This window comes from Pleuronectes platessa, chromosome 1 (assembly GCF_947347685.1).
Source record: "Pleuronectes platessa chromosome 1, fPlePla1.1, whole genome shotgun sequence".
Classification (NCBI taxonomy): Eukaryota; Metazoa; Chordata; class Actinopteri; order Pleuronectiformes; family Pleuronectidae; genus Pleuronectes; species Pleuronectes platessa.
In genome coordinates this window covers 13,681,472-13,969,829 of record NC_070626.1, presented here as the reverse complement: position 1 = coordinate 13,969,829, position 288,358 = coordinate 13,681,472, and the positions used below count along the sequence as shown (strand labels likewise).

At 41.0% G+C, this 288,358-nt stretch overlaps 9 protein-coding genes and 1 long non-coding RNA gene across 16 annotated transcripts; 5 read left to right on the top strand and 5 right to left on the bottom strand.

Annotated features, from left to right (window-relative positions):
- Positions 1-118,899: 118,899 nt before the first annotated feature.
- LOC128440726 (uncharacterized) lies at positions 118,900-120,447 on the bottom strand. Of its 2 annotated transcripts, none has more exons than XR_008338565.1 (3): positions 120,109-120,447; positions 119,927-120,016; positions 118,900-119,435 (listed from the first exon to the last, which is right to left on the bottom strand). It is a non-coding gene; the product is annotated as an uncharacterized LOC128440726 (long non-coding RNA). The 2 variants fall into 2 exon arrangements; XR_008338566.1 differs by lacking the exon at positions 118,900-119,435 and adding an exon at positions 119,750-119,818.
- A 10,961-nt stretch (positions 120,448-131,408) lies between these two features.
- Positions 131,409-132,479, bottom strand: LOC128439794 (protamine-like protein). Its single transcript, XM_053422211.1, has 2 exons — positions 131,938-132,479; positions 131,409-131,832 (listed from the first exon to the last, which is right to left on the bottom strand). Exons 1-2 carry the CDS (start codon positions 132,477-132,479, stop codon positions 131,409-131,411), a joined length of 966 nt encoding a protein of 321 aa, XP_053278186.1.
- A 41,386-nt stretch (positions 132,480-173,865) lies between these two features.
- Positions 173,866-179,830, top strand: styx (serine/threonine/tyrosine interacting protein). The gene is made up of 11 exons (XM_053421251.1): positions 173,866-174,068; positions 174,424-174,456; positions 176,254-176,307; positions 176,388-176,485; positions 176,586-176,646; positions 176,742-176,778; positions 176,868-176,907; positions 177,127-177,177; positions 177,477-177,549; positions 178,402-178,495; positions 179,242-179,830. Exons 1-11 carry the CDS (start codon positions 173,904-173,906, stop codon positions 179,313-179,315), a joined length of 780 nt encoding a protein of 259 aa, XP_053277226.1. The 5' UTR covers positions 173,866-173,903; the 3' UTR covers positions 179,316-179,830.
- A 1,574-nt stretch (positions 179,831-181,404) lies between these two features.
- On the bottom strand, positions 181,405-184,042 carry gnpnat1 (glucosamine-phosphate N-acetyltransferase 1). 3 transcript variants are annotated; one of them, XM_053421262.1, is made up of 6 exons: positions 183,895-184,042; positions 182,934-183,100; positions 182,358-182,420; positions 181,991-182,118; positions 181,758-181,819; positions 181,405-181,571 (listed from the first exon to the last, which is right to left on the bottom strand). In XM_053421262.1, exons 2-6 carry the CDS (start codon positions 183,085-183,087, stop codon positions 181,424-181,426), a joined length of 555 nt encoding a protein of 184 aa, XP_053277237.1. In that variant the 5' UTR covers positions 183,088-183,100; positions 183,895-184,042; the 3' UTR covers positions 181,405-181,423. The 3 variants fall into 3 exon arrangements, with proteins under 3 accessions (XP_053277237.1, XP_053277245.1, XP_053277254.1); XM_053421270.1 differs by having other exon boundaries at positions 182,934-183,097; positions 183,895-184,040; XM_053421279.1 differs by lacking the exon at positions 183,895-184,042 and adding an exon at positions 183,614-183,777.
- A 442-nt stretch (positions 184,043-184,484) lies between these two features.
- LOC128434942 (E3 ubiquitin-protein ligase AMFR) lies at positions 184,485-193,100 on the bottom strand. Of its 3 annotated transcripts, none has more exons than XM_053417912.1 (14): positions 192,954-193,100; positions 192,141-192,467; positions 191,965-192,057; positions 191,679-191,843; positions 190,264-190,416; positions 189,988-190,028; positions 188,967-189,099; positions 188,729-188,862; positions 188,487-188,597; positions 187,956-188,152; positions 187,742-187,848; positions 187,116-187,250; positions 186,784-186,974; positions 184,485-186,533 (listed from the first exon to the last, which is right to left on the bottom strand). In XM_053417912.1, exons 2-14 carry the CDS (start codon positions 192,393-192,395, stop codon positions 186,377-186,379), a joined length of 1,872 nt encoding a protein of 623 aa, XP_053273887.1. In that variant the 5' UTR covers positions 192,396-192,467; positions 192,954-193,100; the 3' UTR covers positions 184,485-186,376. The 3 variants fall into 3 exon arrangements, with proteins under 3 accessions (XP_053273887.1, XP_053273905.1, XP_053273897.1); XM_053417930.1 differs by having other exon boundaries at positions 187,134-187,250; XM_053417922.1 differs by lacking the exon at positions 192,954-193,100 and adding an exon at positions 192,640-192,830.
- Positions 193,101-195,628: 2,528 nt separating this feature from the next.
- On the top strand, positions 195,629-197,146 carry LOC128441452 (delta-type opioid receptor). The gene has a single exon (XM_053423768.1). It carries the CDS (start codon positions 195,886-195,888, stop codon positions 196,912-196,914), a length of 1,029 nt encoding a protein of 342 aa, XP_053279743.1. The 5' UTR covers positions 195,629-195,885; the 3' UTR covers positions 196,915-197,146.
- A 1,625-nt stretch (positions 197,147-198,771) lies between these two features.
- Positions 198,772-200,238, top strand: LOC128443374 (delta-type opioid receptor). The gene has a single exon (XM_053425973.1). The coding sequence runs from the start codon at positions 198,806-198,808 to the stop codon at positions 199,823-199,825; it is 1,020 nt and encodes a 339-aa protein (XP_053281948.1). The 5' UTR covers positions 198,772-198,805; the 3' UTR covers positions 199,826-200,238.
- A 149-nt stretch (positions 200,239-200,387) lies between these two features.
- On the top strand, positions 200,388-203,031 carry si:dkey-148a17.6 (uncharacterized protein LOC108190685 homolog). The gene has a single exon (XM_053425972.1). It carries the CDS (start codon positions 201,697-201,699, stop codon positions 202,780-202,782), a length of 1,086 nt encoding a protein of 361 aa, XP_053281947.1. The 5' UTR covers positions 200,388-201,696; the 3' UTR covers positions 202,783-203,031.
- Positions 203,032-206,916: 3,885 nt separating this feature from the next.
- esrp2 (epithelial splicing regulatory protein 2) lies at positions 206,917-226,787 on the top strand. Of its 2 annotated transcripts, XM_053412408.1 has the most exons (17): positions 206,917-207,076; positions 207,255-207,407; positions 207,864-207,992; positions 215,380-215,493; positions 215,884-215,998; positions 216,260-216,355; positions 217,134-217,188; positions 217,699-217,809; positions 217,954-218,086; positions 218,245-218,287; positions 219,429-219,730; positions 220,760-220,993; positions 221,549-221,747; positions 222,473-222,677; positions 222,804-223,002; positions 224,140-224,240; positions 225,405-226,787. In XM_053412408.1, the coding sequence occupies exons 2-16, from the start codon at positions 207,276-207,278 to the stop codon at positions 224,224-224,226; spliced, it is 2,154 nt and encodes a 717-aa protein (XP_053268383.1). In that variant the 5' UTR covers positions 206,917-207,076; positions 207,255-207,275; the 3' UTR covers positions 224,227-224,240; positions 225,405-226,787. The 2 variants fall into 2 exon arrangements, with proteins under 2 accessions (XP_053268383.1, XP_053268465.1); XM_053412490.1 differs by lacking the exons at positions 206,917-207,076; positions 224,140-224,240 and having other exon boundaries at positions 207,083-207,407.
- Positions 226,788-227,822: 1,035 nt separating this feature from the next.
- On the bottom strand, positions 227,823-286,818 carry nfatc3a (nuclear factor of activated T cells 3a). The gene is made up of 10 exons (XM_053420017.1): positions 286,220-286,818; positions 268,510-269,692; positions 264,817-264,979; positions 251,345-251,544; positions 250,758-250,930; positions 250,135-250,275; positions 246,017-246,072; positions 245,750-245,876; positions 242,766-243,833; positions 227,823-230,732 (listed from the first exon to the last, which is right to left on the bottom strand). Exons 1-10 carry the CDS (start codon positions 286,308-286,310, stop codon positions 230,656-230,658), a joined length of 3,279 nt encoding a protein of 1,092 aa, XP_053275992.1. The 5' UTR covers positions 286,311-286,818; the 3' UTR covers positions 227,823-230,655.
- Positions 286,819-288,358: the final 1,540 nt, after the last annotated feature.

Genomic DNA, 288,358 nt, shown 5'->3' with positions numbered 1-288,358 from the left:
GGTGAGATGACTTTGGTGATCAGAAATCTCTCTGCACAGTTATTCCCTAAAGATGCAAACAAAACAGCTGCCCTTACCAAACTCTGTGTCGGGCGATAAAAGTAAAAAGTAACTTATGGAAATCATGCTGCAAATGGATAACTCTAGAGAGTTTGTATGAAGTGCTGCGTCGATAAACTGACTAAACTGGATGGCATTTTTTAATTGCTTTCACCAAGACTTGCAAAACAAAACATTGCTTTGGACACTAACACTGAAGCACAGTGCAGCACTATTTTGTTTGTACATGTTCAGCTATGCCAAGAGACTGGAAGCATGTCTTGCAGGCTGCTTGCATCAGCCACAGTCCGCACATTGACACTCCCATACGAATGATATGTCACTCAAAATAGATCACGGGCTTTGATAATGCGTGCATGCTCAGAATCAGGGCTATTGTATCTCATTTGAATTCTGTGAAGGTCGGATGGATGTTGATGGCGGTGGTGGTGGCGTTCTCCTTGCCAAGTGTGTGAGTGCTGGGTGTGTCATACACTCACAGCCACAGTCATTGTCTTCATCAACATCACCCACAAGAGAGAGTGTCAAAACATGAGTTGAGTCTAAACCAAGAGAAACTCTAACTTTGAGGGAAAGGCCTTTGTGTCGGTAGCATCAAAGAGAATTACTGACTTTTTGTAAAACACACTGTAGATAAGGTGAAAACCAAGAAACTTTCAAAAAGTAAAGTTTTTTCAACCCACAGGGATCTCACAATATGAGCACCATCTATGGATATATCCCCATGAGAGCATCCTTTATTGTATGATCTCATCTAACTTACGAAACATCCTCGCTGGCAACTTGTGGCATCTTGATCCTTATTGCAATCTCTGCTTTGTCCACACACATTATGTCTAACATTTGGTCCTCGATCTTGAATTAGACGTGTGAAAACTCCAGATTTAGTTTGAAGTCTTTAGAAGCAAAGAAATTTGGATTCTGGATGGGGCTTCACTAATCCTGTTGTTTCCCTCTGCTGATACACAAGCAATCAAGTCACTAAGCATCTTTCCCAAAAGCAATTTGGTAACATTCAAGGACATTTTAGAAATGAAGGACTGTATCTTTACTTTAAAGAATGTTATTCCCATCAGAGCCCTGCCTGCTCCTGTCTGAGCCTCACTCATGTGATACTTTGAACATTTCCTCCTTTGATCTTGACGCAGGTGATATTTGCAATCTGTATGTCAAATTCAACAAAACTCCATGTTAATTTCACAGAACTTCATCTCTTAAATGTGTCAATTTTAAAAATAGAATTAGTTATTCTATGTAAATAGCATGACGGCATGGTGATGCAATGGTTAGCATTGTCGCCTCTCAGGAATTCGCTATTGGTGTGAATCTTTGCTATAGTCTTCCTGTGTGGAGTGGTGTAACTTCTCCATGTGTTTATCACATATGTTTTCTGCAGGTACACCGGCTCTAAATTAACTGTAGATGTGATGATATGATATGATGATTGTGCGTCTGAATGGTTGTTTGTCTCTGTATGTTGCGATACGCTGGCAGGATGCCCCCTGCCTCTCACCCAATGTCAGCTGGGATTGGTTCATGCTCCCTGGCAAGCCCAGAGGGGAATAGCAGTATAGATAATAGATGGATGGATGCAGATAGCTAAACAAGAGCAGTATTTGAGAACTGTTGCTGTGCCATGTCACTTTCTGAATAATCTACTTTTAAACAGCTGTACCAACAAAAAATCAATAGGCACTATCCATAAACATATTGGTACTACTTTCTACTGTCACTCTATGTCTTCTAAAGTGTTTTATGCACCCTTGTAGACCAGGCCAAGTCAATTTAAACAGTCTATCTATCGCTTTATCATTGATTTTTCAGGCTTGGGCAATATTATATGAGAGTATTACAACACTTTATCAATAACTCTGTTACGTAGAGGATTTAAACTCACTCTTTCGTTCTTGCTTTATGAGGCTGATAACTTGTAAAACAGACACAGTACAGACAAAGGCAGGACACGATGAAATGTAATGGTTCTATAACTGACGATCAGGGGAAACAGATGTGTCAGCATGTCACAGCAGATTTAGAGAGTCTATTTGAAAGTGATTGGTCTAAGATGTCATCATTCCAGGAGTAGAAGGCTGATTTGTGTCACATGTCTGTCCATCTCCATTTCTGTCTGGGTTTGTGATGTACCATGATTTCTTTACAAATGAACCCAGTTGGCTTACTTTGCTAAATATAACGTATAGGAACCAATAATAAATGACCTCTCTTTGTTGATCTTGTTTTACATATGTGAGTAATAGTGGACCTTTGCAGAGCTAGTCTAGATTATAATGGTCCTTAGGTTAATATCTAAACAATGAAATGTCTTAAAAACATGCAAATCATTTAATGGGTACTGTGCCCATGTTAATACTTTATAGAACACTGTATAGTGTAAAGAACTGTTATTTAAACCTTGTATAACCTTGTAACTGTCGTAATTTTATGCATTCAGTACTTCCTGTCTTTGACCTTTCCCGCCAGTTGAACCGAAATGTAGATTGCCCAGTTACCTTTGTTCTTTGCCATATTGCCATTCTGAACTTTTTGACATACTTTCCTGCATTTCTGCCCCATCCTTCTTGTTTAGAGAGCTTTGCCTGATTAACTGGTATTTGGCCTTTTGCCGACTCCTTGCCTGTTTGGCTGCCTCGGACTGATTACCTGTTTCTGAACTTTTGGCTCTTGGGTAAAGACATTTATTTTTTACCAACACCTGATCTCCTGTGTATCCTCTGCATTTGAGAACTTGCCAAGTGCCAGCCTTAAATGCCTGATAAAGATAGATCGCAATTTAGCTTAATACAACTTGGCCTCTGTCACAGACTTATAATTACTTGGGAATATATTCAATAATTCAAATGCAAATTGACACAGCTGCTCAAAGTTCAACCCGAGAAAGCAAATAGAGATTTTGACAAGATCATTAAGAAAAGATTATGACAAAGAAAAGAACGGAGCAAATTTCTTTCTTTCTGCCCCCGCACACTTCAGCAGCACACCCGGTCAAAATTCTCACCGGGCCTTCTGATTGATATGTTAATTGATCTTTTACTGACTATTACAGGGCAAGATATTCATGAACTGTGGAGGGAATATTTATGAGGCAATGAAAATATAAAATGACTATTACCCACCTCCTAGGACTGGAGGACTCCAGACTGCACTGTCTCACTATTTGCTACATTTCATATGATACTACGTGTGTTAGGTCTATTCGCCTGATCTTATATTTAAAATCCTAAAACACCTTCAAAAGACCTAAATAAATAATGGAGAAACTCTGTAGTTACTTTTCTTTAATCCTACTGAGACATGGAGGTCAGCGGAGGAGCAGCATCACTCGAGCCAAACCAAAATATGAAGGAATGAAGATGAGTACAAAAATATATTCAATAGAGCGGACATCTGTCTAATAAGATACTCTCATTGTCTGAAATGTGACAGCATAGATGCAGATGAGATTGTAACTTTGTGAAACTTGTTAATAATGACGAGGGACAACAGTTCACATTTGGAACAGTAAATGTAAAGAGTGTGGTGATAGCATGCTTCCTGTTCTCCTGCAATTTCACCTACACACTTGAGAGGCATTCCCTCATCAACCTAGGGAGACTGCCCCTACATACAGTATAAGAGGGGCTCAGCCCACAACAATTTCCCAGTTTGTAGAATAGAATAAGAAGAGAAAGTAGTATATAATGAAAGTAGCACTTCTACCACTAGAAAACATTCAGAAATTCATACAAAAGTTAAAAATGCCACAAAAGATATAAAAGATATTAAATATTCTGTGAGTCACTTCCTGCCAAATACCTGTCTACCTGTGTCCCAGGATCACCTGCATCACTCAGCATGCCCTCCTCTGCTGAACTTTGTTCTAATGCCTCCTCGCTCTGTCACAGGTCTGCTCAGTCTGTTGGATTTGGGATTTGGATTCACTGGAACCTCTTTTCTTCAAGCTGCCTGATTCACATTTTGCCAAAAGTTTTTACAACAAATACCGTAAAACTTGATTTGTGGTTTAGCCTGTGTTCTGCACATTAAGTCCAGCCCTCTGTATAAACCATAACAATGAGAGAGATAAAAAGTGATCAAAAAAGTTAATGAAATACCTGCACTTAGTTCAGTTAACATACCCCAAACCCCATATAATATATTATTGTTTTCATTTTGTTGTGTTGTTGTTTTTCACATTCTTCAAACACGTTGGTTCTTTAGGGGCTTGACTTTCTACAAAGGATATGTTATAATGTAATGGGCAGATTGCAATACGGTATAATTCACCAAACTGTTCTTGCCCCCAAGAGGATAGACCCTTTTGCTTTTAACGACCCTACACTACCCTCCAGAGAGGCATTGCAACCCAACTACTTTTAAAACAACTCAATTTTATTATAAACTGTGTGAACTTTGCAGCTACTGCAGCTATAGACAGATTAATCTTATTGTTTTTCTAACAATTGTTGTGTTTAAGCAGTGTCTTTAGGCCATTTCTTCTATAAATACTCACAAACGTACCTTCAGGCAGAATGACTGTGGAAGTTGGACCCTTGTGTGAGGTGTCTCATAGTGTATCAAAACAAAAAATAAATTCTGTTTAATAGACAGGTTTTACAAAGCAACACCGATTTAAGAAGGAATTTTCAGCTTTTTTAATGACAATGTAAAAGAGAGGGATCACAAACTCTGAAGACTCTGAGCACCGAACTCCGTAGAGCCTCTGGAGTTTCCGCAGACTTTCTTTGTCTGCCCCCCTAGTATACAGTCCACAGTGTAGGAGCAGATATTAGAAAAAACTGAAGAGAGAAAAACAGGAGATCCTCCGCAGGATTCACCATGAGACTTCACTAACACGCAAAAGAAAACCAAAAACCACAAATACAAATATGTCAGGCTAAAAAAGCAGATATACATGTAGAAGTCACTGGTGAAGATGTTTAGAGAAGTTTTGGTGATAAGAACCGACGGTTTACACATAGGTGGATGGCTGCAGAGCCTGTCATTATGTCTTAAGACTGAGTTTACATGCTATAAATAAAATAATCTGATCTTCACAGCAGGAATTAATACGTTAAATCCGGCCTCTGTCTGCTGCACCACCTCTCACCTGAATCCTCTGCAGGATTTGTTACTATTGTGAAAACGTCTTATTAGAGATTCTCCGGCTCTATAGTTCATGTGTGAAAGGCAACCTCTGGAGAAAGTCCATCCAACTCTCCAGAGTTCCTTTAGAGGTCATGTCTATAACGACAACACACATACACTATCACACACACAGACAGAAAGCGCAGTAGTCATTCTTGTGAAACATGTTATTTCTTTTATTTCACATCTTTCATTATTGTACAATGTCTGAGTAAGTTAAAAACACCATCCGCTCCTCAACAGAGCCAGGAAATTAATTGGTGTCAGTCCAAAGCAAAAGAAACATTTGAGCAAGTGTGATAGTGTTGAGATGATTATAACATTTATGGACATGCAGGTTTCATTTGAATTCAGCACCAGATGCATACAGTAATACCTCCAGCGTTAAACCCACTTTAGAAGCACTTTTACAATCTAAATTTATGGCACAAGAGTTGGCACTTTGGAAGAGCTAATTATCAGTTTTAAATGTATTTTACTGCAGTCAAATTATTCATCTCGACATTTAAATGAAACAGACCCCCTGTGCATTATAATACACGGTCCATTATGAAAAGTCAAGTTAGTTTACTTTTTATCCACAACTTACATTTGTCAGGTAAGTACTTTGTCTGAACATATAGTTTAAATGTCATTTTCTCATATTTGCTTTTACATGCTTAGGAATGTAAGTAACCTTTATAAAAACACATCATCTAAAAGTATATGGCTGACATAACAAAGGGAGGGCCTTTGACTCTACATGGTTAAAGTTGCAGATGTACAGTATTTACGTCCACCTTTACCTTTCCTCTTGCAGACACCTCAACTTTACTTTTGTTCTTCAGTCCTTTCATCTCATCTGCCCTCTGTCCCCACCTCTTATCCTTTGCTGCTCCCCTTGCTCTCTGGATTAGTATATAAAGCCAGAGGTACATGTATTCTTATATATTGATCTATCCATTTTTAATGACCCCGACGCTTCCTGGCACAGGAACCATCTTATTCAGGTTCCGCTGGGCCAGTACTGCTGTCAGTTCTTGTTGACACTCTGTGCTACTTAGAGCGAGAGCAGACAACCTTGGAAGTGCATTAACGGTCTTCCCGGGGGACACGGACATGTCCATCAGTTCTGGTCCCATATTAAAAACCCAGAGAAAACCCTGGATGGTCTTTACTGGACAAATCCTAGGGGGGAAATGCACCTAAAAGTTAGGATGTGGTACCTCTAGGGTTTACAGGGATTCACACATGTTGGTCAAACTGTTTGTGAAAAAAATTTTGTCGTTGTTTTGGGGCGGATTTTACTTTTGAGATATTTTAGATCCAAAAGAAAAATGTGGACAAATCAAACGTTCACAAATTGTCTTCTCTAAGTGAGGATTTCCCATTAGGAAAGGGACTAGCAATGCATCCCAGAACCCTGAGTGTAAGGCATAGGAAGAGAGAGAATACCAAACATATATGATTCATCAACTGCTCAACATTTTCTTTACTTTCCAGATTCATTACCATCTGTACAGTCTAGTCTGCCCTCATCCTCTGAGCTTCTGTTTTTTATTTCTCTCTGTTCTCTCTGCACATCAGCTAATTTCCTCAGTGTAATAAAAGCACTGTCACTAATGAAGGCCTCAGACGCTTAATGACCAATCAAAACACGGTCTACTGAGATGGCAAGCAGCAAAGTGCTCACGATTCGGTTTGAGCTCATGGCGAAGGGAATGGCCGGGTCACAATGGAGATGGAAACACAGATGAGGGACGGGAAATTTACTGAGGAGAACTACAAAAAACATTCTGTAATTCAATTATTGTGTTTAGTGTTAGAAATAGAAAACTTTACACATATATATTATAGCGTATTATTATATTGAAATAGCAGAAGATAATGTTATGTATGAACATGCATCTTTATGTAACTTATGATCTAAGACTGTGGGTTGACATGAATTAATCCTGACGTACACATCGGCAGAGCAGATAAGAGTTGCCAGTGAATATAATAAATGCCCTTAGAGAACTGGACTATAACTGGTTAGCTGTCAGGTAGAAAGAGAGCATTAAGCAGGTAATAAATATCGGTACATACATGTACTCCCATGTTGAAAACATGACTTCACTTATTAAATTTGAAGAAAGTAATGGCACCATTAAAATAAAATATGATCGAGGCTGGCAAGTGATCGGCTAAACCTGGTTAAACCGTAATTACTCTTACGGCACGTGAAAGTGAAGTAAAGCGAACACATCCACAATGAGGCAATAACGTTTTCACTGGTCAGTGTCACAGCTGCTGCTCTGTTGGATAGGGGGATTTTTGACACACTCAAATCCAAGAGCAAGAACGAAAATCTGAAATCAAAGGTTTTGTCAGTGGAGAAAAACAGCCTGAGTGCCAGGAGCAGGAATCAAACTGAGAAACGGGAAGTGGGTGCAGTTGTCTATTATAAAGATGGGCCAGGGTTTAATGGTGAGAAATTGTAGAATCATGAAAGGAGCAAATAATGCTCTTAAGATGAGAGAGCACAATGTTAATTAAAGATGGGAGAGAAAATATGAATACATAATTTGCATATTTTCACATTATGTCCAAATATTAATATTTTAAATTTTGCAGTAATAACCACTACAAATGTGCATTACAAAAACACCAAATTAACACACACACACACACACACATTCTTGTAACTCTATTTTGGTGAGGACAATCACCAAAGATCCACCCACACGGCACACACAGGAACAAGTTCACACAAACATACAGTACGTCACACACATCCCACATATCTTGAAGAGACGTAATTCTCAGCCCATTGCAGGCAGCAGGCCTCTGGGTTTTCTCCCTCTCTGACAGTGTGTCAGACAGGCCCATTCTCAAGCTGCTGGCTCGCAGGGACTGAGAAACCCGCCTAATGAGATCACTGGCATCCATTTCGGCGAGGGTCAGCGCTCATTTCGAGCAATTCATTTTTAATTGGTCTCAAATCTAATCCATTTCATAATGTCAACCCCTGTGCTCATCTCGCCCAGAGGCCGCTGAGTGACACGGAGTGATTCCCTTGATGTTGTTTGCGCTGCGTGTTATTACATAGCCCGAAGTGATTGGGATGATGTTATTGTAATTGTTGCTCGGTCGGTTGTTGCCGTCGATGCAGGAATGTTGCCGCCCTTCAACACAGATGATAATATTAGCATGTAGTTGCTTCTCTTGTACATTTCAAGGATTACCAGTGATATTTAATATCAGCTGTGAGAATCAGTGCAGGAGAACTGGAAGTCTTTCTCACTTTCCACTTCAATGGCAACCCAGAGTAAACCACTCAAGCCTCAGCAGCGCAAGGAGAGCTAATCAGTGGGAGATTGTACCGTGTAGCCTTCTGGTCTGCATGTTCAAAATTTATTTTCAGAGCAAATATTAAAATGGCAAACAACATACACTGTCTATCATTTGAAAGAGTGTAATGTACTCTGGCTGTCTTTGGAGTCCTCTCTTCTTCCCTTTTATCTTTTCCCCCTTTACCCTTTCTCCTGTCCTTATTTTCTTCTGCTTTCCAGCCTTCGCTTTCCTCCGTCTAACTTGTGTGACCAGCTGTGTCTCCAGCTTTGCCTCCATCAAGATGTCAGTTCTAATTTGCTGTTTGTGCTGACTCCATCCCTGCTAGCAATCAGTGAAGAAGACATTCATTACTCCCGGTTGTGACAGGTTCCCTCAGACTCTCGCTGGACCCTAATGACACCTGACAGAACACAGGTTTACTACTTAGCAAACTGACCCCCCAGAGACAGCCGATGGGGCCCATTTGGCTAACACATCCTTTGATGGTTTACAAGGACCAGACAGGGTAAGGTTACACAAGAAGTCGTGTCCTATAATGTCTTAAAGGGGTTTTCATACTGGCCCTACTGTGTAATTTCAGCTTGTTTGTAAAAAAAAAAGAACAGAAGTTTTGTGGGTTCATTTAGTTCTCTCTAATCACATCAGTAGAGAACTCAAGGATAATCCTTCAAACGAAGAGGTCATCAGCTGAGTCCAACATACATGTTTCTGTATGCTCATTTTCAGAGCTCTATTTGAAAACATGTCATCTTGCTGTACTTCTAGAGAGAAAGCCTTGTCGAGCCATGGCACCTGCTCATTGCCCTGTGTGACGAACTGCAGGAGGTTTCTCTGCATTCGCACGTTTGTTGTTGTTCCCACATCTCTGTCCATCTGAAGGTTGGTTGGTTGTTGCTGGATTTGTTTAGTCAAGGCTGTCGGTATTTTGTTGACCAACTCTATGAAAGTGCATTGTTCAGATCGTGTGGCAAATTCAGAGGAACGGGGGGCTTTTTGATGCCAAACTTATTTTTGAGTGTGGGCACAATGTGAGATGAACTATAATAGGAGCAATACCAGGCATGAAACTTCAGGTGCAGAGCCATTAGAGCCTTTGGTATCACAAAAATGTTAAGGACACAAAGAAGACGGAGCTTACAAATAAATACATTTCTGATAAAAATATAATTATACAAATGACATGATAAATATTTTTCATGTTTCTTCCATATAAGTGTGTGTGTGCGTCATGCCCACACTACAACCAATCAGCTTCAAAGCTTACCAAGCGTTGCTCGGTTATTTTGTACTACCACTCAAACAGGGATACAAACTGTTCATTCTTGACCTTTGTGGTTCAGAAGGCGGTTACAGCCCCTGCCCTTCTGATCTTTCTTCATCAGTGTACTGACTTCTGATTACCAATACCAAAGAAGGCTGTAGGTCACAGCTAAGTAGGGTGCTGTACATTAGAAAATATCAAATGACAAAGTCGTCTTCTTTTGCCGTATCACTTTCCCACTCCTCACCAAAGATATACCATGCCATCCATCAATCAGTTTAAGTAGAAAGCAATAAAAAGTTAAGTCAAATGGGATCATTGCGTCATGAAATTACTTGTTCCCCTTCTCCTGCTGCTTATTATTGAGCCGTGTTCATTATTATATGTGCTTATTAGGTGTGCAAGTCAAACTCTCGTTGGGACCATAATCATTTCAACTAACTTCGACTGTGAAGTGGAGTCATAACTCTTATATTGCTGCCTGTCCACAGACAATTGAGAGTGTACCGAAACACCTACCACCTCATTTGGCAAGTGCAGCCTCCTCACAGAGGGTGACAATGTTGGACCTGAAGCAATTGGTTTAAATTGCCCTACTTATAAGCCAATAAACTAATAGGATGAGTGTCCTTACTCTTTCCTAGGGTGTAAAATGTAGCTCTATGATTTACTATTTGCAGCTCATGTTAAATGAAGTGTTCTTTTAATTAAGTGCAACAGTGCTGAAAGACAACTTTATGAAGAGTACACTTTTCTTTCATCATTAAATCAAATGCATGATTTAAATTACAGAATGCCAAAGTCATTTAAGATTTACAGCACAATTATTATGATGTGTTTATTTTGCCTACTATTTGCTTGTACATATGATCGTATATCCAATAGTGCATCCATGTTTTTTTAAAGTAGAAACTTGTAGAAATCTGTCCAGAGGAATAGGTGGATGTTTTAGAAAATAAATATATTTGTTTTGTTGCAGAGATGAATAAACGTAAGTATTTTAATTTGAAAGATTCATTTGTTGGCAAAAATTTTCACTTTAAAAGAGACAGGAAATCTTTTGTTTCTGTGCTAAGCGAGGCTAACGGCCTGCTTTCCTCAGCTTTGCATTTACCTCACAGACTTGAGAGTGGTATCACATTTATCATCTTACTCTTGCCCAGAAAGTGAATATTTTCCAAACTGTTCCATGTTTTGCCTTAATCTAACCAAAGCTACATCATATGTTTCCACCCCTCTTCTTTGTCTCAGGTAATATTAATACTTGTGGTTATTGTAGTTATTAGTCATTGTAATTGAAAAAAGCTGTCAATGCTGTTCTGCCTTAAGCTGCAGGTTGACACAGAGCCAAATAGATGTGTGTGTAAAAGTGAGAGCAAGCATTTTGTTACAGCACTGTACAACACTGATATGCTAGGGCATGTGTCCATATCGGATTGAGTAGGACATCGCCGTGGTAACCCGGAAAATGGATGTCATATGAGCTGTAAGTTGTGTCAGACAATCTATCGCAGCAGAGGAGAAGATCAGACATTGATTGTTGCTTTTATCACTGTATGCATTGTAAGCTTGTTGTTAGCTGTTGAGTCAAAACACCACAAGACACCTCCTGGATCTATAGCTATCAGATTAAGTGCTGGCATGCTCATCTATATAAAGTGTGAAGGCAAGCATCCTCCGGCTGGTGGAGAAAACAATGTCACACAAATTGCAATAAAAAGCAAAAGGGCGATCTGAGTCTGGGGATAGAGAAAAACACGACACACACCCGTACACGTCACGCCTCTGATTCCAGCATGCTGTATACAATCGCACACTAGGGCAGCATTACACCAGCTGCTTCCTTCAGTGTAAAACATGCAACACCGTGTAATGGAGGGTCATCTTAAAGGCAATGTTGCAACATTTCTGTTTTAAAAGGGCTTTAGAAACTTGGATTTTATTAAAAGTTCTGCATTTACCACACAGCCCCTTCTGCATCTCTGCATCTGGATGTGCCCGTACAAATAAAAGGGACTCACCATTGTCCTTGACGAGGACTCAAGGGTTTGCCAGAATGACGAGGGATGGAAGAGGAGGAGCAGGAGGAGGAGAGCCATGGCAGTAAAAACATGGCTGAGCACCTGCACAAAGAGACGGCTGCCAGCTCATAAAGCAGCTCCACAGCTCCCTGCTGCCTCGTAAATCCCTCGGACTCCACCGTAGACTTTATGTCGACATGTCTCCCTATGCACAAAGATGTGATCGACTCATATTTTCAGAATCGCCTCGATTGAATTTGCTTTGCAAGCGATTAAGAGTGTAAATTTATTATTATCTGAATATGCAGGTTATGCTAGTTTCACCAGGCTTGCTCAGGTTTGACAGCACGTTCAGGAGAATGACGGTGCTCCAGCATGACAAGACACTTTCATTCAAAATTCACCAGAGCGAGAAAGAGTCACTACATCGAATTAATGACTGAGCAGCTCAAATGGTCAATTCTCTCACGAGCTACACATAAATGTGCCCACATCCTGCTCACCCAAGCCGAACAGGCCACTGGCATGTAAAATGCTAACACCAAAGTGCCGTCAAATGGTTGTTGGCAATGAAAATTGAATAGCAACTCAAGACAATAAAGCCACATTACACTGTAAAAACTCCATTTTGAATTCACATTACCCTCTGGGCCCAGGTTTTTTCTGTAATTTTATATTTAGGTCTTTGTCCTGGTCGGAAACCCAGCGTATGTATTATGTTGAGCTGGTTGTTAAAGGAAATAAAAAATCCATTTCTTTCTCCTCTGTGGCTTATTTTGAGACAGAATATGTTTAGAGGAACAACCCAGTCACGGGGGTGAGCGTTTGTGTCTTCATTCTCACATGCTCCAGACTACTTATCTAATTGTGTATATGTATTTATTTATTAATATTTTGCAACAGTTACTATTATAAGACATCTTGGATCAATATATCATTGCGTGATTGTAGAGGCTAATATTGTCATATTGAAAAAAAAGAACATAATGGAGAGAAGGTTGATTGGGTTATTTTACAAATCTTGAAATTGAACAGATTTCTATATAAGGAAAACTTTTATACTACCAGCTAATTTCTGCTTGTAGTCACAGATTAAAAACCGTCACTCCCACAAATAAACCAAAAATCTTAAAGTAAAATGCAACGAGTTTAAGATACAAGAACACACTGAGACACTACATTTCTCTTTAAATTATTTTAACTGTATTGTTTTCGTTAAACATTGAGAATAATTTAGTGAAAAATACCTTTTTCTCCCTGATTGTCTTAATCAATGTAGTAGGGTATAAAGAGGCAGCAATATTCAAATAAGTCCATTTAATAACTAGTTAAAAACTCGGTGCTTGAATGTTTCATTGTTCTGGAACAAAAAGTAAAAATACATTTTAGTCACATATGCCTATTAATTTAAACACATTTATATGCATGTTTTTTGCTAAGGAATAAGTCTTTCTTAATTCCATGAACCAAAGTAAGTCAAAAATATAGTGGAGTAAAAGAAAGATCTCCCTCCATGGCTTCTGGGAGAACAGGAATTTGATCAAGGCAGCAGAGTATGAGGTTAATTGCTGATTAACATGGATTATACTCTGATACCACTCCTTTGTTCAATTGCAGCACTAAGATTAAATGCCGTCATTGCTCCATGTGAAGTGAAACTTGTCGAACTGCAAATGAAGCAGCTGCTTATTTTGAACTTTTGAAGCTGATTGGTTGGCAGTGGGCGTTTAGAGTAGGGGACGACAACACTTCAGCATTCAATTCAATTCAATTTTTTGATATGTATTGCGCCAAATCATAATTTTTCAACGCACTTTACATAGAAGGTCAAGACCTTTGAAATTATAGAAAAACCCAAAAGTTCCTTTAATAACTGTTAGAAACCCATTATTAAGAAAATTAACACATTTTTAAGGAGGTTTGTTCAGTGATGTAGTGCACTTATTTGTCAGTCAACATAGTGTATAGTACCCACTTCTTAATCACCTGTGGTCTGCATCATTCATTACTATTTTGCTAAGACAGGGAAAGCATTACCTGCCTTACTCTGCCTCTGGCTGACCCAACCTATGACCCATCCTTCTGTGTTTGTCTTCCTGGAAAGAAATATCACCTGCCCTTTACCTGACCTCCTGAATAACAGAACTAATTAAAAAATGCAACTAAATTCAACCTCTAAGTAAATTCAAACATGAAGCGATCAACCCAAACCAAAATGTCAGCAGACGTTTCATGACGCTCCGTTGTCTCTGCTCTTGTAAACATGTAAAGTCATTTATTTAGTTTGATTTTTTTTAATTTGCAAAATAATTTTTATACAAAAATATTTCCAAAATCCCCCATGAAAAATTACCTTAATTTTATAATGGTGCCCCACTCTGGCCAGCACCGTCTGTTGCAAATCAATTGGGCCATGTGACAGTTTACTAAAGGCAGCTACTGGCCCATAGACGACTGATTTGACTCAAGTTGCGTCATCATGTAGCTGCATCACCCTGACGTCTGGGGGACAGTATTGATGTAAATTCTGCAATCAGAAATCTGAGAGACGATTTGCTCTTTTCTGAGTGAACTAAATATGTAAGAGTAGTCTCACATGTCACAGTTTAAAACACACAGCCTCTATCCTTTACTGGACGGCCTAATTAAAAACATATTAAGAGAATACCCCCTTCTCCAGGCACCACTACACCACTTTGGTCATTTTGGTTTAAAGGGTAAATCCCCCCTCATCTCCCTACAAATCACATGCTGCACAGCAGTGACTTTGACCGTCACAGACCACATCTACCTGAGATTAGCACTGCCTTAGGAATAAGGATAAATGTACATCTATTACAGTTGCCTGTAAAACCACTGTTTGCAGATTTCTCCATCATCAGGTGGTTCAGGCAGCTGTGAGTGGATGAGCTGAACAGAAGCCGGGATAATAACATTCAAACATTAATAGTTCCTAAGGGGAAAATGGCTCATGACAGCAGCAGAGGGGAAGAGTACAGAGACAGAATCCTGAACAGAGAAGCACACATACTGACTCCGGCAGGAAGTAGTTTAACTAAAGGAAGGTTTTATTCCTAACTCTGATGATCCACAACTTTAAAGTTAAGTTTTTAGTACGTTTTGAGGATGAGAAACAAATAAGTGTTGTGCAATAATGCATTAAATGTGATACCATTAAATGGTGTGCCTTCCGGACTTCAATAAATATGGTTATCAAAATAAATATTGAATATTGATAAAAAAATATGTATACTAAATAATAACTTTAATTGATTAAAGTTACCTCGGGGCGCCACCCTTCAAAAGAGGGGAAAAGATAGCCAATTTATTGATTAAGTCTCATAAAAGTACCAACTAAAAATTTGGAACTCTGATTAACAATTAATTGTCCATTTATGTCCATTTAGATAATTAGCTTAGTTGAAGAATATAGAGTTCTTGACAGTGTAGATGTTGGCAGAAATCACATTTATGCAACATTAATAGAAAAACATTTATTAAGAATATAACAGCACAAAGTACTTACTATGTAAAGATGTGTATGTGAGTATGCGTGGGCCTGTGTGAGTGAGTGTGCTTTCAAAATGGCAGCTGGCCCCTCGAAAGATAACCCACACGCCCCATTGAAATGTTTACGGCATGTAGCGGGGGTCAGGGAGATGTGGGGGAGACATCCGTGTGTGTGTTGGTACCAAATTAGAGAAAGTTACTAGATGCATGCAGAGAAAGACTGTGAAGAGCATAACATCCCTAACATTAACTTTCAAATAACTTATAACCGAAAATATAACAGCAACACGAATCAAACTTATAAACATCACACGAAATCTAATAAACACTATTTGCTTAGCCTAGTATAATTATTATGTCCAGTTGTGTTACCCGTCCATGGAAAGGGAAAAAAAGGGTTGCTGTGCTGTTCGAAGGCCAGTGAAGTCATCTTGCTGGTTGTAGTTCTGCCTTTGAGGTTCTACTGTGCGATGCAGCTCAGTTGCTGTTCGAAGTTCTCAGGTAGGCTTTTGCGTCGCTGCTTGAAGGTTGGTAGAGCTTGGATTTGGAGAAGGTTTCCTTGTTGAGGTGAGCTGCAAGCTGCACCTCTCCTCCATTTAAGATGAGCAGAGAGGTGACCTCCTCTCAGAGAGTTGAGTAGAAGAGATGAATCGAGTCAGTGAGCTGGACAGCCACCCTTCTCCCCTCCGAGGGTTGCGTAGGAAGAGGAATCGAAAGCAGGAAGAAGGGAGGAGAACTGGCCTTATATTGGCCTGGTGACCTCATGGGGCCCAGAGTGACCAATAGTGGTTGAAACTTGTGTCTCCAGTCGCTTTTCAAACCTCTGTGTGACGTTTCTAGAACCCTGGGATGCTGAGTTCTGGAGGCTCTGGTTTTCTTCAGAACGAAGGACATGCGGCCATGCTAAACTGTATACACAATATATATAGTATATAATATCTATCTTTTCCAAATGCATCAATATAATTATTTAATGCCTGAAAATTTGTATAATATCTGCTTCAAAAACCATAGCATGTATTACCCAATGAAAAGTGTCACGATATTTTTTAGGTTTTTACTGTCCATACCATATACAGAGCAGTAATGCAGCAATTCAATTCTAGTACTATGAAGCTATAAACATCGAACACAAGACAAAAGTTGTAAAACTGAGTGTAGAGGGAGAAGAGGTGATGGCCCACAACCAAAAGTTCAGCCTTTGGAAGATCCTGGGGTTGAGTCGGTTGTGAAGAGATGTCTTCAACAGTCAAAAAGTAGCTCTGGAGGTCTTCAGAAGTCAAAATCAAAAGAGTGTGTGGAGCGGTGGGAGAGAGACCATGAGTGAAGTGTCACCCATAGAAGCCTCTGGTGTTGTTTGACCTTTTGCTGCCTCCAATGAAACAGAGCTGATGTTTGTGTGAGCTGAGGAGCCGCTGCCAGCTGTGGCTCATCTGATGACCCTCCTTCACACTCGACTGCTTCTTCTCACTCTCAGTCTGTGGAGCTGCAGGGGTCATGCATGAGATCGAGCAGCAGTGATACCGCAATTTAAACATCATTGCCACCGCAAGAGGTTTAAGGCATAATTGTATAACTAGGAGTAAGAATTAAGACTTAATTATGATGTGAAATTATACTTTTAATTGATTATGCTATTGACTTTGTGTCTTGTGTAATTGTTTTGTCCGTGTTTCCCTTTGTTAAGTTCCAGTTTGTTACCATCTTCGGAGTTTACCTCAGTTTCAGTTTCATCGTGCTTCAGATTCATATGTCAGTGTCTTTTTCCCATTCCCATTTTCTGACTTAATGTCAACTAATCAAATATTGTGGTAATGGGAGCCACTGTGTATGTGACTAAGTTAATTTTATTGATATTTGCCCTTCAGACTACTCAGGAGGACCAATATGTGAGATAGGGACTTCTCTCAACTGGTCCGTATACTTATGGATTGAGCAAAACACAGAAAAAAATCTGTCATTAATCACCTGATGTAGACAGAACGATTAGAGAGGAGCTCTTTTCATTAGTCAACACTGCAATAATTCCCCTGACCATCATAATATAAAGCTGCTGTGCAATGTAATGGAAGGATTATAAATGATTTCACCACCAGAATAAAAAAAATCTTCTAAAGTTGATACATAGAGCTAAAGGGTTGCAAGAGTTCACCTCCTGAAGTTCACATTGGTATTTAATGCATTTCCTCTAACTAGAATTTAAAACCCACATTTGGTGAAGAAGTGTTTACAGGAAACATAAGAAAATCTACATTATTTGCATTCACATGAATGTATTGTTATGCTTCCACTACAACACTTTTTGTGACAATACCTTGTGAGGAAACATGGCCGACAAAGATTAAAAATGCCATGGCATCATCAACTGTCACTCAACAAGGATAATTCACCCGCATTTAATGAAAGTTGACGAAACAAATCCTTTGTGTAATCTCCAATTCTCATACAATAAATCTCTCCTGAGTACATTACTTGAACAAAATTTCATTTGGCTTATATCCATTACTCTGGATTTATTAAATATATGAGTAAACGATCAAATAGGAGGTATATTTGAAATTGAGAGGCACCAATGAACTTTATTCTTACTTATTGTAAAAGGATTCAGCAGCAGCAGCAGCAGAATGGCCATTTTTTTGTGAGAATCCCTCTTTAAAACCCTTGACTAATGTCCTGCACTGATTGAGCAACAGTTGGAGAGTGAGCTGTGTCATTTATTATTATCTAGGCACGTATAAATTACTGGTTTTTAATCCATGTGGTGTATGAATAAAGCATAACAATTATCAGTATGGATTATATTGTGTGAAAACTTTACATCTGACCGTTATTTTTAAGCTATAAAAAATGTACTTATAAGCAAGGGTGCAGAATTCTACATGTATCGAGCAGCTTCCTGCACATGTTCATTCCTGCTCGAGCCTCTTGTGGGTTTTGGTTATGAAGGTGTATGATGTCATTTTTATCCAGTTTTTAAATTGAAATCAATTCACACTGGTCTCCTTCTGTCTCACTGCCTGAATCTGACCAGTAGTTTTTGGATGCATATAGGTAATGTAAATTTGAAAATCAAACCTCCTCATTCTCTCAATATACATCCTGTATGATTATGCCATTAATCTTTGATTCATTTTACATTTAATATTGGCCAATATATAAGAATAAAACAATCAAAAGGTCCTTTACTCTCTTGTATTCCAATAAACTTGTTTTTCTCCTGGGTTTTAAAATGTTCATAATAAAAGATATTACGTTGCTCGTCAAATTAATCTAGTATTTAGTATCATGAAGAAGCTTAACATAGAGATAGCATTTTGAAATATGAATCGGTTTCTTGATGTGTTGTTGTTGTCTTGTGATGACAGAAATTTTCACAGTCACATTATAGGAACTTAAAATGCTTGACACAATTTTAACATTCAGGGGGTTTAGACTGCGTTCTTGGTTGATTAGGCAATAATGCCTGTATAATGACAGAGATTTTATAGAGTTATGAGGCTTCTTTAGAGTCAAACCCTATGTTGTAAGGTTTTAGTTGGTTTCCATACAGTGATCTCTGTTTTTTAGCTTAGACTTAAAAGGTTTGACTGTTTGTCAAAGTTGTGTTTTGTGTTTCTACGTGTGTTAAACACAGAAGATGACACTTGGAATAGTTTACAGCAATATGTAAAGTTTTTTTGTTGTTGTTTATTGTACAATGTGCTGTTCTGCAGCTGCTGTAGCACTTTGGCCCAAAACGAACTTCCCCATGGGACAATAAAGTAAATTTGATTGGATTTGAGAATGACTTTTTCTAATAGTGTAATGTGTAACTAGTAATCGATAAAAATGTTCAAGTATCTTTACTTAGATTTACTGTAATTCAGAGCAATATGCATGTGTAATTTCATGAGCACATTTAAAATCTTTACTTGTGTCTGTCAGCCAAGTGACTGCAACAAAAGAATAGGGTTAGTGCTTATAAATTCTTCCCTCTTCTCGTTCCTTCTTAATTGAGAGCATAAAGTTAACACCACAGCTGAAAGGACATTTACTTTTATTCCTAAACATTTTCTCTCATTAAAAAAAAGCTCAAACTCCTGTCACCTAAAAGGCTCTTCCTCCCCGTCATTTGATTAGCGTTAAGATGACTTTGCTTGAGAGACGGTGATGAATAAAACATTTGTTTGTAGGTCCCAAACAGCAGTGCCGTGAATGTTAATAAGTTAAACTTTGTCACAGTTTGAAGAAAAATCATTACCATTTCTGAGGACATATAGTGGAGCATATATGCACTGTGTGTGTTGTATGTAAATTCAGTTCAAATGCTGTCCTTGGTTATAATACTCACACATATGCTTCAGGCAACTGTTGTCATCACAGTCAAAGTCAATTGAAGTCAAGACTTAAATAATGTAGTTCATTAAATAATATAATTGTGAATATGTTCATATACTGTAAATGCCTGGTATAAGCTCATCCATCCGTAAAGTAGATTGGCTATAACATTTCCCTTCCAACCCAAAATCTCCATCCACACAGACACACGCACACACACACATACACTCCCTTCCTTCCTTCTTCCCCTCAAGAGTGTCTCTGTTTCTCTCTCCCCAGTCGGGATTATTTACCACCACATCCAGCAGCTAAAGCTGCTCTGCCCCAGGAACGCCTGCAGCCATGCAGCAATCAAAGCAAAGCGTCATCCTCTATCACCTGCACCCATGGGAGCACAAGAATGAAGGGGGAAGGGGAGTAGAGGGGGAAGAAGAGGGGAAGAGGACTTTTAGGGGAGGGATAGGGACTTGGGATATAGAGATGGGGGACAGAGATGGAAAGAGGGAGACAAAAATCTGAAACCTCTGGGAGAGTTCGAAGGAGGAAGTGGAGGGATACGCTAAAGAGAGGGACTGGCAGCAAATACTTCTTCCCTGCATGGGCACTTTGGGGACCATAGACAGAAGCAAGAAAGGAAACAAGGAGCGAGAACAGGTGGAGACGTAAAAGAAGACTATTAGAGGAAGGAGATGGATAGCAGGATGTAGAAAGGGCAAAACCGAAGATGAGATGAAGATGAGATCAGCTGTAAATCTCTTTAAGGCACAATGGGAATAGAAATGAAGAGTAAAGAAAACGAAAAAAAGAAGAGGGAAAAATAGTGAGGAATTTAAGAGTAAAAGAAAGGAAGAAGGCAGATTGACAGAGGGAGGGAGATGTTTGGCATTAAAATTAAAAAAGTTGAGGTGGGAATGTGATGGCTTGAGAGAAGAGAGATTAAAAGTGGCACAGATAAGAAAAGATGTTTATAAAGGTAAAGAACGAGAGTCAGAAGGTTCAGAAACCATCAGAAATATAAAGTAGCAGAATAACAGCGAGAGGATATATTCAGTGACCTCGAATAACCGGATGCCAACAACGAGGAGGCATCCGGTTGCTCATTTGCTCTGGTTTCTTTTCATATCTAAAGAAATGTGGATCAAAATTCATCAATATCCAATTAACTCAATAAAGTGAAAACCTCCACCAAGGCCCAACAGTTCCATGAAATTCAATCAAGCTGCACCAAATGGGACACAGTAATCTGATCAGTCACCTTGTTTGCTGGTTTTAAAAATCTAGATCCATTAACCATTCTCGGAAAAATCTGTGAAACCGTCCTTTGTCCAGACCAGTGACAAAAATGTGATCCATTCTTCCCTGGCCCATCATTACACCAGGTTTCAAGAAAATTTACAGCATGAAAATATGAACTCCTTGGCGAAGGGAACCAGACTAATCAGACTGTGGTTTTATGCTACAACATAAATCTGTAGGTCCAAGTTAACATTGTGCCAAATTTTAGGTCATAGTGACCTTGACCTTGGACCTTCAAAGAGACTGTTTATGCCAGACAAGTTGAAATTTCCTTTGGCCTTTCCTGACATGTCATGTTCACTAGAACACGAAACCTTGACCTTCGACCACTAAAATTGTATCAGTCCTTTTTTTAGTACAATTAAATGATTGAACTAAATTCCTTCAAAGTGTTGACAAGATCAAATTCACCGGCAAATTCCCATCAATTTCTCTGTGAGTTCAAACTAATGATTGTATCAAATTTGAAGAATTTCCCTCACAGGGTTCTTGAGAATGGTACGGCAGACATAAAGCCTCTGGCCACTGGCTGTCGCCAGCACAAAGGTTTAAAAAAACTATGGAGAGCTTATACTCTCTTATTGGTTATATGTGAAAAACTAGATGGTCCTGCTGGAGTGCTGTGCAGTTTTACATGAAACTGCTACTACTACCGTATAAGCTGTTTACAAGCTGCATCATTAATTTATACTAGAATTTATACACACTAGATGCAGAGAAAGTTATTTGTGCCTAAACTGACTTGTGAAAGTTCCACAAAAACAACAACTTTTTTGGTGTCTATAATTTATCCTCGTACGTAAGTGTGGGTATATCAGTAATTTAAAAGCAACCCTTTGAAGCAGGGTTTTGAATCAAGAGAAGCCACATTGTACTGCCTCGAGCACAAGCTTTTCCCCTAATAGCTGCCAATGCAGGAAGCTTAGTCGATCCCCAATTATACCATGATAAAGTTAGTCTCTCTTAATTGTCCATTAACGTAATTATCATACGCAGTAATTGCCTTTAAAAAATAATGGGCACCAAAATTGCCCAGTAGCTGAATTTTGATAAGCACATCACCTAAATAGACCCATGATGTTTTACCTGAGTGATAAAAATGCACAAGGGAGTGACTAAACCACAGGAAAACTGTTCCTGAGATCATTAAATGCTTAAGCAGCACAGCTTCCCCCTTTGAGACCACATGAAGAAGCCCTGAAGATCTGTAAACAAAAATGGGAGGGAAACAATGGAGAAGAGAGAGGTCTGCTGTCGCCACGGTGACCAGTTGGGATGGTGATGAAGTAAGAAGAGAATAAGGGTACGAGGGGAGGAGGAATCAGCAGGAAAAGGAGACAAACACAATTGCAGAAAGTGATAGAAACAACAAAGGAGTGCAACAGATAGAGTGCATGTGTCAAAAGAGAGGGGGACCATGGAGGCGGGAGCATCGAGACGCGTGCTGGGCCTCCTGCGAAGCGCCAGCCCGATAAACACCTGAGACTCAGACGATGATGATGGGCGTCAAGGAGCGAAATGCAGCCTGGCTCTTGCTTGCTTCTTCTCGTCTGGTGATAAAGGTAATAAACAGCAGCATAAATGAGCCTGCCCCCTGTGTGTGTGTGTGTGTGTGTGTGTGTGTGTGTGTGTGTGAGCGCGGGGGTGCATGTTTGCAGCATAAATGAGCTCCCCTCTTTGGTTTGACAGGGCTTTATGGATGGTGTGTGCATAGCTGAGATAAAAAGCAGATCCATTTGTGCCTCATATTAGAGGAGCACATGGGCGGCTATCATTTCAGCGACTATCACCCTCCCATCCTTTCTCTTCTACCACTTTCTTAAGTCCCCTCCCTGTTTTGTTCTTTGCTTCTTAGACCCACTTTATTGTCTGGTTTCTCTCTTGTCCTTTTGTTTACAGCTGTGATATATATTATGAGCTACATATTAGAGATATATACCGTATTTGAAAGATATTCATTAAAAATGTATCAGGACCACATGGCACAGCCTCAAATCATCACTCCAATATAAAGACACGTAATTGGAATGTAATATCTGTCATCATGCTTGTCTGAGGATGAAAGGGTGACAGGGGCTTAACGCTGTTTGAGTTTGATTAAGTCTCATGGAGTGTTGACAGAGTCAGAGCTGAACAAGTGATGTATCAACCCTTATCCCATCTTTGTTATATTTGCTTTCCCTGGGAGCCATTTCTTCTGTGTGCAATGTGGTTGTTGGGATGGGCAATAAGAGAGAGAATAGGTGACCATACCAAAAACTAGACTTTACTTTAGGCACAATTTTATTTAAGGACTGTAAAGCTGCATACATTTGAAGCTTTGCTCGTTAAGCTCTGAGCCTCAAAACATTTAATTTGAAATTAAAGGATGGATGCTACATCAAAGTGCCGAACCTCATCTTAAGTCTGTGTCGGACATGCAGTCGTTAAAACACTCAAAATGCCCAAATTTATGGGGTACAAAATAATTCAAGAAGATTCCAACAAAATCCTTGTCTTCAATATTTAGAAGACAATCCTCTGCAGTCAATCAACGTCTTAAAGGGATAGTTCCCTCAAAAATCTCCTTGATGGAGTAGCTTGTTCCCCATTTCCTAGTTTTCCTGTGAACAGTTTACCAGTGGATCGACAGTTTGTTCGACTCTTAGAAGTGGCTATGAACTCTGGGAAGAGACAAAAAGAAAGCTCAGAAATAAACCCAGTAGAGATTTGCCTTCTTCACAGTGTGTCTGGGCTCACCCTTAGGGACGGGCCAAATAGCTTAATATGGAACCACAACGTTTTCACACGGAAAGGAGTTGATTCAGATGCTTCAGGCTTCGAGTCACGTTCTCCTCCTGGGCGCCTTTTCTCATGGAGGAGGACCTGGGTCAGAACTCGATGTCGGCTACTACATATCCCATCTGACTTGGGTACAAGACATTTAAACACTTGATGGATGGACAGCACCTAAAGGATCTAACAGGAGGCCACTGAGTATCCAGTATTGATTATGTAAAATCAGTTCAGTACACCAGAATATATTCAATTTGTGTGTGTGTGTGTGTGTGTGTGTGTGTGTGTGTGTGTGTGTGTGTGTGTGTGTGTGAGTGTGTGTGTGTGTGAGTGAGAGACTACACACCTGATGTCTTGCTGGCTCAACATGTCTGAACCAGCAAGAGATCAAGGGGATCATACAGCCAGTGCTCTTCTGACTGAACCACACTGTTACTGGGAACCCCAGCCCCAGAGTTTATAGAGCTGCCTCCACTGTTGCAGTCCAGCCAAAGAATATCAATAGTAATAGAACAAATATGGATTAGTAAGCACCTCACAACAGCACACACACACACACACACACAAACTTCGATTCAATCATACTTTCCTATACCCACCACCAGCGTTACCAGATGGGAAATGTTAAAGAACCATACCAGAAGCTTAAAACTATTGTTCGTGACCAGAGTACGCTCAATACCGACATGTCAAATTTATTTTATTTTGAAACATGAGACAGGAAGGGCTTGTGTGACATTCTCGTTCATCATCACAATCATGATTGGCGCGGGAAGGAATGCGTAAATACAGACGTATAGGTCCATATTCACTTTCAACTTCACAACATGCATGATTTTCTGGAAAGATGTCATGTGAGAAGAGATGCATACATCGCACAGAGGGCTAATGTATTGTACAAATATGATAAATATTGTACATATGGAAACCCTGCCCGCCAACCCCTTCAAATAATCCCAGTGAAGTAGCTATTGTAAAACCATAGTGAACGTCTGTGTATAAATATAATGTAATCTATAAATGCATGTTTGTGGGGGGAGCAGTCAGATAACTGTGGCCATGGGTGTAGTGCTGCTGGAACCCACTGGAACAACCCTTCACCACTTTTGTCTCCAAAGGTGGAAATTCATGTCATTCTTTTAAGCCCTCGATCAAATTATCACTGAAAGTTTTGGCATGCAAGAAAGCCAACTAACGAGACAAATTGAGTGGTAATGATTCTTTCTACCAAGCAACTATTAAATGGTTACAAACACATTTCATTCACTCTTCTATCAGTTTCCTTATTTGTGATGCCTGTGCAAAGATGACAAAGACAGCAAATGAAATCTGGACAATCAAAGCTAGCTGAACTACATTTGCACATTAGAGGAGCCTGACCTCTGTGTCGCTGCAGCTTTGATGTTTTCAGTGCAACTTCAATTGCTCGGCATAAGTAAGTAAGTAAGTCATTCAAAAGAGAAAAGACTTTTTATTTGAATGTCTATCTACCTGCAGTATTCTTCATATCTACACCAATAACAACTTACTGCAGAAAGCCACATAACATGATGCATCTCAACAGGATGAATCATAAAGTCAGAATAACACTCAATCTTTTATAGTTGACCATAGAGACAATGATTACCTAACATTCAAAGAAACATAACTTAACATATTCTTCTTACTTTATCGTTGTACATAAACACACATGTCCACCTACATCTGTTTAATGTGTTGGTTTTTGCCATTTAGTTCTCTACCTAATTGAAATAAGTTTTGAATATAGCAGAGTTAATGATGAAGTCGGTATCAACAGGTGAGTTAGTGAAATCTGGTTTGAATTGTGTTTTCTACAACAGGAGCAACCGGAGGAGATAAGACAACAGAGGACACTCTTCTAATGACAGTTTCTGTTGCATCATCGAGTAATTACACCATAATCTTCCCCTCGTATCCTGGTGCTTTCAAGTTGACTTCAGTAGGGAGCCAAGTGTTTGGTGTTTGTGTGGAAGCTTTGATGTTAATGATGTTAGCCTTGGTTACTTGGTGAGTTTTGCTATTAGGGTAACATCACTGGATTGTAACTGAAGTTGGTACCTAATTGTAGTACACCTTCTGTGTAGACAACCGCCTGCAATCAAAGCAGCAAGAGAACTTTGTTACTTGCATCATTTGCAATTCTCTGGTCATGAAGTTGTGGCCACAAACAATATCTCAAAGGTTGTAACTGAGTTATAACAATGTAAATGTGGACACATAACAATAAGTTATTGGGTTTTTAGTTCCAAAATTAACGTAAAAAGTTAGCAAATGAAGACATGAGCAGTTATTTATATAATTTTTTAGTATTACTTTTTGTAAAAATAGAATAATCCAATAAATACAGCTATTATTTTAACGCAACCCTAATAATGGTTCTTTCACAAGAAAACAAAATTCAAACGTTATTTAAAAGATATGTATGCTCCTTTCTAAACCAAGGAAGGTTTAGTTGTTTCATTAAAAGCATTTTCTTTCTTTACATATATATTGAATGACCTTTCATCAGTGTATATGTGTATGTTCTACAGCTGCATGTATCCTGTAAAGCAAGCTGATAAAATGTCTCCCAAATGCCTCTGTTGTCAATGGGCGTCATGTTGATGATAATGTTATTCAGTGCAGCTGGTATGATGGAGACACTCAGTTTATCACCTCATATTTTGATTACACTGTAAACTGCAAAGATGTAGCTGTGTGCTTCAGGACATGTTGGTTGCAGAGATGGGATCCACAATCTGGGAATATCAGGCAGCCATGAGCATGTAAAAACAAAACCAGTCAGCCAATCAACCAACCAGTCAATCCATCAGGTGGCCAGTCAGTTGACCACCGACTGTATGACAAGTATAGGTGTTTAATTGATTGCCATTCAACTTATCCAAGAACAAACAAGTCTGTTCATCTCCCTCTCTCTCTCTGAGGCAGAGAAAGCAGAGTCACTAATGTAATCCTTTTTTCATCCAGATAACAATTTCCCAACGGTGTTGCAATCACAGCAGATGTACCAGTGCTGTTTTAGCTAAATAAAGCTTCAGTGAATGAGAAGGTAATTTGAGAGCACTGAAAGAGGAGGTCCAAGTCTTTCTCTCCCTCTGTCTCTCTGCTTTTGTTCAATTTTTTATTCTCCTAACTGCATTTATTTCTTTTTAGTGATATCCCGAATTGCCCTCGTCTCCTGCATGTGCTGACTGTGCAAGATGGTAAAGATTAAGGTAGGCAAGGGATTCCCTCTGCTTCCGCTCTTTTATGGCAAAGTCTGCTGAGATGCATCTGAAAGGCTGCAACCTACAAAAACAACAGTAGACATCAGCGTATGTCTTTGGTCTTTTCTGTTGCACGTCCTGGTCAAACTCAGTTCAAACATCAAACAAAAAGCTATCGTCAGTTCCAGCTCGAGCTATTGATCACCAGAATAGACACTTGCACTGTGTCCTGCTGCACAAATGTAATATTGCTGCTGTTTTTTTACACTTTCAACACTAGACTGGCACATACCCCTGCAGAGACCCAACATTTCCCTAATGAAACCACATTTAAACTCACAACATCTCGATTTTTATTTGTATCTGCACCCAACTGAGTACACTCATAAATATCAGTCCCTTAAAATATTAATGATTCTCTGAGAAATCAACAAAAATGTTGAAAAGTCTGACACTGTTGAAGAAAAAAGAAATCTCTGACCTGATCCAGATCTACACCAACATCTCCCTGACCAGTAACCTGATAAGGATCCACTCTGAAGGACATGAAAGACTTTGTTTCAGCTTTCTTTTCACTGAAAGGATGTCATGAGAATATATTTTTATTTCTATGTTACTTGATACTATTTATTAATTATTAATATTGCTTTTATTATTTTTGTATATCTACTTTATCTAAATGAGGATAATTGTCATAGACAAAATTATTTAGTTGATTTATTTTTTAACATGCAAATGACCCAAATAATACAGTGCCAACATTATCACTCTGCAGTTTCAATGAGAGGTAGAAAGGGAAGCAGATTGAGTCTGAGCTGTGTTGAATGTCATCTCTCCTCCTCAGCCACCTCTGGTTGTTTCCCTGTACCTGACAGACAGTAAGTCGTACCAGGCATGCTATTTTGTACTGTGATAATAATGTGAAGCTTTTGTTTGATAGCTGACATTAAGGCTGCTGTATGTGTGTTGCTCTCTTTCACACCAAACCATCAATAAAAATGCATTCTATGTACGTGTGCATTCATCTATTTCTTTTCCATATGTATAGATGGGCTTGTATCTTTTCATCGATTATAATCTGTGATAAAAAAAAACTTATTTTTTCGGAGAAGCAGGGATTTATTTCCCCAACACGAACGTTGCTTTGTTTAACCCTTCTCACCAGAGACTCAATCCGCTGCCCACGGCTCCTTCAGAGTGAACAAGACTTCCCTCCGAGGTCTCACGGCTCGCTCTTACACTGGTTAAATGGACAGGATTGACGAATGGTGGCAGAATCGGAAACAGCCGTCCACTATGGCGGCCGCATATCATAGACTCATGCTCCTTCTGTGGCTTAAGATGAAAGATGATATCACCCCGTCCGTTGTCATCCCGTGTCATTGTTTGTATTGATCCGGTGACAGATGAGACCCGCGGGGGAGCAGCAGCGGCGGCAGATTGTGTCTGTTTCTTGTTTTTGCTTCCTGCTTTCTTGGCATGATGCAACTGACATAGGGAGTATTGATCGGGCAATTATTGCAGCACTTGAGACAGCTAGGGTCAGAGGGGCTGGAGTCGTAAGACCGTGTGTACATATGGTGTTATCGAGGCAGGAAAATCATTCCGTATTGACGGAGCGCGGCTCCATCTTTCACACAGCGCCTTCATCAGATGGGGAACACACGCCCTCGCCAGGTAAACACTGGAATATCAGTGAACTAAAGGATTTAGTGGAAACATGATGAAATTGATCCCTGTTTCTCCTCAGCTCAACTGCTTCTTCATTAGTGTGGGCAGCAGCGGTAGGCAATCTATTGGTACATCTGAGTATTGATTAGGACCGGAGTATGTAGAAGCCTTGCTTAGTAAAGGACAATGTAAACCAACAAAGTAAAGCAAAGCTCTTTGTTAAGGGAGGAATCTAGCGAGGGCTTAATTGCTTTGTGTTCTGAGAAAATGGAAAGGTCCCGGCGAGCTCAATAGTCTGCCGCTCTGCTTAGCATTCATGTGGCTGGGCAGCTATCAGAGCGGCATCATAAGACGCGAGGCAACCTGATCGCCAGCTTGAGGCAGCGATTGATGTTCTTTTAATTAAGCCCGTGTTGTAAGTGTGTCACAGCGAGGGGAATTGTGTGGGAGCAGTAGACGAACTCAGACAACAATCGCACAAACTGTCCTCCTCACTATTAACTCTCCAGAGGCTTCTGCTGGAGGGACTCTCCCGCAGTATAAAAGCAGCGTTAACTTGATGCTCTAATTGCCTGTTGTGCTTAGCAGCACTTGAGCCTGACGAGTGGCATCTGCAGGCAGGTTTATGGCTTTAAGAAACCAAATCGATGAGGGAGGAGGAGGTATGGTCCACTCGTGTACAGTGTAACCTGAGAATATTGATGCAGAACTGTCAGCGCACATGAGTCTCAAATGCTGCTAAATTTGTCTCCGCGGTTTTGGCTTCAACAAGGTCACAGGTTTGTTTGTTCAGCGTTCATAGCGGTGCAGCAGGATCACTTATTTTAGCAACATGGAGTCAAACGCATGAACCAAAGCAAATCCTTCTTTTTTGTAGTGGAGGTAGAAGAGTGACACATACAGAATAATGAGTAAATAATGAGCAGCAGGAATAATGAGCAGCAGGAATAATGAGCGCTCCACCACTACCACACCATCTGTACCACAGTTACAGGGGCAGAGGCTCTTCTACTCACGTCTGCAACACAGACATGAATGATTCACGTAGTTTTATAGAGCCTGGCAAAAATAGGTGGACTAAAGATGCTCAATATGAACGGCTATCATTAATATATGACCAATACTTCCGAGGGCTCCTTAATGACTTTAATTAATATTATATAAAGCACTGACTTGGCGAGAGAAAGATGATGAAGAAGGAGCAAGAGAACGAAAAATAATGAAAACACACATGCACAGAAATGCACGTCCATATTTATTTGTGCATGAGAAAAGACTGACAATTACAGACATAAAGAAAGAAAAATGATGGACAGATGAACATATAAGAATGCACTCACGCATACACGTGCACACACTTGGGGGCCATGCTCCAGACATCCTCCAGAGTACGATGGGGGCAGGGGAGACAGTGATGGATTACAGGCACATCTGGGCTGTAATAAGTAGGTCCCACATCCCACCTGCATTCAGCAGGAGGCTGAAATCCCGCATAATGGTTTCACATAGAAGGCCAGGTACCCTGGGCTGTATAATGCCTTGTCAGCTTGTGTGTGTTGGTGTGTTTGTGTGTGTTGTCATTACTGGATTTAGTACCCAGAGGAGGATAAAGAAGTCCTTTGAGGGGCTACTGCGCTCAAAAACATTCAATACTACATGCAGCCTTTAGTATAGGCCAACTGATCTGTTTAATATCAATCTATCTAACCACTGCGAACATTCAAACTCGCTGGATTTATTTTAATTTAACAATCAACAATTTAGAACTCACAAAATCAATTTATTTTTTATACTTGGATCTTATGTAATTATTTTAGTAAATGAGCAGAAATAACTTTTGGAAATACAATTTAGAGAACATAACATTGATTAAGAAGCAATTCCTCCTCCTCTAAATGACTATAGTGCCTAATTGAGCTCTCACAGGTGCTGGAATGAGACAACAATCGATAAGGCCACAAAAAGCAAGACACAGAAAAGTACCACCTGCAATAATCCCTGAGCTTGTTTCCAGCAGGGTCGTCTATCCTCATCACGCTGCCTCTTCTGCGGTAGCCTCAATGGCCTTTGCAGCCAAACACACCTGGTGAAAATATTTCATCCTAATTTATTTGTTCCTTCTTGCGTTTAAAAAAAATAATAATACAGCAATACTTTAGAGCCACAGAATGTTACATTTATAATTAAACACTATTCACTATCTTTTCTGCTGTTCTGTTGTGGCTGTGCCTCTTGGCAAAGGTTAATAAACAACTACACTATTTTATCGTTTCGACTCACAATTTCTATTCCACTTAATGGTATGTGTGTTTAATGTTACATAAAAACGACACGCTACAGTGAGCTTTACATGTTTAATCAGGCGAGGACTTGAACTATTCATCGCATTTAAGACTGAATCAATTAATTATAAGTGTTTAATTGATTGCCCTCTAGCACATTGAGTTTGAGCCAAGATACAGCTTGTGATCTAGATGGATATGGATGATCCGTGACTGATCATTTAAGGCTGCCTCCTTTAAGCCTGTAGAAATGAGAGCACTAATCTATCCAATTGTTTTGACCGCACAGGGTTCAATGTAAAATTGACCCTGAGAAGCCCACAATTTACCATAGGGAGTCTGAGTTAGTGAACTAGAAATGTACACGGGGAAAAAAACAAGGACGACATGAGAAATGCACAACAAATTTACAACAGCGGTCCCACTTAAAATGGCATCAGTTTAAATGTGTGTGTGTGTGTGTGTGTGTGTACTTGCTCTCTCACGACAGACACCTCTGCCTTTGCTTGCAATTTCTTTCACTGCAGTCAGTTCACGCCTCGGCGCCCTGGTTGTGTGAGAAGCACTGACCCTTTACCGCAGCTACTGACCGGTGCTGATGAAGTGCTTGACGAGTAGTTGTAAGGCAGGTTGGATTAATTAGCTTGTGGGCTAGCTTGTGTAGCGCCACGCTCCAGGAAGTGTTACTGTGGTCGTGTAAAGCATCGAGTCAGGCCGTGACCTTTTTTTAGGCTGCGGTGAAGAAAAACACTGGTTACGGCGGAGTGATCCCTGGAGAACGAGAGCATAATGCATGTTCACATCCTCTGTGCTGTGTTTTGTCTATTGTGTTATCAGATGTTAAAGATGAGTGGAGTCCAATCAAATAGCCACACACAATATGAGCTGATGCCCATACAAACCTAATTCTAAATATGAAGCTAATGATGGCATCGGCATAGCCACAAGTGAAGCAACAAAATGTTTCAGTTAATATCCAAATGAAAATACAATAGCTCTCAGTAGAGCTCATACCTCCATCAATCCCCAACGGTCCCCCAGTGAAAACCACATTTAAATTCACTCGATCAAGATTTTTATTTGGATCTGCACCCATACCAAATCCTTCCCCTAAATTGCATTGTGATCTTTTCTATAGTTTTTGCATGATTTTGCTTAGAAACAAAGAAATATACAAACCAACAGAAATACAAGGTGGACAACGTAATCTCCTTGGCAGAGGTGATAACATGAAGTCACAAACAGAGTTAAGCAAAAACCCATATATATTTATTTGACAATAATTGAAGAAATGAAGAAACCGGTGATGCATGAAGTGTGACGACCAGTAAGTCAGTAGTGTTCGCATGTATGATCATAAGAGAAACACAAATAAGGACAGGGCACATGCAACCAGGAGCAGAGTTTCCTCTCTCTCTCTTTCTCTCCCTCCAACCTGGCAAGTGGGTTTCAAACTACAGGAGTAGGTGTTTAAGTCTCGAGCACACTCATTGTTAGAAATTGTACCGTATTAGCGATAGGCGACATAAAGTCTCGTCCCCTCCAGAGACTTTTAGACCTGATGTGATTCACCATGTAAGTAACACTCTACACTGCCACAAAATTGGTTAAATTTCTTCTTTATCACATTTCGTCTCTCTGTATCACTTTACGTGTACTTTTAAAACCACTGCCTCCCCAGAACCAGACCCGGCTGGTGGGCACAGTCAGCCAGAAAGCCTGAACAGATGAATTGTGACCCTCTTATCTCACAGCTATAACACAAAGTAGCTGTTTTGCTGTGTTGCATCCTCCCCGGTAATGCTGAGAGTTTGATAGTAATCTCTGCTGGATATAGAGGGGATAGAGATTGACACAACATGGCCCTGTACAGGTTTTCAAGTGGGAGGAGGTATGTGAACATACATCTGTAATGTGCTAGCTACTCCCCTGACATTTCTTTGTGTGTTGTGACTTGATTATTAAAGATAATAGTATTATAGTATCTTGGACATTTTTCAAGGTTTGCCTATTGAAACCATTAAGCAATGCTTGGTAAAAGTCCCAATGTCTCACTCCGACATTATAGTGTAAAACAAGCACGAAGACAAACATTTGGAAATAGCTGTTACAAATGAAGCATCCGGTGTTTAGTTTTAATCCCGTCGTTAGCATTGGTGGACTTACTTTAAAACTGTAGCTAAAGAGGCCACAGGCTGCTCTTCACTTTAATGTATTTAAGTTACAGTGCAGCAGCACTGCCTATATTGAAAGAACCAATGCTTTGCTGCCACATACCGAGGAAAGGTACAGTTCAAGTTGTGCTTTTCAGATTTCCATTAGCACCAGATGTTTGCCAGTTTGCCTGACAGAAAAACAAGCTGAGCACCATTTGATACCAAAGAGTAGCACAGACACACTGACCTTTTAACATGAAACCACCTTTTCAATCCACTTATAATTCCCTGATACATTTGTGTTGGAGAGGAGGAGACCTGTGCAGTTAGGCAGGCAGGCACAAGGTCCAAACTCAAACCACAAGGGAACTGATCAGAATCACTGGGGGACAACAGGGAGCAGAACAGAAGCACAAGGTCAAACTCACTGAGAGGACTGGGAGCACAGAGTCTAAATACTCAATGGAGACAGGCATAATTGGACACATGTGAGACACAAAATGGCGGATCAGACATAGCCAGAAAATACAAAAAAAACAGGAAGTAAAACAACCAACAGAGAGACACAACAGGAGATAAAATGAAATCCCTAAAGCTGCCTTCAGATGTGCTCTGAACCCTTGAGAATCTCTGAACATTCTCCAGAGGGGCTTTAAGTGAGAAGGCGAATGTCAGAGAGGGAGGCTCCAGACCTTATGCTGAGTTCCTCCGTTCATTGAGTTAATGATGTTATACCATGTGACAGACACAAAAATTCAAAATAAAATCTCAGGATGAAAAAGCGGAGCCATGTACGTAGAAGACATAGATGAAGATATCAAGAAAGTTTTTACTGATAAGGGCTGATGCAGTTTCTGTGGACGGTGGACCTATCCCTTTTAACAGTCATGTTGGTTTGTGATGTGATGGTAAACTTAGTCATTCTTCTTCATAGAATATATGGTGTGTGATGTACATCCATCACTTTTTTCAAACATCCAGCACAAAAAAAAACCTGGCTAGCATCACAGGTTACAAATGATAAATAGTGGTTGCTTGTTTATCAGTTAGTAGATTAATTTCCAATAATGCGGGCTGTACATTAACTTGGCCATGTTCACAATGAATGCACTCTATGTATGTATGTGTTATTATTAAACAAGCATTTATGTAAAAGCAGGATATATTTTTTTTTTAACTAACTAGCAACTATAGCTAGTTAAAAAATAATAGCTGAGATTTAATGGAGTAGACGTATCAAGTAAAAATAAATTGCAACACTCAAGTAATTTGGTCCCTCAAATTTGTATACAGTAATTGAGTAAATGTACTTAGTTACATTCTATTATGGTTTTATGCCAGTGCCATGCATATATACAATAAGGATAATAGTAATTGAATGCAAATGTTTTGGTCTATATGATTAGATTTTCAGTTGTCTCTAGCTCTCCTAGTCTATATATAGTCTCGTATATGGGTGACTGAAGTTCATCCACCTTTTGAATAACAGCGTGGGAGAGCTGCTCGAAAATGACAGTTTTTACCACTACAGCAGTGATCCCAGGATTCATTGTGCTCTGGTGACAAAATGCAAATAGAGCTTCCAGCAAGTGCTGAAAATACTGTACCTGTTCTGTAGCGCAGTATATAGTGTTTTCTGTAGTTTGTAAGGTTTCATAGTTTTTTCTTCTATTTGTGAGACAAATTGTGTAGATTAGTCTTTATTGTTCATTTGTTCATTTCGTTTCATTTATCTTGTTGTTTGTGTTGCTGTTTTGAGTGTGCTATACTGCCAAACAATATATACTGTCTGCAAAGTTTATAGTATTTTTTCAGATCTGTAGTTGTGACTAATTTAACTCTTTTGTATTTGTTACAAAGAGAATTATTTGATTGTATTATGTTTATTACTAACAAAACATTTGAAGGAGGGGGGGGGGGCTGCACCACAAAGCAAGTACGCTATGGGCACCCCATATGTCTAGCAGCAGCCCTGGAAGGAATATTTCATTAAATGATGCACGTTGGCAAAATGTAAGTGGAATGCCGATTGATACTATAAAAGAAAAACAGAATAGAACTGCAGTATGTAATGATAGAGAAATGTCACTGTGAGTCTGGATCAGAGTTGAATGAGCTCTTGGCCTCATATAGCCAATTTTCATCATCAACCAATATGGCAAAAGGAAAACACAAACAACTACTGAGAAAAGGTGTCATGTCTGTCCTTCTTCTTCTTCTTCATCTTCTTCTTCTTTGTATGAATCAACCCGTATTTGCACCGCTCTCCATCTGGCCTACTGGCTCCAGATGCAACTGCCAGACTTTTTTCTCATAGGGCCATCTGGGCAGCTCTGTGCTGGAGCTCAATCGAAAGCAAATATAGTCTTATTTCTTGTTGGGATTGGGCTTCTTTTTTTTTTTATGTGCAGACTCCCAAAACTTGAACACACATTCAAACGGATGGCACAGATCAATGGAAAACAGGCTTCTGGGCTTTGCGTGTTACAGCTTACTTGTCCTGAATATAAGAGGCAAGTGTTACACAAAGCAGTTGATTTGCTTAAGGCTAAATTTAGAATGAGGTCATTCATTCTGTCACTCGATATGGATAATGCCTTTCCATTACCAATCATGCAGCACACTCAAGTCCTTGTCTCTGTTGTATATTATTATTGAATTATTATTACTGATGTGATACGATTGTATATTACTATCTATTACAGATATCTTGGTTTAGATCAATTTAGCTGTGAAATGTTCCCAGAAGTCCACTGCTCATTACTGCACTTAAACAGACACAGGCTGCAAGTTACAAAGACGTCAAGGTAAGATATGAAACCCACTGGGTGACTCAGGGCTTTACCGAAATTAAACAAGTCAAATACATGCAATCACATTTTAACATCAAGCAACAACAAAAACAGAAATAAGTTCCGTCACCACTGATGTGTAGTGGTGTGTATTTGCTGAACATGTATAGTGAAATTTAAGAAGCTGCTTGTGTTTTGTTTACATGATGTGTATTTTAAAGATGCATTGAGCTCTCACAGCCGGCGTTAGCACCTCTGATGCCGACATTCTCTCTTCCTCTCTCTGCTTTATTGACAAAGCAGCCCATAAAAACAAACACCTTGGTGAAAAGCTCAATTTATTTCTTCTTCATTTCCCAAGCAATAAGTCACATCCATCATCTCATATTGTTTTTTCCCTTCCACGGCAGCGCTATTAAAAGCTCTATCAACAGACACTGGAGAAAACTACCCGTCTGTCAACATATCTAATCAAGCCCCTCTTTTCTGTTGCCCAGTGGCAATCAACATGCAGTCACAGCCCTGTGAGGAATAGGAAATAATGAAGAAGAAAGGAGAGATTATTTGATCAATGCCTTGAATCGAACATTACTGATATTTTAAATGTATCACATAGTATATAATTATAGTAGAAATGCATCTTTATAAAATGTTCTCTAATTGCTGTGTGTCTGTTTTACTGTTTTATTTGATCTACTGTCTCTTGTATTAACTTCTCTAAATTATAAATTTCCCCGTATTCTGCACTTATGTCTGTGAAGCACTGTAAAACCTGAAGTGCTGTATAAAAGTTTATAATTATTATTATTACACAAGTACTTACTTATTATAGCCCTTGTTTTATAATTATATATTATAATTGTTTTGTCTCAACACTGCAGCCATGTGTCTATCATTAGTGTCTTAAAAATGCTACATACACTACAAGGATAAAATAATATAAAGAAAATTATTAAAATAAAAATGTACTAGAGTAAAGACGTGTGTGTGTGTGTGTTTGTAAGGGTGTGCATGTGCGTGTGCCGTGTTTCTCCTTTCAATAACACCAAAGTGTTCGGCTATCACTCCTAATAAAATAAGACAGAGGTCCTAATTGATTTCAGACGCTAACAATGAGGTCACCACTCAGTTCATTGTTCATTATATCACAAGAGTCCTTCAGGGCGAGGTCATGTCAAATCTCAAGTCCACACAATTTGCCTTGTGTAAGTCTTTGAGACCTCTGAATCTTCGCCGACTGGAACATTTGTGATCGTGTCTGACACCAAATAAAATGAGATAAAAATCATATTTTATCTACTTGTTGCACAAATACTATCTCATCTCTAACAATGAGCTCAGACTACAAAGGAGGGTTTGGTGTGGATATAATGTGTCCTTTAGATAGATAGATAGATGGATACTTCATTAATCCCGTGGGAAATCTAAGAGACTGGAGACGTAATTAAAGCTGCTGATATCAAATATAAAACAACACAATGCATACATGCACATGTTAAACATGTTAAATAAAACAATAAAAACACTTTTTTGTTGTAAATAATTTTTTATGGAAATTGATAATTAGTTTTTGTGTAAATCGCTAACTAACAAACAAACATAGGAACAAGTATAACCTCCGTGACACAGATAAAAACCTTATTTAAACATCTAGCAAGTGCAACGTGAGTCTATTGCTGTAAGTCGATTTTGGTTGAAATACCTTCTGTTAAGAGTGGCCTTCAGAATTTGATAGCATAAGACAACTTTCCCTTTCATTTGAATGGAAAATCTGTCTCAGAGTCTTTGTCTTATTGTGACATCTATATGTTTTAACTATTGTGGGCCCACTCATATCTAGATATTTCTTTATTATCTGTCTTGCTTTTGAGGATACAACAGTCTGTGTCAAATCAATTTGCAGAGATTGAAAGATTAAATGACTGAGAACAAAATGAAAAGACCATCATGGATAACACACGAGACACTGATCTCCCATGTGCTCCCCAATAGGAAATAGTATACCTGAGGCACAGATCCCTAAATGAATGTCTCGGCAAAACTCCAGTTCCCCTGCAGGCAGAGCTCCAGGTGTACTGCCGCAGTAAACACACTTGACCAGATAAGACCAGACTCTATTGTGAAGCCAGTGCACATATGTGTATGCATGAGTACGTGTATTTGAGGGCCATAGAGAGACGGCTACATTACAGTTCTTTTTTTAAAAGACGATTTTGGGAAGCAGTATCAGGCGACAGCTTTTTACAGGGAGGATCAGGTTGACAGAGGGAGAAGGAGATGCGATCAGAAGAGAGCGGCCAGACCAATCCACTTTGAAATATGAGAGGTCTGGATTGGAGGGGTCATTATTCTGAATCATTTCTTCTTAAATGATTTTCAGTGAATTCCCGCTTTATTAGACTGAATAAATTGGACCAAAGCAGGATTATGTATGAACTAGTATCTCAAATGTATAAATTACAGTGGAAAGAAAGCCACTCAGGTCCCATCACACTTTCTACTGCATTATTATGACCTAATGTTGCATGCAAGTCCTTTCTCTAAATCCTCTATCCATATATGTATATTGTAGGATTATTTTATACCTAACCTAACTACACCTGACACATTTCTTACACCATAACTGCTTAAAATAGCATCTAACTGACATCCAGCTCTGGTGGCTCATTATTTACTGTATAGGGTCTGAGGGATTTTTAGGTGGAGAGACTGATGTTGGGAGGATTAGGCCAAGAACAAGAACCTTGTCAGCCAAAGTCTTGTGGTTTCAGCAGAATGGAGAGTGGGGGGATGTCATGGAGGTTTAGTGGGGGCACAGTCAAGGGGAGATAAATCCTTAGAAACAAACTGTGGTTTGTGTTTGGTTGAATTCTTGTGCAAAAGAAACCTCTGGCAATGTTGCCCAAAAGTAAAGCCTTGCCTTCCCCATGCTAGTGAATAGGACATGGACCAACATAAAGAGTAATATACTTCCCATACATTTTCATGTGTGTGTCAATATTTCCAGTAAGTTTGGATATAATGAAGTATTTCACATTATATAATGAGGTGAAACCTCATGATTGATGTATGAGACTATATTTACAGTCAATGATTGTGCAAAGCAGGATTTGAAAGATTTCCCAGCAACATGTCTTCTTACACAACACAGGAGAAATTGAAATTTTTTCACGCACAGTAAAAGCTGTAAGATCTTTTAATATGTTGTTAAGCACAGGCAATTCCTCACATTAAATTGTAGAGCAATGGTGCCAAGCCAAGCTGATTTAGATCCAATCAAAGTACAGATTCCCTCGATAACTGATACAACTGAATTATTTTATACTGTTAAAAACTCCTGGAGTGAGAACCCTTTAGGACCCCACTGCATATATCATATACCAAATGTCCCTCACTGGTTGGACTGGGGTTTGTTACATGGAGGAAGCCAATGCACCTTTGCATTTCAATGATGAAAGAACCTAAGACATGTTTAATTCCTTTGATCTGTGCGTTGATTCAGGGTAGATGAACAAATATCCCCCAAAGCTGAAAACAACCTGATCATCTTGACATTAATAATACAATCCTTTGGCAACAATACATGATGTAGAGAATTGTGTTGAACTGCATAATTAATATGTGTATATAACCGCATTGTGTTGGTTCATACTTATTAGCAAAAATATTAAATTAAACCTGTTGAAACCTAATTCTCTTACAAACGCCCTGCTGTAACATAATTGTTTTACATTCATTATGCTTATTGGAATAACATTATGGAGATTCTGTTTATATCCTCTCCATTTCATGGAGCTGTTTTTTTTCTTCTCTGCTTTAATTATAAATACTTTCCAGGGGAAAACACTTGACTGACAGATTCCAGAGACATCTGTGTCCGCATGGCATTTGTATGTGTGCATATATGCATATTTACTCATGAATCTGTTTGCACATGCACACACGTACACGCTGGTCTATATGCATGCAAACACCTACATGCCCAATTATCCTGTGTAGTTGGTTCACACTCATCTGTGTGTGTGTGTGTGTGCGTGTGCGTGTGTGCTCTTGTGAGTACAGGCGCTGCTTAATAAACAAGAAGAAAAACAGTTGTTTGTTTGATTAGCATCACTACAAATTCTCCCTCTCATCTAACTAACTAAAGCTACGGCCACACAGTGTTTTCTTGTCTCCCTCAATTTGAATCTCAATGCTCACTCCTTTCCACTTGGCGGCATCTTTAATAAAGGCTGCTGCTTGTCGGCGAGCATGTCCTGTCTCTAGTGAGATAGTTAATAAAGCAGAGATGTTCTGCCCACATCCTGGGGCTTTGAGAGGGAGGGAGGGAGAGTGGAGGGGGGTGAAGACTATTATTCAGTCAAGAAAAACAAGGGGCTTTACATACAGGCACCAGTGTGGGGAAGCAGCGGTGAACTTTCTTTCCGTTCTTTTTTAATGTGTTTTTCTCTTCCAGAGTCTAATAGCTTCCCTGGACCCAGACAGCTTCACATTAATTGGCCAAGCAGGCGATGCCAAGGCTATTCTGCTCAGGTCCTCTGGCGCTGCCACCATCAACTCAATATAGACCTTGAAGTTCGCTCCTATTCTGCCTGTTTCAATCTTTCCTTCATATCTCCCGCGTCTTTTTTTCTCTTCTTTGTCTCTGCACACCTCCTCAAGTCTTTGCATGAGGGCATGTTTATTTCTCTCTTTTCCATGAACACTCACACCTTTTAGACATTTCCACCTCCTTCCTTCCTGCTCCTTCATTCATTGATCTGTCCATTAACTTTATTGTTAATTTTCTCTTTCTCTCTCTCTTTGTGCCTTCCATCATCTGGATGTTTCCTCTTTCCAGTCTTCTGTGCTCTCGGTGTCTCTCCGTCACCGTCTCTTTCAGGAGCATATTAAGCAGGGGCTTCACAGAAAGCCACAGCTCATTTAGACCAGTGCCCAGCGGGACTCTGACCAGGGCCAGCTCAGCGGGGCGCGAGCATGAGAGGCACCCTGAAGAATTCTCTCTCCACTTCCTCCGGCCACTGTTTGGAAGTCAAAAGGAGAAAAGTCTTTGACCTTACTCTGTAAAGGTTTTCTAAAACCTTACAAGCTAGATAGCACTGCCTTTGTTATACTCTACCCCTCAGCACTCTGTATTACTCTAGTATTTGTAGTAAGGGGATATTAAGTGGGGAATATTACAGATTTAGTCATTATACCCTTCTGCGCCTGGTAAATGACCGAAGCAATGACTCATCTCGTACTTTACTCGCTCAATGGGAGACGTTTGTCTTTTTTCCCCCAACAGATTATCATCAATGTATTTTATATGATGATATGTTACCTGTCACTTGAGGAAGTTCAAGTTTAAGTCTTCACAAGCAAGGAAACATTTCATAGTTCTATAGAACACTATTCACATAGATACATATATAAAACCTGTTGTTTCTTATACGTTCATATATAAAAGGTCACATGTTGGTATTTTACAAAGCCTTGATTTTCATTGCATTTATCGCATTAGTTCAGTGCCTGTCTAAACCTGCCTGTTTGTTTGGCCTGTGGTGAGTAAAGACCTGCTGCTGGACAAAAGAGCTGTTCACCTGTTTATTCTACAGAGCGCTGGACGCTTGTTTATTACCAAAGATTATTGAATGTGTCCAAATCTCACCAAATTCCACCCTGCACTTCCTTGGGCCCTTAACGATGCAAACAAAAATGTGAGCTTAAGATGTCTATAAAACATATATTATTGAGGACTGTAAGGGGCAGACAGGAGGAGCTACGGAACCCCAGGAGGTACAACAGTAAATAAAAATAACTCATAGAGATCAAATTAATATATTCATAATAGTTAAGCACTAAATAAAACACACAAATAAAAAATGGAAATAATCATTTATAAAGTGCATTTCTAACACGGCAGTACAAGTGCTTTATATCATCCTTGTCCATATCCATACTAGGTACTTCCCATTATAAGTACGTTATGGGACAAATGTAGATAAAGATATGATCATTTAAAAAAATATGTATATATATTTATATATATATTCGAGTAATTATTGACAGAGTTGAGCATATAAGCATGATATAACTACAATGGTATTAATGTGTATCTAACTCTAAAGTAACTGTAAAAAATACTGAAAAGAAGCCATAAAAAAAGGCCATTATGTCTGATTGGAGATGTGATTGTCTGTGGGGACCAGAACCAGCAAGAGAGGTCATGAGAAGAAAAAAAAGGAAGACATCCCTCGTTCTGCCTCTTGGCCAGACATTGAATGATGCCTTAGACGAAGTGTGGGCCTCTTCTTTTGTGAATGACCTTGAGGTAACCAAACACTGTGGAGAGACAAACTATACACTTCAATCTCGGTGATTCATGCAGTCGGTTCACTCTGACTTCTACTGTAAATTGTTCTTATCCACCATCAACCACTCCAAACAAACCAACAAACACAGGGAGAGGGGTGGAAATACAACCTCCTTGTCAGAAGGAGGTAACAAAGTTGCTTTCGCTGAAGTGATACTGTACTACTTTCTGTATTGTGTGGTGTTTATTTGCGGTGCATTTGTCTAGGCTGCCATGTGTGTTGTTGTAGAACATGTGCTGTCAAACTGATGGAAATGTTTCCGTGTGTTTCCTTAAGTTGCAGTGCGTTGAGCTCTCTCTGCCTCATTGATTCATTATAAACAGTGCTCTGGAGTCAGTAGAGCCAATAAAACAAAACATGTGTCTCAGTCCTAATACTTTTCTCAATGCACTTGATGTCTCCCCTACTGTGTGCTTCTCAACTTGTAAAACATCTTGTCAGAAGTACTAAGAGGAGCTGACAGCCTATTTTCCTTAAAGAAATATATAAATGAACATATCAGACGGTTTCAGTCGTTGCTCAAAGTCTAGAATCCCTGCGGCGAGAGTAGTTCAGTCCATCTATGGTGAAGCACTGCAACGCTTAGCTTAGTCACAAGCCTCAGCAAAGGCAGACACAGCGCAGAAAGACAGCTATCGATCAGAGCGAGGCTGTCAGATGTTTGAGGGAGAGGTTCCCTGGAAAGCCCCGCTAACGAACACTGGTTTCTACCCGCCGCAGCTTTTGATTCATTGGCATCGGGGAGGGAGAGGAAGACGTGTAAGATGTGCTGTGCTAAATGTGTGGTTTAGTGTCACAATCAATGAAAACAGCAGTTGCACTACGACTCACCCCAACGCACACACACACACGCACAGATACACACACACACAACCCTCCCTCGAGCGAAGCCATTTTTTGGAATCGAAGCGATAGAGAGGCGAGTGCATTGAGACCCAATCAAATATCCTAACACAGTCACTGTATTGACCAAAATTTCAAAGCAGAATCAATCCGTCTTCTTACCTTGTTGGGTCAATGCTTAGAAGAAAAACAGATGTTCCAGATGAAACAAGGTGGATCAAGGAGGGAAGAAAGAGAAAAGGAAAGAGGTGAATTTACAGAAAGTGAAGCTTTCTTCTGTCTATCAGTCCGTATGACCCTGAAACAGCTTTTTTATAAGATTAAGAAAATAAATGGCGTTTTAATGCAGCAACAAACTCGATTAATCAGGCGTGTTGCTTCAAGATCTGTTTTTGAAAACAAACTCAGTTGTTTTTGTTTTCAAAATGTATACTTACAGAAGTTAAAAGTAATTTTTCAATTATAACAAGAGATGAAAAAATAAAGATCGAACATTGAGGTTTTTTCTGTTTAATGACTTTAGGAAGCAGGAAGATGCAGATATAATTGTCTCCCAAAAAAACTAACAATCCAGCTGCTAACACAAGCTTATTTACTTCCCTATAAATGTGTCTCTTCACAGTGCACATTAGTAAGAGTGTGCCATGGAGAGGGATTATACTCACACAGATTGTTTCCCTCTTGTTTTGCTGTCATCATGGGACACATCATCCAGGAAGAAAAAACCCCACAAAAGTGATACTAATGGGATTTTAGTTGGTGTCTTTATTTATTCACAAACCTGTCACGGCTGTGCTCATGTATTAGAGACTGTTCGTTACAAAATGAGCTTGTGTTTTATTACAATCCATTCTAAATTTTGCCAAGGACTTTTGAGTGAAGCACCTTATAACCTCGTTTAGATAGTGCTATTCAAATTAAGTTTTTAAATTATTATTATTATTGCAATAATGTATAATGTGGTTAAGGTTGTGGAATGTTCATGGATATAAAAAAATATGTCATCAACCTGATGGTCAGGTGAGGTTTACAGGTGTTTTCAGGTGTTCACAACCTATCTTATTTACTTAATTATCTCACTCATAGCCCATTACAACTATAATACAAAATGCCTCCAAGCACACTATTTGCTTCATTTGGAGCTGATGCTTTGACATCCCATTATTTTGACTGCTCTAGGTACAACATGGAATAATTATTAGATCAACTGTTTTAATGTGCACAGAATAATCAAAACCATTGCCATTTTATTTGGTTGGATTTATGTGCAACATTTACTCTCCTTGTAGCTCTGATGTAGTCTCCACCAACTCTTTAAAGCTAAATACTCAACGTTGTTCAGCTAGATGCAAACTTTCGTTCATTTAATGAAAACAGTAAAGGTGTTGATCATAAAACCAGAAGATTGAGCAGAGAAACACATTTGAGCTAAGAAAAACTATAATTTGTAAAAGATTCTTATTGAGCCACCTCTCACAATACACAGACTGATTTGGCCTACTATTCAGACTAAAAAAACGACTGCAGCTTTAACTGAATTTACCATAAATAGCTCAACTGTTGCAAAAAAATATTGCAAAGCATTAATATGAATCATTAAAAATGTACTCCTAATGTTAAATAAGTTAACGTTTAATCACCATTGTTGTTTTTACTCAATGCACTAAATTGCATCTTCCGTTTTTTCAAAATTGGTACTTGCCTCCTCCCTCTCTCCACTTGTAAACCCTGCCACATTGCAAGCTCAGCTGGACCAGTGAGTGGTCTGCTGTGGTGCTCCAGAGGGGATGTGCATGTGGCAGGGAGGAGGACAGACCTCTAATTAGTTGCTCTCTATCTTTTGGGAAGGGAGGGGCTCTAAGATGCTGTCCCCGCTTCCTAATGAGTGCACTGGAGTCCGCCGAGACAAACGCTTGCAAGCTAGACCAGTGGTACACATCTCTGCCTATAGTATGGTGCACTTCACGCACCTCAAACCGGTTGTCCCTAAAGGTCCAGCTTCTTTTTTTCCCCTCAACTGTGTTATTCTCTCCCGCCTTCCCATTATTGTATTGTGGTGTATTCTCCCTCTCTGGTACAGCCTGGTCCCCTACTCTCCAACAACAACAAGCCATACTACCACTGTTGAAGTGGAACGCTTTTTCCCCTGGAGATTCTAACACACACTGCAGACATAATTACTGACCAGGCATTGGGAACAGTCCTACTATATAATGCCATGTAATATTACAGGGCCAAGCACAACATAAATACACAGCTCCTTAAGCCACCCACAGAGGAGGTTTTAAACTGCAGCAAAAAAAAAAAAAAAGCGATAAATTCCTTGAATGTCTGAATGTACTTGTGCAAGTGATTACTGTGTCAGTTTGAGGAAGAGAGGCAGGGTCGTCATCGGTTGACTGGGGAGAAGTCTGAGGGGAGAAATTGCCCACCCCCACTGTACAAGAAACAGCTTGGTGGGCTGTGTTACGATGGGGTTTGATTAAAGAATGCCTCTCATTAAAAGGTTCCCTCCAGTTACTAATCAAAGCAGTGTCGATATCTGGGAATTAGCTCGCCAAACACTTGCCCCGCGGTTTTTCACCCTCCCTCTTACTTTTGCTCACTCTCCCTCTCGCTCTCTCTGTTTTTTCCCCTCTCATTTTCTTCCCTCATTTGCCTCCCTCTCCTCCTGCCTGACTTTCACTCCTTTTTTATTCCCTCTTTCAGTCACCATGCTCTCTCTTCATCTTCTAGAACTTGCCTTTCTTCTTGTTCTTCCTCAAACGCTGCCTCCTTTCACTTCCTCCTTCTCTGTTCATCTCTACAGTGTCGCCACTGGCATTGGTCTGTTTATTACTGGAGAATTAACCGAGTGAGGGGAGTCCCAGTGGTGCCTGGCTGAGTCCAACTTATGTAACAACATTCAGTCAGCTATACAGCCATCCTCTGGGACAGAGGTCAACTGGTCAGGGAGCAACATAACTTTATGTGGGTTTATGTTATTTTACCTTCTCTTGGTCTTGGTCAGTTTAAAGGGACCGCTTCACGAAAAGTTTATGGAGGCAGTTTTTGACAAAGTTGCGCACGCCAACTGCCGCACACAACACAAGACAAGATGTGCAGAGCCAGGACATCAGTTTCATCTGAGTCATGTTCTGACATCATGGATTAACAACTAAAAACATGTGATGGTCTGTTTGTGTCAAATCCAACAGAGATAAGCAGACAGACACACACAAACACGAAAACACACGCAGAAAGGAGAGAAGTTTTCCCACAGATATTGATGTTGTTTTAACATTATTGTGAAAGAAGAAACGATGCCCTGTTTATCCAGGAACATAAATATGGATTCAGCAGGTTTTTGTAAAGAACAGTTCAGTGATCAGAGCAGAGGAGCAGAGTCACTTGTTGACAGGCGCTGAATAATTCACAGGGGGGGCATAAATCATAAAATCATTCAATCAAGGTAAAAGTTTGAAATAATCGTGATATCACCCAGCCCTACTCCCTTTTAGTGCCCTGTTACATTCTACACAGAAGAATATACTGCTGCCTTCAGAGAGAATAATCAGCTAAATCTTATCAGAAGTTGTGGTTCATGAAAGCATACTATTTCTGAACACAGCTCGCTTAAAAACTGCAGTACTCTTATGCTGGCTCCCTTTATGCTTCAATCTGCCTGTCACTGGCTGACCTTTTCTGTGTATTCAATAGAGCATTTTTTTAAAGGTTCCGACCAAAATCCAAGCACCCCCTTTGTCTGATTACGCCCGTCACGAGCCACAGACCACAGGGCAACATGACTCCCATCAGAGCCTCCCTCATCCCTCCTCTGTCTGGATGTAGTGTTTGATTCAGTCTCAGCCTGTGACAGACACCCAGGAGACGGAGTGGCATGAAGACAGAAACTCGGCTCCTGTCGACTGATCTCTGCGTTCCTTTTTCTGTTGACACTGTTTTCACGCTGTGTGTAAAAAGCTACAAAGGTTTCTGCTTCATACACTGTTGGCTAATTGCATCAAAGCATTTGGAGACGGTTGTCTCGCCCACCGTGTTTGTACAGGCATCAAAAAGAGAGAGCTCCAGCACTCGGAACACGTGCCAGATATAATCTACCCAGCATGGTGGGGAATGGAAGAACGCAGGAACCAGGAGAGTGTGACGGTGGCATTTGTTTGTCTGCCCCCCCCCCCTCCTCTCTCCGTTCAACAAACACAACCTGACAGAAAATATATAATTTCAGTGTCACTCTTTCCTCTCCCAATAATGAAATAAACCTTGTGGAGCAGTTTGCCTTAGATAAAGAGAGATGGACGCTCTATGGATGGAGGGAAGGATATGGAGAGAGAGTTAGAGAAAGACAAAAAAGACAGAGATTCTGACAGAGTTGGTAAAGCAGCTGCAGAGCATATCAGACAGAACGCCTCCACACTGAGACGTGTGTGTGTCCATGAGTCCATTCACCTGTCCCTGTGTTGGTATCTACATCAAACCACGATCCAGGGCGAGCACACTGTGTCTGCATGGCCGTGCGTGGAATGTGTGCGCAGATACTGTATAACCACACCCTGTGTTAGGGTTTGTGGTGGTGTTCGGACCCCAAAGCAGACACGGAGGAGCAGGTAGTGAAAAGAAGGTAACAGTTTATTTGACTGTAGGCAGGTACAGGCTGGAGCGGCAGGGTGCAGGCTGGCTGGAGGATCAACGGAGAGGCGAGGATGACAGCCGAGCGAAGAGGCACACGGAGGTTCTGCGTGGAGCAAGCAAGAGAGAGGAATTAGTCCACGATATAACACAAGACGTGAAGGTTGAGAGCATCAGCGAGACAACTACCCAGATCTATGGAATAATCTGGCGCCGGCTTGTTGAGCGGACCAGATCTTTATAGTGGGGATGATTGGGATTGAGTGCAGGTGCGCCTCGTCCGCTGCAGGGAACCAGCCACGCCCCTAGCGCTCACAGCAACTGCCAAGGGAAACAGAGAAGGGGAGGAGGAGAGACGAAAACAACAACAAACAACTACACAAATCCTCACACCCTGAGCGTGTGTGTGAAAGCAGGATGGGCTGAACGGATGAGCAGGGTTTCATTGGAGCTAAAATGTTGGCACAGCCTGTTCGTTCAGCCATGTGACATGATTTATGTGAGACACAGAGTGTAAATGTCCTGCCTGTGACCAGCAGACCAAACAACAGACCAGGCCTGAAGACCAAGAAAACTGATTAGCCCTTGTTTTCCAGCCACTCTCTCATAGTTCTTTCCATTGCCACAGAATCTTCCGCTTCCCTGTTTATATCTCTATCTTTCTGTGTCTGTGTTTTTTTCTTTTTGGCCATGCTCTATGATTTTGTTCCCCCCTTTACATCAGGAAACTTTGGTAGATGTACCTACCTTCACTTTTTTAAGTAGAGTACGACGATGATTTATTTGTTTGCTGATAAATTCAGCCGATATGAGCCTTTCACAAACATGTCAGTACCATTTGCTGATATGCACAATATAAAAAACTTGTATTTTACATTGAACAATGCAGAAAAGATGTTCCTTTATATTAACCAAAAATATATTTTTCCTCAATTTAAGATCTATATATTTTGTTTATATTTTTTCTTAAGTCATTTATAAAACATTTGATATTTAAAACCGCAAAATGTTGAGCCTCAATATGTTGCTATTTTATTTATTTTTCAGGTTTGCATTGTTGCATTGAAAATTCTCATTGATAATACAGAGAATTATACCTCTAAAATATTTAAGAAATATTTGTGTTTGGAGAACATAAAAATAGTTTAAGGCAAAGTCATTGGTCTGTCAAAAACCCTTGTTGTCCCTGGTTCAAAAGGGATTATTAAATAGAATTAGGAATACATTGGGAATAACTTTCCCAGACCTTCCCATACCTTTCCATTTTCCGTATGTTTTATTAGGGCACAAGACTACGAGAGCTCAACATAAATCTGTTTATGTCTTTTTATTTCCGCACAGTAAACTGATGAATTAATTTATTTACGTTCACAGAGCTTTTTTAAGTGTTTTATTACTACACTATATTCATCTGTTTATTCACATATGTGTAAGCAAGCAGCCATGCAAGACCTGATAAACAATCGACAGCAACTATATGTGCTTCAATGTAGGGAGGCTTCAACAACTGGGTGATTGAATCACCAACCGTGTGATAAACAACCCACTTAACAAGCTGAACCGCACACTAGACATAATCACTTTTTCACAGAGTAATTGCATTTTTACTGTAGTACAAGAAAATATAATATATATATATAATTAAACCATCTCCATGAAAACTGAGCAGCTACTGAGGAACACCATGGGAAATAGTTGAAAGTTACCGTAGAAAGTGTAAGTTGGGCCTTGAGTTGGGAATTCATTTTGTCAAACTTTTTTTTTCCAAGGTCAAAGCATGACCAACATTTTAGTCGTATAATTTGCAGGCACTTTGCAAATAATGCTGAGATTGTTTTAGGGACATGCAGGGATGCAGGATGTGCGAGGAGACGACAGGTGACAGGAGACGCAGGGACAGAAGACCAGAGGAGAGGCTGAGGAGAGGAATAAAGACAAGAAAGCAGATTAGGACAAAGAGGAATGTCAACGTCCATGTGTCAAGGTGTAGAAGTGATGGGGAGTGGCAGATTGTGTGTGTAAATCTCTGGTCGGCACGCTAAATATTAATGAAGCAAGCCGAGGCAGAGGGAGAATTCAAAGCCTGGGTGGAGCAAGTGGGAGAGATGGACACAGGGAGGAAATTGGAAGGGACAGAGTGTCTCCTCTGATGGATAATGACAGCCCCAAGTCACAGATTAAAGGCTGGACAACCGCTTCAATAATGTTAAAAACCACCATGGGGCTCTGGTCAGTGAAGGCAACAGACAGAGAGACGGAGGGAAACAGAATCCAAAAGAGGTAGAGAGATAAAATAAAGGACATTATGGAGCATAATGAACATACAATAGCTGCTATGTCTCAGATAATATATGGTCATCCTAAGGGTCTTTTACAGGTTTACTAAATTCTTGTCTGCTTTCTATTGAAGAATGAGATTCGCCTAATATACAGCTCTGCAAACTTTGTAAAACAAATTTGAGAAAATCTAACAACAGAGCATGAATGTTAATGCAAACACCAAAAAATATCTATTAAAACTAGTTTAACTCTATGAACTCTATTAAAATGAATGCCTTTTGTCAAGCAGGTTATTGAACCTAATAGTAGGGACTGAAATGTGTTCAATACATAAGTGCTGGGAAATCATCACAATTTAATTTGTTTACTTCTTCTGGGTTCGTATAGTTTAACATCACCTTTTCAATTATTTTTATTTTGTTTGTGTCTGGTTGCTTGTGCTAAGAATAAAAAGAATATCTAAAAAGTTTGAGCTTAATAAATGAAAGAAAAACATGTTTTTTCATATAAATCCATCATTTATTTCTCAAACTGAGGCATAACTTTTGGTATCACCACTGTATCAGCACTAGTATAAAATAGGGACAAACGCAGCCCTAGTATTGAGATTACAAGTGGCTTAATTTAATTTGCCTGATTTAAATACTGCACAAAATACAAAGGCAAACATATAACGTTCTTAATTTGTAGTAGACAGTGCTGCTGCGACGGGCACGCCGCCGTGCACTCACACATATCGGCACTTGTACAGCGATTTGAGAATTAGAGCAGTGAGTTCCCTCAGGCAGGGAAACCTCCTGCTTTGGGAGAGAAGCATCTGGACAATACCGTCCCACAGGCCTGAGCACTGGCAGCGAACTGAGGAGTCATCACTGTGTCTGAAGACAGAATACAGAGCGCAGCACAGCTCCCTGTCCATATTAACACATCAGTCAGACAACTGGGCCAATTCACGTGGTAGTTCATGTCTGACTGAGCGACATAGATAGAACAGGATAGAATTAGCAGAGGAAGACAAAACTATCGAACTTGGTACATGTAGTTTGTCTTTTTTGACAAACAAAACTTTCACGTGACGAAAAACTTGTCAAAGTTTATACTGAAACCTTGTGTATACCATGCCCTCATTGCTTCTGCAACCTGAACAAGATGAATGTCGGCTTAAAACTAAAGGAAGCAAACAAGGTCACCTATAACCGTCTGTGTGTGTGTAGATTAGAATGACATGAGCATAAATGATGTCTCTTAAGTACTTATTATGTGGCATCACCTACCTGTGAAACACACAGTGTTAACACGTGCACGCTTGCATGTGTTAGTGGAGATGTCAGGAGGAGACGGCGGCAGAGAAACACATCCAGTGCTCAGACACAAAATCACATGAAGATAGATAGATGGATGGATAGAATGGGGACAGCTTGGTCTGGACCAAAAGGAGAGCAGCGACAACAGCTGTTCCTGTTTCCTGTTCTCTCTGAGCCTAGATAACAACACAGCGTGGCAGTGCACCCTGGGGACGCACCAGAAAAAGCCTCCTAAAACAAACCGCAATCACCCTGCTGTATCATTAACAGGCTTCTCTCATATGTGTCCCATCTGTACTCACATCTACTGCACAGCCTCCATGTGTGTGAATGGACACACCATTGTACATTAAATAAACCACGTTCATTGTTGTTGTTGCTGCGTTTCAGACAATAAACCACAATTCATGTAATTTCGAGGTTAATTTTTTCTTCATTTGCAAAATGTTTTCTTTCCATACATTTCATTCTTTGTCTCGTTGACTTCATCAGACCTACTGTATAGAGGAAGTTGAATGATGTCTCTGCTTAAGAAGTGGCATGGTTTTAAGAGGAGTATTATTCATGCAGACATTTCTGTGAGAGTCAAAAGATTGACAGTGAGCGGAGCCTGACCTAATACTGTACATGCAGTGATATGAAAACTCTCAGCTCACAGCACAATGAAACTCAATATGATCTTAAACAGAACAGAGGAAAGATATACTGGCAGCAGCTACGCGTTTGTCAAGCTCTTCCAGCACACAATGTCTTCTTGAAATTCTTTATTAGGATTAGTCAGTTTTTCTTTCTTGAATGGAGGAAATGGAGATATCTGCAACTATGATGACCACTGGAACGTATTAACTTTGAGACGTCAACTGCCATCCAACCATTATCTTTTACGCTTATCCTCTGATTAGATAGAGGGAGCTGGAGACATCCCGGCTGACATTGGATGAGAGAGGGGGTACACTCTAGTCTGCCCGTGTATCTCACGGCCAACATACAGAGACACACAACCCTCACACTCTCATTATCACCAGAGTCCAGGTCTGCCACGCTAGGGTTTGAATCAGGAACCACCTTTCTTTTTTTTCTTTTTTTTAATATTTTTTTTATTTACATTTTCCATTTAAAGAAAAAACAGACATAACAAAAACAACAACAATAATAACACCCCGGCTCAGACATGTAAAATGAAATTGAAAAAGAAAAACAGCTGTGACTTTTGTAAGCACACATACACAGAGATGAGTGCATAGACAAATATACAGTAAGGCTACCAGTTACTTGTCATCTGTCCTGGTTTCGTCCAGGTAGGCAAGGAAGTGGCCCCAAATGGCCAAAAATTTTCCAATTGAATTAGTCCTTGTGAACCTGAGTCTTTCCATTTGTATGGTTGATGCCATGTCAGCCAACCACCTCCGAAAGCAAGGGGGAGACATCGACTTCCACTCCAGTAAGATTAGCCGTTTTGCAACAATCATCCCCAGCATCAGAGACTGCTGCATTGCTGCAGGTAGGCACGCTGTAGTCTGTGAGCAGCCAAAGACTGCAAGTTCAGCCTCCGGTCGGAAGAGTCTCTTATAGGCCTTGGAGAACCAGTCAAATAGACCCCTTACACCTGTCGCACAGCGGTGAGACAGAGGGAGCGATCCTGTGCAGTTTGACTTTGCAGTAATGAAGACGGTGAACAACTTTGAACTGAATCAGCTGATGTCTGCTGCTAACTGAGCAAGATTGTATCATAGCTAAACACTTCTCCCATGTTTCTGCAGACAGCTCAATGCCTAGCTCTCCCTCCCAAGCCTGCCTCACCCTGTCCGTGGCAGCCCTGTTGCAATCATCAAACAAACGCACAAATCTGGAAATGAGATGTCTGGAGTCAGGGGGGCCCCTTAAGATATCGAAAAGTACACACTCCTTTGGGAGAGTTTTGAAATCAGGGATTTTGGATCGAACATAGTCTCTGATTTGCAGGTAACGAAAATGATGCGAGTGTGGTAACTCAAATTTTGCCCGCAATTCATCAAAAGAAGCGAAATGCCCATCCACGTACAAATGCTTTATGGAAGTAAGGCCCTTCTCCCTCCAGGCATGGAAAACTCTGTCTGATGTTGAAGGCATAAAGGAGTGGTTGAAGCAGATAGGTGCATGTACAGATGTCATTGGCAGACCCAAGGCTTTTCTCACCTGGTTTAATATTTTAACAGCGTTTTTAACAACAAAACTTTGACTCCTTAAAATGGCTAGCTTCTCTATTTTGCAGAACAACAAGGCAGATAAAGATGATCCGACTACACAGTTGGCCTCCATATTCAACCAGGAGGGGGCCCCAGGGGCCAAACTGCCTGGAGATTCCAGTTGCCAAAACATCAGTGCCCTAATGTTGGCAGACCAGTAATAATGTCTGAATATAGGTAGACCCAGTCCTCCCTCTGATTTGGCCTTTTGTAAGTGGGCTTTTGAGATCCTGTGGTTCTTATAGTTCCAGATGTATGACAAAATTATGGAGTCTAGTTCTTTAAAAAAAGCTGATGTGAGGAAAATAGGAAGGTTCTGACAAAGGTAAAGAAACCTGGGAAGGGAGACCATTTTAATCGAGTTAATACGGCCGATCATAGACAGGGGCAAGACCTTCCAAGCCTCTATATTACCCTTAAGCTTAGCCACAAACTCTGAGAAATTTAATTTGAATAGGAGTCTGGGTTCCCTGGGTATTGTCAGGCCAAGATATGTAAAGTGATCTTTAGCCAACCTAAAAGGGATATTTTCTAGGAAACCGGGCGTGTAGGTGTTGGAAAGGGGCATAAATTCACTCTTTGCCCAGTTAATTGTATACCCAGACAGCTTTCCGAAAGAGGTAATCAGTTCTAGCAAAAGGGGAACAGATTTTTCTGGCTCTTTTAGGCCTAATATGACATCGTCTGCATATAGACTAATGAGCATTTCGGTACCTCCCACCTCCAGACCCACAACTCCCGGATGGGCTCTTATTGCTAAGGCGAGGGGCTCCAGCGCAACAGCAAAGAGGGCAGGCGAGAGAGGGCAGCCCTGCTGTACCGAGCGACGTAAAGGAATTGGTGCCGATCTATCACCATTAGTTAAAATGGAGCACATCGGGTCAGCATATATCAGTCTCACCCAAGATACAAAAGAGTCACCGAACCCAAATCTGTGCAGGGATTCTAACATATATGGCCATTCGACCTGATCGAAAGCCTTGTGTGCGTCTAGAGACAAAATTGCTGCCCCATTGGTTTCCGTGTGATCAACATACATAGTATTAAGAAGGCGTCTGACGTTGGAAAAGGATAGTCTACCGGGGACGAACCCTGTCTGATCAGGATGAATTATTGACGACAAATATCTATTTAAGCGACCAGCTAATATTTTGGTTATTATCTTCCTGTCAACATTCTGGAGTGCAATAGGTCTGTAGCTGCCTGGGTCTGTTTCCTCCCTGCCCTTCTTCAGAATGAGGGCGATATTGGCCTCATAAAGCGTTTTTGGTAAGATTTTGTCTCTTTTAGAACTCACCATCATCCTGAGCAAAAGCGGAGCAAGAATGCCACCGAACTTCTTATAAAATTCGCAGCCGAAGCCATCAGGCCCGGACGCTTTGCCTGATGGGAAGGATTTAATGGCAGATACTATTTCTTCCAGTGTAAAATCGGAGTCTAGGTCATCCCTGGCCACATCACTAAGTTTAGGTGTTTCAAGAGAGTCAAAAAAGTTGGCCAGGTCAGAGTGGGTGGCATCACATTTAGAAGAGTACAGCTTACTGTAAAATTCTTTGAAACGATCATTTATCTCTATAGGGTCGGTCAACAGGGTGCCTGCCTCAGATTTGATATTGTGAATCGCCCTGGAAGCCTGCACACCCCTCAGCTGCCGCGACAGGAGCCCCACGGGTTTCTCCCCCAGCTCAAAATGTTTTTGTCTCAGTTTCAGAAGAAGGCTGTTGATTTGTCCTCCTAGGATGCAGTTATACTCATATTTGAGCTTAACTATCTTGTTGTAGTCTTCAGAAGACATTGAGGTTCGATATGTCGCTTCATAGGTGGGAAGAGTGTTCCTGATTTCTAACAAACGCTTCTCTCTCTCTCTTTTAATGGCAGATTCATAGGAAATTATGTCTCCACGAATAACGACCTTTAGAGTTTCCCAAAGAGTAGAATCCGACACCTCACCGTTGTCGTTGATTTCTATAAAGGTTTTTAATTTGGTAGTAATGGCTTCCATAAAGTTACCATCGGAGAGCAGCAGAGGGTTAAAGCGCCAGGAGTAATTCTGTTTAGGGAGAGAGAGGTTTAAGGACATCGACAGGGGACTGTGATCCGAAATTAGTATATTATGGTATTTAGTATTAGTGACAGAAGGAATTAGACGTGAATCAATCAAGAAATAGTCTATCCTGCTGTACGACTTGTGGACATGTGAGTAAAATGAGTAGTCCCTGTCTGTAGGATGCTGAATCCTCCAAATATCCACTGCATTCCTAGACTTAATCAAATCGTTCAGGACCTGCACAGACGTAATTTTTGGAGGTGGACGTGACGACAATCTGTCCAAGTAGGGATCTAAATAACAATTCAGATCACCTCCAATTATTATATTAGAGTTGGTGGCATCTGGCAACAAATCAAAAACTTTTTTGAAAAAATCAGGATCGTCTACATTCGGACCGTAGATATTCAAAAATATTAACGGAAATGAATTAATAGTCCCAGAAACCATAATGTACCTGCCGTTGGGATCTGTATTGAGTGAAGTGAGTTGAAACGGGATATTTTTCTTGAAAAGAATAGCCACCCCACGAGCGTGAGAGGTAAACGACGACAGATAAACCTGGGATATCCAGCTACACCGCAATCTACGCTGCTCAGTTGCCCCTATATGAGTCTCCTGCAGGAAAATTACATCTGCAGATAAAGATTTAAGATGTCGGAAAACCTTGTCCCTCTTAGTAACATGACCCAGCCCCTTAACATTCCACGAGACCACCGTGACATTCCTGCCTCCCACTGCTACTCTATCTTGGGCCCCCTGCATATATAAGTAATGAAAAAGATGACATAAATGAGCAAAAGCATATTAACCATTGTAACTTGACTGGCAGAATTACAGAAAAATCACACAGAAAAACAACTGACACTGACATGTCTGAGCCATACACAAAAACACCACCCCTCCACCCCCACCCCGCCTCGTGCCTACCTGAACCTGGCACGTAGCATCTTACCTTCATCCTAACAGGAGCTGCTGGCGAGTACAGTAGTCACTACTAACTGTGTTACCGCCATCTCCCCTCTCCGCGACATTATATAAAATATATAAACAAAACAACTGTATAATACCGCAATAATTAAGTAATCAGAACAAGGAGTGTGACTAAAACTAGCACCCCAGAGTGAGAGAACATGACATCACTATAAATGGGCCTTCGTAATGGCAGATATATGTAAACAATGTACACAGAGAAGTCTCAGTGTTGTGAGCGGTTAATCAGAAGCTTTGAAGAAACAGTTGTCTCACCCCAGCGCGGTTATAAGTTGAGTGAAAGGTGTTAGCGCATGGGCTCACTTCCCCTGGTCTAGGTTGTTCCTTTCCAGGAACCGCGCTGCCTTGTCCGGGTCCGCGAAGATCATGGGCGCCTCACCATCCCGGGAGTAAACGAAGAGCTTGGCCGGGTATCGTAGGGTGTGTTTCACACCTCCGTCCCGCAGAGCCTGCATCACATCTCGGAAGGCGCGACGCTGGGCCATCACCTCGCTGGTATAATCGGGAAAAAGCAGCACCTTACATCCTTTATACTCCAGTGGCTGCTGTCTGCCAAGGCGGAGGATTAGATCTTTATCCTGAAAGTGGTGGATACGTGCCAGGATGGTGCGCGGTTTAGCTCCGGCGGCCGGCTTCGGTTGAAGGGAGCGGTGCGCCCGGTCAACTTTAACTGGGTGCGGGAAGTGATCAGCGCCAAGCAGCTTGGGAATTAGCCTGGAGACGAACTCAGTGGGTTTACCCTCTTCTTCACCCTCTTGTATCCCCACGATCTTGACGTTATGTCTCCGAGAGCGGGCTTCCAGATCCTGCACTTTAGCGTGAAGCTGAGTGTTACACTTCGCCAGCTCAGAGTGTCTGGCCTCAAGTGTTACCATGCGTGCGTCAAGTTCAGTGACAGCCTGCTCCTGACTAGCCACACGAGCTTGTAGCTCCGACTGTGACGCTGCCAGTGCATTGAACTTGGTCTCAAAAGCATCGAAACGCTCGTTAATGCAGCGCAGGACCGATTCGGACATCTCCTTAAACATGGCATAAGTCTTGTCTGGTGGTGCATCCGGCTGGATGGGAGAGTCTTTGTCGGTCTCGATGTTAGCACTAGCACTAGCTCTCGTTACGGCGGTTTGCCCCTCCGTGGTTTTGGGTCTGCTGGGAATGCTCGGCTTCGGCATGTTGCGTTTTCAGCTCAATAAAGATCTTAGAGAAACATATATGTTCACTTCTACAGCTTGTGAGCAAAAAGATGCGGTATTAAAATAGCTTTTCAAAGTAGCGGAGAGGAGCACATGCGAAACACGTCTACATCGTCCACATGCGCACTAGCGCCCCCCCCACCTTTCTAACAGGTCAATTTGCTAACCTCTGTTCCACTGTGCCACCCGTGCTGTCAGCTTTCATGAGAAATTTTTGCCTCAATATTTGACCTCTGAAATCTCTTTAAAAATGTCAGTTACCTTATTGCTAACGAACAATTGCGACAGATGCTAGTTTGTGTGTGGGGGGGGGGAGGGGGGGGGGGTTGACTGCATGGTTGACAATTCGCAAACTGGTGTTCTGAGTGGATGGATCACAAATGGACACCGGTATTTACAAGTGTCCACGACCACAAAGATGCTGTCATCCGATCAGTCAAACCACTTGCTGAGGTGGTCGAGGAAAATTTGACCATCAATCTTTTTCAGTGAAAATGCTCATGCATTCTTGAAAAGTATGTAGAACATAGCGGCTAGACACTGAATAGTAAATCGTGATGTCTTTATTACTGTTTACTTTCTTTTTGGCCAATTTGGAACTGTAAAAATAAGCTTTTAACAAACGGCATTGACATATCATTCGAAATTAATCTAATTCAGCAAACTAATTAGCAAAGAATCGCCTTTATAAAATCCAGCAAACATGCAGCAATATTTGTTTGGAGTTCATCTTGGGTTCAAGGCTGGAAATGGGGTTTTTGCAGCTTTGCGTTAACATAATACTGTCACTGACTATTGTTTATATTCATATTTTAATATTAATATAATTCATTATATTATATTATATTATTAATATTCTTTTCTGACATCCAGTTCATATCCCAGGAGGTCGTTGGAGGCACACGTCAGATGTGGTTGAGGTAAAACCATTTAGCCACCTTTCAGGAAAACCTTTAATTTCTCTGTAGCTTCTAAGAAAGTCCAATTTTATCCAGGTTGGCTGTAAAGCTGTACGACGTATATGTTGCTTCGTAACTTCATTAACTTTTAACTCAAGCAACTTCGTACACTCTGGTCATCGAGACTTTCCAGTTATCTACAGATTGATTGTTCTACAGTGTCAGTGGAGTCCAGGCCAACAGGGCAAGCTGAAGGCAAATGGAAATATTAAATATAGATGGCTGTTCCTGACAGCAGTGTGGAGAGGAAATAAACTTTCAAACCATGGAACATCCTGTCGACAGTGTGTATGCCCCCATCCTTATTATCAAGAGGACTCGTGTCAGCCCTGTCAGAGTGCTTGAAGTGTCTTGCTATCTGCGGAAATGTGTTAAATAGATGTTGATCCGATGGTCTCTCTCTCTCTCTCTGCACCTCTGCAGAGTTTCAGAACTTTCTGACCTGGTAACTTGATCTGCCAGTTTTCCACACATATGGCAATATATTATGAACAAATTCCAACAATGACATTAAATGTATAGTTTGTGGTTATTATTAAGTTATACAATTGCCCTATTCTCCTGCCAAACGCTGTTTAATTTAGATTTGGGTGGGTGGCTGTGTCACTTTCCCCCTGGCAGGTCAGAAGACATTTTTCATTCTAAAACTGCCTGAGCTGCTTAAATTTAGACATGAGGAATTTTGTGTCTATCGGCCTCTGTGACAGAAAAAGGTTCATGCCTCTGCTTTGTTTAACTGCATAATACTGCCTGGAGGAAAACAATCTAACCATACCCAGGGTGCATGAATTCTGAGAAATGGACCCTAAACCCTTGTTTATAGGGCCCCCGAGAACGAATGAGACCCAAGTTGCATCATTTTGCAGTCTTTTTGCAGTTGTTTTGAGGTTGTTAAGCATCTCTTTGTGTTCATTTTCTGTGTCAGTTTTTTTTCATTTTGCTTATTATTTTGGTCATTTAGCCTTTCTAGGTTTCTTCTGCATCTCTTTGTAGGCATTTAGTTTCTTTTAACGGTGCTCTGTGGCTTCCAAACAAGAAATACTAACAGACATTTTAAACGCAGGATGCCACTTCATACACAGGCCCAGGGGCCGGCAGGATCCTTCTAGTATCAGTCCATGATGTTCAGTCATGTTTGACTTTTATAAACTTCAAACAGGGCTGATCTTCTCCTGCTGTTGCTTTAGGTAAAAGGCCAATTTCATTGTTTTTGTTCCCAAGGAATATGTGATATTGTGCTAAACTGTCGTCAGGTTCAGTTGAAGTCTGCCAGTCCTCGTGGAGGCTAAAACAGATATGCTTTTAGTCTGTGACTGTTAAGAGATCAGGACATGAATCACTTGAATAAGGCACTTACCCTCATTTTAATAAAGATAAAGCCATTACTATTCTAGTGGTTACCCATGCAGGGGTAGTGCAATGCTACTATTTCATATCACACACAGCATGGTGGGATGATTTTCCCAGAGAAGAACTCTGTTTTTATTACAACTTCATAAAATATGAATGATAAGGAGCAGCGGGCCGCACTGAAACAGGCAGAGATTCCAACTTATAATGTGTCATTTTTCCTGAGATCACTGAATAGAGAGTACCAGACCATCGGGAATCATATTAAATATTTCACCGGAGTAAATGCCACCGCTGCCAATGGAGAACCAGCGGGTAGGGTAACCTCTGAGGAGTTATCCTATAATAAACTGACTAGTTATTAAAACCAAGGTACTCAGGATTTCATGTACTTTGGTCAAGTCAAGTATTTAGGAACTTCTACTATAATTTAAGTATTAACTTTTGGCTGATGCTTTAAGGCATGATAAGTTACAAAGGAAACATTTTTATACCTTCTTAGTAGTAATCATTAACACATTTAAACTGTATGTCGGTCAGTGTGTGCAAATTATGACTCTTATTGTACAGGGGTTAGAGGTTTGATTCCTGCTTTGACCCCATAGTTGATTTGGATCACAGCAGCTTTCAAGTGACATGTAATATGTGAACTGATTTACCTTTTATTACCCACAGAGCTGGATAATAAAATCCAGCCACCAAAATCTAGAATGTTGCAGAATGTATTGTTATTTTGGTTGATTAATTAGCTCATTGCTCTCCCCAAGGTATTGTTGCTAGGAGTGTGAAGCCAGAATCTGTTGAAGACACTTCCTTGTCCGTGCGAGCTGTTGGCATTTTGTTAATTTCCTATTCCGTCTGGCATGAAAGCTAGAACTCCACACATAGAAAAAAACCTCACAGCTTTCTTTCGTTTAACTTTTACGCTCCACAGAGATCTCCACAGACCTGCAGAACAACACGGCTTCCTGTGATATTTGTCGGCGCTCATCAAGAATTGCAAATGAAGACGGTTGAAAACTTGAATTAAAATATTTTCACACTGGTGGGTTCTATTCTGTGAGGACTCTCTGTTTTTCCTCTGATTTCATTAGACCAGCACGTCCCCCGGGCCCTGAGTCGGTGACTGATGGCGGATTCTGTCTGTCGACAAGCTTAGCAACAGTTTGAATTGTGTGCGTGGTTGCATAAATACCCATTTCATTATACTCTGACAGTGACTCCCACACAATATTTGCCTGCATCAAAAGATAGCCTTTTCAGCCTTCCATGGGCAGCAGCGTTTTCACCACCAGGCAATAATCGTGAAGTCCTTTGTGAGGTTTGCATGATGCTACTTCTACTGAACAAACACCAAAACAACTAAATCAAGATGTGTGTTTAATGTTTTATTTTACACATTTATTTTTTCATTTGTTGACAGCCTAAAACAAAACAGACTCAACGTTGTCACTTACTTTCCACACATTTGGTCCTGTCATCACTCTGAGCAGTAACCAGAGCTCTGTGAACACAGTGGAGCTCTGTAACTGGGCCATTACATCAATTAATGGTATTTCACCCAGGCAGCACCCTGTTAAGGGACCACATGTGTGTTGGGAGGGGGTTAAAGTGTTAAACAGAAAACTAAGCACTCTGCTGAGGGGAGGTGGAACAGCTAACAGAGCCCTGCTCGGAGTCACATCCCTCATTGACCCTCACTTTACAGTCAGTCAGCCAGAACCACGGCCCATCTGGACCGATCTCCTTATTTTGCACTAAAGACAGATTGATCAGTCAGACACTTCCACCGGTTCATCCCTGCTGTTCATCATGTAAGCAGGCAGAGACCGAAACATGTTATCCAGTAGTCTCAAAGTCATAACCTAACCTCACATGTCCCCGGAACACAGCAGAGTCAAATACATCCTCCGGTATTTTAACACATGACCTGCAAACAAGGGATGGAACAGAGGTAAGTTCAACCAGTTTGAATCCTGGTTTGCATCCCAGTTCGGCTTTGGTCTCTGTGTGGAGTTTGCATGTTCTCCCCATGTCTGTTTGGGTTTCTCTGGGGACTCTACAGCCTCCCATAACAGTCCACAGAGATGCCTATTGGAGTCAGGTGAATTGGAAACTCTAAATTGACTGTAAGTAAGTAAGTAAGTAAGTAAGTAAAATTTATTTATAGAGCACATTTAAATACAGCATAACTGACCAAAGTGCTGTACAATGACAATAAAAGGCAAATAATACAATATAACAATACAAATTGACCATAAGTACTAAAAACCAATACAAAGTGCAATAACATTCAATAACATTCAAGGAGGTGACTGTAGGTATGAATGTGAGGGTGAATAGTTGTGTCTGTATGTTGGCCCTGTGATGTGCTGGCACTGTCACCCCTAAAGACCCCTACAAATAAAAGACAAATGGTTAACTTGGAACCAGCCTTCACCATTGTTCCTGGAGAACCTCTGACTTGATGGACTGGCAATCATGACCCACCACTGCAGGGCGCCATTTGCATGAAAGGCCTGTCCAGTGTATGGTTTGCATATTGGGAAATAGGATGGCTTTTTTTTTTTTTTAAGAAGAGACCCAGACAGGAAACAGAACTTTGATCAGGGCTATGAAGTGACGTGGACTTAATAAATGAAAGTGCTGAATGTGACCTGGTGAGTCATGAGCAGCATCATTCGGAGCATGATGCTGGATTTAGTTAGAGGTCTTGCAAACAGCATGAGAGTCCTACAAAGCACTGTGGGGTGTATCGGACCCTTGGGTTGATGTCTGGCATTTTGTGTCATGTATAATGAGTGTGAAAGCTGAGGGTACATTATCTCTTTCTTTCTTTCTCTCTCGATGTCTGTGTGTGTGTGTGTGTGTGTGTGTGTGTGTGTGTGTGTGTAATATGTATTTATTATTTTGCTACGGATGTTTTTTGGCTACATGTACAAGACCCAAGAACGGTATAAAGTATAATTAGTTCAAGTAAATGAGTCATTTCACAATATCAGAAAGTGTTTTATCTGTTGGATTCATTCTTGTATTGAAAAATGAAAAAACACTCTGGATAGGCATCAGATTGTTGTCAGGGGCTTTAATAAACCCTGATTAAATCCAGGTTTTATACAAGAGCATACAGGGTAGCTACATAAGCACGTATGACATATGCGGTATATGATTTCTACATGGTAAACTTAGTTAAGGGTCTGGCTTTCAGCATTTCCTTTGTAGATCAGTGCTCCCACAGTCTCCTCTCAGTTGTAATGCCTGCATCCAGCTGTGAGAACCTAACCTGTTTCAGTAGGAAATCAATAGCCTGTGTGAATCCATTGCTTTCCTCTTGCATCACATTATTAGCCCGAGTAGCTGTTGGATGTTTCTGTGTCCTGCTGATTCAGTTATGCATGTGAAGAAAAGATTCAAACTCATCACGGATCAGTGTTTATATCACTGTTGATCTCACCAGACGTGTCAGGCCCATTTAAGATTTTTGACAGCTGGATTTTTTTCCTCATTTTATTTCACTATTTGTAAACGCAGTTATGATCATTTTATATAACAAGTCAAACACGTTTTCCTATTGTAGTGGATCCGGCTAAAATCTATAGAATGAAATGGGATCACAACAGTTGGTAAACATGCACACAGCACTCTGAAACTCCAAAATAGTGTGTGCGTCTGAAGTGTAAGTTGAGTGTCAATCCATTTTTCAAAGATGTTGAAATGAACGCATCGTTAACCACGCTTAATGTCCTTTATATATAGATGGTACCAGTGTAAGATATAATGCTTCAATCTGTCTTTTTAACCCTCTAGCTAATAATGGTTTAAGCTATCGTAAGAATTCTATTTATATTGATAAAGGAGAGCTGGGTAAATCGTATCACAGAAGGTTTCATCACCAACCACTACCATCTCACGGTGAGTTTAGCAAAATTCTAAACTTGATTTCATATATAAGAGGAACAGGGAAATTCTGTTTGATTGTGATTTGAACTGCTTCTCCCCTTCTCTGCCATCCTGTGAAAAGACAGATTATCCCCTTCAGAGACACCTGGTACATTGCTGGTAGTGTCTGCTGCTGGTTGGGCGTGGCTCTACGCCGGTTATTCTCCTCCTGCCAACTCAACTTCATACCTGCTTCTCATCAAATCATCCTCCTCACCTGTTTCCATGAACTGTATAAGTATGGGTTTGATCACCACTTCTCAGCCGCAACTTCGACTTGCCTCACATAATTTATGCTTTGACAGATTCAGCGTGGCCTCAGCTTGTTTAGGAAAGTCTTGTTTTATGTCCGCCTGTCTGCCTGATTCCTAACCTCTGTTCTCTGTCTGCTCAGAATCATCTGAAACTCTCAGTAATCCGCTGTCCTCAGTGACCTCCCAGGCCCCTCCCCCTGCTCTCCCTCTGGAAACTACTCTGATCTGAACACTGGACCCCCTGCCCCTGCTCACCTTGATAGTTAATTGTGTTAATCATTTCCCTGACTCACACTAAAATGTGACAACTGTATGTACATTATCTCTCTGTTTGTGTGCCAGACATACAGTTGTATGTCTGCTAGTCTAATTACATCTAATCCCTTCATACGGAAGTTCAGCCCTACTTGTTGGATCCCTGGGATCCTATGGCATCCCCTCCTTATTATGAAGTGGCCTAAACGATTTAAACGCTTCCTTCTTCTAATCAAATAATTGGTTGGTGCAGATAACCAGGCTCTGTGATTGAGACGAGGGTATGAGAACACCAGAGGGGTGAGGAATGAAGAAATCCGCCCTTGTCCTGACTTCTCAATGTCCTCCATGTTCCAGATATTCTTCCTGATGATGGAGAGACGGGAGTTTCTAAAACTCTTTGCGTTTAGTTTTGTTTGATTCAGCTGAAAGGGATACATCGGTATTTTTACAACCTGTAGCCACGTGCTTAATGAAGACAGACTTTAAATCACTTAGTGCTTTGTTCTCAACATCACATAGAGTCTTGCCAGTAAACACTGACACACAGATAAACACTAGAGGCTGAGCGACATGTCATTCATGCTTCTGCCTCAAACCTCTTCACTTGGACATGAACATGGCAGTGTTCAGTCAGCCTCAGTATTGAGTCGGGGATGAGGAGAAGGATGTGAGGAAGGATATCTTCCTTTTGCTTTTCTTTTTTGCAGTTGCCAATTAGCCAAAGCTTTAGAGCCCAACCTTGAGTCATGGAGGTCATACTTTTCTCATACACCTACAGTATGAGCGCACAAAAAACGATGGATGGATGATGGCTGCAACATTACAAAATGCATTCTTATACTATATATTCAAATAGAGTGCATAAACACTTAATTCTCACTTAATTTGTGTTCTTCACACACACACACACACACACACACCCACACACACACAAACACACGCACACACACACTAGTTTTAAATCAGGACTTCGCCATCTGATAGGCTGAAATAGGGTGGTCTCAGTAGAGTTTGAGGAAACGTATTGGACATGTTTGCTTGTTGTCCTCTTTCCTTCCTTATCCACTGGAATATTCATAGCAAATAATCAGCTCTACTTAAGCTCCAGAGAACACGTTAAGTCATTTCAAGGTTTGGAGTCCAACAACAGCACTAATACTGTATGCTGATTAAAACAATGGTGTTCGTTACAATGCAACAAGGTGTAGTTTAAAGTGTGAATCGAAAGGGGCTAGGGTAAGACAATTCTCTAATTTCCTAATACTGTAAACTCTGTCCCTCCCTATATTCTTCCCTCATACCTCGCCGTCATTTTCGCCGGCGAACAAACCGGGTGTTTCAGTGTCAAAAACTGTCACGCTCGTTGGCGATACAGCTAACGGTGGCACGGTGTGTAATGAGGGACTGTCGCCGAGGCACTGAGGGGAGACGGCAGTGACACACCAGCGTGGGAAACTCATCTAAATCACATTACCAAACCCTGCCCCGGAGGCCCGCATGGCTGGCAGATTAGCCTGCACGGGCTGTCGCTGTTTCCGCCGCTGCTCTCTCTGAATTCTTTGCTTTGTGTAAGTTGACGGGTAATAAATATTGTAATCAGGCCCGTGATGCTGAATGGTTTAACTAGGAACATGACACAGAGGGAGGAGGGATCCCTGTGAAAAAATACAACAGCATAAAGATTATATTTCATAGGTTTGTGGGGGACACAGATAAATCACGCTGTACTCTGCGTTACTAATTAACCCATGTTACCATGTTAATTAAAATGACTAACCACTGTAACTATTGTTCAAGCACCCAAGGCAAATAGCTTTCAGCTCCAGTTTAGTGTGGTATTATTGCGTAATTTACTTGTCAGTGGCATTTGACATGGTATGCAGAGAGTCGGAGTGGCAATTACAGCACTAGAGGGAGTCTGGAGTGGCATTTATGTGACATTAGCGAGGCACATTTAGCTTTTACTGTCAAACTGCAGAGATTCAGGCCACACTCTGGACCCAAGGCTAACAAGTCATTATTCAATGGCAGACCTGGACAAATTCAAAGTGTGTTATGAAATATTATTACACGCTAATTTGATTAATTGGAGAATGAACTGGGGAAGTGAGTATCAGATTGAATTATTGTAAAACAGTTGACATCATTAATTTTGGTCTTTGTGAGGTGGAGTTTGGGTTTGCTTTCAAAAAACTAAAATGTGTGTTGATAAGATTTGTATTCAGTTCTTGGCTTGCATGAAGAGACTAACAGAGGCCCAGGGCTAGCTTAAGCATCTTGTCTACATACTTACTGCATTACTATACATAACTACTTTACTTAAGTAGATTTATTTTTGGGTACTTTTCACTTTAGGGCTACACTACATATATCCGCAAATATTTGTACTTTCTACTACTCTACAGTCTGTCAGCAAGTATTTAATTACTTTTAATCAAGTAGAAAAGTGAATGAGTTAATGTGGTTACTTGAGTACATATGTCTTTTACTGAACTACATTTCTGTCTATATTTTGTACTCTGCAGTCACCATGCAACTTTTGTGTGTAGCAGGGTGGTAAAGAGTGAAAGCATAATAAAATCAGTTCGCCTTGTTCTTCTCAAAGCTAAAATAGACATTTCCAAACTTCCAAATGAACACAGCCTTGCTTATTCAAGCCATAACAAAAAATGTATGTAAAATCAACAGTTGTGTTTGTTACAAACAATATCATTCATGTGGTTAACTGTATCTATCCAGGGAAGGTTTACTGACCACGCTCGCCCTTTTTCTGCATCCACCTGCTTCACATTCATTGAAACTGTTACACACACTCACTCCTGGGAGAAAACCGAGTAATATCTGGCTGTTTCTCTTTCACTTGACGGCTCCACTCCAGCAGCTGGGGGTTAAGGACATTGCTCAACAGGCACCTAAGCAGAAATCACTTTGGGAGGATCTGCGGCAATTTGGTTTACCTATCCATACTTCCTGAGTCCCTGAAGAGTTTCGGCTCTGCTCTGATAAATGTGAGGCAAATCATTGTGTGCTAATGTATGACAGCTATTAAAAACTGTTTCTACAATCTCCAAGTTTATCACCTATAGAAGCATCATTTATAAATAAAATGCAAGAAAAATGGCAAAAAGAAGTTCAAGATTAATATGAAAAATGACAAAATAATGGCAATGCAGCCATCAAATCCAGAGAGTGTTATGTGAGGGATACTGCTAATCACCAAAACATTTAAATGAGAGAAATTCAAAACCATCTCGGGTTGGCCGTGATGTTGACCTCTCCCCTAATCTCTATTGGCTTAATTCCAACGAAGGTCACTAAAGCCATGCAGGCTGATTTAAATGTGACTTCCATTCATATTGAGCCCCACACTTGGGAGCTTCCTTGCCCCCTGACATTTCAGCCGGGCTTATAAAAGCCTAGACATATACACCTAGTGACTGGTGTTAAGTGGAGTGAAGCCCACAGGATCCAGGCAGGTTTTGGCCCTTTGAAGCTGACAGGCCTGCTCCCTCCTGGCACGCCATGACTCCACTTTCTGCTTTATAGGTAATTTATTCATGTGAATAACTAAGGGCCGGTCGGCAGTAGAAAGCATGAATAGCAATAAGCATGAAGAAAGAGTTAGTTTCCTTTCAGCTGGCTGAGCCAAGCTGCCCAGAGCAAACCTGTGTCTGAAATATTATTAGCCTATTGGAAATGGATTCGACTACTTTCTTAGGACTGATTGATCTTGCATGGTGCAACAGCGCAAGCAATATTGCTGCAGAATCTAAAAAAATACAATTGCTTATACTGGAGGAGCTGCTAAGGTGCTAAAAGTAATCAATATGTCTTTGGAGTGATATGAAAGCGCACATGATACGAGTTGGTGTAGTCTCTTATCAGTGTAGACTCCTGTTCGTAATTTCTTCTGTGCTTCTTTTCATCTCCTTGTCACTTTCACCGTTCATCCTGTGCAGCAGTGGTTGCTGCAAGTGTAGATATAAACAGCAAGGTAACAAATACAATCATTGTATAGCAGCATTGTAAAGAATTTGATATATGTACACACACACAGTATCTTAGCTGTTCTGGACTGAGGCTTCAGATGTTGATCCTGGAATAATCAGCCCCCAGTGCTCCTATTACCACGGGGATCACATTAGTCTTGACCTTCATCATTTCTTCCAGCTGTTCTTTCAACCCTTGGTACTTCTCAATCTTTTCCTGTTCCTTCTTTCTGATGTTGCTGTCAGCCGGTATTGCCCATTCTACTATTAGTGCCTCCATCTGTTGTTTGCCGATCAGCACTTCTTTCTGTTGGTTAGCCAGTAGTTGTCTGTCAGTCTGGAATCTGAAGTCCCACAGGACCTTAGCCCTTGTGTTCTCCACCACCTTTGGTGGTGGGTCTCATCGGTAGTTGTGCACTTCTTATCAATACTTGGTGTAGATGTACCTTGACACTATTCCAGCTACTTGGTTGTGCTTCTCCATATATGCTGTTCCACCTTGCATCTTACACCCTGCTATAATATGCTGGACTGTCTCAGGGGTGTCTTTACCCAGTCTGCACCTTGGGTCTTGTCTGATGTGGTAAACCCTGTCCTCTAAGGCTCTTGTTTGTAGGGCCTGTTCCTGTGTGGCCATGATTATCGCCTCGGTTGTGTCTGTCAGTCCAGCGTTCTCCAGCCATTGGTAGCTCTTTTTGGTATCAGCACTTCCTTGGTACATGCCGTGTAGGGGCTTATCAATCCATGTTGGGTGCTCCTTGTCTCCTTCACCAAGATGATTTATTTAAAAAACAACATTAAACTACCATCCTTTCCCAAACAGCTCAGAATATTTTCTTATTCCTATTCTTTTAAATGTACAGTTTCTTTGCTGTTGTCACAGCAACCTTATATCATGGTATAAGTTGTATACTTCCAGTATTTTAGTGTGTTATGTTGCTTTATTGTCTTTTTTCTTGAATAAGGTAGTTATAATCACATAGGAGAATCAACATCCCTTACCGCTCACTTCTCACTAGGCGAAAAGCAGAATTTGTGTCATGGGAAATCTTATGGAAGTTACCTGATCCCCTGAAGTTAGTGGCTATTTACAGCACGTCAGCACCGCGTTCTTCCGCGACATTAACCTAAGGGAAGCGGAGTAAACGTACCTCGGAGAGGGGGTCTGGAGAACAAAGGGGGAGAGCAGGGGGGGGGGGGTCGCGGAGCCGCGGAGCGAAGGTGTTATCTAATTAGCATATGACTCAGGGCGAAGCCGCTGCTGAGCCTCTCTCGATTCCCCATTGGAGGAAACCAACCCAGAAAGTCACTCGTGATTGGCTGGTAGAAGTGTTGCCATTGGTCACCCTGGGTCATTGCAGCAGACACGTGGGGTAAACCCCTCCCACACAATATTAATAATAAAAAATTAATATATAGTTGTTACTACTAATATATATATAATAAATCATTATTTATTAGTAAGCCTTTACCAAAAGCAGTTAATTAAGACTATACATTCATTCATGTGACGCTTGATGTTATAAGTGAACATATTGTACAGGGAAGAAAACATGAACGAGGTATATGTTGAGTCAAAGGTTTATTTACATACAGCACAAATATTGAACAAACACAACTAGCCTAGCCAGTGAAAAACTCAGATGAAGCTTGAAATGTCTCTTTGCAGCCTCTGGGTCATATGTTCTTTGTGGGACTCTGTCCGAATCTGCCCCAGTGTGTACACGTCTGTGGTGTGTAGCTGTGAGATCCAGTGTAGCCTCTAGTCTTATTTGAAGTGTGGCACACAGGTAGGTGAGCTCCTGGCTGTGGAAGGATGGATGTCATCTGTCCCGCTTCAGTCAGCTGTAAACACAATCAGTACAATTAGCACAGTTCAATGACAACATACACCTACACATGTATCTGAAAAATGATTTAATGAATCTAACCCTACCCTCTTTCTTCTCTGCCGACTCCTGAACTCCTCAATGCTGATGCAAGGTCCGTATGGATGAACTGGAAACTCCTTCATACTGGCTCATAGTGGGTCTTAGTAAGTCATAGTACAGGCAGCTGGAAAACAACACGAGTAACATGAGTTTATTATTAATAAACGGAAATAGCCTCGCTGCATCACCGTTGGAGGATCCACAGCAACATTTCTAAAAAATCCTAAACAGATACTTACGTACAATGGCGTCGTTTTTCCGCACTGCAAATGTGGACTTTCAGCGAGTCTCAGCGTAATGTGCAGTGACTGCGTCGTTGTGTAAAGGAATCCGGCTGTGAAAACACAACGATGAAAAAGATCAGATAAAGTAAAGCTGGAGGATTTATTTTAAACAGCACAGCACATCTTTAATCATACCCTCGCTCCGCCGGCCATTTTCATCAGAGCTGTGAAGAGACAGAGAGCTTCCTACAAAAATAAAAAAAACGAGAAAAGTCACTTTTATGAAAAAACTAACCGGGAACAAACTATTCGATTTAATTAGTTCATACCGATTTAAACATGCACTAACTCCGCTAAAGCACTCGATGCTTTATTCTACTTTTAGCAACTGTCGCGCTAATCCCACAGTGGTTCACACGTTTTTCAAATCTGAGAGTTAGTTTAGCAGTTAGCAATAGCTTCGCCTCACCTTAATTCAGGGACTGTGCGCCTGTCTTCTCCGCCTCGACTCCTCCACACCGGGCCCGCGGCTTTGCTTTCCCACGCACTCATCTTCTCCTCCAGGGAAACAGTGTCGTGTCGACTTCAGCAAGTTATTTATCCCGAAAACAGAGTCACTCATACGGAACACACTTACCACGATCCTCTCATGTCTGCGGCAGACAGACTCTGCATTCACGAGGCTGTGATTGGACAATCCCATCAGGTGATGACACAAACGACTGACGTAAATTCTTCAGAGTAAAGAGTATGTGACTGAGGACCCGTTTATTCTTTCTGGTTTTAAGTTATTGTACTTACCTGATTTTTGCTGTTCTGTATTTTTTTCTCATAGTTGAATGCACATATTGTAAGTCGCTTGGATAAAATTGTTTAGTGTTTTAATGGAATACTGAGAAAGTTTAATAAGAAGTTCAAATTATGAAGGAATTTCCAGTATTTTGGGAGGACAGATATCTTTATGGAAAGCCAGTAGAAGTTTGGAGCTTACAGGACACAGACACATCATATCCAACATAATTTCTGCCTGTTGAGCAGGTTGCTGGTAGATGTGTGGTTAACACATCCACTGTGCATTTAACCAGCACAATTGAAAAAGTTATTGTAATCATGGCACTCTGTACAGTGGTTGAGTTTTAGGATTGTGTTTTGGATAATAATAAAATGCTGAAATAATGTGCATTGTTTCAATTTCTTTTTAATAGCATTGATTTTACTCGTGGTATGCAATGTAATTAATTATAGCACACTTACTTACTTAAGATCAATTTACAATTTCAGGTTTTATATTTATTTTAAGCCTGGTGTACTTACTCAAGATAGTTTAGAAAAAGGTGTTATCTGCTCCGAGGGAAACTATCCTGATTTGCATCTGTAAAGCGCAGAGCATTGGCATTTGCATGTGAAAGCCTCCCCTAGGCTTAAGAGAATGGGAGTCACCTCCCAACATTCTCAGGCTTGTAAAACGGCAAGACACTGGTAACAGAAATTTCTCCAAGAATTTCCTACGACATTTACTGGCTCAAATTCTTCTTTTCATGTGGTGTCTGTTGTGACTCTGTCTCCACTCTGTTGTACGTCTTGCCTCTTGCATTGGTGTTTTCTTTCAAAGCGCTTGTGTGAGACGTCTCAGCCACCTTTCAAAACAAAAGCCACAACAAAACAAAGAGGGTTTGAAAACTATGCTTGATTCCTCCATGCAATGTTAGCTTATTGTTTTGTTGTGTTTAATTGTGTTTATTGCACAAAGAATTTGCTCTTGTGTTGACAAATGTTTGAGCTAAACTAAAATGAACTATCCAGGCACTAGGGGCTGAAATGCATTGCCAATCACGGAACTGGCTACTTCTGTTTCACACAGAAATTGATGCACTTCTGTTGCGGAACAGCGCAACACAAATACAGGTGGCCAATCTACACAAAAAACGCACAATAGTTGTTGAGACATTTCAGCAATCATTCAGTGAGTGAGATATTTACCAACACTGACATTACCATCATACAGAATATAAAACAGGTATTATCTAAAAGTTGACAAACATAGTCACAAAACTATAAATTATGAGTGAATTTTGTTTATTTACTTTAAAAACCTGGTACAAAATTATTATCTGATTAAAGTTTCAAATAAATGCAATTTCTGGCAGTACTGTTCCACCAGAGTCTGAAAAACACACACACGCTGACATGCTTCTGGCTCTGTCTTTTTGTAATTGAGGCTTCTGTACTAAGCCAGGGTCAGAAAAATAATGGTGTACAGTCCATTAAAAAATAAGCACAATTAGGTGGGAGGCAAACACTGCCGATGGCTTCTGACCCCACTTCATTATTGTGCAAATGGAATGATATCACTCTCCCACTTAGTCTCAAACACAAACACTGTCTATTCTGCACACACTTACTACCAATAGCACATGTCAGTTAACCCACTCAGTGTCTGCTGAGCTGAAATAATGATTTTAATTGCTGTTACACAAACAACACATCCTCAGACACACTGATATGCACAGATTCACATTCCGTGTAAGTACCTGCACAGAAAGAGGATATGCTATCTCAGGCATCCTCTCATTAGCTTCTTTCACAGAACAACGTGTACTGTTCATCAAAAAGACATTTAACTCCAATAGACTGTTGAAGTGGAAGGATCACAACAATCCAGTATAAGTACGCAGACATCCGAGCATTGTTTCCTCTCTCTTCTGTCTTCTCCTATCCTGAGTTTTATTCATTCTTTCTCACACACAGGTCTGTGCAGCTATCCTAACTAGGACTTTGTATTGACTTCCATTCATCGTTGACAGCCTATCCAAAACACTATACCTAACCTCAACCATGATCAATTCATGACCAGTGTTGCCACAGTTACTTTGAAAAAGTAACTTAGTTACTTTACAGATTACTTGATTTTAAAAGTAACTCAGTAACACATCAACTATGTTAGATTACAAGTTACTTTATTAGTTACATTCAGCAGCTGCCGACAACACTCAGGTACACAACAACAATGTACAATGTATCTCCTGACATTTTAAGTTGAAGTTAAAAACTATTTCCTGAAAAATTACATTTTTTTATTCTTTATTCCAGACTTCACTTAACATAAATACTTGTTTTTCTAAAAAATAAAATAAAGACAGTCTTTCTTGACTTTACTTAACATAAATACTTGTTTTTCTAAAATAAAATAAAGACAGTCTTTCTTGACCTGACATATTTAACTGTTAACACTGCATTGGCAAAACTTACTATTTATGATCTACAATGTTTATAAATGTAACTATTAAATTATTTTCAACATGTTTTATGAACATTGTACCTGTTGTTCACAGCATTAGAGAAGCAAGGAGTGGTTTTACAAAACAAAACAAGTGTATAACACCACATGTAGGCTGATATCATGTCTACATTTGTAACTTTGGTCTAATCTTATGTTGTAATCGCATGTTATAAGTGAAACAGTGGAGTGGGGCGAGTAAACCAGTGGTTGTACCTCATTAACAGAAGCTTCTCAAACCTCTTGCCAGAAAGTCTATTTCTTCTAGGAGTGAGCACCAAGCCTCCCAGACTGAAAAGCCGCTCCACAGGAGCACTTGATGGGGTTGGAGTGTTATACTTCAAGAACATTTTCTTTATGTTTGAAAACTGATGCAGAATCTGAAGGTCATAGGCTGACGTCAGGTAGTCCATGACTTCATTTTCTGCAGAGTAGGTCTCCTCTGGTTCTGCCTCAAAATTGAAAAAGTCCAACTCACCTTGCCTGTCAGATGTGGTGGGCATACTGGCAGGGCTCTGTGCTGCAGGAGCAGTTGTGCGGCGGCACTCTGCTGTCAGAAGCTCTTTTACTCGCTCCCTCCTACCTGCATCTCTCAGCTATCGGAGATTGAATTTTGGACAACTGGCAGCTGCGAGAAGAGCATCTTTGTGGTCCGGCAAAACGTGTCTGGATAGCCTGAAAAATATAGTTCATATGTTTATGCCGACAAGGCTTACAATTTATTATGTCATTGAATTACTTGCAAGCCACGCCTAATGTGGGATCAAAATTATGGATTTAATTTTGTTTTAGGTTATTTACTGAGACATTTGTATATGTTATATTCTTCTTTTGTGATGATAATGAATATTATGTTCCATGTTCATAAATAGTGTGATGCAAGAAATTTTAACTGGCTTAAAACATGGAGTATACCTGCACCATTGCATCTGGAAGGCCTGCAGTCATCCTGGAGAGGGCATCTTTCACAGCCAGGGTCTTCTGCATCAGACCTTCAAGTTTGGGTAGTAAAGTCCCATAAGGGCAGTCGCCTTGCAAAATGTCCAGTACTGCAGTCAGAGGCTTCATGGTGGTGCAGTACTCATGCAGGAACTGGTACTCGTTGTCTCGTTAGCAATTAACTCCCAGCTTGATGCACAGAGTATTCAGCTCACTCATGGGGATATCTGCAATTCTCTTTACAGCATCAAAAAAAGAATTCCATCTTGTGGATGTTTGTACCAAGAGCTTTCTTTTGCTGACTTCCTCCACTGTTTCTGATGCAAGGGTAGATCTACTTGATTTGGTCCAAAGAGCTGTGCATATTGCTGTGCTGCTCCTATACACAGCCTTGCTCTCTGCATTGGAAGTTCAATATTTCTCCACATCATTTGTGGAAATGAGGTTGATGGTGTGTGAAGCACACCTGTGGTGTGGGGGAAGAGAAAGCTGGCCATCACTTTCATCCTCAGTTGAGAGGATTTCTGACACTTCTAAAAAAGTGACATCATCATCATCTGTGGGGGTAGACTCTCCCTCCTCATCAAGGGACTCTGTTACAGAGTGATAAACTTTAAACGCCTTGACAAAGTTGGATCCATTATCAGTCACTGTTACGACTACTTTGTTGAGTAGTCCATATGAAGAGTGAATGTTTTCGATTTCTGCACCAATAACATCATACGTGTGTCTACCGCGAATTCTCCGCTCTAATGTGGATCTACTGATCCAGTGGAGCGTTACTCCCATATAGCTTCTATTGTTAGCAGTCCAAATATCCGCGGTAGTTGACACAAATTCAACCTCATTCAGCACAGCCTTCAGATTTCTCTCCATCACTGCGTACTCCTTCTCTATGTAAGAAGAAAAAGCTGTTCTGTGAGGCAGCCCGGCATTGACAGTCGTAGGGATCTTGTTTATTATGGTACGAAACGAGTGCGAGTCCTCCGTGTTTAAGGGCAGCATTTCCTCTACAACATACTGCCCGACCAACTTCTGCAACTCTCCCCCACTTACCGGTTTTGCACCGAAGTCCACCATTGGTTGTTTGGGTGGCGGAGGACCTCCTGCTCTCTGCTTTTTACCACCTCCTGAGATTTGTTATATAAGTTTGACTGTGCAGTGCTGCGACTCCAAATGTTTCCTCAAATTTGACGTTGTGTTCTTGTAGCTTGATAGCACTTTGTCGCCACCAGCACAGAGTGTACAACGCACCTTGATATTTCCATCGTTAGCTGACAAATACTAAAAATAGTGATTGTATCTCCAACTCGAAAATGCGCAGCTCTCTCTCTCCTCCTCCATTGTTGTTTGTGTCGCTGCGTGGTAGGTCTATGTATATACACGTGACGTGACCCTCATGATGAAAACATGACTTTATTGTTGCAAAGGCTACAAGACTACACTCCCAGAGACGCAAGAAGAAATCAAATATATATTCTAATATTAATGACAAAATAGTAACGCACAGTGACTTGGACAAGTAACTTTAATCTGATTACTGGTTTGGAAATAGTAACGCGTTAGATTACTCGTTACTAAAAAAAGTGGTCAGATTAGAGTAACGCGTTACCGACATCACTGTTCATGACTAACCCTAACCTCAACCTAACTACTGTCACATCTTATCCCTATCCTTAACCAGGACCTCAGAAAGTACTTTTTACTTTGGGTCCCCATGAGGTCTACTGGTCTTAACAAGGTCAATGTATATACCTGAAAAGGTCCTAAGGTGGTAACAAAAACAAATACACAGACACACAGCCTCACACTCATATTTGCAACATCCATGGTTTGAGAATCCTGTGGGGGGGGGATACCTATTGGAACTCCCTCATCTCTCATCAATGTGGCCATGAGTAGTGGCATTAGGTAGCAAGCCAGGAAACATGATGTGGATTTTCTTGTATGATCATAATTGATAAAATATATTTAAAGAATATCTTACTTTCTTGTGAAAGGTCTTAGGTGAAGTTGGGAGCCTTCTCAGGGCGACAGGATCCCTGAGCAGACACTGTGCTTGGGGCAGACGCTGAGTGGGCCTCTGTGTGTATTCGATGTTATCCATGGAGAGTCTATCCTGTGATCCAAACAGATCAGTAACACAGGCAGCAGTAGATGTACAGGTTAAAATAACCCAAGAGGAATCTCTGTATGAATACATATTGTAATTTTAATGTTGGTAAAGTTGTTTAATTGCAATCCTATTCTACACTTATCTAGTGGGAATAAATGCTCTATTTTCTGAGGGGAATATAAGCAAAAACAAGATAAGCCCACATGAATGTTAATTAATGTAAAGAAAAAATGGATTGAGTCGTCTGCAGAAATAACTTTTAGATTTCTTATTTGAGAGTTTTTCCTTTGATTCATAGTCATGTTGGTTGCCCCCATAGAAAGTGAAACCGAAGCTCTGTGATCACCAGCCGGTGTCTGGCTGCATAATACAGTGCATATAAAACTGCATGTAAGCAGATGGTACATAGACAAACACTGTAATAGTTGGTAGTTCTTTTCGCACTGAGGTAAGTTCAAGTGTTAATTTTCACAAGAGTGCAGTTTTAATTAGTTAATGATGACATAAAAACGGGGTTAAATGCTCCATCCAGGGTTCTCTACTGTATAAGATCGCAGTGATCGTATCCCAGGTATTTTGGCTTCAATTCTGGTTATAGTGGGAGGAAGTGGAGACAAGTGTGGTCACCACTGAAGAAGCGCTGATAGTCACCTGAAGAGGTCAAAGAAGCAAATCGACCTGCAGAATTTCTCCACCCCAGTAGAAAGATTCAAAGACATGCGCGACGGCTCTCGGAATTCAGACAGTCTGACATTTTGACTTAATGAGCTTCAGTGTCATTTAGAGCCACAGAGACATATTGAATTTACACAGGATGGTAATATTCCTCAGATGAAATTTGGCATAATTCTCTCTTCTCCTGTTTTTGTTTTTTCTCAGTTTGAGTAATAACATTGTCTCCGCGAGAATGATGTGTTATATCCTGTTTGTCCTGATATATGACTAGTTGGCAAACTGTCAATCAACTCTTCTGTCTCTGCTTAGCTGTTGTGTTTCTGCCCAATTCAGCCTCCTACAGCCTCTCTCCCTTTTTATCACTTTTGTATTTTCCCATGTTTGAACTATGGCTCCATTACTGAGTCTCTTTTTTAAGGATCATACTGTTTTCAGTATATGTGCCAAAAAGGAAAATTACTTACATATTTTTCCCATCTTGTCAAAAAAAGAAAATATTATTAATCACTATAATTATTTGAGCATTAAATTAACAATTTTGATTGGTGAATCATAATTACCGAAGTAGCAATCTTAAAGAGACTGGGCCTGTATTTATAATATGATGACAAGTCTATTAATGGCTTGACATTCAATAATAAAGGATGTCCTCTATAAACCATAGTGGCATTTAATTTACTATCAGTATGTAACAAATAAAACTATAAACTGCTTAGGAAAATAGCGTCACCACGTCATAAGCTGAGGCAATTTAAATTTTTGCTATAATTTCCATTTCGACCTTGTTCCCTCACGAGGCCAATGCCTGTCTGTATTGCTGTAATTTTATTCACATTTATATGCACCAATCTGCATTAAAATCTAATCATTCTTTAGGAAGATATACGCATACATTGTTTTATTTTAGCAATTATCTATGCCCTTTTTAAAAAACGTACAAAATAGACCAATGGCATATCTTATTTTCTAGTATGGACCTTGGCTCTTTTCTTCAGAGAATTCCATTGTGTATGGCGATGTCTAAATAAGAAACTAATTTGTGGCATGTGCAGCTCTGCGTGCTCTGTTTGACAGGCAGGGAGAAATTAATCTGAACATTCAAGGGCATCCAGTGGTGCTTTGATCCAGATCCATACAGTTTGTGCAGGTGATGCATTATTCTCCTCTAGTACCGGGGAGACTTGCAGGGTACCTACAATCTTTATCGTGCACAATTTGCCTTATAATATAGAGGATTGATTAGATATGGGATAGCAACGAAATTCGATAATGGAGTTAGAGCTTTATCAGTGTCAAAACAATAGTCCTGTCGGTGCAAACAATTAGACGGTGAAGCGATAACAAAAGAAGTGCTGTTTTATAGTAGCTGTAATGTGTTTTGCCAGGCTTGGAATCATTCATGGATATACGTCTGACGTCCTGCAGTCAACTGGTAATGCTGTTAAACTAATGGCTCCGCTCTTATAGGTTTCACACTGCTGTGGATGATAAGTATTATAGGTTTACATAAATAAACAAGCAGGCAGCAGTATAGCCCCTCTCATGGGTATTCCGTAGATGAGAAGAATTGATGTTGCTGGAGGGCTGTGATGGTCTGGTTGAAATGCTGCAGGCCATATGCCACATGCACCGATAGTCTCCATGGCATTTCAGGGATGCTCTGTGTTCATGGCACAAAGGTTGGATAGGCTAAAGGTCAGACAGACTAATGAAAGGATGGATGCTGGAGAAAACCTGAGGATAATTCAGAGAAACAAAAATGACTAAATGGCTCCAGTGGGAAGCAATACGCCGACGCTGTGTGTGTAGATGAGGCAAACACAGCGTGCACTTGGAAAACAATCCCTGAGTAAATTAGGTATAGTAATAATAAAATAAAAAAAGAAATGCAAAGACGCCTGGTAATGCACTTTGTTTTCACAGTTTCGGTTTTTCATCCAACCTAAGGGTGCATCGGTATATCCGCGGACACCTCCCTTTGCTTGTCCTCTATATGTTGTCTCCCTCTTTGTAGCGCCTAACCAAAAGCCCTTAACAATCACAAAAGCAATATGAGGAAAACCAAGACCTAATATATAAGATTCGTGACTCTTAAATCAATGGTAAAATGTGCACCTGCAGACAAATCAGGGAAGGCTGAGAACCACTCTGGCTCGATACGAGTCTAAAACAGTCGGCGAGTTAGTGTTTTCTGAAGTGGCTCTTTCGGTAATCCACCAAATATATCAGCTTTACAACAACAATGTGACTCTATGTTCTTCTTGTTTAGAAACTAACTAACTCCCTCTTATAGCATTTTACAGTGATCTGGTTCTAGCGGATCAGGATATAAGCATTCTTGCTGTTTTCATTTACGTTGTATAGAGGAGGTTTCGATAAAAAAACTATTGACATTAAGATTATGTGTTACTATCAGGTTTGTGTATCTATTATTTGTAACTAAGCTTTGGGTTAAAAATAATGATAAAAATGGTCATTGAATGAGTGGAACCACAATGTCATTATTTTGTAATTATATGTTAAAAATCTATACAAAATGTTTGAAAAAGATGAAATCCCACAAAGAATAAACATGTTCCCCTCAACTCTGTAAGCAAAATTTCATTTTTAATTGAATTGGAGGGATTATAAGTAAGATCTCAAATAAAAGATACCTGCTCTTCTCTCATGTCAAGCAAAATAAAATACATAACAGAAATCCTCACTGGACAAGCTGCCCTTCCCGACGACTCTGGATTTACCTGCACGCCTGCCCCTTCACTTACTTTCAGGTTTGCACCTTTTGCATCATAGCTATCCTCTTAGTGTTTTCAATAAAACATGTGTGCTCTCTTTACCCTGTGTTTGGTGTGCTTTGTACTGCATACTGAATCACATTCTGTTAAACCCTGCAGTTGTCGGACGTGGTTTGGTGGCCTAAAAACTAATCATATGCATTCAGAGTCTTTATGGGTTTTTACCTTCACCAAGGAGGTTATGTTTTCATTAGTATTTGTCTTTCTGTGACAGGAAAATGCAAAAAAAATATTGGACTGATCCAAATGAAGTTAATTAATTTGGTGCAGTTTGATTTAATTTAAGGGGACTGTTGGGCCTTGGTAGCACTGGTGATCTCTTCCCCTGTTCTCAAATATGTTTGGCAAAATCACTGTATATTATCATTATCATTGAGTATCATTTTCGCCTTTCACTTTAGTGTATATATGTAATTTTAAGCACATATGGTGGTTTTGAATGATTATTCAGTACAAAAAGGTAACAAAAAAGTCACTGACCACTATTATTATAGTTCTTGGTCATAAGCACCAGTATGACATGAATTAAAGATATATATTCATTGGAACTCAAATAAAAGGAATATAAGTGTGAACAGACTGTGTGTGTACTTCACACTGATCTTCCCTCCCTTTGAAGATCATTTCAAATATGCGACCGTGAGATAAATCACAGGTGACGACCTTTGGAAATGATGAAACATGTAGGGCAGTGCGTTAGTTTGATCCCCCAGCAGCCTAACTACGCAGCCACGGCCACCTCTAACACAGACATCAGTGACTAACATGGCTTTTTGTCACCAAGTAAAAGCTGATATTGAATCTCTGCATGCCTGTGTGTGTGTTTAAGTGTGTGTGCTGAAGAGAGCGAGGCATCAGTGAATGATATACATTTTTTAGCCACATCCAAGACTGCATTGATTTTTAAACATGTCCTTGCGGGCACAGTTCACTTTGATGTGGGGCTGATTGTGCATACAATTCAACGCAATAACAGGCAGCCAGGATGTCGGGGAAATAATTTAAACAGACACATGGACCGACACACACTCACACGTACCATCTACCACACACAGGTAAGCACAGAGACTATCATGCAACTCCCAACAGCTGGTTAAAAAAACCTGTTTCCACGTGCCAAGTTGTACCAGGCCAAGTATTAACTTTACAATAAATGATTACATCTGCAAAATAAATTGTGACCTCCTTTAAATCCTTGAATCCTCATCAACTTACCTATTACTGTGATATATTCATTTCCATTGTGTTTTACTATGAGCAGTTATCTTAACTTTATATGTTTGAAAGCAGTTTAAATTCATATTAAAGTTGTATATTTATTCAGTGGCGGATCACTCTTTCAGAACATAAGAGCCTAAAGAGAATAGTCTATACTATTTACACACAAATAAAATCTTCAAATGTAATACAAGTAATTTCTCCACGACTCCTACGGGGACCTGATCCACTAAAAACTGATGAACGCATTTAAACAAAGTGCTCTGATATTACTAGAGATGATATCGTTTAGGTTTTGTTACTTGGGTTTATTAGAATAGAGAGTGAATCACTATCCTAAAGAGGAACTTTCTGTTAGATTCTGCTGTTTGCACTCCCAGATTCCATTTACAACTCACAGAAAAAACAAATCCGCAATTTAAAATAAACGAAAAATACAGATGCATCCTGCACAAATAAACCCGGCTGCACCTTTTGCCTTATCAGCACAGCAACACGACTGCTGTAGGAATACAAATTAAGTTTAGCAATTATGAGAACTTGATATCTTTCTTCTGTGTGTCTCTCAGGCTTTCTTTATTTGCTTGTGTTTCGTGAATTTGTACTTTGTCAATATGTGTATTTGAGGATATGTCTAAAATTGTTTTGTTGGACATGCAAAGATGCTTTTTTTCCATCCTCCACCGTATTAGGACATGAAACTGTTTCCTGCTCAGGTATTTTCACATTAAACAGAGCCTCCACGTACACCCATTTTTCTCACCTTGATTTGTATCATGTAATATCTGACATTAAATGTAAATATGACCAAGGATGGAATTAAAGACATTTCAAATACTCATGAACTCACCCTGTCACTCCTGGTGGTTGCCTCCCAGGAGTCCAAACCAATGAGTTCATGCATTTCTTAAATGAACTTTTCCATTCTGTTGTATTCTACTCTAAAATCACAGCTTTTTCTCTTTCTGTGCCTGTCTGGTGATCCCTCACGTGTCTTCCATCCAATCCAGGGTGTGTCCCCTGTATCCAACCGCCCACCTGATTGATTGATTCCCTGTGTCTGTTGAGGTGTAATACTTCCTATATGGGACACGAGCAGGCACGAACACATACAGTGTTTTACGTCAAGAACCTCCCGTCACAGCTGATAACTTAGTCACCGAGTTACAACAACACACCTCCTTACACTCTCATCCGTACACAAACACACATGCAACTTTGTTACCCTGTGCATATATTCTGGATGGTGTGTGTTTTAATTTGTCCTTTACAAGTCCACCCCCTCTTGGTAGCTGTTGTTACTGTAGCTATGGTAAGTGTATTGCATTAAAACACGGTCTGTATCTACCTCAAAAGGGGAAGCACCACTTTACAGTAAGCTGGCTGATACATACACCTTATACCTAAACAATGTGAAAATAATAATAAAAATCACTTTTTGGGGGGGTCTGTCTGTTAAATGCCAATTTCAAATTCCTGGTTGCTGGTTTCCAGGTTTGTGTGAAAATGATGATTGCAAAGTTAACTGTCGGAAAATGCTAAACTTATTATTAATATGCAAACCGTATCTTTTGAGTCTGTATCTCAGCAATCCTGTCATGAGAAGATGTTAGATAAGATCCCATTGAGCAAGAAAGTTGTTGAAATCACAGAGGAAAGTTGTATCATAGTTTGCAATTTAGCTGTCAACTGCCTAAAGCTGCAACAGGATGCCCTCCTATCAGCTCAGCAGCAAACTGATCTGTGCCTCACTGTGTGACTGTTTAATAAAGATGACTGGACAATCTTTTTCTTTAATTCATTTTCATTTTGGTCAGGGCAAGAAGGCAGCATGTTGGCCCTAATAGTAGTAAATGTAATTCATACAGGCGAAGGAAACCATCACGCAAATCAGATTCTTAAAATTATATCACAGGGAATTTATCAAACAACAGGTCACGTGACATCGCTCCTCAAGTTAAAGCGTGAAAGGTCAGAGGATTAACAGGAGAAAAAGAAAAAACTGAAAATAAGTATGAAAGGAAGTGTGAGAGCAGGATGTGGAGGAACCTGATGCCAAGCAGCTATATTTACCATGGTCCAATTAGACAGGAGGAGACTGGAGCACATTAGTGCCCTGACATTTACACACACTGATTTGTTGTGATTACACAGTGAGAGATTGTGCGTCCGTGCGTGTGTGTGTCTGTGTGTGAGAGAGAGAGAGAGAGAGAGAGAGAGAGTGGGAGAAGAAAAAAGAGATTGTACATGGTAACCACATGTAGATAGATAGATAGATAGATAGATAGATAGATAGATAGATAGATAGACAGACAGATAATGTTGGTTTTGGTGATGTTTTATCCTCATAAATGTATGCTAAATTTGCTGTAACTATGAAATATATACCCCTATACCCCAAACAGCCATGAGCACAAATAGAGAAAGACAGCCCGTAATTCCACAAGAAGCGGAAGACGAACTAAATAGGACAGACAACATGGAATCGACTAACGAGCAAAGTGATCCAGAGTAAATGCAACTGCGGCTGATCCGAAGTAACTCATAGGGGCTGAGAATACACCAAGGGAAGGCCAAATGTGGAGGGGTGGACCAGAGGCAAACATGCACCTCACCAGCAGGTCAGACAAAGAGGAATCAGAGTGTTGTTGAACACCACAGTGCTACTGATTCCAACATTGCTGATGGACAGAGGGAGGAGGAGGAGCCTTGCCAGCAGCAGGTGCACAGACAACAGCAGGTACACAGAGCATGAGCGCCACGAGGAGACACTTAGCACTGAAACAAAAGATCAGCGGGGGCGGAAGAGAGACCAATAAGATGACCCAAAGTCGAATGGTCAAACACAAATGATGAAGCCATCGGCAGCAAGGAGGCTGGACAGCCTAGGAGGGAGTGATTCACAGGACCATAAGCTGGACTCACATGTGGAAAGTACCCAAAACCAGGCTGAGCTTCCTCTTCAGGTCCACTTATGACACTCTTCCAAGTCTTAGCAACTTGTGCCTATTGTACAGCTCAGTGAAAAACGACCAACTCTGCCATGCCCCGAATCCAAACCTACAGTATATCCTGTCCAGTTGCACAACAGCACAGGTGCAGGGTCGGTACGGGTGGTGCCACGACCGAGTCCTGCAGAAGACCGGAAATTTAGATCAGTCCTAACACCTGGGTGCAAGTGAAAACTGAGAGTGTGGCATGAACTCACCATTAGCACCATTAGAGTAGGCCTACTTCGTATAAGACCAAGCTTAGGCATAGCTACTTTTGTATTAAGAAGATAAAATGTAGAAAGTGGAGCTTCAGGTACTTAAAACGATTATAGCCGACACATTGACAATATCCCTTTCTAAGCCATCAACATGGTATTATTGGAGATTATCACAATCCGTTCCTTTAAATTGGACTATTATCTATAACATGCTCTCATATACAGGCGCAACATGCCACCTCCTCATCTCTAAACCTAAACCTATCTCCCTCCATCTCCTACATCTCAGAATGCTGTGGCCAACCCCATCCCAATCCATATCCTCCGGCCTACACCTCGAGTAATCTCTCTCCCCTTCTTTTAGCTCATCCCCGACCCTGATATTCCTCACAGCCTCTGCCCATTTCCTCGGCCCTGTCCTCATTTCTCTGCCGAGCTCTAGTGAACCATTGTCCTTGCCCAGCTCATTGACGCTGCTACTAAATCATATCGGATTCCTCCTCGCACAGAGCATTAGCTTCCCATGCTCTGTTATTGCTAGCTTTGGCCCACTGGCGTCTGGGTTCTGCATGGTCCTGTTTATGACTGTCCTCCTGCCTCTACGCGCACACACACACACGCTATGACACACTCTCAGACACATACCAAGTCACATGCACACGCACATCTGAGATTATTCTCAGCAGGCTGCAGTGGAGATAAATGGCTCCTCTGTTGTCAAGCCACAGGTTGGCAGAGCCCGGAGGGAAAAATATCCATTTGAGAGGCCTGTGATGCAGGGCAGGGTTTGGTGGGGGGGGATAACTGACAAAGGTAGAGGCGACCTAAAAATTGAATCATGATGATCCCAGCATACAGGCTTCAGGATGATTAGGCGGCTGGGGAATAATAGATGGAGAGAATAGCATGATGCTGTCAGAGCAACAAAGTGTGTAGTGTTTTCTTTTCTTGCTTGACAAAAAAACTTTTTATGCCTCAAGAGTTCAGTTAAGAGAACATATCGCCTTAATCCAACAATCGTAAATGAGGAGTTTTTTTTTATTGTTCATAAATATCTGATCAGTGAGCTGACAAGAGGAGGGAGACAGCGGCGGTATGTCCTGGTTAGAGCCATCTGCTTCACAACAGGAGGAGGATATATCTGTCTGGGAATTACCTACTGATGGGGAACACCTGGAGGAAGACACATGACTCCGTCTGTTAAAGTTTCAGAAGAACCTGTCATAAATTCTTCAGTTATAAAAGATTAATTTCTGTAGGAAAAAAGCATAAAATGAAATAACATGACCTGAACACAAAGTCGTTCTTTGGGCCTCCAAAGCAAAAGCCAGACCTTATTTTATCACATAAAACAGTAGTTCATTATGATTTGTTCTCTTATAAAGTCGATATTAAATGTTTAAAATGATATTATTATTGCTTTATGTGATTGTTATTGAGTGTGTAGTGTTGCTGAGCGAGGGTAATATCCTCTCTTTCACTTGTCAGCTGAATAAGAGACGCCCATCTTGTCTGTGGCTGTATTACTGACATCTGATAGGAAAACAGAGAAAGATACGAATCAGAGACTTTCTCTCTCCTGACTGTCAGCTGTGATGATGCCTTTCGACTGACGACACAAATTACAGCATCGCATTGTATTTTAAATATGCACAGACAGGAGCGTGGACAGTAGTAACACAAATTCATATTTACTCACTCAAACAGCAACAGCAGCATAATGAAGCTGATAAATGTGCACAAATAGATCAAAGGTATACACTTATAACACACTATAAACTTCACAATAAAAGTTTCATGCGGTGCCATGCTTCGTATTTTATGTCCAAATGTCTTGTTTTAGCTGTGTAAGTTGCACAAATAACAACAAAACTTTAATACACAAAATAATTATAAGATGCTGTGTATGTTAAAAGTGAATATGAGAAGAACACTAACAAATGTGTATTACATCAGCAGTAGCACATATAAATTTAGGTAAAATATATCTGTTCCTATAAATCAATAAAAGATGATGCTGTGTGCTTGCTCACAGACTTCACATGTATTAATTTCAAGTATATTATTCCTAATGAACTTAATCATTTCATCAAGATTTTTAAAAGGCAGCATCAGCAGACGGTGAACACTGAAGGCAATAAAGTTAAATGATTTAAATATCTATAGTGACATAAAAGATGTGTGTTTTTATTAGAGATCATTTGATTCAGAGATGAAACAGAAACCACCCGACCATCTGTCCATTTCATTTCTCCCGGATTGAGGAGAATAAAAGAAAGATGTTCTTTTCATAACTGACTTTGAGTCACATTTCAGCAAGTGCAAGAAAATCTAAAGCCTTACACGCAAGTCTATGTGTCCAGCAGCCATCTTGACACCTACGGCCATTTTCTTTAGGCTAAAGAAACCAGGCTGCTTTTAAACATATGGAGAGCAGAGAGTGAGCTGCATCTGCACTTTCACTATTAAATAAAATAAAAATGACATGTGTAGAATCACCAACTAATTGTGATTAAAACACTTAAAAGGTTTTGTGGCTTTGACCCAAAGTAAGGTTTGATTTTTTTAGGTTCACATGCACAATAATTAATTTACCTCATGTTTCCAATTCAGCTGTTACAAGAAGACCATTATTATTGATCCATCATTGTTGTTGGGGATTTTTCTATAAAGGATTATTTAAGTTTTTCATAAGTTTATCTCTGAGAAAACTCATTCAAGAATTTCATCGTCTGCATCAAGCAAAAAGTTTGACTTTTGCAAAAAGTAGTCAAGACTTTTCCCTAATAAAAGGTTAAAAATGGCCTTGATGGTTGACATTTACTCCTGATGAAAACATATTACAGAAACAAATTTGTATTATCATTTATGCACACACATTCAAAACATTAAAACCATACTAATATCATTTTTTGTTTTATCTAATTCCCCTGCATCTGTAGAAAATCCTCTGGACATTTTCTCTCCTCATCCATTCATATGTCCTTGGACTCATAAATACCACAGCCAACCTCATGCTGACAAACCTGCGCTCTCATCTTCTATCCCAAATCCAACACAACCTAATCCCAGGGACCCGAGGAGTTATAGTGACTCTGCATGTTTCATATTTTTCCAGAGGCATCCTTTCCCTTGCGATCCTTTGTTTATGCCTAAAGGATGAGTATTTAATTTGGCCTTGAAAAGCACATCCATACCAGAAATTATACCCAGCTATATGTAGGCTGGTTCAGTCCAAATTAAAGGATAAGTGATCTAAAATAAATTATTTTGGTTTTAAAATGTTTTTGTGTTTTTATCTTCTAATAACGGCTGATTAAATTTACAACACTCTTAATTGTTTTTTTTTCCAGCAGCCAATAGTCAGCCTGAGTGATAACCTAAATAATGACCATAAACAAACTAATTTGTTCTCGGTCTCACAAGAAACCAGACACTAATTAAAACCCAAATCAGATATTACTTCTGTTTTTAAACCATCATACTTATAATGGGTACTATTTGTTTGAAAGCAAGGACGAATGAAATTCCACAGCCATGGCTATTTGTGATCTGTATTACTGCAAGATTAACAAATGAAACACAACTCTCATTACTTATCCTGTGTATTCTGCGACTCATTACAAACATGGCTATATTTTCATTGCACTGGAGTGGAACTCTTGGTCCAACCTGTGCGACATTTTCCCCTTCCTCTTTATTTTTGTGACTTTGATATTTCTGTCATTTCTTGATTTTCAAATGACGTTGCATAATTATAGGGTCTTGAAGATTTTATTTTTCTCACCTGCAAGACAACGGCAGCAGTGAATTACCGTAAACAAAGCTGCAGTTGGATATTCAGGGCATGGCTGAAATGTAAGTTGTTATTAATATTCTGCTGGAGTGTTTCTGCATCTGTGAGGGGGCCTCACTTCCTCACCCTCAAGCTCATCAACTGTCTGTTCTCCTAATTGGAGCTGGGAGTCGAGGACCACTTCTCTGCTCACACCCTTGGGAGGAAGGAAGGTACAGCAGGTCAACACAGCGACAGCCTCTCTCTCTCTCTCTCCCTCTCTGTGTGTGTGTGTGTGTGTGTGTGTGTGTGTGTGTGTGTGTGTGTGTGTGTGTGTGTGTGTGTGTGTGTGTGTGTGTGTGTGTGTGTGTGTGTGTGTGTGTGTGTGCATGCGTACATGTGCGTGATATATGTGTGCTGTGTGTTATCCAGATATTAATAATGCTGTGGGGACCTAAATCTGCTTACACGGTCACATTATGTTGACTTGTCTTCCGTATGGGCACAAAAGCCAAGCCGCTTAACATAAATCATTGAACATAAGGCAATGATAAGGTTAGGATTTGGTCAGTGGTTGAAGCGGTTAAAGGCAAACACTGCAAGTAAGCTTTCTGTAACTAGAGTGAAAAGGAGAGTTTAAATCAGGTCCTTCTATTAAATGTTTCCATTGTTGCAACCAAACTGTTTGCGCGTGCAGTGTTTGCTGCAGAGCTGCTACGTGAGGCCTCTGGTACGAGTACTGTTTTTTTCCTTTAATAACAATACAGCCATATACACAACTAAATGCCAGGACACTAGAGTAAATAGCCGTGCATCTTGTGATCCTGCAATAACAATCAAAACCTTGTTAAGACAAATAAATGGATTCAGTCAACAGTAAGGCTAGAGTGCGTTTACTTTGAGACGATTACAGGAAGTGTTACAAATATTTCTGTTGTGACATATTCTACAGATACACAATAAAAATGTGTCTATTTTGCTTACGTTGTGATAATAGGTGATACCCTGACTCTCTAGAGGAGCAGCAGTGTGGCCGCTCCAACCTGACACTGCAATGATGTCCCTGCTTGTTATGGTGACACTTTGTCACTTTAACTTCCTGTGGAAAATAATTCCTCCCCTGATACTTGTATTACATTTGTTGCTCCCTTTTTTTATTTTTTATATGAACACTTGCACAAATACACCAGGGCAAATTCCTTGTATGTGTAAACCTGATTGGCACGAAAACCTGATTTCGATTTAGTACTATGGGCGCCGAGATGAAAAGCAAGATGTTCAGCCATGCACAAGCACCGCTCACGCATCTAGTTTGGCCGGGGGATAATACATTCAAAAAATAAATGAATAGGGAACTTATTATTATTAATTTCACACACATTTCCATTCATCAATGAATTGATGGCACATGACATCAATATGCTAACAATATCTTGCAAGGTAACTGAATGTAGCATGTATTAGTAACCTCTTCACTCGAGCCAATACATGCAAGTTATTTCAGGTCGTCAACTGGAGCTGCTCTAATCACGTATCATAAAACACTCCTAATGTGGTGCTCTGTTTACGCTCTATTCTGTGTCAGTATCAGTGTCTATTGATTCAGCTCCTCTACCACCCCTGCATCAACCCAGCATCCAGCTTTAGTAAAGATATTTCAAGTGATGAAGTCAGAACCTAGACGCCAAACTCCAACTATGTTCTGCTGCTCCAAAAAAACTTTTCAAACGTGAGTTGTCTGTCTGGGCTAAATAAGTGTATCAGGCAGAGAGAGGAGAGGAAGGAGTCAGTAGCAACGCTGCATTTTTTGTTTGTATATATAGTCTGTGATGCAGTTGTCTGTTGTATAAATTGAAAATAAACTGTTGTGTAGCTGTTAATGCCCAATGAATTTGTAAGAACTCACCTGTTACGACACCATGAGAGATTTACATCTCATGCTAAATGAGCTTGTCAGCCAAGCCCATATCACAGTATAGCAGCACTGACTCCTGACATGAAATGCACACGGTATCTAACTACCCACTTTATTTTTGTTGCTGTGGTTTCTTTATTTGGTTTATTTTCTCCTTATTTTATTTTCAGATGTGTGATGTTATCAACTGTACTCTGAGTGGGCTCTCTGGGACAGAATTATTCATTCACTGATGGATGCAATAAAAAAGGCTAATCAGGAAAAATCAACATGTCATTTCTCCTCTGATTAAATGCTGTGCCAGACACAAGCTGGATTAAATCACTTCGAGTTTTCAGCTGACGCTCAGTAAAATGGAGAAGAACGTTGTGTCTGATCACAATAAATGAACGCAGTTTTATACCATCTGCATGTGAGGGTGTGTGTGATTCACTGTAAGGTTTTTCCACTTACCCTCTGTCCCTGTCATCCAACATTCTCCTCGTGAAATGAGCTGTGGTTTGTCTCCATCCTCAATCTTAATATCCCCTCTCCATCTCACTCTTGCTCTTGTCATTTACCGCACCAGTTCAGCTTCAATTAAATCCGGACCACAACTCAAGCATGAGGCAGATATTCTCTGTTTATGCAGTGAAAAGGAGTGTGTGTGTGTCGGGGGGATGTGGACGTGGGACATCAGACATGAGACCGCAGAGAAAGGGAGATCAAAAGAGAGAAGGAGCTTCATTTTGAAATGTCACCGTGTTGTCACTGGCACTGTATCAGTGCCATCCGATGATATTGACAGCAGTATGAGGAGCCAGCGATGAGGGAGAAGAGCCAACACTCCAGAGGTGGACCACACAAAACACTGAATCTAAATGGAAACTAAGGGTAATCAATTGTCAACGCAGCACATTAAACGTTGTCAGAGAACCAAAGGAGCAATGATTGTCTAACATAAACTATGAACAGACACAGAATAAACAAGGATAATTACATCCAAACCTACAGAGGTGCTTTTGGGTGAATTTGACCACAGAGTTAGAAAAAGATTGGCCTCTTTAAAAATGCAGCATGTGTCGTGGTTTTCACACTGTCCTCAGTCCTATGTGGGAATCAAGCAATTGTGTGTGTGTGTGTGTGTGTGTGTGTGTGTGTGCACGCGCATGTGTGCATGTTTGTGTGTGTGTGTGTAAACATAGAGGAACCGGTCAAATACTGCTTCCCTAACACTCTTAATATTGTGTGGGCTACTTTCCTTCTAATGCCCCTGCTCTCTTAAGCCAGTTGGAATCTTCAAACTGCTGACGTAGATTTTTTTAGGTCCCAGGACTAAGAGCTCAGAAGAACTAGCACAGAGGTTAAATAGGACAGCACACCGCTGCAATAGATAACACTCACAGCCAGGTATCGGTGTTGGAGGTCAGCAGAAGTGGCAGCATGAGGCTGGACGACAGCTTGGTCGTGCACCGTCTGCTCAGCACCCTGGACAGCTCCTATGAAGACGCTCCACATGTCTGTTACCTCAGCGTCCACGCTCATGCGTTGATATATTATCAGTCTCGTCTCAGGCTCTCAGCCAAAGGCTGCGTCTTTGCTTGGCATCTACTAACACCACCCACACCACAACCCCCCATACACACACACTCTTGTCAGTACAGCAGAAGGTTGCTGATCTCTCTACATCCATCCTTCTTGCTCACTCTGAGAGAAACACAACAGAGTGGATGTCTAATGCCTCTCGATGGCACCAAGGAAAACAAACTGAAGGCAGGGCAGATGCAGTACATGAAGGACACAGTTTCCTTTCACATTATATGGGTCATGTCTTTTTGGCAATAACTAAGACAAAGGTGTTCTGTACTGTTCCTCGTGTATATTTGACCTGGTGTGAGGAGACAGATGAACACAGGGTGTAACATCCTTGCAGTAGACGTGCCCTGGCTGTGATTTTCTACTTTTATATGTTCTTTTGTTTAATCCATCTATGTTACAGCTGTTTAGAAAATTCCCTTCGGGACATTTGAAAGAGTTTATTGTATTAAAGTTGCTGCCAAAGATCACTTTAACATGGGTGTAATTTTCCCTTCAGGAAGATACAGTATAGAAGTTTGTCAGATTGTTGGTGGACTTAAACATGTTAGACAAACTAAATTATGATGCCCTTATGTATCCTCTTCATTTAGTCTGGATGGAGCTCGTCCTCTGATATAATCTACTTCCACCTGTCAACATGAAATTCAGATGTGTATTAGAGAGGAAGCAAGCATCCCTCTGCAGCAGTTTCTCATACACTCCTCTCCTCCCTCTCACCTCTGACTTCTTCTCCTAATGCTTTGCTCTCTTTCTCCTTGTCCACTTTACTCTCAGCTGAAAGGTTTAAGTCATCATTTCTTGTACAAATACCTTGTTTCCTCTAGTATTTGCCCCATTTAAGTAAAAATAAAATGCAGATACATCATGAAAACAGTGCATTTGCATGAGTGTGTGAGTCTCAGCAAACAGGTCAATAGGAAAACATGAAAAAAAAGTTATTTGCTGAAACGAGAAAAAAAATACTTGAGTCCAAACCCTTGACCTCTCACTGCAATGTAAATTACAATTGACTTGGCACTTTGATTATTATTGGGTTTCTTCAAAATGTAATGACATGTTGCATTTCTGTCTGTATGGGTTGAAAGGTGAGAATGAGAAAGCAGGACATTACAGCAAGTCAACAACACAGCAACCAGACTTGAACTTGAAGGAGCCTCTCCAATGTACAATGAAAATCTACTATTAGCTAAAGGTCCAGTGTGTAAGCTTTAGGTGAAAGGATCTACTGACAGAAATTTTATTTAAAAAAATCCTAGTGATGTTTTCACGAGTGTGTTTCATCTAAATCATAAAAATTGTTGTTTTTAAACATAAAACATTGTTAAGTCTTAAAAGAAAAACAGCACAAAAATAAATTTGAGTCACTGGCTCATCGTCTCTATATCATATCAGCAGTGAATAGGAAAAGCAAGTTGAAAGTGCTTTACGTTAATTATTAGAGGCATCATGAAAAATCGTAAAAGGAGCATAAGACAGTGCATTAAGAAGCTTTTAAAACTTAAATTATATAAAAAGAGCTATATAGAGAATAAAAGAGTGAAAGTGTAAGAAATTAGTCATGATTTTATTTTATAAAAGGCTGCGGCAAACAGAAAAAGTTTCCAGCATTGATTTAAAAGAGCTGCATTGGACCTGCAGTTGTCTTGGGGCTTCTTCCATATGTGGAGCATTAAAACTGAACTCTGCTCTTACATAGATTTTTTGTTTAAGTGTAAAGGACTAATCCTTTATGGCAGAATTACTGCAGCTTTTAATGGAGCCTCTGTATCTGAGGAATAAAACACGGACGAGCACATTATAAAGCAAGTGAAACACAGACACCAAAAGTGGGTTTGTAGGGGAGAATAAGGCAGAATGAAGAAAGGAGAGGGGGAGGTTAGAGATTCATTCAAGTTGTCACCTCATTCTTTCAGTATCGGGTGTCTCATGCTTTTACTTCACTAGGTTTTGTTTTCTATTGCACACACACCAGAGCTCAGCGACAGTTTTTCGCTCTCTTGTTGAAAAAGATGAGCAGGATCAGAATTAGAGGAGGTAACAAAAGAAAAGGTCAGAGGTCAGTACTTATGGGCTTAATAGGTTTATTTTGACTGTGACTGATAATGTGCCTAATTCACCTGGCTCTCAACCATAGTAGGGGAGAGTGGGGTAATGTGAGACATCGGGTAATGTGAGACACCCCCTGTATCTAGGCAACAGTACACATTTGTGGTCAGGTGACCATTATGTTTTCAAGCCCCTCCCATTCCCCCCTTTCCATGAAGGAGAAGTTGGTGCTGGTGCTGTGGTAAGTATGTTTTTTTCACAAAAATGTGTTTTTTGCATGTAAAAGCAAATTTTCTTCCTTTGAACTTAATCAACTGTTGTGTCTGCCTTGCTCCAATTAAGTGCCGTGAACTGGCATTTGAATACACAGAGAAAAACAATATCCCTGTCCCTGCCAATTGGACTGAGAAACAATGTGCAGGTAAGCTAGGGTGTGCAAGAGATCACATGAATCATAATACTCATAAATGTGCTTAATTGACCAATCCCCATGATTCTGTTACTAGTCCAATATTAGTTTTGGAATGTGTGGTTGTCAATCTAGCTGTCAGGATTTTAACTATTACAACATGTGTTGTTATGGTAGTTTTAAAGTGGAAAAAGTAAGTGGATCACTTTACCCCCTTGATTTCTCTGGTCTGTCTCACTTTACCCCGTAGCTGGGGTAAAGTGAGACACAAGACTACTTTTTTTAAAACAATCATATTTTCACTGCCCTTTGTCCTGAAGACATTCTGATCATTTCCATTGCTAGGAAACATCTTGAATTAATGGGAAATGTGTAAATGCTACTGATATATCATTTTAGCTCGCCTAGAGTGGAGCAAATGTAAAAAAATTTCTCACATTCCCCCGCTCTCCCCTATATCTGGGCTCCTCAGTTACATCATGTGTATAGGATGAGGTGTGTAGATCCTGATGGAGAAAGATGTAACAGAGCTGCCTTTAGGTTCATTAAGCATGGCCAGTTTGGACAAGCATTTTTTGCTAACTACAGATAGATTTGTTAGCGATATCAACTGTGATACCATTTTCCACACTGACAAACTTCAATGTCATCCTTTAGTCAGAAATACTCTATTGATTCCCTGGAGGAAATCGAAGAACAGAAATACATACAGAACAGACAATAACAGCAAATATAAAAACTAAATATAGGTAAGAATATAAAAGACAGAATAAATAATAATACAGTATATAAGATGACTATATAAATTAAGGTTAATTTGCTGACAGGGGTGAAATAAGTCCAGAGCTGGTCTGTTAACTCTTGTGTCTGATGCTTGGAGGGACGAATTGTAAAGTCAGTTATTATATATTTATAGAATTTATTCACATTTCCAGGGAACATTTTTCTCACCTCTGTCAGCTCAGTGTGGAAGGCCATAATAAAAGTATAAATATCTTCACGTCACTTGTTACTCCCGCACTTCTGTGTCACCTGTCCCTGTTTCTCCTTCTAGCCCCTCAGAGTTTCCTTCAGCTCCTTATTATCTTGTGTTCTTCCTGCCCTCTCTCAGGCTCTAACTCTCACACTGCAATTTGTCTGTTCTGTGTGGCCCGCAGTATTTGTAGTGGACTGCACTGCCTATAGAAGACCTGCCAGCAAAACTATTTTATATCCTCTATATGGTTCACTCATTTTGTTTATTCAGGCCAGTCCTTTTTCTTCTGCCATCACGTCACGCTGTGGCATTTTCCCCCGGAGGTATGTGACCTTTATCAGGGAGCAGCGCCCGGTGTTACTCCGGCTAACTACTGACCCTCTCCCGGGGAGCTCATTAGCCAGACACACTCTTAACGGTCACTTTCCAGACACTTGGGCAATTAGGAGCTTCACAAATACCACCAATAGAGAATAGCCAGTAGCATGGGAAGGACTGGCAGGGCAGAACCCAATGATGATGAGCATGTGTGTGTGTGTGTGTCAGGTCATTTAAGTAGATATGTGTGTTGGGTGTGTGCTTGTACAGTGTGTACTTGCTTTACCTCTAAGATCGTAGCAGGTAGAAATATTATTCATAACAGATGTGCAAAGAAAATATGGACCACAAAGACACAATCAGGCACCAGTTTGACAGGAGACAGAAACAATAAATAAAATCCTAGGGTCGGTGTAAACTGGAAAAATTAGAATAAAACCATCGAACAGAAAAGATGCCAGTAATTCATTTTTCATAGCATAAGAAACTAAATGTTGAGCTGCGAACATTTGTTTTATCATTTGAATAAATCAGTCACTGAGGTTCAAATTCTGAACAGCTGAAACTAAAAAAAGTGTAAGTATATGATCTACAACCCGGCTGCCATGGAAAATGTCATATGATGATAGAACATATTTGTCCTGTAACAGCTTGTAATATCATACAGAAGTATCAGTACCGGAAAATAATAAAACCAAATAAACTCACTCCTGTGTTTAGCTGATACTTATAAAAAAACTATTTGACCTTTGATTTAATAAACCATAATCTCATCGCCCTCCTCTGTTGATCTTGTTATTGCTATTGGTGATGTTATTCACAGTAACCATAGTAACAGGCTCAACCTCTATTGCTCGAACAATATTAATATGTTTCATTAAGTTGTAAAGTTAAATGTCAACTGATTACGTTGTACATACATCTTAATGTGAATGCACTGGATTGTCTTTCTGTAAATATACAATATCTCATAAAATGGGGAACAATTTAAACATATGAACATTTTTAAACAGATCCATAAATCTTGACAGCATGAAACTACATCCAATATGGATCCTACGGTGGCCCTGAGAGCTCAACGAACAGCAATTTAAGAAAACACATGCAAGTTGACAAAACACATCTTCATCAATTTCACAACAACAACACAACACATTACAGAAATGCGCAGCAAAAACTAAAAATGCGCAGCAAATACAAAAGTGAGCAGCAAATACACAAACGTGCAAGGAAGTGTTTCCAGAGGACAGCTAAAAGTGATGGACACTGCTGCCACAGGATACACAAAAACGTCCAATACACCATACAAATTCGGTTCCACACAGGGTTCCCTCTGTGTGCGTGTGCGTGTTTGTGTGTGTGTGTGTGTGTGTGTGTGTGTGTGCGTGCGTGTGTGTGTGTGTGTGTGTGTAGCGACCCCGCCCACTCGCTCAGAAGATGGGGCAAAATGTATCTTTTGATAGTAAAGGTTTCCTACCCCTGCACAATAGGGACAATACATTGCCTCACAAACAGGGGCTTGCTTGTTAGCGCTGTTTATTCAGTTTAACAGGAGAAGACGGCTTGTCTCTAGATCGGACCATCTTCCGTGATCAGATCTCACAGTGGCTCTCTCCGAGTGAGTGGGCAGGGTCGGTGCCCCGCGACCCAGGGCCGGTGCGCTCGCTACACACACACACACACACACACACACACACACACACACGCACACACAGAGGGACCCCTGTGTGGAACCGAATTTGTATGGTGTATTGGACGTTTTTGTATCTCCTGTGGCAGCAGTGTCCCTCACTTTTAGCTGTCATCTGGAAACACTTACGTTGTCGTTTCTCCTCTATTTGCTGCGCACTTTTTGTATTTGCTGCGCATTTCTGTAATGTGTTGTGTTGTGTTGTGTTGTGAAATTGATGAAGATGTTACCTTACTTTGCTTGTGTTTTGTCAACTTGCATGTGTTTTCTTAAGTTGCTGTTCGTTGAGCTCTCAGGGCCACCGTAGGATCCAGCTGTTGATTGCAATGACACTGAGGAGCATTGGGCAGATCAGGTAGCAGCTGGAAGCTCCATTTGAAGCCATTAGACATTAGATATGATCAGATGTCTTGAATAAGCAGGGAATAGCATTGTGTGTAAATGCCACTTGTAGAAGCTGATTGTTCAACAGGCTGCAGCACTTGACATGTAGTTGCAAAGTCTTTGAACTGGACTGACAGTCATTGTTCTCTATCACTCAAACTGGCCAGTGTGTCCAATTAAATACAATACACTGACAGCTTGCTCTTTTGATCATGGACAGCGTTTTCTAATCTTTGACCCTGAACGTGCTTTTTGCAGAAGCTAAAAACGAAGACACCCGAGACTTTATAATGATAGCTCAAAAAGGCAAATAGATCTAATATTCAAAGAGCTGTCAAACTATGTAAAACTGTGAAATGTTACACAACTGTAGTCCCAAGCCTCGGCATCACATCTCCTGCTATGGAAAAGCTGTGTGCGCGCGCGTTGACAAGGTGGTGTGAAGGCAGAGACGGATAAAGACGAGGATGAATAATGAGAGAGAATTAGAGGGGGGGCTCCTTCAAGCAACGTTCCGCTCCAAGGTGAACCGAACACCACAATCCAAGACTGTGGTATCCTTCATTAGACCACCCATCTCATTAAGCAAGTCTGGCTGTAGGCCACAGTGATGTGCGAGAGAAATAAGCCTTTATTTAGGAAGTAAGGCCAATTAGCATTTTCTTTGTGAAATCCTTCCTAATGAGAGAGCAGACTTTGACATACAGCCACTCGAAGTCCGGCTAAATAATTCCCGGCATCTTTTGTCAGATCCCCTCGGCAATGTGTATTACCCTGTAAATATTTACAGTTCAGAGAGTCTCGCTGGTTGTATTAACAGCGGCGCTTTGTTTGTGGAGAAGGTCAAAGTGCTATATGCATCGGCATCATATCTGTTTGTGCACCGGAGTGATGCTGGTGAGCCGCTGAAGGGGAGATGTGCAAGTGTGTGAGGCTTTTTTTTCCACCGTCACTTTCTCCATCTCTCTCTCAATCACCAAAGCCAATCTTGAGATGGCGACGCATTGTGTGACCATCTCTTCAGCAAACAACCCTTAATCCCCTCACCTCGTCCGCAGCCTGTTAATCCAGGACAGAGGAAGAGGTTGGAGAAGATGGGGCGGGGAGGGGATGGAGACGGTTGGAGAATACTGACCTGTGAAAAACACGGAGCGCAGCTTGGCTTTACGTTGATTTGACCAAAGGTGGATAACATCAAACCACGTTGCGGTGCTGTTTTATAGAGAAAGAATAAGTTTTGTTATAGGAGATACGACGTGTTGTTCGCCCTGACCTTTCATGATCAAAGTGTCGGAGAGATGGAGGGTGCCGCAATACAATCAAACCATATATGGATAAACGAGAATTTCGGCCATGTTTAGAATAAGATCTGTCTGAGCAGAGAAAAGAAACGAAAAACCCAGCATTTCCACAATCATCATTCTGCATTTCTATGACAATACCAATGTTAAAATTAATCAAAATAGTCGTCTTCTAATCAGAGGCGCTCTGCTCCTGTCTACTTACAGAGCCGAGCCTTGACTGAGTGGAGGAAAAAGAAAAAAGAAGGAAATTAAGAAGTGTGGAGTGCAGATCCCCAAACTCCTCCATCCAGACGGACGGCTGCTTCTGTAGCTACTCGTTGAGGGCCTCTCCTGCCCCCTGCTGATTTCTCCGGGTAACAAGTACATCAAACTTTAATTTAGCAACACCCTGGGGTTGAGAGCGCCGAGCCTGACATAAAAAAAATACCAAAGCATTACGTGAGATTTATTAGGTTTAAATTCCACAAAAGAGGGAGAGGATGAATGTGCGGGACAGGATAACAGACTGAGAGAAAGAAAGAGAAAGATCTGAATATGCTCTTTATACATTCCTAGGTCAAGTTATTTTATCTGAACAATATCCATATAGTCTCATCACAATTCAGCCCGGGTGATTAAAAATAAGGGATATAAGTTACAGAGTAAAAACAGCCTCTCTCTGCCTGTCTCTGCTATCGTCTCTCTCAAGCTCTCTCTCCCCTCCTGCCTCTTGCTTTGTCTTCGTAGCCACAGGCGATGACTGAATTATTCTGTTTGAGATTTGTAAAAGTGAGGGAGAGGAAGACATCTCGACGTGCCGTATGTGAAAACAGCGATCGTCCAGAGATGAGAAGTGTCTCGTCTGCCAGAGGTTGTGCCACAGCCTCGTGGCGGAGAGCTGAGACGATGTTTTGGTGGAATTTGAACGACACAAGAAAGAACGAGCGGACATCTTTGTTGTGAGATTTGTACTGTTAAGAATCTAGAGTCAGACATTCAGTAATACAGGCAACTGAGTGCGTGTCAGTTTATTCAGTTGAGATAATATTCATGTGTTTACCAATTAAGTATCTCCACACATTGAATATCAGAAACTACCTTCTACTTACCAGGTTCTCTGACAATAATAAACTTCAGAGAACCAGAAGGAGAATTTATTATCTACGCATTGACAGTGGGGTTACGGTTGTACCTCATCTGAGCAGGAAAACTGAAGAAAGTAAGAATGACATGAAATTAACTGAGCACCACATTATCAATGTGAGATGTTTTGTACCTTCAAAGCATATAAGATTCAAAGAACGGTCATATATGAGAGGAGAGGTGCAGAGAAGACGGCCATCTTCCTTTCTGCAAAACCTGACAATGCAAACCCAACAGTTTATTCCTGCTGCTGAGCGGCTTTTGTTGTGAAGCAGTCACAGGAAACACAACATAACAATAATTGACGAAGATGAAGAAAAATCTTCTGCACAGATGTTAGATGACAGAGGCTGAATTTCATATTGGTGTTCACAGCGGTGAAGACGAGGATTTACTCCATGAGCTTCACTTGTCCTTATTCAAATATGCATGTTTATTACAACATGGATCGGTCAACAAAGAAGATGGTTGTTCCGAAATACATGCTAACAGTCAAACCAAAAAAGATTTAAGATCGATAGAAACATCTCAGTAATGGTATGTAACAAAGTATATTTACTTGTTTGCTGTACACATTTAATGTACCAGTACTTAACTTAAATAGATTTATCTCTGGGTGCTTTCATGTTCCCTTTTACTCCTCGACATATCATCCAACATCAGTTCTTTCTGCTCCACTGCATTGTTGAAATGCATTGTGTTAGATGTTCACATTGTTTTTTATATTTTTAAGAGTAACCAATGAGGAGAGGCGAATTGGTCAAGTGATCCAGGTAGAGTGAACAGATAAAATTAGACCGGCCTCCTTCAACGAGAGCAGAGTGCACCTGCAGCAGCTTCACTGGTGAAGAAACATCTAAAATGCACTCAGGAGAAGCCACATAATGATGTTATAGGCTTTGGATTCTGGAATAGGCTACACTCAGCAACTAAAATTAATCTTAATACTTCAAATATAGATTTAAAAGCAAGTACTAACTTACTTTACTCAACTAGATAAGTTAATGTGGTATTTTTACATTTGACATATCTATTATTTTCTACTTTTACTTAAGTAAAATGTTTGAGTAGTTCCTCCACCACTGGAGATTTGGCGACATTTCACTGAAGATCTCCTCTGTCACATTAAAGTTGGTTGTATACTTTAAATTTTCCATGGTGTCAGAACCCGTCACTCCCAACGCAAGAGATGTCTGCGCAGAGCGTGCAGCATTGTCAAGGACAGCTCACATCCCAGCAACAGACTGTTTGCCCTCCTACAGGGTCCAGGACCAGCAGGTTCAGGAACAGCTTCATCCCTGCGGCTGTCACCCTGCTGAGCTCTGCTCCACAGTGATAGCAGCAGCCCCCCCCCCACACACTCCAGCACACACCTTCTCCAGTGACTAAACTTCCCCCCTCCACCCTGGCTTGGACTGCCACATACCCTCCTCCAACCACTGAACATTTGAACAATTGTACATTTGCACTACACTTTTACTTGTTTTACTACTGTATTATCCCGCCTATAGTATATTCATATTTATATATTTTCATGTATTTATCTTGCTCATAGTTCTTATATCATACAATACCTGTTAATACTGTACTATTCCATATATATTTCTTACTGCTCATAGTTCTTATATCATACAATACCTGTTAATACTGTACTATTCCATATATATTTCTTACTGTACATATCTTATTTATTTACATTCCGCTTTAAATACGCACAATACTCTGCACTTTACTGCCTTTATTTTGCACTTCTGGTTAGATGCTAAACTGCATTTCGTTGTATTTGTACTTGTAATGTGCAATGACAATAAAGTTGAATCTAATCTAATCATCTAAACGTCACCATATCTGATCCATGTTCTTCATGTACGTGTTCCTCAAGCCAATCAATCACTGGATGCCATTCTTTGATTGTCCTTGTAATTCTGCCCCGTCTTTCAGAGTTACCACTGTGCAGCCCATCTCCTCCCCCATCATCACCGCCCCTTCTTCAGACGTAACCCTCAACCACCTGCCAGCTCTGCTCCACCAGTATGGACTGTCTCTCCTATCTTTATTCAGGAGCATGGTCTTTTATAGAGAGAGCATTATTTCTTCATGTCACGTTCAGAATTTGTAATGGTTTTCCTCCAAGGCTCTGCTTCTTCTAGAAAATGTCGGCTCTTAGATATACGTTTGTGGCCTACACATGACGCACTGTGCTTAATTTAGAGTCTGTCTTCTTGTGCTCAAGCTTGTGCTCAAGCTTTTTTGTCATAATTACCCAAACACTAGAATGTCAGGAATGATGCTGACCAATCAAACTTTTGGTCAAACCCAAGTGGTCTTGGAGTTGTGACATACTTGAACCGTTCAACCACTAGGGGCAGCGACACATACTTCAGGAGTCTCAGGGGTAAACAGTGTGGCAACAAAATCCAATACAATTGAAGTAAGAAGTGACCAAAGCTTCTGATGTAATAAAACAACAAACCGCTCCTGTGGTGTCATCCAAGTGTCTGCAAGCCCTGACATTCATAATCGACCCTAAACGGCATCATTTACAACATGCTTTTAGCCTTAAAGTCAGCTGATATCTTCTGACAAGGTGCATTATGGGACCGTCGGGAAATGCTAAGGTCTGCTAGCTTAGCCACTTCTGGGGAATATTTAGGCTTAAAACACGAGTAAATGACCTCTGCTTCCAAATTTGCAAGATGGAGGCATTTGTAGCCAGGATATTTTGATTTATTTGCTTGAGAGTGGGAGAAGTGTAGATGCACAGTTACTCTTTATATACCGTTTATGTTATAAACTCACAAAAGTTATCGACTCACTCAGCAACAAGCATTGTGTATCCTTGAGATCTAAAAAGCATTTTGATAGGTCTCTTTATGCTGTGGACAATTTAAATAGGAACAGGGCCCAAGAGATTCTCTGCTGTTATTGATAGTGGTCTTTGGTAATTGACTTTTCTAATGTGCGTGGGTGTAACTGCTGGTGGGGAATGTTCTGGTGTAGAATGAAACTTTTGCTTACTATTTTCTCACTCAAAAATAGCAGGAACTAAAGCTGTGGATGTTAAACAACATAATATTGCTGTGATTTAATATCTTAGTAGTTTGTTTTTGATTTTGCCACTTTGTCTATCAGAGACATGTTCTCCTAGATATCTGTGCTATACATGGATGTACAATTGAGGACAGAAAAGAGCAAATGAAGAGGATTTAACCAGAACTGATAGCGAAATGAAATGCAGAAAGACGAAACCCACAAAGGGAAAAAGAGCTTCTTAGTGTGAACAAGCTTCTTGATGGAGTGTGTCGGATTTTTGACTAAGGCCATGAGAACAAGAGTTTCCTTTGGGGATCATTGAAAAATAGTCATTTTTGTTTGTAATAGTACTGAGGAAAGTTACAGCAGCATTAGCAGCTCTACTGGATGTGGGGATGGGTGGAGGGATGAGAGGGATAGTCAGGGCAGATCCTCATTATTCCTCCTCTCGCCTCTGATCCCTTGTTATCCCAACACTCATCTCTCATCCATCACCCTGGGGAATGAACAGAATATCTTTCGCATTTGCTAATTCCCCCAATGTGCCTCCCAGTGCGCCTTAAGGCAATTTCCATTTTTTGCTTTAGCTCTAGAACATTGGCCTGCAGTCCTCCAGGGGAGGAGTGTGGCATAAATATTACCAGAGTGAGGGACTTGACTCCCACTGGTGCCAACCACACTAAAGTACCAAAGGTCTTGTTTTACTTGTAAGACACTGAACAAGGGAACGTTACCAGCTGCATGTGTTAATTAAAGTACAGCATGTTAAATTTTGTTTGGTGGGCCAGGAAACAAATGTGGCTATTATCTGCTTTACATATTCTGACACATTATATATGTTTGAGCCTAAAAATGTTGAAAAAAATTAAATAAGGCTGATACATTGAGATTTAACATTTGAACAATAGGCTTTTCCTCTGCAGGGACACCTACATGTGTCACTCAACTGTCTGAGGACACAAACTCTCATGATGAGTTATAATTTTATGGGTTAATATAACCAAAAATCACAGCACAGTTACGTCTTTGTGTTATTATGTGTATGGCAACATCACAGTTATGAGAACAGGACTTTATCAGACTATCATCTTGAAAATGGTTTGGATGTGACTGCTGGTTAACCTTCATGGTTCGTGGTCAAGAGAAAAACAAAATATGTAAATAATAACAGCTTTATTCAGAGCTCAGCTTGATGAAAATACTGTATATGTGAGTATATATACAAAGCAAACAGATCTGTCTGTGTGTGTTTGAGAGAGAGACAAAAGAGCAAAAGAGGGGGAGAGAGGAGCTGGGAGAAGCTGAGTGAATCAGTTTGTGTAGCTTTAGAATTAAAATAAGGTTTACTCATTTAAAAGAAATATAAAATCAACAAGTTCTGTTCCATGTTGAAATTGTTGTGGAGGCCACAAGTAAATCGTTGTATGGTCACTGACAAGTGTAAAAATACTTTAAGTTGATTATGGCCAAACCACCTCTCAACGAGGTCTTAATGTGGTCGGAGTTTTAATTGGTTTATGTTATGACACAGATTCATCAGATCATAGATCAGCAGTAATTGTGTGCTTATGTGTGTTTCATTTAGCCTACTGTTAGGGTTGATAATATAAGCCAGATGCACTGGATGAACTGTTTCACAGCAGAACCTATAAAGCACCATAAAACATTATACCTCTGTAGCTGAGATGCGAGGTTTTCTTCTGTCAGCGACTGTATCACATTACCAGCGTTGCGTCTCCAAACAGGAGCACTAAACACTTTAATTATGAGCAGCATCTGTTGGCTAAAACATTTGTGGTACAGTGGTGGAGGTTTGAGATGCTGCCAGAGTTATAAAAATGTGGTCAAACACCTGCTGAATGATTTGTCTATGTAAACAGCAGCAAATCTTTTCTCTGATGATATAATTTGCTTTCATCTTCGCCCGTAGGACATAATAAATTATAAAGCATGTCTTTATTAGTCACTTAAAACACAGTGATTTTCCAATTACAGTAAATGTACCCAAGCACAGCAGGCCTGCCGAGCATGGAGTTTCTCCACACGGCAACAAGGTGCGCATATTGAGATATTCTTAGTATAAATATACTTGGGGCTGTGTCTTCTTATCTAGACATTACAGAACCAAAAACACAACAAAACAGGAGTAAGGATGGACTAAACCGTGCATTGATTAGCTCTACATAACTAACCAGATGGGCGCTCAGACAGTGGTTACCTCCCCCAAGGGTAATGCCGATGAGACATGGACGAAACTAAAAAGTCCACGTCAAATACGTTATGATAATTTCTCTTGTTTCAATTAGTTCTTATCACACTGATGTTTGTTCCAGTGCTCATTATTCCATTAAATTTGTTTTTGATCTGTTTTTTTATGTTAAAAAATGGACTGAAACATCCAACATATTTGACAGCGCAGAGAAAAAAAGAGTAGATCAACGATCGTGGTCACAAATATAAGCAGCTATAGTGAGTTTTCTCCGTCGTATGGTGGGTTTACGTCAAAAGGAGAAAGTTGAGGTGTTTCTGATGGTTAAAAAAAGACACTGAAAACATAACCTCTTTGGCAGATGTAATAACCGTCTTGGTGAAGGTAACTAACCCTACCTGCAAAAACAATGCACAGCAAACTGGGTTACCGTCAAGCCAACTCGTGGTGCTATCGTGCTAATGTAATTAGCCTTCTAGCTACAGCTAATAAAATACCCAAGGAACAGTTGTCATTTCAGACAATTCTTTAAGAAGCATGATTACGAAACATCACGTTTCTGCTTCAGTGAAATGGTATAGTATGTTTCACTTACTTACATTAAAACATGTATGCCGTATAAAGAAAATCGTAAAATAGACAAAAATGCCACCTGACGTTCTCAGATAATTACTATAAGACAACCTCTTGACCTGACTTGTGATACATTTTTCATTTTTCCTCTTCTATTTTATCCTACTGTCAGAAGTTCCAGTCCAGCCTGACGGGCGGCTTGAAGAGAGATGTCACCTTTGTGTCGCCAGCTGCATCTTTTCACCCTCCTAAAGCCTTGAACATGAGGTCGCAGCATGCAGAGGGTTCACCGCCCATTGTGGCGACAACGTTACCAAGAAGTAGGAGTACCTGGTGCTTCAAACAGCCATCAGAGCTGAAAATTATATTTACAAGATACTGGGGAAAAAAGACCTGTGGGCACTAAGGTGTGGCTAGAAACAGTTACGTGTGATGGCGTTATATAAAAGTAATTGAAAGTTTGATTTGACAGCAAACTCAAAATCTAGGCTGATACACCATGTATGTGTGACAGGATACTTTTTCTGTTGCCCAACATTACATTTCTTCGCATTATTTGATCTTCTCTTCGGCAGCAGACAAACACATTTGTAGATTTTGTGCGTCTGCTTGTCAGAGACTGAGCTGACCAACAGACTGAGAGACAGGTGGAGGGACAGATGAGAAATCTCAGAAAACCGGGGCTAAATATTTTCCCCTTATATGAAGAACACAGCAGGAGATTGTATGGGATGTCCACAATCGCAACAACAGGAGAATGTCCGCAGCACTACTGTTGCAGAAATCACACGTAATTGTCTATTACATGTTACTAAGGGCACTGGCAGGAAAAGTTCCAGAAAATGTGTCGAGCGACTGACTCAGACACTTGTTTTCAGGGAAACTGTTTGAAAGATGCTACAGTAAATCAAGCTGTGTAATCTGCATGAAATCCCCAAATTGCAAAAATGTATTGGGCCCACAAGAAACGTACACTAAACACCATGAGATTGTGTTACATTATATATATTTGTTGAGATATGCTCTATATTGTCTGTGGCACTGAAATAATGCAGTGAACTTTTCCGTGACATTTAATACATGTGAAAAATCCTTTAATAATGAGATAAACCGAAAGGTTCAATTTTTGTTGTGACGTAAGCTGACAGATTTAAACTTCACCTCATTTGTGTCCACAGCATGGAAGCTGCGCCTCAGAGTTTGTTCTCACTCCACAAAATGAGATGAGGGAGCATCGGAGCAGCAGACTGGAGGTCCTGGTTTGGAAGCGGAGCCGTTTTCCTCTGAGGTTCGTGCTGGATGCAGCTTTGTGTCACAGTCACAGTCAATACACACTGCTCTCCATCTCCATCATCACAGCTCCTCAGGGAGTAATACACTGTGTGTGTGTGTGTGTGTGTGTGTGTGTGTGTGTGTGTGCGTGTGTATTTCTCTTTATGTGTGTCTTTGCATGCTTGTGCATCTTTGTTATGTTTAAGAAATGTGTGCGTGTTTGTGCGTGTGCAAGCCTTCCAACCCTCTGCGGTATTCTCCTCCTCTCAAACCGTCATCCCTCTGTCTGCTATCTGTCCAAGCTTAAAGCGCCAGTTGTTTTGCGAGGGGCCTCTGGGAGGAATAGAAACAACTGTGCGATTACACTTCTTCTTTTATCCTCACTAAGATGTTCTACTCCTCCCTGTCTTGCTTTTTTTCCAGGAGGTCTTTGCTGGGAGGCTTTTTCCCTTTCTGCCTACAGTAGCTTTGATTCATCGCTGCACTGTCTCTCTGTTTCTATTCCTCTGTCTTTCTCAAAGTCAATCGTTCTTTATTGGCACGAAGCCTCAAAATAAAATGTAGCCTCTTTCCCCCGCTCTCTGAACCGATGTTGTTGACTCTGCTTCTCTGTAAAGACTCAGTTTTTTACCCCTATTGTCTTCTCTTCTCTGTTTCTCTCCTTTTAAATTTTCTCAGAGCCAACTGAAAACTTTCAAATTTGTTTCTCAAAGAGACGCCTGCTCCTTTTTGGGGCCTCTGAAACCAGCTGGCTTTAAGGGGTCTTCAGAGGTGCTTTTTGCCAAAATCCCAGACGTTGCCATAAAAGGATATCTCACTGTTTGTGTAACTGTGTCTAGCAGGGGAAACTGAACCAAGCAAATTGTTTTCTAGAAACAGCATTTGTTATCTTAGATTTTGTTTGTGTGCAGTGTTGTGCAAGAGTTACCAAGTTACAGATGCATATGTATTTGCAATCATTTGTATTAATTCAACTGAGAGAACGTGTGTGTGCAACTGTGAGCCAGCATAGAATATGCATGTGTTGATCTCTTCCCGCTCGCCCTCGCTCATCAGTAAAGTTTATATTTTTGCCCTCTCTCTTTTTCCCTCTCTCTCACACACACACACGCACATAGTTTAGCATTCTTATTGTCTTCCTGATTTACCCCGGTCATTACTATTCTTCCCAGATTTTCCCGCTGATGGCCTGCTGCGTTTTTACATTTGTGATTATGAATAAACAAGAAGGCCAATCACGGCACATCCTCTTACTGTGCACTAGAGTTCAATGACACACAGACACACTACACAATCATGTTAAGGCCACAAATTATTACAAACCTGTTGGACACACATCACTGCTGTTGGAGTGATTAGGATTTGTGTGTGTATAACATTCCGAGGTGACACACAGGGCACAATTTAATTCATAAAGGTTTCGGTGCAGAGCCACAGCTCTCTGCAGATAACCTAAAACATATTTTAGTTTTATGTTAGGGTGTCTAGTCTTTGTCGTATGGCTCCGGTGACAGAACATTTGTGTTTATTTGGAGATTTGCGTCTTTTGAGTTGTATTGTAATCGCATTTGTAAATAAGTAAAAAAAAAGATATTAAGATATTTATATATGTGCAAATCTGCTAATTTGTACTTAGACCTGTGAATGTGAAGATATATCTACAAATGACAAGCAAGGCGGACATTTTTCATCCCGTGTCCCATGCGTTTTTGATTAAAAAGAAAATATTACTTCCCCATGGATTGTTCAAAGAGCCAGTCTCATTGACAGCAACCAACATTCTCAAGTTTGACGTATTCAGCGCCATCTTTTCATGACGAAAAATTTCCATTTTGCTAAACATACCTCAGCCTATGTGCAGATATGCCACAGCAGACGTGTCACGTGTAAGACGACAGCCAATTGCGAGCTATAATGGACAATTTGTCTGTATTTTATAGCTCCTGGAGTAAAATACTTTTCAAATACTTTTCACCCATATATGATTTATTTACACATCAACAGACCTATGCACACATTTGCAGATTTGGGTACATATAAACAAATCTCATTTGTGACCTGAGAAGCAGAAGGTACTATTGGGAATATTTTTACAAATGTAAAGCTGAAAATGCACAGAAATACACATTTGCAGATCCTTGTACTCATTTAAAAATCAGACACTAAGACAGATTGAGATACTGTTACAAAACACTCCACACTCAAACACACACACACACACACACACACACACACACACACACACACACACACACAGACATACACAAATTATATTGCTACAATACTGGCCTCGTCTGTCTCTCACTTTGTTACACCCTGTGCTTTTCCCAGCCTTCTCTGTCCACACAGTTGAGAGGACCAGTCATGAAGAAGCACAGCTGCAGTTTTGTGGCACATCCTGTACCCACTTTTCCAAATTAACAGCTTAAGATCCTGATGATTTGGGCGTTTGTGGGTAACCGAAAGTGAAGTAGTTCAACTGCAGCTTTGCACAGTGTCTCGCTGGGGGCTGCTCTCAGACACAGGACCTGAGGCAGAGCAGGGAAACGGCTCTGATCTTGAATGCCAGCAGTATCACAAGGAACACCGACAACCAACCGACCGTCTAATGGTGTGTGACTTGATTCATTTGTTCATATCCTCAGATGTTCTCCAGAGGATAGGGCTGATGCTTCGATTAAGTGTTGGATGATGTGTTATGCAAGTCCGCCATAAGATCATCACACTTATTAAAAAGGAAAGCTTGATAAATCAGAATAAAATGATGGGAAATAGCTGCTGCAGGTGTGAGGTAAATCAACAACCTCCAGAAACAAATCAGTGTTCCACAAACAGTTAATCGGAGGATTATTCCCCCTCGGCAGTGATAATGTCAGTGTGAATTCACAACACACAAGCAGAAGAGGACCCACAAAAAAAAGACTTATGATCAGTGGCAGTTGTTTTCGCTTGCTGCTCAGGGGGATTCTGAGCAGGCAACTGTTTGGACAACGTTACCGAGGTTGTTTCACAATCAAGGAAAAAAAACAAGTGTGTGTGTGCGTGTGTGTCTGGGGAAATGAGTCAGACTGGAGGAGATCTTGTATATGAGGCCTATGTGCACGGCTGCAAAGATTATAAGGAGACTCTTCATATTTAAAATAAGAGTGTTACATATGAAGAGTGTAGGTCTCAGTGTGATTTAATGCATTCACTGCAACCCTGCACTTACATTACCTGGAGGAGCTGTGTGTGAGAAGACAAATGTGCAATTCAGTTGAACCAACCCTGAAACTGACAGTAGCTTGCCAGCTCCTCATATGAGGTTTGTGTAATGTCCGACTGGGCAGTAGAGCAGGTCATTCTCCGAAATAATTCACATTGAGGCCGTGGGCATGTTTACGATGTTTCTACTCTACTCATAAAACACTCCCCCGGTGACCCATAAAATAGCGGTGTGGGAATGGGTGAGATTTACTTCAATGCAGACGGGCAGTGCATGAAAGCTCAAGTATGTTTATTTCCTTGAGAAATCAGAGATTAAATTGATTTGGCATATTTTTAACATCTTAATCAGCTCATATGAAGCCTTTTAACCACAAGGATTTGTTTTGATGTGAAATCCTACGAGACCAGCTTGGACCCCTGGGAGCATACAACAAATCGAGACAAAGGAGCGAGTGCTGAATACGTCCTCAGTGGCTTTGCTGCCTGTAAAAAAAGGGCTGAAATCGATCTAGCTAAGCCTATAGCTTTCGATAGCTGCAAGCTAGGTATATTGTCACAGAGGAAACACACTGAAAGCCGGTAACGTGTGACACCTGGAAGACACGTTCCCGAAAACATAACTCAACCACCAAAAAGGACACGGCAGCCATAACCCATTTGATGTAAGGGACTGTTTATGTAGGTGCCGCCCCTCACCTGAACCATGTCAGAACATATCTCACATGTGTGCTACATGTGTGAAAGGACCTGATTCTCCGGACATCATCCGGCGTTTAGATGAGAAAACGACTGAAGATACTTATGAGGCGGGTGAGACCATTTCCTTTCTCTCTCTCAATCTTTCCACCTCTTCCTCTGTCTCTCCATTCCATGTGTATTTCCTCTGCTTCTTTTCCGGCTAGACGTCCTGTGTGTTCCTCTCTCACGGATAAGATGTCGTCCTTGTCCTTCCTCCTCTTTCTTAATCTGCCATGTCTCTATCACTCCTTTTTGGTAAATTCAGTATTCTCACTTTGTGTCAAGTGGAAGGTAGGGGACACCCAGGTGTAAATTGCCCAGCTTCAGCAATGGCTGAAAAGCAATTTCCATACCATTTCTTGCTGGGGTCCACTGTTGCCAAGCTCTGTAGGGACCACAGACGAGAGGAGAAACCGCCACTTAACTGCCAGCCAGTCAGCGAGGAGGAGATTAGGAGAGAGGAGCAGCGAGAGGGAAAGAGAGAGACATTATCGCGGCTCGTGCTTGACTGGCAGTCGGAGCCACCGAGATTACTGTTATTGGCACAGATTTTAAACAGCTGCATGCACACTGTGGCAGGCAATGAAGAGCATATACCCTGCTGTTAAAGGGTGGTTCCACATCCCTACAGCCAATGATATGATTCTGAATAGGACTTGATCTTAACACTGTGTTTGAGGCTGCTTTTATGTGTTACACTCTCATAGTGGTATCTGTGATGTTCAACAGCCACAGGCCAAGGCTGAAGCCAGTATGACATAAGATAAATAGCAAGAGATGGTTAAAATACCTTGTGATTTTTCATTTTAAAAGAATTTACCGATAATGATCAGTTCAACAGAAATCTATATGATTATAATACTCACCAGACTTAGTGGCAAATAAAACAAAATTCAGACAATGCCAGCTATAGTATGGTAGGAGTCAGGGAAGGTTCTGTTTATGGTAAATACAAATGGTTAAAATATAATAGATTTTTCAGTATTTAGCTGAAAATATAATTGTTCCCTGATCTTAACCATGGGGCTCAGCCTAACAACGTGTTGAGGGACACATGAACCACCGTTCTCTACTGTGAAAGCAAGACAAACTCTGGTTTCTAAAGACTTCTGGGTCTTCAGCCGATCCAAAGTTTCTCATTACTCATGGACTTGTTGGGCCTGATTCTTGAAATCTGCGCTTGCGACTATCAGACAGTTACACGTTTCTCAAAGGAGATTGAACACGCTCACCAGAATGATTGAGTAACAACAGTCGTTTGGTGTGAGGAATGATAATGAAGGCGACAACTCCCTATCGTGAATCAGTGTACCATCAATTTTGAAGGTGCTATATTAGGGCTAAAATCTGCACAGTGTTGCCTTAAAGAACTTCACATTCCTTGTAACATTTGAACAATAGGTTGTGCTAGTATGGGGTGAATGGGACTATCGCATTTAGGTGATTTAGGAAGCCAGTCAAACAATCTCATCAAGAAGAACCAGGAATTGGCATGAGCAGTGCATGTTCTGTGCCATTTGAATCTCCCAATTTATTTCATTCGCCCCTTCAGAATTTCCGGATTTGTGAAATGGACATAGGCCTGGGTTGAAAACAAACTATTCCATGATCAAAAATGATCTTCGTTTGAATGATCCGATATTGATTCCCAAATATTCTAATCGCCCCCCCAATCTGAGCAGTCTAGATCCTGGCTTGTCTCGTCAGGTTGGGACCTCATGAAACATGAAATGTGTTAGGGCTGGTAATCATTACAGCAATTACATTTCCTCCAAAAACCTATTTGGCAGAGTGACATTTTTTTATATAGAATACAGGTTTGCCCATTTGACCCAGTACTTCCTTCAGCGTTCTCTGTGCAGAGGCTTTATAGCTTCTTCACAGATCTCTCAATAACCACAACTGTCAGCACCACGGAGCTCTATTGGTGGATAACAGGGCACAGACAAAGGCCATTTACACTAGCAGTCCTCACAGGGCAATTTAGGGTCCTGCTGTAACCTTCCTGCAGCACACCTTTTCTTCTGATATAATCTTTGAGAAATACTGTTTTGACAGCGAAGAAACATTAACAGTATATCACACTGAAGGCTTTTAAATAAGGACAACGGGACTGAAAGATAGACAATATTGTTTATTTATGGGAGGAATCTCCTAGCAGAGCTGCTGGGTGGTTCAGCTGACTAATAACATCCCATGGAAATTCAGTTCCATTAGGCTACTGCACCTATTTAAGAACATCCAGGCCGGCAGTGTTTGGCTATAACTCAGTGCAGGCCAAGCTGATCTATTAAGATGTATTACACCCACCGGAGACCTACACGGGGATGGCAAGGTCAGGGGAATGTGGAGGCCTCACCTCAAGCTGCTGCCCCACATCCAAATCAGCATTTCAAAAATCACTCAGCGAGATTAAAAAGGCAGGGAATGGGAGCGATCGGTGGGGTGGAGAGGTAGGTAGCCATGCACGCACCCCACTGGAGAGGCAATCTACGTGCTCCTTCACGACTGTGGACTGTTGGTGTGATTAGATACATCTTGTTCCATTATGCACTTTCTGGAACATTTTCTCCTAGGAGATTTGAAACATTTCTAATGGCTTTTTAAACAACTGGCTGTCTGGATCACTTACTGCAGGGCCACTCATAGTCAGAGAGAGCGTAGTGCATGAAGAGGAATGCATTGTCTGTCTCTTTCTCTTTGTCGGTTTATATTTTTTTTCTTTCACCATCCTTTTTTGTGTTTTAAATCACACTCTTTTAACCTTGTCCCGCTCTTTAATCAACATTCTCCCTATGTGGCTGTCTGTTCTCCGTGTTACTGAGTAATGCAGCTGTTGAGGTATTTTTAAAGAAAACTGTTAATAGAAAACACCTTGATGACCCCAGTGGCACGCGGTGAAGAGCGACTCTCCTCTCTGCCTGAAACATTATCTATTATTGTGAGGGCATGGCGAGGTGCTGCCACAGTGTAGGTGATGGATAGTAAGATGCTGGAGTCTAAAAGTATTAAGTGCTGAGTAGCATCTTGAGCTTGAATGAAAACCAGCAAGGCACCAAGGACAAATGTTATATATTAATAAGACATTTGAAGACATCTTAGTACTTGACTTATCTATTTTGCCTGATGTAAAAAGGAAATGGACATCACAACAACACTATATATTTGTAAGTAATACATATTAAACACATATTACATCCCACCTCAAAGAGAAATGCAATAACAATATGGGTTTTATTTCTCACTTCTAATACTTATTTATGGTGTTATTTCCTTCTGATTTCCTTATCAAAACACTGGAAGGTAAGAAATAATTTTGGTGGTTATCAAATAGCCTCATTTAATATCTGGACCACATGACTCGATAACTGTTCTGACAGTAATTCAAGCAGGTAGAAAATGAACAGTACAACATCTCTATTACGCAGAGGACCAAGGTAATGTGCGTCTCTCAACCCTGAGAAGGGAACAGGAAACATCAATAGTTATGGCAGACAAACCTCAGATTTCAAAACCTGATAAACCCAAACGAGAAAATGTGCCCTAACCCCACTGTAACATTTAAAATGTGACCATTGGCACTTTGAATTGAGTGTGCAAAGGGAATTACAAAAGCTTCTGTCGGACTGCAATTACACAGTCATTGGATAAATTGCCTATGAAACTATTTATTTTTGTGCTGTGGTTTATAAAGAATTGTTGGTTTCATGCTAAAATATTAATCTCAAGATATAAAGAAAACAGATGTGAATCAATATTTAGGTATCAGGACATTTAGAAAAAGGTAAATTACGCTATTTTGAGTAGAATTTTAATGTTAGGGCTTAAGGACACATGGATGACACCAATCCGCTTGCCAGAGAATCATAGGCAGGAGTCTGCTGCCTCCAGCTGAAATAAATAAATAAATATGTGCTACAGTATTTGATACAGAATGCGATGATAGTATCTGATGATTCAGTGTACAGTGGACTTTAACCTTTCACCCTGAAGCACCAACACCTTCAAGCCTTACCTCCCATCCGTCAACCCTCTGATGAGTCTCGAAGTAGGATATAGACAAATACATCCACAGTGAAACATGCACACAGACACACATATGTACCGATAATACGCTTCGTGAAAATACACGGACTTCTTGTCATGTATGACATGCCTGAAAGTGTTAAAATGCAAAAACTCTTTCATACAAAAAAAACGAATGCAGCAATATGTTGGTGAGTATAGGTGACATATCCAAGTCTCCCCCAGCAGTGATGGATGAGTCCAGACATCCCAAAGCGAGTCGGAACGTTCCACAACATTGACGGAGAGAGACAGAGATGGGCGTTCTGTGTGAGCGAGTGACTGCAAGAGAAAGAGAAGAATGATTTTGGTGCGTGTGTGTGAATACGAGAATGAAGATGTGCGTGCTCATGCATGGGTGTGTGTGTGTGTGTGTGTGTGTGCTAATGGATGTTGTCCAGCGAAGTAGAGCGGACGGTGACAGTGATGGAGAGGTTCAAGGGAGTAGGTGAGAGGGAGATGAGTGGGGAGAGGAGAGTGGCGAGGAGGACAACTTAGTGCAGTCAGTGGCCGATGACTTGGGGAAAGAAGGGAGAAGAGACAGACATCATCAGACAGCAGGGAGCGAGAGAGGGGTCGCGACTGGCGAGAGAGGGAGAAAGATTCCATTACTGGAGAGAAGGAGTCGGTTGTCTTGGGCCTCCTCGAGGAGCGCTTCAGAGCAGAAGTGGAGACACAAGCTCACAGTCTGGAAAATGTGAGTCCTGCTAGAAATAAATTAGTTTTCAAAAGGAGAGTGTGATGCAGTGCGTCAACAAACATGGACAACATAAGGAGATAGTAACGCGAGGCTCCTTTGGTCCTACGTCACTGATGCCCAGATTCCCAGCAGGCCTGTCTTTGGAATCACATCTAGAGATATCAACTTTTATTTTAAAAACACATTTATCTTTCCTGTAACACATTTTGACAGAACTAGTGTTTGTCTCCCAGCAAAGGGATGATTCACGTTGATAAAACATGGGTTAACAATGTCTCTCAATAGCTCTGTGACGACTAAAGGATCATGTCATCATGAATGAGAATCAAGAAAACAATGAAATAAAATAATAATAAATAAATGTCATTCAGTTGGGGGGATCCTTGTTAAAAAAAAAAATATTGTTTCGTTGTCAGTTAGAATTTTTCCAGCTCTAGATTGTTTATCTTAAACAACTAATGGGTGTTACTTTGTTAACTTATACTTTTCTTTAGTTATTAAATGATGATCCGAAATGAGGCGTTTGGTCTATTTAGAATCGCCAGGTGAAAGGGATATCTTGGCAGAAATTGAATATAAAATAATCTTAGTGACGTTTTTACTAGTGTGTTTCATCTAAATTGTATGAATTGTTGTTTTCTTCACCCCAAAAAAGGAGAGTAGTGATGATCCAGGTAAGAGTGGTTTGTTTCTGATGACTGGTCACTTCTTGGGTTACATAGTAGACAGCTGTTATCTGTTTGTGCTCGAAAAAAAGTTACCAACAAACACAGTCACAGTTGGAACATTGAGCACAGCTGCACAGCTTTAAATCTAAGGTTGCAGCATGAGGTTCAACGTGTTAAAGAAAGATTCATACTGGTGACCCTTTGTGCATTAAACCTAAACCAGTGGTGGCGGCATGAGGACCGAAGGCTGGTGTGAGGGTACAAGGAAACAGAGCCTTCCGGGCTGAGGATTACAAATATTTTGTGAAGAGAAGAATTTCTGGACAGATGGAATATCCCTGGATGTCCTATAAGGAGGACACAGCAAATGTTGAGCTTGAAAATGACCGGGGGGCACATTTATAAAACAGTGCGCAGGAGACATACACACAAAAGCCGAAAATGATGTACGGGAAAAAATATTCAGATTTATAAAACCGTTCGCACGCACAACAGAGCGTAATTTTCCCTTTATACATCACAGTCCAACTGGAAACGTATGTGAATCTGCCTCATATCCCGCCCTCTACACGCCCACATTCAACCATAAATGGTCAATCCAAAGCACCTCATGAGTAGTAAATTGTCCTGCTGACCAATGGGCTTCCACAGCGAATAATGGCCTCAAGCTTTGAAAACAAGACACTGACATCAAGGCATTTGTTAGTGAGGTGGAGGTGAAGCAAGTCAGATTGTTTGGGGGCCACAGCAGGGATGTAACTTATAAAGAATATTCCTGTGGTGGAAATTGGTCAATAAAAAAGGTTCTGGGACAAGTTGTCTCTGTACGTTTATGTGTAAAAGCTTTCTGCAGAAAGGATCACACAGGCAAGGTGAAGGTTGCAAGTGAGATGAAAAGTGAAGTATTTGTGCTCATTTTTACTTGTCTCTGTGTGCCCTGACCTGGAAATATGCAAGGGGGTGTGTGTGTGTGAATGTTTTGTTCTTTGTTTGGAACATATCATCTGTAAAGGTGTGACTTACAGGCTGCATCCTAAATGTGTGGGAGAGGAAATAGTGTCATGTGTGGTGAGGGTGTTTGTCAGTCAGCTGCCAACAAAGGATAAACACAGTTCAACCATATTACAGCAAGAGTCACAACAGACTTCAGGTGACCTCAGGATCAATTTCAGCAAGACATGAATAGACAACGGGCTCACAAGCTAGACAGTGGGTGCACCATAAAGTTTATATCGAGCTGTACCCTAGAAGGAAATGTCTACTGTAAGAATAAGCTAAGAAGTTATTAAGTAAAGTAAGAAGTTATTAAGTACATTTTCATTACATAATGAATTCTGACCTTGTGCCACTTTGACAAACTTTGTGAAGTGTCTGGATTCATGATTGGATATATTTGTTCCACATATTTTCCAAATAGCCTTTGGTTAAAACTGGAGAGGAGTGCAGGAGAAACGTTAAGTTTCTTTCAGTGTATATTAGTAAACCCTGCAGCAGACATCACAGAGAGCTCAGCACAGATGGGAGCTTTATAACCTCTAGGTTACGTTTTCATTACAGTTTTTTTGTCTTTAAAGGGGACATATTATGCCCATTTCACCACAGTTGATATGGTTCCTTGGGGTCTTAATGAAATGTCTGTAACATTTTTTGGTAAAAATACCACAAGGATAATTTAAAACAGCACCTTTTTACTCTGTCTAAAACAGCCCTCCTCAGATCGACCTGTTTTGAGGGCCCCGCCCCCATCTTACCCCACCCCCTTTCATCCCTCCCCCCTCTCATGGAGGTGTAGGACATAATGTTTTTACCTCCATTAATTAGCCTATTTGAATGTGTTCTTCAACATCTATAGGGCAGATTATGGGCCTTTATGTCTAAAAGGAATAGAGCAGTAAGTTTTTTTTTTTTTTATGCATGAGATATCAGTCATTTCTGCAATAAAATTATGACTGAGAAATAAAATACATAAATTACTCTTCCCTCTGTATTACTTTGCTAACTGCTCATCTTACACGTGTCAATTGTTGACATGTTACATATCAAACATTAAAAGCACACAACTGTTTCTATAAATTTTTATTGTCAGAAAGATTGCTAGAAAGATTGCCACAGAGCTTTTTAATCAGTTATTAAATGTACTGGCTGGGACAGAGGTAATAAATACAAAAAATACCAAGTATAATAAATACATTCATTACAAAAATACAATTTGTACCATCAGTAGCTATACTGTAAACAAAGGAACACTTTATATTTGTGTGTCACCTTTTATTCTCTAAATACAATGTGAACTTTGCTCAGCTGTTACAGGTATTTGGCGTACAGAAGCTTTGTGAGCTGGTGTTGAGGCTATCTGGGCCGGAGAATCAGGGTGGTCCTGCCCTCCTGCTCGGTGCTCCAGATACGCAGAGTGTTCCCTGATGCTCAGGGAAGTTATATAGGGTTCAGACCTGCCCTTGATTGAAACTCGACACATAGCTGGCTATAACTTCCTGCTTGTCAGGTTTCTCATACTAGGCAGAGAGATCCTCAGGTTTTGAGATCTTCAGCACCTCATTCACATATGGGGCCGGGTCCTGAAAAACCTCGTGGAAGATGAGGTCCAACAGGTTATCCATGTAATCTGTAATACAAATTGGGGAAAAAGTTGGACATTTTGCACTTTTTTGTATTTATTATTTTCTTTTTATAATTATATTATTCTATTTATCGTGAATACGATAAATAAATGGTCTTTAAATGGTGAAGACCATTTAAAGACAGCAGTTAATTGATATGTTATTTATGTTTCACATACTGTTTTCACATTGTTTGGCTTTTAAATAGAGCCTGTGAGAATCACGGAAGATTGCATCTGCTTTCACCGGCTTTTCTTTGCACTCGCCCTTCTTATATATTACATCTGTCCCCCGCCGACACACAGGATACACCTCAAACAGCTCCAGGAGGCAGTTTTCATAGACAATATATGTGGGTGTCTTATGAACAGGGTTGGAAGATTCCATTCTATTAGAACGACAAAGATTTCACCAAAAGGCTGCAACAGCTAAAAAAGTGTAGGATGGTAATCTATGTGATTATTGAAATGTTTAGATTAAATATTGAGTCACTCACGTCACATCTTGTCCTCTCCCTCCTCCAAGCAAGGTCTCTTACAGCTGAGGTCCCAACACCGACATCAGTGCAGCACAGTTTTCTGTGTGCCTATGATAAAACAGACACAATATCCATGGAGTTACAACTTTAACACGGAGACACAATCAATGACATGACAAAGTAACTGAGGGTAAACAAACCTGTACTTTTGTAGTGAGGTCGCAGTGTTTTCATAGAAAGCTGCGTTCCATGTGTGCGCATCTGTGGTGGGTCCGTCTGGCATGCTACGTGATGTAGCCTAGCACCGTGAACAGATGTGCTTGCCTGAACACCAAAAGCAGCAATGTTATTCATGTTTGTACTACTGTCATGCATACAAGGATACAAGGGCACATTTCCCCAAACTAGGGCTGGTAATGAATAATCGTTCTATTCCCGCACATTATGACAACAACATACTCCGGTATCTTGAACGAGCGGCCATAGCAGCAGCTGCAGCTGGAAGTTAGGTTCGTGAGTGTTGTGCTCTCCACGCTCTTCCCCCCGCTCGCGTGTCCTCCCGTTAGTACTGTGCCGCAGATTCTTTTCCCAAGGCAGCACTGGGCTTGAAGTTCGCTACAGCCGACACTCATAGCAGCTACTACAAGCATCCGTAGCTAACTTCAAGCTCCAGCAGCTACAACCGGAGCTCTTAGCAGCTGCTCCAAGCATCCGTAGCTAACTTCAAGCTCCAGCAGCTACAACCGGAGCTCGTAGCAGCTACTACAAGCATCCGTAGCTAACTTCAAGCTCCAGCAGCTACAACCGGAGCTCTTAGCAGCTGCTCCAAGCATCCGTAGCTAACTTCAAGCTCCAGCAGCTACAACCGGAGCTCGTAGCAGCTACTACAAACATCCGTAGCTAACTTCAAACTACAGCAGCTACAACCGGAGCTCGTAGCAGCTACTACAAACCTCCGTAGCTAACTTCAAGCTCCAGCAGCTACTACCGGGGTTCGTAGTAGCTGCTAAGGGGCTCGTAGTAGGTGCTACGGCCCCTCGAGCGGAGGGGGGGGGGAGAGCGTGGAGAGCACAACACTCACGAACCTGCCATGTGATCACCGTTCACCGTGGACTAGCCAGCCGTCCTCGATTAATGAAAACTCCTGTAAAGTCTCTACCTATCCCCCACCACTACATACTAGCCCCCCACCCCCTCACACACACGGCACAACATGCTAACGGCAGTAGCCTCCACACAAAATGTCTAAAAGAAGCAAATACCAGAATTATAAAAAAAAAATACTTACATTTCCCTCGTCTTCAGTATTGCCATGGAAAGATGGCACCGACCCCTCTTTCAATAACAACCTTTTAGAGAATCCAGCGCTATATTGGCCCAGGTTGATAAAAAAGTCCGATTCAAAGTGGTGGCAGGAACGTTGCCATCATATATGAACTCAATCCATCTCAATCTTGTGTCTTCTGAAGCTGGAGTCACATGAAGACATGTTTGCAGCCGACCACCGATTCATGCTGCTAGTTAGCTAATCCAAGTGTTTCCAAGGCTTGCAAGAATGAAATGGCGGACACCGGTGGACCGAGCTTCTATAAAGTGGGAGGGTCCATCTAGGGGTGGGTCGAGTGGTAGTGGGGGAGTGCATAGAGCTATGGGGGAATGTACTAAATGGGCATTCGACTATGACGTCTATTTCGGGGGAAATTCCATTGGACGCACTTTAGCACATAGTTTCTGAAATAGAGGAACCACAACAAATCGCGGGAGTGATTTTTTTCCAGAGTTTTTGGGACGGTAGACATGCCAGATACCCAAACTAATGTGTAGAAGCACTACAAAAGTGGAATTTTCATAATATGTCCCCTTTAAGTGGGACAACGCAAAAACTAATGAGTCGATTTTATTGAAACTCTGTGATAGGGGAAGGGGCACATGGCTTTTAGAGCAGATTCAATGAACACGGAGGAACCAGGACTTTCACTTTCTTTAAACTTAGGTTTTAGACATTTTGGTGACTTTCCAAACAATTAATATGTCAAGCTAAATTAAAATAAAACAGAAGTGTAGAGTGTGAATATCTATGAACAGGTGACTTGGTGTCAATCCAGATAATCATCTGGATACATGTAATATGATTTCATATGCAATATAGGGATGTAGAGCCCATCAGCCTTGGAAGAGGTATGCGCTCTCTGAGTGCCCTTCTTGTGTGTAGTGGAACCCAATCCACAGGCAGGAATCTGTCAGTTAACATCAACAATTAATTGAATTAATGAAATAATGAATATTTAATATCTAGATACACCTTATTGAGATTATGGTCAATTTTTTTGTCCCAAAATGTCTAAAACTGGAGCTGAGCCATTATTAAAGATAAATAAATAAAAATTGTCAGTGATGTTTTGAGCTGAACTTTCTTCTTAGTCTGTACAAACTATTTATGGTCGCCATATATGGCAATAGACAGCAACTGTACTCTCAGTCTGAAGAACAGCATGTAGCTTGAAACTTCACTAGACATCTCTTTATTGTTGTATCTAAGGGAGTGGAGACTTTCTATTTTTCTTTTGCCCAATTTTATGTCTCCACATAAATGAGACTGAACAGGAAAGGGAGTCAGACTTTGGAGATCAGGTGAAAATGCTGCCAAGATCATGTGTGAGATTAAAGCTGTATCCATCATGTGTAAATAAACGACCTTATCAACAAACACATTGCTTATACTCAACCAAGCTCTTGAATAGTAGGAGTATATAGTATATGTTGTGCAATAGTAGTAGTAGATTTGACGTTGGCTAATTATTAATAATCATGAAAAATAATTATTAATTTTTTTTTTATTTATTAAAAATAATTAAAAATTATAAAGCTATTAATTAAGAATAGTAAAATAATTAATTAGAAATGATACGGTTATCAATTAATAATGGTTAAATAATTAATGAAAACAATAAAATTATCAATTAAGAATTAAACAATCTGTAATTATTGCTTATCGTTGCGGGGCACCACCCTGGTTACAGGGACCAACAAGTCAATCTTTAAATATCAGTCTCAAGTGATATAAGTTATATTAATAATCGCAATATTCAATATTACTGATTATATAATAAACAATGAAGGGTTTTAAGTTCGAGCACAGGCTATAGTAATCCAGCTGTATTCACATACATATGCACCAATAATCACAGAAATACAAATACTTTAATTACAAAAGTATTTATTAAGGGGGAAATAAAGTTAATGTTATTCAATGATTCTTCATTTAACAAACTCCAATATTTCAAAGATGACAACAGCAGCAGCAGCACTTATCACATTTGTCACACATGTAATACTGAGTATCCATGTGTGTGTGTGTGTGTGTGTGTGGTCGTGTGTGTCTGCCTGTCTGTGACTCTGTGTGTGTGTAAGAAAGAGAAAGGGGAGTGGCTATGGCGTAATGACGAGATCACGTGGTGACGAAGTCTGGCCGAGATTAAGATGTTACGTTCAAGATGGAGGTTTATGACCCCGGTGACGACATGAGGTCGAAGACAAGATCGCCAGTTACACAAAGGAACTTTTTAGACAAAGAGATTTCTTATCTCCTAGTTCTGGCGCCGAATGGCGTCGAGATGAATTTAGGCTCTTTTAGTCAAGATTTAGCTGTGTAACATGAAATGTATAAGTGTAGGTCGGGACGTGTGTAAAAACAGGTTTAGGAGGGAAGAGAGAGAGAGAGAGAGAAACATAGTCTGAGACAAGCTACAGTGACTTCACCACTCAGTACACAAATTGGAGTTGTGTACCGATCTTTTAACAGGTTAAGTCTCTGCAAAACATTAGTCGGACGATAACAGTGCTGCCGGAGGCTCTCTGTCACGGCGCGAGGCACTTTAAAACATTCGACAAAGTAAACAAGGAACCGGAAGTGACGTATCATTTCGTCGTGTTACACGGCTTAAAACAGATCAGCGATCTGCAAACAAACATACACTCAAATAAAATGACACGCTAGGTATAAATACTAGTCTCTGCCCAGACAATAAAGCCTCTTACTGTGACCTTCACGGTGTTGCATGCGCGTGTCGCGCGGATATTCCGGAAGTCCAGTGAATGATCGTGGCCGCTCAAGCTCGGTGGCGCTGGTTCCTCTGTGGCAGCGGCGTCGGCTGGGCCAAATAGGAGCGGATTCGTCTTGCTCCTAAATGGGATGAAATGTCGTTGATCTTCTTCGACGGGATGCTGCTTCGTCCTTCTGCGACAGAATGATGCTTTGTCCTGCAGGGATTAACCGCTGTGGCGCAGTTGTGGATTGTGGAAAAGAAAGTCTCTGAGCTCGGCCTGCGAGCGAGTTCCTGTGCGCGGCCTTTTCAAGTTAAAAACAAAAATAGTCTTTCAAAATAAGCTTCGACTTAAGATAAAAGAGAATGAAAATAAAACAAACGTTTGTGGTTATTGCCTCCTCTAGCAACTAAATCATCTAGCTAGACCGGGAACGGTCTATTGACGTCTTCAGAGAGCAGGAAATGGCTGATGAACTAAAAGTTAAAGTTGCCCCCTTTAGAGCTGGAACATCTGGAGACCCGGAAGGGCCCTGGTCGAAGTCCTTAGCAGGGAGAATGGCTGATAAAACTAAAAGTTAAGGTTGCCCCGTTAGAGCTGGAACATCTGGGAGGCTCCGAAGCAGCCTGGTCAAAGTCCTTAGCAGGGAGAAATGGCTGCAGTTTTTGATGAGCAGCCCCTTTTAAATTACTTGAGAGGTCCTCCTCCTTAAGGAGTTGGTCATAGGACATCGGCCAATTGAATTGTCAGGAATCGATCTTAGTGGGCGGGGCTTGGAACTCAGCGGGGGTTCAAAGGCATTCCCAGAACATTTTCCACCACCAGGGGGAGACTCTTGGGCCTGCTGGAGAATGTTTTCCCTCCAAAAGTTTAACAACCCTTTGTTCACCCTCGGCTCCAGTGTCTGGTGGCCCCCCTTGGGCTCTTCAGACCCAGCAGGGCTCCCCGTGTTCCTGCGGGGGCCTTGAAACCTGCTGGGGTTTCTCGAAACTGCCAGGAAAAAGTACTCACAGGTGGATAGGAATGTTCCACAAGGCCTTGATTTATACAGGCCTCTGTGTTAATGGTCAGTTCACTCTGGGCTCTGGCCCTACATATATGTTGCAGAACCAACTCCTGTCCCAGACGCTGTCCACTTAAACCCTTTGTTATCACCATAATGTCAAAGCATCACTGTAATACAGAATGATGAACACGCAGCATCCCTCGGCTTCCCTCACTCTCTCATAAGATGAGCAATTAACAATGCATTACATATGTTAGGGTTTTATTTATGACTAACAAGCAGTTAACAAATCACGATTTCCTCCATGACTGAGTGTAATGTCGGCTCTCAGTGGAAATTCAGATGAGTTACGGCAACTTGACAGCTGTATTTCATGACCACCGGGCCACGCGCGGCACAATAATGCTGATTTAGGTCCCTGTCTGAACCAGCCAACAGGCACGCTGCCGCACTGTATCACTTTATCACGCCCGGTATCCATCTCCCACAACAAAACAAGCTGCAGAATAAGCACAATAAAAGTTAAGTGGTGCTAAAGTTAAAGAGATGTTGATTTGTTGCCTGGTTGGCAGTTGGTGTCAAGGGATGCAATAATGAATGAAAACAACTGGAATGAGAAGGTTAGGGGAGAGACAGGGAGAAAAACAGGGAACAAATAAAGGTTTTTTTTTTTTTTTTAAGTACAGTGGAACACGGAGGAGAAATAGTGGAAGGAACGTAAAAGTGAGAAAGACAGACAGCGGAGAGGGGAAGAAGCCAGCAGAGAATGCAAATGAGAGGGGAAAGTATCAAGGAAATGATTGCTGCTATTACAATTATCATTAGCATGTGTTGTTGGCAATAAGTCGTCTCATTATGGTGGAGCCTGTTATCATGCTAATTGTGGAGGATGCCGTGTTTTAGCATGCAGGGGGCTCTCTGATCCGGGAGGGGAGGGTTTGCTGCGAGAACACTTATGGTGAGCGTGACTAAACGGCTGACAGATACAAGCAGATAACACACACTAAGTAACGCGAAAGTAAAATAAATATGAATTATTTGCTGCATCACTCACCCACTTTGGTATGATTGTGTCTATACTATATGTGGAATATGGAAAACATGCAAAACGTATTCAAGATGTTTTGAGGTGGCCCATTTATCTTCTGGTTGTCTGTGCACACGTTTCAATCATCAGCTCATGCATATTTATTTATTTTTTCTCTAATTTTCCAATCGCGGATATTTTTTTTCCAATCTTTATTGCAGAGTATGTTTTTTTTCAGTTTGAGAGCAGGATGGACATCAAGTTCAGAGTTGGCGCCCGCACTCCGATGGACCCGGCCTGTGCTTAGACATCCTGCGCTACAGCTTCAGATTTTCTCCTCGCAATGTTCCCCCATAAAGAAGCTGGAGCTCCTTGATTCTGCCAATCCATGTTGACCAGAGGCGGAATGCTGAAAAGATTTGTAGCTGGAGTGAAGGGCATCTAAGCAGAAGCAGGGTATATCTGAGTGGGAGCTCAGGGTTTTGAGAGAGAGCATTACCTAAATCTGAATGTGAAAGTCCTGCTCTCAAACTGAAAGGCCACGCTCTTTAAAAAAAAGATATAGGTAAAATCCTATTTGCAATTTTGGGTATTCGGGTTCATTCTTTTTTTCTGAAAGAAAACTATGAAATTATAAATGATGCTCAGCCCTCTGTGCAAGAAGACTCTCCTCTTTGCTTTAAGGCTCCTGAATTGCAGTCTGCAATATGCTGTATTTTCCTCAACCATCAGTGTGTTGTGTCTATTCTGTCAAGAGTGTTTTTCTGAAAAAGGAAACCTTTTTAAACAGGTACAAATAGCACATTCTCAGGCATATCAACACTTCATTTCTGGGTCGCCTGCCAGTAAACTGTAGCTGCTGAAGAGAAGGCATAATTTCAAGCTGTGTTAACAGTGTGTGGCTCCACAGTGTCAGTCTTGATCACGGCTAAAATACAGTAACTCAACAGCTTTTGGATGGATTGCTATAAAATGTTGTACAAACAGTTGTGGTCCCCAAAGGAGAAATTCTGCCGACTTTACTGATCCTCAGCAATTCACCTATAAGCCACCACGAGGTTGACATTTCTATTAAGTGAGAGAGGATCCTTTGAGTTTGTGAGATATGAAAGTAAAACATTTTAGTGTGAGTTGTACCTTGAGCGTTGCCAGCTTCCAGACGCTGAAACACCTCTCCTCTTGTTTGTCATTTAAGCTACACTTCAGCTGTTAGAATAGTCTGCGTGAATTCTTGCATGGCCATCAGGAAAATTAGCAGCATTCAAATATTTAGTTTACATTTGCTTGTTTTCCATTTAAGAAGGTGCAAAAGAGCAATCACTTAATGTCTACAGATACAATATGTCACAATTTCTCTCTAAAATGTCTAAAAACCACCAGATCTACGTTAAATATTTTGTTGACTTGTGTACTCACAATGTCTAAAATGTTTCCAGCAATGTTCAAACCCAAGGAAACTCGGCTGTTATAACTAACTGGTAAACAATGCTTGAAAAAAGAAAAAGACGGTTAGCATGCTTCTCGATGTTATCAAAATAGGTCTTTTGTTATTGTTTGGATTGAGAGACCCCTAGTGGCCAAAGTTACGTATTGTAGATTTAGCTTAAGTCGACCGATTATGCGAAAACATTTCAAATCCCTTCCTCCTCATTGTGGGGTGTACAGTCATTATCGCAACTCTACCAACCTGTGAAGTACATTGTTATTAATTTACATCCATCTCATTTACTTTTACTCAGACCTGGAAGCAGTTGCGTGCAGCAGATTCACTGAAGGGAAAGTACCTGACTTCCAGTACATCCACATTAAAACACATTTCCTTAGTGTGGGATTTACTTTCTGCCCTCTCAGGCAGTGTGAACGAGTTGTTTGGAGACTCACTAATAACGATTTCTCGTTCGGGGCCCAAAAGTTCAGAAAGTAATTTGCCAATGCAGTAGAATCTCCCCAGGGGAGAAACCGAGCAAAATGGGAGTAAATGTTGAATCTACCAGTCAAAGATACAATAAATGCTGATGCAACTCTCACATGGGGAGCCCTAGATCTTACATCTTTATGAGTTTTAGTTATTTAGCCTCTGGCTTTGGCTCAAAGTTGTTCATATTCATTAATATTAATTGGACAAATGTAGACCAAAGTAATTACACATTCGATTTCTTAAATGTGACGATATTAAACTTAAATTAAAGGAGTAGTAGTCACATTTTTAGACTGTACTGTTTACTACGAGCACAAACCTGAGTGAATGTGGACGAGAAGCTCGGATTAGCCGATTCCTTGAGAAGAGTTGGTTCATTCAACCCAGTTTACTGAGATCTCTGAAATACCAGTGTGCTGACAGTGTGTATTTCCCCCCTAACTGGGTGTTTCCAGTGTTTGTGTAAAGCTAGAGGAAAGCTGACAGTAGTAGAATTGACTATTTCATGGGTGATGACATACAGACATGGGTGGTATTGATCTTTCCATTCAACCTTCAACAAAGAAATGTGTAAATATTCATTAATAGTTTTAATCAGTGTGACTTGTGGTTTTCAAGTTTGATTTGGATGAATTCTTTTCCTTTTCAACATTTTGACAATTATGTTTAATACAATTTAGTCTATTTAAGGAACTGATTGTGATTTGATTTATAATTTTTTTTATATTTCAGCCAAACCATTCCAAGTTTTATGCAGGTTTCATTTATCTTTTGTGCAAAACGTCTCTGTCATGACCCAAATCATAAATCGTAATACATAGTGTCTCTAGTGTGCGGATTAAGATTTTTTTTTAATCAAAGATTCTGATGAATAAGATACAAAATAATGAAACCAGCACCAATAACAAGGTTCGCACTGAAGTTTACATGCAACAGAGCTACTGAGCTTCTTCTGCTCTATAGCATCCCCAAGCATTCACCGGGCCTATCAATCTCCTCTGTCAAAACTTTTGATTCTCTAACTGCCTTGTCTGATCCAAGCGATCAATCAAGATAATGGTGTCTTGAATCATAGTTCAAGTAAAGATGTCTAAGTTCCAAAGCCAGGCAGCAAGAGTTTGGATTTACAGTGAAATGTTTCTCTGAAATTTCGCAACCTTTGAGAAAGGAGTTTTTTGTCAGGCTGCACATAAAGGACGGCCTTTTCTGTTGTCAACTACGCACAAAACAGATTCAACACGCTACACGCATACAGGCAGCTGCGCAGATAAACTCTAAACACAACATTAACCTCTATATTGACATGCTGTGGGAACAAAATATCAGCACCGTTATGAAGGAGACCACTCTACAGTTAAAAAAAAATTGCTTTTAATTGTCATAGAACAAGTTTAAATAATGGTTGATAATGTCCGTGGTACTGAAGAACTTTCCAAGTATTAGAGTAGGCAATATAACTGTAAAACTATCTGTATGGCTGAGTTGAGAACTACAGACAGATTTAGGGAAACACTACACAAGTGGATTTCACTGATTTAACACGGTTGCAAGCAGACAAAAGAGAATACACATCAGATGTCTCAAAAACTGGAATTTTCACACTGTTGACACTGACCGTAAACCTGGAGGCTTCCTCTTGTTCTCTGTAAGGCTAATACGTTTTTACATTGTCAAGACAAATTTCCCTCTTCTGTATGATACTGTTCCGTTACAGATCTTTTTCAGTTTGTAGTTATACTTCGTAGTAGTTATGCTTTGTTCTACGGTACAGCAGGAGAAGAAGTCAGTGTGTGACTAAGTGTCGTGGGCAGGTGGTACAGAATGGAGTGAGAGGCATGTGCCGTGTTTGCACACATGCTGCATGATGGCTACATTTGAATTTATGATTAATTGTGAGTGGGCAGTTACCATGTCAAACCACCTCAAAAAACACAAGACAAAAATGAACAGAAACTCGGCAAAGAGTCCCCACACTGCTTCCTGTAATGCAATCATACCTTTGATTACAACAAGCAAGGTCACGCTGATGAAAGAGCAGCTGATTGTGAATCCCTGTAGGTCCATCAGTGGATCACTGGGACACGTTAAAAAACACACACAAACACCCAGAGGCACAAAAAACACACAATGACACAATAGCTTTATGTGCTGTTAATATGCACCAATGAACACATACATGTACTGTCTCCAGAAATTAAGAAAACACACACACACACGAAATTATCTACAGCTACACTGTTAAAAAAAAAGTGTACATTTTACGGTAAAATACCGGCAACTGCGGTTGCCAGAAATTCACCGTAAAAAATACACTGAAAATGTATACACGGTATAGTATGTCTTTTTAGAACCATAAATTTCACAGTCGAGAACTGTTGTGTTTTACAGTAATTTACCAGGGAAAAAAATCAATAGTCTGTAATCCTGTTTCCAGGGATTTTTTCCTTTAAAAAACAGTTGCAAAATAAACCTGTTTACGGCCATTTACTATAAAAACGATTGTTGTAATTTGAACCTCTAAATGGTAATTTTCTTTAAAAACAATAGTAGCAGTATAAGCCTCTGAAAGGTAATTTTCTTTAAAAACAACAGTTGTCACATAAACCTGTTTACGTTAATTTTATTTAATAGTACAAATTACAGTCTCAGTGATAAACACAGTACATAAAAGTATTTCATTTAAATGTTACATTTTTACAGTTTGTAATTGCATTATAAATACAGCACCACTGTAAACCCAGAGACAGAAACTGTGCATTTACATATTCTCTTTGAAAAACAGATTTAACTGATTCAATAACTTGTTCATTAAATTCTCAAAGAAGTGTTGATGTTTTTGTTGTTCTTGAAAAAACATGTGTGCCCATATACACGAAGGACAATCCATGGTGGACTGAATAAACATTATGAAAAAATTGTCACTTGCCCTTGATCAATCAGGAGTAATGATTCACTGAGTCCAGACCTGACTGAAGAGGGGGCACAACATGGGATAGAGTGCCACACATATATATATATTACATTATAATAATAATATCTGAGAATCTTTTCAGAATCATATATAGTCAACACAAAATATTTTACAAAAACAAAAGAGCAGCCTGTAAAAAACAAAGATAAACACTGTTGTTGCCTTGACCTTATTGTATAAGTAATAATTAGGAATTATTCATTCCAATAAAATGCGCAATACGCCAGTTTCCATACATTTTATATGAACAAAACCAACCATGCTTGTTCAAACACTCAAACTGACTGTAAGCATAAAAAAAAACTGTTTTGAATAACACTGGATAACAACTAAGGTACAGTAAAATGCATAATGTTCCATACAGATACTGTAGCTGAACAGTTCAGTTGAAAAATGATCAGAGAGATCTGAGACGAGGGCGAGGACTGAACAAAGAGAGGGAGATTCGGAAAGTTGCTTCTTGTTCTTCTTTGTTTAAACTTTCGTGTCCTTCTCTGGATTGGTGAGGAAGAAACACATTTTTGAACACAATAATTAATAATCAACCACTATATGAGATTTGAATCTCATTGGAGACTTTGCTCTCGTCTTTGGAGTCTTTTTGTTCACCTTGAAGGAGCCTGAGGTGACCTTGTTCTGAACCAAAGCTTTGTTGGCCACTAGGCGTCTGATGGTGAGGAGGACCCTGGCATTGTTCCTCGCAACATCGTATCCTCCAGCCTGCAGAGCCTTCTTCAAGGCTGCCAGGGACATCCTGTGGCGCTCTGTGAAAGGAGAAACACCCTCCAGTATCAGGTTGGACACTGTGAAGCCCGATTTCTTCCCCTGAGGCTTTGCTCTCCTCTTTGGAGACTTGGCTTTCATCTTTGGAGATTTGGATCTCCTTGGAGATCCGGATCTCATCTTTGGAGTCTTGACACTCCCCATTGGAGTTTTGGATCTCCTTGGAGATTTGGATCTCATTGGAGATTTGGTTCTCTTTGGAGATTTGGTTCTCTTTGGAGACTTTGCTCACATCTTTGGAGATTTTGATCTCATTGGAGATCTGGATCTGCTTGGAGACCTGGATCTCAATGGAGATTTGGATCTCCTTGGAGACTTTGCTCTAGTCTTTGGAGTCTTGACTCTCCTCTTTGGAGATTTGGATGTCATTGGAGATTGGGATCTCTTTGGAGATCCGGATCTCATTGGAGATTGGGATCTCCTTGGAGACTTTGCTCTCGTCTTTAGAGTCTTGACTATCCTCATTGGAGTTTTGGCTCTCATTGGAGATTTGGATCTCTTTGGAGATATGGATCTCATTGGAGAGCTGGATATCCTTGGAGATTTGGATCTCCTTGGAGATCTGGATCTCCTTGGAGTCCTGGATCTCATTGGAGATTTGGATCTCCTTGGAGACTTTGGTCTAGTCTTTGAAGTCTTGACTCTCCTCTTTGGAGATTTGGATCTCATTGGAGATTTGGATCTCCTTGGAGACTGTGCTCTAGTCTTTAGAGTCTTGCCTCTCCTCTTGAGAGACTTGGATATCACTGGAGATTTGGATCTCCTTGGAGATCTGGATCTCATTGGAGAATTTGCTCCAATCTCTGAAGACTTGGCTCTCATCTTTGGAGATTTGGATCTCATTGGAGATTTGGATCTCATCTTTGGAGTCTTGATACTCCCCATTGGAGTTTTGGATCTCCTTGGAGATTTGGATCTCATTGGAGATTTGGTTCTCTTTGGAGACTTTGCTCACATCTTTGGAGATTTTGATCTCATTGGAGATCTGGATCTGCTTGGAGACCTGGATCTCAATGGAGATTTGGATCTCCTTGGAGACTTTGCTCTAGTCTTTGGAGTCTTGACTCTCCTCTTTGGAGATTTGGATGTCATTGGAGATTGGGATCTCTTTGGAGATCCGGATCTCATTGGAGATTGGGATCTCCTTGGAGACTTTGCTCTCGTCTTTAGAGTCTTGACTATCCTCATTGGAGTTTTGGCTCTCATTGGAGATTTGGATCTCCTTGGAGATTTGGATCTCCTTGGAGATATGGATCTCATTGGAGAGCTGGATATCCTTGGAGATTTGGATCTCCTTGGAGATCTGGATCTCCTTGGAGTCCTGGATCTCATTGGAGATTTGGATCTCCTTGGAGACTTTGGTCTAGTCTTTGAAGTCTTGACTCTCCTCTTTGGAGATTTGGATCTCATTGGAGATTTGGATCTCCTTGGAGACTGTGCTCTAGTCTTTAGAGTCTTGCCTCTCCTCTTGAGAGACTTGGATATCACTGGAGATTTGGATCTCCTTGGAGATCTGGATCTCATTGGAGAATTTGCTCCAATCTCTGAAGACTTGGCTCTCATTTTTGGAGATTTGGATCTCATTGGAGATTTGGATCTCATCTTTGGAGTCTTGACACTCCCCATTGGAGTTTTGGATCTCCTTGGAGATTTGGATCTCATTGGAGATTTGGTTCTCTTTGGAGACTTTGCTCACATCTTTGGAGATTTTGATCTCCTTGGAGATCTGGATCTGCTTGGAGACCTGGATCTCAATGGAGATTTGGATCTCCTTGGAGACTTTGCTCTAGTCTTTGGAGTCTTGACTCTCCTCTTTGGAGATTTGGATGTCATTGGAGATTGGGATCTCTTTGGAGATCCGGATCTCATTGGAGACTTTGCTCTCGTCTTTAGAGTCTTGACTATCCTCATTGGAGTTTTGGCTCTCATTGGAGATTTGGATCTCCTTGGAGATATGGATCTCATTGGAGAGCTGGATATCCTTGGAGATTTGGATCTCCTTGGAGATCTGGATCTCCTTGGAGTCCTGGATCTCCTTGGAGATTTGGATCTCCTTGGAGACTTTGGTCTAGTCTTTGAAGTCTTGACTCTCCTCTTTGGAGATTTGGATCTCATTGGAGATTTGGATCTCCTTGGAGACTGTGCTCTAGTCTTTAGAGTCTTGCCTCTCCTCTTGAGAGACTTGGATATCACTGGAGATTTGGATCTCCTTGGAGATCTGGATCTCATTGGAGAATTTGCTCCAATCTCTGAAGACTTGGCTCTCATCTTTGGAGATTTGGATCTCATTGGAGATTTGGATCTCATCTTTGGAGTCTTGATACTCCCCATTGGAGTTTTGGATCTCCTTGGAGATTTGGATCTCATTGGAGATTTGGTTCTCTTTGGAGACTTTGCTCACATCTTTGGAGATTTTGATCTCATTGGAGATCTGGATCTGCTTGGAGACCTGGATCTCAATGGAGATTTGGATCTCCTTGGAGACTTTGCTCTAGTCTTTGGAGTCTTGACTCTCCTCTTTGGAGATTTGGATGTCATTGGAGATTGGGATCTCTTTGGAGATCCGGATCTCATTGGAGATTGGGATCTCCTTGGAGACTTTGCTCTCGTCTTTAGAGTCTTGACTATCCTCATTGGAGTTTTGGCTCTCATTGGAGATTTGGATCTCCTTGGAGATATGGATCTCATTGGAGAGCTGGATATCCTTGGAGATTTGGATCTCCTTGGAGACTTTGGTCTAGTCTTTGAAGTCTTGACTCTCCTCTTTGGAGATTTGGATCTCATTGGAGATTTGGATCTCCTTGGAGACTGTGCTCTAGTCTTTAGAGTCTTGCCTCTCCTCTTGAGAGACTTGGATATCACTGGAGATTTGGATCTCCTTGGAGATCTGGATCTCATTGGAGAATTTGCTCCAATCTCTGAAGACTTGGCTCTCATCTTTGGAGATTTGGATCTCATTGGAGATTTGGATCTCATCTTTGGAGTCTTGACACTCCCCATTGGAGTTTTGGATCTCCTTGGAGATTTGGATCTCATTGGAGATTTGGTTCTCTTTGGAGACTTTGCTCACATCTTTGGAGATTTTGATCTCCTTGGAGATCTGGATCTGCTTGGAGACCTGGATCTCAATGGAGATTTGGATCTCCTTGGAGACTTTGCTCTAGTCTTTGGAGTCTTGACTCTCCTCTTTGGAGATTTGGATGTCATTGGAGATTGGGATCTCTTTGGAGATCCGGATCTCATTGGAGACTTTGCTCTCGTCTTTAGAGTCTTGACTATCCTCATTGGAGTTTTGGCTCTCATTGGAGATTTGGATCTCCTTGGAGATATGGATCTCATTGGAGAGCTGGATATCCTTGGAGATTTGGATCTCCTTGGAGATCTGGATCTCCTTGGAGTCCTGGATCTCCTTGGAGATTTGGATCTCCTTGGAGACTTTGGTCTAGTCTTTGAAGTCTTGACTCTCCTCTTTGGAGATTTGGATCTCATTGGAGATTTGGATCTCCTTGGAGACTGTGCTCTAGTCTTTAGAGTCTTGCCTCTCCTCTTGAGAGACTTGGATATCACTGGAGATTTGGATCTCCTTGGAGATCTGGATCTCATTGGAGAATTTGCTCCAATCTCTGAAGACTTGGCTCTCATCTTTGGAGATTTGGATCTCATTGGAGATTTTAATCTCATTGGAGATCTGGATGTCATTGGAGATTTAGATCTCCTTGGAGACTTTGCTCTCGTCTGTAGGGTCTTGACTCTCTTCTTGGGAGATTTGTATTCCATTGGAGATTTGGATCTCCTTGGAGACATGGATCTCATTGTAGATTTGGATCTCCTTGGAGACCTGGATCTCATTGGAGACCTGGATCTCATTGTAGATTTGGATCTCCTTAGAGACTTTGCTCTAGTCTTTGGAGTCTTGGCTGTCCTCTTTGGAGATCTGGATCTCATTGGAGATTTGGATCTCCTTGGAGCCTTGGCTCTCGTCTTTAGAGTCTTGACTCTCCTCTTGGGAGATTCGGAAAGTTGCGAATCTCCCAAGTAATTCTCTTTATTATTAAAGAGAATTATTGGATAATAATTTGTTTCCCATGTGTTCATGTCACTCAAAAATATGCATCTAAATCAATTCAGGATCAAATAGTTAAAAAAAATTTCACTGACAAAAAAAGGGGCTAAAAAAATTCACCACGCCAGGAAGGGTGAAGGCAATCGGGTCGGCCGGCCCTACCAATGATGTGTCCCTTATTTATTTTTCAGAGAGTTGGCAACCCTAGTGGTCCCTGATGACAGTCAGAGAACAGATCTGAATCCTTCACACAATCACAGATTTTAGCAATTATATCAACTGTTAGACACAAGTCATCTTTTAAAAGTGAATGTAGTGAAAGTGTAACCCTGTCCCAACTCATGCACATTTTGCATCTCTTTGACAATTGTGTGTAGTGTTCAACCTGGAAGGAGCTGCCCTTGCAATTTTAGGTAGAATACATCTAATTCCTAGGAAAGGTCTCATTGAATTCTGTGGCAATTCAATGCTTTCATTTATTGTTGCATCATTTGAGCTCTGGGAAGCATCTTCACATGCAATGACAGAAGACTGAGAAATAGTTTCCCTGTACAAGTCATTTATGCTATCCACCAAACATGCTCTATGTTTCCTGTACACATGAGCAGTAAATTACGATTTCACACTGAACTATTTTTACAACCAGTTAGTGGACATACCATGGGTCGCCCCTCCACTAAATGCTCCTTTAAGTGGGATATAAGTTCTGTCACTGTGTGACATTGGCGCTCACACAGCGGAATGGCACATTTCAAATCTGTAACAACGGCTTTAGAAGTAACAGAGGATGCCGGCTCATTGTGATCCCGATAGAAATTAGCTTGAAAAGCTGCGTAGGCACAAAATGCCCACTTGCAGGCCACGCCAAAACATTTGAAAATACAACAGGGGCCGCGTTCCTATGAACTCGACAATTGTTGCGATATTTATGTTTCTCTGTATCTTGTGATTATATTTTACCTATATCCTGTGAACAAATATTAGCTGTTTAATCCATATAATCATAATGCTACAACTGTTTCTTATATTTGGAATGATGTATATCTTTTTGACTCAGACGCAGGGTCAGGCCAGGAGCACGACCACAGAAAGAGCAGGTATCAATCTGAATGTCAATCTGACCCAAAATACAATTCGGAGAAAAGTGTGTGATGGAAATTCATTGTATCAGCCAGAACTAATACAATGAGGTGCTTCATGAAACATGGTTAGAAAAAGATATGAAATCCTCCTGAAATGTTTAATCTGCTGGGTCTCTCCACTGTAGCAAGCTCCCTGTTTCCCAAGGCCACAGTAGTGGGACACCTGGTCAGTTGAAAGTGATGTGCTTGCAAAAAACTGCACTTTGAGGAAACAGTGTACATCTGTTCAATGGCTGAATTCCCTCAGGGAAAAAGAACCGCCTCTGTGCCCACCCTGTGTCTGATTTTATATATACTGTGGACTTAGGATGAGTGTGGGCTTCTTCTCGACATGATCCAGTGAACCTGGTGACGTGTCCGGCAGAACCCCAGAGACTCTCTGTAAATATTTCATTGAATACAATAAATGTTCAATTTCCAGAACCTCATGTATAAGTGTCTAATTATTCCTTCTCAAATCCTGGATCAACAAACACGCTTGTCCAATCGCCGGAGGCGAGGTCAAGTTTAGTGCCTGGCGACGACACAATGCAGCACAAAACCCCTTAACGTCTCTAATACCTTGCTTCAAAAATGGCAGTAATCATTTATAGCAAACAAACAAAACCACCCGATTTTTTTCACTTTTCTTTAGAAGTGTTTCCCTCCTTCGGTGACGCCGTAAAACCCCCCACACAACAGCATGAAACAACGGAGAGAAAGAGTTCCGCGCTAAATACGAAACCCACCGAGTAATTAACTGTTGGTCAGTCGTTATGACTGAAAAATACCCGCTCTGTCCCCAAAAGAAGCTCGTAGTAAAGTAACAACACACGCGTATTTCAAGTTTGAGGAAGATGAACGAATTTTTATTGGGAAAACTGAGCTCTAAAACCAGAGGGCTACGATGGGATATAACAATACTATTATACATGCATGCTTTGACATTAGATAATAGCTTTTTGTCAACGAAAAAGTAATTAATATGCGAGTATGTTTGTTGCACCAGAGAGAAAAACTTGTATTGTCTGGTTGATTGGAAAAGAAATCGCCACGCATCAACAGCCTGTGAACCTGTGAACCCGCAGGATGAACAGGCATGGTCGGTCCCCCTCACGAGGGACCTGAGCCGTGGCATGATGAGCCCTGTCCAGAATCGGGGGCTCCTCCAAGCCATTGGGACCCCCAAAAACGTTGTGTAGAACCCCGGGTGATGAACTATGTAGGATTTCCCTTTTCCAAAGCACTCCTATGATACGTAGATTGCATCTTCCTCCTCTATTTTCCAGATCATTATTCTTCTCTTGTAGTTTTTTTGTTAAAATTTGCGTATTATGTCTCCATCGCCTCCAAGCGGGTATCCAAATCATTCAGCCCTTTGTCATGCTCATTCATCAAGGGCAGTTTTTATCAGAGAGATGGCCCGCTTGATCTCTTCACAGAGACCGCCATTCTCTTCGTGAATAAATTCCTTGACAATATCCCGGAATGCCTGTAGCATGCTAGCATACACAGTGTTCTTGCTAAAGTAGCCTTAGCCTCTGAGTCCTGAGTTCCACCAAATACTTTGTTGACTCTCAAAATACTACAATGAAATAATTATTTAACCAGGCTATTAACGAATTATAACAAATTTTTGTGTCAAAGTTAGGACCTCGTGGTTTACATGTCTAGTCCAGCTCTGTGTTAAGTTTGACTCCCTGTTCAACGTTGCCCCAAAAAACATAAAGTTACATAAAAGTTCACGTACATCTTGAATGAACATAGTGCCTCAAAATTCATAACACGAGTAATGAGTCATCTGATCCTAATATTTTACTTAATGGGTTTGATAATACCTGTCAAACCACACTGGATATCATCGCCCATAACACCTCTCCACACCTCTGTCGTATGACAGGCTACGAGAACTTAAAAGGCTGTGCAGAAAAAACGAACGGAAGTGGAAAAATACCAAATGCATGTCCATTACCTAAATATGAAAGAACTTTCATAACTTCCTATTATGACAAACTAAAATTCACAAGAGCCAACTATTTTTTTTAAACTATTCACTAGTAATAACTAGGGATGAGCGAGTACAGCATTATCTGTATCTGTATCTGTATCTGTTAACCATATGAATTATCTGTATCCGTATCCGTACTCGGAGTGGGCGGGGCCTAACCCGGAATTGGGTGTGATTTAACCCGGGAGTGTGTGTGTGTGTGTGTGAGTGTGTGTTTGAGTGAGTAAGAGAGAGACATAGAGAGAGAGGGGGAGTGTGTGTGTGTGTGTGTAGCTTAATTTGTAATATTTTTTATACCACTACTACCTAGAATGTGTCAGACACTCAGTGCGTGAAGTAAAATAAAACTGGTTAGAGCCAACTGACGGTTTAAAAAAAAAAAAAACTTTTCCAACGACTGGCAGAGAGAGGGAGAGAGAGAGAGTGAGAGAGCGTAGCCAGACGCTAGAGAGTAGTCAGACACTTAATGCGTGAAGTAAAAAAAAAAAACTGTTTAAAAAAAAAAAAAAAAAAAATCTCCGACAGGCAGAGACGCAACGCGAGTCGCTTTCTACCAGCACCACGTCTGAACGAACCCACGTTTAACAGAACTCTACTGGTTAATAAGTAAGTACAAACTGAAATAAAAACAAACTTCAAGCTGAAGAAACCCTAAACGTTAACGGAAAAGACCCGCGAACCTGAGTGACTGAGAGACAGAGAGCTGTTCTGTGAGTGAGTGAGCAGAGCGGTGTGTGAAGGGGAGGAGCGCTGTGACGCTGTGTGAGGATTTTCTTTCAGTCCGAGCACAGATAATGACTCGTATTACTCGTATAATACTCGTGCTCGGCAAAAGTGCTTTATCCGTACCGGATACTCGTTTCAGCCGAGTATCCGGCTCATCTCTAGTAATAACAAGAAAAGTTGTTATCCTTAAGTGCTTGCTCATTGTGGGAACTGTTGGGTTTCTCTATGAACTTAAAGTCTTGAACTTATTATGTTATGATTTGGCTCTTAAATTCATTTTTGCCATGGACTTTAGTGTGAATAACTATGTAACCTCGTTTAGATAAGTGCTACACAAATAAAGTTATCATTACTATTATTATTATTATGACCCTACTGATATATTGTTAAATATAGGCCTACTCAATTCTAAACAGACACATCACTTGGTTATTTAAAACCCTTGATATTGACATAATTTAGCTGAATTTGTACATATTATTATCTCTAAAGTATATCATATCAATTTGTAAAATTGTTATGTTGTAATTTGAACTGTATTGTATTGCTTTTTGTATTACAGTTTTTCTTTGTTTAAACTACAGTAATCTGTAAATTCTACAAAGAAATATGATTATTTTAGCATTTTTAACCTAAAATTAACAGTTATGTAACGTTCAGTATTTTACAAAATATTACTGTAAATTAAACCCTGCTTCATTGTTTTTCCATTTTACAATATTTTATGTCAGGATTTTACAGCACTTCCCTGTTAATTACACAAAGTGTAGTGATGACCAGAAGCAGAGGTCCTGGTAATTAGCAGTAATATTCACTGGACACATACACACACACACAAACAATAAACTGTGTGTATGAATGTATTGCTTCTTTGCAAGGGCCTATGACTGTGCCTGTGAGTGTGCTTTTCAAGAGACCATTCATTTTATTTAAGACCCCTCTCATGTAGAAACTCAGAATGACATCCCCTCGGGTTGTGTCGGACGTGTGTGTGCGCTCCCTCTAACTGCATGTGTTGAGTACATGTCCGCTTGTGTCTGGTTACACATACCTATGCTTGTGGGTGAATTTAACTTTTGAGGCACTAAGACATGTCCTCACATCAAAACACGGGAAGTACTTGTGAGACTTCATTAAGGGACGAAAAGCCCCCTCCTCCATTTCTCATTTTCTTCCACAATCAAGACAATGTCAGGTGGAAGTGGATGGGTGGGCGCCTGTAAATATGGAAAACCCTTCTAATTAAGTCTTCAGGTTCAACTGACTTTATTGTGCTTTGTCGGACTGCGCAGTGCCAGCGGTAATGATTAAAGCTAAACCCTCTTCTTCTATATGGCTGTGTTTTATTCCCAATTTAATAACCTTTATTAATCAAAGTAAATATGCAGAGGAAAATCTTAAGGAGAGCGGATCTGTAGTACGTCTTACTTATTAGTTCTCTAGCTCACAGATATTACACTGTGCTTTTGGTAGCATAAAACTGGTCGTGATAAATTAGGAGATGTTTCCAAAAGACAAAACACTATGCAGGCTCTTATTCTGAGCTTGGGACTTGTATATCACAATAAGGACAGGTAATAGACTATTTGCTTAAGCTGCGGCCGGTGATGGGATTGTGCTGCTGCTGGTGAGATAGGGGCTCAGTGGCCGTCCTAACATCATTTACTTTTATTACCTTTTTTAAAAAAAACAGACCACAAACCGGTTAACGGTACCTGCAGAACCACAGATAAGCCGTAGCCGCTGACTATGTTTGAACCTGGTGCATGAACCGAGCAAACAGGCTTGCAGGGAGTGCGGGGTTTGAGCTTGAAGAGGCCTCGTGGCTTTGAATTCGCTCTTCTGCCTCAAACAGGCCCGCACGGCTTCCATACGAGCAAATATCAGACTGTTTCAGGGTTTAGCTAATTGCTGGTCTTCTTTTTTTTCTTTCGGCTCAAACTCCAACAATTTCAAGAAATAGGACCAACAAAGCAAAAGGGGTAAGGCAAGAGACAGCCCAAGTGAGACCCTCACACCCCACTTGTCAGTCAAACGTGAGCAGGCGCTCGGAGGTAGCAGCCTGTCAAACCCTATTAATTATTCCCTACATCTTTACTTCTCCTCTCCTTCTGGCAAGTTGACAGAAGGCCAGACCAAGAGAGGAAAATATGCACTGACATAAAATCCGGAGCCTGCAATCTATCAACATTAGAGTCATACTAACACAAAAGCTTCATCCTCCATGCCACAATAAACATAATATATTTGATGCTCAATGAAGTTATATTTTCATATTAACTGTAAATTGAATTATTGCCTGAAATTGATTATGTGAATATTAACGGCGATACCATTAAGACTCAGCACCACAGCACATTTGACGACCTTTCATTCTTTTGTTTGGTTCACGGCTCTGTATGGTCTCATCTCAGCAGCTCTGATTAAAACCATGGATTGTCAGTGAGGCTCAAACGCACATGTGTTTTCTGTGGAAAGGCTGAAATGATAAATACTGAATTTTACAAGAGGCAAGAATGGAATGATCTTGGTAAAAGTGTCACAGTTCTCTGTGCCTCCAGTGCCCCTCCTCCTCTCTTCTCTCCTTTTCCCTCAGGTGCAGCTCATCTCATTAGATGATTCTCCAAGCTGGATCTCCGCAACGCCTATCACCTGGTTCGGATCAAAGAGGGAGATGAATGGAAGACGGCATTCAACACCCCTCTAGGACACTTCGAATATCGGGTGATGCCGTTCGGACTCACCAATGCCCCAGCAGTTTTCCAAAGTCTTGTTAACGATGTGTTGCGAGATATGCTCAACCGCATGGTATTTCTGTATTTGGACGACATTCTAATTTTCCCACAGGACCTGCAGGAACACCAACAACATGTCAGGTTAGTGCTACAGAGACTGTTGGAGAACAAACTGTTTGTCAAGGCTGAAAAATGTATGTTCCATTCCCAATCAGTCCCTTTCCTGGGATATATCGTGGAGAAAGGACCGCTTCGGATGGACCCAGCTAAAGTTCAGGCAGTGAGCGAGTGGACAACCCCCGGTACCAGAAAACAGCTGCAGTGTTTTCTTGGCTTCGCAAACTTCTACCGCCGATTCATACGGGATTACAGTAAGGTCATCAATCCGGTGACAGTATGTCTTAAGCTCCCCTCCGCTCTTAAGATACATCCAACGTTTCACACCTCCCTCATCAAACCTGTCTCCAGTTGTCCGTTGAGCCCTCCGGCCGAGCCCCGACCGCCCACCCGGCTCGTCGACGACCATCCCGCATACACTGTCTCCAGCATCCTGGATGTCCGACGACGAGGCAGGGGGTACTAGTACTTGGTAGATTGGGCGGTATACGGTCCGGAGGAGAGGTCTTGGATCTCCCGACAACTCATCCTGGACCCGACCCTCCTTCGAGACTTCTATCTTGCCCATCCTGACCGCCTTGCTAGGACGCCTGGAGGCGTCCATTGAGGCTATATCTACCCTGGCTGTGTGCAGAGTCATCGCCAGTTCGTCCTTGTCACTACCGTGGTAGATACTCGATCTCGGCCCCTCAGTCTAATTCTCCTGTTGCATATATCTTGTAACCCCCGTGTTTGATCTCCTGTCCTCCAGGACCCCCGTCATCCTGCTCACCTGCTCTTCTTCCCCGCTGACGAACTCCCGGAGCCATCAGCAACCCTGTCATCCTGCCCTCCTGCTTCTCCTCCCGCTGACGAACTCCCGTAGCCATTAGAACCCCGTTTTTCTACCTTGTCCCACGATAAATAAACATCCTTGAACGCACCATATTCGTGCTCTGTGTTTGACTCTGCTCTGGGGTCCCTCCACCCGACCTGAATCGTCACAAAAAGCTTCATCACACATCGGACATTAGAGTTAGATAGGAGGATAGACCCCACCCTCATATCTGTCCATCACATATGTCATTTCCAATTTTTTGTAAAGTTACATATACACTCAACAAACTCTAAACCTGCCTGTTGGGCATGGGCTGTGGTGTGGTAATACTGGTTGCAGCTTTATACTGTAAAAGTGACCTCCTCTAATTGAGCCGCAGCAAGTAAAGAGAAGTTGCAGGCCTCAGTCCTCTTGTTTCTTCAAAGTCCAGTAAAGCTTGAGTCATTACACAGAACCCCAAACTGGAGATTCAGTTTTCTTTGCCATAAACCTGCCTGTTGTTGTGAGTCCCATCCACCGCAGCTACAGTGCGCTGGTCGCTATTTATTCAATTCTGATTTATAGTGAACATATCGGTTGTCCAAAATGCACCATATTCAATACTGCACTTCCTTAGGCCCTTATTTATACACATTCAAAGTGTGAAGCAAAGAAGATGAATGGTTCTCAACATATGCCGGACACATACACACAGAGACTTCTGGAATTAGTAGATAGATGGCAAGAGATCCACCAAATCACATCTCTAAACTTCACAAGTAAAGTTTAACATCTTGTAGAATGATCTGAAAAAAAAATCCAAGCATTCAAATGACCAAATGATCACTGAAGGGATATATAGTCCATAATCCATATTATATGTGTAGTGGATCCCATCTTTTCCACCCTTGCATACAAAGATATTACAATATTAAAATGAGAAATTCACACATCTAAGCAAAATAACACTTAACAGTGTACTCAAACAAGAATCACACGAAACACATGAATATTTTTCACATTTATTTGATCTGTTCCTCCTCCACCTTCTTCTCCGTCTCTTCCATCACATCTGGACAAAGAAATAACCAGTTTACAGTACTAACAAACTCAATGTAGGACATTTCTAATTCAAATTCATTATTATAAAAAATTATTCATTTTAAACGACTAACAACTAGTTGGAAATTCCAACCCATCAAAGTACCCGTTTAGTGTGTAGCATTTAAAAAAGACTCGAACCTGCTATACTGCAGTGAAACCATAACACACACACACACACACACACACAATAAACATAATACACAACGCAAATTAAGACACTTACCGTCTGTGCTGTACGCAGCACAGGCCTGCAGCACCTCCACCTGCTGCAAAGCCTCTTTTAGGCTGCCCTTCATAACAGCAAGCTGCACCTTGTAAGACGCAGCTTGCTGCTGGGCAGCTCGCCGGAGCCGCACATTCTTGATCAGGCAACTCATTGCCTGATCATTTGCTTCAAGGTTAAGGGCATACACCTCCCTCCTGTCGACCCCATCGTCCCGACAGGTATACTACAAATACAAAATACATATGTATACGGTATATGGATTTAAGAACACCATGATGAAGTCAGTTTTTTCTTAACCCTTATCAGTGCTTCCAACACTCATTTAACCATATGATGAAATTATTCACCAAAATTTATTTGGCGTCCACTCAGTCAGCTCATCATGTTTCCACTCACTCACACACACACACACAGCTGCACCAGGCCTCACACGCCTACGACGCGTGGTAGCTGCATCACCTGCCACTCGCTCATACATGCCTCACACAGCACACGCTTACCACGCGTGTGCTTTGGAGTATCTTTAAAAGCAAGGTCTATTAAAAATCGCGCAAAATAAACAGTGCACATTGTTATCAGCCACTATTCTAAACACGTAAAGTCAGTTTTTCACTGGAATGTGCCATTTAACGCAATCACATTTTAATAAACCTTTACTAAACCTATATCTATCCACAGTCACATCAGATAAGGGTCTTATTTTCAGTATCATTACTTATTCAGTATTAATAACCTACAGCGGCGATCATGAGGGTTCGCCGCACTCCCTCCACCTCCTCATCGTCTATGGACGGGAGTTTGGTTGGTTAGGGTTTCTCCATTTTCTGTCAAACATAAAACAGTTCAAATTGTACCATGAACATACTAATTCTTCATTAGTTAATTGTCAAAATACAACATCAATCAAAGGACAACCACAAAAGTAGAAAATAAAAATACTCCTGCTTACCTCCACTTGCTACCGCCTACCGACACTGAACAGAGGAGAATGAGATTAATGTGGTAAATTCCAGAAACAGCGCATGCGCACAAAGATCCACCTCCACCTGAAAGCGGCGTGATAACTTCGTGGTGTTAGCTGGGACCCTAGGCTGTGACACAGTGCGGGGGGGCGGGGGGGGGGGGGGGGGGGTTTTAGCAGGCAGCAGCTTTCTGTTTTTAGCAGGAAGCCAGGAATCGATTTCCCCCATTTTTTTAGGTAAGATATCAAGGCATTGAAATCTGACTTTTGGCAGTGAGGGCCGGTGCCAAGTCCTGCTGGAGAATGAAATCAGCATCTCCAGAAACCTTCTCAGCGGAAGGAAGCATGAAGTGCTCTAAAATGTCCTGGTAGACGGCTGCGTTGACTTTGGACTTGATAAAACACAGTGGACCAACACCAGCCGATGACATGGCTCTCTAAATCATCACAGACTGTGGAAACTTCACACTGGACTTCAAACAACTTGGATTATAATAATAGTGATGGCGCCACCTACTAACAACAGGAAGTAAGCTTTGTTTTACAACTATCATTCGATTTACATGAAATTTTCACAGTGTGACATGCAATTGATAGCGTGGACCGTAGTGAGGGATTAGCAGACAAGGATCGGCGTCGCGTGACGGACGCAGGTAGTGAAGCGTTTATCTTGCCGCAGAGCGCATACGGATGCCCGGAGACGTGCGCTTTGTCTTCGATCGCTGTCTCCACCGGCCGCAACAGGCTTCAACGTGCGGGTGCTCGGGCCCGCCAGTGCTACAACGTAGCCCTAGTTAGCTATTAGTGTTTGTAGTAATGCTACAGCAATTTAGCAACATAATCTAGCGAGTAGAAGCATGTGTAGAACAGGCCTCTATGCACTGACACATTAAATGAGAAGCTCTGCAGGCAAGTGGCCGAGAAGAAGGGCGTCGACAGAGATTCCACAAGCGTCATGGAACTGAGAACGTCCGAGCACAGACATATCACATTAAAACTGTGTCTTGGTCTCACTAGAGGCCATTTTATTTTATTTATTTTATCAGTTGATAATTTTTACCCCTTTATATTAATTAAGATGGAGGTTACAAAACTAATTATATAAAATCTAAAATAGTTAGAAATTAACATCATCTTTTAATAGATGGTATACTATACACACAAACAGAACATACAAATTAATTCACATGACAAACTTACAAAATGATTTCATATATATTCATACATATAGATACAGTACTGTTGAGATATCTATGTTTCTCTGTATCTTGTGACTATATTTTACCTATATCCTGTGAATAAATATTAGCTGTATAATCTAGATAATCAATAATGCTTATGCTACAACTGTTTCTTTTCTTGGGATGATGTCTATCTTTTTGACTCAGACGCAGGGTTTGCACAACAAGCACAGGTTCTCAGGAAAGAGAGAGGTCATGCCAGAATTAATACAAAGAGGTGTTTCATGAAACGTGGTGAGAAAAAGATATGAAATCCTCCTCGGTGTCTAATCTGTGTCTCTCCGATGTAGCAGGCTCCCTGTTGGCCAAGGCCACAGTAGTGGGACACCTGGTCAGTTGAAAGTGATGTGCTTGCAAAAAACTGCACTTTGTGGAAACAGTATACATCTGGCAAATAACTGAATTCCCTCAAAGAAAAAGACCCGCCTCTGTGCTGCACCCTGTGTCTGATTATATATACTGTGGACTTAGGATGTGGGTGAGCTTCTTCTCGACATGATCCAGTGAACCTGGTGACGTGTCCGGCAGAACCCCAGAGACTCTCTGTAAGTATTGTTCTTATACAATAAACTTGTTACTGTGAAACTTTTGAACATTGAATTTGTCTAATCATTGCCTTTCCCATCTGAACCTCGAATCAACGAACACAACGCTGTCCGGTCCGGACGGGACCGGGCTCGACAGTACACATCCAGAAATAACCCAAGAGCATGTGGTGAAACCCAGTGCTATGTAATGTTCTGTCATTTTAGTTTGTTGATTTCAGTCTCTTTGTGTTCCTGTTTTATTTTGTAGACTCTGTTCATTGTGTGTTGTTTCTGTCTTAACTTGCTGTCATTGATTGCCGTCCCCAATCCTCATGTGTTTCACCTGTGTTTAATTGCCCCTGCCTTCCCTGTGTATTTAAGCCTCTGTGTTTCCTTTGTTCTTCTACTCGTTGTCGCTGAAGGTTTGTCCTGTCCTTCTTTCCCGTCCTTATCTTCTGTGTTCCCCGTGCACCTGGACGCTTTGATTCTGCTCCTTGTGTTCTTGTTCCCATCAGTAGTCACCTGTTTTGTTTTCGTCTAGTTTTAGACACTCTTTATATTAAAATCACCTTTGTTTTAAAACTCTGCATCTGGTTCCATCAACTTCCATAAATTGTAACAGATACATTTTAAATATGTTTAATTTGGTCTATTTGATATCTTCCCCTGTACCTCATCCCATTCTAGTTACATCTTCCCCCACCATTATTTCTTGTTCGTAATGTTTATTACTTCAGTTTAATGGCAGGTAAAGAGTTTTTAATATACACAGGTCAGACTTACCACAATAAAACACAGTACATTCATGTAACATCAAGAAAAAAAGCATTGTCTGACTTTAAACTGGTGTAAAGATTTACTATCAGCAAATATATTACATAAGCACCAGCCATGTTACAGTACCTGGATCATGTTCTGCATTAAATGTAGAAATAATGGTATGGAGCCACCTGATGGATGACCTGAACACTAACTTTTCCTGTTTCATGCATGGATGACTTACAAATGTACAAAATCTAAACCTTTGGGGATTGAAAAGAGCAGAGAGGAAGAAGGCGGCTCACCAAAGTATCTTAAGCCAGCGGCCTCTTGTCATTATGTCGCCCAGAGGGACTGGAGGGACGTGTGACAGAGACTGAAACAGTGGAGCCGTTTCCCCCAGAGAGGTGAAAGGCAGACTCAACATGAAATACATCATGGAAGACATCTGTGCAAACATGTAAAGACACACCAAACTGAACAACCCGGCCTGTGTCCGTGACATTGCAGCATCTGAGAGTCTGAGACCACGAAAGGTTACACTTTTGTCTAAATGTGCATATGTAAGTGTATGTGTGTCATGTGTGCATATATTGTACCTGGCTATTTGAAACCACAGTGCACTTTACAAGCAGAAATCACCATATTCACATGTAGACTCTGCAGAGAGCGGAGGAATAAGGACAAACCCAGGATGAGCTGATGGCTTATTAATGCACAGGGACCTGGTATGTACCCGACACATTCAGATTGTGCATTTAGCTTTTTGCCCCATTACGGGCAATATTAAGCCGAAGGGTGCAGGGCCCATTTCCAAAGAACCGGCCTGTAATGAGAGATCAGAGGGAAGGTTTTATCATAGGCAATAAAACATGAGAACTGCGTGTCTGTTAATAAGACCCCAAGAGGATTGGAGAGGGGGGTGAAAGGCGTGGGAGCCTCGGATCAAAGAAACGTCTGCCTGGAGAAGAGAGGAAGAGGAGAGGAGAGTAGAGGAATGACAGAAAGAATGGACAAAAGGCAGTGCAACGATTCAGATTTTTTTTTTTTTAAATCACGAAAGAATTTTTTTTTATTTTTCCACTTATTCTTCCATTTATGCTTTTTGATCTTTCTATCTGCTTCTCTCCGTCAAGGCAGCTGTGTGCTTCACTTTATTCATGCATGTTTTTGTTGCTTGTCTGTTCAATTGTCATTCTCATACTCTGTAGCCAAGAAAGTGACTTCACCAACTGCAATTAAGACAGGGACTGTGTTTAAATAAGCCATTTAATAAGGAACCTTCCTAACTAAGTGAAATGACCCTGAACTATTTCAGTCGCTGTAATAGTAAGAGCTGTTTGAATTCTCTTAAGGATAAGGAAAGGAGCTTCAATGCTTCCTCACTCATCTCGTCGAGCATATACAGTGCCTTGCATAAGTATTCACCCCCTTTGGACTTTTCTACATTTTGTCATGGTATAACCACAGATTAACATTTATTTCATCGTGAGTTTATGTAATGGACCAACACAAAATAGTGCATCATTTGGAAGTGGGGGGAAATATTACATGGATTTCACAATTATTTACAAATAAAAATCTGAAAAGTGTTGAGTGCATATGTATTCACCCCCTTTACTGTGAAACCCCTAACAAAGATCTGGTGCGACCAATTGCATTCACAAGTCACATTTGCAAGTCACATAATTAGTAAATAGGGTCCACCTGTCTGCAATTTAATCTCAGTATAAATACACCTGTTCTGTGACGGACTCAGAGTTTGTTGGAGATCATTACTGAACAAACAGCATCATGAAGACCAAGGAGCTCACCAAACAGGTCAGGGATAAAGTTGTGGAGAAATATGAAGCAGGGTTAGGTTATAAAAAAATATCCAGAGCTTTGAACATCTCTCTGAGCACCATAAAATCCATCATAAGAAAATGGAAAGAATATGGCACAACCGCAAACCTACCAAGAGGAGGCCGTCCACCCAAACTGAAGAGTCGGACAAGGAGAAAATTAATCAGAGAAGCAACCAGGAGGCCCATGGTTACTCTGGAGGAGTTGCAGAGATCCACAGCTGAGGTGGGAGAATCTGTCCACAGGACAACTATTAGTCGTCTACTCCACGAATCTGGCCTTTATGGAAGAGTGGCAAGAAGAAAGCCATTGTTGAAAGGGATCCATAAAAAATCCCGTTTGGAGTTTGCCAGAAGCCATGTGGGAGACACAGCAAACATGTGGAAGAAGGTCCTCTGGTCAGATGAGACCAAAATTGAACTTTTTGGCCTCAATGCAAAACGCTATGTGTGGCGAAAACCCAACACTGCCCATCACCCTGAGCACACCATCCCAACAGTGAAACATGGTGGTGGTAGCATCATGCTGTGGGGATGCTTCTCTTCAGCAGGTACAGGGAAACTGGTCAGAATAGAGGGAAAGATGGATGGAGCCAAATACAGGGAAATCCTTGAAGAAAATCTGATGCAGTCTGCAAAAGACTTGAGACTGGGGCGGAGGTTCATCTTCCAGCAGGACAATGACCCTAAACATACAGCCGGAGCTACAAAGGAATGGTTTGGATTAAAGAATGTTAATGTCTTAAAATGGCCCAGTCAAAGCCCAGACCTCAATCCAATAGAGAATCTATGGCAAGACTTGAAGATTGCGGTTCACAGACGGTCTCCATCCAATCTGACTGAGCTTCATCTTTTTTGCCAAGAAGAATGGACAAACCTTTCCATCTCTAGATGTGCAAAGCTGGTAGAGACATACCCCAAAAGACTTGCAGCTGTAATTGCAGCGAAAGGGGGTTCTACCAAGTATTGACACAGGGGGGTGAATACTTATGCACCCAAGAGATGTCAACTTTTTTGTTCTCATTATTGTTTGTGTCACAATAAAATTTATTTTGCACCTCCAAAGTACTATGCATGTTTTGTTGATCAAACAGGAAAAAGTTTATTTAAGTCTATTTGAATTCCAGTTAGTAACAGTACATAATGGGAAAAAGTCCAAGGGGGGTGAATACTTATGCAAGGCACTGTATAGCATACATCGGACAACCAAGGAAAGGAGAAAATGCTGCCCCACAATTCTTTGCAGAACCAACATTTAAAGCAACAAAACCCTGTAGTTGCACTTGCACACAAACACACACAAATATCAAAAAACAGAAGGGCTGTTTTTTTCTCATGAAACGATCCTGAATGATGTGAATCGTCACTTTTGTCTGATTCCTGATTTTGTCTCTGTCACACATGTCTAGTCAACAACAAACATATTGAACTAATATGTTCAGTTCAGAATATCATCAAAACTAAACACAAATATAAAAGTAATTTCAATCCCCCAATTGTGGAATTCCCAAAAAAGAGTTTACTCCACTTATATTAGGTTTTCTCCACAAATCCATCCTATGACTTCAACATTTCAGTCCTGTTTGTTTAACCATCATTTAACGCTGTTTAGTTATTTCCTGTAAGCAAGTAATGATTAAATGTTTCCTTTGTATGAAATGAAAACATATTTTCTCAGGATGCGTCATTCTATTTCGAACAGAAAACTTCATAACTGCCACTGCACAGCCTGCAACACAGAGAACCATACATTTTGTGTGCATCTTATAAGTAAATTTGTTTGTGTTTTTAAAACACAGAGTGTAAGTGGAGTCAGATTTTCTCAACACCATGGTTCTACTTTCCCTACTCCTTACGGCTTCTCCTTGACATCGTTCCTTGACTTTGAGATGTATTCCATTGTGGTCAAGGCATAGTGGTTAAGAAAGAAGATTATTGAGATTTTCCGAACGCAGCCAATTTCTTGTTCCTTTAATTGAGTTTTCATCCGCTGCTCAATGGAAGCCATTCCACTTCTCTGAATATTTTGGTCGGAAATGAAAACATGAGTGTGGAGCAGCTGCACTTGACAGTGACAGCAGACTTCCCAATTTAGTTTAATTGGCCTTGCTTTACGCGAGCCTCAGGAAGATTTCCCACGGGCAGCTTTGCATTCTGGTTAATTCAGGAAAATCAGAGTGTCCGATGCCAAATGAGCAGAAACTCGATATGAAAGACACGTTGTGTCTGATGATAGAAAAACTATCAGGTTTCAGCTACAGTGTGTTTGAAAAGACAAGCAACGGCAGGTTTTTCTTTTATTTCATCTCCTGTCATTTTACTAAACAAATGTTTGTTTCTCAAATGTGTACAACCTATTCATGTTTATTTCTCTTTTTTTTCATAAATGCATGATCTGCCTTTGTCATGTTCATTTTTTTACACATGTTATCAAAACACGTGTTCAAATTTACATGCAAGGGGCCTTTAAAGATTTTCCATTCTATTCTTTAGTCGTTTTAAATCATCTTACATGTTGTGTTTACAGTATTAATTATCTCATTCTGCACATACTGTGTTCAATGCAGCAAAATACAGTATATATGTTTAATCAGCTGCTTGTTCTGAAGTTGAGGACATTGATTGATTGATTGTACTTTATAGACAGACACATCTGAAATGTGTCATGCATAACAGCAGCAGCTTCATTTGCAACATAAAATAGTCATTTATATATTTATTTTAAATGTAAGAGTCATGTCAATACATTTGGGCCATATCCCTTCTACATGCCTCCTTAATTTACACACACACACCTTTAAGTATTATCTATATTATATAATACATATTAATATTGATAGTATTACATATACAAGATTTTAAATAGGAAGTTCCTAATACAATAATTTACATAACCATAATTGCCTTGATAAATACCTTTTTTTTCCCTCTCAAGCTTTCTCCAGATAAGTGGCTAACAACAATAAAAATAACAAAGATGAAGGATACATTCATTTAAATGTACATTACATCTGCAAAGGACAGTTAATGGTCATTCAATGTACTTTTGATCTGGGATTAAGTCCCATATTTAATTTTAGGATCAAGTGGTGAACAAAAGATTGACTGTCTTTTAAAGCTATCAAATGGTGGAATACAGTATTAGCCTAGTGAGAACTCTTAAATGAAGATCACTAATATTCTCCAGCAGAAACTAATTCAGTCTTTCATAGGTGCAAATGAATCAAGCTGGATTAATAATTGACTTAGACCCTCACTGCATATATTGTGAGGCGGTGTAACGACCTATGTGTGAAGCTCATCTGCAGCCTCACTGACACCCTGCTGTCTCTGTCAGGCACCACAGTCAGGCTCGCTGCATGGGATCAGAGCGTCTGATCAGTACATGAACTGCATAGATGTAGATGACAAGCCAATGTCTCTTATCAAATACCGGATTGCAGTTGTACAGCAGATGAGCAATTAATGTTGAACGTTGGAAAAATATACAAATAAACAGAGCAGCGCTTTGCTGCCACTTTTGAAAGTCCCCAAGTCCTACCGTGAATGTGTAGGTTGGTCCTATGATTAAAGAAAACATTTTGTCACCAGGAAAAGTCAGCCATTACTAATGCCCTGACCTTTTCATTAAAATGGACTTCAGAGACTTGGGGCACACGCTTTCTAAAATAAACAGACTGAAATGAAGCAGCCTTCCTTCCACGCTGAACACAAAACATGAATATATACAAATTCAAGTATCATAATCCTGCATACCCACATGAGTAAATGTCCTGAAAGGCAAACAGACCCAACATTAACCACAAATGTATTTATTTAGTGAGGTCGTTAGTCTGTCTAATGAGTCTTAGCTGCATTACACACCAGAGAGAATCATTATCCACATTGCTGTTGTGAACACAGCACATATACATGCTTTTACTGGAACTGCTAACCATTGGTGGATTAACTATGTACTGCGTCAATGTACGTATCTGTACATTACTTAAGTAGATTTAATTTCAAGTACTTTTCACTTTCACCCCATTTCATGTGTCTGGAATATCTGTACTTTCTACTCTTTTCAGTAGCATCATCTGCTTTCTGTAATATTCTTGTAATCAGAATATACAGGAGGCACAGTTATTTGTATAGAAAACCGTTGCATTAGGTAATGGGCTATACTCTACAAGTACTTTTTACTTTTGACACTTTAAATAAATCCACAAGCAAGGACTTTTACATAAATCCAAAAGTTAGTGTGGTAGTTTTAATCCACTATATGTCAGCAAATATCCGTGCTTTCTACTCCTCTACCTTTTCACTATGATCTAGGTTACATATTCACCTTGTTTTGTTTTTGGGATTTTTAGAAGTAACCAACAAGTTAATTTAAAAACAAATTCTTTAACTCAAGTAGAGAAATGAATGTAGTACTTTTAAGAATTTTTTTTATCTTCAATTTAACTAACTTGCACTGAAGTAAAATGTTTGAGTGCTACCTCCAACTTTGGGCTGCATTCAAAAGTTATACTGATTATTTCGTTTTTATTTCCCTTTGTCTCAGATTATGTCGCTGAGAAATTAATAAAACATCAAAAAATATGAATAAAATCCAAATACAGGACCTATTAGATTCAAATGTACTTTACTGCCAGAATATAGCTGTATTACGAGTCATCCCTTATAATCATATGAACTTTACCATGTTCTACTGCTGACACTTACACATGCACACATATCGTCACCAAAATTAATATCCGTATGACCGAATCAGATTTTCCTGACCACAGATGTTCATGCCATTTGAGATCCCCCTTGTCATGTCTTCACCCGATGTCAAATAAAACTAGGAATAAGCCCAGAAGTTTTGATCACCCATCTTTTCCAATGATTGCTTTTCTTTCTGTCAGAGGAAATTTGAAATTCATTAACGCGGCTGACTCCTCTGCCCACGCCAAGCTGCGAGGCGAACTCCTGTGTTCCTCTCTCCCTACCCTGTGTGTCCTTAATGAAGCAGGATTGATAGCATGCCAGCGGAAACGCAGCTCACCTCATCAGCCACCAGCCGGGGGAGGGACGCTCTCCAATAAATAGTGCAGTAAACACACAATTAGGGGCCCACATATTACAGCTCCGTTATTACATCCTACCAATTAAGCATCAGGGGCAACCTCCACATTTGTATCGCTTTACGCCTGTAATCAGTAATGATGTGCTGGATCTCAGCTGCAGACTCAATAACCAGTGAGAGGGTGAGAGTGGGTGGCAGCGATGGTGGAGTGTCTGTCCACTTCATGTGCAGCACATTCACCAGATCATGACTTGAGGCTGTAGACTTTCCATAAAGAAGAAACTGAAGAATCTATAGGAGGAAAGTGTACAGGATGGATTCCTGCTCTGAATAACTAGAGTCTGAATATTAATTCTTAACATCCACGAGCTGACACCACTTTTGACTGAGTATTGGCTCCACAGGCAAACAAAGGCAAACACGGCCAGCACACTCATCTGCTCTGACAGTCACTGTAATATTGATAATGTTTCCAGCTCCAGGCCTTTTTTTCTTTCTGTCAAACCAAACTCAAGAGCCTTTTGGGCTGAAGGCGGTGTCACAATGAGAGGTCACTTGAGCAAGTGAGCGTACATATATGATCCGTTTTTAGCAGTGTGTTGAGTACAAAAGAGATGTGCATCTACTCGCCAGGATGGAGCTGCCACCACCATCTGAAGTTTCTCTCATGGATGCGAACACACTGTTCACCAGATTCTGTCGGTGCCTGGTGGAGGCTGAATATTTGTGTTTGACTGCCATCTAGTGTGAGACACCAGCAAGTGGATGATTGACATGTGAACTGTGTTTCACAATCACGAGAAACGATGCAAGTGTGATTTTAAGAAAAGGAAGTAGTGCTAGAGAACGATGCAATAAAATACACATGATAAAAATAACAGATATTACTAGAGTCAGAATCAAGCAACTCACACTGCAGTGAAGATATTGTTTCATCATTAGATTGGTTCGATTTGCCATTATACTCTTTTAAATGAGAGATTGCAACAGCCTAATTTTACTATAAACATCCATATATATGGAAACTTTGAATGTTGTTTGCCTGACTGACATTAGTACCTGTGACGGGTCAGTGTGTCTGTGAGTCTGATTTGTGTTATGTAGGTTTTAGGGTAAAGACTGCTGCAAGACTGGGGATTTCTGTTAACAGGAATTTATACTTTGAATCCCCAAATGGGGATTCAAACATTTATACTTTGAATCCCCATTTCTAAATAAAAGTAGAATTTTATTTTGTCGCTGCAATGTTTTATACTGCGTTGAATTACAGAGCTTTTATTTGATAAATGTTGTGAATTTGGCTCTAAAGGTCATCTCTGTTGCTTAACAGACAGAAAACTTTGTTTGAACAGATGAACAAAGTTTTTTTTTTCTTTTTTTTCTTTTTTTGAAAAGCCCTACCCACCACATCCAGCACACTTTGAAAAGTGACTATATATTGTAGAACTGAACTAATGACAACGAATAATTCTAAGGTAGCTCCAGAGCCTAAACACAGGACAAGCAAACAGTTCATTCCAAAGAGGCAGGTTTAGAATGGGCGCTGAACTAGTTACTCCAGTTACATCCATCCTCCATGAAATGAGCTAACAAATAAACAACCTAAATACCAACTCAAATGTTGTCAAATCTACCAATAAAGTCAAAAAGTTAAAAACCATTACCTAGACAGTAGTCAAAAATACAAATCTGTTCACTATGAGACCATCAAACAATGCAAACTCACATTGATCATGTATACAGTCCAAACTTAAAAAGATGAGGCCTCCACCATGTGTTCAGCCAGGAGTTAGCCAGGGGAGCTTACTTCCTGTTTAGCTTCTGAAAGTGGAGCCACAGGATGAATTAGTAGGCAAGGTAAGGAAAGGAGGGGAACAGAGTTAGTTAGTTATTTGTTTAGTCGGTTAGTTAGTAAGTTAAACTGTCAGATCTGCGCACCTTAACTACGTCATCATGACAATTTTCAAATTTAAGTGATTTTTTAATATTTCAGGTGATTGAAGACAGCTTCTAGATGCTTTCTCCTAGGGTAAGGTACTCTTGGGTTATATGATGCAAAAAATTACAATGAAATAACTCATGTCCGAGGATGGTTTAGAATACATAGATAGATAGATAGATAGATAGATAGATAGAGACATACAGTATATTTTACTACATAATGACTATAAACTGGTAATCTCAATAATAAAATAGTATTTTATATTATATGGCATCTGTGAAATTAGACAGCACTTCAACAGACTCAAAAGAGAAATACTTACACAATATACAGTACACAATAATAAAGATTTAGACGGTTCTTTGTGAATCCCATTACTAACATCATTAGGATGTGTACCAACATGGGCAGATGTCCATTAATGATCCAAACAGAAAATGCCTTGTGCTGTCTAACATTCAAATAGACGGTAAAGTCTTAACTTCACCACGACCTGCGGATGCGTGATATCAGTTGTTGGAATTGATTACCAACCCCATCAACCCTGAAGATATACGGTGGTGCTTCTGCTCTGTGGGCCGATATTTAGTGCTCCATAAAATGAGGGTTCACACAACACCATTTGTGCTCGTTGAGGATGTATATTAATCCTCAATCATTTTGTAGTGATTTGTTTATATTTAATTGTATTGTTTTGGCTGTAAAATCATGTTTATTCTTGTAATTATGGGACAAGAATAATGAGTTGTGGAATTTAAACAGACATTCACCAGCAACAGCCCTGGGATTTACTTTAGCTCCAACCCTGCTGGTAAGAAGCAGTACTTTTAGTTTGGAAAGTACAATATATCGCAACGCAGAAATATTGTACTTTCACATAGCAGCAATTCTAATAAACAAATTCATTCATACGATGTTGTCAGTCTTCAGTTGCAGCCTAATAATCAGAGATTCGCTTTTGGAGCAGTTGTGTGTGGGAGAAATACATAATTGTATTTTTAAGAAGTAGATGAGATTTTAATATGCTGTGTAAATCATATAAATCTTGTCAGAAGTGTGTGTGTGTGTGTGTGTGTGTGTGTGTGTGTGTGTGTTTGTGATGCTCTTTCCATGTTTTAGTCAATATTAAGCACAGCGCTGGAACCAACTGCTTGATTCCATTGCAGTTTTTAAACCCTTTTAATCATAAGGGCCTTTAACTAATCTGTTTTACAAGGCTATATAGAAATTATGTTTTATTATATTTTCATTTTATTATCATACACACTTCTATTACATTTCTCTGTATTATTTTACTCCTTTAACATGTTTTGAATTTTCAGGCACATTTATCCTTTTTTTTTTTTTTCCTCTGTAATTATGCTATTTTTTATCTCTATTATTATTGCTTGTAAATTGTTTGAAACTCTGCTCTCTGATTTTAAATATATTTCTTCTAATTATGCCTCTGCGTTGTCCTAATCTCTCTGTACAGCAGCTTGAATCTACCTCTGTGTGTGAAGGGTGCTTTACAAATGAAACTGCCTTGCTTAACAGCAGTGGGAGTTGCAGCTCTTTCTCCAGCACATAAGGCTTAAGCTTGTTTCTGTTACACATAGACCACACTGTGAAGTGAATCTGTCTCTGTCAAAGACCTAAATGGGTGAATCTTGTGTTTTCAAATGACTGTTAGTGTGGCCCTAAGGATTTTTTAAGCATTTGTGCATTGTGTTAACATGTCAATTCAATGACCCCTGCCTATCTTGAATTATTTACTATTTTGATATTGACTTTTCTAAACTGAAACAAGTTAACTTAGTGAAAATAATCCCTTTTTAAGGGTGCATTAAAAGATAAGGTTAGTAATATTCTGTATTTCTCTAAATGTCAGCAAAATCCATGAAAAGGCCAAATCCAATGATATCATTTATTCCTCTGTGCCACAGAGCTCAAGTGTTGTCCGAAGTCGATTGAAAACATTCCAATAACCAGCAGGGAGAGCTGTTTATTACCACAAACATAGTCCCAGTTTATTTTAGTTACTTAATCCTGACTCCCATACAATGTTGGAGGGCCTAGTCTCCAACAAATGCATCATATGCTTATTTTATGTCAAACTAAAAATGTAGAGGAAATCCCAGTGGCCATAAGTAAAAAATAAAGTTTGTGACAGGACTTACTGCACTCTTTATAATGAAGGAAGAAAATTACCAAAACATGCTATAAAAATAAGATTGTTTTCTAAATGACATAGATATGTTTGTATCACACATGCATTTTATTTGTAGCGATCTGACCAATGTATATGTAGATCACATGGTGGAAATTGTATGTAAATTGAATGATAGTTGTAAAACAAAGCTTAATTCCTGTTGCCAGTAGGTGACTTCATCAATATTATTATATACAGTTTAATAGATCTGTTCAAGTAGGTGTCATTAGCAATTTTGTTTCAATTGGACAATGTTACAACAATTTAATTATTATTATTTCCCTTTTGGGGCTTTTTTATTGTAGAGTTGTAATTGAATGAGTACAAAGTTTTAATAAGAGAATAAAGTTATAAAAAAGCTTACAAAAAAATCATATTAAGAAAGTAAAATTGCTATTTAATTTGGAAAAAGTTAAATTACTGGGATAAAGTTGTTATTTAATTAGAAAACATTATAAAATTAGGAGAATAAAGTTGTGGATGTGTTGCAGGACTGTTGCATAATAAGGTTTAGCTTCTCTTTGTTGTTACTTGAACTTCCACTTCACTTATCGCCTTCAAACTACCACATGTTCTGATTATTGGATTTTTCAGACTGAACGGGAGGATTCAGCTCCACACGAGGAGATTTATCTTCTTGTTTGAGATAATGGAGGCAGTAACTTTCTCGGAACGCCAGTTCAACCTGTTTCGTGTAGTGTGGCATTGATTTTATGTTTGTGCAAAGAGATAAACGACCACAAGGGTGAAATTGTTTTGCAGCTCGGCCAATTTAAAAAGAGAGAAGCTCCATGGTTCATCAGCCCAGACACTCATCTGGATGGTTAATTAAGATGGTGATAAAACAGGATCATAAAGTGGAGCCAGCTGTTCTGTTGGAGGAGAAAGTCGACGTCGCCCTGAAAACAGCTCAAGTTTAGCTCTGATACGGTTTAAGACTTAAATGTTATCAAAAGCAATAAGAGTAAAGTATGAAATTGGCACTTAACTAAGGGTTAGTGTTGCAGTTAGAGTTAGGGTTAGGGTTAGCAGCCCATAGGCAAAGGAGATATTCTTGAATAACTTTTTTTCTAAAGGTGGTAGAGACTTGGAAGTGGGCACCCCCGTTCGATTGGTATTGCATTGAAGAGATAGGAATCTGGAATTCCATATTCCAACTTTTACTTCCACATTCCAACTTCTGACTTTTGCATTGAATAGATAGGAATCTGGAATTCCATATTCCAACTTTTACTTTCACATTCCAACTTCTGACTTTTGCATTGAATAGATAGGAATCTGGAATTCCATATTCCAACTTTTACTTCCACATTCCAACTTCTGACTTTTGCATTGAATAGATAGGAATCTGGAAATCCATATTCCAACTTTTACTTGCACATTCCAACTTGTGACTTTTGCATTGAATAGAGAGGAATCTGGAATTCCATATTCCAACTTCTACTTCGACATTCCAACTTCTGACTTTTGCATTGAAAAGATAGGAATCTGGAATTCCATATTCCAACTTCTACTTCGACATTCCAACTTCTGACTTTTGCATTGAAAAGATAGGAATCTGGAATTCCATACTCCAACTTTTACTTCGACATTCCAACTTCTGACTTTTGCATTGAAGAGATATGAGTCTGGAATTCCATATTCCAACTTCTACTTCCAAATTCAAACTTCTGACTTTTGCATTGAATAGATAGGAATCTGGAATTCCATATTCCAACTTCTACTTCGACATTCCAACTTCTGACTTTTGCATTGAATAGATAGGAATCTGGAATTCCATATTCCAACTTTTGCATTTAATAGATAGGAATCTGGAATTCCATATTCCAACTTTTACTTCCACATTCCAACTTCTGACTTTTGTATTGAATAGATAGGAATCTGGAATTCAATATTCCAACTTTTACTTCCACATTCCAACTTCTGACTTTTGCATTGAAGAGATAGGAATCTGGAATTCCATATTCCAACTTCTACTTCCAAATTCCAACTTCTGACTTTTGTATTGAATAGATAGGAATCTGGAATTCCATATTCCAACTTTTAATTCCACATTCCAACTTCTGACTTTTGCATTGAATAGATAGGAATCTGGAATTCCATATTCCAACTTCTACTTCGACATTCCAACTTCTGACTTTTGCATTGAAAAGATAGGAATCTGGAATTCCATACTCCAACTTTTACTTCCACATTCCAACTTCTGACTTTTGTATTGAATAGATAGGAATCTGGAATTCCATATTCCAACTTCTACTTCGACATTCCAACTTCTGACTTTTGCATTGAAAAGATAGGAATCTGGAATTCCATATTCCAACTTTTACTTGCACATTCCAACTTCTGACTTTTGCATTGAATAGAGACGAATCTGGAATTCCATATTCCAACTTCTACTTCGACATTCCAACTTCTGACTTTTGCATTGAAAAGATAGGAATCTGGAATTCCATACTCCAACTTTTACTTCCACATTCCAACTTCTGACTTTTGTATTGAATAGATAGGAATCTGGAATTCAATATTCCAACTTTTACTTCCACATTCCAACTTCTGACTTTTGCATTTAATAGATAGTGTCACGGCCTGGCTCTTGGCCATAACAAATACGGAGACACACCAAGGTTTAAACTGAAAACTAACCATAATTTATTGACAGACAGAAAGTTTAACCAAACATAATGGGTCTGGAGAGGGAGCCAGCCATGGGCAGACTGGTGAGCCTTTTATCTGGCACCCTCTGATTGGTGTTGATTGGGCAGCTCCGCCCATCTGGAACCACCTGAGAGGAGAGACCTGGGGAGGAGCAGAGCAGGTTACCTATAACAGTCAGAGGGCCGTCACACCCCCCCCCCATAGGAAAAGGGTTCCAATGGAACTCTACTAATCATAGTAACGTTTAATATATCTAATAAAAAATGGATTGACTAACTAAAAAATAAAAAAACTGTTGCCCAGTTCCTACGCGTCTGCACCCAGCCACTCCTCCAACCTCAGCAGCAGGATCCTGCGAGCGATTTTAGTGGAGAGTAAGAAAGGAGGAAGATAACATGTACAGCACTTTCAACATTAGGCTATTTTAGCAGGGTGCTCGGGACAACGAATCTGCCACTACATTGTCCTTCCCTCTAATGTGACGTATGTCCAAAGTATATCCCTGCAAAAATAAAGACCAGCGCACGAGTCTTTGATTCGGACACTTTAGCGAATTAAGGAAAGTCAAGGGGTTATGATCTGTATACACAATCAAAGGAGAAAGGCCAGACATAATGTACACCTCAAAATGAACTAAAGCCCAGACCAAGGCGAGAGCCTCCTTTTCAATGACGGAGTAGTTCAGCTGGTGCGTATTAAATTTCTTTGAAAAGAAACTAACTGGTTTGTCTATGCCAAGCTCATCGGCCTGGAGGAGGACAGCCCCTGCGCCCACCTGACTAGCGTCTACCTGGAGCTTAAAAAGCTCATCCATATGAGGAGCTGCCAACACCGGAGCAGCACAGAGAAGGGACTTCACATTTTCAAAAGCCTGCTGACAGACATCACCCCAAAAGTATTTAGCATCACCTCTCAACAAATTAGTGAGAGGGGTAACGACAGTGGAAAAATTCCTACAGAAACTGCGGTAATAACCCACAAGGCCCAAAAATCGCTGCAGCTCTTTTTTGGTTGTGGGTCTTTGGTACATGTCTATAGCCTCTACTTTGGCACGCAACAGCGACACTGTACCATGTCCGACCAGTCGTCCGAGGTAGGTCACCAACGCCTTTGCAAACTCGCATTTCGCTAGATTGACTGTGAGGCACGCGTCAGCCAATCGGCCGAATAAAGCATCGATACGCTGCAAGTGAGTTTCCCAGTTGTCAGAGTAGATGACAACATCATCTAAATACACTGCACAGCCCTCCAGGTCACGCACAACCATGTTCATTAAACGCTGAAACGTGGCTGGAGCATTTCTCAAACCAAACGGCATCACCGTGTAGGAATAAAGGCCGGAAGGAGTTATGAAAGCTGATATTTCTCTAGCCCTCTCGGACAATGGCACCTGCCAATATCCTTTCAACAAATCAAATTTTGAAATAAACGTTGCAGAGGAAACTTGGTCTATGCAATCATCCATACGTGGAAGTGGGTATGAATCTGGCTTTGTCACGTTATTAACCTTGCGCAGGTCTGTGCAAAATCTTGGCGTATTATCAGGTTTTGGAACCGTCAAACATGGAGACGCCCAGCTGGACGATGACGGAACTGCAATGTTATTTTCGAGCATATATTTTATTTCCGAATCCATCTGCTTACGTTTTTCAGGATTCACCCTATAAAAACGTTGACGAATGGGCCTTGCATCACCTACATCAATATCATGTTCGATTAAAGTTGTACGTGAAGGAGTATCACCAAAAAGAGATGGATAATTATGGATGAGGGTTATAAGCTGAATGCGTTCAACCTCCCCCAAATGGCGCAACGAGCTGTCAAGGTTAACAAGTGATTCCGAATTTTTCAACCTACCATTTAACAGGGATTGGTCAGGAGTGGACAACCCATCCTCCTCAAGCTCTGCCACCGCATGAGGGATGGAGTCCACAAGGACTGTATTAGCCAAACACGCCGGACGGGGGCATACTGGAGAGGACACACGATCGTAATAATTCTTCAGTAGGTTAATATGACAGAGTTGGTTAGGTTTCCTACGCAAAGGCGTGGCAATCAAATAGTTTTGGTCTGAAACTTTCTTTACAACTGTATGTGGACCAGTAAATTTAGCCTGAAAGGGGGAACCGACCAAAGGCAGCAGAGCGAGAACTTGATCACCCGGGGAAAACGTGCGTTGCTCAGATCGACGGTCATAAAGACGCTTCATTTTATGTTGGGCGCCTGCAAGTTTCTCTTTTGCTAGCTCTCCAGCAGCATATAGCCTATTCCTGAATCCATTTACATAATGCAGCAAGTTTTTAGGTGGCTCAGAATTCTTCCAATCGTCCTGCAAGACTGCCAAAGGGCCACGCACTGTGTGTCCAAACACCAGATCATTTGGGCTAAAGCCTGTACTTTCCTGACTTACCTCCCTAGCCCCCAGCATCAACCACGGTAACCCCTCTTCCCAGTCTCCGTCCAACTGAGTACAGTACGCACGGAGTAAAGACTTCAACGTGGCGTGGAACCTCTCAAGAGCTCCCTGACTCTGCGCGTGGTAGGCTGACGCCTTGTTATGTTTCACCCGGAGTTGTTTCAAAACCTGTGCAAACAGATGAGAGGAAAAGTTAGAACCTTGGTCTGATTGAATGACTTTGGGGATTCCAAATATGGAGATGAACTGAGTCAGGGCACGCACTACCGACTTAGTAGTGATGGTGCGTAATGGGTATGCTGCCGGATACCTAGTGCTCTGACACATCACTGTCAACAGATAGATTGCACCCGAACGCGAACGCGGTAGGGGACCAACACAGTCAATAATGAGATGCTCAAACGGTTGACCAATTGCCATAATTGGGCAGAGAGGAACAGGCTTTATGCTCTGATTCGGTTTTCCGGTCAACTGACACGTATGGCAAGTTTTAATATATGAAGCCACATCCCTCTTTAGACGAGGCCAAAAAAAATAACGCAAAATGCGATCATATGTTTTACGGACACCCATGTGTCCACACTCGTCATGTGACACTTGCAAAACCACACTATGAAATTTGGAAGGCACGACAATCTGGAAAATAGGATCTCCAACAAAATCAGGACCATGTGGCACCCACTTTCTCACAAGAACCTCATCATGAACGAAGTATGCCTGTGCACTGTCCCTCGCACCAGCAGCAGGGAGAGCCCTCTCAAACAGAGGCTTCAGAGAAGGGTCCACCTGCTGCTCTCTCACCAGGTCACCGTGAGAGACAGACAAAGGAAAATCAGACAAGGATAACCTGACAGTTTCTGGGTCATCATCCACTTTTTTAACATCGTTTGCACGGCGCATCGCACGGGTGGCTGCACAAGCAGTGAACACCTGAGGAAACTCCCTTTCGCTATCATCAGGCCTGCTTTTAACCAGCGGTACTGACGCTACCACAACGGATGGCACATCAGCCCAAACACGCGCACCAACCAAACCATTACCCAATATCATTGTGACTCCTTCAATTGGTAACGCTGGCCGAACTCCCACCTACGCTTCACCCTGGAACAAATCAGAAAAGAGCCTTATCTTGTGTAGGGGAACATTCAAAACGTTCATGCCCATTCCAAGGACTGGAATGAAGTCACCAGTATCAGAGTTTTCTGAAAACGGCAGAACTGACGCTACAATGAACGTGTCAAATGCACCAGTATCACGCAAAATTTTCACAGGAACCCTGTTGTCACCTTCCAACAGAGACACAAACCCTTCCGTTACGAAGGGCAGATAAGAATCAAAACCTGGGGAGGGCTGAGTTTTGGGTGATGGTTCAGATTCTGGGGTGACATAACCGACCCGTTTCACCACAGGGGCAGCCAGACCGGCCCCTTGCGGTTCCGAACCGTTCTGGGCACCACTCGATCCACTTCTTGGCCTGAGTGCATAACACTCAGACTTCCAATGTCCCTTTTTACGACAATAGTTACAAACTTTGTCAACCTCCCGTGCACTATGATCACTCCTGTATACTGACCCGACGACTCTACCTAGACCAGCAGCAGGCTGCATATCAAACAAAGGGATATTTCTCCTGAACCCAGAGTCAGCAACATAAGGGCGAGGCTCTCCAAACGTACCCTTGTGCGTCAAGGTGTAGTCGTCTGCTAGCGCAGCAGCTTCAGCAACTGTTTTAACTTCCTTTTCACCGACGTAAGTAGCAATCTGTTGTGGAACTGCAGTCTTAAACTGCTCAAGCAATATCAGGTCGCACAAACTTTCAAAGTTGTCAACCTCTGACGCAGCGCACCAGCGATTAAAGTGCAACACCAAATCACGTGCAAATTCTAAATGTGACTGCGTCTTCCCTCTTCTCCAATTTCTGAAGTGCTGACGGTATGCCTCTGGCACCAACTCGTATACCTTCAGCACAGCAGCCTTAACTTTGGTATAACTTTGGCTATCAGTGTTACTCAGTGCTGCGTATGCCTCCTGAGCCTTTCCTGTGAAAGCACACTGCAACATCAACGTTCGCTCAGTGACGGGCCAACCCCGTGTATCCGCAATACGCTCGAACAAAGAAAAAAATGTGTCCGGGTCTCTTTCATTAAATTTGGGCAAAAGGCTCAGGTTACGAATAATATCAAAAGGACGCGACGACGCACCACCAGACTCAAGTGAACCATGCCCATCAAACACGGAATCACCAGAGAGTTTACCCGCACTAACCAAATCCAGCTTTCGTCGTTGCAACTCCATTTCACCTAGTTGCTTTTCCATTTTAATTTTTTCGAGTGCCAATTCCTTATCTATTTTCATTCTTTCATGTTCCAATTGTATCAACATCAGCTCTTTTTGTTGGTCAAATGTTAACCCAGGGACTATCGACACAAGCGGAGGTAGCCCCTTTGCAACACTGGGAGAGACAACCTGTGCGCACCTTTGCAAAATGTCATCTTTCTCCAGATTTGCTATGAGACATTCCTTAACCTCCTGTTTTTTCTTTCCAGTTATTGCAACGCCATAATGTTCAGAGATTTGTAATAATTGAGCCTTTGTAAATCGTTCCAATAACTCCTCAGATGGAGCATCAAAAAATGTTTCTATGCCAGCCATGACTGCAGAATGCCTACGGACCCAAGAGCGCAGACCAAGACTCTCCGCTGCTCACCAGAGGCACTTAACCACCTCGTAGACGGTGCGTTCCCTCTAACTACCTACACAAAAATCTTATTAAGCTCAACCCTAGTCTTCATGTGGCTACTGGCAGCGGGTACTTACGCACTGAAGCCCATGGATCGGGAAAGAAGACCAGCACGCTGGCGCCTCCCCCCAAGCACATGGATGTGCCCCCGAGACAACTGCTGCTAACCGCGGTCACCACAACACTACTGGAAGCGCTCAGCAACACCCAAAGGGATGAAGCCGTAACCTTACAGGGAAGCCCCGCAATCTTAATTGCACAACGGTGAGTCCTAGTACTGCGTCTTACTCCAGGCTACCTATCAAGCATAAATGAAAACTACCTGAATGTTGCACAAAACAAATGCTCCCCCTCTCTCGTCCAGACCCCGAGCAGAAAACAAAGTAGACCAAGTTTAATTTAATCAATAATATTTAAACTTAACAAACCTCAGCGTGTCTCCCCAATGCCAATCAAGGCTTTACCACAACACACAGCGGTGCACTTTCCTATAGCCTCTTGGCCACCCGAATCAATTCATTTAACAACAAGAACAACAAGTGACACCTCCTTTCCTTCAACAAAGGAACGTCACAGGAGGTACACCTAAGTAATCAAGTGTGCCCCTACCAATCAAGGCACCTGGGAGCCACACAATCAACAAAAACCAAAATCAATCGATTTGAGTTCAACAAAAAATGCTTACCACTACCTGATTCAACCGGACGAGCCCCCAATTTGTCACGGCCCGGCTCTTGGCCATAACAAATACGGAGACACACCAAGGTTTAAACTGAAAACTAACCATAATTTATTGACAGACAGAAAGTTTAACCAAACATAATGGGTCTGGAGAGGGAGCCAGCCATGGGCAGACTGGTGAGCCTTTTATCTGGCACCCTCTGATTGGTGTTGATTGGGCAGCTCCGCCCATCTGGAACCACCTGAGAGGAGAGACCTGGGGAGGAGCAGAGCAGGTTACCTATAACAGTCAGAGGGCCGTCACAATAGGAATCTGGAATTCCATATTCCAACTTTTACTTCCACATTCCAACTTCTGACTTTTGTATTGAATAGATAGGAATCTGGAATTCAATATTCCAACTTTTACTTCCACATTCCAACTTCTGACTTTTGCATTTAATAGATAGGAATCTGGAATTTCATATTCCAACTTTTACTTCCACATTCCAACTTCTGACTTTTTTTATTGAATAGATAGGAATCTGGAATTCCATATTCCAACTTCTACTTCCAAATTCCAACTTCTGACTTTTGTATTGAATAGATAGGAATCTGGAATTCCATATTCCAACTTTTAATTCCACATTCCAACTTCTGACTTTTGCATTGAATAGATAGGAATCTGGAATTCCATATTCCAACTTCTACTTGGACATTCCAACTTCTGACTTTTGCATTGAAAAGATAGGAATCTGGAATTCCATACTCCAACTTTTACTTCCACATTCCAACTTCTGACTTTTGTATTGAATAGATAGGAATCTGGAATTCCATATTCCAACTTCTACTTCGACATTCCAACTTTTGCATTGAAAAGATAGGAATCTGGAATTCCATATTCCAACTTCTACTTCCACATTCCAGCTTCTGACTTTTGCATTTAATAGATAGGAATCTGGAATTCCATATTCCAACTTTTACTTCCATATTCCAACTTCTGACTTTTCTATTGAATAGATAGGAATCTGGAATTCCATATTCCAACTTTTACTTCCACATTCCAGCTTCTGACTTTTGCATTTAATAGATAGGAATCTGGAATTCTATATTCCAACTTCTACTTCCACATTCCAGCTTCTGACTTTTGCATTGAATAGATAGGAATCTGGAATTCCATATTCCAACTTTTACTTGCACATTCCAACTTCTGACTTTTGCATTGAATAGAGACGAATCGGGAATTCCATATTCCAACTTTTACTTCCACATTCCAACTTCTGACTTTTGCATTGAAAGGATAGGAATCTGGAATTCCATACTCCAACTTTTACTTCCATATTCCAACTTCTGACTTTTGCATTGAATAGATAGGAATCTGGAATTCCATATTCCAGCTTTTACTTCCACATTCCAGCTTCTGACTTTTGCATTTAATAGATAGGAATCTGGAATTCTATATTCCAACTTCTACTTCCACATTCCAGCTTCTGACTTTTGCATTTAATAGATAGGAATATGGAATTCCATATTCCAACTTTTACTTCCACATTCCAACTTCTGACTTTTGCATTGAATAGATAGGAATCTGGAATTCCATATTCCAACATTTACTTGCACATTCCAACTTCTGACTTTTGCATTGAATAGAGAGGAATCTGGAATTCCATATTCCAACTTTTACTTGCACATTCCAACTTCTGACTTTTGCATTGAATAGAGAGGAATCTGGAATTCCATATTCCAACTTCTACTTCGACATTCCAACTTCTGACTTTTGCATTGAAAAGATAGGAATCTGGAATTCCATATTCCAACTTCTACTTCGACATTCCAACTTCTGACTTTTGCATTGAAAAGATAGGAAGCTGGAATTCCATACTCCAACTTTTACTTCCACATTCCAGCTTCTGACTTTTGCATTGAAGAGATGGAATCTGGAATTCTATATTCCAACTTTTACTTCCATCTTCTGACTTTTGCATTGAATAGATAGGAATCTGGAATTCTATATTCCAACTTCTACTTCCACATTCCAGCTTCTGACTTTTGCATTTAATAGATAGGAATCTGGAATTCCATACTCCAACTTTTACTTCCACATTCCAACTTCTGACTTTTGCATTGAAAAGATAGGAATCTGGAATTCCATACTCCAACTTTTACTTCCACATTCCAACTTCTGACTTTTGCATTGAAGAGATAGGAATCTGGAATTCCATATTCCAACTTCTACTTCCAAATTCCAACTTCTGACTTTTGTATTGAATAGATAGGAATCTGGAATTCCATATTCCAACTTTTAATTCCACATTCCAGCTTCTGACTTTTGCATTTAATAGATAGGAATCTGGAATTCCATATTCCAACTTTTACTTGCACATTCCAACTTCTGACTTTTGCATTGAATAGAGACGAATCTGGAATTCCATATTCCAACTTCTACTTCGACATTCCAACTTCTGACTTTTGCATTGAAAAGATAGGAATCTGGAATTCCATACTCCAACTTTTACTTCCACATTCCAACTTCTGACTTTTGTATTGAATAGATAGGAATCTGGAATTCCATATTCCAACTTTTACTTCCATATTCCAACTTCTGACTTTTGCATTGAATAGATAGGAATCTGGAATTCCATATTCCAACTTTTGCATTTAATAGATAGGAATCTGGAATTCCATATTCCAACTTTTACTTCCACATTCCAACTTCTGACTTTTGCATTGAAGAGATAGGAATCTGGAATTCCATATTCCAACTTCTACTTCCAAATTCCAACTTCTGACTTTTGTATTGAATAGATAGGAATCTGGAATTCCATATTCCAACTTTTAATTCCACATTCCAACTTCTGACTTTTGCATTGAATAGATAGGAATCTGGAATTCCATATTCCAACTTCTACTTCGACATTCCAACTTCTGACTTTTGCATTGAAAAGATAGGAATCTGGAATTCCATATTCCAACTTTTACTTGCACATTCCAACTTCTGACTTTTGCATTGAATAGAGACGAATCTGGAATTCCATATTCCAACTTCTACTTCGACATTCCAACTTCTGACTTTTGCATTGAAAAGATAGGAATCTGGAATTCCATATTCCAACTTTTAATTCCACATTCCAACTTCTGACTTTTGCATTGAATAGATAGGAATCTGGAATTCCATATTCCAACTTCTACTTTGTCATTCCAACTTCTGACCTTTGCATTGAAAAGATAGGAATCTGGAATTCCATACTCCAACTTTTACTTCCACATTCCAACTTCTGACTTTTGTATTGAATAGATAGGAATCTGGAATTCAATATTCCAACTTTTACTTCCACATTCCAACATCTGACTTTTGCATTGAATAGATAGGAATCTGGAATTCCATATTCCAACTTTTACTTCGACATTCCAACTTCTGACTTTTGCATTGAAAAGATAGGAATCTGGAATTCCATACTCCAACTTTTACTTCCACATTCCAACTTCTGACTTTTGCATTGAAGAGATAGGAATCTGGAATTCCATACTCCAACTTTTACTTCCACATTCCAACTTCTGACTTTTGTATTGAATAGATAGGAATCTGGAATTCAATATTCCAACTTTTACTTCCACATTCCAACTTCTGACTTTTGCATTGAATAGATAGGAATCTGGAATTCCATATTCCAACTTCTGACTTTTGCATTGAAAAGATAGGAATCTGGAATTCCATACTCCAACTTTTACTTCCACATTCCAACTTCTGACTTTTGCATTGAATAGATAGGAATCTGGAATTCCATATTCCAACTTTTGCATTTAATAGATAGGAATCTGGAATTCCATATTCCAACTTCTACTTCCACATTCCAGCTTCTGACTTTTGCGTTTAATAGATAGGAATATGGAATTCCATATTCCAACCTTGACTTCCAACTTCTGACTTTTGCATTGAATAGATAGGAATCTGGAATTCCATATTCCAACTTTTACTTCCATATTCCAACTTCTGACTTTTGCATTGAATAGATAGGAATCTGGAATTCCATATTCCAACTTTTACTTCCACATTCCAGCTTCTGACTTTTGCATTTAATAGATAGGAATCTGGAATTCTATATTCCAACTTCTACTTCCACATTCCAGCTTCTGACTTTTGCATTGAATAGATAGGAATCTGGAATTCCATATTCCAACTTTTACTTGCACATTCCAACTTCTGACTTTTGCATTGAATAGAGACGAATCGGGAATTCCATATTCCAACTTTTACTTCCACATTCCAACTTCTGACTTTTGCATTGAATAGATAGGAATCTGGAATTCCATATTCCAGCTTTTACTTCCACATTCCAGCTTCTGACTTTTGCATTTAATAGATAGGAATCTGGAATTCTATATTCCAACTTCTACTTCCACATTCCAGCTTCTGACTTTTGCATTTAATAGATAGGAATCTGGAATTCCATATTCCAACTTTTACTTCCACATTCCAACTTCTGACTTTTGCATTGAATAGATAGGAATCTGGAATTCCATATTCCAACATTTACTTGCACATTCCAACTTCTGACTTTTGCATTGAATAGAGAGGAATCTGGAATTCCATATTCCAACTTCTACTTCGACATTCCAACTTCTGACTTTTGCATTGAAAAGATAGGAATCTGGAATTCCATACTCCAACTTTTACTTCCACATTCCAACTTCTGACTTTTGCATTGAATAGATAGGAATCTGGAATTCCATATTTCAACTTTTGCATTTAATAGATAGGAATCTGGAATTCCATATTCCAACTTCTACTTCCACATTCCAGCTTCTGACTTTTGCATTTAATAGATAGGAATCTGGAATTCCATATTCCAACTTTTACTTCCATCTTCTGACTTTTGCATTGAATAGATAGGAATCTGGAATTCCATATTCCAACTTCTGACTTTTGCATTGAATAGATAGGAATCTGGAATTCCATATTCCAACTTTTACTTCCACATTCCAGCTTCTGACTTTTGCATTTAATAGATAGGAATCTGGAATTCTACATTCCAACTTCTACTTCCACATTCCAGCTTCTGACTTTTGCATTTAATAGATAGGAATATGGAATTCCATATTCCAACCTTGACTTCCAACTTCTGACTTTTGCATTGAATAGATAGGAATCTGGAATTTAATATTCCAACTTTTTCCTTCAAGATTCCAACCTCGTAAATTCCAAATTGCAAGTTTCGAAATGGCCACTTGGGTTAGGTTTTGAAGAGACATCTCGATGACTCCCTCTGCTTCATCCGACGACTGGGCAGTTGGAAATAGGAAGCCAAAGGCAATGCACTGGCCCATGAATGTCATCGTTAGGGCTAGATTCGCGGTTAGGGTTAATAGCACATAGGCGAAGGAATTATCCCAACCTTTGAAAAACTCTGAGATATTTTGATCTAAGTTTTTTGGTGAATGTCGTTGAGACTTGTTTTTATTTGAATTGCTCATATTTTTCCTATCTCATTTACGCTTTGTTTACCCCCTTATTGAAGACAATATACTTCTGCCAATCTGGCAAGGAGAAGTAATTTACATTTTTCAAAACTTCTTGTTTTTCTGCTGTTAGATATCACCTCCCTATGATCTGGTAAAAAAACAAAATCACCCCCTCCCTCTGGCCAGATGGTAAACAAAAAAATCACAAATGCTGCACCAAACAACAGACAGATGACACGTCTCAGAGACCAAAGAAGCATCTACAAATTATTCATGCTCTCTGCTTTAAATCATCATCAGTCATTGTTGAAGTGATTATTAAGCAGCGTTGGATGGGAGAGAGGGATGAAGGCACGAAACATAAAGTATTGGAACAAAAACGACAAAAGGGAAAAAATGACAGAGTTCAGTTGAGGCATGTGGGTTGATAATGAATGTAATCTGCATTTAGATGAAACCAGGCTATGTGGCCATCTTTCATTCCTAACTCTGATATACAGTAGCGGGGTTTAAAGAGACGCTTTAACCCCCCCCCCCCCCCCCCTGCTATTAATTCTAAATGTTCCTTTTATGACCATTCCCACCCGATCCATCACTACCTGACCTAACCAGTCATTTCTGCCTGGCAAGAGCAGGCTCCAACAATGTCACCTGTACAGTCAATGTGGGTTGATAGAAAACACTAATAATTAAGGGTCTTGCATTTCAATTCATTTTATTTGTTCGCTTTATTTTTGCACCAAAAACTTCCCATACACACCCCAGCACTGCCGTGCGCTTCTCAAGCCATCCCCTGGGCGTCGCTGTCATCTCCCTCTCTTATTTAGATTCCACGCGGCCGCTTGCCAACTGCCGCGCGGTCACGTGACACATCTGTCAGGGGACAGCATGGCGGACATGCATGTGGAGCCTCAAAACAAATCGCATCGACTGTCCAGCTAACGCGACAGAAACACGGACAGAGCGCGACGAGGCCGGAGCCGGCGGTGGCCGAAACGACAGCAGCATGGAGGAGGACAACAAACTCCAGTTCCCGTCTCTCCCCGCGACCAAGGAGGAGCTGCTGGTGAGTGTGTGTTAGCCGACATGTCCACCCAGGCTAACCCGAGCTAACCTCCAACACTGCACAGCCCTGGTCCGCCTGAGGAAACACACCCGCCACAGTGAGCGGTGTGCAGTTAACTGGGTGCAGCGCATCCATGTGGACCAGTGCAGCACTGGTGTGTTTCTGTCTTGAATCCACATGTTTGAGGAAACACTGTGTAGCTTAGCCTCTGACACCACTGTTAGCCACGCATGTACACAGAGTTCACTGGGGCTCGGTCCTCTCGCTGCTTTGCGGCGGTTCAATCTCCAGGTTGTGGCGCATCAACAAATAAAGTGTCCATCTTTAACCCCACTGTGTGTCTCCCCTCTCCTAGGACTGGGCTTATCCAATGAGACGCGAGATGCAGGTATGTAAGAGCAGACTGTTGACAGCAGAATGTCTGGTTGTGGGATGTGAGGATTCCCAGGGCTCTGTCCACTCACATATGATAACAGCCCCTGGTTATCACCTGTGTCTCAGTTATCACACTGCACTAGTGGGATTCACTTATAGGCTAATGTATGAGGTGCTTAGTTTTTTACTTTAACCATAATGTCCAGCTCTAATCCAGAGAATAGGTTGTATATACATCTCAGAACCTTGTATTTACCAACACGGCTTACATGTTGAAATGTTCTTATATCATAAGTCCCTCCCTGATACTGAGTCTGATACCTGGACTTTAATACATTATATATACATAATGTATTAATGTAGTACCAACGCTGTATGGAAGTAAAGATTGCTATAATAATTGGATGGTCTAAAACTTTGGCAACACCCCTCGAAACTGAAGTCTTGCACAGCACTGTTTCACTTGTGGGTCTTTCCATCGTGAAACATTACCAAATTACTGACGTTTTAATCCAGCTCTGGCTAATGTGTTACTACTGGGAATTTCTTCTTCTTCTTCACCACCCTGAAAACCAAACTTTTGGCCGAACAGTACAACTGCTGTTTTGGAGCAGAGAAGAAGAGGTAGTTTCAGGGGAAAAGAATATTGCAGATTAATTTTGGTGAAACTTGGTGAGCAACTTTATTCTTGTATCTGAACCCCTAGTTGATGATGAGTGAAAATCATTGATTTTGAAGAGATTAATTTCTGTACAAATGTGTCTTTGAGTGCTGACAGATTATTGTATTGGCTGCCTAAATAACCTCTACAATGGAGACTAGTAAAGACCTCAGAGCCGGACTAATTTGTATCTGTGGAGGCTGATATTAAGCAGTAGTGATGCCAATAAACTGGCCAAAACAAATATATTTTCTGAAAAATTGGCAAGGATTTCTAATAAATTCTTATCAAGCCATTGTTAAAAGAAATCTACCGGGAGCTTTATATTTTTGCAGTTTAAGAATCTAGAAATGAAAGTAAAAAACGAATACAACTAAATATCTTCAATTTAATGTAAATGGGAATCTTTTCTGCATTGATTATTCTGTCAAATACAACTTTTTGAAAATGGTGCATATTGGCAAACACAGCTAATGGCTAATGGCTGATATCGGCACATTTTTGGACTAGGCATAAAGCAATAACAATAATTATTTGCAATGACATTTTCATCAATACCAATATGACAAAGTCCAATATACATGGATATATTTCTTATACATAGTAAATGTAAAGCTGTATTTATATAACATTTTTCTAGTCCTGATGACCACTCAAAGTACTTTACAGTACATTCACCCATTCACACACACATGATTGCAGTGCATCTATGTGCAGTACTTTCTCTATGAGAAGGGTCAATATGGGGTTCAGTATCTTGCCAAAGGACACTTCGTCATGTGGACTAGGTCACAGTGCAAGCACAGCTTAGACATAATGTTTGTCTTTGTCATTGTCTGCTCATAAAAAAGAGTTTAAACCCACAACCTGTACTCAGGAGCAAGACTCATGCTTTAACTTCACATACCAACTTGACATAATGTGACATTTATCATGAAAAGCATTGATATCGGCTGATGTGTAAACTTCTATCTTCCAGCCTCGCTTGCAACAAATAGATCAGTCTAGCTCTAAATATATCATGTCCATAGAGAGGTTGACTGTCTCACCCTGGATGAATTCATGTATTTGGGGTTGAGGAATCCTTCTCAATATAGTTATGTCACTGCCTGTGTTCATTTGCTGCCCTGCTCTGTCATCAATTTACAGGAGATATTACCAGGGCTGTTTTTAGGTCCCTACTCTGCTGCAATGAAAAGCAAGGTAGGTTCTCCAGGAGACTGACACAGAGAAACGTATACTTTTTAATCATTTTGTTACTTATCTACTTTTCCTTTGTGCAGCTGCCAAATCTCGAGAGACAGGGCATAACGCATGTTGTGTGTGTCCGCCAAGACATAGAAGCCAATTTTATCAAACCTAATTTCCCTCATACATTTAGGTTAGTATATTTTTCGTGTGACATGTTGAAAGTGAGTTTATTTGTTCAAGCTTTCCTTGCTAACCCATAAAGTAAATGTTGTTTTGTTGCATCTTTGCAGATACCTTGTATTAGATATTGCCGACAATCCAGTGGAAAATTTAATCCGATTTTTCCCAACGGTGAGTTAACAAAGTAGCCTTTATATTTCGATCTTCGCTTGCTAAAATGAGATGTCTGGCAATTTCATTTCTCTCCTTCATTTTCTTCCTCACAGACTAAGGAATTTATCGATAGCTGCTTAGCAACAGGAGGTAGGAATGCATGCCGTCTCCTTTTACATACTCAGAATGTCAAGTTGAAAAAAAAGAGTTGTCATCCATCTCTCTTCTTTCTCTTTTAGGAAAGGTACTGGTTCATGGTAATGCAGGGATATCCAGAAGGTGACCTTTGATTTGCTTTCACATTCTCACATGATTTATATTGTAATTTCTCAACATGCACTTACCCCTTTGTGTAGTGAATTTCCATGACATATTGCTGCTAAAGGTTTCGAATCTATCCTTGGATATTGTATTTTTAATTCACCTCATTATATTCTCAGATTAGAACAAGCTATAGCTTTGAATGTGACACTGTCCTTTATTCCTTGTTTGTTTTAGTGCCGCCTTAGTGATTGCATACCTTATGGAAACTTTTGGGATGAAATACAGGTACGTTTTTTTGTTTTCTTCTTAATTTTTTTTTTGTCAAATGAAGTTATGCCTTTCTGTTTTACCTCATTTGAAAACTTGTCCAACATTTCAATTTTTCTTTTGTACCCTATAAGAGAAATTGTATGATAGATTGCAGGGATCAGAAATATACACTGCAGCTTAATTGTTAGATTTGTTGTTTTTTTTAGGAGCATTCTTCTGCAATTTAGAACTAAAACACATTGTGTTTAGTTTACAGTGATGATACTCAGGGTTTCAGAGACTGTGGGTGTAACTTTGTCATGTTCACATTGAAGGGATGCATTCAGCCACGTCCAGGAGAGGAGGTTCTGCATCAACCCCAATGTGGGCTTTGTGCATCAGCTACAGGTGAGGCTTTAAAAAGATGGAGAGTGGTTTTAAAACCAGGCTTAGTCTGGTGACCTGTTCCCTTTCAGTATGAATACTAATTCTGAATAATGGTCCTCTGGTGTGACCCTGTAGAAATGATTTCCCCATCTTCAATACGCACACACACCATCTCTCAGCAGGAGATATTTAGCAGTTAATATATTCATTTGATTTGTAAGCAACATGAGGATGAGTGGAGTTTTCTTTAGCAGTCGCATGACAAGCATGTGCTTACAACAGTGAAGGCACACTGTGTATCAGTACCAATGAATGTGTTGTGTTTCCTTGTGTATTATGTTCTACTATTCTATTGTAATATAAAATGTTCTAGTTGTTCTTATTACATCGTATTGTATGTTATATTTGTCCTGCCTTAGTTTGATGGAGGAAAATATGAGCAAGAAAATGTTTACACACCATAGAAGGTTTCTAACTAAGTGTTTTGTGCCTTTGTTGTGGAGCTATGTGCACAGCTCTTCTTGTGCTGTCTCTCTCTCTCTTTTGCTATCTCTTTCAAATCTTAATAATCTCAAGATACCGTTGCAACTCATTTTGACAGCAGGTTTAGTGAAAATCTGTGAATATATTTTTTTCCGTACACACACACACATAATACACTGGCATGAAGGGTAATGTTGACATTGTCTGCTATCAGCCATGAGAGTCTCCAGGTTGAACATTTAATTGAAGGCAAATCTTCCGTCAGCCTGAAAAACCTGTTCAGAGAACATAACATCACATCACTAACAACATGCTCTCTACTGCTGACTGTGCTTTATTGCAACCAATGCTAACTCCGTACAGCTGTAATAACAAGTGTTCGTTGTCTAGGAGTATGAAGCGATCTACTCTGCCAAATTGACCATAAAGATGATGTCACCGATGCAGTTGGGCAGATCCTTCTCTTTACAAGCTGGGATGCCAGGTTTGTACACAGTGCGCTCAGTCCTTCATGATCTGTCTCCTCATGACTGTCTGTTCCTGGAGTAGTAGAAGAAACTCTCGAAGCTTTGGCTGAGTGGGAATTAAACACATTCAGGGTCCTAATGTTCCACAGCCAGACTCAAAACAAGCTGGCTCTATGTTGTGATAATGTTCTGGAGGTGGGTTATACACTTGAACAAAGCAGCTATTAACAGTGATATTTTTGTCTTTGAATCAGGCTCATCAGCAAATTCATACTTACTTCTGGACCTTTAATATCATGAATGCTTCTATTTAGGTTGCGCAGACTTATATTCCAGTTGCAGCTCCCATGAATCGAATCACAATTTCCCTGATCTGTCATTATGCTAATGTTTCACCGAGCTCAGACTGTGAAGTATTCAGGGTTCGACACATGTTTAGATCCAGAAGGGCTTACACTTATTTAGTCTGACTCACCAGATGTCTGATGACTTTCCTCTACCAATGTGATTTCATAGCAACAGCATTAAGTTAAGAACTAACCTAGAAGGACAGAAAAGAGAAAAAAGATTTGAAAAAGAAGTCGGCACAAATCACAAGATATTTCCTCAACCAGATGATTCTCCCCTGCTGACACAGCGCTGTGGGGGCAATAGGTCCGGCCAGTGATTGCAAACTTGTTTTTGACCTCAACACTGCGTAACGACAGTGTGTTGATATGTGCTATAGGTTAACTTCTTCTTTTTGTCAACATTTCTTCAACAGGAAGCCGTAAGCGCAGCCTGGAGGAAGACGAGGACTTTGGAGCAATGCAGGTCACAGCCGCACAGAACGGATGAGCTTTGCTTACATTTAGCCGTGTGGCGCAGTGCACTCGTTTCTTTTTTCTTTTTCTTTTTTTTACATTTTTAATGGGATTAAAAATGTAAATATTTGAACTTTTTGTAATGGGAAGGGAGGAGGGCGGGAGGGGGGAACCACTCATGTCTGAGACGTAGAGTGCTGATGGGGACGGGCAAATTTGATAACATAAATTTTTTTTTCTTTCTTGAACTGTATGCACTGATGGGAGATTTTTTGCAGTTTTATAGTATTTAAAGCATTTTGCATTTGCAGCGGGACAGTATTGCAATAATGCACTTTCGATACTTGAATTTGTGTAGACGACCAGAAGGGGGCAGTCGGCAAAAGGGAAAGTAGCCCGGATGTCGCCCAGTGGAGGACTCGAGAAGAGGAAAAGCTAATGCCTTTATTTTGGGAGTGATAGGATTGTGGACTAATATCAGGCTTAATGTGAGATAGTAAAGAATTGAAAAATAACTCACTGCTTAATAAAAAGTCTGACAGAGTTCAACAGTGTTTTATTGTTATCATAATGCTGTGCTTTCATTTAATAATTCCCTAAAGACACATTTTATATTGAAAAATAAGTTGTTATTCTACATGCTGTTATACTATTTATTTAAAAAAATTAAGAGCTTTGGGGGCAGAATTTGTTTAACTCTACGGCTGAAGTTTGTTTAATTAAAAAAAAAAAATTGCAATGCACCACTTAAATCCATCCATCGTCTTCCACTTATCCGGGCTTGGGTCGTGGAGGTAGTCGGCCAAGGAGGCTTTCGATGTTCCTCTCCTTAGTTACGCTTTCCAGCTCTTCCAGGGAGATTCCTGGCCCGATGGGATATGTCATCCCTCCAATGAGGTTTGGGTGAACCCGGGGTCTTCAGATTTGTTTTACAAATAAAACTTCAGGTGAACAATACTGTAGATCAGAATATTTTATTTTGGATATTACATATTTGGAAATAAATTACATAAAATATGTTCCCCTGTTCTCCAGAATACCAGCATAGTTATAAATCTTAACTACAAAAAGCTTAAATAAAGATTGCTTACAAAAATCCTTGTTACCCATTTCTCATCTCTGCTGATTGGGAAAAGACACCAGATACAAAATTGTAAAAACCTATTAATTCCTTTCTACTGCCTCACAAAATTGTTGTTCAGTTGATGCTTAATGTATTTGAACCTTCATAATTACACAGCAACACAACTGTCAGAAAGAAAAGTCTTCTGTGCAGACGGGACTGAAGAAGGAAACTCAAGTAAAACCTGTTCTCTTAGGAAAAAATGTTGCTGTTCTTTGGTGACTCGCCCTTTATGATCAATACAACAGAGATTGTTTGCTGGATCCTTCAAGAACGTTTGGATTTGTAGTGTTGTTGAGAAACTGCTGTAAACTCTGACTTCTTTTGTTCATTTGGGCGCGTTTACTACCAGTTTCAAAGTTCTCTGTCATTTACTCAGCAGCGTAACACGAGAGGACATCACATTTACAGTAACTGGAAGAAGATGTCAGGTTACCGTGGTTACCAAAGGGGCGCAGGATGATGTTGGACCGAGCAGAGAGGGCTTTAACATACATTCATGTATCTGCCAGTGCTTAAGACATTGTCAAGTTCTGATGTTGGTTTGTGTACAGGGCTTGAAGCAAAACATAAAAAGGGGACCACTTCCCCCACAGAGCACTGCCCTATGTTTTCTTCTTTTTTTTTTTTAGAGCTGACAATGAATATTTGTGTTTTGCTCATTAACAGCCTGTTTTCCCTTCAAAATCTACATCTAATGGTTTCATACAGCTGCCAGGAGAGCTCACTGTGTCACACCCCCATCCCCTTCACAAATTCCTCCTTCAGATCTACATTGATCTCATCCAAGGCCTCTCTGCATGTCTGCCTGCAGGGCTCCTCTGTGGGGTCACTTCTGGCGCATGCTCTGCTCTCAGGTCAGCTCCACTGCTAGGACATGAAGTGCACACAAAGAGGAGCCCTGCAGACAAGACCCCTTTCTCTGGAATCCTGCTTGGCGTAAATCAATCGCAAAAACATAGAACTTAAATCCCTGCAATTATAAAGATATGGTACAGTTCTCAAAGCTGCTGCTGTCCTCAGTCGGAGAATCGACACTGCATGTAGGTCTCCTCTGATGCACCATAGGCAAACTTTTGGTAAAAAGCCACATTTTTGGGTGCACATTCCAAAGTGATTTTGTAGCAATTCAGTTTTTTGCTGAGAAGAGTGAGAGTTGAAACTAACCTACAAGGAAGAGAAAAAAGAAAACGGATGAGTTAAAAAAAAAAGGTCAGCACAAATCTATATATATATATATATATATATATATATATCCTAAACTACCTTAATATGAATAACATCATTGAAATAGACGGTTTTAAACATTAAAACGAGCGTAAAGAAGATGTCTTTGTGTACAGGTCTACTCACAGTTTGCCCAGCTGCTTCCCTCTGCAACCGTCACTCACGACGACCTCCTCCACCCGGCCTCTCTGCAAACAACACACCAAAACAAATAGCTTTCATTATAAATATATAATTTCAACCAATTTTAAGATTAATAAATACGGATCAACGGGACAAAAAGTACAAATTTAACTTTTTGAAAGATATTATAGTTGCATATATTATTAAGATATACACATTGTTGGGGTGTAATTTACCTTAGCACAGGAGTGGATGAATTTGTGTTCAGTGATCAATGTGGCCGTAGCAACAATCTGTCCCAGATTTGTGTCCTCCACCACAATCACAAAGTAGTCCCCCGTCATCTTCATGTGCTCAAACTTTTCTGAAATCAAAAAGACAACAATTAGTTTTTAATGGATTTAATTTAAAGTCTGTAAACCAGCTGCAGTTAATTCAGTCTGATGCCCAGAAAGAGAGTTGACTTAAAAAAATGTGGGTGCACTTTGGGAGTTAAAATATTTGAGTTGTGTGTTGATTGTAAACGTTCTGAACAAAGTAAATAGAAGGGCAGTATCTCACTTTATTCATACATCAAATAAGCATTATGTTAAGCAAACTCACTTGTGAATTGCTCGGGTGTGACATCGCCTGTCTGCGTGAGTTGAGATAGAACTTTGAAGAATCCTGAAGCACAAACACACAACATTTGATGAAAGCAACTTTTTTTAAAGATATATTTTATTGTGTTACATTACTAAAATCATACACCTAAGACGTGGTAATATTTGTATTATTATTCACTACAGATTTATTTACAAAACAACAGAAACATTAAGATATTAAAAACAGAAAAACTAATTTTAATTTGACTTATCTAAATTGATTACAAAACTGATAAGCAAAAAAAAGAAGAGGAAAAAAAGGAATACAGAGGAGGGTTGGGAGTATGGGTTATGCAAAAATAATGTGGACTGTTATTTTGGGTTGACATTGAGTTACGGAGGATGAGTAAGGTGGTGTAGAGAGGAATCAGCTCTGAATAAACTTCATGAAAAGAGAGCAGGTGTTGTGGGATCAGATTGTCCTTAAGGGTTGCTCTAGGGCTAGTAAAATTACATATTAAATAACCTTCAAATAAAAGCTAATAAATAATTTTAAAAAATGCAAAGTGGTCCTGAAATGTGTCCCCAGACTCACCTCTATTGAAGTCGGCCATACAAAGCGGCCTCAGCACCAGGCCTTCTCCGGGGCTGGACGGAGAGATGGGTGGAGAGAAGGACACAGAGTTGCAGCTCCAGTCGAGCTCCTTAAGCAGAGAGGGCTCAAAGAGCGGAGTCTCGTCCAGCAGCATTCCAAGATCTCTGCTAAAAACACACACACAGGCAGGCAGGTAAGTGGAGGTACGTTCACAAGCCTTTGAAACAATGAAAGTATGTCCCACTGAACAGAGTCTCATCTAAGATCAGCAGTATTGTAACTATGTGTTTGCTTGAACTCACACAGGACTTTGACCAGACCAACACAAACTGACGTGCCTCGCTTTATTAGCTCTAATAGCCTGCTTGCATTTAAACAGGCACACGCCCTGGCCTGATCACCTGCATGATGTGGACCAGGATGTGTCATGTGAGAGGGGTGAAACCAACAGAGGTCCATTCATAGTGAAAAGTTATCACTGCTGAGTTAGATGAAGCTAGCAGATGTTTAAATAGTGGTTTCCATGGCAGCCAACACACACCACTGCTGTCACCAACAACAAACAACGTGAGGTGATAGAACATCACATTTATAATAAGTTTAGTAAGTGTCATTAGGACACCGTGTTTCTCTACGGTAGCCCGAGTGGCCAAATAACTCATGAGGACTTCTCCACTCACGTTGTATTGACCGGTGTTTCAGTCAGCTCACGTCACATCGGCAGAGGATAGTTCGTTTACTGAAGCGACATCTGACCGAGTATCCGCACATATAACACACATGTACTGTATAGCTTATACAGTACATGTGTACCGTGTCACTCTTCCTCGCGTGTCCTGTCAAGCGGCCAAACAAACAACACAACCCAGCGGCTTTAACCTCACATGCACCAACAGGCGCTACTCCCCTGGGGGTTAGCCAATGCTAAGCAGCTAGCTAGCGATCTAGCTTGAGATCTTACCGGGTACAGGAGCACGGGGAGAAGAGAGGCACGGTGCAGCGGAGCTCCCACAGACCGAGGGGACGCACGACGACGGCCCGGTGTGCTGCTGGTTCGGATGGAGGCTGGGCTACATGGTCGGCGGAGCAGCGTGGGTGTTGCCTGCTGCTGCCACTGCTTCCGCATGACGTGGTGACGAGGAGCGGTCTCATGCCTGACGTGGCAAAACATTCCGGGCGCTGAGGTGGAGCCCGACCACGTCAGAGGCTCCGGAGAAATCCCGGAGAGGGAGGTTTGGATTGTCAAACTTTAGTTAGCGATACACATCAGAGTCAGACCAGAGATCACAGAGATGTATGACGATTTACTTCAGCTGCACAAGCAGCCCAAAAACAACGAATATTTGCCTTTGACACAATCCAACACACAGTCATGTCTCCATGACTCTTCATTATCCATCTAGTTACTTGCTTTTGGTCTCCATATGGAAGTAGGTCCACATAATGTGACTGTATAAACAGATGAAGGTCCACACACACACACTCACACAAAAAACACACACACATTCACAAAAACACACACAAACACAAAAGATGACATTTTCACCCTCGTTAGTTAAAAAGCCGTAGAAGCTCTGTTTATTGAGTCTTTTGTATTGACATATTTTACAAAAACTAGATTTACAGAAATCATCCATTACCAAACCATTCTTAATTTAGGCACAACATTACAGGAAAGCTCAGTCCAAATAAGTATTTAGGTTTTGATTAAATAAGACATGGTTATGAAAGATAACCCATGATTTGGAAAATATATCATGGATATTCAAAGATGTTAAGGAACAGGAAGACAAACTGAAAATGACAATAAAACAGTCCTTTTTTTAAAAAATATTTAAATAACTGAAAACCTGAAATCTAAATCCAATATTTGTTACAACTGCCCCAAACAAAGTTTGAGCAAAAAATAAAAACACACAATCAAGATCACAACACATCAGCTTCTCGAGGAAGTTTGTGGGCTGCTCTTTGGGATAAAGTGGAAGCAAACAAAAGCACTTGTCTGGATTCATGCATACCTCCCCCCCAACTTCCCTCGCACAGTAATCGAAGAAATCAAACACGTATAATACACACAGTGTCAGTGTCCGTCTTTGTGTCCGTCAACACGTCTCAACCAGCTACAGATTCAGTGTAATTTGACAGCACCCAAGTTCTTTTTGTATATTACTGCACATTTCTGTAATAAAATCTTTAAGCAGAGGATGATTATGTTCCCTGCTGGTATGTTTCAGTTAGCACTTCTCAATGTGAGTAGACAAAGGCTGTACAAACAAAAAACACCCCCTCCAAAACTTCAATAAGATTCTCAGTCATTCACCTGATTAATATATATTAGAGCTATAATTAGCAAACACATGGTGATTTGTGTTAAGTTAATGAGATCATTTTGCTGCTCATCCAAGAGGCGTCACCTAACGTTCTGATGAACACTGTTGAAAAAGCAGCAAAACATCCTCGAAATACTGAGCAGCAAGTCCAACTTCTACAGACTTAGCTATTTCTGCACAAGTTCAAAATAAATCAGACCCGGTTGGCAATTCTCAACTGACAAGAATATTTTCACAACTCAACAGCAGTGAGTAATATAAGAAAATGAAAAAGACGAGAGCTATGGTTTGTGTACAAAATGTGATATATCCACTCTGTTTATCTGGGGCCAGTTTTAGAAAACAAATAATTACACGCGAACTCCCTCCTTGTGTTAGACAACAAATGAAAACCTATTTGCACTGGGTGTTATTACACACTAAATACAGAATAACCCGTGTGGGTCAAAAACACTTGTTTGCAGCATTGCTTTGATAGAGACATTCATATTTGACTGAAAGGCTGAACAATACTAAAGTGACATTCTCCTACTCAAAGGTAAGAAATAAGCCTACACTTGATTCACAGTTGAAACTCGTAAAATAACAACACAGAAATACGTCAGCCGAGTTTCTCCGTCCAGAATACGAAGCTTTCGGCCATGAGCAAAAAGTGTGAAAAACAATTGCTTAAAAGGAAAACAAACAAGGACCCAAAAAGAAGCTTTATCGAATAATAATAACACCTTCAAACCCTCCTCATGAAAAGCTTGGATCTCCTGAATACAAAGCATGCTTATCTCCCACAGCAGACACTGACTCTATGGAAGCTGGTGTTAGCAATGTATGGCACGAGATTAAAGGGCAATGCAGCATTGCATTTCTTATCTTGCACCCATCAATTTATATAATGCTCCAAATACTCAGGCTTGTATCAGTGATGCAGAGGCTAATCACAGTAGTCCCACCTAATTTAGGCAGCTCAGAACGGTCCAAAGGCCATGTTTGCAATGCGTTTTAATTAGAGGGTTGAATAGATGGTGACCATTGACGGGGGGACAGGTTGAAGGAGCTCTGTTTTTGCCTCATGGGATGATGATGTTTTAGACTCTTCAGCTGAAGCCAATCTTTGCATCAGGGTGAGGGGTTTAGCTGGATCTGCATGCGTCCCTCTGCAGCTGCTGCCACGATTCTACGTCTCAGGACACTCGAGTCCAACTCTGGGACAATGTCCTCCTCCAGTCCAGGCAAATCCTCGTCCTGATCCTCTGGACCCTTGTTCAGGAATCTCCTATGGGGAAGCAGTGAAGATGTAAAGATATGATGGAATGCAAGATACTAGGAAACAAGGCAGCTAGGAATCCTTATCATGTGTGAATAAATTACATTATCACTTTAAGCTCTTTACAATTGGGTAACCAAAACAAAAAAGCCTTCAACATTTATCCTGGCTTAAATGTTGAAGGCTTGACTGTAGTGACATTTCAAGCACTCAAGCCAGTGGGTTAAAGAAAAAAGCCTCGAAGCAGCAGTGTACCAACCTGCGAGCTTGCTGAAGCAGCTCATCTTTCCTCTGCATTAGCATCTTCTGCCTTTCCTCAGCCGACTTAGAGAAGCGACCTCCTCTGACCTCCATGCTGTCTACCTCGTTGATTTCCTGCCCTGCTGCCCCATTGGACCCTGCCTGCTCCTCTCCTGCATTGTTCCCCTGTATAGGGGAGCGCTCTATGGCCTAAGAAATAAATAATGTCAGACAGTGTGACCCATTCTTCCTCTGACCCATTTGAAAGAAATTCAGGGGACTATTTTCATAGGCATTCATGCAAAAATGTAAATGGCTCCCTCGTTAACATTTAGGCCTAAATTAACTGACCTGTGTTGTGAAGGGTACCTGGATGCGTCCCTCCAGGATGTTGTCAGTGGTGACCTCCACAGAGCGGGTCAACTGCAGGTCCTGCATCACCAGGTAGGACGGCACCTGAGGGAACATCTCCTGGATCTGATGGGCCTAATGGGCAGACGTTACATAGACAAGGAGTCAGAAAATGACACAAGCAGGTCTTATGCAAACAGTGTTGAGCGATTGAAACCTTTCAGAAGACCTCAAATTCTTGGCATATTTAGTAACTAACAGTTTCTACCAAATCAGTTGGATTAAAAATATTCTTGTAGTGCCAGTAGGGTTGATGTTAGAGCAAACATCACTACTTGGATTTTACAGTATTACACATAACGCCTATTGTATTATCTTCCAACTGTGTCACATGATTATTTGGTTACAATCATCCCTGAATGATCTTGGCTGCAGTTCAAGTTAGGCCAGCTTAATTTGATGGATAATACCCTGTACCATACTGTGGAAGGGAAGGAGAAGAGAAAGAGAAGGCTGCATGAGCCATGCAGCCAAGAGCAGCCTCATACCCACACCTGGTTCAAACCGCTATCTCTGTCATCTCTCTTAAAATCGAAAACTTCATCAGACTGTAAACTTGAACTCACCATGGCCATGAGCTGGGAGTTGTTGTTGGCCTGAGCGATGCCCAGGATATTGGTGGTGTGCATTACTTCCACTGAGAAACTGGGCAGCCAGCTGGCAATGCGAGATCCTACAGGGGAACATGTGGGTTGAATAAGTGATTGTCACACACAGCCGATCCGTGGAGGGTAACTGCACAACCACATTCGATATTGGATCAGTGTCTGAAAGACTCACCATCAAAGTGGAAGAAGTGGTTGTGATGGTTGATGTGTGGTCTGGCTTCTGGAGCGGCTCCTCCGGGGCCAGCGTTGTCCCCAATACCTGCGCCCTGCGGCTGGCCTCTCGCTGGGCCCCCATCGCCACTGATGTTCAGGGATGTCCGACATGTTGGGCATGATGTGTCCTGCTCGAGCCACGACCGCAAACAAGAGCTGGAAGAATAGTGCCACAGATCAAACATGTTATTATGGTACTATGACTTGGCATTCATTTAAGAGTCAAAACACGTTTTCTGTTGCTAAATATCAGGATCCGTGCAGGGAATCTTGCTGAAGAACATTCACCAAACTGCTCTTATATTATCAGAAAAGTATCATTACAATGAAATTCATATTACTATGAAAGAGATAACTGTTCCGGTGTAGTCTCTCCTTTAGGCCTCTTTATTATACCTCCAAAATAAAACAGTTTCTAGGATAAGGAGCCCCATGTAAGTGATACCGCAACCATCCCTTGCATTGAGGCAACTCCTTAAAATCATTTTACTTGTGGAAGAGATGGCCGCAGGGTAGTTTTCGTGCCGTCAGCATGGTGTCCCAGCAGATGGCACAGTCGTCATCATTAGCAGTCAGCTCCTCGGCAGTAGCAACAGCAAACCTGCATTAAAAGTTCACAGAATATGAAAATAATGATGAAACAAGTGACGATCGACTAAGTACAAAGCTTCAAATTAGAAATAACTATATAAAACAAAAAGGAGGAAACAGTCAAATAAAACACAGCCTCACATGGCCTCCATGTTGTTGATGACACGAAGGTAATTCTTGTGTCGGCGAACGCGACGCTGGACCTCATGGAAGAGATATCGCAGCTGCATGAAGATGACCAAGCTCGCCATGGACAGCCAGATGTTACCAAAAAGCTAACGAGAGACGGAAAAGGGAGACGTTTAGGGAACTATCAAGAGAACAGGACATTCTACATTTTAATAACATTACATGTCTCTGAGCCTTCAGTGTATCTTACCAGCATATGGATATGGTGCATGAGGTCCAGAAACAACATGGCCAGCTCCATGATGAAGTCTGAGTAGTAGACATAAGTTCCCTTACTCTCCCAAGTGCCTGGGTGGTTAAGATCCCACAGATGAATGGAGTACCTGAGGACATGCACAACTCTTTCAACACAGGTGATAATAACAGGGTTTCTGCAGGGTTCGCCTAGTTAAATTCAACAATCTTATTTAATTGGTTGTTTATGTTTTAATTTACCATTTTAATACTAGTACAATCTAATACCCGTTTGAACAACACTTGTGGCAGTTAAACAGGATCCGTTCAATGGTTACACTTGACAATATGCGCTGCTTTACTCTTAAGCCCCTCTGAGAGAGCAGCTAGCCGCTGAGAGCTAGCTCGACCCGGCTCTGTCCGGGTTCCCTTCCCCGTGGACAAGGCCTCTGTATGCTTCTCCGAGTCCGTTGCGGAAGGACGGACGGACGGACCCTTTTTGATTTATAGTTCTACGAGCCTTTTTGTTCCGAAAACAATTCACCGCCAGAACAGTAGATGGCGCAACGGAAGTCGAGCTTAGAGAAGCCTACCTCATGAGGTATATACAAGCTCATTGTTCCTTGACAATTAAGCCAAAATACTTGAATAAGACAAAATAGTGAAAAGGTCCAAAGCTGTTGTGAGGCAAGGAAAACAAAAATCAAGAACTTTTATTACGGTTCAAAGTGAGGTTGATTGGTCACCACAAACATTATTTCGCCATGTGTAGAAGCTACAGCTCTACTAGTGACAAAACCAGTATCCGAATATAGAGCAACACTAATGAATCCATAAGGGCCTCAGCTGATTTGAGTAATTTAGAGTTGTCCTAAGTCCTAACCACCTTCTTTGGGACAAAGACGCCTTTCATACTGGTGCTAATGGAACCAAAGGAAAACATTAGCTTGATTCCAAATTTGTAGGGGCTATGTCATCTGTTCTGCTGCGGTGTGTGCATGAGTGTGCTTGTGTGAGGAGTCTTTAAGGAGACTTACCGCATGATGACATGCCCAGTACGCACAGTCACCAGCAGACACTGGAGAAAAAAGAACAAAGATTAAGTTGATAAAATATATAACCATCCAAAATATGACAGACTTCAAATAGAATATTTGAAAGCGAAATAGTGAAGGGATGTTTTGATGTTTTGAACTCGGGCCTAAATAAACACTTTTATGACAGAGTCCAAGATCATCTTTGGTAAGCATGATCTAAGTGCATTTTATACATAGTTTTGGCATTTTTATACAGTTGTGGCCCCAGACTCTCACCTCGGCTGCCATAAAGGAGAGAGTGTGCATGCCATGGGATGCTCCTAGCAGACCACAGACCACAGCCAGGCCACAGCAGTCCAACAGAAGAGAGACCAGCAGACAGAGCACTCGCACATGGCTGTGCATGGGAGTGGAGGGGGAGAACGACAGCTGTGGAGAAGAAACGGGATTGTGAAGTTTTCTTTGTCCTTATATACAAGATACAAATAAAATTGACTATTTTTTATTATTTGGGAATTTCTAGTGGGCTTCAGTGGACAAAGACAACAACAACAACATAAACTAACAAAATATGAACGTAGATGTTTGAGAAACATTCAGCAGATGGAAAGCAAGTGTTTCTTAGTTTAACTTGCTCACACACAGTCATGCAGCACTAATCACATAGCAACGAGAACCAGTAGCATGAGTGCCAAACTCAAAGTGCATTTCTACTGTAGGACCTGAGAGCTCGGACTTTTCCCTTCCAAATTTTACACAACCTATTTTAAAATCAATAAACTCCTCACACATTATCCACATAAAGTCCATGGTCAGAAAGAAGATTGCGTAAGACTGTAAAACTACAGCTCTGGAGTGTGTAGACCACTTTTCAGGTGAAATTGTTTAACAAGGCTTACACACTCAGACATATCTATCATCTTTCCCGTTTCTGTTACTCCCCCAAAGCTAGAACCCACAGAAGCAGATAAACGAAAGAAAGCCGGGCGCACACAACTGACTGGTATAGATTCTGTAGACCGGCAGTCAGAAATGGCCTTATGTTACACAAAGCCAGTCAACATTACATCTTAGGAAACATACCAGCTTCATGGCAGTTTTAAATGTCGTTGCTTGTAGGGAGCTGCATAAATCTGATATTTTGTTTTGCCCAAGATGCAGAGCACAACCTGATACATGGTCACGTCAATGTAGTTAGTGAAACTGTATCAGTAGGCTAACATACCAGTGCAATGGAACTATTTATAGACTCAGAGGTGAACAGAGTTAAGTCATTCTTAAAACTTTTGGGAGAAGCTCAGTACACTTTGTGACCTCTGCATGAAGTTTGTATGTGCACTTAGCAGGTGTCATTAAACAGCAGACTTTCTGCCGCCTTGTATTTACTCTAAGAACTTATGAATAAAAAGGCAGTCACAAAGAATGTAGGTCTATTCCTGTCTTGTTTGCTATGGATCCTAAACAGCCAAAGGTTTCACTGAGGGATGTTTAGCCCTTAAACCTGCTTAATGCCATCCTGGCCATTTCCAGTGCCTGAATCTACATTGCAATGTACCAAGTGCTTGAATAATCTATAGTAATAAGGAAAATAATAATAAATTAGTTTATTGTAAGATTTTCATATGAGGAAGTCATGAACGAGGGATCCCTGGATGGAGTCAAAAAAGAAAGGTGTTGTTTCTAGAACTTACATATTCAAATCGGTCTTTGCAGAGCTGAACCATGAGGTGGAGAAAGACCAGTGCAGAGAACCACAAACACCACATGACCACCTCCTCCACTGTCTGCACATTCAGCACGCCGAAAATGAAAATAAACTTGTAGAAGATGAAGTTCCAGAACTTGTCTTTCAGGTGCTGAGGAGTAAACACAGAGCACATTAGCAAGTTCATTTCTAGACGGTCTACACTTGAGTTGCAAAGGCTTAGAGGTTGACAACCCCAGGCTCTTTGACAGGCCTCATTTTAACAGACTCACCTGCTTCTCGCTGACTCTCAGTGGGCCGAACACCACGTACTGAATCATTTTGGCGAATAACATTAAAGAGCAGCAGAATGTGTTGACTAACACCTGGAGGAGCACGAGAGCAGAGTGGCAGTTAGTTGTTTATTTTCTCTGGAGCAATGCAAGGTCTTTAACTAAACAACACTCACCCATACAAAGAGACTGTCGGTGGCAAGATACCACAGCACACTGGTCGCCAGCTCCGTGTCACTAAACTCATTATTCAGAAGTTCAAGATCCACCCCTGGGGCAGCCTGTGTTTCATCAGCTTCCAAGGCCCCAAAGCCTGGGTCAGTGACAGTGTTGTAGGCGCTGAAGATGCTGCCGGCGAGCAGAGCCACACTCAGGATTGTGTAGGTCTGCAGGCTGGGCCATGGAAACCTCTCCAGAAACAGCAGAGGCATCGCAGGCTGTGAGCTCCTCTTCTTCTCGACGCGTGGAAACTGGGTCTGTCCTGATCAGAGAACTCAAACAACCTGTAAGGGCAGAGGAGAGTTTGCCGACGTTGGCCAAACTTTATTACTCAACTCAGTGTAGTTGTTACACAAACACAAACGTGCTAGCACTGGATAGCTGCTAACTCGTGCCGATGTGTGAATTAATGACGATATTGGAAATTGACAGTTGACACACGAATTGAAAGATTACCATGGTAGTTTCCAGGAAGTTAGCAGACTGACATTAACCATTGACAACCTGCCTCTCTGGTCAGCCTCCTGCGTGCTAGCTCAAAACTGTTCGTATATGTGTAAATTAAAGCGTATTGAATCGGCGATCGAACGCGCTTACATAAACACCCCCGTAGCGCTAACGCTGAACGAAAGCAGCTCACGCCCCTGCCGTTAGCTTATCACCTGGCTAACGCTAGCTAGCACTAGCCTAGCTGTCAGCTAACGTTGGCCACAAAGCCGACCCCCGTTAACAAGCCCCAGACATCGAGCTGGTGCCAGATCGTCACTCACAGTTCGTCGCGGGCTTGGTTGGAGAAGGTGTCCAGCGTCACTCGCCGTGTTCCGTGTTGTACTTTCAGTGCAGCAGCACCGGGAACAGCGGAGTTGACAACATCGTCTTGTTTATTTCACCGAGCAGGCAGCTGAGCGAGGAGGGGGAGGGAGGGAGGGGGGGGGGGGGGGGCGCTGTCGAAGCTGCGCATCGTAACTACGTCGTCACGACAACTTTCCCCTGACCTCTCATTCAATGTCTGTGTTTCTACTGTTCGAGAGATCAAGACTTCCGTCAACACGAAGACCACATCCATGATCTGGGATTTCATTTCTGTTCTTACGTCAACATGTATCAGGCAAAAATAAAAGGATTATCTTGATGGTAGCCATGCACTAATTCAGGTTTTGGGGGTTTTGTTAAAAAAGTGTTGATTGAATTTTTTAGATGCATATTTAATGAGCTTAAAAAATAACTTATTTTGTATGGCCTTTTGTCTTGATGTGCATGTCTTGTATTTGCATGGCACATGTAAAAAAGTGACGCCCATGTTTTTCTTCCTCTTCATCTGCTGTGATATCACTGTAGATTTATCCGGTAACATTTAAATCATGAAATGTCCCGTTTAAAAATTACACATTTAATTGTTGGAGGAATGAATAATTAACTTGAATGAACTCTAGTCTAACACTTACAGTCTCTTGTCAAATACCTCAGTCTGGAGCATAGCAAAAGATGGGGATTGCAGAGAATCCAAAGTTGAGGGGACAGTGAGTGTTGTTGTTAAGAGACAATAGACAGTTGTGTAGCTTTCATCCACCATATCATGAATATTGTCAATGAATGAATATCAAAATTAGATTTCAACACGATTGTTTGGACATGAGCAAAAACAAATCCCTGCATTTTTTTCAACTCAGCTGTTTTTATTCAAGTAGGTAGTGAAATCATCTCAATTTATTTGTCTTCTTTATGGTTAACAATCTTTGTGTATATGTACAGTGCCTTGCATAAGTATTCACCCCCTTTGGACTTTTCTACATTTTGTCATGGTATAACCACAGATTAAAATTTATTTCATCGTGAGTTTATGTAATGGACCAACACAAAATAGTGCATCATTTGGAAGTGGGGGGAAATATTACATGGATTTCACAATTATTTACAAATAAAAATCTGAAAAGTGTTGAGTGCATATGTATTCACCCCCTTTACTGTGAAACCCCTAACAAAGATCTGGTGCGACCAATTGCATTCACAAGTCACATTTGCAAGTCACATAATTAGTAAATAGGGTCCACCTGTCTGCAATTTAATCTCAGTATAAATACACCTGTTCTGTGACGGACTCAGAGTTTGTTGGAGATCATTACTGAACAAACAGCATCATGAAGACCAAGGAGCTCACCAAACAGGTCAGGGATAAAGTTGTGGAGAAATATGAAGCAGGGTTAGGTTATAAAAAAATATCCAGAGCTTTGAACATCTCTCTGAGCACCATAAAATCCATCATAAGAAAATGGAAAGAATATGGCACAACCGCAAACCTACCAAGAGGAGGCCGTCCACCCAAACTGAAGAGTCGGACAAGGAGAAAATGAATCAGAGAAGCAACCAGGAGGCCCATGGTTACTCTGGAGGAGTTGCAGAGATCCACAGCTGAGGTGGGAGAATCTGTCCACAGGACAACTATTAGTCGTCTACTCCACAAATCTGGCCTTTATGGAAGAGTGGCAAGAAGAAAGCCATTGTTGAAAGGGATCCATAAAAAATCCCGTTTGGAGTTTGCCAGAAGCCATGTGGGAGACACAGCAAACATGTGGAAGAAGGTGCTCTGGTCAGATGAGACCAAAATTTAACTTTTTGGCCTCAATGCAAAACGCTATGTGTGGCGAAAACCCAACACTGCCCATCACCCTGAGCACACCATCCCAACAGTGAAACATGGTGGTGGTAGCATCATGCTGTGGGGATGCTTCTCTTCAGCAGGTACAGGGAAACTGGTCAGAATAGAGGGAAAGATGGATGGAGCCAAATACAGGGAAATCCTTGAAGAAAATCTGATGCAGTCTGCAAAAGACTTGAGACTGGGGCGGAGGTTCATCTTCCAGCAGGACAATGACCCTAAACATACAGCCAGAGCTACAAAGGAATGGTTTGGATTAAAGAATGTTAATGTCTTAAAATGGCCCAGTCAAAGCCCAGACCTCAATCCAATAGAGAATCTATGGCAAGACTTGAAGATTGCGGTTCACAGACGGTCTCCATCCAATCTGACTGAGCTTCATCTTTTTTGCCAAGAAGAATGGACAAACTTTTCCATCTCTAGATGTGCAAAGCTGGTAGAGACATACCCCAAAAGACTTGCAGCTGTAATTGCAGCGAAAGGGGGTTCTACCAAGTATTGACACAGGGGGGTGAATACTTATGCACCCAACAGATGTCAACTTTTTTGTTCTCATTATTGTTTGTGTCACAATAAAATGTATTTTGCACTTCCAAAGTACTATGCATGTTTTGTTGATCAAACGGGAAAAAGTTTATTTAAGTCTATTTGAATTCCAGTTAGTAACAGTACATAATGGGAAAAAGTCCAAGGGGGGTGAATACTTATGCAAGGCACTGTATGTTGGTTATAGAGTTATTGTGACTGTCTGCTCACGTAACCATCGGTGGAGAGGGGAAAGTACAAGTAGTGATCTAGTGTAGAAGGACATGAAAGTGAAACTAAAGACTAGTTTATTGCTACTGAAGCCAAAACATTGTAAAAGACCTTTGAACTTTTTTTTTGTGTCATGCAAAGTAAATCATTACATGACTGAGATATACGTGCAATCAGATTTATGTGTCTTATATCGAGATACGTTCCATAAGGGGAGGTGAAGACTTGCTTGTACAGCACTTTGGTTTTCTTTTCATGCAGACACCACTGTCAGCACATACACTTTCAGCATGAACATCTCAGCTGAGTTGTCTCCTTCAGAGGAAATGGCCACTACGGAGTTTGATGGTGGAACAGCAGCGGCTTGTGTGATCCTGGGTCTGTCCTTCCTGGTTGGAGTTCCAGGGAACCTTCTGGTGATCTGGACCATCCTGAGATGCATCAAGCAGCGTTCCCACACCGTGGTGCTCATCCTGCACCTGGCCGCTGCCGACCTGCTGGTCCTTATCACCCTGCCTGTGTGGATCTACTCCCTGGTCTACTCCTGGGTGTTTGGAGAGGCCTTCTGCAAAGCCTTGGTGTACATCATCAGTGTGTGCATGTTCAGCAGCATCTTCTTCATCACTCTCATGAGTGTGGAGCGCTTTCTAGCCATCTGCCATCCATTTTCAACAGTGCGCTGGATGACTAAGAGTGCGATGAACCGGTGTCTGGTACTTTTGTGGCTCCTTGCTATCCTTGTTGGAGCACCTGTCTTACTCACCAAGTCTTTGGATGAAAATGATGGAAGTAAGCAGTGTTTTGTCAGGAAATTCAGCTCTGTGACTCCAGTAATCATCATGTTGTGCCTTGAGACCTTTGGGGGCTTCTTTTTTCCTTTCATCATCATTAGTATCTGTTACTGTCTAGTGACAGCCCAACTCAGGAGAATGGAATACAACGACAAGCAGAAATCCTTGGTTCTCGTGCTCACAGTTGTTATAGCCTTCCTTCTGTGCTGGTTTCCTTACCACATCATCAACCTCATGGATCTGGTTTGCATCTTAAAGTCAGGCAGTGAGTATGATTGTGTTCCAGAGAGTTTTATTCTTTGCTCCGGTGCCCTTGTATTCATCAACAGTTCATTGAATCCTGTGCTCTACGCCTTATTTGCGAGGAACTTTCGAGGTAATCTCGAGGATTCCCGAATGGTCAGGCTGTTCAAGGAAATGACAACTCACACCAACAGACTCATGGAGCTGGGAGTACAGCATCAGACAAGCCAGAGGGCAGCAAATACAAAGGTAGAGCTGATCTCAGACCAGTGTGAGAAAAACTGAATCCCTGAAACTGACATGCCTGTAAAATGTGAACCTTGTCTTCTGCAGTTATTATTGGACTTTTATAATCGAAGCCTGATTATGATCTGAGGGTTTAATAGCTTAGGTGTGGTTGATGATAGGTACTATTAAAGGTCACGATATTCACCCATCTTTGTTTCACTTTCAACTTTGGATGTCATAGTAAACAAACGGAACTGTACCGTTTGTGTTCCTCAAATCTTATACTAATTTATTATGGTGATTGAAATGTTCTGACAATTTGATGTGGCCTTTAGTGTTGTGTAATGTGTACTGTATGCCACAATTAATGATGCGTTATTTCATTTTCTCTAAATCAGTATTCTTGGAAAATGCTAAAGATTCAGTTCATGTTTGTTATTAAAAATTTAATTTGTGTATCATTCTATCTTATTTCGATCCAAATGAGTGCCACTTTAAAATAATGTATTGCCTCACTGGGGTAAAATAGGCCCAAATAAGAGCAATTATTCATTTGTGGAAACTCAAATAACCACCCTTTGATTTCATGCCTCTGCCTGCAATGCTATTGAAATCTACATACTTTTTTTCATTCCTGACTCATATGAGGTCAACTTGACCTTTGACCACTGAAATCGAACTAGTTCATCTTTGAGTCCAAGTGACAACTATTAACTTTTTAAAGAAATTCCCTAACGGCAGATTTGAAATCATGGTTAAGAAGCCAAAAGCATGTTTTATGAGGCCATTGTGACCTTGACATTTGACCCTTGACAACTAACCACTTGGAGTCCTCCTTGAGTCCAAGTGAATGTGTCAGGTGCAAATGAAATATCCCCTGAAGGCTTTGGACATATCACAGTCACAAGAATGGGACGGTCGGAGGGATCTAAAACTTGAAAACATATTGCCCCTGGCCACTGGCTGTCATTAGATCAGATTAGATTCAACTTTATTGTCAGTATTGAGACAACAAAATGAAGTTTAGCATCTAACCAGAAGTGCGAAAAAGCAGTAAAAGTGAAGAGTATGTGCATATGTAAAGTTGAATATGTAAATAAATAAGATATGTACAGTAAGAAATAGATATGGAATATGAATAGTATTGATACAAGACTAGCAGCAATAGAAGTAGGTAGTTTAGATATGATAAGTATATATAAAGTGCAGGTGTTAGTATAAGTATATTGGTAGTAAGATAAGACAAGAAATATTCATAAGTTATAAAAAAAAAACTTCACTGTAATTTTGTATTCCCATAAACCATATTGAGTTTTAAATCAAATATTTAACATTTATTACAATAAGGGGCTCCAAACAAAATTTGCTTACATGCTAATTCAGGTACTCGCTCACACAAATCAGGAAGTCTTTGCAGTGTCACTGTCAACACCACAGTCTTAAAAGAGGTGTAACAGCAGTTGAAAAGAACTGGCCAGTTAAAAAGTCACATGTCCTGAATGTCACATCTCATTATTCAGGACTTAATCATCGGGCTTTTGAACCTTCTTTTTACATTCCACAGTATGGACAATCACACTCTTGCTTTGGTTCTTTATTTAGAAAGAGTTTTACATATATCAAGGAATCTGGACAACATGGTCATTAAATGGCCTCTAATGTCTCACTGTCTGATTAACAATCTGATTCAATCTTGTTTTTTGGATCAAACTAAATCTAACCATGTTTTCTTTATTTGAAAGTCTTCTAAACACAATTATTTCTTTATTCAAATGTATGATCTGAGGTGAAAAATGGACGGATGATGCATGAATAAATCACTTTTCTGTGTCTAGGCCTGGGAGGAAACCCTGTGCACTCTTTTCTAAAAGGGAAGTGAAGACTTGCTTGTACAGTACTTTGGTTTTCTTTTCATGCAGACACCACTGTCAGCACATACACTTTCAGCATGAACCACTCAGCTGAGTTGTCTCCTTCAGAGGAAATGGCCACTACGGAGTTTGATGGTGGAACAGCAGCGGCTTGTGTGATCCTGGGTCTGTCCTTCCTGGTTGGAGTTCCAGGGAACCTTCTGGTGATCTGGACCATCCTGAGACACATCAAGCAGCGTTCCCACACCGTGGTGCTCATTCTGCACCTGGCCGCTGCCGACCTGCTGGTCCTTATCACCCTGCCTGTGTGGATCTACTCCCTGATCTACTCCTGGGTGTTTGGAGAGGCCTTCTGCAAAGCCTTGGTGTACATCATCAGTGTGTGCATGTTCAGCAGCATCTTCTTCATCACTCTCATGAGTGTGGAGCGCTTTCTAGCCATCTGCCATCCATTTTCAACAGTGCGCTGGATGACTAAGAGTGCGATGAACCGGTGTCTGGTACTTTTGTGGCTCCTTGCTATCCTTGTTGGAGCACCTGTCTTACTCACCAAGTCTTTGGATGAAAATGATGGAAGTAAGCAGTGTTTTGTCAGGGAATTCAGCTCTGTAACTCAAGAAATCATCATCTCGTGCCTAGAGACCTTTGGGGGCTTCTTTTTTCCTTTCATCATCATTAGTATCTGTTACTGTCTAGTGACAGCCCAACTCAGGAGAATGAGATACAACACCAAGCAGAAATCCTTGGTTCTCGTGCTTACAGTTGTTATAGCCTTCCTTCTGTGCTGGTTTCCTTACCACATCATCAACATCATGGATCTGGTTTGCATCTTAAAGTCAGGAAGTGACTCTGATTGTGTTCCAGAGAGTTTTATTCTTTGCTCCGGTGCCCTTGTATTCATCAACAGTTCATTGAATCCTGTGCTCTACGCCTTATTTGCGAGGAACTTTCGAGGTAATCTCGAGGATTCCCGAATGGTCAGGCTGTTCCGGGAAATGGTAACTCACGCCAACAGACTCATGGAGCTGGGAGTACAGCAGCAGACAAGCCAGAGGGCAGCAAATACACAGGTAGAGCTGAGGTCTGACCAGTGTTAGAAAAAAAGAATCCCTGATACTGACATGCCTGTAAAATGTGAACCTTGTCTTCGGCAGTTATTATTGGACTTTTATAATCGAAGCCTGTTTATGATCTGATGGTTTAATAGCTTGGGATGGTTGATGATAGGTACTATTAAAGGTCACCATATTCTCCCATCCTTGTTTCACTTTCAACTTTGGATGTCATAGTAAACAAATGGAACTGCACCGTTTATGTGTTCCTCAAATCTTATACTAATTTATTATGGTGATTGAAATGTTCTGACAATTTGATGTGGCCTTTAGTGTTGTGTAATGTGTACTGTGTATGCCACAATTAATGATTCGTCATTTCTTTTTCTCTAAATCAGTATTCTTGGAAAATGCTAAAGGTTCAGTTCATTTTTGTTATTAAAAATGTACTTTGTGTATCATTCTATCTTATTTCGATCCAAAGGAGTGACACTCTAAAATAATGTATTGCCTCACTGGGGTAAAATAGGCCCAAATAAGAGCAACTATTCATTTGTGGAAACTCAAATTACCACCCTTTGATTTCATGCCTCTGCCTGCAATGCTATTGAAGTCTACATACTTTTTTTCATTCCTGACTCATATGAGGTCAACTTGACCTTTGACCACTGAAATCGAATTAGTTCATCTTTGAGTCCAAGTGACAACTATTAACTTTTTTAAGAAATTCCCTAAAGGTAGATTTGAGACCATGGTTAAGAAGCCAAAAGCATGTTTTATGAGGCCATCGTGACCTTGACATTTGACCCTTGACCACTAACTACTTGGACTCCTCCTTGAGTCCAAGTGTATGTGTCAGGTGCAAATGAAATTTCCCCTGAAGGCTTTTGAGATATCACATTTACAAGAACGGGACGGTCGGAGGGACATAAAACCTGAAAACATATTGCCCCTGGCCACTGGCTGTCATTAGATTAGATTAGATTAGAATCAACTTTATTGTCATTATACAGAGTACAAGTACTGAGATAACGAAATGCAGTCAGAAGTGCAAAAAAGCAGTAAAAGTGCAGAGTATGTGCAAATGTAAAGTTGAATATGTAAATAAACAAGATATGTACAGTAAGAAATAGATATGGAATATGAATAGTATTGATACAAGACTAGCAGCAATAGAAGTTGGTAGTGTAGCTATGATAAGTATATATAAAGTGCAGGTGTTAGTATAAGTGGTGGTAGTAAGTGAAGGCATGACAAAATTATATATGGAAAACAGACAAGAAATATTCATAAGTTTTACAAAAAAAACGTCACTGTAATATTTTATTTCCACAAACCAACATTCTAATTCAGGTACTCGCTCACACAAATCAGGAAGTCTTTGCAGTGTCACTGTCCACACCACAGTCTGAAAAGTGGTGTAACAGCAGTTGAAAAGCAATGGCCTGTAAAAAGTCACATCTCATTATTCAGGCTTTAATCATCGGGAACATGTACATTGCTTTTGAACCTTCTTTTTACACTACACAGTATGGACAATCACACTCTTGCTATGGTTCTTTATTTAGAAAGAATTTGACATATATCAAGAAATCTTGACAACATGGTCATTAAATGGCCTCTAATTACTCACTGTCTGATTAAAAATCTGATTCAATCTTATTTTTTGGATCAAACTAAATCTAGTCATGTTTTCTTTATTTGAAAGTCTTCTAAACACAATTATTTCTTTATCCATAAATGTATGATCTGAGGTGAAAAATGGACGGATGATGCATGAATGAATCACCTCTCCATGTCTAGGCCTGGGAGGAAACCCTGTGCACTCTTTTCTAAAAGGGAAGTGAAGACTTGCTTGTACAGCACTTTGGTTTTCTTTTCATGCAGACACCACTGTCAGCACATACACTTTCAGCATGAACCACTCAGCTGAGTTGTCTCCTTCAGAGGAAATGGCCCCTGAGGAGTTTGATGGTGGAACAGCAGCGGCTTGTGTGATCCTGGGTCTGTCCTTCCTGGTTGGAGCCCCGGGAAACCTTCTGGTGATCTGGACCATCCTGAGACACATCAAGCAGCGTTCCCACACCGTGGTGCTCATCCTGCACCTGGCTGTTGCGGATCTGCTGGTCCTTATCACCCTGCCTCTGTGGATCTACTCCCTGGCCCACTCCTGGGTGTTTGGAGAGGCCTCCTGCAAAGCAATAGTGTTCGTGATCACTGCCTGTATGTACAGCAGCGTATTCCTCATCACCCTCATGAGTGTGGAACGTTTTTTGGCTGTGCGTTATCCTTTTGCTTCAGCTGACTGGAAAAGGAAAAAGGCTCTTGATAAAGTACTGCTGACTATGTGGAGTTTAGCGTTCTTGTTCAGCATCCCTGTCATCCCAACTCAGGTTATGGATACGGAGTCTGGTGAGGAGCAATGTCTGTATCGGGAGTACACTTCTGTGACGCAGGAGCTGGTCTGTGTGCTGCTGGAGACAATGGTGGGCTACATAATACCTTTCTCCATACTGGTGGTCTGCTACGGCTGCCTGTGCAGCCGGATTACTCAGATGACCTTCAAGTCCAAGCGCAAGTCTACTGTTCTCATTGCCAGTGTTGTGGTTGTGTTTGGCCTTTGTTGGACACCTCATCACTTGGGAAATATCATCTCACTAGTCATCCTGGGCATCCAAGGTTCCTATTCTGATGCAGCAAACTCTCTGGAGGGCGTCAGGGACACCATGATCTTCATCGCCGGAGCCATGGTGTTCATCAGCAGCACTGTAAACCCCCTCCTCTACATGTTTGCAGCTCGCACCTTCAGGAGCTCCCTGCGTGACACCGGCATCCTGAAGCTCTTCCGACACATCTCCGGCACGTCCCCAGGTGAAGGCAACAGAGAGGTGTCCTTTGTGTCTAGGAGACAAAGCAATCAGACCAACAGCTCCCAGTGTGTGTTGGAGTCAAAAGACCAAATGGACATCTTGATTAAAATGTGTGAAAATAATGCGTCCTGATATTGAAACTGTACAGGTTGTACAGCTCTGCTCCGTGTGTCTGTGTGAATATCATTATTTTTTGCATTTTTAAATTTCAATACACAGATTAACAGGATGTCACTTCATCTGTGTCAATACTCGTCTAGATCTGCAAATTACCAATTTTTCATGATTTGGTTTGCTTTTACATCGTGAACATGTATTTATAAAAACACTATATTATGTACATAGATTTATGTCATTTGGTATTAAAAAATTGTACTGTAATGTCTCAAGGTACGTTTTTGTCAAATATATAGTATTGTTATTGACGTCAGCAAGGATAAACATGATAATACAAAGCACAGTAGGTTTTCAGCTGATAATCCTGTGGTTGCGTCTCTCAATTCTTATCTCTGCCTTAACCACAGATAGATATTTAATTCGCTCATAGCCGCTGTTTGGACAACGGCAAGCAATTTTTTATATTGTGATCTAGTTCTGTCCTGGGGACCTTTTACATCTACAACACACTCTGATCATCCGAAAATATGTGTTAAATTGCCTATACTGCCATGTTTTACTCTCGTATGGAATCCAACATTTTTTACTTTTGTAAAAATATTTTGTACTCGTGACAAATCAGGTAACAATCATCTTAGTGCTGCACCCCAGTCCTGCTTTCAACTTCCTCTCGAAGAAAAGATTGCAAAATGAAAAATTGCATGTTCCCTGTAGTGAGCAGCAAAAAGAGGAATCATGTCTCAATGTTTTGTAACAGTCTCAAGACGCAGCTTGGTTACTGTTATTTGTTTACTTTATCTGCAAAACAGTGACCTAATTATCTATTGACAATATTGTCATAGCATCTGAAGTTTGTCTCAAACACTTTGTGTGTTGCCATGACGACAAGACCTGTTGTTACTGACCTGCTACTGACTTACCAGTAGATGGCATTGACAGCACAGTGTTAGAACTATGGTAGTTTTGCCATCTTTTCAGTGTGGCGTCATTCAGTATTATTGTTATCATTAATACATTATTATTAATAATAATTATACATTTAGTATTATAGGGCTGTTAATAAGAAGCCTATACAGTAAATCATTGAATAATGTAAATTAATCTCTGTTCGGACAATCAGAAAAAAACGGACTCAGTTCAACTCTACCATAATGCAGGGCTATATTATTTACTACTATAATTATACTAATGCATTGTTGTTACCATGGCAGTTGCTTTTAAAGTCTTACATAATGGAACAATCTTTTAACTTGCATACACTCGTTTTTACGACATAATACAAGTCCTCAAACGTGCTGTACTTGTTCATGGCCTGTGTCCTTTCTGGGCAGATGTAGAAGTAGATTTTGATTTGAAGAGAAGACAGTTCAAAAGTCTTTCGAAAAGTTTCAGAGGGAAACAAAGTGGAAGAATTGACATTTCATACAAATGATTTTTCAGATCTTTGTCATTTGTATGTTGTGCTGAATACTATAAGACAGCTCATTGTGATAAGAAATTGAACTTGAACAAACCCATTGTGACAGGGGCTAGACGCTATCTTTTGGAGCCCTTAATTAATAGTGAGTCAGAATTATTTAAACTGTGAGGGTGGAAAATTACAGAGTGAAAAGGGTGTGACAAACACAAATGCGTGTCAGACGAGATTGCACAAGAAAACTGCCTCACGCACAAGACTTCTTTCTCACAGAACGAGGAAGCAGTTTGCGCATAAGACAAAATTAGCATTGAGGTATGTGCCCAGCATACCCACTACCATTCATGACCTATTCCTATAACCTGCCTTTGTATTATGTCATTGAAATAACACATTGTACTTTGGGTTTAGTTCTTTGTAAATTAAAGATATGGTGTCATTGTTACAAAAGTAAAAAGTAGAAAAAGTTCCAAAGCACACACCCGCTGGATTTACAATATGGTTAATGCAATCAATAACTTTTCCTTCGATACTTTCCTTGCAGTAATTGTTTAAGGGATCACTTAATTTGAAATGCGATTACTGTAATCCATCTATATTTGACCCATTATTTCCTATGCCCCAGCCGAAGGTAAGCCCCTGGGCAAAACCTGTCAATTGGGACAGTTGAGCCACAATCTTGGGTGTCTCCAGTGGAAGACTTCACACTACAAAAATTGAATTCGACACATGCACCAAAGCAAAACTACACTGAGTCTAGTTTAGTCGTGCACAGGTTCCCTTCTTTCCTGTCTGACTTTTCAACAGATTTAACCTGCTCAAACAAAGTCTGGAGTTTGTCCTTTTTTTTGAGAAGCTAGAAGTTCCTTGCCTTTTTTGGATTGAAATATCTTGTGTCTGAGATCTCAGTTGAAGCGTTTGCCGGACCAGTTCAGCCAGATAGAATAATTTCTGCGCAAGGAAGGAGACACTGGGATTTACTCTCGAGATTGGGGGATTTAAACGAGTGAAAGGAGGTGAACAGACAAAAAGCCTTGCATTCACCACAGTCTGCTGGCCCATAGCGAGCAAAGCTGGGAGTGTCGGTCGCAACAAAACATGGCATTCTGGGAATCAAGCCAAAGACTAGCAAAAACTCCACCAGACCAGTAAGGACCTGTGGGGCGATTAAAAAGAGTAGATTGTAAACGGTTGCTGTTTGAAATTGCAACATATTTTTCAAAAGGAGGAAAACCGCTCCCAGATAAAAAACACTAGGCATTGTAAAAAAGTAAGGCACTTGAGATGAGAAAATGGTTATATAGTATATCAAAGTGTAATTTCTAGAGGGTGAATGAGGATCAAGTATTCCATCTCACCTTTTACTTATAACTGCTTTCCCATCAACTGCAACCTCACCTGCCGACCTGCTCCCTCACCACAGATCAAGTAGGTCACTGCAGGTGCTCTGACTCACTTGTTGTCCCACATACCTGTTTGAAAACTAAAGTTTACTGCGGTTTCCAGGTTGTCGCCAAAACATTACAGCATACTCTTCTTATAGATTGAATTATGCTTAATCTGTTGCAGCAACTCAAAACCTGTTTGCTCACACTGGGTTTTGTCTCCCCATGTGCATTGTAGAGTTTATATCATAACCTTTAATTTTATTAAATTAGAATATGCTTCACAAAGGGGACTGGGAAAAAATCTGCATGTTTATGGAACTATAGTATTTATGGGTGTGTGCAATCTGGTGCAGCCTGTTTGATTTTAAGTGGACAATAGGGCCTTGGTGGAGGTTTGTGCCATTCTAGTTCTTCAAATTGTAACACAAACACACAAGACAAGAGGGAGGACAGACAATGTAGTGACTTCAAGAAAACAAACGTGTCGCTGAGAGGCTAAGGTCGGGCCTATTACTTTTAATGACGAACTAAAAAAAAATCATTGAAATCCGTAAAAATGCGTTAAAACTTTTATTAAATAAAAGATGATCTATTTATAGTAACGTGCACAAACTCATGGATTAAAGTAATCACAGTGACCCAATGGAAAATAGCTCGAGTCCCCTCTCCCCGTCTCTCCCCCACCACAGAGGTGAACAGGTGCTCACAAAAACTATAACCCCGCCCATATCTCATGTGACTTACTTCCTGCAAAATTAATATGATCACATATAAAGAATAAATAACAAATGATACCCCCACAATATAAACCCATTACACCTTGTATCATAACCAAAACAATAATAATGTTAATATTCCTCTTTGACTCATTCATGGCTCCTACAGACAACAAATATTACCTTGGTAGATACATTTTTGATAATAACAATAATAACTGCGTAGACGGTGTTTTTTAAGTGTTATTACAAAGCACTGCACAAATCAAATTAAATAAAGCAGAAAGGGGTCGTTAAAATCTAATACAAGTATTGTAATAATACAAAATCAGAAATCAAAGACAGTACGTGAAATAATACCACATCATTTTTTAAGTAATGGCAAAAGTCAAGGATAAAAAAACATGAGTAGCAGCAACAAAAGATTAAGGCCGTCCTGTAACATTTATATTCCCTAATTCTCTATCAGTGAACCATCAGCCTCTGGGGGTTTCACACACAGGCCGATTCGCCGCACTACTTCCTGATCCATCGGCTAACGACCAATGAGATCATAGCCCTCACCTCAGCGTCCCGCCTTTACCTTTGCGAACCAGCCAATAGGCGCCGCCGCTGTGGCTCTCCTCGCCCAGGGGGCCGAGCCACACAGGTAGCTGAGGGGAGGAAAAAGAAAGAAAAAAAACTCCGGGGCTTGTCATGGAGTTGGCGTGAAAGAAACACGGATTTCCTCCCTTCTTTACCAGTTTAACCAGTATCTCTGGATACTACACACTCAAGTACTGCGACAGGTACAGTCTCTGACCGCAAACTCCTCCGTGGCTCCTCTGGAAATTATCTCCCTTCTTTATTTCTCTCTCTCTCTGCGTGTACCTCAATTGAGTTTCCAGCCCTTTTGTTCGCTCCTCTTATCACTTGGAAAAGGTGAACCCTCGTGTATTTTTATTTGAATCTTTGCTCTAATTGTAGTTTTTACCCTTGTGGTCCCTGATGGCTTCGCACAGTGATACTCTGGTGGTGTTCTTTGGGGCAACAGCTGGTGCAAATGGGGGTAAACTGGGTTCGGATGAGAGGGAAATAATTCTCTTGGTGTGGCAAATTGTGGATCTACATGAGAAAAAGGTATGGACCTTTCTGACACCGTTCTTTGTACGGTTCCTTGTTTAGTGTGTGTGTGTGTGTGTGTTGGCATTGTGTGTACTTGTAGCGTGTTAGACATTTAAACCAACATGGTGTGCTCCGTGGAACGTCTGTAGCCGCCTCATGCTAGCTACCACACGCGTCGGTAGCGCACCTCTCCACAGGTGTGCGACCAAAATCTGACGAGCAGACGAGATGGGTGTCATTTCACCTCATGGAGAAAACACACCATCTTGGTTTGGCGTGTCAACGCGTTTATTGACAATTGACAATTGTTTGACTGTGTATATATAAAAAATATATATATATATATATATATAAAAAATATAAAGTTTTCTGAATGTGGGGTGTATAGTGTTAAGGCTACTTTTTGTCACAAGTTAGCATGTTTGTGTTCACGCTGCATCCTGCGCCATGAAACGTTAAATCCCTCCACAGGTCGGGAAGCTTCACAGATGTGTTGTCAAGCCAGACACTTTGGAGCTGACAGACCAGTGTAAAGAGGAGACAGGACTGACTCTGGACGATATCCTCAAGGCTGAGCCCCTGGACAAGGCTCTGCAACAGGTGAGCCCTAACCCTGCACAAAGATCTAAAAGTTTCAAGTTTTATTTGTCATATGCATGTTAGCACAGGGTCAACAGTACACTGAAAGGTTTTGGACAAGAAGAGCCCGGTCCGCTCAGCAGCGCAATAGTTAAATTAAAATAAAAGCTAGGTAGACTGAGCTTACTATTAAAAAGTTCAAATACCAGACAAAACTAAGACTATACACATTACTTTTCCATCAAAAGTAGCCCTTCAACGAACGGCCGCTCAGATTCATAAGAAACATCTCACAGATGTACTGAATTCATCACAGCAACAGCTCTCTCTCTCTCTCCTTAACTCTCTTTGCCGCTGGTCACATCACAACACATTAATTAAACCAAGACAACTTTCCACTTGTTTTTGCCCAGAGCGAGATGTGACATGACAAGCCCAACTCACCCGATGACCTTTATAAAAAAAAAAAAAAAAAAATGGTCTTCCACCTGGTGGAGATGTGTCATTGCTTTTGGCCCCTGACAGTTAAAACTCTGCTGACAGTTTGCAGAAGCTTAGCAGGCAGGACGGGCAGAGCCCGGGGCATGTAGAGATAAGGAGGAGTCGCAGGTCTAGTCTTGTCTTGGCCTGATGCATGCTGCAGACATCTGGAAGGCGGAATGTTTACCTGGGACTATGCCTTGCTCTGAGGCTGCAGGACTGGCAGGAGCGGAGACCTTTTCAGATCTTGCAGGCTTCAAGGAATAGGTCACCCAAAAAGGAAATTCACTTATCTACTCACCACTATGCCGATGGAGGGGTGGGTTAAGTGTTTGAGTCCACAAAACACTTTTGGAGTTTTTGGGGTAAACAGCGTTGCAGCCAAATCCAATACAATTCACTTAACTGGGGATTCTTCAAATGTAAAAAATGACATAAAAATACATAACATGCCTCTGTACTGCTCCTGTGTAATCCTCCAAGTGTCCATAAGCCCAAGCATTCAGATTTGACTGGAAATGGCGTAATTTACACCATGTTTTTTTGTCTAAACGTCCACTGATATATGTGGACACTGGGAGGACAGCACAGGAGCTGTATGGAGGCAATTGGGTTTGGCTGCGAAACTATTTACCCCTCAAACTCCAAAAGTGTCAAAACACTTCCACACCTCCATCGGCATAGTGGTGAGTAGATAGAGTGAATTAAAAATTTTCAGTGAACTATGCCTTTAATCCTCCGCAGACTGTTATGTCACCTATTTATGACCAACATTTGAATCTGCTGTCTGCTTCCTCCCCATCAGGAGATGCGTTATGACAAAAGTGCTTATGTTCCCAAACATGTTTTTCAACCACCCTTGCAAGAGTGTATGTTTGCACTGGGTGAACCTATCCCGCCCCTCCAGTATTCCATAGTGTAAAAACCTCTCACTGTCATGTTGGACCAGTGTCAGGTCTGGCTCTTAGTGTTTCTGTGGTTTGAATACCAAGCATGCACAAACAGGTTGGGTTGGTAATCAATGAAAAATGTTGTAAATTGTTTCTGAAGCTGTACACCATTAACACTTCTCATGGTTTGATCTACATGCTCACACCATTTGTGCCTCATTTGTACAGGCCTGGTGAGACTCAAGCTCCACTGTAGGAGTTAGTTTGTGTGCTGAACCTTCAAATATTAACCCAAGCAATCAGCTCGTTCTATTCATACCTTTGTCCGGCTGGCTACTTTCTCTCGCTATTGGTCCCTCAAAGATTAGTATTATCCTTGTTGATACAGGCAAGAAAAGAAAATGGTAGTTTGACGTGCTTTACAAAACTTTAGTTCAGAAGTATGTGGGTCAGTTTTTCTCTTCTCAGATGGGGGGGTACACATTGATAGAGGGTAAACAGGTAGCTGCCTCTTATTAGTGTGCTTGTGACATTGAACTGTGGGTTTGAAGACCCAAGGACATTTGTTACTTTGGTGAGATAAGCAGGGCTGTTAAACTCTTTGCAGTTTGCAGCTTTCTTCCATATCACTGAATAAATGATATTGAAGTTTGTTGGTGTCTTTTACATATGCTCTGTACCGGTTTGGCAATTTTATATTAAATGTTGCCGTAATCTGGAACCTCTTTACATGTTTCAGTCAAAATGCCTACATTGGACCTACAGTCTAACAGTGTACAAAGTGCTTCCCCCTACAACTTCATTGATCGCACTGCATATTAATGAAATCTGTAAACAAGCCAATTTCAAGTTGTCAAGTTAGACATGAGCTTTTTATCAGTCCCTCCCACTTGTTTCTCCCAACCATGAGCAGCAGCTGAGCTTGAGAATTACGATATACACTGAGCTGTGATCAGAAACTCTAAAGCTTTAATGTAATAAATGTATCTATTGTTGCCGCCAAGATTAATTTTGATTGCAATCACTAACGCTAGTTCCAGCGCACGAGTCAGAACATGACTGTCAACCAAAGACGGCACAGACAATTTTAAAGAGAAAACAGTGATTTAAAGACCTTATGTGGATTTTGGCATGGCTGTAGCTGTGACAGTTTAACTACATCATGTTGTGTACACTTCACACCTGCAGCTCTCTGTGGTTCCTGGGAGTGAGCTGATGGATGTTTTACCTGCAGTGAAGCTGTTGCTAACTGACTGTACTGGTTTCGTTTGGGACTCTGACAGCATGCCACAGCCTGTAGGGAGAGTCATGTGATGTGAGACCTCACACACCTTGCTGTTATTGTTGCTTAAATGAAACTGTGCATTCTCGTAAGCACTGTTGCATGATTTTTCCACTGTGTGAGGCCACTGGCCGAAATACTGATTGGTGTCTCTGACTATTAGGTGAGTCAGTCATTTGGTTCTTGCTCACAGAAGCATTTTTTTCACTGTGAGATTTTTATCGTGATGAATCGCATCCAAGGATGAATTGCACAGCCTGGATTTTGAACACATTGTCAAAAGGCTGCAAAAACTATGACTTTCGCAGATCACTGATTTGTATGAAGCCAAATGGATGATGATAATGAGAGAAATGGGGTTATAACTGATCAGAGAATGTAATGGCATCCACTGCAATAACCTGGTAATTTTATTTGAGCGGGGATTTAAGTTTTTAACATTGTTAACCCAAAATTGGGGTTGTGAGTGATCATGCTCTGCAGTGGGAAAACAATTTTCTTAGCTGTCCGTGTTTGTTTGTTACACACAATCATAACTTACTGCTTGCACTGGAAACTATTGATATGTCAATTCCTTCACTGCAAAAGAAACGCGTGATTAAGAAACTGGGTTACTGCAGAAAACATCAATAGTTGCCACTAATTATTCTAACATAAACTTTTACATATTTTAAGATGGCACTTGAAGCCATTGAGTATATTTTTGACCCAGTCATTTATTCCCACCATCATCATAAGCAATCGTACAACACTTGCGTCACAAAATGCATTGTGATGAAGGTGTGGCTTCAGGTAACTTAAACTGGTTACCAAAGGGAATGCCCTGTCACCACTCCCTGTTGCTCTTATCAGAGTTAGTTTCAGCCGCCAACCTCACCTCTGCATACAAACAGTCCACCTCCACTGAAGAGCAAACTCTGATAGGACCACGTTCAAAGGCCACTTCCTCCCCCTCATCCCTCTCCAAGGGTACAGTTAGGCAGAATTTTTTTCCCCTGCATTATCCTGTAATAATTTTGGGAGAAACAGTTGTTGATTTCGAATTAATCAAAATTCATTACATTTTCGCTCAGATAATAAGGTGGCATTATCATCTTTGACATGGGTTATGACATCATTACTGGTAGAGTGTTGACAGCAGAGCCAAGTGTGCCAAGGTATGATGATGATTGTTGTGTAACTTAATAATTCATAGTCCTGTTTGTTGTGTGTTTTTTACAGAAAACTTCATATAAAAGGGGAGCATGAATGGTTGTTTTTCATGCAAATTTAACAGTGAACAGAAACGGGGCTTTTCCCTTAGAGGGACATATACTACTACCAATCACCAATTTATATTGATTGTTAATTTATGATATATGCACCTTTTTTTTGGGGGGGGGGGGCGGGGTTCAGTGTTCGGTTGCTTCTACTCATCTGTTGCCTGCGTGAGATTTGTCTTCCTGTTCAGCTTGTTTGCTCAATTTAAGCTGTGGTTTTAAGCTCAAAGTTGAAAAGGATGGGTGTGTCAGCGCCTCGTCTAGAACATTTGCTTTTCTCTCTGTAATCCGGCTTCGATAGTTGGCCAAGGTGGAGCTTCAGGCTCAACTATGGGCAAACACTGGTCCTGTTATCACTGTAAACACAACATTGTGCATCATGTCTTTGCCTAAGTGTTCTGCAAAATTAATCTACAGAACTAAACTAAGAACAAAACCGAGCAAATGCTGCAGAAGTGACGACCTGTTCAGAATAATAGCAATCACTGTTCTCGGTTTTATTTTATCTATTTAATTAGGTTGAATAAGAATTCAAATTCAAGGGTATAATTTTAAAGACTTTTATACATGTGCTAACCGGGTGATTCATGAACAGTGAGGTCAGGACACTGTTGAAACAGACTAGTTGAACTGAAACTTGATCAACATTGATGTTGCAAATAAAGTTGATGTTGCCGAGACATCCTAAGAGTTAAGTATAATTTAAATTTATGATTATTAATATTTCGACCAAAGATGGTTTCCCTATTCATCAAATGCAAAGCTCTCAAAATGAATCTGGCCAATGTGTGCATTGTTTCACAGCTTTTGTTCTGGGCTCCACCTTTGTAGTTAAGAATGATATTGTGCTTTCATACCAAGTTGAGCCTGTGAGTTATCAAAATGTTCCTACGTACCTGACCCATTTTTCTCACGCCTGTAATATAAGAATTATTCAGCTTTCTTAAGTGTTGCTTTTTGGTCACCTGTTCATGAGTGAACAACTCTAGACCTGTATTTACATGTGCAAGTGGAGGATTCGGCACCTCAGTGCCTCATTAACATCTAAATAACTCCAAAGTGTCGAATACTGGTTTGGAAAGTAGTCAAGTGCAGGTTTCTGCAGGCAAAACAAATATTTAATTAATTGATTCTCAAATTATGAGGATTACACATGAGATACATAAACGATAAGATAGAAGAGAACTGAGGCTTATGAAAAAATTCATTGATATAATAAATCGATAATTCATGAAAGAAATTTACCCAACATATTTGCATTGGAAGACTCTTTTCAAACCTTGTTGACCTATATCAATTGTTGGTTGATCACTTTAGCCATGATCACCACAAATAGTTTCCGCCTAATTAAAGTCTAATGTTTGCCCAAGTTTTAGGGTTTTGGTATTCTCCATAGACATAATTCAGAATGCTGGTTTGATTAGATGGTCAACTTTAATAACTGATTTGAAATTGGCAGCTATTTTTTGTCTGGTTCCTTTTTTCCTCCTTACCAGTGCCATGGAACATTTTTGGAATTTGCATAGGCCCTTGAACTTTACAAATATATGCTTATTTACAAATATTGAAATGTACACTACCATGATTTGGACAGTTGCAGTTTAAGCCATGGCCATCAATCAGTTTCTTTCTTTAACACTATAACAAAGTTTTTCCTGACTCAAAATCTGTCACATTCATAGTTTTTAAAATAAACTATCATTTTAAACACAAACCTCAGTGACCAGGGATCATTTGGTTGGTCTGTTGGTGTTCATGGTGCCACAGTAATTACCTAAGCCTTTTCTTCAGATCAATTACTCTTGCGTGTATTTGTCCAGACAGACCAAAAATCCTTTAATCTAACTCTGAAGCATTTGTTCCCGTGTCAGCAGCTGGCTGCTGTTGCCAAATAGCCCTATATTTCTCTCTGAGTGTTAAGGAACGTGCCTCAACATGCACCTCTAATACTCCCCCAGTGTCTGAAGATCTGTCATATACAGCCAGTGGCCATGCGAAAAACCAGTCACTGAGTTGAAGTTGGTCTCCTTTTATAGACTGGTTTTGCTCTCACAGGGGCTACTTTCAGGGTTCAGGAAAGATGAAGGAAGAATCTAATATTTCAACTTTCTGACATTGCCAATGGCATAAGTAAAAGGTTGTCTCTATCTTACATTGTGAGCAGCAAGGGAATACATGCAGCATTCAAGTCAGCATGGCTTCAGAAAGGATTCAAGATGTCAGTATAATGCAAATTAAGAGATGAAGAGATACCACAGCGCCCCCCCCCCCCCCCTTTTCTTGAATTCAGAAAATAAACTTAGAATATAACCAACTGATAAATTAGTCAAAGCTATAAAATCACTGCATGACTAGCCATTTGGATTGAGATGCCAAAACAATGGGTTTATGTGGTTTGGGATTTTGATCAATGTGAAGAAAAGTAAAATTGTGCAAAAAGTCTAATTAGGTAATCAGTGATCACAGAACAATAAACCCAAATCCCTACAATTTGTGATTGTCTGAATCTGACCTGGTTCTTTATTATAAAACTAGAAACTACATACTCACATTTGTATATTAAAAGTGTTACTGGTTCTACAGTTCCTAATGAGAATCAACAGCTTTGCTTTGCCAGTCTACCTGGTTGACTCGCATGGTTCTCAAACAAACCGTAGCACTCCCACATCCTGACGGAAATCTGTATGTTCCGGGACAAGATGTAATGGTATGCCTTCATTCCAAAAAGTCAAAGAAAACAATGAGCTAGTGAAACTTTTTGCAGCTTAATTTTTTTTTCCTGATTGGGAGCTTCAAACTGATGTGAAAAGATGTCAGTAACCCTGACCACACAGCAAGTGATGGCCTCTATTGACAGTTGAACACTGCCAACAGGTTGTCACAACACACGGAATGGGGCTCATTGAGTGTGGTAGTTAAAAATAAACATGTACCTATGAGGGAGGTGCTGGTATTTAGGGTCTAGGGTTGGGTGAGTTAGACTTCATTTTATGTAAAGTGGAGATGTACAGGTTGGACTTGTATGGGTTGTTTTTCCTTTTGCTTGCATGTGACTGTAGGTCATGCTCAGCTAGAACTGTGATCCTGGTGATTAGCGTTGTTGATCATTCCTCTCCTTTGTCTGCTCGCTTTCTCACAAGGCAAACACTAAAACTTGTTCGACGAGCCTCATTCCTAATGACACCCAAACACGCATTCAAATGTCAAACAACACTGTCTTCACGTGTTTGCCCCTTAGACTGAAGTCTTTTCAGTAAGTCTCACTTTCATAGTGTAGTTGGTCTTTGGATAACAAATATTAAACTATTTCACCTGCGTATTATTAAGCCACAAGGTGTATGCAAAGTAATCCAAATGAAATATCGTCTTTTCCTCTGTTAAAATACTTTTAGCTGTCTTATGTTCAGGTTTGACACAGAGTCCCACTTTGAATGGGAAATACATATGACATGTAATGAAATCCATGTTTAATTTCTCTCTTCTCTTTCATTATGCAGTTCCAGCAGTCAGTGTCATCAGAAATAAAGTCTCTCGGCAGAAGCTCTTGCACACTTTGTGTCAACAGTCCCCTTATCATCCGACAGGCCCTTCACCCCGAAGCCTCCAAAAAGGTATTTGTTTTCAATGTTTCACCACACTGCAGACACATTTTAGATTAATTTTAAATCGATAATCAGATTCTATGCAAAACAATTTGAACTCCTGCTATAGTCATGTATAATTCATTAATTTCTAGAGATATACTGAAGTTAACAGCCATTAGATTCACACATGTTTATCCCTTCATTAATAGATATTACTAATGACATGAGTTCTGTTTGAATTTGTCCTTTTATGCTGCTTTTAATACTGACTAATACATGGCAGCAGATACATACCTTGGTCTAGTAAATGTCTCCTTTCTTTGTCTGTTAGCTTCCTGATACAGTATATCAAGAATACCATACCAGAGTTCAATGCTGTCTCACTGACTCATTTCCTTTTTCTTTATTTCTTTTCAGAATATAGTCATTCCTGAATGTTTCTTTTCATTTGTGGATGTGAGAAAAGAGTTTCACAAATGCTGCCCCAACGCTGGCCCTGTGCAGAAGCTAACGCTTTCCTCCATGTTGGAACGTATCATTTTCTAGCCTGTGTGCTGTTAACAGAATTTGTAGTTGCATCTTATGTATATTCTGTGTTTATAAATGTTTCTTTTAACTATGGTAAGACACAATTAAAATTGTTATGCACCCATTTAGATAAGTTGAACTGTATTCTGTAGCCTTTGCCATCTCAGTAAAAAATTGTTGACAAACGATTTAAGTGAAAAGCATCAATGTGTAAGATGTCAAAATGGCAGCTGAAGCTGGGAAAAATCCTTAACTCTCCATGCAGACGTTGGTCTTCCTGCCGTCTCAGAGGAACTGATTGGTGTGAGGGAGGTGGGGAGCATGGTGCAGCTGATGCTCTGCATCCTGGCTGAACCCCACAGTAAGTAACTCGTTTGAGTTTCAACCTAAAATGATCTGAAATTGACCCAGAGACTGAATACCTACAATCTCCCCCGGCACTGTCGTGTTTGAACCCTCACCAGTGACTGTCCTGCTAAGAGGAAGCAGAAAAATACCTGGCCCATTAAAAAAAAACGAAACAATCGGATGATATGACCTGTCATTACGCACTTTGACCTGCCTGGTTGTTTGAGTTTACACAAACATCTATGATGCCAAAGCCCAAATATACAGACACTACTTTTAACTAGGAGGTGTCATAGTTGTTCACAAACCAGACAACATTTTACTTGATACTACTTATAGTTTTATTTTTGCAACCAGGTGTTAAAGGATACCCATTACTATAGTGAAGTAAAGTCAGACTGCTCTCTCTTAACTGCTCATCCTACCTTCTCGATGATATCATCTTGTAACTGATTTCTTTATTTTTAAGTAAGATTCCTTAGCTGATATTCCCTGTTTTAGTCAGACACTGAACAGAGAGTTTGAGTTAAAAAAAAGTGTCTTTTTTTAAATCGCATGTTAAAAACAGTGAATGATTGATGTAAGACTCCTGATTCTAACAATGCAAATAAATCAAACGTGAATCAGTCCCTTCGGGCTTAACCCCCTTAATAACAGCAAAGTATGGCTTTGGGCATGATAACGCAGCAGGAATGCATAGTGCTCAAAACTCCTGTCTGTCTGTGAATTAACCTTTTCACCAACGTGAAGGAAAACATTGTTTTCAATTTCCCTTTCCTTCATTCTTTTAGATCACAAATTCTCCTGTGGTGAAACTGTGAAGTACAAGTTTGATTCTGGCACATGGTATGTATGAAAGTTTGTTTTTGTCTCCATCTGTCTCTCTTTGATGCGTTTCTGCTTCACCTGTTTGCCTGCAGTGCCGTTTGCAGACTGATACCCCCCCAAGCCATGTTCAGACTTCAGACCTGAGCACAGCTAAAGGGCTCTGAACAGTGATAACAGCAACAGGGAGACAATAAGTGTGTCATTAAAGCTGTCCAACTTTGCCATCAAATGCTTAGCTGGCTATCCAGTAGCAGAGCACCAAATCCTGCTGTTCTTAGATGGCTAAAAGCCTAATACCCTGACAGCCCCCTGACATTTAATCATGGGAGCATGTTACTGTGTGTAGCACTTACCGAGAGTGGCCTCTTCAGAGTGTCTGCAGTACTAACCCCAAGTTTAACGAGTGAGATAGTGTTTCTCTAAAAAAAAAAACTTTGAATAACTTCTCATTATCATTCCTTTGCTCATTACTGTCCATTCATGTTTTGTTTTGTTTCCTTCCTTCCTTCCTTATGGTGTGTTGTGCAGCAGTAAGACAGAGCCAGTGGACAGTGAGACGGTAATCAGAGCGCGGGGGCTTCCGTGGCAGTCATCAGACCAAGACATTGCACGCTTCTTTAAAGGCCTCAACATTGCCAAGTATGTTGGACTCGCGCTTGCAACAAAATAAGCCGTAAATGTAAAGCGTTTTTGGCACCAAGCAATATTGTACAGTGTTTTTCTGATTGTTCTGATTCTATAACCATAACATCCTGTTGCTGAAACTTTTTTTCTTGTGTTTAGGGGTGGCGTGGCCCTTTGTCTTAATGCTCAGGGCCGGAGGAACGGCGAGGCCTTGGTTCGTTTCATCACCTCAGAACACAGGGACCTAGCCCTGGAGCGACACAAGCACCACATGGGGAGCCGCTATATTGAGGTCAGGTTCAGCATTTACCTCTTGTCCACTCTTCCATGTCCTTAGACAGACGGTGTGAGGCTTCAGTCAAATTTAAAGCCACGTCTCTTTGTTTCAGATCAAATATTTCATGTCTTTATGTTAAAATCTTCTATATGGTTTTCTTCTTGTCTTCTCAGGTCTACAAAGCCACAGGAGAGGAATTCCTTAAGATCGCTGGAGGTCAGATTTCTGATTATTTTCCTCTCTTCTCACCATGTTTGTATGAAGGCTTGTGATGAAAGGCCTACTGTTGGCGTGTGGTAGCCTTCTGTTTCATGGCTTTCCCGCTTCTTTGAGGAAAAACAAGACCCCTCCACATCTGTAAAAGAGCAGCCCTTTTAGTGACTGTAAAAGAGTGGCTCTAGCTCTCTCTCCTATTACCCGTGTCTTTGCCTCATCCCAGTGACTCTGGAGCAGCTTATCTGGGACTAATGAAAGACGCTTTGTGAGGAACTGCCCAACCCCTCAGAGACCAGTTGGAGAGAAATTTCACTCCTGGCCAACAGCAGCTCACCTGTTCCGCTTGGCCTCAAGCTCCTCTCCCCTGAGGGAGAGAGGGCCGATGGCCGGTAAAAGGCCCGACTCAGGGTCAACACAAAGATGGTGTGAAGAGACAAAGGCTTAGCCTGGGGCCTCGGGACCATAGAGCAGCAGCCAGTTACACAAAGCAGAGATAGTGGACAAAGAAACAGTGACTCGGAGCAGATAACTTACAGTGACTGCCAGTCTGACTGTGGACTTTACCCAGATGAGTTAAGATCAATAGAGATTGACAGCACATTGGACTTTATGCAAATAGTTGCAGCCGACGAGACACGGCTGCTTTTATCAATTGAAAAGAAAACATTGAACATGTAAATAAAGTCTTTACTATATAAGGCAGCGTCATCACTTTTTAGGTTGTTACTTCTGCTTAGTTCTATAATGAACAGTGAAAATTTAATGTAAAATTTTATTTACAAAATGTATATCTTATTGGCAAAAAGTGATAAGTGATCCTAAAATTTGTCTGAACATGTGAGCCAAATATACGTTTGTCCACCCAACAGAATCCCAGCTGACACTGGGCAAGATTCAAATTGAGCTCAGTATAAAAATGTATTGTATCAATATAGCTGTATATAAAACCTGATAAATCTTGATCTCCATGTAACCTGCTACAACTGGGTGGGGTGTGTTCACTTAGAGCTGACAGCAGCTTAGTCAGTAACAGGGTTAGGGGTTAACAAACCTTACTTTCTAACAAAGTGACACTGCGATGTTCATATTTTTCCAACAAGCTGAAGCCGGGTGATAAATGACAAGAGTCCTCTGTCTGAAGGTACATCTAACGAGGTGGCCCAGTTCCTGTCCAAGGAGAACCAAGTGATTATACGCATGCGGGGGTTGCCGTTCACCGCCACTCCCCAAGAAGTGCTGTCCTTCCTTGGCTCTGAGAGCCCAGTTACAGATGCTGCAGAGGGTCTACTCTTCGTCAAGTATCCTGACGGACGCCCCACTGGCGATGCCTTTGTGCTCTTCTCCTGTGAAGAATACGCCCAGAACGCCCTGAAGAAGCACAAGCAGATCCTGGGGAAGCGCTATATTGAGCTGTTCCGGAGTACAGCAGCAGAGGTGCAACAGGTACATTGTTTTATTACCTCCGCTAAGGGTGTTATGTTTTCATCTGTGTTTGGTTGTTAGTTAGAGGATTACAAAAAAACTACTTCAGAAATTACAACAAAACTTGGTGAAAGCATGTGCTATACGTCAGAGAAGAACCCAGAAGAAATTTGGTGCTGATCCGGGGAATTATTTTTCACTTTCTTTAACATTGATGAAATTGTCTATTGGCCTATTTCAGAATTTCCCTAGGAATAATTAATGGATCTTGAAAACTTTATTTTAGTCGAGTGATATTTATGAGTTTGTCCAATGTCGCAAGGCTTGATTGAATTTAGGGGGACTTGGCAGAGGTATTGGCTCTTACTGTTTATATTTAAGTTTCATTGTGACATGAAAAATGCATGTACCAGAGTTTTAAAACTACTCCTGGAAAAAGTACATGTGTCCTGTATCAAAGATTCAAAAACAAATGTAATGTGACATAAAGAGGCCATTGGGGTTGTAATGGAACAGAAATTGACCCTTTAAATGAAGTGATTGGTTATAGTTCATTTGTACAAGATTGAAAAATTGCAGAAAAATCTCTCAGGACAATCAGTTTCATTGGTGAATAATTAATGGTGTAATTCCTGTGTGATGTTTATTGACACTGGCTGAGCTCCATTTGAAGTATGTGACGAAATGTTCAACACAGTTAATAAATAAGATGATTGTGTAGTTAGTCCAATGGAAAATGACGTCTGTTTTATTGCTCAATGTGTAATGTTTTGAGTCATCAAACGAAAGCGCTGGAAACTTTGTGTCCTTCAGCTTGTTCCTGTTTGCTGTGAAATATTTATAACAAGTGGACCTTGTTGTCGACATGTTCATTTAAACGTTTTTCTGCATAAAATTTTGGACTATCATTTTTACATGCACATAATCTCAATAACTGTTGTCAAGCAGTGTGTTGTCACTGCCAGGGACCACCTATGAAATTGATAAATTTGCTACTTTTTAGTTGGAGACACTAATTTTGATCAGTCCTTCCTCTTTCGCATTCCCCAGGTCCTGAACCGATATATGTCCACACCTTTAATCTCCACACTGCCTCCGTCTCCCATCATGCCCGTCCCGGTCCTTGCCACTCCTTCCTTCCTTCCAGCGGCCAGCTGCACACGTGACTGTATTCGCCTGCGTGGTCTGCCCTACACTGCTGGGATCGAGGACATCCTGGAGTTCATGGGAGAACACACTGTGGACATCAAACCCCACGGAGTCCACATGGTCCTCAACCAACAGGTCCGACTGGTGGGGAGTTGTGGGCACGCTTACATTTCTCGCTGTAAAAGCCCCATGAAACCACTTATAACCATTAAGCTGCCGTCAGATATCACTGTTGTAGAGGGAATTATTAAAAAACAAAATAAATCTTAACAAATTCTGAAAGTATTTAAGATAAATCTACATAATTATCAACAGAGTGAAGTAAAAAAAAAAAACAGGAAATTTTTTTTTGTTGGTGCAGAAAAACTACTTGATTTATTTATATTTTCATAAATATAATTTTGCCCACAGTTTTCCTTATCCCTTTTTTTTTTCTACCAGACCAACTCGTGTATGAATGTGATTCTATTCTGAATCTCAAACAACCACATGAATGGAGCATTATAATTATAAAATTGATTTGTCATATGTATTTTAATCTGCATTTGAACATGTGACAAATACTAGGAACATTTTACTTCATTACTCAGCCCTATCCATCAAATGTAACTTTTGCTGCCCCCTATTGAATTTCGCTGTTGGATTTGTGATGTATTCTCAGGCACACTGTTTTCTTCCTCTCCGTTCCAGGGTCGGCCGTCTGGTGACGCCTTCATCCAGATGAGGTCAGCCGACAAAGCGTTCATGGTGGCCCAGAAGTGCCATAAAAAGACGATGAAGGACCGCTACGTGGAAGTGTTCCAGTGCTCCACAGAGGAGATGAGCATCGTGCTGATGGGAGGAACCCTGAACCGCAGCGGCCTTTCCCCTCCGCCCTGCAAACTTCCCTGTGAGTAAATCCAACCACGAGATTCATCCAGGCGGAAATGGCCTCAGCAAGGTCAGCAGTGTTGTGTCACTATGTTCTCCTGTTGGCACTGAGGGTTTCCACCACTGCCATCAGCTTCACACTGGTACTGGCTTGTTTGTAGGTAAACAAATCCACAGTCACTAGTGCGTGTTCACCTTGTTAATGTCACATTAAGCTTTGTAAATAAATACCTGGCACTCAGAAGGTGGTTTTCCGGTCTAACCTGTTGCTTATAGGTTTTTTTAAACCTGGAAAACTATGAATTTGTTTTCTTTAATACGTAATCTGTTCATTATTTTCTCCAACTGACAGCCTCATAACAAAAGATGTTCAGTTTCAGTTGGTCACCCAATGGATGAATGGATGTTTATTCTAACCACTGTTATTGTTAACCATAATTTAAGTATGTCAGTGGGTTTTATGTTTGTCATATAAAACGTCCTTTGACTTTTTTATATATCTAAGTTTTGTATTTGTCCGTTTTTTTTAAACTCAACATCTTAAGTCTGAAATTGAATATGTGTAAGACTCATCATGGTCTTGATGTGTCAATTTTGGGGAATATATTGTAACACGAGACATATGTTGAAATTGACTGTGCAGCATGTTGAAACTATTCATATACACTGTCTCACTGCTGGCAGGACTGAGCATGAGTGAAACACAACATGTAAATGATCCGATGTGTCTCTGTCTCCCTGCAGGTCTGTCTCCACCCACAGCCTATGCTGCATTCCCCACCCCGCCAAGCATTCTGTCTGAGGCTTCCCTCTACCAGCCCCCCCTGCTGGCTGCACCGAGGCCTCCTCAGAACACTGGACACAGCCCTGCTCACGCTTTGGCCTACTACCCCCCTCATCCGCACCTGTACATGAACATGAACATGAACTACACCGCTTACTACCCCAGGTGAGTGAAGCATCAGCTCCCTCTCCCGATTTGCTATGCTCCGCCTTCCCATCACCAGTTGCTCTTTATCTATCCTCTTCTTTCAACTAAGTTTAATTTGTTATGCCATGTTCTCTCTGTCTCCAGTCCCCCAGTTTCTCCCTCCACTGTAAGCTACTTCGCAGCGCCACCAGGAGCAGTAGCAGCAGCAGTCGCAGCCCAGTCCCACTCTGCTGCAGCCGCCGCCTCTCCTGGGCTGCCCCAGCCTGGTGCCCTGGTCAGGATGCAGGGTCTGCCCTACAACACTGGTGTCAAGGACATCCTCAGCTTCTTCCAAGGATACCAGGTCAGTACATATAGAAGTCAACTAACCGAACAATCCTACGCATGATGTCTAGATCTTATGACATCATATATATAGATCATATGATCTTATAGTCAAAACCTATGAAAGAGAAAATCTATGTCTTAATCAGAATCCACATCAAAAATAATTGATCTTCCCAGGCCCACACCCCATTCCTAAATTTGGTAGGAAATAGTTTTGTAATTTGTGTAATCCTGCTAACAATAAACCAACCAACAAACAGAATCAGGTGATAACGACTTCCTCTGCAGAGGTGACAGAAAGATGTAATGTAACTTGTTTATCTTCATGATTAGATCAAATCTGCAGCTTCTTTCCTGAAGGTTCAGTAACCTGGTTACAGAATGTTGTGGCAAACATTTATAGCAGCCTCTTGACAATAATGCTGAGTTTAAATGCTGGCCAGTTTAATAATATACAATGTGTGTTGCTCTATTTTTCCCACAGTTTGCAACCACACAAAGTAAAATCTGAGGCTGTTGGGCCAGTAAGACTATTTCCATTAGTGGTTTTTGTAACAGAATCCCTCCCCAGTGTTGATCATTTAAGGGACATGTGTACACTTGTGTTCCTCGTCCCACCCCTCTCTTTGCTTCCCTTTTTGTTTTCTCTGCCAGTCCAAATTAGGTGGAGCCCTCTGAAGCAGGTATGAACCCTGACAAGTGTGGTGTCAGATGTTTGAGTGGTTTGGAGGTAGAGGGGTGGGGTTTGAGGTGGCCGGGTTGTTGTTGTTGCACAGATCTGGAGTCTGCCTCATGATAGTAAGGAGTTGTGTGGTTTTTGTGTGTGAGAGAGATTAAAGCTGACTCAAGTGTGACTGTCGGCTGAAACACAGTAATTGTATCCTGAATGGAGTGAGTGTGTGTTTTCCCGCCTGCAGTTGTGTCCCACACTGGTCGTGGGTGAGAAAACAATTCTTACACCAGCGCTTGGTGTCTTTTACCCACAATCCCCCACACCAAATGCATCTGAAGCCTGCAGTATCTCCCCCCCCCCCCCCCCTAAATCCTGGAGTATTTTGACTGTGTATACCTTTGTGTCTGCGTGCTGTGATGTGTGAAACCATGTGGCAGCCTTCCCACCCTGACTGTGCGTTCATTATTGTGCTATCTGTAGTACGCCCCTGAGGAGTACAGCAGCTTGGTTCAAATGAGCGAACAGGCCAGGAGTCTGATTCAGCCCAAAGAATGGCTCTGTCTTTAGGGACTCACCCCAAGGTAAGAAGAGCCTCCAGGCCAGAGAACCAGAGTGGACAGAGAGGGCATTTCCTACACGTTAAGATTCAGACACAACTCACACTAATGCTCCGAACTCCTGGAGCTGCTGATTAAAACACGCAGGTAGTAAACCTACTGAGTCCAGTCCTCTGAGCAGAAGGCAAGTTTCCTAAATAATTATTTGTGGACCTGAAATTTCTGTTCAAACATAATGGCTACAGCCATGGAACAATTAAAGCACAACAACATAACACATCATACACACGTCAGCTTAAGTCCAATTTGACTGCATTAGTCTTTGTAGGAATGCCCAATCTAGCCATCATGGTTCTGAGCTGCTGACCCGGCATGTCCGTCTGCTGCCGTCCGAACTAAACTGCTTCATAACCCAATCTTTCTCTGAAGCTCTGTGAGAGGAGTGCTGAGTCTGGATCCCTGACAGAAGCATCTTTATAATCCAGTATGCTGTATATAATGCACAGAATATTTGGAATTGTAGGGATGCTTAATGTACTTTATGCCATAGATTGTGTATATGTATATACATGTCTGTGTCTCTGGGCTTAAACCACTTTCTGTCTCACAATCATGCTTCTTACTCCTGATAAGGCTCCTGATAAGGCTTTTCTATTTATATCAGTACATTGTCAGTCTTTTTTGAACCTATAACTTGAGCGGCACCACAGCCTCCTGCAGTGGAGCACGATGTGACCCCCACTCCAGCAGGAGGTTTGGTGTTAGCACCGTGAACATCATCAGTTCTCTTTTTAAGATATTGGTGAATGAATAAAGCTCACCTCTCTCTGACCGTCTCCTCTCATGTGACTCCCCAACATGAAGACTTTATGGGTTTTACTGGGATCAGCGCATTCTTTCAAATCTGCATGTCTTAAGGAAACTGATCATTTCTCTTGCATTAAACCTCTGATGCAAATCATGGATGCATGCAAACTAACGGAAGATAATTAATATGTGGGTTTCAGGTCCTCTGTGGGAACAGCATGTAGTCTAGTTTTACTATCTAAGCTCTGCCCATTCTCTTCTCTAACTGGACCAGTATGATGAGCTGAACTTTCTCCCAGCATTGTTCCTATCTATCTTTGTGGGCTCCCCCTGGTGGTTTCATGTTGCTGCTCTGTTTCCCCCCTCCACCTCTATCTGCAGCTCCAGCCAGACGCCATCCTCATCTTGTACAATTTCAGCGGCCAGTGCAGCGGCGAGGCCTTGATCACCTTCCCCAGCGAGGAGTCTGCCAGGCGTGCTGTGGCTGAGCGCTCCAACCACCCCTTCTACGGTCAGCAGGTCCACCTGCTCTTTTGCAACTGACGCCGCCGCCTTCCCTCAACCTGTCGTCCCCTCAAAGAGCACTCACCTCCCACCTTCCCCAAGGAACTGAACAAACTCCAGTTGATATCAGTGCTCCACGAAGCAGCTACTGAACCTTTACCCTCCCTATGATCTGACGTGTATCACTACACACTACGACGCTGCTGGCCCCGACACTCCTGAAGCCACTGGGGGAGTTTGAACAGCCTCGGGTGAAGCGGCTGAAGTCATTAAGCCTTGCGTTGTGATCATGACTCTGTGGAAGTCACTGTGTATTAGCACCTACTGTAATATCTGGTTGTGGAGAGGAGATTTTGTGGAGCCAGGACACGTGTGTGTCAGTGGCTCAGTGTATTTAAAGGCTGTATATCATGTGTTTCTCATCAAGCTGTAGTTTCACCCTGAAAAGCTTGAGGCTGCACAGACGTCTGCTAATGATCTTTTCTGTACGTTTCTGAATTTTCACTCACGACCACTAGATTTTTGTTTGTCTTAGATTATTGTCCTTTGTGTTAGCTGAACGCAAACACACGTGTATGGGCGTGCAAAATGTTTATTCATTTAATGGTCTCCAGTGGTGCCATTGGAAAGTGAGAAAGAAAAAAGCCATAAAGACTTGACTTAAACTACTGAAACAAAGACAACTGTGTTCCTTAACTGTCATGAATGAATCTGAACTTTGAGCTGCAGGGACTTTTGGTTAAAAGCACAGTAACATCAGAGATGTGCCAGTGAATCGATGAATGTGTAACATGTTGTTTTTTTCTCTATAAAGCATTTATGTATATGACGTGTGTCATCATCCCAGTTAGACTTTTTTGTCCAAGCACTACAGATTTGCTTTTGCTCCGATCAGAGTCAAAGAACTGTTCATCTGAGTAGCATCGCAGATTAATACTATTTTTATTAATCCCATTTCTTTTGTTATTAAATCTAAATTGACAGACGTATCTTGAGGCCTTTTCAAATGATCCACCTCTGCTACTGTACATTCTCGCTTGTTGCTTTGTTGTTTCCAGATCTTTAATTCCTGCTGCTAACAGCTCGCTCTATTTTTCTACAGTCTTTACTTTGCCTTCATTACCCAGAGTGCAATACTGGTCCACATGGGGCGAGGTCGACCTCTGGTGGCAGATGAGATGTTTATTTTTGCGAGTTTGAGACTTGCATGAATTTAGCTCTATGTAAATTAGACTGTAAACGATAAAAATTGACAAATGATCTGTGTTTTGTTTTATTTTCATTTAAAGAGATTAGTTCATCAAACATCAATAAAACCAATAATAAAAGTGTATCTACTTTTCACAAGGGGAAGAAATGCACCTTTTGAAAACCGCCTGGACACGTTTCAGATTGACAGCTTAGTTATGAATTAAATTAAGAAATAAAACCACAAGGCGCTTTATTCTGTTTCGAGGTGACTTGTGGTTTCATCTCCACTGTCGGTACAGTGAGTGGCACCTCACAGCCAAACATTTGCTTCCTGTGATTAACTTTCCTGTTAAAGGTTCTCGCTGACCGGTGAGGAGCAGCAGCTTGTGATGTTTAGCCTCATTGCCAAAGAACTGTTCTGGTCCTCAGAAGTCAAGAGTGCAGGGAAAACATTTGTAAAAAATAATCTGAAAATGTAGAGAAGGATCCTCTGGGATTAATGCTGTCTGTTGGAGAAGTACGGCCTCCCGAGCCTTCTGCTAGAGGTCACCAAATCTGACTCTTTTAAATCGCTAGTCAAATTGCACTCAAAGTACATACCACAAAGGCCCAGTTGTCCCCTAATGAAACCACATTTAAATTCCCTAGATGCAGGTATTTGTTTGTATCGGCATCAAATCTCAACAGGCCTGATGTTTTTTCATCAAGATGCAAGAAAGAAAGAGAGAAAAAAACAAACTGGCACTGTTCCTGATCTGGATCTGGTGCGAAATTAAAAGGGTTCTTCCTTGGCTCCTGTCCCACCCCTCCACACGATTTCTTTTAAAAGTGTTTTATCCATAGTGTTGCGTACATCAAAAACACACCCAGATGAAAACATAACCCAATTGCTGGAAATAACAGTTATTTACTTGACTTACTTGGATATTGGCATTGGCCTTTATAGACGGAAGTATAAAACTTTGAGCAGCGTGGGTTTCCACGACATTACTGTAGTTATGTTGGTATGTAGTTGTCCCACCAACATTTTGGAAGAATGAAAAATGAAGTGTGAGCAGAGTTTTGTGCCAAAGATGAATCCCAAAGAAGACACAAAGCCAAGGCTGAGTTTTCAGTTTTATTGATATACACTACTTTAGAGCCTACATTATGATGCAAGGTTTCCCTTTGAATAATTTCAAAAAGCACTGCAGTCTTAAAAATTACAAAAAAAAAATTAACATACAAAATATACAAGAAATGACAATACAAGGCTCGGTAAACATCAGCTAAACCTGTATTTCCCTTTTATTTTACAAAACAATTTCTTATATGTATGTGTGAGTGTCTGGTGTATATATAGAATGCATATATACACTAAACACTCAGACCTCAACCTTTTAGGAATGACATCCATTTGAAAGTATCAAAAATAGAGTAGTACAGTCTCTGTTGCTATGCCATCGTGTAAAGTGGGAACATATTGTTCGGTCTTTGGTTGGGACAGAGGAGGACGCAGCCGGACAGTGACTGTCCATGCTGGTTTTTCATTTGTATTTTTTGTTGACTCAAGTCGTTGAAGCTGCACAACCTGCTTTGTATGCAAGAAGAAAAGAAGACGCCATCTCCCTTCTCCAACTCATCCTGCTCCCGCTCAAAATCCCCCCCAATTTGAATTAGATTATTATTCACTTATGTCTTGGGGGAGGGGGGGGGGGGGGCAGAATCAACTCAACAGCATACACAGACACCAGAGTTAAGGCCTCCTAACAGTTTACATAGTGACGTGATGCTCTCACTATCTGTTTTATTTCTCTTTTTTTTACGTGATTTTACAAATAGTCTAATCTCATTTCTCATATTTCACATTTGCTTCTTATAGTTTGCATAGATTAAATACACACGTGTGCTTCTGTTGTTAAAATAGGACTCTTTAAATCCCTGTCTTCTGTACAGCATATTTGGTAGAAACACCGACCATCCACACACAAACACACACACACAAACACACACACATAGCCGAACCCTTTTAAAGATGCTCGCGCTGTGTCCTCGACGAAGCTGATTGGACGAATGCAGGACGCTAACAACAGAATCAACCCAGCATCTAAAACGGGTCAACAGTTGTCTACACTTCTAGAGGCATCAAGGTCTTTTTTTGTCGTGTTTTTTTATTTTAAAGGCATCAGGCAGAACGTTTAATGCATAGCAGAATCATTTTCACCTGGAAAAGGACTTCAAACTGTCGTGTGCGACGCTCCTCGGCTCTCGCAGGCAGGAGCGTCATTGTCAAGCTTAAGGCAAAAAAAAACAAAAGAATAAAGAAGCCAATGGAAAACTAATCAGAACCCGTCCGCTCACACTCATCAGGTGTATGAAAATACCTTTTAAAAACCAAATCAACATTGTGTTATTGCTGCCACACAGGCACTGCATATGTGTAAAGAACTGTTCCGGACGAGACTATGATTATCAACAGCAAATATTGTTTGTTTGAAACCGGGGGGGGGGGATGTAGAAGACCCCCTCACATCCAGATGTTGCTCTCTGGACTTTTGGGATTTGTACCTTGTTCATTACAGAAAAGGGAGTCGAAAAAAGGGCAGATTCAACACTTAAATGCAATATATAGGCATAACTATGTATAAAATACTTTCAAAACTTTACCCATCCTACAGTTTGTCACCTCAGCTGTCGTCCGGTCACAGCTCTGGTGCCTGTTATTTAATAGAAGGCACACGAGGTCCCTAGGAGATGTCGGGGGGGGGGTTATTGCATAAAATAGAAATGTCAGAGGCCAAGATGGTCCGTCTCTGTGGATGAAAAGAAAAACACTTCTCTGTAACATGGATCAAACGGGCATCTTCAAAATATCTTTCAACGAAAAACAGGAGTGTTCACTCCGTCCTGAATCCCCTCGTCGGGATTCGTGAATATCGTCGTACCATCTGTATATGGAGTAATCTCAAAGTCAAACTCAAAGCCAGCTGTGCAAAACAACGAACAGAAAAAAGCTTTTGCTACCATTCAAAGCTGCTAAAAATGTTAATAAGGCATTTGTTCAACGTGACGATGAGGATCAGGAGGAGAGGGAGGACGTAGAGAAGAGACGGGGGGGGGGGGGGGGGGGGGTCATGTACAGATATCTACACGGTTGCAAAGGTTGCTAAAAGTTGTGGAATGTTGCAGATCCCAAAACCAGCACCAGGGGAGCTGGTTTCTCTCTGCCAGGGCATTCATCGTTTTATAATTTCAAAAAGGAGAAAAGAAGAGTGGAGTTTTTTTTCTGAATCTGACAGTTTGGTTTGATTAGAAATTTCAATGATCAAATTTCACGTCGAATATAAAGTTTCCAGGTCTAAAGTCTCCAAGTGGGATCCCCTCATGTTGTGCTCCGTACACGGCTGTTTGTAAAAAAACCTGAAGAAACGTCCGAGTGGCAGCGGTGACGTCGTGCTCGATGGTCGATGCTGGTGAGAGTGGCAGCGAGACGCTCTGATGTCTCCGCTGCAGGAACTTGACTCCTGACATGGAGCTGATTGGTCGAGGGGACGGCAGTGCTTTGCAGGATCAGGCGCACCCCCGATGACGAGGGAGGGTCGGCGCCATCTTGACACCTGAGGACTGACAGAGGAGCTGCTCCTCGTTATTCTCCAACCGTTTCACCCTCAGTTTAAAAATCGATGTGGCTGTTTTCTCCTGTTCATCTTCTTCTTGATCCAGGTTGTGAGATTTCTCTGGTTCTTTAAAAAGGACAAACTGTTCAGTATCAGATGAGACAGGCTCTTCCTGTCCGGCTGGTGGAGCTCACAGGGCCCAGGAGGCTTTAGACAGAGTCACCCAGCACAGCCTCGGCTCCTCCCCCTATCCTGTCCCGTCGATCACAAGATCAGGACCTCGGCTTATAGAAGTGTTGGAGTAAGGGGGGGGGGGGGGGTTCTCAGGGAGAGGGGCTGAGCTATGACTGGTTGTGTGCTGATGGAGGACCATGAGCGCTGGGGGACTGGGACATGTCTCTGCCGATGATTTCATTTACTGTAGAGAAAAAAAACACACAATGACACAAAAGATTAAAACATTGGAGAGAAATCCAAAATGTCACTGATGGACTTCTCACTAGGTCGAGCAGATGGTCCCATGTTACTCCCAGAAGGAGTTATGTTCACATAAGAGGTTTAAAACTCTCACATTGTTCACATATCGATCAGCCCCCCGTCTTTTTAGTGTGTGTGTGTGTGTGTGTGTGTGTGTGTGTGTGTGCGCGCTGTTTGAACCTTGTTGGCCCTGAACAGCACATTGTGACTCTTGTCGGTGAATTGTTCTGTGCAAATACATCTTCACTATTACGTTTTGATCCAGCAGAGGGCAGTGTTGCTCCACACCGAGTTCATTACACAAGAGCTCAAAGTGGAAAAACTCCGAGTGTCAAACCCAAAGGCATCAAAGTCACAGCTCTGACGTGAGCTCTAATAACTCCTGACATAACAAATGAGAGCAACTACACTATTCACTGAATGTGCAGTTCAGACCTTCGTTTGAGTCCAACAAGCGTTAGCAGCGCCCCCCCCCCCCCCGACTCCTGTGAACACACTCCGACCAGCGGGGGCTGTCCTCTACCTCATTAGAGCTGCATTGGTGCCTCAGTACATTTCCTCAGGCCTGTTCATGGGGTTGGCGGGCATGGTTAAAAAAAACAATCCGTTGTGAAAAAAACAACATGCTGCTGAGGCCAGAGAGGCACAGCCGGGTCCATCACTCCACCGACTCACCACGCGCCTGATTTCAAACAAATATCACACAACTTTTAGATTCTCTCTGTTTTTCAATCAGTGTTTTATATCTGCAGCCTCCATTCACTTCTCACACTGGGGACACAGGAGTCCCAGGTAAAAGAAACCGGAGCAGCCGAGCCAATCAACTTCACTCACTTTGACGTGGTGAGGAACGAAATGACGGAGAAAACATTTGGATTTCATGGAAAAATAAGATGTGAATGTTTTTCCTATTGTAAGATGGTGAATTATGCGAAGCTCTCGTTCTATGAGGAACTTTCTCTGATCTGTTTTAAACGGCACGGTGACGACGGGTCAGAGCGCACGATGCATTCTGGGCAAACTGGTTTGGGAAGGAGGGAGCGTGCGGCAGAGACCTTTAGACCAGTTTGACACCGAGCCTGCAGACCTGTCTGTACACGACAGTCACAACAGAGCTCCTCTCTCTCCACCACCTACACGTCGATGTGGATTCATGCAACTCTGCCATAAGATACACGTTTCCCAGGTCGTAGTTAAACACGTGTTTTACTGTAAGTCTCTTTTCTGAAAAAGGTGAGTCAGTCGTGCAAAGACGTTTCAGTAGAAAAAGAAACCAGATTCAAATTGTATGACACACACAGTGACTTGAATTCATAACTATACGTCTATTTAACAAATCTATTAAAGAAAAATATGACCATCATAAGTTGAGTAAAACATCCAAATATTATACTACGGTTATTTGATACATTTAAATGATCCTGTTGCACTGTTTCTTCAACTCTTTCTCAAACTGCATCCATCTCTACATGTTTTAAGTACATTAATCAAATTTTTCAATCAAACACATCAGTGATTTCCACCGTCTCTGTCACAGGAACAGCAGTTTTCATTCTGATGTGTTGGTGCAAGTTCTGTTTCTTTTTTTATGTGTGTTTTGTGCTGCTTGCTTCTGTGTCTGTGTCTGGCCACCATCACTCACATCATCCTGTTAGCGTGGGAGGCTCTTCCTTTCCCATGTCAACCATGTTCACACACACACAGTCAGCACCACCACACACTCATGAGGTGACACTGTGACTATCAAAGCAAACATATTTACCTCTGCATGTAGAAGCCTGAGCTACAAGTCGGACAGTTTAGTGCTTTGTCAAGCGATTTCATTGGTGAAATGAAATTGCGATGGACGAGTAACAGACCTTTAAAAGGGCCTTTTGAAAGAACGTGTTCAACTGCGCTAAAATGAACATCGTCTCACAACTGTTAGAGGATCACTGTGTCAGCAAAGCACTGAAATGAGAAAAGCCTACGTTGAATTGGTCAGATTTCCCTGAGAGTCCGAGAAATATCTATAATTCACTCGTAACAGAGTTAAAATAGAAAACCCTGCTGCACTGGTGAAATCTTCTGGTAAAGCCTCTGCAGCACAGTTGAATCATGGGAGTTAATCTGCTGTAAACACTACAGGAATAGGAGCAAACGCAGTGTGACCGACGAAGTGGGCGTCTGCAAAAAAAAAAACACAACATCACTTTCCGCTGTACTGATTTGATTTTTGCAGAGGCAAACATTAACCTATGGACTGATGATGCAGCTCAGAGGAGACGCGCCTCAGGGTAATTAGCATGAAACGACCTGAAAACCCCATGATTCGATCAAGTGCAACCTGAAACTAACTCCTCTCATGTGAATCACTCGGTTTTCTCATTTAATAAAAGGTTTCCCCACTCGATCTGTCAGAAATCATTCTGAAGCTTCAGTCCCTCTGTCACAGTCGTGTTAATGCTTTGATTGGCCGTTTGAAAAACATCGTACGTATACAAAGGAGGAGACGGAACCTTGAAACGTTTAAGTCTGATATTCTTTTTCTTCTTTTCTCTCTGACTGGTGGTCAAACAACTTGAAAATTGAGTGTGTGGGGGGGGGGGGGGGGGATTGTGAATGAGAAGGAAAAGCTGAAAATGAAAGACCAAAACAAACTCCAGAAAAGTGTAACCCCATAGAAAAGGTTCAGTTGTTTGACTTTTTCTTTCAGTAAATGGGAGAGTCATTTTCCCGTGTCAGTGAGAAACAGATAATCTACACTTCAGATACCGTTATTCAATTTCATCTTCACACATCAATGATCCGGAGGTGAGAGGGAGGTTTGAGTCGACGGCCTGTGACGGGTTTCGTATGCCGGTAGCGTTTTCTCAGATTTACTGGTACCAGTGATGAAGGTGCAGCAGAGAGCCGATGATTCAGTGCTGCTTGCTGAACTGAGTGAGTCTCTGAATGACTGCAACCAAGGGGAGATCCTCTGCTAATGACTGGGCGGGGGGGCTCCCTAGTCCAAATACACATCTGAAGTCAGCCGACTGTGACTACTAATACTACTACTACTATCAGCTTCTATTTCATATGATCAAGATGGAGGCGCCTGGGATGCAGCGGCTTTGCTCTCCTCTAAATGGTGTTACGTTTAGTTTGTTTTATCTGCCTGTATGTTGTCTAAATATCAGTGTACAGCTGTGCAATGACAATAAAGGCATTCTATTCTATTCTATTCTTCTTCCTCCTGTGAGCTTAAGCTTTGATTGAAGATGTTCGGCAGGTTTTCACCATGCAGACACATTCTTTTATAGAAGTGTCCTCGTCCTCGGGTCTACACCTCTACAAATAATCTGACATTCTAACTGTGATCACGTGCTCCTCAGAGGCTCCATTTGCACAGGTTGTGAAGTAGTTGTGACTACGTTGTGTTCATGCGCTTCAAAGTCAGAGTGGAAAAAAACTGTTGCATTCACGTGTTTGGAGCCATGACTCCTTTTTCCAATATCTGCACGGTAACGCAGAGCAAATCAACGGGATCAGGTGGGACAGGAATATAAATCATTGCAAATGTACACACGTTAATCATAACAACATCTGTGTTGGCTGAACTGTGGTGTTAGTGAGACACAAGGATATACAGAGAGTCACAGAAGTGTAACATTTGACCACTTCACATTAGAAGCTACTATTTAAAGCTGATTGTAAACTGATGTAAAATTGGTTTATAGGTGATGACTTCAGATACTCGACAGCTCGTGCACCAAAATTTGGATTTGATTTTGCGATAGGTGATGTTCTGATTTGAGATTAACTTCCCACGTACTTTCCCCGCACCTTCTGAGCGGCTTAATGAATACAGATGAATATCTGCCTTCCAGTGCAAAGAAGGAAGGCGGAAGCTTGAATCTCTGAACTAGGTTTTTGGTTAGTTAATCTTTTTCTCGTTATGTTGGTCACTTGATGCTACTGAGAGCGAGGTTGTGATTGAGTAAAGTCATTTCTAAAGTGCGTGCCCATAGAGGTACATTGAAAGGATTTCCATAATGCAAAGCAGAAGCGAAGTGGGCAGATGGACATCCAGTACGATAAACACATCAACTGTCGAAATGGAAAACTGGTAATTATCATAACCCTCTATGACAGACTGAAAAAGTTCCCTGAACCAGGAATTAAAAATACAAAAACAAGATGACTCTGGCAGAGCAGCTTAGGCAAATAAATGAGAGATGGGGTGATTCTCGGGTCCAGTAAATGAAGACAACATGCCACAATGGAAAACATTTGTGCAAAGGGAACAGAAAGAGGCAAGACTTGGTTAGCCTGCTTGAGGAAATATCAAAGCGCACAGTTTCCATTCTCAGCGCCCTGTAATGACACGCATACGTCTTCACAAAGTACCAGAGCAAAACTGAAGTCAAAATCCACCGGGCGATCAATCGCACACATTGGAAATAGATTGTCATTTGATGGATTCCGAATTGAAATCCTCCAGGTCTGCTCAGTTCAGCCGTTTCTGATTCACACTGCTCTGTGACCCTCTTCTGCTTAATTTAAATTGGACGTGTGCAGTGGTTGAATGAGTGGGAGAGGGCACCGAGCACACCGGAGACGAGAGGCTCGTTAAAAGGTCAGTTTCTCAGAGTCCCTCATTTCTGTGAATCATCTGTGGATTTCCCTTCTCATCAGATCTAAAGTGATTCACAAGACTCACAACTTTGAGAACTGAGAGGAGAGGCTCCACTGAGCTGATGACCACAGCACCAGGCTTTATAGGGGAAAGCAGTTGAGCCAAATGGCTGCCTGGGGAGATCGTCAAAGCCCACTATAATGATTTACTTTCTGAATGCTTATCAGCAGAGAGAGTGAAGCAGATGATAACAAAACCATAGACTGCTTGTAAAGATGGACGACATGACTGCTCCCAAACGTGGAGCCAGAGCATCTCGATCGCCACCTGGTGTCTGGCTGCAGGCTAAACCTTGCCTCCTCCATGTTAGTGAATAGGATCTGGACCAAACTAAAACGTCAAAGTACATGTTAAATAAATCTAAGATGGTTTTCAGTCACTGATGTGATCGATCCACTGTCCATCTTTATTTTGGCCCTTGTTCTACCCTTCCACCGTGTTTGTGGGAAATCTGTTGGGCAGTTTTTGCGTAATTGTGCTGACAAACAAACAAGCAAACCAACCAACAAACTAACGGGCAGGAGCGAGATCATTAGCTTCATGGCAGAGGTGAGAGTGTAACCTCGTAGTTAGTGTTACTTTTTGCGATACAGTGAAATTAAACAAGATCTGATGGCGTCAGCGATGCAACGCGCTCAGGTGACTCACCAAAAGCACACAAAAATGCACTGTTTACACACACACACACACACATATTTCAGCAGCTCTGCATATAATGTGGCAGACAGAAATCTACTTCACCACACTCTGTCAAGTCCTTGTTTGTGCACTATGAGAAATGTGGTGACACGTATTCATTTTGCAGTCAAGCGCTGGCGCTCGATGCCTGGCTGACAGGCACAAATCAATATTGACACTCAGGAAGTGCAACAAGAGCAGCCAATGCAGAAAAAAAAAAAAAAAACTTGGCAAAATCCACATTATGGACAACGCTATTACTTTTAATAAAAACCTGGCATAAGTACATTCAGAAACAAGAATTAAAAGTCAAGTTCTCTCTCATCCCCACTGAGGGCTTTCCAGACCTTCCCTCCTCCTCCTGTTTGAACGAGGGAGCACTGGCTCTGTCTCCTCCACACCAGGTCGCAGCCTCTGCCAAGACCTCTGCATTACACTCTCTAAGACCTTAATTGTATGGAAAGATGACACAGAAAGCCAGTTTCCCCTTGTTTAAGGGGAAAAGACCAGCAAATGTTTGCCATTGTACTTAATGAGCAGCAGCAGACGCATTTCATGGAAATGTATTTTCTTTCCACTGTTGTTTCTTCTTGTCATCAAATCAGGGGTTCTGTGTTATTACTCTGTTATGGTTGGCTAACTGCAGCAGGAAACCTCTGACTAAGATGGTCCTTTATACACATGAAAAAACAACACACTGATGGTTTGAATTAGCTTATTTCATACAAGTAACCCTGGTTAAATTAACTACAGTTGTGTTTACATGTCCTCCTGGTATACACACAAGTATCAGATTCGTGAAGAGCTAGCTTGTCTGATTTAGTTTCAGCCTTTGCTGCCAAACATTCAGTGCTTTTATGTTTGATGAAGTATGGTTGGTGATCACTAAAATAAAAAATGACTGAAGCAGGTGCCATTGTAGTTAGGGAAAGTTCAAATCTACTTTTCTGTCATTTCCAAAAGGAAAAAACTTGTCTCAAGATCATCTATAACGGTAGCCAATAACAATAGGCCATTTCCAAGTGTAATCTCATGTTTAATTTCATTTGGGATGAACTCGAATCCCAAACGGGCTCATATTTCTCTCTACCTGTCAAAACTAAATCCAGTAAGTCACTGACATTTTCTCCGTAACCTGGTCGGCCAACTTCTAAAAGAAATATCAAAGTCTTTTTTGGATTCTCCAAATTTGGCCTCTTCTCCAGTCACTTGTTTTACTCATTTACAGCTCTCAGCCATTTCGCCGCATGCAGGGAGGTGTACGGTCAGAATGTGGGCAGCTGAGGTAGACTTAAAACTGTGGCTTGGCTGCACTGAGGAGCCTTTCTCATTAAAATGCCTGCTTGTCTTGATGTTGAATCTATACTTACATTACCAATACTGCTCTCATTTCTGTCCGCTAAAGGTGAAGCCCCAGCGAGCAGCCACTTAGCCTAGCTTAGCATAAAGACTGGAAACCTGGGGGAACAGCTGGTCTGGCTCTCTCCTGAGGTAATCCATCAACACACTGGCACCTCTAAAACATAGTAATTAACACTTAATATCTTGTTAAAACAGCACGTAGCAGTTTTACAAGGGCTGTCACTGACTGCTTCCCATCAAGCAATAGTCTGGGAGACAACCAAAAGCATAATATGACATTTTTCCAGTTACTTTTTAATGGATTGGACATACCATGTTAATTGGAAAGCTTTAGAGGTGTTTGACAGGTGGTTTCTGTTGCCTTTAGAGGGAGCCAGGCTCTTACTCCCTGTTTCCAGTCTCAATGCTCAGGTAGGCTAACTGGCTGCTGGCTGGGGCTACTTCTTTAGCAGACAGATATGAGAACAGTGTCGTTTTTTGCTGGTTGAGTTTAGATGGCTAAGCTAGCTGTCCGCTCAGCCTCAGACAGAGGAGTAAACAAAAGGTGCATTTGAAAGATAAGCTCAGGCCCTGATTTGTTTATTTGAAAACCAAAAGGATAATGTGTGTCGCATCCTTTGTGTATGTGCGTTTGAGTCATTATTAAACACGTACATCATTTCTGTTCGCCATTTCTGACCTTTAGCCAGTCTTCCATAGCAATCCCTAATAAAATGATGTGTAAACAGTTTATATCGTAAAATGTATGAAATTATCCACTGCACACTGGTCTAATCTCAAATGCCAAGTATGTTTCAGATTGAATGTCTCGGCTGAGTGACCCTGCAGTGGGGTTGGATCCTGAACTTGTCTGTCCATCTGTCTGTCAGTCTGTCTTTTCATCTCCTGTGTCTCCAGCACACACACACACACACACACACACACACACACACACACACACACACACACACACAATCTAGCACCTATATGTGTGTGCGACTCTCTCTCACAAAGACACACATCTCAAGCATGCTCGTGTGTGCGTCACCAGGGCCATCTGCTTGCTAACCAGAACAGTTTTCTACACGCTCACATTTGTATTTCCTCTTGTGCCGGCCACTGACTCAAATCTGTGATACAACTGCAGGAGTGTATTTCATGTATGATGAACTTTTGGAATACTTAATGTTCTTTTACAACAGAGAGAGTTGCACTGGAAGTAGCATGACCAACTAGAGAAGTTCCAATGACACCACGTCTTTCAGTGACAGACAGGTTGAACTATCTGTCACCTGCCCCAAATTGTCACAGTTGACCAGCCCCTCTCAAATAATTCAACACCAGTTCCTTTCTCTGTCTATGCAAGGGGGAAAGTGATAGTGATGACCTCCGGGTAATATCCGGAGAATTGGCTACAGGGTTTACCCAGAATTTGCCTTTCACACATGAACAACACAGCGGGAGGTTTTCTTGGCAGACATGTTCACAACAGCAACAAATCCTCTTATTAAGGCGAGAGGTGGAGCAGCTGGGTGCAGCAGGAAGAGGCAGGAAGTGACGTATTAACTCTGCTGCGTACATCACGTGATATTGTTGACAGCATCCCGACACCATAGTCAGCTCTTATCTTCACAAACTCTCTTGAAATCTTCGCCTGTGTCATCTGCGTGTGTGACACCAAGTTTTTACTAGGAGATGTTTTTTTTTTTTTTCCTTTTGCTTCTGTCGCTTGTTAGAGGCGTCATCAATCCCCCCACCTGCTCACAGTGTATCCAGCGGCTCCCCTGTGGTTTTTACGAATCAACTTTCTACTGACTTTATGCTTGGAGGTCAGGCTGGATGAAGTCCGTAGAAACTACAGAGTGTCTCACTCTGACATTTGCATTCACACATGCAATAGCTTCAAAGAAAATACTGAGGAACATGCCAAGTCCAGTGCATGTCTGTAAGCAGCTTTAGTTATCAAAGAACCGGGGAGTGCCGAAATATCCCACAGTGGGAAATGTGTAGGTTGACTCCACCACCTTAGGCTGGGCTGGGTCACAGGCGGATCTTGGCGAGCCCTGGATATGACTGCAAGCAGGAAATGTGTATGGATATCCCCTGAAGACACCTACATACTTTAGTGTGATTAAAGGGAAATAAACATCATTCCCACCTTCAGTAGTTATGGTAGAGAGCATCCAAACACCTTCAGAGAAAGCAGTTGCATGGAAACCAGGAACTCGCAGCATGCACCCTTCATTCATCGACAAACTAATGAATGCTGGCCTAAAGGCTTATCCCTAAAGCACACATGACATGCTGAGATGGCTGCTAAGTACACTTTAATTGTAGAAAAGGTCTTTCCCCTATCAAGCAATTCCTGGAAGAAGCATAGCAGCTTAACCACTGAACACTGACAAGAAATGGTGTGCATTGAGTCACACCACTGCAATTTATCATTGTAAAGAGAGTCAGTAAGGCCAATTCATGCTTCTGCGTCAAAGCTAGGGCTGCTCGATTAATCGAAATCTAATCGTGATTACGATTATGGGGTCAAACGATCTCCAAACTACTATAATCGAGTTGAAACGATTATTTGGCTCTTTTTTTTCCACATGCGCAATTCAGTCCTTCCCCCAAAGCATTCAGCTGCCCAGCTGAATGGCACTCACTCTCAAGCAACAGTAAAGTGAAGGAGGCGAGTTGTGTGTGTTGACCGACGGTGAAAAAAACAGCGCGAGTGGAAAAGCAGCAGCAAACCATGTAGCGGCCGCGCCGCGCACCGCTATTCTTAAGTGCGCTCCCCCCTCTCCGCGCCGGTCAGTCGGTCATAGAGTGTTAGGGTTGCAATCATTAAGGGTTTGAATAACTGGGCACAGATATCCTGGTTTCACGGAGGAATAAGACACGCAGCCGTCATCGTTGTTTACCGGAACCGGAAGTGATTAAAAAAATAAAGCATAGACTTCAGAATAAGGGCACATATTAATAATCGTTTAAATAATCGTGATTTTGAAAATTTACAAAATAATCGTGATTAGGATTTTTTCCATAATCGAGCAGCCCTAGTCGAAGCTACGCTGTAACCCTATGCTGTACCCTTGAATTGAGTTAAAGGAATGAACACAGATGATGTCTTTCTTTTATATTTTGCAGTTCTTTTATAAAAAGTAATTGCTCTTCAAATCTATCATCTCCATCTCCAACACAATCTGTTTAGTAACACTGGACTTGGTTCTAAAGTAAACAGAGATGGCAGAATATCTGTAAAGGGGACCACAAACCTGAAGACACTCAACACCAGAATATAAACTCTTCCACCACTAGCGTTTCATTGGTATAATTGCAGCGCGACTCACATTCACCTGAGCACAACTATGAATGCTTGGCCCTGTGCGGGCCTCCATGCATCGGGGACAGAAGATCCCTGTGCACAGGAAGAAAGGCTGTATTATTTCTACAACCACATTCCTGGATGACCACTGTTGCGCTAAGGGATTAGTGATATCAGGGTTTGGCTATGGCTGAGCTAGCCCATGCTAACTGTGAACTGAGTTTGCGTGCTGTGACAAATAAAATGAACTCCAGGCACTTGGGTCAGCTAAACTGATGCTAACTGAGACCTCTTTGGTTTACAATTAGCCATTGTAGCCAGCGGATATAATACTACAAAGTCACCAGAAAACTTGGAACCAAATATTGATTGACCTGAGCATGGATGTGGAGTCTCATGTGTGCAGTAAATCATGGTCTGTCTGTCTGTCAAACTTGGGTAAATGTGCTGCGACCTTCTAAATCTCAAATCTGAGTTTTGCATTGCGACTTCAAAATATGGCCCACAGAGCTGGGCTGGCACAGAAAGCTATTTTTAACCACAGGCTCAAAGGGAGAGCTTACATTCCCGGCTGAACCGTGTCACTCACAAACTTTTCTCACACTTCTTGAGTGTGAACGCAGGCAGCTACTTTCACATAATCTGTGCCTGTGTGACAGCAGAAGAGACCAACTAAAACCGAGCTACTGCATAATGTGGTAAACATATTTATAGTCTCCCATGGTTATACATGTAATGGTGTGAACAATGAGGCTGAGAAAGGCTTTCATCAGGCTTTTTAACACAGACTACATGTTTAAAGTGTGTGTACGCATAAGTATTACACACTGATGAATGGTCATTGGTCTTTCACACATGACTTATTGACAATGACCATGTGTTAATTAGGCTGACCCTTGCTAACACCCAATATCACATCTACCTGACAAAGAGTCAGCGGGCTGTTTATTAACCCTAAACCTTTAGAACCTTCATTTGAATATGGCACAGGGGTTAACAAAACCACACGAGGCTCTGAAAGGTAGATACGGAGGTTGATGATTTAGAAGAGCTTAAAGGAACATTTCTTCAGTGAAGAAGTCAAGGTCATGGTTGAGAAAAAAGTTACTCTAATGAGAGACCAGCATCCTAATGAGACCTGTTAACACATGTATACACACACTTGCATACACACAGCTACACACAGGATGTAATTACTGCAGCAGAACACAACTGTAGCATTTGTGCTCCATCATAAGTGGCACAAAATGATGCGATCCTCTCCCTCTCTCAAAAAAACACAAAGTGTAATTCATCTCCAAGCTGCTTGCATACAATTATGCCCTTTAATATGACACTAGAGTTATCAGTCCTATTGTGTCTATGATACCCAATACTAAGTCACAAGACCCCTTCCCTCAGTAATGAACCTGTGTACACAATACTGTGCTGCAGTGACAGATGACACGCTATCGGCGTAATCAGGCATCAAGGTTTCAGCCCCTTAAAAATACAACAACAGGCGCTCTGTATTGTTTTACATCATCAGATACAAATTTATCGTGTGAGCCACATATTGTAGGGTAAATTTCATGCCTCAGCGGCCGCTTGTTTTTGAACAACAATGAGATTGCTCTAAATATCTCCAAAAAAAAAGTGAAGAAAAGAAAATGTTATAATGAGAGCAGAATCACTGAGCTGACAGAAAACTGGAGTAACAGTCAAAGTAATCAAAAGAGACGAATACAGTTTACATAGCTAAAGTGGGTAAACTGGGCGTCTTTGTCTAAAATTCACCTTTCTTTATTAACTATTTCAAATTGTCTGTTTCTAATGACCATGTATGTGTCTCTGTGTGTGAAGGCCTCCATAAAATTCAAATTAGAAACAGTTGAACAACTCATTAGGAACCTGCTTTTAATTTTTTTCCTCTCTCTTTATCACATTTGAAGTAAAAAAAGTAGCTAGTTCTAAAATCATTTTTGAAGCAGTCTTACCATCATCCAGCGTGATGTCCTGCAGGCCGATAGAGCGGAAGGTGGGCTCCCTCTCCTCTGGTTCCTCCTTGATGTTCAGACTCTCGCTGTCTGATGGGAACTGACCCTGAGGGCTCAGAGGGTGAACCAGAGGGCCCACTGCTGCAGGGGACAGGCTGGCCATGACTGGACTTGTAGCCTGCGGAGAGGGCTGCTGTTGAAGAGGCCCCAAAGGACTGCCACCTGAAGTAGGGGAGGAGGAGGTGGGAGACTGGTAGGGCAACGAGTGGAGCTGAGGGGAGGAAGGCCCGGAGTGCGGAGAGGGGATCATCCTTGGCGGAGGTGCGCTGGATGGTGTGGGGCAAGAGGCTGACCTTTGACCTACCGGGTGGTAGCCCAGGGCCCTCTGCAGCTGGGAGGAGTGCTGCCCTACAAGGGGGTGACAATTGGGAGAAGAGACCTGGGTTGGATTTGGAGAGCAGTGATAGCCTGCAAGTGTGTGGAGATGTGGAGATGAGGGCGAAAGCAGAGATTGCTGACTCTGCGGAGACCCAGCAATGCTTGAAGAGGAGGGAGCTGATGGTGAGGAGCAAGGGGAAGAGGGGTACACCATCCCCAAACCCATTGGGTGTGATGCTGCAGTGGGGCTCTGCTGAAAGGGCATCCTCTCGTAGCCCTGAGGAGGAAGGCTGGACTGGCCATTGAAAGGTAGGCTATGACCGTGGCTGTGCTGCATAGACTGGTAGGAGGGACGGGGAGGAGCAGGAAGAGGAGCCGGAGCAGAGCTCGGGTGGAACGTCATGTGGCAATCCGCAGGGGGGTGGTGCAAACTGCGACTCTGGAGGTGAGGCAGCTGCTGGAAAGATGGGGAGCCCAGGGAGGGGCAAGGGGCCTGCAGGGGTAGCAGGCCAGCTCCAGAGCCTGCAGCCAGGCCATGAGGGGAGCTGGACAGAAGGTTATCTGTTTGGTGGCCCTGCTCAGGAGAAGGCAGCTGGGTGCGCACCAGACTGGCAGCATGTGCCAGGGGCATGGACATAGGGGGTATTGCAGGATGGTCCAGCTCATCCCTGTGCTCCTGTTTCACCATGACTAAAGGAAACAGAAAGGGGATGAAAGAACAAAACAGAAAGTCAGTTATGTCCGTCAATCAAATACTACAAGATGAGACAGAAAAGATAATATATCGATTTTTCAAGTGAATACCTTTTAACATAGGTACAGGGGACAGGGTTCAAAAATGAAAAAAAGACACAACCCCAACACATTTATTCTCTCATTCTGTTGCTTCAATGGTGAAATAGTGCATCTTGTAAATTCAGAAAAACACAGTCTCTGAATGTATGTATTGTGAAGTGGGTCTCCTTCCAGATAAAAAAAAAAAGCAGCCTTAAAAAAACTAAAACTGAGTGACAGTCTGATATTAATGGGGCCATTCCCTTTACTGCAACAGCTCCGTAACCTATTTCCCAATCTGGTGCCTTGTGACAGTGATTTTATTTTTATCTATCTCTGAATCAGAGGGAGAGCATATGTTGTCAGTCTGGGTGCCATCAAGGGAAATGTTGTACGGGAAGAGGAGCTGAATCCCCTCCAGCCCAGACCCGACCAACAAAACAAACAAGTTCACTGATCGTGCCCTCTACTCACCCTGTCATGCCTGATAATCCAGCCAGAGGGATATTGAGATCAAGAACGGGGTAATAGGGGGGATATTTAAACATGGTTGTACGTAAACTGAGGTCAGCTTGATTAAAAGTCTGCGCAACTGCATGTTAGGTTTGATTAACAGTGTTCTCCTTACATTGGAAAATATTGATTGAAATATTCAGCAATTTCCAAACATAAACAGGAACGAAGGAGGTTGTGTTCCTCAACTTTCAGAATAAACATGTCAAATTTTTCCAGACAGTCTTCTCAGAATTTATAATTAATTGGCTGAGAACATCAGCTCAGCTAAGCCCACAACGAAACATTAATCTTGACTTATTAGGAGATTTTTTGACATAATACAGCGTGGTGTTCAGGATATTGACACTTCTGCTGTCAGCGACCAAGCCTGTCTGACAAAGCAGGGTTATTTTACTCTGCTTTGATTGGTTGCAACAATCTGTAAACGGGGAAAACAGGAACTGCCTGTGTGAGTGGGCGTGCTTGCAAACAGAAACGCTGGGTGGGTGGAGGGGCAAGGCCGCTGTTACACGCATACACACACATACACTGTTGCGGTAAAGCTCAGGGCTTGGATATGTTGCAAAAAATGGTTATATGCTATTATATTCCGCCCAACAGTGTTTTCGGTTTGACTGGCTTCTAGAAGAGGAAAAAAAAAACTGACAACAACAATATCAAATAGCAAAGTCAGGAATTTGATTTTAATGAAAAACGTTGAGGAAACTTGAAGATCAAAATATCATTGAATTTCCTTGCTGCTGCAATAATTGTATGAAGCCACAACTCCGAGAACACGTGAAGTAAAAGTTTCCTGGATAGCAAAAGATTTGCATCATAAAACCTCATGCAAATACAGTACATGTGAGGGGGAAAAAAGTTGGCACAGGAATTTAGGGTTTTAGCAAATAAACAGTTGACAGGTGTTATTGTTATGCTCAGTGGAAGAGCCCCCTTTACACCACAGCAATGCTTTGTTTAGCAAGAGAAAGAGAGAAATTGGGTTAGTGAAGCCGCTGTACAGACGTTTGCAACACGACATGCATGTTACAGCTGTCTCTGTCTCTGTCTTTGCTGTCAGTTTCTTGTAACTTGTATGGAGACTAACAACATCAGGAAGTCATAAACCCAGAGGAATGCACCTTACACAATGTTTTTGTGTAAGCATCTATAAAATGAGTTGCAGGGAAATACTGTGACTAAATAACTAAAAAGAGCAAATGTTTGGCAACTTGTCACAGGATTTTGTTTATTTAGTTTTGCAGCGACAAACTGAACGAGTCCGAACATATTTCCATGGCCTTCCTTCTAAAAATCATTAGACCCAATTATCTCACCTGAAAGGTAAGTGAAGCGTTGTGATTGGCTCCTTTTCCGCTTGCCATTGCAGACATAAAACTGCACCTGCACTGCTGAGCCCACAGTCTTACTGTGGTAGGGAGGAACCTCCACCACAATGCATGACTACAAAAAAAAATCATTACGTACATAGAAATAAGTTTAAAATTAATAAAAATATATTAAATTTTAAGTAATTTCTAACTAAGTATTACATATAAAAAATGTGTAGAGATATGGTAGAGATAAATAATGTAAATACGTACTCCTTGAGTTTTCTCACGTTTTATTTTTGCCTCAACTTCCCATTGTGGTCGTCCATCTAGAAAAAAGATTTAAAAGAAAAAACACATGGATAAATGCATAATATAGTAATACTCTCAGTGCTATAAATGGTCAAAGACACAACACATGATAAAATTTAATCTGAAAACAATTTGTTGTAAAGGCTTAATGTCAGCTGTCACACTCACTGCTGTTTCATTAGATTAGAGTATTAGTAATCTCAAAGCTATGAGAGATACTGTCACAATCGACAGATAGTTATATTTGAAAAGACTCTAGCATCTCTCGAGTGCAAACGAGAGATATTCCTACAATGGCAAAAGGGATAAACTGGTGATGAAGCAGAATACAACATTTGACCACATCCCTTCTAATTTTGAACATAAAACGGCCACCAAATCATTCAGACATGCAACTTCAAAGCACACCTCTAAAATGGGAATTTAAAACTTCAGTAGAGTGAAAACTAATATAATTAAAAACTGATGGCTAACTATAATATAATCAGCCATAACTGCAGCTTTTTAAACCCACTTGAATCACTGAGATATTTTTCTAAGTAGCTGTCTCTATGTGGTGTAGCTCTCAACTATTTATTTTGTTGTTTAGTTTTATCTAAGTCAGGGTACAGTACTTTCTCAAACAGACAGGGCTTAAGAACCACAAGACGCTTATGCTGAAACACAATTTCAATTTGTCCTGGAGAACTGAGAGACATTGGCATGATGTAATTTTTTTAAAGGCCCAGAAGCCCCATGGAGACAATCTTAACAGCTATTAAATGGTAATCAAATTTCCAAATATCCTGCTGTTTGTCTTACCTGGTTAAAATTAAAGAGGGAGCACTGGAATAATTGTGTTTATTTTAAAATGCCTTAACACACTGCCAGGCTTTCTGGCGAGAAAACATCCTTTCCAGTTTTCCTATGAGGGAGTTAATTATTTGGCCAGACATCTTTGGGGCAGCTGCTCGAAGGGAAGCAGTTGGGGTGAAAAACACTAGCAGGTTTGCTGTGTGGTTTGGGGAAATCACAGCTATCGCAGCATTGTGAAGAATAAAAACATTGGCAGTTAAGTAAGTACTGAAAAGACTCTCTGCGGAGGCAGATTAATTTGCAGTCGCCCGTTTCACTGTGCTCAAATGGTGCAAGTATAGTCTGCACCTGCATGGCCTCCTCCTCAAAACCCAGAGGATACACCCCAAGACCACTGTCAGGCATCTGCAACATGTCTGCACAGACAGCTGGCTTAAGTCTAGTTTCTAACAAAGAAAGTGCTCAGTTGTGAGCCCTGTCTCTTTTCAGCTTTATACTAAAACCTAAAACTCTATACTCTAGTTTTAGGTTTAACTTAACTTAGTTAATTTTCCTGTTCTGCCCTCACCCTAACATTAGCCTTAGTTGAAATAATCCACTGCCACATTAGGCAGTCAAACCCCTGAAGAGAGTGTCTCTATTGTAAAGGTAGAGCTTAACTCGTGAATGAGCAAATGACCTTGAATGTCTATGCAGCTGACATCAGTGCATTATTGCAGCGTGGATTGTTGACATTCAACAGGCAGGAGCAAGGGCCCCACATGCTCTGTCAGACAACAAGCACTGACAAGAACCTCATACCACACTGAGACAATGACTCGGATCATCCAAACACGAGTACCAGCCCCAGTCAGAGGGCCGACAAGAACGTGGACTCACGGTGCCGCATGATCGAACACAAATAAAGAAGGTAATTGCTGTTTATGTTACGACGGCAGACTAACAGCTTTCCAGGAGCCCGCTGTTGTTCAGCTGTTGTAACAGAAACAACAAGGTGACCACTGAGTACATATGCTGTGTTACTCACTACTCAGGGCAGTCAGTGTTAGAGCCTTTGAAGTCCAGTTTACTATAATATCATTCATGATTAAGTAGAAATACTCGATATATCTATCTATCTATCTATCTATCTATCTATCCATCTATTTAGTTTCTACAATGCCTCTTACTATAAAAGCTGCTTAGGTCCGTACCTTTGCCCCTATTTGTCTTTCTTTTTTATAGACTTTCCCCTCTCCTAAATAAATACATATAAATGAATAAATCAATAGTATTTCTTTTCTCTTCCCACTTTTTCCTCAAAGAGGAATATCTGTCCACTGGTAAAAGTAAAGGCCTTTCACTTCCACCTGTCAAATTAATTTGAATAAGTAAATTAAACAGTGTAGTGTCCAAAAAAGTTTGGATGACATGTCAACTAAACTCTGAGGAACCAAGTGAAGGAACCAGAACAGCACCTGCACTTAACCACTCTATTACTTTTGACTGTTTATCTACTTTAAAATAGGATCCCACATGAACAACAACTGCTCCGGCCTGTGCCTGTATATAGTTAGTTAAGTAATTCATAAAACCTTCCCGTAATCTCTGTGTACTAGAAACAACAGGCCGTTCTCTCAAGCTCCTCATGAATCTACTGTTGTCTCTAAGTTATGAGCGATGGTTGAAAAATATCTCCCATTACCTCTTTCTTTCTCTCTTTTCTTCCATCCCTGCACTTAGTCCAATCAGTGCCTCTCTGCACTAAAGCAGGCGGATTAGGCATGATGAGGGGGATAATTTACACAAACCTAATCAACATCATCTTCCCCCTTCCCTTTCATATTCTCTCTGTCTCCTTCCACAGTCCACTGCCCTCGTGCACCATGGGGCCCAGCCGTCCTCCCTACCCAAGATGCACCTCCCGAAGGTTTCCACTCACTGCTGTTCTGCTATAAAGAGTGACCATCAGCAAGTTGTTTCAACCAAACTACTTCTCCATGCCATGCCTCACCTGGTTCACCTAAAAGAGTGAAATACATTCCTCCAGGCTGTTTTTCTTTCTTCTAGAAAACCTAAAGAGAATGGCTCTTAGTCATAAAGACATCACTGCTCGGCTGTCTGCCGTGTGTGAACTTGATTTTGTTGCTCTACATGGTAATGGTACCTCGGGCAGGCAGAGACTGGCTCCATGAATGTTGTTCATTTAAAATTTCCATCTCAGAGAACAGCCATTACATGTGTTTTGATTGTGGACTGGTGTACAGACAAGTAAAAAGATAAGGCAGAGAAAGAAGGGTGACTTAAAAGAAACATGATGAAAAGCACAGGGAGTTTAAGAAAGTAAACTCTTCAGCTTAGACATTTGTTAAAGTAGATATTTAAACAACTTTTAGAGTATAAAAAGTTTTAGGAGACAACCACTTAGTCCACATTCAGCCTTAGTCCCAAACTCCAAAATCTACACACTGGAAGTGAAACATAGCAGTGGGAGTAGGTTGTGCAGTGATTTCATAAAAGCAGACAGTGAATGTTAACTTTAATGTGATTTGTTTTTTGCACTAAGAGACAACATGTGTGTATTGATAATCATGAAAAAACAATTGAAAGAATAGGAATGTATCTATTTAGTGTATACAGCATTATTATCAAATTACAATTTTTAATGACTATATTATATATGTAATATAAACATAAGAAATAACAATGTAATGTTTGTTTCAGGACCATATTCTTCCAAATAAGTCTTTGTCTTTGTCATTCTGACTTGTCAGTCATCACTTGCAGACATATGGTAAATCTGTTTGACATTCAATAAAATGCCGTGAGGGAAAAGATTGACTTGTTGAGGCTAAGATAATGATAAATGTGATCTGAGAACTGTCAAACACACACACACACCAACACACACACACACACACACACACGTAAGCACGCGCACACACAGGCATGGTTTTAATAAGGGGTTTGAACAGTTGGTTTTTATTTACAAGATTTTGAGGTATCTCTATTCCATTGTGATAATTGTGAGGAAGAGAGAGAAAAAGACAAGTGACCTGAATCATAGACACGTATCAACCATGACTCATTAAATCATAACCTTCTGCTGACTTCTGCAGCATTTGCAAAATCTACAAAACGTGTCCAACGGAGCACATAATTGACACATGAAATGCTTTAGCAGCCCCTCTTATATAGTCTGTCAGACAGAAGAAAGTATGATTTTATACACATGTACTTGGCACACCCTGTTTCTGCTGCAGTGCCGGTTCAAGAAGAGGCCGCTGCGCTGACACGACACTTACCAGGGCCTTTCTCCAGGAAGATGACCTTGGACTCTGGGAAGAAGTTGGAGCCTGTGATGACCAGCTCTTCTCCACCGCTGACTACACAACTGGTCAGGCTGGATTTCTCAACCTGCGGTAGCTCCTGAGCTGAGCGCTGGGCTGGGAGAGAAACAGCAGGGGTTGGGGAGAAAAGAAGATGATCATTAGCTGAGCTGTTTCAGTAACACTAAAGATGGTTAATAAAAATAAAATGAACTTCTGATAATGTCATGCAGTTTAATACAAAACTATCAAACCTGGCTTCAAGAATTAACAACTCTCTGTGAGCCTGAGGGAAAAGTCGGATTTATTGCAGAGCCCGAAGGTATATATTATGTAACTGCTCGGCTAGAAGGGCACTGCATTTACATTTTAAATTTTATCAGACCTTCTTATCTAAAGTGACTTTAAGTGAGAGTGAGGAAGTAAATTAAATAAACATCCTATCCTGTTGAGTTTTCTAACAAAGAAATGTGTGCCAAGGTTTGGGTGCTTATCTGTGTGTGATTTTCATATCACACGTAGATTTCTGAATGAACATGTTTGTGTCCGTGTGTGTGTGTGTGTCTGCGTGTGTGTGTGTGTAGTAAGTCAACACTCACAGCACTCCACAGGAATGGAGGAAGCCTGCAGCGACAGCACCTTCCCGTTAGGTTGAGGGATGTGCACTCTGAACACAACGCGAACCCGTGTGTTCTTTCTTCCTATATCTGTCTCTCCCTTCCGCAGCTCGATGTCGGAGTTCCGCAGCTTAAGGATCCCGGCGCAGTCGATGCTGCAAGGTAGAGAGGAAATAGTTGGCCCCATATGGCACCACAGTGATGGCAGTAATCGAAGATATATTTAAGAAGGTAGGGCCTGGGAGAGAATAAATCCAACAACAGGCCCAGCAGGGGATTGGCAATGAGAGGAAAACTAAGTGTTGAATCACAAGTTAAAAATGCCTGTGAATATGATTTATTACAACACTAAATGAGAAGGTCTCACACTGCTCCATGGGAAACCCTCATTTTATTCTCCTGTACCCGTTTCATCTGTTGGTTTCAATTTAAAAGATCTATAAAATCGTCTTTTTAAGATGTTATGCTTTATTATTATAAAAATGCAAATTTTTCCTTGGACACGGCTTCCTTCATGGTGGTAAACTCATAACTGAGTAATTTAACCCTGAAGTGCTTCTGACACCTACCAGGCTGACATGTTGTTCTCGGGCAGCAGAGGAATTTCGAGAACCTTGGTGCTGGTGACTATGATTTCTTGGCTGGCTGTGGCTACAGTTTTCCCGGTGATTCGGTGCACCTGGTAGAAGGCGTGCGGCCTCAAGTATCGGTCATCCGCCGTCCCTATGAACATCTGCAGGTTGACGGGCTTCTCGCTGTAGCCAATGAGCTGAGACATGACATATAAAGACAGAAAAACAGAGTAAAAACAGATGTGAGTTCTCAGGGTGCAGATGAGAGAGGTGTGAACAAAGGAATACTCTTTTCATTTCCACTGCCTTCAGAGGGCCACCTTTTTTTAGAGGGAATCTAAATGTCAGGTCGGGGGTGTTTCTGGCAGGGCAACTGGAGATTCATCTGGCGCTTTGGCCCCCAACCAGTTTGACACTGGTGTTTTCTACTAATAGTCCCAAAAAAAAAAATCCCTTGCAAACCTGCCTCTGAACTGGATTCTGTGCAGGACAGGGTTGCCTCCAAAACCTAAAAGAAACCTTGAAACCAGCTTGAGTCAGTTTCTCCAAGAAAATAAAAGCTGTACTGCAGCTGCACTAGGTCTCACAGGAAAAAAATGACAGAATGCAAGGACACTAAAGAGGTCCAACAACTGGTTTACTAAACCATCATACCAGTTAACACAAAAAGGATGAAGTCACTGCATGCTGGTAGGGTCAATCGTAAACAATCAAAGCAATAACACAAAAAAACACAATGGTGCCTCGCTCCGCCAATGCACAACAGTCTCCTTAAATTCAGTCAAGCTGCTCCAAATTTCACATACTCACAGAATTGAATTACTCAAAACAGTTAAAATTTGAAGGAACACCCTATCTATTAAAGAAAATGAAAAATAATTACTAGATCCGCCCTCAGATCCAGATCTGCACTGGGCAATCCATTCATTTTAGGTGTTATCTTGCTTACAAACAAACAAACAAACAAACCAAATAGATGAGAGAAATCCTATCCTCCTAAAAAGTGGTAAAAATACAACAGCACATAACCAGAAATTTTTTAACTAATGTAGAAATCTCTGGAAGTGTCATATTTATGCTAATCTCCTCTAATACATATTAAATCTAAGATCATCTTACATAAAACCTGTCACTCATATGACCCTTGATTCTCCCTGTGAGGTCTCATGCATATGAAAAGATTTTTAGTGTTTACACTGTGGTTGAAGAGGAAAAAATTGCTAATAAAAATGTCAACGGTGTCCAGTGGTTCATGCGGTCCAACCTGGTTGGCATTTGACACAAGGCAGCAGTCAGTCTCTCCATTAGTCTGTGAGTGCATCGTTTCAACTCAGACAGGTGAGATGTTCAATGAGGGAAAAGCATTGCATTTTGTGTAGAGACAAGAAGAAGATGGAAAGGAGAGCAGGACCTTTCCTCCTCAGAGGGACAGAACAAACACACCGGCCACACAATGCCACTACTGTGGGAATGTTGTACTTGGCAGACTCCGTGACAGCATGATGGCAGCCCCTGCACATGCACACTCCCACCGTGCTGCCCTCATAAACCCACACCTCCAGTTTGGATGGAGGGCAGCCCATTGAGGGTTACAGAGAAGAACAAGGTCTTTCATTGCTGTTTCACCCCTGGAATTGCCAAGCCTCATCCCCACCGCAGCTGGCTACTGACCCCTTTCCTCCCTGCAGCTTTGCATCACGCACCGCTGTGTCAATGTTTGGTACAGAAGTGTGGTGAGTGGAGAGAAAGTGGGTGTGGCTTTGGATTTGTCATGTGCTGTTCCAAAACAACAAGCACTGGAAACATATCTGAGAGTAAGCACCAAAGACATACCTGCTTGGTTTCCAAATTCTGTCTTCCTCTGAGGCCGTTATTAAACTGTATTTAACAGTAAACTGGTTTACAGCAGGATTATTAAACATGACTTAGTTCCAGCTCTGGTAAAAGGTGAGTTGGGATCACTGGTGGAATCAAGTCTTCATGGGAACAACTGTCATTGGACTTACTTGTATCTGTGCTCACTATTGTATCATTGTATCATGCAGCATCCTTCTTGGGCGATCCAATAACATAGCTCTAAGTTCAGTTGTGAACACACCCAAGACAAATTTAGGACGCATTTGAGAGTGGATCACACATTCTGAGGTAATCTGGACTCATGTGGCCACATTGTTTTAGCTGTGTTAACTACGCATGTTTGTATTTGCATATAGAGTGGAGAAGTGAAATCCAATCACATTTGGAGACACATTCAAATGCCAGCTATAATCTGTCCACTGAGCATCAGATCACCTGAGACAAATATCAATGCCTCTCTTTTCTCTTTCTTTTATCATCTCATTCTCTCTCACTTGTTACTTCTGTGGTCGCCCCCTGTGGCAGAATGGGGGTAGGATGACCTGAGCGTTGGAAAACTGAAATATGCCGTGTTTACAGCGGGTTATTTGCGAGGACCAGCCTCCAGAGACAGATACTGGGCAGGCAGGGCGGTGGAGCTTAAATCTTAATAACGCTTTACTGTTCGGAGCTGAATAAAAACCTTGTATGTTGAAAGGGTTCTGCTACTGAGCTCAGTAAAAACCCGATGGTTCTCAAGGGAGTGATGAGTTTAAAATAATGCAAGGGAAAATCTATTCCTGGCTGGTAAAAATGAATTAAACTTTTTATTATTACTTAACACTGCATTTTAAGAGAGGGGCAATTACCTAAACATGTATAACTGTATTTGTTAAAATCCTACATTGAAGTCATTAATAAAGCTCAAGGCTGATTGAACAGCATCAGAGTGAGCTGTGGGAAAAACCATCCAGCGTTTGAAACTACATGACGAACACAGGTCATCATACTGTGCTGCTGTTTATTTATCTAACTGCTCAAACAGATAAGAGTTGAGGAAAGGGACACAAAGGGAAAATTAATGCTAACACAGACACAGTCTACCAGAGGCAAATCTTTACATCATTATTCTGATACTGAGGTGATTTATTTGACTCTAGACCAGATTCGAGATTTGATCTGACCTTTCCAAATAACCATCTAACTTCCACGTCGAATCAATGATTCCTTTTTCTTTATTAATTTCCAGTCCCTAGGATTTGTTTTCAAGGAAAAACATCATAGCTCCAAAGTATGTTGCTGCTCCTCCAACATCCTCTAAATCTGTTTTTTAGACATGACCTCCAGGTAAAATCCGGAGAATTGGCTTCGGAGTTTACTCTGAGTTTGCCGTATACAAACTATGCTTTTCGGACGCGTTCAAAACAGCAACAAATCCTCTGTATTATTCAGACGAGAAGTGGAGCCGGCGGATGCAGCATACCGAGGCAGGAAGTGATGTTTTGACGCTGCTGTGGAGATCGCATGCTCTTGTTTACAGCACCCCCACACTGCTCTTGTCTCTACAAACTCTCTTGACATCCTCATCTTTGTCCTCTGTACATGTCACCACTTTTACACTGGGAGATATTTGTTCTCATCCCTGTGATAACTTGTAGTAATCACAGGGATGATGACCTGAGAAGGTAGCTTCCACATCACAAGGACACATGTAAATCCCCACAGACAACATGTATCCCTAAAAAAAAACTGTGAGTCTGGTTTCTCACCATGTCCATTTGGAATCAACCCGCTGATTGCTAGAAACTACTGTATGTGGCACATGAAATGTATTCGGAAGGAAGTAGCAGGAACGGAACAGCGGGAGGCCCCTATAAAAACCATTAATGGGTTCATCTTTGAAAACCACACTAGATCTTAAGAACCACATCAAAGTATATATTTTTGCCAGTAACAACCTAACAGGTAATTAAGCATCCCTGACTGAATGGATCCCTGGCTATAAATGACACTATTATTCTGGATTCAAAGACATATGGGGTCACAGGCAGAAACAGTCTTGTACGTGGTGTTGCTTGTTTTATGGTCATGTCTGCACGCTGTGTCTGTGCACATGCCTGTAATTCTCAAAGTACAAAATGAGAGTATGTGTGAGTGTTAATCTGTCATAGGCTACTCTCTGGGACAAATCTCTGACAAAAGACCATTGAATACGGGACATGCCTTGTGTCCTTAAATATAAAAAAGGTCTTCCTTGGGTATTTGTTAAGGTCAGGGTAAGGAAGGTAAGGTTTTTGTAATTGAAAGTGACCTAAGAAAATCTGTTTGTGTGCGTGTGCGTGTGCGTGTGTGTGTGCATGTGTGTGTGTGTGTGTGTGTGTGTGTGTGTGTGTGTGTGTGAGTGTCCATAAATCAAGGCATGTTTATTCGCAGCACCATGTGTGTTCCAGACAGCATTAAGTGAGTTAACAGTGTCTGGGGGAATGCATCTGTGAGAGAGGATACACAGACATAAAAAACTGAACATGCTTCACAGAAATATATCAGAGCACTACAAAAGTACAGAAAAGGGGAATAAAAAAAGGCCAGTTTAATTAGTTTAATGCAGCAGAAGTTGTCTATGAACCTTTTTTTCCAGGTTGTCAGTTCTGCCCAGAACTACCAGCAAAAAAGTCCTTGATTGTTTTTTTTCCCCTTCCATTTCCCCTCTTGATCTCTGCCTCTGTGTGTCCTCCTGTATTAACTCTATTTCTCTGCACATGAGGGATTTGGTGCAGAGCCAGAATGTTGACAAACATACACTTAGCAGGCCAGCACTTATTTCCAAATCAAATAATCAACCAGGAAAAACCTGATTAGAGAGTTTGAAAGAAAGAGAGCACTTTAGCCGTCCCAGTGAATCAACACTCCTGGCCAAACAGAAACACGCCACACAGGCAGGCTAATTCTCTGCCGCAGTCACAGCCCTTACTTAAAAAATATAATTTTCTCTTTTTGGATTAAGTTGAATTTGATCAAATTTGAAAACCGTAGAATGTGAAGTGGTTTTAAAAGGTGGACGCTGAACAGGAAAGGAAGCAGGTTCCTACTATTTTCGAATATCTCTCTACACTTCAGTTGATTTTTATTGATCTTAAATTTTCAAATGAATGCAATTGGCTTTTAACCAAGATCTAGGGGTGTAACGATACACCAAATCCACACCTCTAAAAGAAAGAGAAGATTACTTGAGAACACGTTGGACTTGACTTCACATAAATCATGTAAACAAAAATAACCAAAGAATAGGAAAGAAATGAGGGTGTGTGCCTGTCGAGTCTGATGTTTTCCTCGGAACTCAGACTGTAGAGATGAGGCATCGGCTCCTGAGACATTACTACACACTTTTGTAAAAGGTAAACATACGATTCTCCACACTCATTGCTCTGAATATAATAGTCACTTCAGATTATGCAGGCTTGTGGTCCCGGGGTTGTGATTGGACAGACACGCACACACGCAACAGGCTGCACCTGCTCCTGTGGCAGCGTGTGGGATTGGGCAGGGAGATGTGTCGCAGCTCTGTCTTCGCGTGTCCCAAATAACGTTTGACAATTGTTACGGCCCAACCAAAAACCCTATGTTCTACAAGATCCCACAGACATCATTTAAACTGTGTAAGACCTACTTCAACGCTATTTTTAGTTCCTGTCTAATTCCAGTTTAAGAACACTTCAGGGGGCCCATTTGCACCTTCAGTTCAGAAATGGGTAAAGCACCACCTTCAACCAGCAGGACGTAAACAAGGGCACATGGACAGTGCCTCGGTCCTGGCGGGGGAGACTTCTCCGCAGTGAAATGCACACGACACACACCCTTGACTGGTCTCACATTCCTGAGTCACCCCTCCGCCAACCCCTAAATCTGTGCCTAAGTGTGAAATACCACAGGAGGGTGGTCTCTGCACTTTCAACTCCTCACCTTTTTGCCCGTCCACAATGCACTGAGCCCAGCTGGTCAGTCAGCAAGTAACAGAGGCTTGATAGAGATCAGTTCTTATATTAAACCACAATGACATTAAAAACCTGCCACATGTCCGGGAGGCCCGTGCCCGCTGAAGCCTGTCGCTGCCTTATGGCCGCCGATGCTGTTTCTGCCCGTGGATCAGGTTTAGGATGAATTCTCTCCCCTAAAATTAAACCTCTGGATACGGTTACATAGTCAGCTCCCCCTAAATAAAGTCCCAACTTATTTTTGGCCTTCATCTGTTCCACTGATCCAGTAATAAAGCGAGCAAGTGGAGGGGAAAAACATCTCCCATCGCTACGTGCACATGAACAGGCACACAGGCATAAACACACCAACGCTTTTTAACTTTCGTTTAAATAAAAAAAAAAAAAAGGTAGTGGTAGGAACTCATCTGAGCTCCAACTGTTATGATGATGAAATATTTACAAGGAAAAGGCTGAAAGGCGAACATCCCCATCTCCCTGCAGTAAAACATTGTCTCTATGCACATCCTGTGTTTCAACGTCTACCTGCACTCCTACCATTCATAGTCAGTTTATCTCTTGTTCCATCCTGTCCTGCTTTTTTCTCCTCTTTTCCTCATCTTTCCTTTACAGCACTCATGACGTTCCTTCCTGCTTTCAACTATTCCAACCTCTTTTCCCCTTTTGTCAGTCTCCCTTCTTCGTCCCTGTCCTTGCCTCTCTCCTACCTCAGCCCCAACCCTCTGCCGTAACTCGACACTTTCTCACAGCCAGCGCCTGACTCTGCCAAGTTGTTTCTCTGTGTTGCTCCACTGTTGCCATGGTGAGACTCGCTGTGTATGCAACCGTGTGTGTATGTGTGTGTGTGTGTGAGTGTGTGTGTGTGTGTGTGTGTGTGTGTGTGTTTGTGTTTGAGAGCGTGTAGCTACCTACACTCATGTCGGTGTAAACGACATCTCTGAAGCTTTTGTTGAAGAGTGTGTGCTACTTAGAATGTGTGGATTTACGCACACTAACATTGGTGTAAAGTGTGGGCTTAGATAGGTTTGTGGTGTGTGTGTGTGTGTGTGTGTGTGTCTGTGTGTGTGTGTGAGTGAGAGAGAGAGAGTGAGAGAGGAGAGAGTAGAGAGAGAGAGTGTGTGACCACCATTGCTCCAACAAATGGGAGCAATGGTGGTCAAGGTCATGAGTGGGTCCATTTTATCTGGCAGTGGTTTCCCATCTGTGGCACTGTGGCACCACAACCTGGGATCTATGGACACACACACACACACACACACACACACACACACACACACACACACACACACACACACACACACACACACACACACACACACACACACACACACACACACACACACACACACACACACACACACACACACACACACACACACACACACACACACACACACACACACACACACACACACACACACACACACACACACACACACACACACACACACACACACACACACACACACACAGGCCTGATGTTTGCCCAGCACACTAGGGAGGGCAGAGAGAGCCAGGGGGCCGGGTGACTGTTTGTTTAAACAAGGTCAATACACATGCACACAAACACATACACACAGGAGCGTTTACTGTATACTGCATGAGGGCTGTATATGGCCTTGCTAGACTGGTCCAAGCTCAATTCCTCTTATTCCCCCATCCCATCCTCCCCCACATCTCTCTCTCTCTCTCTCTCTCTCTCTCTCGCACCCTCTCACGCTCTTACTCACACACACAGACATATACACACAAACACACACGTGCGTCTCTCTCTCGACTCTCTCTCCCCCTCTCAGTGATCGTTTTCTAACTGTGCACTAAGCCTGATTACAACAAATGAGAACCAAGCTTCCAACATGTTTACATCAAATACAGCCCTGGGGCAAGCAACACCAACTCCAGCCAGTTCACACAGTGCAGACCACACGGCTCTGCATTGTTGTCTGTATCTCCCTGCATTATGGCAGCTAGTCTACTGTGAGATCCTGCAGGAAAGAGTGTGAGAGAGTGAACTGTCAAGGCATGGAAAAAGCCTGACTGTAAAGCTGGAGGAAAATTATAAGAAGAAAGAAGGCAGATGAGAGAAAGAGATGGACAGGTAAGGAAAGGGGTTAAAGAATATGTGAAAATGAATGACAGAGACAGAGACGGGCAAGAATTAGGTCATGCATTTAAGCACTGGGATCAAAATCATTTAATGCATCCAAGCTGGTGGAAATATTAGGAAGTCTTGGACAGCTTCTGTCGTATTCTCTTTCAAACCCTTGTCACCAGACACCATAACTTCATTTAGATTTATTAGCAGGGGCAGGAGGTTTCAAGATGGTCATAATATTTTGTTTCTAACTCTTTTCAGCTTTGTGTTTGAAATAAATCCCACTCCTATGCCATGCTTTTATGGTCTCAATTTTGTTTGTGCACCGAGTGTGATTGTTTCTTCACTGTATCTAATAATCTTTTTTTTTTCTTGTTGTGTCTGCCTGCCTCTATCCGTAGCCCAGCAGGTAATACCAGAGGGGCTCCTTATATTTGTGTGGGTGCAGCAGTACTCAATTAAGCTGGTTAAATACGCACAAGGATACCTCAGCCAGCCAGAGAGGCTTTGGACTTAAAAGTCTCCTAGCAACAGGTGTACCAATTATGGTCTGCAGCTAGCCCCAGAGGAATGGCTAAAACATCCAGTCAGCCAGGCACAAACGGAGCCATCCTGCAATATACAATTGTAATAAAAGTAATATTTAAAAAATCCGGGAGTTAAAATACTGAGATGCAACTGGAGCTGGCACATTTTTTAAATAAGCATGAACATTTTCTGGCATCAATGATAAATCATAAATAAATTCTGTTAACCATCACACAGGTTCAAATATTTATTTGGCAAAGACTACATTGCGTAGGGAAGAATACTTTTTGTTCAACCTTTACTGTGAGTGTTCCATTTTAAATGTCCCATAAACACTGTTGACTGATGGACTTCTTAAACAACTACACCGTGGCTAGTTAACAGTCATTAGCCCCAGTGTGTGTCTGTGTCGTTGCACAGAAATACACAGCATTCCTCTCAGAACTCACAGCTATGAATCATGTCTGTCAAAACAACTCAATGTAAACACTGTCACACTTTGTGTCCTTTGTTTGTCTGGCTACCGTACGTACCGACGAAAAAGGAGCCGACTGTTATGACCATTGCCAGGCACAGCCATACGACACCCTGCCTCTCTTTAGATCACTGATCAACAGCTGGTCAGCACCCTCCTCTCTTTCTTAATAGTGTTAGCTGGGGTCAAACTCCCAACACATTGCATTCTCATGTTTTATTCCGAGCGATTGAGATGTATTTGTGTTGCCAGAACGCAAGTTACTGTAACATTAAATTCAAAGGCATGTCTACAGCTGGAAATACACTCTAGTGCTTTGCCTGCAAGGTCATACAATGATACAGACAAACTAGCAAAGAGCACACACAGTATGATAACAAGATCCTCAAACTAAATCTTAATAATTAAGACTTTACAATAGCTTCTTCAAGTGCACAGGCCCAGGGACATGTGACAGGTTTTAATGCCGATAGCTTCATATACTGTATGTCTGTGTCTACAATTCTTTACAACTCCTGCATTGAGAGTCTGGGGAACCAAAACCACAGGTTCACAACCGAGCCATTACATTTTACACAGACATGCTGAACAAATTAACACAAATCTGCTCTCTGAGGAAGCTTTATACTACAACATCCTCAACATCCTGTGGATGAGATTCACTGGGTGAGAAATGCCGTGAAAATGTTCTTTCTTTTTTTTGATCTAGAGGAAATCCACATACACACAATATTAATATTAGAAATTATTATTTAACTCATAGCTGTGTGCATGTGTGTGGGTTTGAATGTGAGAAAACTGTGAGAAAGAACAACTCTCACTGTTAGACTTGAGCACTTACAGTCAAATCTGTTTAGTTTTTGATGCGGATAAATCAACTATTTCATTTCAATTTTTATATTATATTTTTAGCTTTTAATATATATATTTTTCTTACTCACACATAGCCAAGACAAAAACCTACCGTTTCCACACAACCTGCTGAGTGAAACACCTGTTAAGGCTCCCACCTACAGATGACTTAGTGATCGGACACAGAGGATTTCAGGCCTACGATAGAGACATGTAAGGTTTTGGGTACATTTTATGTGACTTATGAGGTTACCTTCTAAGGAGATGTTTGAGCTTCTATATAAAGTACAAGTTAATAATTTGAAATTTCTAAATTATTGTAAGAGGACATAACTGCATAACCTTGTTCTTGACTGCACAGCCATGACTGCGTTAAAAGCCAGTGTGCATTATTGCACAATAAAGGGTAAAACAGGGGGCTCCTTGCTGCTGAGGGCTTCACCTGCTCCAATGTTTCATAGTATTGCACCAAAATACAAATGTCTATACCAAGAAAACCTAGTTTTCCTCGCAGATTTCAAACAGGCCAACAAAATCGAACGTCTCTACAGACAAGAAAATGTCCTGGCCTCGTGTGACAAAACTACTGTCAAATGAACTTTAACACATGTGAGCATGTAAAAGTTCCCAGACCAAAAGCTCCTTCCTTTAGGCATTTCTTCTTTTTTTCTGTTGACACAGCAGCGCAGTGGTGCACTGATCTGGGCAACAGCATGACCACAAAAGGAAGTCATCACCATGTCCAGATGGCAACTATGGCGTCATCTAGTGACATCACAGCACCTAATTTAAAACCCAAGGAGATTACAAAGTCCCGCTGAGTCTAATTGACATAAAGCTACCATCAGTAGAATGAACAGAAGAGAAACTTCGCAATGTTGCCGACAAAACTATCAGCGAAATCAAAACATTCAATCTGCTAATTCTCTGTGGCAGAGAGGCTGGAATCACACAGCAAGGCACCCTTGCCACTATTCCCCCAGGGAGTAGCTTGCTTCACACCTACAGAGCACCTGGGAAACATAATATGTTCATGCTTGTTCACGGTTTCAAGTGGTCTGACCCCCTTCTGTCCAATGTATACTGGGTCAAAAGCAGTGATCAACTTTAAGATTCACTCCTGCTTTTATTAGAATTTAATTAAACTTATATCTGACCTTATATCCAGCATTCAATTTGTTACAGGGTAAGGAAATCACCTTAGAATATGATGCTTTTTGCACAGTGCAACAAAAAGAAGATAGCAGAAGAAGACCAACAGCAGAGGAGAAGGTATTTAGTAAACAAAGACTGACTGTAAGAACTGCTGGACAAGCACTGATACTATCTAGCCTCAGCTGTTCGTTTTAGGTTGACGTTCAGTATTTGCAAGAGTGCACATAGAAAGAAGCAAAGATGGTGTAAGTATATCTTCAAATAAATATCTTCTTCTATTGTTACTACATATAACAAATTATACACTTTACCAACTGGCACTAACATTTAAAAAGAGAAGCAGCATGTTTAATAGCTGAATAAACTAAATGTATGTTTGATACTGTATATAATCAAACACATAATAAAAAGATTCCTTGTCAAAGTCCCTTGCTCCTCCCTCCCTTCCTCATTAAACTCATTCACCCCCACATTCTCTCTCTCTCTATCTCCCTCTCTCTCTGAGCACAAAGCTCTGCGAACCACTGATCACAAAGAGCAAACGTTGTGTGTGCTCTTCTCTAACTCTGCCCAGGACATCTGATTGCTGTTGGTCAATTTAATCCAAAAAGTATTTTCCATCTCTAATACATTTTACTTTTTATTTAAGCACTGGGGGTTTCTGCATACTGGAGAATGATTAGAGAAGAAATACTGTTGCCTTTCACTTTTTTACAAACAATGCATTCAAGAGATATATGGTATAGTTCCAAATTATCCTTAAAACATTGAAACATTAAAAAATATATTTGGAGTAAACAGAGCAGAGTCTGCTATCTTTAAGAATACAGAAGAAGTGATTGTCTGGGCTAAGCATGTAGGTCCTGTGAACCAGATTCTAGCTGGGTCTTAATCACTGTTGAAATTGCCTTGTTTGACCTCAGATAATAGATCAGTACGAGCTAGCTACTGCAAGGAAACTGCTATAACCAAACAACCCCCTCTGGGGATGAGGAATAAGGGCAAGCATGGCAAAGGCTGGGTTGAAAAAAGAAATGACAGCTAAATTATGCATCGACACATATGGCAGGATAGCAACTTGGTCTAACTGAGGTTGAAATGGTTAATGATTGGCCTGGAGGGAGTGTATGACTGAATGCATTAGGGTGAAGGCTGTTTCTAAAACAAATGGCAGTGATTTAGGGTCTGTTGTGGTTTGACGAGGTCTATTGTTGATTGTTTTATCATGTGTATATTGTGCAACAATGAGCTGCTACTGAGTTTACCTAAGGACAAACCTACTTCCAATCTGAAGTCCAAAGCTATAACTACACATGTTGCATGCACCAAAATTAAAAAATAACAATAATTATGACAAATTAAGCTGTGCTTTGAATGTTTTTAACACATTTTACCACATTCAGCGTCAGTTTCTAGTCGTTTGCACTTAGGCCCAATAATATACTGTATTTCAATTCATAAACAAAAACTATACTGGAAGTTTATGATAACATTTATCTACATTTTTGTTTTTAGAAAAATTCTTATTCAATTCTACAATCCAAACTTTGACAGTGCAGGTAAAGTAGAAACGAGTCTGCAAGATGCACTGAGGATAGTAGACTAGACGTAGTGATCCCATTGGCCAGGGAATGAGCAGCTGGCCGAACTATCAGTCTGAACTCAGCCATTGTCGGGTGCCACAACACTGGTCATGGCCCAACTCTGAAGCGCTGCTTTAATCATACACACAAAGGTAGCTTTTCACAGGCTTCTTGAAATATTTATGGGTCTGAAAACTTCCACTATATTGCTCCCTCTCTATCTCTCTCTCACTCTCTCAGAGGGAGAAAACCAGCATTGGCTCCACGTAGGCTCACCTGGTCTCTAACAGGTGCTATCGAATGACAGGGCAGCTGACTGGGCTGTAGCAACAGCTCTACTGACTGCCTGCTCGTCTTCCTGCTTCAACAGGTTGACTGACAGTCTTGCTGTGGGAGAGGATCCATGTGACAGTCCACACATGCAAATATGTAACATGAAACCTAAAATCAAATGTTTTTCTCCAAAAAACAGATTATGTTGGAGCTATAAACATTAACAAATGCTATTTAGTCACGTTTTTAACAATCAGATACCGACGTTTGTATTTCAGTGGTGATGGGTGCTCACATGTACAAACTGAAAATAAAAAAATGTCTGTCACATGCAGAGGGCAATCCCTGCCAACTGGAAAACAAGAAGTAACTGCTAAATTCAGTAAATAAGTTCGGTTCAGCTTGATTCTCTTCCTTTCATGTTTCCTTTCATCAGTAAAGGCTGCGATGGTTGGCGTCTAGGCCGTTTGGTTGACGCAGAGGGAGCTGGATGATAAGTGGCCAGTGCCAGCATCGAGTTAACACAGACAGTAAATCAGTCCTGACCTCAAAGGGATATTTAATCCTCAGTGTGGTAGAAACACCAGTACCCACATTTTGTTTAATGGAGCGGGGGGGAAAAGACAGCTGTGGTACAGTAAGTACAGCACCCCATGAGGGAAAATACCCAAATATGTTACCTTGACGACAGGGTGGCCACCAGACGCTGCTTTGACGGCTCCTCGGCTGCCCTCGGTCTCATAGTGAGCTCGGTGGTGGGCTTTGGGTTGTACCTCGATCTTCAGGTCATATTGGCCAAACTGGCTTGGCAATGGCCAATCTAAGGGAGGCAGGGAGGAGGTCCTGGGGAGAGAATACCAAAAGCATGAAGACACACACACACACACACACACATTACAACTTCAGTATGAAACTACAATATAGTGTTTTGTTAAATATTGTTTGTTTATTATGTTTGTGATTATATTAGCTAAGTATATAAATGCGAACAGTCCCTCTTGAAGCATCAGACTTAGTTGGACAGCACATAAAAGTATCAGTGATATATATTTTATTGAAATATATTTTAGCCTTAACCATAAAAATTTCCCACTGAAACACTTGTTTGCGTAAATCCACCTTAATATTTCAAATTTTTCAAATTATTCAGTAAAGTGTCCAACTTGCAACACCAAGCTCGAAAACCTGTCTCCCTGCCTCAGGTCTGATGACAGTAACCTCCCTTCAGGCTGTCTGGCTGTCTGGAAGTTGAAAAGGTGGTATTCCCCCGTTCATGGTGTGAGACAGTATAATAGGTGTAAAATGGGGGTATACTTAGCCTCACAAGACAATGAATCACTGGAATGCCCAAATACATTAATCATGTTCTTAAACATAGCATGTGTAATAGGTCAACCGAAGACTTGGAGGTTGAATGATATTCGAAGAGGGACTTTTCTTTGTGAGTCTCTGGGTCAGTGAAGATTCATGTACCACAGTAAGTTCTGTCTGATAGTGTGTGTGTGTGTGTGTGTGTGTGTGTGTGTGTGTGTGTGTGTGTGTGTGTGTGTGTGTGTGTATTTTATGTGCAGTGCACAACTTGGGCTGGCATTGAGGGTTTTTCCTCGCTGCGTAATTTTTTCTCTGTATAGACTACAATCATATTTGAACAGCTGCACTCAAAACACTCCATGGTCTTCTTCAAAGAGAGACTGGGTTTCTCCATCTCGACAAATCAGATCAGTTTACGCCAACAACATCTTCCCATATTAATACATTTATTAACTTATATCAAAGTTCATGATCTTTCACCATAGTGAAATATACCTCATTAGGTCTATAACCCAAGTCTTTTTGGGTCTCTGTAAATAGTTTTATGAAAACCATTCCCCCCTAAATGAAAAGTTAAAAAGTGCCATTACCCTAACCCTAACCCTTTTTTTTAGCAGAGTAGAATACACAATCATAAATTAAACTGTGTATGTGTGTCTATGCATCCATGCATTTTGTGTGTCTATGCCTCTGCATGTTAGGCCTGAATCAGGGAATAACTCAATGCTGTCTGATGGGCTGAGAGTCAGACACTCTATGGTGCACACTGCTCTCTGCCTTGGCGTTAACCACTGTATGCTCTTTGTGCTCCCTGTCACATGATGGCATAAGCTTTTATTTGGCTCTACTCAAAGACAGTTCAGACTGCTAGCATGCAAACTATTCTAAGTCTAACATCCGTGACGGATCTTTTACAGAACAAATATTTTTGTATGGGAAAGTTAGTAAATTTTAGCCAGCGTGGCTGTCTCCCCAAATTCAACCCATTCCAAATACCTGTCAAGTGCTGGCTTCGTGCAGACGATTCTGAATAGACTTAACTTAAGTGCCACGTTTTCAGTACAGCCATTGAACTTCACAAGCTATCTTACAGCCTCTCACTAAATCAAGTTTTTCGCAGCTCATTGAGGCCTTTTGGTTAGAGTTCCTACAACATATGACATGAAAATTTAAAGTAAATCTTCATTAGGTTGTACCTAAATACTAACTAGTCAGGGTTAGGGTCACATGTGATAAAGGCATGTATAACACAAGCAGATGACTGCTGTACTAAATGCTAATCAACGTGCAGAGCAAGTACCATGATACATGTATATGGTGCCTTTGCAATATCAAAATACTCTAATTTCAGCCCTTTTCAGTTTGATTTTCAAAAATGGTTTTCACCTGACAGGCGCTTTTTCTGGGATGTAACACTCTGACACGCTGTAATAGATGCATCCTAACCCTCATGTTTTCCTCCCAGCATCCATGACATAACCACCCAGGAAGTGTGGGTTTGCATGGCTGCTATGGTAACAGGAGTAGAGGAGGACAGAGGAAATATGAGCTTTGTGACGGAGCAGAGCAGGAGCGGCAGCCTATGTACTGACATAGCATAACCATTCTCAAATGTCTAAGCCATAGTGTAGGGGCCTAAAGTCCAATCACATCCCCATACTGGCTTTTGGCAACCAACTGAAATTAGTGCCATGAATATCTCATTATAGAAAGCTCAGGGGGTAAAACATGAGCAGACTCTTGTCACCCCACCATTTTTTAATCCCACCCACTCTAACCCTATCCCACCCATTCCACCTGGTCCATCTGTTCAAAACACCACTCACACATATATGCATGTGCATAGGCAACTCAACAACCTTCTGTCTCAAGAAACAGACAGGAGCTTACACCACCTAATTGTGTGCCATGATAATGAAAACATTTAATCTAGTTCTAATTTAATGGCATGCTGAGCAACAGTGCAATACATCTAGTAGTGATAGCTCTAAGGAAATACTTGTCGGTCAACATTAGAGTAAACAGCAATTAAAAAAAATATGTATTCTGTTAGACATTATTCTGTCAGAGGCTCATGGTGGAAATGTTACTTACAAGGGCAAAGATGTAGAGATCAAACGGTGACTCATCAAAGTTGACTCTGTCATTGTCTGCAAAATGTTAGGTCTATGTGAGCGAGCGTTTGTGTTATGTCTATGGGTCTCTGTGTGTGTATGTGTGTGTGCATGTGTTCACCCCTAAGTTACCATATGTGCCCATCGCTGGTTTAAAGAAATTGGGGCCAGTGAATGCAAAACAGGGCCATGTCTTCATCTGCTGCACACACTGGAGAACAGAAAGCACACTGCTGTCCTAAAAAAAAACTCCATCATGAGTTTCCATTTGCGCCCATTACTCTTTAATGTGGATATTGTGCCTGTGTGTTGGAGGGAATCGGTGTGGGTGTTGATCTGCGTGATTCCCTTCACATTCTACTAAATGAATTATACTCTGTCGGTCAGATTTATACTGCTGATACAAGGCTCAAAGTTCACTGTTACTGAACATTGATCTACAGAGATCCATCAACAAGCCTATTATAATCTACGGTGCTATTTGATACCAATTTACTGCCATACAATGTTTACAATTGACTTCTAGATCAAAAAGGATTTTCAATCTTTATGACAGCTCACAACACTCAATAAAAAAACATTCACCACGGAGGTCTATTGTTTAGCCTTGACCCACTTATTGTTTTCAAGCTTGACATGTGGTGTCTTGCCAAGCATTATAAGAAGTATTAATAATTCACAAACAACTGATAAAGAGGTCGTAATTGCCTTCACCTTCTGTCACCTTCGGTTTTAGCCTCTAAATTAAAAACCCCTTCAAGTTTTAGGATCAGAGATTTCTTTCTAAATAATACTGCAGTTGCAACTGTAGAAAGTGAACAGAACAAATGGATAGCAACTGGATTATAAAACTGCATCTGTGAGATTAAGCTAAATTTGGACAGTATGGGAGTAAAATCAATCTTGAATTTCTTTCTTGCATATTCTTCTCAACATCAGCTAATTTACCTGAATATAGGTGTGTGACCAGGCTTGGGTTTATTCCATGAGAAGTGGGAGGGCACTGAGAGGAATTGTTCCCCAGGCCCGTCTTTCTTCAGGCTGTGCAAGGCCTCGTCTGAGGGAGAGTCTAGATTAGGCGACATATTTCCTTGGTCATCTAGCCCCAGCTCCCCTTTCCCAGACTGCATAGTTGTTCTATCCTGTGAGGTCTTCCTTGTCTTAGATGGGATGTCTGCCTCTGATGGGCAGCACTGGAAGGGCGACATGCCCAGAGAAGGACTGCCAACCCAGGTGTCTTCTGTAACGCTGCCCCTGGGTGAAGGTCCTGGCGTGGGTGTGGGTGAGTGATGTGGAGACAATGAGACTGGATAGCAGATGTCTGCACTAGAGTGACGCCTCTTCCCACAGGGTGAGGTGGGACGGGAAGATGGCCTGGAAGGTGGCCGCGGGCTGAGCCAATTTTCATCAGTGACACTGGTGCGTGGCGAGTGGCAGGGTGACTGTCGCGGTGACAGGCTGATGGAGTGGGAGTGGTGCACAAAGGCAGGGTGCTGGTGCTGCCAATGGGGCTGCTCCTCCAGAACTCCACCGCCGGTTTGAGGGGAGGCACAGCCTGGGGAAGTAAGTGGGGAGCCCAGGGTAAACCGGGCAGCTGCTTCATTTAGCTCTGAGTCAACATCATCATAGACGTGTGAGAATGATTCACATGAGGAGGCATCAGAGAACCAGCTCCTAGAAGAGAGACTGCTGCATGGGCTAGGACTGAGTGAGGAGTCCCGGTATGACTGGTCCAGCCGCAAATACAGGTGGTCTCTGGATAGAGGTCTGTCCCCGTGATAGTCCCCATCTGGGCCATTGGCCCTCAGATCCTCTCCATTGGGACCTATCTCCTGCTGGCAGCTAGGGGAGATGGAGGTGATTTGGATACTGGGACATTCAAAGGCCTTTGGTGCCTCCATAGGAGCAGAGGGCAGAAGAGGGGAGGAGCCATATTTGGAGTCTTGTCCCTGGTAGCCTGAATGATCCAATCCTGATTTGTGTGACTGAAGGCGTGGGGAAGTGTTGATGACCTGGGAGTGAGACTGCATACCATGACGAGGCAGGCCAATAGACTGGTGGTTAGTGACCATAGCCTGGGGCTGGCCCACATTTAAGATGTAGAATGATGTGTTGTCATCAGGCTCGAGATCTGGGGGAAGAAAATGAATGAAATATCAAGACACAGCAATTTGAAGAATATTTTCAGTTACTATATTTTTTTCCTTATGTTTCACTCTGAATAATTAATCCTGATAAACAACAATAGGGTATGATTAGGGTGGCAGGAATATTGTGGATTCACAGCATACCACCATGGTATAAAAATTACTGTTTGTCAATCCATGGATTTTCTTATTATGGTATTGAAAAAATATACGAACAAACATAGGGTTTCACCTGCACGACACAGAAAAAATGGCAGAGAGAAAGGAGAACTGAAATCATCAGCATGAAAACATTTGAATATCCTTAAAGTGAACATTGTCCTAGAAGACAGATACCCAGTCTGACAAAGTAGGCTTGGTGTCCATCACTCCATACTGACCTAAGTATGAGCCCTGATTATTACTTCAATCCCAATCTAAACACATGTATAATAAAAATCCTTGACCATAAAATTATGTAATTTTCCAAATCACAGAGCCCGACTACATTGGCAGTGTGAGTCTGGTTGGTAACCTCAGACTTTAAAAGAGGAACAACTTCTACCTGTAAGGAAAAACACATAAATATACTTTTTAAGACGTGAAGAATATTTTTGTCATAATACACTTTTTAATATTGTTATTGTTTCTTCACTCCAGTACAATAGAGCCAAAATGAAACAATGATTATAGGCCAAAAGCATTTTTGAGGTGTTGCGTTTGCTCATGCAGTTCAGAGAAGTGGTCTTGACTCTCCGACTAGCCAATTAACCCTTAAATGGGCAAGAGAAAAATATATAAATGATAATTACTGAGGTTCATCTGATTATACAGCATTCCTTCTACAAGTTATATCCTACTTCCGTCGAGCTTTCAACTGGTACTGCACTACAACAGGACTAAACCTGAGCCGCTGCAAAAATGATTTGGTGACAGACCCTGGTGCGGTTCTGCCCTGAGTTTACACTTACACTACTGAGCCCAGTTTCAGGAAATTAGAGTGTTGCTGGGTAGCAGGCAGTCATACAGGCATTGTTCCAAGAGGGATAACCAATGAACAGCACTACTCAGGAAACAAATTCACACAATGGTGCATGCTGTCAGCTGTCATCACAGCTAGCGCCGGCAGGCTATTTATACCAAAGGTCATCTGGCTCAGGCAGCATGTACACACATAAACACACACAACCACACACAAACAAACAGACAAAAGCTCATTGTCCGCACTGGCACTACTCTGTTAGAGGTTATTGATAAACTTCCACTGGATATGCTCTGCTGCTCCCATTGGGAATACCCCACACATACACACACACACCTCCTATGTTTTCAGATGTGAAAATTCTATTTCACATGTCCAAATATATCTGCACATGAATGTAGATTTAGGACTGGCAAAGGCCACAATTCAGAACTCATAATTAACTTTTGTAGAGAAAAACACACAACACACCCTACAGTGTCCAGTATAAACATTTCCCCCACTGGCCCACTTATTTATAGCCATTATGTTTTACTGGCAGCCAAAATATGAAAAACAATTTGATAGTTTGGTAATTACAGGGGCCCTATATTTCAACCTCAATCTCATGTTATGCACGACAGCACCCCTGTTCACTCTCATGCACAACAGTGTATGACTGACTGCCTGCTGAGAGCTGCATGCTCCTTGCGGGACTGTGAACATCTACAGATGATTCTAATACAAGGTAGGGTTGGTAAAAAATGTATGGATGTTTTAATGGCCCACGGACATGGTGAGATTTCTCCTGGTGCTGCCGATGGAGAGAGGGAGGGACAAAAAGACAAAAAGGTAGAGAGAGAGAGAGAGAGAGAGAGAGAGAGAGAGAGAGAGAGAGAGAGAGAGAGAGAGAGAGAGAGAGAGAGAGAGAGAGAGAGAGAGAGAGTCAGTAGAAGAGCATTGCATGCAGCTCTACAATGACGCGACAACAGAAAACATTAAGCTGTTTTCAGTCATGACCTGCGGGTAAAATCTAGAGAATTGGCTACAAAGTTTACCCGCAGTTTGCCTTTCACACATGGTCAGAGCAGCAGGAGATTCTCTACACAGCTTCAAAGATCAACACTACATCATCAAAGATTACAGTACAGTACATTGCAAGGATGCCACCATCACTATCATTCTTGTTTTTGTTGTTTTATCATTTGTCATTCCCTAATGCAAACAAAGTCTTGAATAGTCAGGCTGTCCACAAATTATCGAAAACATCATTCAAAGAATGGGAACAATAAATCGAACGCACCCTCTCAGGGACTCTGATTAGGAAGTAGCCAACAACACCATCATATGATGCCAGTAATGGTCCTTCAAGTCCTGTTGCTTGTATAAGCTGCAGATTGTGTTATTTGAATAAAGTTTAAACACACAACTAAACCTTATAATGCATTTCATCTATACTTGGGAGATTTGTGCAAAAAATGCCTGCTAAAAATCCAACAGCTGATGACATTATACAGTAATCTACAGTAAAAGTTAGTTTTAGCTCAATACGGTTGCTTGCACAAACACATTAGCAGTTTATAAGATGCCTGTTTATAGTGCTGACCTGACATTGTAGCTGTGTTTTCTTACTGAAAACAAATCTCACAATGGATTATAAAAACAGCTGAGTGCCACACAACAACTATGGTTACTGGTGGAAAGAACGATTGTATGTTCATGCTCAACCGCAGCTGGCAACATGACTAGCTAGCCAAAAGAACTTTAGTGAAGTGTCTCATAATATGGCTAATGTAAGACTGCAATGACATGACATCCTCAATGACAGTTGCGTTTGTGATCTAAACACTATAATAAGCAGATTAAAATAACCTTCCACATACCACATCAGGGATATATTGGGATTGACCAGCGACTGGTCAGTCATGCCTACATAAGCGTTTACTGGCCCCAGGCCACTGGACCATGGAGGGAGTCAGACCCAGACATAATCCACTGTAAATAATAAATAACGTAAACAGTAAAAACCTGCAAACATCATGTAACACCATCCATCCTGTAATGTGCAATCTTTGGCCTATTTAGTTATGAGAAAAACAACTTCCAATTGACTGTGAAAGGTGAAACAAGAATCAATAAAATTATTAATATCCTTAATAAAATAGCAAAATGCCCGAAGCAAATATAACGGTTAATGACAGTCATAAAACATCTAGCTTAGCTAAAAGCGAAGGATAAAGTTGTGAAATCCTTACACAACACTTCTCTTTATTCCTTAAATGCACTGACCTGCCTGAAAATAAGAGACACTTTTGTTACATTGCAAACTGTGTAAATATTTAATATTTCAAACATTTAGAAACATTTAAAATGACTGTCTTTGTTTTTTTATCAAACCAATATAAATAGGCCATAATCTTGTAATAACTGAATAGTTTGCTTGCACCTGCATGAAATAATAGCCAAAACTAATATCACAGCATTGTCAATTTAGTCATTGAGACAAGTGTTGATGAAGTTTATAAAAAAGAGGGGGTTTGGGGATATGTTTCTGCCCTCCCTCTCTATCCTACAGCAGCAACAGAGGCAGTAGCAGCGGGTTCTTTATTTATAGCTGTTTGGCTTTGCACTGGCCCTGCCTGCCTGTCACAAGACTCAGCGGTGGATCCTCTGACGACAGCATTTGACTGACTGACAGGGAGCAAGAGAAGGACAACAGAGTCGAGAGGAAGAGAGAGAGGCTGTGAAGATAAGAAAATATTATGTTTCTGCTCACTCACCTAATTAGGAAATAGAAAAACATAAAGAGAGGAGAGGAAGAGAGAAATAGTGAAAAGGAAACTAAGACTGACACACATAAACTAACAACTAAGTGAGGGAGATATACACAAACATCACCCATGTCCTATGGACTGACAACACTACCATGCTCACAGAGAACAGAAACATAATCTGTGATATAGTAAAAACATGTGTGTCATTGCAAAATGGTCTGAAGATGAAACAGCAAATCCAAGTCTTTCCTTCTTCCTCTATTAAGTAAAAAAAACAAAAAACGATTTAGGGTAAAACAAATTTTTTTTGTTTAAATTTACCTAAAATCAACAACAGGAGTTGAGACCAACTGCCTCCATCTCTCCTCACGTGTCTGCATGACTAGTTGTTTTTGCCATACACACCAAGAGAGGACAGATATTAAAGTATAATATTCAGAAAGAGGCCCAGCCAGGTGATCTTGTGTGCACAATAATACAAGCAGTAATAGAGTTGAAAGTAAAACAGTTTATTATTTTATAAAGTCGATGGCAGCATTATTCAAATTCAAATGCAGAAAATAAATTAAGTATTACTTAATTTATTTTCTATTGTATAACTCAATAGACGGGTTTCTTGTTTACTTACATTTCTGTGTGCAAAACTGCTTCGGTTGTTTTCTAAATTTTTGTTGACTCAATGTAAATGCCATTTCAGGGTTGGATCTGTTTGTTTGCCATCATTCAACTGACAATGTGCACACAGCATTGTGATAATAGCTCAAAATGTCCATAGTATAGAAATAAAGCATCTCCTGTAAACCAGTGAAATTGTTATTTGGAGGTGAATTTGTATGGGACACATTCTTGCATTTCTCACCTCATTATTAAACCACACACCAACTTTGATAGGCAACTATTCATTAACCGATTTCTATCAGAGGGAACGTAGATGATATTTGCTTAGCATTTTTTGCATCAGCGAAAAGTTACCCACTGGTTACATCCAAAAATCCTCACCAACATGTGATTAGTATGTTAAAATAATATGTGAGATGGTTTAGTATGTCTGCAAACCTCAGTATGAAACCAAAAACACTGATAAAAGCTACCTTTGGGTTCCTGTAATGAATCCAAGGTACCAATACTGTGATCAGGTCAAGTGTGAACGATACTCAACCACTATCATGGATTGTGACTGTGTGTTATAAAGGTCCTGATATGGTTATTTTACTTTGTTTATACTTTTTTACTTTGTTTTACCCATTATAGCACATGATGGTGAGAGTTAAGTGGCAGTCTTGCATAGATGAGGGTCAGACAGGGGACAACCAGGTTACCTGGCCAACAGCCCCTCTCCTTGCCCTGAGATAAGATTAGCCTGCCACCTAAAACCCTCCAGTGTGGGGAAAGGGGTCGGTGGTGGGAAACCCCCCTGTCAGAGCCAAACAACAATCATCTTAGGAAAGGATGCAGGGAAGAGGAGAGGAGAGGAGAGGAGAGGTATGTTTTATCAATGGCCTCGGTTGCAAATCCCCTGCACTGTTTCTGACAGTCAAGTGCCTCAGACACTCCTTAAGTGTCCATACATCAGACAGCCAATCCGGTTAAATAAAGATCTCTAAGAGGCTTTGCTGTACCTAAGCTAATAATAGCTCCACCTCGCTGGGAGATGTTTGGGTAAAATGCGGATGGTTGGATGTTGGTGACACAATAAGCACCAGTGTATTCTAAAGGAAACCACAGGGACAGCCTGGCCCACTGATGATGGTGGCATTCACTTTGGCTCCTCGACACAAAGCTTGACAGGCTTCTGGCTGACCGTCACACAGCCTGGGGATTCTCCCTTGAGGGATAATCCACATACACTGTGTTCCTCCGTCCTCGTACTCTCAATGCACACAAAGTTCGTCAGGGTCCTGTGACCGAGTCTGACACACAGGCCACACCTTCTGAGAAAGCCTAGTTTATTATTGAGGGAGGGAAGAATTGTTCTCTTCCACAGAGGATGACAGGGTCCTACTGTTGCACACACAATCTTTCTATCTACCTCTCATTGTTTGAATACAGTATGTCCGTGAGTAGGAATGTAAAACTGTGGGCGGTAAATGAATTTGTTTATGTTCCTGTGTGCCTGTTGCAGTGCCTATTTATCTGTCTTTTTGCTCATGCCGTGTGGGTATATGGGAGTGAGCCTTTGTGTGTGACAATGTTCACGCATGTGTTTGCGTGTATGTGTATGTATGTGCACCTTAATTCATATTAATGTCTAATGTTACCCACTTGCCCCAACACCATGTGGTGCTGAGGCAAGATGGTAACCTAAACCCAGGTTACCTTTGTGGTGGGCAAGCAAGTTGATTGGAACAGGCTCTGCTTACATCCCCTACAGAAGGCTTTGTGTTCAGCCCAGTCTCCTCTTTCAGCTCTGCTAAAGAACTACTGACCAACAGATCACAGCAACACTGTGCCAAAACCCCATATACTGTAAACCTCGTGGGATGATTGGCATATTACTCGGATAAATAATCAATTTAACATATTTAAAAAAAAGTTAAGCTGCTATTTTTCTATTCTGCACTCTGTTAAACAGGTGAAAAAGCTAAAGGTTTAAACAAATTAAAGAAACTATTTTATGTTTCATGGACTGTGCGTCATCCTTTCAAAGAAGATAAGCTTCTTTTTCAATTAGTGCGAATTTACCTGTTGTATGTAATCATGTTTACTCACTTAAAGATGCACCAAATCCTCCCTTTTCTTCAACTCATGGGATCTGCCATTACAGATTATGAATTGGACACCAGTGCTAAGAATGCCAAGGTTAATTGTTTTTGGTAAAGTAAAAACCACATTGTTGCATCACTAGATAGTGAAAAGTGTTGGTCCTCTCTGAATTAATGAACTGAGTGAAAACCAAGTTTTATCATGGCATTGATGAAGAGTGCAATTAAGTTATTTCCGATCAAACAGGTATTTCAAATCCTTTTTCAAAAGAAAACATATATTTTTGGGCTATTATGTATATTTGCAGCTATTCCCAGCAGAGCTCAAATTAGCAAATTTAAATCCTCCCCCCATGGGTTTTACAAGACATCTGTGCCTTGCTGGATGCCTACATTTCTAAACACAGTGCTTGTGACATGCACACATACATTGTAAAGGGTTGGCCTACACCTGTGGCTCTAGACCTTGCTCACTGGGTTTGTGCCAGACTGGTGATTCCTGTATGTGGAGGTGGTTATATGCACACATAAAACACAGTGAGAGTGAGGGAAAACAAAATACAAATGTCAGCAAGAATAGGTCAGGCTAGAAATATCTCGAGTCCTGCAATACACAGCAAATATACTAAAATCCTGAAGTTTGGCTCTTGGTTTAATCTGGCATCTGCAGAGCCTTGTTAGTGTCTTATCCTGTAATGTTATGTTAGGGATACATCAAGAAGCCTTCCTGTGCCGTCACAGCAGTTTCACCAGCCAGCAGAGGCTTAACAATGGCAGCCTAAGTCAAACTTAACATATGCCAGCAGCTAAATTAAGCTCCTAATTAACAATCTCATGCCGAGATAACATTATGGGCTGAACATACAGTGCCAAGTAACCACCTGAGCTAAATACACACCGATGCACAATGATCCCTTTCAAACACATCACTAATTGCCTTTAGGATCTTTACAAAAATTGGAGAGATTTCAGGTAAGATTAATATCTATATTTCAATCATAATAAAAAACAATATGTATTTTACTGACATTTATCAAAAAAAACGTGTACACAAATTTGAATAGCAACCATTAACAATAAACAGCAGTATAGTGTTAAAAAAATTACGCAGCATAAAATGACCACCAACAGCAGCTTTAATCTTGTGTCAATGTACAGAAGATATGTTCAGACACAGTATTGTTGCTCGGGTAACACGTGTCATAGCTCAATCCACAATCCCTCAAATTATTTGTGTGAAAATAAAATAAAAATGTGGCTTCTTGTGAAGTTCAGTTTTGAATAACAAGATTAAAGCCCAAATGATAAAATGGTCGCTAATTGCATTTTCACGTGTATTGATATATCTTACAATTAGTGGCCGCATCTGCATGCTGCAACTTCCTCCCTTAACTTGGCTTTTCCCAATATCGTGGTCTCTTATGTGCATGTAAGCACACAATTTACCAGACGATTAATGTATATTGTGTATTGTAGAGCTGCAATGCATTAGAAGATTGGCCTCCAAAGCGAACACAAACGGCATGACGGCCAGTAATAACCCAGAGCAGATAACATCAGAGGCGACTGCTAGCAGGGGTGACATTTAAACAATCTGTCAGGGGTGACTGTGCATGTGCCTGAAAAAGCCAGCTCGGAAAGAGAGAGAGAGAGAGAGAGAGAGAGGAGAGAGAGAGAGAGAGAGAGAGAGAGAGAGAGAGAGAGAGAGAATACTCAGTAAAGTCAGAAGACAAAACAAACTGTGTCAATAAATGTGTACCCACCAAATTCATATGGATTCAAATCATCAGTTGCTGTGCTCTAGGACTAGGTAAAGATCTCTGTGACAGGTACAGGCGGCTGTGAACCTGGACCTCAGGTGAGTTGGAGTGAGCAACTTAAAGGGATAGTTCACAGAATAATGAAAATTACCCATGAGACTCCAAAAGTGTTGTGTGGACTCAAACACTTCACCCCTCCCCCCCTCCATCGGCATAGTGGTAAGTAGATCATGAGTGAATTTGAATTCTTCTGTGAACTATCCCTTTAATGCACTGTAGTCTTTGGCTTTTATTAAATAGCTTACATCTGTAAATTATGCTGTCATTTCATATCCATTGTTAGTGTAGTCAGAGTCCATTAGCCTAGAAGGAATAACTTGGCTTGTTCACAGATTTACGTAAAATTTGCCGTCACTCTGAATGTTCCGCGGAACTTCATGAATCTGGCAGTTCAGTAAAGCAGTCTTGATAGTCTGTACAAAAAATAGGAATGAATTGTTTAGGACTCATATCCAACCGCCAAATCTGGTATGACTGATAATTATGCTATGATGTATGTTGTATCAAAAACGTAATGCTGGTTAGAAATGCATACATCACCTCATCACCTTAACTCATCTTTCACGCAGATTATCTACACAATTCTACAAGCACAACTGTTTCTTGAGGTAGTGGGATAGAAGAGACGGAGACAGTGAGGGGATATAAAAAAAATCTGGTTCTGTCTCCTCTGCTTAGGGGAGAACCTAATAACAGTCTTGTTAGTCTTTATCATGTTTTTAATCAGACCAACACAAGAAAATTGCAGGGAAAAAATAAAGGCAAAAAACTAATTTACTCACCAGAAGACAGTGGTGAAGTGTATGTAAGGTAAAAAGAAATGACGCCTAAAGTCTGAAACTCTCCCCTGATGTATTTTTTACAGCTCTACAAGTCTACACATGTTTAACAAGATGACTACAAGTATCTTAACCTTACACACACAATTCATGCTCTTCTCTTCTGAGAAATATGTGCAAGAAGTGATGAGCATGGTTATGGTATAGGTTAAATCCTCTGTCCACAATAAGTGTGTAATTTCCTTTTTTGCCCAGCTGTCAAAGTCCACATGGTCTACATTCCAACTATGACCCGGGTAGTAAGGTCCACTCAACCACATGGGCCCCAATGGAAGTGTGTACCATCTCCCTATTGAAAGTGGTGACTAGTGAAGTGTTCCTTGTTGTTAACTTAAATTCAACACTTTCTGTTCATCCCATCTAAATACTATCATTGTTCACCTCCAATACAGGTCTCTGCTACAATCACTGCTTCTCCGTAACTCATTCAAGAATATAGCAACCGATCTCTGGAGGGAGTGGGACAAGAAAAACTGCACGGGGACCGAGCATTAGTCGGACTGAACAATAGCTTTGACGGGTGGCCTAAAATAAAGCGGGATTCAAACCAGCCTAATCCCCTTATAGCAAGCTGCGCCACGTAGTAAAAATGGGACCACAGAAACAAGAAGAAAACAAAAAAGTGGAACTAGATGCAGGAGTTCGACAGCTTTCTCTCGGGTGTAATGCAGCCTCTGACATGTTGATACAGCGCAGCCAGCGGTAGCTTCAGTTACACTAAATTTAAACTAGACAGATGCCACACATAGTTACTCATGCCTCGCCCCGGGAAACAAACGTCTCATTCATCACAGTAGGGGCTGGGACCCCTTCAGTTCAGTAAGGTTAAGGGGCACCCACATGGTGATCTTGCCCCCACATGTGGACCTCATGCATGACTGTCTGACCTTTGGCACATTTTCATAGAAACATCACGTCTTGTAGGTGCACAAGTTTCTCACACATACATCCGTTCATCTGAAACTAAAAGTTAACGTCCAGAAACTTGCTTGTCTGACTGTCAAGCACTATAAAGTCATTTTCCCTAAAATTAACCAAAGCTTTGTTTTAATCGTTTCATTTATTTCCTTTATGTCCGTTTTGGAATTTGTTGTTAAGTTTGTTATGGTAATACTGCTTATACATATCAAGACTCATCGACAAAAATATATAAGAAGAAAAGAAAAGTAATACCAAGGCCAACTGGACAGTTTAAGTCAATTGCTAAAAACTATCAACAATATTTAATGTTGTTCATACAGTTCAACCTAAATCTGGACATCTCTTTTATCCAACTGTCCCCGTGTGCATTGTAAAAAGGAAAAAAAATATATCTTCTGCTGTCATTGTAGTGACAGATATTATTTTGGACAGAATGTAAAAACAGCATTAACTCCAACAACAGCTATCTTCTAAGATGCTGCTCCCATCCCTCAACCTTTAAGTCTAGAGAAACATACACACACACACACACATGTGCACTGAAAACACACCTGGCTTGAGTCTGGGAGTGCCAACACACTCACCTGGCGATGTGGCACACAGCATTCTTCCACTGCGCTCCTCGTTATGATCGTGAAAGTGCTTCTGCAGTACAAAGTCAGAGGCTGCAGACGTGCTGGGGCTAGAGGGATTCTCCTGCCCTAAGTACCGACGAATCACTAGAACCTGCCGTCTGCCCTCTGCCACTCTCTTTGGGAGCTCAAAATAGTCCAGCATGAGAGCGATGTAATTTCATTCTTTCAGTCTTTCCCACGACAAGGACTGAGAGGATGGCGCTCTTGCTTCGAATAACCAGAGCAATGACAACACAGGGACAAGGGCAAAATGGCTTTCTCCACCAAGCAGCTCTCGGTTTAATCACTTCATTATAATAGAAACAAAATGTGCCTTGAGATATCCTCATATTTAAGCAGGACAAAGATGCAGGTAACTTAGCAGGACAAACCAAACCTGACAAGGAACTTAGTGGTTGTGGTGACTGCTGGCATCTGGAGATTTCATTAGCCTACATCAGTCTTTCTGATGTCACTGGTGGTCTCTTTCATATCCTGAGAAAGCAGCGAGAGAGGAAAGAAGCCTCCACCGTCCTGTCGGCTGGTCTACAATGCTCACTGCTGTAGTCACAAAAAACTTCTTTTAATATGGGAGTTACAAAAAAGTCAAAGTATATGGGATATGAAGAAAAATGAAACGTCTTCATAAGGTGAATAGGTGAAACTAAATGTTGTTCCCGTTTCCCTCACCAGCTGCTAGAGAGCGGTGCGCTCCCCTCTCCTTTTATTCCACCCTGCCATCTGAACCCCACATGGCATGTCTGGGCAGAGAGCCAGCAACCTCCACTATGGATCTACTACTCTGCCACCCATAAAGGGCACTTCTGCCCCCCTCCTGCCTCAAACCACCTCTAAAGTCCAATGAGGCCACTGCTCGTGACCTGCATAGCCCTATACTCACCAATACCTATTTCTACCACTCACACAGCCACTTAACAATAGACACTGTGACACAAAATACACTGTACTACAAAGGGGGTAAATGGTACATCAAGCACTCACAAGTTGTAACACACTGTAAGATGATGTTATTTTCGCTTATAAAACTAGACTCAAAACATTGAAGGGAAATATGTTCTATAATTAGTATGTGCGACTAGGCTTACCCTGTTTGATACTATATATGAAAGCAAGTTTGAGGACACACACACACACACATATACTGCCACTTTCAGAGTTGTTTGTTTCACAATTAGCTGGGTTAGCTGGGGCTGCAGTTACTCAAAACCCGACTTATATACATCTTAACAACTGATTTCCCTGCCTATCTAAATCTATGGCAGGTAGCAACAAAACATTTTTATATGGACAAATTAAAAAAGAAGGACAACTGAGCTCAATCATCCGAGAACAATTAATTGAAAAGAAAGTGTGTAGATGCTTTTCATGTGGAATCTCCTCCTTTCTTCTCACAGGGAATATTTTATGGATGTTTAACTTGACATTCAACTGTAAACAATGACAAGTGTCCAAAAAAGACTTTCCACTTAGATGGTTATACCTTTTTTAGATTTCACTAAAGGATTTGAATTATGAACCCCAATAAAAGAGTTCATTTCAAGGGTCACATCACACGAATTTTGTGTAAATATTTTTCAAATCATGCAGGAAACAATCTGCATAGTGTTTGAGTTATCTGCATTAAACGTCTGACCCCACCAGGGCACAGTGAGAAAAGAGTATTGTTGCAACTAGCAATTATTTATACTGATTTTTTGACAAAAATGTCTGTGATCAAAGGTCAAAAGGCATAAAAAAATGTGTGCCTCATTTTGCTTTTACTCCGCATATCTCATATAGCCAGAATGAGAATCAGTTGACTTTCATTGTGTCTTCTTCAGGCCTTTCTGCCATAGAAAGGCTTACGTGCTGCACCTAAGTGATTTTGCAGAGTGCCTTAAGCTCAAAGAATTCCAAAAGCCTTTAGGCAACATATCAGGGCAAAGAAGAGTCTTGTTCTCATACGGAAAGTACCAGTAAGCTTCCAACAGGAATCAACAATCAGTGTTTGGATAAATGTTTGCGTGGCTGATGAGTTGCTCATTACCATTGTCAATCACTGATGGGACACAATGATGTTGGGACCTCATCAGTGAATGTAATGATGGGGTGACATCACAGTTACAATACAGATTGATGCTTTGTGAGTTTGTAAATAGAATACGTTTCCCCCTTTGGATTCATTTTTTTTACTGTGCAATGCAATGTCAGTAAAGTTAAAAAAATAAATAATAAAAAACAGTTCCAAAATGCAAAAAATACATTTCCCCACCACTACCTTCTCAAGTTTAGATGCAAATAGGTCTGACTGCTCCTCTTATGATTGGATACTAGTACATATTAATCTTTTGGCTGATTCAAGCAAGTCTCACACTTTTGAATCATCAAATGATCAGCAGTATTTTACAGAACATAACTCAGTAGCTGCCACATCCACAGCACGAATCCAAGCCATCAATCAATATCAACTGGCCTTACCAAATCAAAATTGTCTGCCAACTGTTTGGTAGAGTAAGGTGTCATGACACTAATCTGTGTAAGTAAATGCAAACACTAACACCACATGTTTCGATTTAGGAAAACAACCAACTAAACAGTTGATGAGGTCATTCCCCTTTCTAAGAGAAAATGATTCCAAGAGGAGGTTTTTAATAAGCATCATTACTAATGTAAGATTCGCCAGTATAGTTAATATACAAAGCCTTGGTTGAATATTGAGTTTAGCCATGCAATGTTTTCAGTGAAATATGAATGACAATATCTCATTTTCTAGGTAATCTAATCCACAGAAGGGAATGAGGGGAAAACCCTGAAATCAATGTCCAATGACTCTGAATCAAACAATGGCTTAATTTACCTCGAAGAAGTGAATGTTTCATAGCAAGAAAACACATGAAGACACACAGGGATACAAACGGAAAAAGAAAAGAACAAAAAAAAACAAGAGACAGGGTGTTGTTGTGTACCAAACCATTACAGAGAATTTAATCGTAAGTAGTCCAACTTCCACAACTCAACTCCATTAAAGAATAAGATGTAAAGGAGGATGCCACCTGCTTACATAAGAGCACTGTATTTGGAAAGGCAAGAACATTATCTAAAATATAATAACTTTTGTTAATATAGAAAACTTGTCAAAAGACAACAATCACAGCCCAATTCAAGCAGCATGTACAAATAAGACGCTCAGTGATGTAGAAACCTGTCAGATATTTACAGAAGAGTTTGTTACAAAAAACAAGTCTGGACTTGAGCCTTTGCCTTCAGCGTTGGAGACCAATGCAGCAGTGTGCACCTCCCTGTTACTCTGGCTGTGTGAGTCTGTATTACACCTCCGTTATTAATTTGGACAGGCACCCCCCTTATGGGCCAAGTCATACAGTCTGGACCAGATTAAAACCACTTACACAGTGGTGCTTTTATTCCTACGCTTATTCCAGCTGCAGTTTTTTTCCCTCGTCCCATCTCCAAATTAAACTTCTTTTTTAATGAAAGGAAAAATTGATCTATGATAGCTCAAGCCAAACCTTCACATACCTTGCCAAAGATTCATGAAAAGGACAAAGCCAGAGAAATGACTGGTTCCAATCGTTATGGCCCAACGACAGAAACAAATGAAGGAGCTCAACTTAGCATGGATGAGCAGACCGAGGCAAATGCCACACATGCATTATTTTGTGAGTTTAAATCCAGCTCATGACCTTTTCCTTAACTCACTCAGCTTTTGGATAATATTTATTGTCATAAGACTCTTACCAAAATTTGAATGAAATGACAAATCCAAACCTACAAGTCAGCAGCTATTCATTCCCAGGAATAACAAAGGATGTATTATACATTATAGAAACATCAGATAACTGATCATTTCAACAGCCACTTCAGTCCCTTCCAATAGGTTTCATTTGATTCACCAATTGAATCTAGTTACCACAATGGAAATCTGACTTTTTTTCTATAACTGTGACGCTTGATGCAGAATACGTCTGAAGTCCCTGCTGAGCGAGTGCCTGCTTCTAAGTTCATATTTCACTGTTTTCCAGCATCTGCATCATCAGATAAATCACCACCAAATGATCTCTACTCAACACCAGCTTATTTTTTTCTGCACGATAACAAAACAACAATTGAAAGTTTTTCCCAAACTTCATCCAAAATATCTGACCCATCAATATCAATATATATATATATAAATTCTATTCACTTTGTTGCTACTGTCACTCTAATGGAATCATGCTCATCTGAAATTAATTATCTTGAAGCATTGCTTAGTCTGAGTAAGAGAGAAATGAGAGCGTCATGCACCTACGGCAACTCGTTTATCATAATAGATCATTGTTCCACTGGAATAAAGACTGTTTTCAAGTATTTACTCTAACTATTTCAACTTTTGCTTTCATCTGCCCTGGGTATGAAATGAAAATTACTGGAGCTGCTCCGGACAAACTCACCATTTCATTAATCGGATAGAAATTCCTCAATACTGCATGGGAAAGCTAAATTAAAATTACCTGATGATTATATACGTATCTCTATCATTTTATTTCCCTGACATTAGTGACATATAACAAATAAAATTTCAATGACAAACTGATTTTTAGAAATCAAAAAAGTTATAAAGAGGTCTTGCTTTATCTTAACCTATTGATAACACGTTAACAGGCTTAAATTAGCTTGTACTGCGTAAGACAGAGATACGTTCCGAACTTTTACTCCCACATATGAGGCCTGTGAAGGGACACGACTTGCCAAGGTACAATGCGTGGGCCATCTCACCTCAATGTAACCAGTCGCCTCTCATTTGAAAATACAATCTGAAAACTCATTTTTAATACGTCACTTTATTTTAATACTTTTTGTGTGCTGTTATTATTACAGAATTTATTTCCCTATTCCCCTTTAGATTCTTGTCTATCATTTTGAATTTCTTAACCTGAATTAAACTAGTCCGGCTGTAATTAACTATTCATGCACACAATATAAAACAATTTGTTGTCATTATAGCTGTGGAAAATTATCGCTTATATTAACATTGTATAGGTACAAATATCAAGCCCCACTAATATCTAACCCAGCTGTAGAGACATTGGCCGCCTATAGTTCTCTCTTATTGAGAAACTATTATTCTTATATGTTTATTTTAATCGTTTTTCTGTGACCCTTCTGTTACAGTTGTCTATTATCCCCAGTCTGAAATAGTCTGTCTATCGCACAAATTTAACTTAATTAAATTAATGTTTTATTATTTATTTAAATGTCAGTAGACAGTTATAAATATTTACTTACAGCATCGACTGTTTACAGTGAAATAACACAGTCCACATGGCTGGTCCTACCTCAGACTTATTGTGTAAACAGTGAGATAGTAAAAGTTTTGACAACATTAGCATGTGGCACTTCGCCGAAATGTGCATGAAGTGACATTCAAACTCTTGCTTTCCTGGGTCAAACTGAACTTACACCATGTCAACAACGCGCCTGTGTGGCAGTGCTGCAGTCTGCCACGGGTACACACCGCTGACAGGTTCCTCGTCACACACACAACTGGGGTTTTACACGTTTTAAAAACTTGATTCGCACGCGACAAAAAGCAGCACGTCTGCTAACACCGCTAGCATGTCGAGCAACTGACAGCCGGTGTTGTTGTGGACTTGAGCGGCGCCACCATGAAATGGAAAGACGCGTGATGTTTTTTTAATGTCTCAATTCGTCTTAACGGAAACAGCAACAAAATGAACCCGAATGAAAACTGTGATAAATGTCGGTTCCTCTGCAACCGAGCGCGTAGTGCCCGGGAGCTGGCATGGAGCCGAGAGCTGCCGGGCAAGTTTCAGGCAGCACTAGCTAACAACACGTTGTTTGTGAAGTTTACCACCAGTACAGACAGCATGGAAACACACTGACCTGCGGGGCCTAGCGGCTGCTGCTGCCCGTCCTCCCCGAAGATCAGTCGGAAGTCCAGCTCCTCGGTCCCGGGGCAGTTCGCGGTGGTCATTGGGTTTGACAGCTCGGGGTTTTCACCCCCCCGCCACTCGACCGTCGACCGCTGGAGCAGTGTTCGCTCTCCGAGGACCTCACCACATCTACCGACTGACTTCAGCTCTTGCTCATGTCACTTCGTAACTGTTGACGAGCCCGTGTTTTATATTCGTTCTTCTTTTCTTTCTTTTTTTATTTCCCGCCTGTGCGCTCAACTAAACCCAGAGAACCCAGCTGGCTGCCTCCGCTTCCTCCGGCAGCTTCCCCAGCCGAGACGCTGCCTTCAACTTCGGTCAAACTGGCTGTGGCTGTGTCCGTCTCTCTCGCTGCTCCACAACATGAAGGGTTGTGTGTCGGTGCAGCAGTTTATCAAGCGATATCAAAATCCAGTGAATTCTCCCTGCAGTTATCCCGTTATCTCTCTATCTCTCACTCTCTCTCCACCCCTCTCTCTCTCTCTCTCTCTCTCTCTCTCTCTCACTCTCTCTCTCTCTCTCGGGAGCTGCTATCCCAACTTTTACTAACCCCGCGTGACAAGGCAGTTCCAGCGGTGACGTCAGCAGACACAACACAGGGCACGCACGCGCGCACACACGCACACACAAACATACACACAGCCCATCAGTGCATAAACAGTTTATTAAAGCCTTATAAAGGGCCTGCGGTGTATTGCTTTCAAACGTGTTGTATATTTGTTTTTTGGACCAGAGAGATATGTTGGAACATTAAGACAGCATTTAACATTATTCTAAAATTGTGCATATGATTATGTTAAGATGAACTTTAATAATCTTGCAAATTCAATTGTAACAGCAGCAGATCGTCCCAATGAGGTAGACAAGAGAACGTGACTGTATAAAATAGGTGATCGAAAAGGAAATACAAAATTTAATTAGACAAAATAAAACAATTGAGAATTTGTACATAATAAAAACATTTTACAGACAAAGGAAATATTTGCAGAGGCATATGAATAAAGGATGATGCACAAGGATTTATACTGACGACACATTATAAAATATTATGAAATAAAATGTGACAAAAATGGTATGTGTATGTGAATATCACAATTAGAGGCATGTATATGGAAAAGTGTCATATTATACAAATACAAATTCAAGTAACGTGCAAGAGGTCACTAATATGCAAAAGGACATGTTTACCAAGAGTGGTGCTTGTCTTATTATTGTGTTATTACTTGTTTTGAGAACCAAAATGTAAGCATCTGTATTTTATTTTGTTTGTCCTTCCAGCATCCAGGTATTACAGCACTTTTTCTTTGTCTAATTGGTCGCTCATTAGATTACATCCAACTGCCTCACCCCCACCTCTTTGTATGACTCCAATCCGAGCCGGGATTGGTAAGTATTAATGACACGATGCACTTTTTACCTTTAGATCCCTCCAGCCTGTCCGCACCGAGGCCCATTAATTTCTAATCAGCCAATTTAGGCCGGTGAATGGGGCTCGGGATGGTTAGAGAAGAACAGACATCTTGACTGACCACACACCGCTGTTTGGATCAATGATGGTGTAGCCTAAATAACACTGTAAATTATTTTTTGTGTTCCCCGAGCTAAAGGTTTAAATACTGCTGTGATTTTGCTATTATCCTTGATTCTGCAATTGGTGAGTTTCTCACTCAATTGTATTTTTGTATAGTGCTATATACACATGGTTGGAATGTGAATTATTTTATTTTTTTTATTCAATGAAACAACATTAGTTTGACCAAAGGCTTTATAATGGCTGATTGTTGTGACTTATCTATATGACCAGTTCAAATGCTATGTTTACTCCTCACAGCGGTATTTATAATGAGCACTTTTTCAATGTTACATGAGAGGATTTGCTTCTTGATAAACTGCAGACTCAATACTGCAATGCTTTTTATTTCATTGATGGTCTAAATTCCATGAATGAGTAGTTTAAGTTAAATCCGAGGCCAGAGTGAAAGTATAAATCCTCCTGTGCAGTGTATATGGGCTGTTCCACTCCCTCGGAACCTCTGTGTCCTTATTCAACTTATGAATTTTCTCAGGTGAATCTTTATGGGGTAAGCAA

Coding starts and splice junctions, on each gene's coding strand:
- LOC128439794 (XM_053422211.1), bottom strand. CDS start 132,479: ATGAGAGCCAAGTCTTCAGAGATTGGAGCAAATTCTCCAATGAGATCC. Junction 131,833..131,937: donor AAATCTCCATTGAGATCCAG/GTCTCCAAGCAG, acceptor ATCTCCAATGAG/ATCCAAATCTCCAAGGAGAT.
- styx (XM_053421251.1), top strand. CDS start 173,904: ATGTGGAGCCTCAAAACAAATCGCATCGACTGTCCAGCTAACGCGACA. Junction 177,178..177,476: donor ACTTTTGGGATGAAATACAG/GTACGTTTTTTT, acceptor TTCACATTGAAG/GGATGCATTCAGCCACGTCC. Junction 177,550..178,401: donor GCTTTGTGCATCAGCTACAG/GTGAGGCTTTAA, acceptor TTCGTTGTCTAG/GAGTATGAAGCGATCTACTC.
- gnpnat1 (XM_053421262.1), bottom strand. CDS start 183,087: ATGCTGCTGGACGAGACTCCGCTCTTTGAGCCCTCTCTGCTTAAGGAG. Junction 182,421..182,933: donor TATGGCCGACTTCAATAGAG/GTGAGTCTGGGG, acceptor TTTGTGCTTCAG/GATTCTTCAAAGTTCTATCT. Junction 181,572..181,757: donor GGGAAGCAGCTGGGCAAACT/GTGAGTAGACCT, acceptor TCTTCCTTGTAG/GTTAGTTTCAACTCTCACTC.
- LOC128434942 (XM_053417912.1), bottom strand. CDS start 192,395: ATGCCTCTGCTGTTTCTGGAGAGGTTTCCATGGCCCAGCCTGCAGACC. Junction 191,844..191,964: donor TGAGAGTCAGCGAGAAGCAG/GTGAGTCTGTTA, acceptor TTTACTCCTCAG/CACCTGAAAGACAAGTTCTG. Junction 190,417..191,678: donor GCAAAGACCGATTTGAATAT/GTAAGTTCTAGA, acceptor TCTTCTCCACAG/CTGTCGTTCTCCCCCTCCAC.
- LOC128441452 (XM_053423768.1), top strand. CDS start 195,886: ATGAACATCTCAGCTGAGTTGTCTCCTTCAGAGGAAATGGCCACTACG.
- LOC128443374 (XM_053425973.1), top strand. CDS start 198,806: ATGAACCACTCAGCTGAGTTGTCTCCTTCAGAGGAAATGGCCACTACG.
- si:dkey-148a17.6 (XM_053425972.1), top strand. CDS start 201,697: ATGAACCACTCAGCTGAGTTGTCTCCTTCAGAGGAAATGGCCCCTGAG.
- esrp2 (XM_053412490.1), top strand. CDS start 207,276: ATGGCTTCGCACAGTGATACTCTGGTGGTGTTCTTTGGGGCAACAGCT. Junction 216,356..217,133: donor CATCCTGGCTGAACCCCACA/GTAAGTAACTCG, acceptor TCATTCTTTTAG/ATCACAAATTCTCCTGTGGT. Junction 218,087..218,244: donor TGGGGAGCCGCTATATTGAG/GTCAGGTTCAGC, acceptor TTGTCTTCTCAG/GTCTACAAAGCCACAGGAGA.
- nfatc3a (XM_053420017.1), bottom strand. CDS start 286,310: ATGACCACCGCGAACTGCCCCGGGACCGAGGAGCTGGACTTCCGACTG. Junction 246,073..250,134: donor CTTCCTGGAGAAAGGCCCTG/GTAAGTGTCGTG, acceptor TCTTTTTTCTAG/ATGGACGACCACAATGGGAA. Junction 245,877..246,016: donor AACGTGAGAAAACTCAAGGA/GTACGTATTTAC, acceptor TTTTTTTTGTAG/TCATGCATTGTGGTGGAGGT.